This window comes from Cricetulus griseus, chromosome 5, assembly GCF_003668045.3.
Source record: "Cricetulus griseus strain 17A/GY chromosome 5, alternate assembly CriGri-PICRH-1.0, whole genome shotgun sequence".
Lineage (NCBI taxonomy): Eukaryota > Metazoa > Chordata > Mammalia > Rodentia > Cricetidae > Cricetulus > Cricetulus griseus.
This window is the reverse complement of record NC_048598.1, coordinates 103,743,915-104,019,907: the sequence shown is the minus strand read 5'-3', so window position 1 is coordinate 104,019,907 and position 275,993 is coordinate 103,743,915. Positions and strand designations below refer to the sequence as shown.

General features: G+C 47.1%; 1 protein-coding gene and 1 pseudogene across 2 annotated transcripts; both read left to right on the top strand.

Annotated features, from left to right (window-relative positions):
* The first annotated feature begins 5,548 nt into the window (after positions 1–5,548).
* On the top strand, positions 5,549–5,770 carry LOC100753742 (annotated as a pseudogene).
* A 106,163-nt stretch (positions 5,771–111,933) lies between these two features.
* Slc24a4 (solute carrier family 24 member 4) lies at positions 111,934–245,998 on the top strand. 2 transcript variants are annotated; one of them, XM_035445738.1, is made up of 17 exons: positions 111,934–112,063; positions 114,089–114,199; positions 195,830–195,906; positions 198,533–198,607; positions 201,446–201,530; positions 202,149–202,252; positions 202,956–203,030; positions 206,429–206,454; positions 208,212–208,265; positions 209,850–209,935; positions 214,204–214,373; positions 218,122–218,326; positions 233,489–233,655; positions 239,688–239,802; positions 243,831–243,943; positions 244,375–244,440; positions 245,846–245,998. In XM_035445738.1, exons 1-17 carry the CDS (start codon positions 111,934–111,936, stop codon positions 245,996–245,998), a joined length of 1,812 nt encoding a protein of 603 aa, XP_035301629.1. The 2 variants fall into 2 exon arrangements, with proteins under 2 accessions (XP_035301629.1, XP_035301628.1); XM_035445737.1 differs by having other exon boundaries at positions 209,850–209,992.
* The last annotated feature ends 29,995 nt before the right edge of the window (positions 245,999–275,993 follow it).

The following is a 275,993-nucleotide window of genomic DNA, read 5'->3' as shown; positions in this document are numbered from 1 at the left end:
AGCTAGCACGATTTTATAACTGTCCTTTCCAAGGAACTTTGACTGTCAGTTCATTTGGATCATCCACCCCCTTAACTCTTATGTTTTAGGAGTGTCAGGGCCAAGTTCATTATATTGAATGTTGAAACGTTCTTTTATTAAACAGTCATTTTTCAGGCTTAACAGTTTGGAGTGGGAGGAATAATATGCCCCTGGACAAATGCTTCCTTAGTAAGCTCAGGATGGAGTCCAGTTACATAACCAATGTGGACAACCTATTAGAACTTGTTCTTACCTGTGGAGAAAAATGGGTTCTACAACCATAATTATTTCCATTTTACAGACTTGTTTACAGACTTGGCTCACTTAATGGAAATAATCTTCTTCTTCTTCTTCTTCTTCTTCTTCTTCTTCTTCTTCTTCTTCTTCTTCTTCTTCTTCTTCTTCTTCTTCTTCTTCTTCTTCTTCTTTTGGTAAAAGACAAACAAAAAAATCCAAGCCCCTTTATAGTAGCCCTCACTGAGTCTTTTGTTTGTACCACACGCTATGGTACTTCACATGCATTGCCTCAGTCTTCACAGTTGTGGGCAGTATGGGCAGTTTATAATCCCCATTGACAGATAAGAAAACTGAGGCTTACAGTCTGCCATTGGTTACCCTCCAGTTCTTACCCATGATAGTGTTACAGAATATGATAGTCCTTAAAAGTAAGTTTTAAAATTGTGTGTGTGTGTGTGTGTGTGTGTGTGTGTAGGTCAGAGGACAATTTGTTAGAGTTGCTTCTCACCATCTACCCTGTGGGTCCCAGGAACTGAACTCAATCAAGCCTTAATGCCCCCAACAGTGTGTAATAGTTTTTTGTTTTGTTTGAGTCTCACTATATAGCCCAGGTTGCCCTGGGACTGGGTAGGTAGACCAAGCTAGCCTCCAACTCACAGAGAATTGCTGGGATTAAAGAAAAGTGTGTGCTGCCATGTCCAGCCCAGTGGAGAGTGTTCATGTGCTATCAGAATTCTTCTGATATGAGCTGAAGGAATACCCCTGGCCACATTAAGAACCAAGGTACCTTACTGAGACAATAACCTCAGTTGTCTCTGAGGATCAAGGTAGCAGGCCTGACAGGCTTGGATGGTACTAGTAAAAGAATGGATCGGGTACATCCATAAAGTCAGGGCCTTTCCCTCTATGGCATGCTTCCATGGCTAATGTGATGCTCTTACCAAAATCAGGCACAGATAGGGAGAGTTCTCCGTGAGGATTTGAGTAGCTCCTCCGAAATGAAGACCATGCTGTGAGACAAGCTAAGTATCTACTCTGTCAGCACAGGCTTGAGAGTGAAGGCTCAAGAGTTGAGGGCTTCAAATACCATCATGGTATGGACAGGACTAGTGAGTGACCTTACACTAACACTTCAAGTCACTGAGGATGGTGGTGGCACCATTTGCAGGATCAGTGATAGGAACCATCCAAAGCCCCCAGTATTGCACAGGAAGCACTCGGCACATGTTCCCAATTAAATGCCACCCTCAAGACATTGCCTCCTGGCACCGCATTATGACTCTAAAGCTAGGTGTCATCTCCATTATCAAATTGGAAAGAACTTGCTCTGAGGGGTCTAAATAGCTTTTCAAAGTCACAGAGCTGATTACTGGCGAGCTGGAGCTTTTAACATGCCACTTTGCCTACAAGAAAAAAAAAAGCACTCATATTTATCGTTTCAGCTTCTAGACAAGACCCTCTAAAATAACTTTCAATTGTATTACTCACAGTGTCTTCTAAACAACAGGGGAATTCCTACCATGTGGCCTAATGGAGATCCACCGCATATAATACAGCAAGCTTTCCAGTTTGATCCAGAGATAATGCAATCATCTTAAAGTTACCGAATCTTCTCTCTACCCCTAGTTGTTTGCTGTTTTCCACAGGATAAGAGAAAACAGCCCTCCATTGTTCCAAAAAGAAAATCCATGGGCGGCATGAGAATCTTAAAACATGTTTATCCAGAAATGCTTCCATGTGGTCTCTAGCAGTTTCTCATAAAACCTTTATGGATAAGGGAGAGATGTGCTTGCTGGTTTGGAGTCAGTCCATGGGCTTCTGATCATTTTAGTGCTGTTTCCAAAGACTGCCCATTGGCGGATCCATGTGAATCTGGATATGCAGGCTCTGTGTTCATCTTACTCCTCTTGACATTTTTATAAATCCTGGTCGAAGAGACTGATGGCAAGTTACAAAACGTGGCAAAGGACCTGCCACTGGAAGAAACAGGCCTTGTGTGAGATGCCTGAATCTTGACAAGTTTGGGCAATGGGCTAAATCTAAGAAAATGAAATGTCACCCGTCTTTCTAAACCAGTGGCACAAGTATATGATGTAGGGTTAAAGCTTAGAATTCTGGATGTAATACAAGAAGCGTTTCTTGAGACTAAAATTTGAGTATAAATATGGCAGCAAAACAAACAAACAAAAAATAAGCAATGGATGGTTGGGCCACATTGCTAACAGACCAATGGACTCTAATACTAATAGATTATACAATAAAAGAGGGCGGGTCCTATTTCATTTTACTTGTAAGACTTCATTTAGAGCTCTCTGTTCTGTACACTTAACCCTACCAACCTTTTATTTTTCACCTCAAATAAGTTGTAAAAACTTGTTATAGTTTAATCCCAGCACTTGGGAGGTAGAGGCAGGTGGATCTCTGTGAGTTCGAGGCCAGCCTGGTCTCCAGAGCGAGTGTCAGGATAGGCTCCAAAGCTACACAGAGAAGCCCTGTCTCAAAAAACAAAACAAAACAAAACAAAAACTTGTTATAGGAAAATTTAAGTACAAGAAAAATGAGTAGAAATGTCCTATATTAGATACAGTATTTTTGATCAGTTTTGCCAATATCTAACTTTTTTTAAAAAATGAAATATTGGCCGGGTGGTGGTGGCACACACCTTTAATCACAGCACTCAAGAGGCAGGAGGCTCTCTGTGAGTTCAAGGCCAGCCTGGCCTATAAAGCTATATGGAGAAACCCTGTCTCAAAAAAACAGGGAAAAAAAAGAAATATTACTATACATATATGTTTATATTGTACCCTTAGGGGGAATTTTCCTATATTTATAAGCAAATACTTCATCAAATTCATATATCATTAGTAATTTCTGCTTAATCATTGAATAAGGTTTCCAACTGTTTTCTATGTAACTGGAAATGCAGACATGTATCAAGTCAGGCAGCATGGTGAAATATATACTAGCAAACAATTTCAAATAGCTCAAGTACAGCTTTCTAAGGATATTAATCACTGATATAGGTCCAGAGGAGAGTATCCAGCATACTGAAGGATCTGGAAAGCATAGCAAACAGGAACTTAAGATTGTTAGGTTTAGATGCACATTAGGACTCATTTGGGAGAAACACCATCCTCCAAAGATCAGCAGGCCTCCATGAAGCTGATGGTCAGTCAGGTAAGCTTCATCCCCTTCAATCCCCCAGTAGTGTCTTTCATTTCTGTATTCCATGTGTAGTAGACTAGAGAAGATAAACATTTTCAACATTTAACAGCAAAATAAGAGGCCTGTAAAAGCTGGAGAGATGGCTCAGAGGTTAAGAGCACTGGCTGCTCTTTCAGAGGTCCTGAGTTCAATTCCCAGCAACCACATGGTGGCTCACAACCATCTATAATGAGGTTTGTGCCATCTTCTGGTGTATAGGAATATATATATATATATATATATATATATATATATATATATATATATAGCGGTGGTGGCTCACACCTGGAAGCCAGAGGCAGGTGGATCTCTGTGAGTTCTTGGCTAGCCTGGTGTACAGAGCTAGTTTCAGGACAGCCTGAGCTACACAAACTCTTTCTTGAAAAACAAACAAAACTTACATTTGAAGGTCCTTGGTTTGATCCCCAGCACCACATTAAAAAAAGTAAAAACTGGAAGAACCTGAGTGTAATTCCTGGCACCCACATGGCAACTCACAACTGGCTGTAACTCCCATTCTAAGAGAACAAAACATCAATGCACACAAAATAAAAATTAAAAAAAAAGAACTGGGTTAGGGAGATGGGTCAGTGGGTAGGCACTTGCTGTGCAAGCGTGAGGCCCCAGGTCCAGAACCCCAGGGCTTGCATCAAACTGATTTGTTAGTGTGCATCTGTAATCCCAGAGCTCCTGCAGTGAAAGCAGAGCCCATGGTCAGGAAACAACACAGGTCAAAGAGCCCCGGGTTGGTCTGCCATGGCGCTGGAATTGGGGAAAGCATAAAGGTGGTTGTGGAGAGCAAGAGAACCAAGTGTGTGTGTGTTGGGGGGGGGTGCAGCAGGGGACTTGTCTTCTCCTGGAAGGTACACAGGAAGAGCTAGCTCCATCCTTAGAGCCAGAAGCAGATCTCATCATCTGAGAAAACTCTGGAGTTTGACAGCTCTGAGCCTGAGAATGTGGATGGGTCAAATTCTAGAGCCACCTATTAGCCCTTTGGAACTCAAGAATGTGGAGGTTCCAGGGGTTAGGTGATAGCCACAGCACTCCACCAGGGTGATTAATACTCAGGAGGTCTTGAAAGCACAGACTGGTACTCCGTGTATACAGACCTCAGCACTGGGTTCGCTTCTTATGCTTTTGATAGTCAAGGATGGAAACAAGCAAGTGAACAGAAACTGAAAACAAGCTGATGTGGCTCTCCTGATCTCTGATAAAGAAATCCCATGGATCTGGAGAGTCTTGGCTCAATGGTTAAGAGCATTGGTTGCTCTTCCAAAGGACCTGGGTTCAAATCCCAAGAATTAACAGGTGGGATTATATAACATTTAAAATTTTCTGCATGCCAGAGGAAACTATCACCATAGAGAAGAGGCAGAGTAGAGAATGGAGGGGAAAGAATCTTTGCTAACTACACACCAGACTAAAAATGGATATCTGGGGTATGTAAAAAACTACAAAACTAGAACACCAAAGAAACAAAGCAATCACTAAATCAGTTAATGGACTGAACGTACAGTTCTCAAAAGAAGTACAGTGATTAAATAAGTACACGATAAATTGTTCAACATTCTTAGCATGCTTGTTGTCTTGTGATGTGACAAAATATCTGACAAACAGGAAGGGTTTAATTTGGCTCACGGTTTGAGGGTGCACAATCCAACACGGCAGCGCAGTCATGGTGCTAGAAGTTTCCGTTTTCTGGCCACATTACATCTATAGTCAGAAAACAAACAATCAAATTGCTTGATCTCAGATCACTTTCTTTGAATTCACTAGGACCCCAGACCATAGAATAGGCGGGTTTCCCCCACCTCCATGAACATAACACAATTTCTCACAGACATAGCCAAGGATTTGTTTTCTATGGCGATTCTAAATAGCATGAAGATTAATCAAGATTCACCACGCTTAATCATTAGAAAAATGCTGATGAAAACAACTCAGATTCCATGTCACTATTGAATGGCTATTTTCCAGAAAACAGATAACTACAAAAACTAGTGAAGATTCTTGGAAAGAAGAACGCTTTCTCACTTACTTGTTACTGACACGAGTGTAAACCGATACAGTCTCTGAGGAAGTCAATATGGAGATTTTAAAACACATACACTCATACGTCTTCTCCATTCCTCTGCCATCATGCCCAGTACTCAACTCGGTTTCTCACCATGAAACTTTCAGAATCAAGAGATTCCTGGCCAAGTAGCAAAATCATCCTATTCCTCAATGGATTTGAATGGAAACTGATAACAAAATCCAGTACAACTCCAAGAGAAGACACTGGAGGAGAGCGAAGGTGGGTCTGTAAGAATTCTCACAATGGTGAGACTTAAGAGTTTATACTGAATCATGGTCAACAATCAATCAGTCCTACATCAATCCATCACTTCAACATTTCTAACATGGAAACTCCATCATGTTTAAATTGTGAGTATGGTTTGTCTAGTAATAAAATGTAGAAACCTTTCAAAAAACAAGATAAAACAAGTAAACAAGTAAAAACTACCATGTGATCCAGCTATGCTATTTTAAAGAGAGTACCTGAAGGACTCTAAGTCAACATACCATAGACATAGCTACACAGCCATGTTTATTGCTATGCTATTCACAATAGGCAGGAGATGGAACTAACCTAGATGCCTGCCAACAGATGAAAGGATAAAGACAATGTGGTCATACACATGGTGGAACTCTATGATGTAAAGAAAAATGAAACCATGACATTTGCATGAAAATGGATGGAATCAGAAATCATTATGATTTCTGAAATATTCAAACAAATAAAAGATTCTTGAATATAGCCTAGGGTTATGTGTGTGTGGTGTGTGTGTGTGTGTGTGTGTGTGTGTGTGTGTGTGTGTGTGTTTGTAGGTCATGAAACTAACAAAGGGATCATGAGATGGGAGGAAGAGATCTTAAAGAGGGTGGGAGATGAGAAGGTCACAAAACACATATAATAAGAATGCAAAAGATAGGCAGCAAGATGGCTCAGAGGGTAAAGGCACTTGCTACCAAATTGACAACCTGAGTTCAAGTTCCAGGGCCCAAATGGTGGAAGGAGAAAACTGATCTCCATATGCACACCATGGCTTGTGTAGGTGCACATACATGCATAAAATAAAAAAGGTTAATGTAATAAAAACATTTTTTAAAATATTTTATTTTTTATTATGCATGTAGCATTCTGCTTCCATGTACATCTGCACACCAGAAGAGGGCATCAGATCTCATAAAGGATGGTTGTGAGCCACCATGTGGTTGCTGGGAATTGAACTCAGGACCTCTGGAAGAGCAGTCAGTGCTCTTAACCTCTGAGCCATCTCTCCAGCCCCAACAAAAACATTTTTAAGAGAAAGCAGAAGAGGGAACTATCTGGGGACTAGAAGGGAATAAGTCACAGGTACAGAAGGCACTGGGGAGGAAATGAATGGGAACAAAGTATAATGACACCTGTATGAAGATACCATGATGACACCCATTACTTTGTATGCTAATCCAAAAATATTTTAAAGGATTGGAGTGAAAAGTTCTCTTCTGGCCAGCTAGATGACTCTGCGGATAAAGGTGCTTCCCATACAAGCCTGATGACCTGAGTTCAATCCCCCATAAAAGTGGGAGGTGAGGACTGTGTCCATGAAGTTGTCTTTGGACATTCAGACACATGCTATGGCATGCAGGTGCCTACCCACACATCACACCATACACCAGAAAAACCAGAAAATAATGGATACAAAATATTTCTTTAAAACTTTAAATATTAAAGACAAAAAAGTCATAGTGGGGAAAAGGAGAGCCACTACAGTCATTACTAACCCATCCAGGAACGAGCCTTGAGTTTCCTGAGACTTAAAGCCAATATAAACCTGGTTAGCCCTGGTACTCCAGAAGGATGAACTTTTATTGGAAATTCTGCAAAAATCAATGAAGGACAGCAAATAAACTAAGCCATAATGACAGAGTACATTATGCTTTGTTTAATATACTGGGCCCGGTGTTTTTATTTAGTCATTGGCCTAGAGGACTTGGATTCAACCATTTAGCATGTACCACACATCTGCCATACATTACTTTGATTTAATCCTCCAGCTTCCCATGACAGATTTAACTGGTTATCCTACCTTACAGATGAGGAAGTAAAGACCCAGGCTCAGAATTTCTCCAGGTGCCAATCACAAAGAAAGAAAACCCACAATAAGGACATGGATCAGATTCTGAGCACCCCCAGGTGCACCCTTGCACTTGATTGAATATTTAAAAGGGTACAGGGGAGGAGAAGGGTGAGAGGATGGGTCACACAAAATGATGCATGATAAAGGCCTATGGAAACCCACTACTTTGTTAGCTAATTTTAAAATATAATTTTAAAAAAGTAGTTTGAACAGAGGTACACTGCGTGGGTATGCAATGCTTCTCCCAGAAGACATGGGTCAATAAATGAAAATCATAGTGATGCATGGGACATCTCCTTACAAGCTATTGCCAGGGAGACTCAACATAGTGCAGTCTAGTGTCATTTCTCTTGGTTTCACCATAACTAGATGGAAAGAACCTATTGATGGAGACACCACACATTTTGGTGGCAAGACAAAGGAATTTATCTTGAGACTCTCCCTTGCTGGCTAGCTTTCATAGTGATAGAAGGTGCTATTCAGCTTTCTGGGGGAGAAAAGACTTCAGTGGTCTTATTTAGTGCTGGATCCAATACTGACCTGCCAGGCAAGATGTGCCCACTGATGCAATAATGGCATGACCATTATGGGATTTATACCAGGCACCAAAAACCTGGTTAAAATTCTATGGCTGCAGAGGTTATAGTTGGGAACCAGTTGTTGTTGTTTTATAAAAGGGTCATGTTGTCAAACTGCCTCTTAAATATGTTTATCTCAACAGTCGTGGTCAGAGAAGCTTCTTTTTGCAGCGTGCAACAGTTAGTACAGAGATTCATAGCTGGTGAAAATGTGGATAATAATTGACTCCGAGTACTCAGCCCTAAATGGAACCTTTATACCAACTTTCCCCATCCCCCAAGGCTCAGGGCAAACACTTAAAATTTGGGTGGAAAGAATATAAGAGCTGGAGGATGGAGAGGAGTGCTGTCAAGTGCTGTCTTTTGGAAGTGACGTAGCTGTTATACTCATGAACTCACAGCCCTTGTGGTTACCTGCAAAAGGTGAAGCCAGTTGATATCCCAGCATGGATGAGGCTCATGAGGCCCCACCCCAACCTGAGGGACAGTTGGCAGTTGATGGCTGCTAGGAGAGAGACAGTAGTTTTCCGTGGGGGTTTGGCCACTGGTAGGCTCCAGTAAATTGTTCCACACCCATGTGCATATGGGTTGCACTAATTGGACTTGGAATAAATAAAAATATTATATTAAAAACAAAACAAGTAAAAAAAAAAAAAGAGTGGCCAAGACTGTTAGACACATCCTAGTGTGGCAATAGGAGCTGGGCATGGTGGCACATACCATCAATGAGGAAGCTGAGGCAGGAGAATTAAGAGATCAAGACCAGCCTGGGCTGCATAGCAAAAGCATTTATCCAAAAATGAATGAATATAAATAAGTAAAGGGGGTGGGCACTGGGCATTAGCTCAGTAGTAGAGCATTTGCCCAGCGTGTGTAAGACCCATGAATTTCATTCCCAGCTCTACAAAAGGGGGAGGCGGAGTGAGGGAGTAATAAGACAAAAAAGAAAGAAAACAGGCTGCCTCAGAAACAAGAAAAGAGGAAGGCAGTATTATATAGCTTGGAAAATAAAATTTAAATAGTTTAAAAATTCCATTTCCTGCCTTCAGAAAAAGAAACCTCCAAGTTTCTCTCTGTTGGATGGAAGCTCCAGGATCTGTTTATTTCCGGGGGTTTTCCTTGCGGTCATTTTAGTTAAGGCTGGGATCTAATTCACGCTCAGCCTCTCCTGTTCAAAATGCGTTTGCTGGCTCACCTGCCTCAAAATGGGGGCATTTTTCCGCTGCAGGCAGAGCTGCTCTCAGCAGATTTAACATGCCAAGATTTCCACCTCTGAAATACAGTAAGGAAAAGACTAATGTCAAATGAAAACCAGAAATCAAGGGGAAACCTACCAGCTCAGCATGGGTAGCAGTGATTAGTAGGAGACCCTTGAACTCAGCTCACCTTCACTTGCATTCTAATTCCTTGTCTGACTGTAGAGGGCGGGGAAAGAGAGGGCAGGATTGAGTGAGGAGGGAGGGGCTGAGGAGGGATGCTGAAGACTGCCTTCACTCTCTGGCTGGCACCCTTCTAGGCTCTTGGTTAATATGACCTGTCCACACTGTAGGTATTTAAACCTTCTTTAAATAAATAAATAAATAAATAAATAAATAAATAATTTAGCTGGGAGATGATGGCACACCATCTTTAACCCCAACAGAGGCAGGTGGATCTCTGTGAGCTCAATAGTACTGATCCTAATCTGAAAAAAATGTTTGCATTGTATTATACTAAAATATCAGTAAAGGGCCAGGCATGATGGTGCATGGTTTTAATCCCAGCACCCGGAAGGCAGAGTCAGGCAGATCTCTGTTCATTTGAGGCCAACCTGGTCTAGATTGTGAGTTTCAGGACAGTCAGAGCTGAATAGTTAAGACTCTTGTCTCAAAACAAAAACAAACCCCACAAAAAAAATGTCAGTAAGATGCAGAAAAGGATGTAAGGTCATTTAGAAAGATATCTGTGCAAATGGCCAAGGGAAGATTTGGGCCTCCACCTGTACTAAAGATGAAATTTTTTTCGAAGCACAAAGTTCATGACTCTAACTACCTTTTGCTTTTGTCCCACTGAAAAGTACTTTCAGGAAACGGATGTGGCGTGAAGATCCTGATCTTCTCTACTCCACAGGCTGGTGTGCAATGGCTCGGAAGAGGTGGCAGAGGAGGAGATGGGGTTAGAAGGGGGAAGAATGGACAAGGTCTGGCCGCACCCCCCACATCGTTGCTCTTCGTCGCCTACCCTGGCATAAGTGGCCCCCATTTTGAGAATATCATATTGTTATCTAATCTATGCCCACTCCATTTCTGATCTGAGATCCATTGCCCTTTGAGAAGATGAGACGAGCACAGACACCAGCATGGCTTCAGGAAGGTGCTTGAAGAACAAGCCCACTCATTTTTGGAAGAAGTCGCTGGGTTCTTGCCCTCACAAGCTCGATGAGGGACAACAGATGGGTGTCTATGCAGAGCGGGTTGACTGCAGATTTGGAATGTCTGAATGTCTCCGGGCCTCTTGAATCCTGGGTATATTTGCCTGTCAAGTGGAGATGGGGCTGGGGTTAGATTAGATAATCAATAAGATCCCTGTTTACACTTTGATTCTGCCATTCATGCCCTATACACTGTGTTGTTGAGGACCTGCCGTGTTTTAAATGCAGCACACTGGGGAGTAGGTAATGAATGTAAGGCCTGGCCGATGAATGCCTTTCTGGGTCCCCACTGCTGCCTGCCATCCTCCATTCAGCCCTCCCTCTCCTCATTGCCAAGAGCGCCCAGTGGGTATAAACAAATACTCCTCAGCTAAGGGGGGAACTGTGTACAGAATTTCAGCACTTGCAAACAGCGCTCCTATGTGGGGCCAATTTACTTTCTGCCTCCCACAGACCTGAACTAGGGATACTCTTTGTTGTACAAATGGCCATCCCCTGGGGGTAATTTCATATTGAAACCACATTTTCTTTATAAAAAAAAGTTTTATTTGTACTTTTCAATGGTAGTAAAACTGATGATTTCAACTTAACATCTAATCATTAGAAAAGGGTAATTAGTTGGAGTTATTAAAAACTCAGCAGCTTTTAAAAAACAGATTTTTAAAAGCTCATATAGGGCTTTGAAAAACATTAGGTTGCCCTTTAAAAAGTGTGTGTGTGTGTGTGTGTGTGTGTGTGTGTGTGTGTGTGTGTGTGTGTGTACCAGCATTTGTGCCAAGACTTGCATATGGTTAGTTGACAACTTTTGGAAATAGGATTTCTCCTCTATACGCCCCAGTGATGGAACTCCAGTCATCAAGCTTGGCGGCAGGCGCCTTTCCCCTCCAACCCATCTTGCCTGCCACAGTTTCTCTTTAAACTCTCTCTCCTGCAAAATAACCTAAGCGAATGAGATACTCCTTGGAACAGGCGAAGTCTCTAAAGAGCAGTAGAGGTGATAAATCCTTAATGCTCTGACTTACCTAACTCGCCTTTCTCAGCCTGAAGTTGGGGCTAGAAGCCAAAGAAGACATAAAAATTTGAGGAGAATAAAATCCATGCCTTCATCTATAGTCATCTATCTGCAGAAGGAATGTGGAAATGCGGAGCAGGTAGGCCAGGAAAGGACACTATTGGAAGAGGCCATTTCAAAAGCATATTCTGGACTAGAGAGATGGCTCAGTAGCTGCTCTTCCAAAGGACATGGGTTCGATTCCTAGCACCCAGCTGGCAGGTCACAACCTTCTCTAACTCCAGTTGCAGAGCATTTAAAGCCTTCTTCTGACCTCATGTGCACAGGCAAATATGTGAACAAAGCACCCATACAGGGTTTCTCTGTGTAGCTTTGTACTTTGTAGACCAGGCAAGCCTCGAATTCACAAAGATCTGCCTGCCTCTGCCTCCTCAGTGCTGGGATTAAAGGTGTGTGCCACCACCACACAGCCATAAATCTTTTTTTTTTTTAAAGAATAATCTGATGAGTCAGTGGAGGAGTGGGTAATGGATCTGACCACATACCAGGAAAGGACAACACAAACATATTTTACAAAGCAATCAGATAACACACTGATTAGCAAAACAACCCAGAACTGATCTATGTCCTGCACAATGCTTATGGAAGCTTATGTGCTCCCATCTATGCCCCCCCCCATAATCCATATCTTCTTGTACAATCTATGGTTAGAAAAGTTAAAAATAGAAATGAGTAGTACCTGCTGTCTGTCGTACTTTCTAGCCTGTGGAATGTTAACCTCAAGAAACCCCCAAAGTGGGACTGGTGCCAGACAGAACTATTTTTCTGGAAACTGACTCTGGGAGCATCCTGGGCTCTCTGGAGGAGGCAGACATGAGGTGTAGTCCTGGCTTTGGATGATTACTTGCTAAGAGCAAGGACACTGGGCCGGGGATGTAGCTCAGTGTTAGAGTCCTTGTCTTGCTTGCTTAGCATGTTTAAAGCCCTGGGTTCGATCCTCTGCACTGAAGGAAAAAAATAACAGAGAAAGGGAGATATGGATATTGAAGTCTCCTCAATAAATCAGAAAGAAGCAGAGGGATGCCTGAGCTGACAAGGGCCAGAAAGAGGCCCAATGGTGAGAAAGCGCGTGCCTCCCACTGGCAGGATAGCTGCTGGAGCAGGGGAAGACCAGCCTGGGATGGAGGAACAGGAGATGAAGGAAGAGTGATTGGGCCCTGGGATTTCTCTTTGCCTCCCAGTAAATCTAAAAGAACAGGAGAGGGTTTGCACAGTGGCTCGATTGTACTTGAGGACGCTATCTAAATAAATGGTGCTTTTCAGAGCATGGCGGGAGCTCAGGTCAGATGGAGACAAGCAGTGTTTCTCACAGTAGGTTTGGAGTTGGGGAGCAGAGGCACTGAGTGTAAACTGGGTTTCTCTCCATCAATGTGGAAGTGAGTCCCAAGACCTGGAGTCACACCTGTCTGTGATCTCCAGGACAAACCCCTCTGCTTCACTAAGGAGACCATGGATGTAAATGGATTCATTCCTACAGTTTTTACCTACCCGATATCCATTTCCCCCTTTTTTGGCAAGAACACTAGGTTTCACTCTGAGAAACCTCTCTCTTCCCTGCTCTGAAGCAGAGGACTACACTCTCAGCTCCATGGCTGAGCATGTGACTCAGGTAGAGTCAGAGTGATTGATGGAACCTTACTCAGTCCAGGGCCACAGGACTCCAGCCCCAGACCAGAGTTTTATATGTGTGTGCTGGAGACTAATCCTAGGGCCTCGTGTGTAGCTTTCAAGGTGAATACTCACCCACTGAATTACATCTCCAGACCCTGACCGTACAGGAAAGAACACACCAGTTTCCATTAGGCTACTGATTTGGTAGGATCTAGCCCTGGGGAAGGGAGTCATCTTTGCCTCTTCCTGGGGAAGAGTGTGCCCCAGAAAGCTATCAACACAGGAGAAGGCTAAAAGGGAGGGATCAGAGAGAAAGCCACCAAGCTGGTGCTGTCACTTGAGCGCCTCAGGAAATTAGTTATAAACACCAATAGGTTTTTGACCCAAGGCGCTTGCTTGTTCATTTCAGCTAGTTTGAGTTAAGTTTTCTAGAACTTGCAGAATAAGAATTCTGTCTAAAGTGTCCACTGCATAGGAACCAGGAGTGGAGATCATACCCCTCTCCAATTTTATTTTATTTTATTTTTTGGTTTTTTTTTTTTTTTGAGACAGGTTTTGTCTGTGTAACAGTCTTGGCTGTCCTGGAACTCACTCTGTAGACCAGGCTGGCCTCAGACTCACAGAGATTCACCTGACTCTGCCTCACAAGTGCTGGGATTAAAGGTGTCGCCACCACCACCCAGCTGCCTTCCCACCACCTGGCTCACCTCCCAAAATTTAAAGCTCAGCCCCTCACATCTACAGACTGGAGCTAATACTAGCCCTGCTCAGCCCACAGGGATGCCAAAGAAGCAAGGGATCACATAGGACAGACAGACAATCTCAACATTATCAAAACACCCCATAACTGCACCAGTAAATAACTGGCAAGCAGCTCCCACAAATCAAGATTCTTGACAATTCTGAATGGAAATATTTCAAGCCATGAAACCAAATTGCTTTAAATTTTTCTTCTTCTCTTGGTATGAAGAAAAACACCAAGCAGAGGACTGGGTGAAGGCTCAGTGGGTAGGAATGCTTCCTGTGCAAGCATAAGGAGGGACCCAAGATCAAATCTACAGTCCCCACATAAAAAGCCAAATGTGGCCATACACACCTGTAACCTCATCGTTGTAGGACTTGATGGCTGCCAGCCTAGCTATCATCTTCTACAGGGGAAGTACACACTGTCACACGCATGCAGACACCACCATACATACATATACCACAGAGAGAGGGGGAAAGAAGAGAGAGAGGAGCCAGGCCTTTTGAAGAGCAGAGAAAGTTGAGTTTGAATTTCTAAAGGTTTTGTAAACCTAGAAAAACAAACAAACAAAAAATCCTGAACACTGACAGGACAGATGGGATTTAAATTTTCCAATGCCTGATCCATAAATTCTCATTGAATCCTTGGAGATAGAACATTGGTGACATATGAAGAACGAGATAGGCAGGCAATAGGTGCTCAACTTAAGGACCCTTGTGACCTGCGCTTTGGCTCTCGTGCCTGGCCCCACTCCTTCTTCCTCTCTATCTAGATGAAGGATATCTTGAACAGACAGAGCCTTTATCCCATTGTAGGGACATTTTTCTCTTTAAAAAAAAATAGCAGACAAGGGTAGTTAAACTCACCCCCACAAATAGCAATGTGTTCAATCTCCTATTGATCTTGCAAGAGAAGGAATTCCCAAACTCCTGCTTCTAATGATAGTAAGCACGATAAAGGGCACCTCTGGCCCTTTGAAGTTTGAGTGTTCAATGTCACTCTTCAGTTGCCACTCAGTAGAAAAATATCAAGATAGTTGGCTTGCTAAAAGGACAGTCTCTAGTGACTAAGTTGGAAAGGTTCTGATGGAGCTCAAATTGGCCATCAAACAAAGGCTTCCTTCAGATTAAAAGGGACACTCTAGGCTTACTAACTCTGCCCCGTTTCATGTGGCTCAGCCATGTTGTAACTCTAAATATAAAACAATTTTCCATTTTATCCTTGAGAAGATTTTAACTGTGTGTGTGTGTGTGTGTGTGTGTGTGTGTGTGTGTGTGTGTGTGTGTGTGTGTGTGTGTGCCTGTGTGTATCAGTGTGTTTTACCTGCATGTATGCAGGTGCATTACATACATGACTGGTGCTTGAGGGGGTCAGAAAATGGCATCAGATCCCCTGTGGATACGGGGAATAGAACCAGGGTCCTCTGCAAGAATAGCAAATACTCTTAACCACTGAGCATCTCCCAGCCTCCCTTGAAAGGATTTAAAATAATACCAAACAAAAATCAACATGTTTGGCCAACTTGAACGTATACATTTTTAAAAATCTTCAACAAATTCATTCCAATTTGCTGATTTTTTATTTATTCACTTATTTTTATTACATATACAGACTTTGTCTGCATATTTGCCTGCACACAAGAAGAGGGCACCAGATCTCATGATAGATGGTTGTAAGCTACCATGTGGTTGCTGGGAATTGAACTCAGGACTTCTGGAAGAGCAGTCCAGTGCTCTTAACCTCTGAGCCATCTCTCCAGCCCCAAACATTTACATTTTTTAAAGAAAATAAATAAAATAGCTAAGTGTTTCTATGATTATTTATTTTATATTTATTTTGGCATTTTGAATCTATATATAGTCCAAGCTGCCCACAAATTCTTGGCACTCTTTTGTCTTAGCCTCCAGAGTGCTGGATGGAATTACATGATGTATCTCCATTGCCTGGCTTTAAGACTCTAACTTTTAATGTAAAAAAAGTCATATCTAAGCCTGGTGTAGTGGTGCACACCTTTAATCCCAGCACAGGGGAATGGAGGCAAGCAGATCTCTTGTGAGTTCAAAGCCAGCCTGATCTACATAGTTAATTCCAGGAAAACCTGAGCTACATAGTAAGACCCTGTCTCCAGGGTTTGTGTGCTTGGTGGGGGGGTATGATATATCTAAAAGTTGCAGAGCATGTAAAAAGATATATTTTAAAGTGTGCTTCCCCCACCCCAATACCCTGCTTCAGAGAGCAATTTACAATTTGATTCAGACTCTGTTGTTGGCTCATGGATGCCAACATCTCTGTCCTCATTCCTGGGAATCATTTAACAGTTTAATTCTGGGGACCTCCAGGGTTCTAATGCTGTAAGCCAGGGAGTGCAGATCTCAGACCTCATTTTGTGGACGAGAAGGCAGGGCCTCAGGAAAATAGTAACTGCTTCAGTTAAGTAGCCAAGTTGTTGTACAGGACTACTTTCTGAGCCAAACTGCCGCCATCTTCAGTTCTGCTGGGCCACTCCAAAAGATCATCACAGGTGGAACTGTTGACTGTTTACCTTCCCTCATAGAAGGAGTAGGTGGGGAGGATCATGAGACCCTCACCTGAGTATCCAGCCACCCCTCCCAGCCAGCTGTATGTAATTCATGTGATCTTGGGGGAAGAGCTTAAAGGATATAAGTGGGGAAGGGTGTGGGGCTCTATCTTCGCAGCCATGGGGAGGTTATTATTCTTGCTGGATGCAGACCTTCTAGTGTGGATATTTTAAGGTCACCCCGTCTCCTGCCAGGAACCCCTCACACATTGCTGTTTAAGTATGTTCAACACATTCTGGTTCTCCGGGTGAATTTTGTTGGAATCTTACCTTGCTTTGTCATTGGGACCTTAGATGTTTGCATCTTATCCAGGGAAGGAATTTTAGCAACACATGGTAGGCATTGGTCTTAGAGCCATTTTGACCACCACTGTGCAATTCTGGGAGCTGTCTTGCCCATTGGTCTGAAACAAGATGATAATGTTGGCTGGGTATGGTGGCACTCATCTGTAGACCCCAACTACTAGGAAGGCTGAGGCAGTAGAGTCATCAGAACTCTGGAATGTGACTGCAACCTGGGCAACACAGAACATCTATGTCTCAAAAAGTGGTGGGAGGAAGGTGGCTGGGGGTGTACCCCGGTTGGCAGAGTGCTTGCCCAGAATGCATTTCAATTCCCAGCATTGCGTAAACTGAATGGGGTGGCACACCCCTGTAATCCCATCATTTATTAGGTGGAGGCAGGACCAGACGGTCATGGTCATGTTTGGCTACATATTGAGTTTGGAGATATCCGAGACTAAATGAGACCTTGTCTCAAAAGCTTTTTGAATAATCAAGGTTAGCTTTGACCATTTCTGTGCCTCAGTTTATCCATCTGTAAGTTAGGGTTTATAACACTGTCTTCTTTGTATGATTGAAGGGTAGAGTGAGGTTGTCATTATAACCAAGAAGACCAGTTTCTAATGAATAAGTACTCAATAAATGATAACTGTTCATGTTACTTAAAGTACAGTTGAATAGTTTTGATTTTATTTATTCATTTTCTGTGGATTATATAATTAACCTTTAGAAGTTAGTTATACCATGTCTTTGGGAGTTATACCTTTGGGCTTTGGGAGAAAACAGTACTACTGCTTCATTCATTCATTCATTCACTCATTCATTCAGTTGTAAAGACTCCCTGTTAGTGATGGGTCTGGGAAGATGCCACAGTTGGTAAAGTGCCTACTATGTAAGGACATGAATTCAGATTCCCAGAACCCATGAAAAGTGATAGCACACTTCTGTAATCCCCAGTGTATTCCCACATGTTCTTTCTTTCTCTGCATGTGTGAGTGCAAACATGTGAGTGTGTGTGCGCATATATGTATGTGTGTATGTGTGTGTATATATGTGTGCATGTATGCTTGTATATATGTGCGTGTGCGTGGTGTGTGTGTGTGTGTGTGTGTGTGTGTGTGTGTGTGTGTGTGTGTATACAGGCAGATCCCTGGAACTTACTAGTCAGTCATCCCAACTAATTCAGGAACTCCAAGTTCAATGGGAGACCCTGCCTAAAAAAAAGAAAGAGGGGCTCAGCATCCCCAGGTTCAGGTTCAGTTCCCAGCACCCACAAGGCAGCTCACAACTCCCTGTAACTCCAGTTCCAGGGGATCTGATGCCTCCTCTGGTGTCTGTGAGCTCCTGGAAGCATGTGGTGCATGTACATACACTCAGGAACACACATATACACATAAAATTAAATAAATATATATTTAAAACAAGGTAGACTTCAATTGAGGAAAACATCCAACATTGACCTCTGGCCGCCATACAGTTATGCCTATGCATATACTCTGGACCCTGGACACATGCACTTACACACACACACACACACACACACACACACACACACACACAGAGAGAGAGAGAGAGAGAGAGAGAGAGAGAGAGAGAGAGAGAACTACAATTAAATCTCTTCCATTGCTGCTGCTGGAGCTGTTGCTTCCAACCCAGTTGAAATTCTGTATGGGCCCTTTCTCATCTACCTCTATTCTGATTTGAATGGTGCCATTTCAAGCATGTGGTTGCTTGTGGGTCTTGTTTTGCTTTGCTTTTTTTTTTTTTTTTTTGAGACAGGGTTTCTCTGTGTAGCTTTGTAGATGAGGCTGACCTTGAACTCACAGAGATCCACCTGACTCTGCCTCCTCTGAGTGCTGTGATTACAGGTGTGCACCACCACCACCTGGCTGCATGTGGATCTTTTGTTCCAGCCCTTTCACTTTTCAAGTGGGAAAAGGCCCAGGTAAGTCCTAGAGTGAGTGGCAAAACAGAAAATGCCCCTGACTTCCCAGGTCTCCTGGCTCCCAGATACCTGTGAGGGGCCTGCAGAAAAGACTAACACTGGGCTTTAGTCAAAGACTCACATTCCCAGGGAGGGGAGAGAGGCACTGGGAACTACCTGCCTGCTTTATGGCCCAGAAGACCCCCCTCAGCTGGCCTGAAAAGCACCACCCACTGACATTACCCCTGACACTACTCCTTTCTGTCCTTCCTAAACATTGAGAGCAGCTGCCCTCCTTCTCAGCTGAAGGTGGCACCTATTCCTGGCAGGTGGAGCTGCTGAGCCCTAGCTGGAAGGTTGCTCTAATCCTGCTCTCTCCCACGCTAATTCCCTGCAAATAATCTCCCAGGCTGGCCTTAGCCTACTTCCAAGGCTAGAAGGCACAAGAGGTAAGCCAGTGGCTTAATGACCTGCAGGAGACAGAGACCCACATGCACAAACTGAATGGCGGGCTGGAAGCTGAGATTCAGCAAGGCTGTCACTGTCCCAGGCTACTCAGCTTCAGGGACTAGAATTCTGCTTCTGCACCACAAAGCTCCATTGGGAAAAATATGAAGTCCTCTGTGTGTTGAATTATTAATGAACTTGTTCCTGCCTCTCTCAGAACCCTTCTGCCTTCCTGGGATGTAATTGTGGTGGAGTGACTTTGTCTCAGCCCCCGAGGGGAATGTCAGTGTGTCTTCCTTGAAATGACTTGTGGGTCAGGCTGCTCATCTCCATCGCCAAGGGTTATTTGGAAACAGGAACTGCAGTGTGGGGCCCTGCCTAGCTCCCATACATGCACACTGCCACATGCTAGAATGTGGATGACTGGCTGCTTCAGGTTTCCACATGGCTCCCAGATCCCCACTTCCTAACCCTGTGATAAAATCCGACTCAATTCCTTCAAGGCTGGAGGCTCTGTGTTTATCCTATAGACCCCAGGCTATCACCTGCTGTGTTCCAGATGCTGCCCAAGAGTCTCACAGATATGAGCTCCCCCAATAAGCCTGAGCAGAATTTAGTCTTAGCTTTAGTTCCTCCATTTTAAGATGGGGAAACTGAGGCATGGAGAAATTGAGTTCACCAAAACCACACAACAAGTAGGTAGAAATATGATTTAAAGCCATATTATCAAGCTCACAGCCCTCATGCTCCTAGCACCCTACTGATAGTCACTGTTGAATGCATGCACTCTGTGTGACCTTCAGAAGGGACTAGGATAGTAATGGCATGACCCCACAAAATGCCAGCTGGAAAAGCAACACCTAAAGTGCAGGGCAGAAAGGACTGTGGTACTCAAAGCCAAGAAAAATCGAATTCCGAATTGGCAACAGGGACATTTATTAATTAATATGTAATTAACATCAGTCATATGCTTGTTTAGCTTTACTATTTGCTGTCGTGCCTATTGTCTGCAGACAGACAATAAAATATAAGTTTGATGAACATAGGAATGTTGAGTTAGGCCTGGCAGCCTGAGCCTGTGAGCTGAGCTACTCAAGAGGGCTGAAGCAGGAGGAGCCCAAATTCAAGGTGTGCTTTTTACTACAGAGTGAGTTCAGATCCAACCAAGGCACCTGAGACCTTGCCTCACAATAGGACATAGGAGGGCTGAGGATGTAGCTCACTGGTAAAGCCCTAGCCTAATATTTCCAAATTCTCAGGTTCAAGCCTCCGGAACAAAACAAGGAGCTCCGTATAGTCTCTGCATCTCTAACACTTATAAAACATAAGGTAGGCAGTAGGTGCTCAATTTTTTTGAAATAGTATGTTAAAGGTGGGCATGCATTTTTTTTGTGAGTGAATTCTCCATTTGAGAAGTGGGTCTATCTCTCCTCACTTTGCATGGAGGTTTGCCTCAGTGGCCCACTTGCCTCAGTGGCTCGCTTGTTTGCTTGCCTTGGTGACTTGATTGCCTAAGTGGCCCACTTACCTTGGTGAATTGCTTGCCTTCATGGTTCGAGTCCTTTGGTGGTCCGCTTGCCTTTGTGGCTCTTTCAGCCAACACACCCCAGCAGAAGCGATGCCCTAGGACCTCTGGACCTGTTGTGAGAAGTGCTTAGGGTTCTACCTGGAGTTCTTGGAATGCTCACTCCTGAACTCTGTTCTTCCTCTTCAAAGCATCCCAAGGCCCCAGAAGAGGCTGTGTACAGACAGCCAGCAGCTAAAACCAAGCCTGGCTGATTGTCACTGCCATCAGCTGGCCATAGCAGGGACCAGTGTGGACACCTAATTTAGATGAGACTTAAAACCATCACAGCTGCAAATATTTGCTTGCAATCACATGACAGACCCCATGTGAGAGCTACCCAGTGATGCCTAGTCACTACAAGGAGCCATGGAAGATGGAGTAAATTTTATATATGTGGATGGAGAGAGGAAGTGACCACATGCCCATGATAAAGCAGCATGCATGTTTGGGCTCATTCATGTGACATCATGTATGTATGATCATGTATAAAGAGAACCCTAGAAGATGGCCACCAAATAGTTAATGGTAATTAATCTCAAGATGTAGACATCCAGGGCACCTTCAACCATCTTCATGTTTTAAAGATTCATTTGGGTTGCTTACAATATGTCTAAGTTATTTGTACAATTAAATGTAATCATCAAGGTTATTGAAGGTGAGATGAAAGAAAAATAATCGACTCAGAGTTTTTCTATAACACAGTCTTGAAGATTGCCATGGCTGTTCTTCTGTATATCACCCTTGTGCAGAGGTCATGCTCGTCTCAGGACCGATGGTTCTCAACCTCTGGGTTGTGACCCCTTTGGGGGATCAAATGACCCTTTCACAGGGTTGCATATCAGATATTTACATTATGATCCATAACATTAGCAAAATTGCAGTTGTGAAGCAGCAACGAAATAATTTTATGGTTAGGGCTCACCACAACATGAGGAACTGTGTTAAAGGGTCACAGCATTAGGATGGTTGAGAACCACCGCTCTGGACCACTCCAATCTTAATATATGTGCTACTCAAGCAAGCGCATACCTATTCTTTTTGGGTAGTAAAATTAATAGGACTTAATATTTCCATCCCTAGCTTTCTCTTTAGACCCTGGGCCATATGAAATTGAAGAACTTGCTCAACCTTACAAGACTGCTAAACCACTCAGAACTTTTATTTAAACAGAAACCATCTCTGGATGATTTAAATGTAAAAGAAATGTATTAAAGGTCAATGAACACCTATTTATGACAAGAACTCTCAGCAAACTAGGACTAGCAGGGACCTCCTCACCCTAAAAAAGAGTGTCTGCAAAAATCTATAGCTACTGTTATACTTAATGTCACAGACTGGATGCTTCTTCCCAAACCAGAAAAGGTAAAGATGTCTTCTCTCACGCCTCCTAGCCAATATGCAGTCAGTATAAGAGTTGAGAGAAAGAGAGAAGAGGCAGGAGGACAAAGAAGAACTTAAAACAGCCAATATTATGCCCACATGGGAAAGCTCAGAGAATCTCTAGTAGGAACTAGATCTACCATGTGAGTTCAGGAGAATGCAAGCTACCACTTCAACATGCTAAAATGTACATATTTCATCGCATCCCTACCTGTTAGCAATGAACAGTGGAACAACTGAAAGAAATTCAAAGGATGCCACCGACAGCTTGTAGCAAAACCACGAGATACTTAGGGATTAATAGTGTGTGAGATTTGGAATCTTGAAAACTCAAAATATTGTGTGAAAGAAATCCCAGAAGTCTTAAATGAGATCTACTGTGCTCCTGGGCTGGAAATGATGGAACCTATCAACATGCCAGTACCTCCGCCATCCTATTGATCTCCAGATTTCAATGCAATTCTAATCAAAATACTAGCAGGTTTCTGTCGAGAATTGAAAAGGTGATTTTAATATTTATATAAAAGAGCAAGTGTCTAAATCGGCCCAAATGGTATTGATAAAAAACAAAACTGTAAGACTTATACTACCTGATTTTAAGGCTTATTGTAGATAGAACTGTAGTGATCAACACAGTGTGTTGCAATCGATAGGACAGATACAGAGGTCAGCACAACAGAGAACACAGTCTGGAAAAATGCACAAGTGATTTGTTATGCTGATGCTAAGGCAGTCCACAGAGGAAGGCTGGTGTTTCGGCAAAGGGTGAAGGAACTATATTGGATATTTCTATGCAAAATGCAAGGAACTTCATGCCACATACCAAAGCTATCTTGAAATACTTAACTGCAAGAAGCTAAAATTATGAAATTGGAGAAAACCTTTGTTATTTAGGGCTAGATAAACAATCTCAGGTACATAAGAACCATGAGTCACAAAAGAAAAAAGGGATAAAATGAATCACACACAAATTGGAGTGCCTACAATAAAAGACACTCATGAAAACAAAAAAAAAAATCAAGCCACAGACTGGAAGAACAAACTTGGCAAAACATATCTGAAAAGGACTGATAACTAGAATACTTAAAGAACTCTAAATAAAATTCAATAATAAGAAAAGACCCTGCAGTGGTTTAAAAGAGAAATGCCCCTACTCCATTAGGTTTATATGTTTGATGCATGCCTTTAATCCTAGCACTAAGGAATTCAAGGCCAGCCTGGTCTACAAATCGAGTTACAGGACAGTCAGGACTGTTACACAGAGAAACCCTGTCTCAAAAAAAAAAACAGAGAGAGAGGGAGAGAGGGAGAGAGAGACACACACGCCGGAGGAGGGAGGGAGGGAGGGAGGGAGGGAAGGAGGGAAGGAGGGAAGGAGGGAAGGAGGGAAGGAAAGAATAGCTTCTACCTCCATTCCTACTCTGCCCCCTGCCACAACTTCCCCATCATAATAGACTCTATATCTCTGGAACCAGTAATCCAGAATACCTTTTTCTCTCTTACCTTGCTTATACCAGGATGTTTTATCACAGCAACAGAAGCGAAATGAATACAAAAAGCAATACAAAATCAACAAAAGATTTGAACAAAAACTATGCCAAAGGATGTGTGGTGACTAATAACAGCTACAATCCACAGTGACAAAACACACATTGAGTCTACAATTACAATTCAGTGAATACAAGTCAAGACTAATGGAACTGGTGCTGAAGGTTGAGGCAGGAAGTTTGCTTGAGTCCAGAAGTTCAAGTACAGCCAAGACACAGAGTTAAAATCCTATCTCAAAATTTCTTAAAAAGAAAAAAAGCTAGAATGAACTACCATGATGAGATAATGAAGTGCCCCACTTTTTCAATCTAATGTCATCCATTGTTGGTGAGGATGCTGAGCAGCTGGAACTCTGGCTGGTCCTGGGAGAAATGAGGTGATATGGCCACGTTGGAGAACAGCTGGGCAATTTTCTACATGGATATGTAGGCCCACCTCCCTGTGTCTAACAAGATAAAGTGTGTGCCCCAGGCTCCTATGCTCTGCATATGCAGTCCTTTTATTAAATTCCTATGCTTGAGAACCAGGGGTGGGGGTGGGGTGTGTTCTGTGTTTCTGTTGGGCACATCTGTAGCAGGAAGCTTACTTTATCTTCTCAGGAGATTTACCATAAAAGAAAAGGTTCCCATGCTGGAGGTAGAGAGGGATTGCAAATCCACTAAGCTAGTATATGTGAAGGTTACGTTCCCAGCTCTTACCTTCCCAACCAAGGCCAAGAGCTTAATTACCACTTCCAGGGTAGCTATCAACTGTTCACAGGGTCTGGAATCAACTAAAATCGGTGGACCTGCTGGCCTGCCCACCTGAGAGCCCACCTGGGCCCTGCAGCCCATAGGTGTCCTCAAGAATGACCTTCCTTGGGTTAGGAGCAGACAGGCCATCCCCAAATAGAGAAGCAGGAGGTGTACCTCCCTGCTGTCCCTAGTCCTAAAGGCTAGAGTTTCCAGTAGCCTCAGTGTCCTGAAGGAACAAGAAAGAGCAGACAGAGGTTGGAAAGAGCAAAGGGAGGAGGCCAATTTGAGGGTTGGAAACCAAACCTTTTGTTTTTTTTCCCCCTCAGGTGCCTCTTGCTGCTTCCTGTCATGATCTCTGCATCTACTGACCCCACCATCTTCTCAGAACTTCCCTTCCCTCTTCAGAAACATCTGGCTTTCTCTGCACAGCTCTCACCAACCCTCGACACATCCTCTAAATGCTCAGAGCATCTTGGCCCTCATCCACAGTACACCTACACACCAGTAAAACAGCAACCCTAGGCTGCTGTAACCAGACTGATGCCCAGTTCCCAGCCAAGGAAGGAATTCAGGAGGAAGATTGGAAAAGGAAATGTGGGAGACAGAGACTACGGAAAGGAGTTGGGGTGGAGGAAACAGGTGTGCACCAGGCCGATAACAATCAGAGATGACCTAATTGAATTACAGAAATCAGAAGGTGGGCTGGAGAGTGGCTCAGCAGTTAAGACCACTGACTGCTCTTCCAGAGAACCAGGGTTCGATTCCCAGAACCCACGTGGCCATTCAAAACTGCATGTAAATCCAGTTCCAGGGGATCCAATGCCCTCTTCTGACCTTCTTGGGCACCAGACATGCAAGTGGTACACAGACACTCATGCAGGTAAAGCACCCGAACACATAAATAAGAGAGTTTTAAAAATCAGAAGGTGGAGAAAGGCAAAGATAGGGGGAGTGAATCAGTGAACAACTACAAGAAAACCAGCAGAAAGACGCTTAGGTTGAAACCTCTACTTTGTCCATCACTGTAGGCAGACTGCCAGGACCATCACCACCTGGCTTATTGTAAACTTGTGGAACTGTTAACTCCAACTTCTCCGGAAGCAATAAGGACTTCTCATATACCACCCCGGCACCTCTTCTCTTCAGCCACTGTAAGTTACAAGCTCCTCTTTCCCCCAAGTTTTTAAGCGCTGTTGTTTTGTTCTGGGGCAGTGGGCATCTTCCAGTTGCTACCTAGCCCTAGCTGCTGATGGTGGGAATTTATTTCAGGACTTGGTTTTGCATTTCTTGCTTCACATCCTCGGTGGTGTCGAAATCTCTTTGGACTTCCAAGATCTTTTTGGACTCTTGGTATAGCAGCCACCAAACTGTTCCTCTCTTTTTCTTCTCCTCCCACAAAGGCCAAGTACTTTCTTCTTCCCTCCCAACCCTGATTGCAGCAAAATTGGAGGATATGTGCTCTTGTCTGGCTCTGTGTGACTGCTAAGAAGGAGATATCTTAGTGTCTCCTGGGTAAGGTTTTCCTCTCTAAGATCAAGAGCCAAACAGGTACTGATACTCTTCTTTATGTATATGCTGTTCTGCATATGTGTGGTGTTAGGATTGTGGCAGCCATCTGTGACTCCATGGCCAAGCAGAGGAACAAACTATTATACTGAATGGTGTGCAAACCTGGAAGCCACAAGTTACTAAATGAAAATCACAGTGCTGAGTGTGGAATGCCTCCTTATGTGTTGTTGTTGGTCAAGGAGACCCCAGAGGCCTCTGACACAATATAGGCCACTGCTGTGTTTCCTGGAACTGGGTGATAAGACCATATTTTTGAAGACACCATGTATTTTGGTTGTGGAACATAGAGGATTCAACCCAGCACTGAGCTAGAAGCTTTGTCCCTACTGGCTAGCTTTCGCAGTGCCTGACGGTTCTGTGTCAGTACCTGAAGGGGAGAAGTCATTAAGGTTCTCATGCAACTGTTGACTTTGTGTGCTGTGAATCAACTTTCTGGGGGCTGAGCATGCTCAGAAATGTGCCCACCATCTTTCATTCTTGAACTATGACCTTGAAATGGGTGTGCTCAGGAACATGTTGGCCCCTATAGGAATATGTGTAAACATACACATATATCAGGAACATGCTGGCCCCTATAGGAATATCTGTAAACAAATACATATATTTTTTCCTGGAATAAAATGCCCATATTTCTTGTTTGGGGAGAGTATTGCTTTTTGTTGCTGTTTGTTTGCTTGTTTGAAAGAAGGTCACACTATACAGCTAAGTCTGGCCTGGGCCTCAGCCCTCCTGTCTCCACCTCTGAATATTAGGATTATAGGTGTATGCCACTATGGCCTGTGAGGGCATTGCTTTGGAAATAAGACCCTTGCTCTCCGTATGCACTGCAGCTAATAGATCTTTCTCTGTTCTTTTATCTCTTGGCTGTGCTATTTTTGGCTTTGTGCTCACAAAGATGCAAGCCCGTTATGCTCAGTTTCAAAACTTCTGCTCAAAAAAAAAAAAATGAATGGATTCTGAGCACTTATGTTACTTTCGACATGTTCCCTGGACCCAGCAACTCAATCCACTGGAGACAGACACTGTCAGGCTGTCTGTGCTGCTATTCTAGTGTGTTGGGGGGTGGAACCTGGGTGGATTCAGTTCCCTTTTCCTGGCCCTCTGGTCTACCTGTCTCCATTCTTATGCTGTACATTCTCATTATCCAAAAAAAAAAATCCCAATCTAATTATAGATTAGTGATAATTCTTATAAAGGTGATAAATGGAGTGATATGCTGGGAAATAATTTTAGTTTCTGGTAGTGAGATGAGAGGGCAGGCATTTCAAATGAGGAAGTGTTTCAGATGAGGGGGTATTTCAGATAGGAGGATAGATAACAAGGCTTGGTCATCAAGGGGTGTAACGATAAGTCTTTCCACTGAAGCCACCAGAGCCCTGCTGCCACATGGGCACTCAGAATAACACACAGAGTCTTATTTAGTTTACAATGCTGCTGGCCAATTGACTAGAATTTCTTATATGCTAGCTCAGTCTTAATTATCAACCATAATCATAAGACTTATCTTATGGAGGGCGCTGGTGGTAAGTGCCCTCTCTTGCTGGTAGGTCACATGGTGGCTCCAGAGGGAGAGCAGGAGGAAGAGCAAGAGAATGACTTCCTTCTTGTCCTTGCTTATATATGAGTCTGCCTGCTATGTCACTTCCTGCCTGGATCGCAAGATTTCTTTACTACATTTCCCAGAATCCTTCTTGACTCCTAGTCCCGCCTAACTTGCTTCTTCATTGGCCAACAGTACTTTATTCAACAATCAATAAGATAAACATACACAGAAGGGCATTCCCCATCAAAGGGGTCACATTTGGAATGAGACATGACACGAGAAGGAGTTATGTATATACATCATGGTATGTGAAGACCTCAAAAGGGTCTCTGAAGCAGAGAAAGCTGCCAGTGAAAAGGCCCTGTGGCAGGAAAGAGCTGGGCCATGTGAGACAGCAAACAAAGGCAGATGGGACAGAAGTACAGTGAGTGATGGGAAGAATGGAGGAAGCTCTGGTGGGAAGGGAGAAGCCAGATTCTATCAGGCCACATAGGCTGTGACACAGGTTCTGCATATGATCCTCATCGGGAAGTCACTGAAAGTTTTGTCATGTGTTATTAGACAAGAGTCTTGTTGCATAGCCTAGCCTGGCCTTGGACCAAAGAGTCACCTGCCTTCACCTCCAGATAAGGAATTATAGGCTATGCCACCGTGTCCAGGCCATTGGAAGATTCTAAGCAAAGACCCAGCATGACACAGTTTACTTTAAAAATACTTTAAATGTTTTAATGCTGAGTTTCAGACATTGAGGTGTATCTTTAGGCCCCAATTTACATTTCTGATAGTTCTTTCTTTACTCTATATGTTCCTTCCTTCCTTCCCCCGCCCCCCAGTATATGTGTGTTTGTACATGTGTGTGAAGATCCACATGGAGGCCAGAGATACAAATTGGGAATCTCCCTCAGTCGCTTTCTTCCTTGTTTGTTGAGACAGGGTCTTTCACTGAATCTGGAGCTCGCTGACTCAGCTACACTGGCTGCCAGCAAGTTCAAGGATCCACCTGTCATTGACCCCAGTGCTGGGATTATAGGCACCTCACTGTATCCATCTTTTTTGTTTGTTTGTTTGTTTGTTTTTTGAGACAGGGTTTCTCTGTGGCTTTGGAGGCTGTCCTGGAACTAGCTCTTGTAGACCAGGCTGGTCTCGAACTCACAGAGATCCGCCTGCCTCTGCCTCCCGAGTGCTGGGATTAAAGGCATGCGCCACCACTGCCCGGCTACTGTATCCATCTTTAATAAACCTCTGGGCAGCCAGGTGGTGGTCCCAGTACTCAGGAGGCAGAGGCAGGTAGATTTCTATGAGTTTGAGGCCAGCCTGGTCTACAAAGCTACACAGAGAAACCCTGTCTCAAAAAACAAACACACAAACAAACAAAAAGAAACCCCTGGGCACTGGGAATCTGACTCAAATACTTATGGTTTTGTGACAATCACTTGATCAACTAAAGCCATCTCAGCAGTGCCTCTGTGAGCCTGATGCAGACTGTACTCCCCAGTTCCCAGCATGCCAGGGGGCTCCCAGGGTCCAGGTTTGCACTGTTCTTCAAGATCCTTACCCATTGTATCCTTCTCTTTGGGGTGTTCTCTGCATGCTGGGGGCATGGGCAGCATATGTCACATGCCCTGCTTTTGAGAGGGGCAGGCAAGGGGTACTTCCCTCTACCCAGTGTTAAGTCACTCTTCTCTCAGTTCCCCCCATCCACATTCCTTATTTTGTCTTCAGCTGTGACTAAAGAGAAAATGATCCAGTCCATGGACAAACCCTCAGAATGGCCCACATCATTCTTCCTTAGCAGCTGTCTCCCAGAACCTGGCAAGGGTAAAGAGGTATCTGCTGTCCAGGAAAATGTCACGAATACCCATTGCCCACAGAGTTCCCAGCTCTGAAGAGAAACTGTAGCCAAGTCCTAGACCCCATTGTTTGCAGCCCTCTTGGGAATGACTTTGCCTTTAGGCTTTTAGCAGCTAAAATCTCTATCTCTGACAGTAGTCCCTTGGGCTTTTGCAAAACAGAAGGTGCAACATGCCTGTCAAAACAGGGTTATTTTGCATATACAATTTTTCTTTTCTTCCTCCTTTTCCTCCTTCCTTCCTCCCTCCCCCTCTCTTTTTTTCTTCCTCTGTTGTTGCTTACGCCTCTTACCCTTCTTCTGGCTGCATTCCACACACCCCAAGGGTGTGTCAAGAGACTGTGGTCAGTTCTGTAATCATTATGCTTGACAGAGCAAGTCTCTGTATTGTAGACATGTTTTGCCACAGTCCAATAACGTGAGTTTTGAAGGTGAGATGTGCGCAGCCCCACAGCCCAGGCAGTCGTGTGAAGGTGGGATGCTGCTAACTGGTACTGTGCAGAAAGATGCTGGCTCCAACGCAGGCTGATTAGACAGCAGGGCAGAAATCTGCTCACTGTTGTCAGAGGCACTCAGAAGTGCTGAGTGTGTAAACCTATCATTGCTTACAAATGAGCAACCCAAGGCTCTGGCTTCAAAGAGCTCAGCCTCAAAGGGCAGCGCGGAGCTGTCAGGAGGGGCTCGCCTATGATCATGCTACACTAAAAGGGTGCACTCACACTCTGTCACTCCAGTCACAGAGGACAACAAATCATGGAGGCCTGGCTCTGCCTAGAGCCCAGAAGACTGGCCATGCATGGAGTTCAAAAGATAGAGATTTGGGGCAGGAGAAAGCTAGAGAGAGAAATCTGATGACAGTAAATGAGGACAAAGACCAGTGTTTGACACAGCAGACATACAATTAATATTTGTTGCATTAAGTACACAAAAGGATAAATGGATGGTTAACATACTAGCATTCTTTTTCTTTTATGGCACTGGTGTTTTGCCTGCATGTATGTCTGTGTGAGGCTGTTGGATCCCCTGAAACTGGAGTTACAGACAGTTGTGAGCCACCATGTGGGTGCTGGAAATTGAACCCAGGTCCTCTGGTAGAATATCCAGTGCTCTTAGCCACTGAGCCATTTCTCCAGCCCCCCACACCAGCATTCTAAGGACTGATGATCTGTGAAGAAGCTGTAGCGTTAGACTCCTGCCCCTGTGAATCGGTCATTCTAGAGGCAGGCAAAGCGGATGATCAAGAGAATATGCAGCCATCTGACAGCTTCCCTGGAGGAGAGAAACTGCAAGAGGCAAAGAAAGGGCTGTAGAAGTGCGGAGCAAGTGGGTATGGAATTCTACACAGGGCAGCCAGGGCAGGCCTCACATGGCAGGTCAAACAAACAAAAGGAAAACAAAAAGCCAGGCATGGTGGTGTGCACTTATAATTGCAGCCCCTGAGAGACAAAGACAGGCGGATCCCTGGAGCTCCCTGGCTGGCCAGCTTAGCCCACTCAGTGTGGGAAGAGGAGATAATGGGAAGAAGGGACGGAAAACAGGAGAGGGAAGCTGTGTCAAAAATAGCAATGTCTGAGGGATCATGTAGCCTCCATATGCACACATGTACGTGTGCATGCGTGGTACCCGTCATGTGCAGCTGCACATATGCACACACACACACACATGCACACACATGCACACACACACACACACATGCACGCACACATGTGCGCATGCACGCACGCACACACCACATACATACATAAAGGAAAAGCCAAGTCTATGCCACAGAGAAGCCCTGGGTAGCACTAAGCTGCAGGCTGGGTTCTATACAGTGAGTTGGTTCTCCTGAAATGGAGTAAGGCAAGTGAGAGGACTCAGGTGAGAACACGCTCCTCATCAGGCCTGGTGATTGGCTTCCTTTTGATGTGACTAATTTGTTTATCCTGCTGTGTCTTTTGATCTTAGTTAATGCCCCTAGTGAAAACTTGATTTCTAGTGAGGATAGAGATGGACTCTAAGACAGAACCCTTGTCTTCCCTTTGTTGAAATGAAGCTTCCCAAGTCACCAGGAAGACTGTTCACTTCAGCACTTCCCAGACAGCTGGCTGAGTTAGCAAGGGCCGTGTAGCATGGGATGCTCGCCGTTCTTCTGAGTGGCCCTTGGAGGCGGCAGCCTGCAGTGTTCACTGACATTTGTGACAAGGTGGTTCTAGCTAGGGCCAGGCCTTCTGCCCCATGGGCCTGCCAGCTGGCTTTATCGGCTCATGAGATTCCAGGCCCAAGTGAGAAGACAAGTCCCCTGCCTCTTCGGTCCTCACCCACGTCAGCGTATGTGAAGAAGAAACGGGGGGGGTGTTGATTTAGTCTAGAAAAGAGAAAGGCTCCATGAACATAGTGTCTGATAGAGAGGAGGTACTAGGTATATTCTAGAAAGTTCCTGATCCAGGCAGGGACACAGTTGGCTTCACATATAAATATAGTCGGATTAACAATGAGAATGGGTGGTTGGTAAGGAGGGCTTTCCTCAACCATTTCCCTTTTGTGATTGCTATCCTGGGTCAGAGCCTCTGCCAAAGGTCATATATCCCTCACCCTGTGCAGTGGATAGAGTAAGGTCCACTGCCTTACCAAGACTACAGGGCCTCTGGCTACTCACTAACCATCAGTTGTTTTCCCTTGAGCATGGGACTGACAGATTTTGTTGGGGTCCCACATTTGTTCCTCTATCACACACACACACACACACACACACACACACACACACACACACACACACACACAGCTTTGTGGCACAGCTGTCTGTTCTGCACACAAGGACTTATGCCTAATGCTGGGATGTGCTTCACCCACGCCCAAGGCCAGCCAGAAGCACCAGGGAACGAATGGCCCTAGAGCAGCCCTCACTATGCCAACCAGAGTCAGTAGATAAATGTACCCAGCTTCCTTGGCGCTCAGCTGAAACAGCAGCTTTCCAGGGTTTTCTGACAGGACCCAGTTTAGTTGCCCCCAACAGCCATTTAATTGATAATGCCTCACTTACTCCCTTTAAAGGTGTTTTGGTGCTGTTTCCCAAATAGATTGCCCATCTGAAAATGCTTTTCTCAGGATCTGTATCTTTTTTCTTATTTTACTTTTTTCCCCAAGAGATTATTTTTTTATTTGTTCAAATTAGAAACAAGCCTGCTTTACATGTCACTCCCTTCTCCCTTTCCCTTTCCTCCCCCAACCCCCTACCAGCCCCCTACTTTATCTCCCTCTGCTCCCCAGGGAGGGTAAGGCTCTCCATGGGGCTTCCCAAAAGTCTGTCATATCATCATGGGCAGGGCCTAGGCCCTCCCCCATGAGTCCAGGCTGAGAGAGCATCCCTCCATGTGGGATGGGTTCCCAAAGTCCCTTCTTACGCCAGGGATAAATACTGATCCACTACCAGGGGCCCCATAGAGTGCTAAAGCCTCCTCATTAACATCCATGTTCAAGGATCTGTATCTTTCACAACCCAAACTAAGACAGGATTGGCTCCACGAGTTGGGGTAGGCATGAGGTTACAGACTCTTGTTGAGTCAGATGTTAGTGCAGTACCAAGCCACGAGAGTCCAAGCGTGGAGGTTCACAGAGTTCCTGAGAGCCAAGGAGCAGATGTCACAAGGCAGCCAACAAACAGCTCTGGTCATGTGCACCCACCAACTGCTTCCTTCTGCTAGTGACTCTATCCAGGCCACTTACAACCTCCCAGACACACCCCACCCCCCATCTGCAGTAGCCAAGATTTAGCAAACAAAAATTCCAAGGTGCCCAGTTAAATTCAGGACACATGCACACTAAAAATAGCTGTTAATCTGAATTCCAAATATATATATATATATATATATAATATATTATATATATATATATTTGGATTCTAACTTTATCTGGCAAGCCTATGGTCAGTAAGTCAAATCTTTAGACCATTTTGAAAACAGGAAACAAGAGCAATGGAGGTGTCTATCCAACTTCACCTAGCAGCTCAGTAGATGTCTGGACTGGAAAGTCTGAATCTCTTCCTCTGTGGAGCCTTGGCAGGTCCTTTGCCATTCAACAGTGATCTGAGCTTACAGGGGTCATATGCGCATGTTGGAAAGAGAGACTGAACATTGAGCAGACAGAGAAGCGTGAATGTTCTTGGCCACATAGTTACAGCTGTCAATCATTGAGAGCATCTCTCTTCCCAGTCTTTGCTCTGCTTAGTGATGCTTCCACATCATTCAGATGCATTCATGTGCATCCAGAGGACACTTGAATACCTTTCTGGTTCTCAAGAAAGTTGATGGTGACCGCATAGTTGACAGAATAAATAGATGTTTGCAAACATCCCGAAGACAAATATCTGATGGCAAATTATCCATTTCTGCCAAAAGATCAAAGCTGCTAGCTTTTGGACAGGATGCCCAAGGAGAATGGTTTAGCACTAGCAACTACAGGAAAGGGTAGTCATACAGCTCTCTGTAGCAGGGCTCTTGATTCATCTGCAATGACTGTCCATTAAAATTAATCCTGCTTATTTGGGGGAACAAATGAACTGAATAGACACATCTTTAGAGAAGACCTTTTGTGGCCCATAAGTATTAGAGAAGATTCTTGTCATCACCCATTGGTAAGGAAGTACCAATCAAACATGAAGGGAACAAACAAGGCTGACATCCACGTTCAGACCATTAACAAGAGGTGCACTGAAGTCTCAGTGCTTTGGATGAGTAGCAGGAGGATCAGGAGTTCAAGGTCAGACCAGGATACATGAGACCTTGCCTCAAAATAGACAAAACAATGTTTTTTTAAAGAAGGAAGGAAATGGTCTGCCAGCTCCTCAGGATCCTCTTAGAAAGTTAAAATACAGCAAAGAATGAGCGTCTGCCCCAGCCGTTCTGCCTTTGGGCAAATGCCCCAAAGAGTTGAGTCAGGGACTGAAATAGATGTGGTCTACTTCTGTGCACAGCAGCATTGTTCACAAAAGAGAAGAAGCCATCTACGTGCCAAGAATGGATGAATGGATAAACAAAATTTGTTATTGATACTCACTGGAGTATTACTCATCCTTTGAAAAGGGGAAACTCTAATTCGTGCTACAGAATAATGAGTCCTGAAGACACAGAGCCAGTGGTGAAGCAGCAACTCTGGTATGATCCCACTCCGGATGAAGCATGTGGAATAGTAGAATCCACAAGGAAAGTGTAACAAAGGTTACCACACACTTGGAGGGTGGAGGATATAAGGAGTTACTGTTCCCATTTTGGGTAGCATCTTGATTACTTTTCTGTTGCTAAAGATAAGATGTCCTGACTAAGGCCACTTAAAGGAGAAAAGATACGTTGTGGAGAAGGCACAGAGGCAAGGGCATCCACACTCAGGAAGCAGAGAGTGAGCAGGAAGGAGGGCTGGGCTTCCGGTAGCCAGTGACTCACTTTCTCCAGTGAGGCTTCACCCCTAAAAGGATCCACAACCTTCCCAAACAGGGCCACCAGTCAGGGACCAAGTGTTCAAACATGTAAACATAGGGAGACATTCCACTTTTGAAACACAGCAGATGGAGCCAGCAAGGTGGCTTGGCAGGTAAAGGCACTTGCCACCATACCCAACCACCTGAAGCTGAAGTCCTGAAGTTCATTTCCCGTGTGTGTGTGTGTGTGTGTGTGTGTGTGTGTGTGTGTGTGTGTGTGTGTGTGTGTGTGTGTGTGCTTGTTCACATGATGTAATTAAATATAGTTAAAGCCCAGTACAATAGATGATAAAAGGAACTCATGGAAAAAAAGCTCCAGAGAGAACGATGAGGTGAACAGCAATGAAGTGAGTTTACTGACCTTAGGAAATTGCAAAGCATAATGCACAGTACTTTTTACAGTACTGTGGGTGGAATCCAAGGCCTTGAGCATAGTTGGTAAGCACTCTGCTACTGAGATTCTCCCATCCCTATCCAGTAGTTCTGCGTTGATTACAAATAATAAAAAACAAATTAAAAATGAATAAATGAGAAATTTTATAATATGTATATTTTACCATAAAATCTCTCTTGCTCACTTTTTTTTTAAATCCCAAGCTTTTATGCACACGTGTAATGAGAAATGATAACTGCTAATGTGTGGGCCCCACCAGCAGAATAGCCTTGCAGACTGACAGATGATCAGCCTCACAGACAGACAGACAGATAGACAGACAGACAATGACAACTCAAGGACAGTGCCAGCTGCTGTGTCAAGCGAAGGATCAGATAGCTCTAAAGAGGGTTTGTTTTTCCTCAACCGATTCACAGATTCAAAAGAAGGCATTAGGAAGCTCATCCTGCCAAATACAAGGCATCCAAAAGGAATGTAAACATGACCACAGATTTAGTTAAAACGCCTGGCATTCGAGATAAAATTGGCTTTGTGGTCTCAAATATCCATTTTGGTGGAACGCCATTTCATAATAAAACAAATGATGGTTTTGCTAAATTTAACTATCGAGTGGCAATGACCCTGGAATTGGTTGTGATGAACTTGTAATTTCTAATTCATTCAGAACAGCTGTGATAATCTAACCATCTGAAATTAAAACTGCAGTTGTTAAATGATACAAATATTTTTATATATACCCAGAGTAACTGTGATAAAGCTGAAGTCATATTCAGCAGCAACAACAAAAAAACCTGGCACAGAGTGTGTTTGCTTGCTTTTGCTAAAAGCCATTAATCAGAGTTTAGAAATGCTTGAGCTTTGGCAGAAATATAAAACTGAGTATGTTCCAGGAGCCCCTGTGAACACACAACTTGGGGACAAATGCTCAAATCCCTTACACAAAATGGCAGAGTAGGTGCATGTAACCTACATATGTCCTTCAGTGTGCTTCCATTGCCTCTAGAATGTACAACACTTTAGCATGGGTGTCCAACCCATAGTCTTTGGACCTCCCGTGTCCCAGAATAACTATAAATGCAGTGTAACATGAAATCACAAACATACTTAAAATACCATGAGAATTGCTGGGCGTGATAGCGCATATCTTTAAGGCCAGCACTTGGTAGGCTGAGGCAGGTTGGTCTCTGTGAGATTGAGGCCAGTTTGGTCTACATAGAATCCTTGTCTCAAAAACCCAACAACACAAAACTGAGGGTTGTTTTTTTTTTATTTTCGCCTGTGTGTGTGTGTGTGTGTGTGTGTGTGTGTGTGTGTGTGTGTGTGTGTGAATTGACTGCATAGTTCTCAAGCATAAACTTAGCACCATGTCATGATATCATTCAAACATATGTGCTCTTACCTCTTACAACCCAAGGGCTGTAAGTTAGCTACTCCTAGACTTAATATGTGGCCCAAGGCAGTTTTTCATCTTTTGTAGTCGAGAAGCAAAAAGGATGGATACCCCTGATCTAAAATAACATAAATGCTATCTCAATATATGTTATAATCACTGGTTAGGAAATAAGAACAAAGAAAAGCATAAGTACATGTTTGGTAAAGACATACTTCTCTGATATTTTTGATTCATAGTTGGCTGAGTCTTCAGATGTGAAACATATACATGTTGTGGGCTACCTATTCATGTGACAGGCTACCTAGTCATGTGACAGTTTATCTATGCATATGACAGGCTACCTATGCATGTTGTGGGCTACCTATTCATGTGACAGGCTACCTAGTCATGTGACAGTTTATCTATGCATATGACAGGCTACCTATGCATGTTGTGGGCTACCTGTGCTTTGTGAATCAGCCCAAGCCTAGCAATCATACCAGACATTTGATTTTCTTCCAAAAGAGTCTCCTCTATATTTTGATCAAAAATCATTTGGAAATAGTTCATCAAAAATACTCAGTGCATGGAACACTAATGAAGCTTCAAGAAACTTGATACATTTGCAGTGATAGAAATCAAAGTGTACAGGACAAGGGGTCAGGTCCCATGGTAGAGTGCTTGTCTGTCAGCACAAGGCAATGGGTTCAAGTCTCAGCATTGGGAAAAGAGAAAAATAAAACAAAGCCTGCAAATGGCAAGGCATGGAGGCGCATCCCAGAGGAGAACAGGGAAGGAACTGAACAAGGCTAAAGCAAGTACATCTGTGTCACCGCCCACTCTGCTCTAGACAATCCTACCTTGAGGGAGAATAGCTGGCTATTTGAATAATTGTATAAGTTCATATTCTTTACCAGAGTGGAATAGAATTGGGAAGGCTAACACCCTAAGAGTGGAAAAATAGTCAAAGTAATAAAATATTTTAATTGATGATTTAAAAAATCTTGTAACAGTATTTATCAAAAAGAGGTACTCTAAAAACAGATAAAAAGACAATTTCAGTGAAAATACTTGGGTTAAAATAGTTATGCCTTTATACCCAAAGGATGCACCATCATACCAATACCACAAGGACATTTGCTCAGCTATGTTCATAACAGCATTATTTGTAGTAGCCAGAATCTGGAAACAACCTAAATGCCCATAAACTGAAGAATAGATAAAGAAAATGTGGTACATTTATACAATGGAGTAATACTCAGTTGTTAAAAAACAATGACATCTTGAAATTTTCAGGCAAGTGGATGGAACTAGAAAAGCCATCCTGAGTGAGATAACCCAGACCCAGAAAGATAAACATTTAATGTACTCACTCATAAGTGGATATTAGATGTAAAGCAAAGGATAACCAGGCTACAATCCACAACTACAGAGAAGCTAGGTAAAAAAAAAAAAGGGGGGGGGGACTCTAAGAGGGACACACATGAGGGTCCCAGGAAAAGGATGTAGTTAAGATCTCCTGGGTTAACTAGAAGTGGAGGTTGCAAGAGAGGGGATGGGGGATGGGAACATTAGGAATCAAGAAGACTGAGTTGGTGGGGGGAGAGCAATGAAAGAGATACCTTGCACTATCGGATTAGGGAGAAACCTGGCGCTAGAGAAATTCTCAGGAATTCACAAAGATGATCTCAGCTAAGACTCCCAGCAATAATGGAGAGAGTGTCTAAATGTGCTTTCCCTATCAGATTAGTGACTACCCTAATTGTCATCATAGAACCTACATCCAGTAACTGATGGAAGCAGATATGGTGACCCACAGCTAAGCACTGGGCTGAGCTCCTGGAGTTCAGTTGAAGAGAGAGAGGAGGGATCATATGAACAAGAGGAGGGGGTGGGGTAGGGGTGTCAAGACCATGATGGGGAAAACCACAGAGACAGCTGACCGAGCTAGTGGGAGCTCATAGACTATGGACTGGCAGCTGGGGAACCTGCATGGAACTGAACTAGACCCTCTGAATGTGGGTGACTGTTATGTGTCTTGATCTGGTGGGGGGGGGGGTGCTGGCAGTGGCCCCAGAACCTATCCCAGGGCTTGAACTGGCTTTTTAGAGCCCATTCCCTATGGAGGAATACCTTGCTCAGCCTTGATAGAGGGGGGAAAGGGCTTAGTCCTGCCTCAACTTGGTAAGCCAGACTTTGCTGACTCCCTAAGGAAGGCCTTACTCCCTATGAGGAGTGGATGGAGGGTGGGAAGGGGGAAAATGGGGGGGGGGCTGAAGAAGGGGAGGGAAGGGGAACTGGGGTTGGTATGTAAAAAGAAAAATAAATATTTTTAAATAAAAAAGAAAATAGTTATACCTTTTAAATAGGAAATAAGTTAAAAATGAGATCATTTTCCTTGAAGCGCACTAGACATCTTGGTACCTGTGAAAAATATTTCCTGAAACAGCTATGGTTGTACATGTCTATAATTCTATCACTAGCCTGAGGCAGGAGAATCACCATGGGTATTAGGCCAGCCTAAGGTATAGTGTGAGATTCTGTCTCAAAGGAAATGCTTTATCAATTCAAAATAATCATGACATATAAAGAAGAGTATTTGGAAAACTTCAACAATTTCAAATTTATTATCAATTCAATGCAAATTTGAAGACAATTCCAGTTTACTTTAAAAAACTAAAAATAACAAGGCCAAAACACAAAACCCATTATTTGGAAGCACAATTGTAAGAGAGTATTGAAATTATTTATTTATATATATAAATATAAATATATATATTTGTGCTATATATGGTATATATAGCACATACCAATAATTGATAAAAATGAAGTCATAAATTTGAAAGAGACAAAGAAGAGGTAAAGAGGAGAGTCTGGAGGAAGGAAAGGGCAGGAGAAATGATGTTTTTATATTATAATTTCAAAACATAAAAAGTGCAAATAATCCCCAAAACTAAGGTTGAGAGTGAAGAAGATGCCTGTGTTGATCTCTGGCCTCCACACAGCCATGCACTTGAACTCACATGTGCACACACCCACACAAATGTGTACACACACATGTCAAATCTCCTAACCAATTTTTGCTTAGAACACTCCATGATTTTGCTCAAATGTTGAGCATGTAAGCCCTGCTTTCCTGAAGCAAAGCCCAAAAGGCTTCTCCCAGCTCAGAAATACATCAAGCAAGACTCACCCCAAAGTCTAAGGACATCAATTTGTAAAGACATGCTTTCTGGGGCTGGAGAAATAGCTGAGCAGTTAAGAGTACTTGCTGTTCTCAAAAAGGATCCAGGTTTGGCTCCAGCACCCACATCAGGTAGCTCATAAGCCCCTGTAACTCCGGCTCCATGAGGATCTGTTGCCTCTGACCCCCACAGGCACATGCACAGATATGCACATACCCCTACACACACACACACACACACACACACACACACACACACCACACACACAGAGAGAGAGAGAGAGAAGAGAGAGAGAGAGAGAGAGAGAGAGAGAGAGAGAGAGAGGCTGCTGGCACCACCATTCTGGGCTCTCCTAGGCTGGCTGACAGACAGTTGAAGCCAGAATTCTAATAGGTGCTTGGGTCTGGTCAGGGCAGGTGGGCAGAGGCTGAGGAGCTCTTCACCATTGAAGCAAGGGAGGAGGAATTCCTTTTTGCTCTGTCAGCACCAAGACACACTGAATTTCATGGCCGGGTGACACATTAGATTTGGCCTAGTGCCCTATTTAATTTTTTTTTTCTGTTGTAGTGAAATGCACATAATATAAAACGTACCGTTTTAGCCATGTTTAAGTGTATCATTCAGTGTCATTAAATCTACTATGTATAATTCAATGACATTGCAGTATATGACACCCCCAATCCACATCCAGAGCATTTTGTCCGGTCAGATCGAAATGGTCCCCACTGAACACTAACCCTCTAGTCCGTCCTTGCCAAGCCCTAGTAACGACTGCTCAACTCTTCACTTGAGGGGAGCCCTACCAATTTGTTCTTTGATCTTCCTTCAAGTACCAGCTAGGCTGGATGCTGCTTAGCCTCCAAGATCAGACACATTCAGGGGGTTACACTGTCGACTATTTGCTCTTCTGTGACTGGATTATCTAGTGCAATGTCCTCACACAGCTCATACCAGAATCCATATTCTTTGGTTGGTATGCAGCCGGTGTCTTTTGTAAACAGTGTTTCTATAAACATGGTGTGCAGTATCTGCTGAGTCCACTCTTTTGGACAAGTACCCAGAATGGAAGTTTCTGAATTATGTGTAATTCTATATTTAATTTTGGGGAGCCTGCTAGACCATTTCACATTTTGTATTCCCACCAGCAATGTGAAAAGGTTCCAGTTTCTTCCCACCATCTACTAGACTAGAGATTTTGCTTTCTGATAACGACCATCCTCGTGGGTCTAAAACGGTTTCTTACTGCAGTTCTGAGTCCCATTTCCCTCTCATGTGGGTGTTGGCTATTTGAGTATTTTGTTTGAAGAAATCCTTACTGAAGTCCTTTGCCTATTTTTTATTGTTGTTGAAATAATACCTCTTTTTATATAGGAGAGAAATTGATCATAAAAAGGCTACATGGCAAATAAAAGCCCAGGTGTGGTGGCACACACCTTTAATCCAAGTACTCTGGAGGCAGAGACAGGCTGAACTCTATGAGTTCAAGGCTAGCCTAGTCAACTTAGTGAGTTCTAGACCAGTCAGGGCTACATAGTGAGACCGTTTCAGGGGAGTGCTTATGAGAGGACTTGGGATGTAGCTCAGTGGTAGATCACTTGCCTAGCTTGTGCAGGTTCATCTCCAGAACCACAAAAAAGAGCAGGTGTGTGTGTGTGTGTGTGTGTGTGTGTGTGTGTGTGTGTGTGTGTGTGTGTGTGTGTGCCCTATGACATTCAGGTGGACTATAAATCTAAGATATCCTGGCCTCCCAAGAGGGCTCTTTTGTTTGTTGTTTGACTTCAATCTGTACAGAGGAAGAGCCCAAGGTATGAGTGGTTCACCACCTAACAGGCTTGTCTTGTTTTTTCCTGCCCAGTGATCACAGCCTACTTCTCAACCTTGGGTTATGCATTCAGTCATTGCCCTTCCAAATGGAAAAGTACTAATTAGTGTGTGGAGACAGGGCTTTTAATGAACTTATTAAGGCTAAGTGATATAATCCAAGTGAACTGGTTTCATTTCTTAGGCTCTTCTGGAAGCTCCTTATTTCTCCATTCATCCTGTCCTTACATGGCCCATCCATCCAGTATGTCTCATTGCATTGTGGGTAACACATTGTCTCTCATTTTGCATGCTGGGGACTAGGACCACTGTCTCCATTAGAGGAGACAGACATCAGGAGTGTGTACACCATGGGCCACAGGAGAACACAGCAAAGAGTACCTACCAGGTATTAACTAAAAAGAGCCTCCGCCAGACTCATGCCACGCTCACCCCTGACTGGAGTTGGTGACTGCGTGTCACCCAGCTTGTGATATTCTGCTGTGGCCGACCCTGCTGAAGAGGACACCTGGAGTGCAGAGAGATCTCCCAGGACAGGTGGATGGGCAAGTTCACAAAAAGGATCCTACTAGGCTGGGGCCATGTTAGATCTTTCTGGAATCTTGTAGGCATAGTCTGGTGACTAAGTAATCCTCTCCTGGCAGAACACAACTTCCTGCTGTTGAAAACAGAGCTTAACAAAGGCTACTGAAGTATCTCCCAAGGGCTTCCTGGATATCAAGTGGCTTTCATCAAAAAGTGATGATTTAAGAGCCCCAGACATGTACATATTGGGTTTCCTCAAAGCTTGTATGGTTTTACCACAGCCACTTCTCTTCTCACAATCCTTAGCTTGGATTGCTTTTCCCTTGGCCACCTCTTTATTACTATTATAATTATCATTTATTTGTATTTTATGTCGATGACTGCTTTGTCTGTGTGCATGCGTGTATACCACAGAAGTGCCTGGTGCCCCCGTAGGCTACAAGAGGGTACTAGATGCCCTGGAACTATAGTTGCAGACAGTTGTTAGTCACCGTGCAAGTGCTGGGAAGTGAACCCTGGTCCTTACAAGAGTGGTAAGTACTCTTAACTGCTGAGCCATGTCTCCTGCCCAGAATATTGGCTCTTAAGGATGTGCCTACGGCAGAGGCAGGGTGCAAGGGGACACTGCAGAGACTAAGGTAAGAACCCCAATCCAGTACTAGGGTTGAGTTTGGTACCATCAGGCTTGCCCTGCAGATCACAGGCACTGGTGTCCAGAGACTGGAGTTTCTAAGCCATCAACTTTATCCTTCTGGCTCCCCACTCCTTTGCTCTGTTTTCTTGGGCTGCAGTCCCTGGCCTCACCACCATCCTTCCTGTCCCTGCCTCCATCACGATTCTCTCAGCTATATTCTGGATAACTTAGTGTTTCTTCTTGTCTTTGCTTGCTGACAACTCAGCATAATGTCACATCCCAGGACTTCACAGGGTCAAGGGCAGGACCTTAGTAGAAGAGCAGGGCTGACTAAGACTCACTGAGTTCTACTGATTCCAGAACTGAGTCGGATGGGAATTGTAGACAGAAGGCTAAGGAAGAGGTGAAGCTGGACTTTATGCTCAGGACTGAAGATGCTAAGCCTGGTACTCACTCTACTCCAGCATCTTCAGTGTGCATCTGGGACTTTTTAATACACTGGCTCTGCTGGGGCAGATCTAGGGGTGGATCCCAGATGCTGCATTTCTAGAAGCTTCCAAGAAGTATAGCAGCTATTGGGGGTGCGTGCACTTTAAGTGTGAAGGCCCTATGGCATTGGCATTGCATGTACGTGAATTTTAAGTATCAAGGCCCCATGGTGTTGCATGTGCACACACTTTAAGCATCAAGGCCCATGGCATTGCATTTTTGGAGGGTTACATGCGCTGGGATCTTAAGGACTTTGAAGGCAGGAGTACATCTCAGTATCATGACCTCTAGAACCATGACCCCTGGGAAGTGAGAAGCCCTAGCCCTCCTTCTGCCCCTACTGTTTATTGGGTGTGGATCTGCAGGCAGATTATGCATCATTCTAAGCTAGAACAACTTGGAGGGCAGAACACAGCAGCTACACACCACGCCCAACCCCACCCAACAGACTTTCTGATTCAGAAGCTCTAGGGTGGGGTTCAAGACTGCATCTCTAGCAACACTCCAGGTGATGCTAATACTGCATGTTGGAGGAGTGCTGTTACAGAGTCTCTAAAACCCAGGTACCACGTAGGTTCTACAAGAGAGGATCACATGGACCTGGGTATGACGCTGACTCTGTCTTTAATGTTCAGTGTGATCCTGGGCAAATCCCTCCTATTTTTCCGAGATCCTATTTCCAGTCTTCAGAACTGTGATGATGCATCCTCTCTGTGGAGCTACTGAACAGATGGCAACAAATGCTGGCAGGTCCCTCACAGAGGCTTGTCCCCACACTGATTATCCAGCCTGTACCATAGAGTTATTGATAGTGTCACACTAATTCAAATCTGTTTTTAGAGGCTGGGGTGTAGCGCGGAGTCTGAGCATAGCATGAATGAGGTACTGGGTTAGAATCTCAGCACCCCATAACCCTCACTCTGTGGTTATTTTAATTGCTTGATTTACCCTGTTCAGAGACAGAATCTGGGTGAACTGAATGAATTGATTTTGTTTTGTTTTGCTTTGTTTGGGGGCACTGTTTAGGAAGTGTCACTGGGTCTCTCACTTTGAGTGTACACTGACATCTAGATCAGGGCCCTTGTCATCACTTGGCCAGCCCCACCCTGCTTCATGGGGCTTTGGGGGGAAGGAGAGGCTGTTTCAGTCAGGGTTGTGTGATGCTTCGAGAACCATTCTAATTAATGTAATTCTCATAAAGTAATCTGCTGATCTGTAAAATGGGAAAAATATTATCTGTCCCTTCAATGAGTCACCTCGGATCTGGATGACCCACTGCATCCAAAAGCACTTTGGAAATTACAAATTGGTAAATACAAAGGATTATCTTTAAAAAAGAGACAAGCTCACAGCAAAGCTTTCTGTCCCAACTTCTGAAAAAACAGACTTCAGGGACTTTGCTAGAGGGACTATGGGATGAATGCAATCAAAAACAAAAATCATCAAATATTATTGGTGGTGTCCCACACTTAATCCAACAATAAATTGGAATCTTTTCATTTTGACCTCCTCCAAGGAGAGGCAGCTGGGAGTGAATACCCTTCAACAGTTGCACTTAACTTGCTAACTATTAGTTAAATTGTTAACTGTGTCACATCAGCAACAGCTAGGCACACACAGCTGTGTGTAAGAGCAAGAAATCCGAGAGAATGGGACTGCAAATGCAGGTTGGTCCCTGGAGCTGAAGGACCAACAAGAACCTTGCATGAGTTCCAGCACTATTCTGAAAGCCCATTTACTCCACACTGTAGCAAAACCCAGGCACAAGAACATAATAGTAAAAAAAAAGTGCAAAGAACACAAGCACTCCCAAAGCGTTTGAGGGTCTGTAATCAGCCAAAGTCTCCAGCTATGCTCTGGTAGAATTTTACATCTTTTCCATCTCAAAGATGAGGATGCTGGGGCTGACAGAGGTTAATGGTCAAGACTATAAAGTAACTAAGCAATGGTGGGGATTGTGTGAATCTGCTAATTCCAAAGCAGGTGTGCTTTATAGTTGTCTGGAAGAAGCCCCAGTGAGCAGTCCACCTCATCAGGTGCACTGTGGGTTCTGTACTTCTACACTAAGGGGGAAAAATGCCTTCAATTTTGTTTAAGCTATCTTTAATTTCATGGTGTCGCCTCCTGCAGTTTTCAGCTGAAATCAGCCAACGTTCTTCTCTCTCTCTCTCTCTCTCTCTCTCTCTCTCTCTCTCTCTCTCTCTCTCTCTCTCTCTCTCTCTCTCTCTCTGTGTGTGTGTGTGTGTGTGTGTGAGGGTATACACAGGTGTGTCCTGGCCCACATAAGTGTGTGTAGAAGCCAGAGAGGGTGATTCCAGGTGTCTTCCTCAGTCACTCTGTGCTTTATTTTTTGAGTTACAGTCTCTCAGTTAACCCGAAGCTTCCACAGAGAAGAACATGACTTGGGTCCAGGCAGCCATCTTAATACACTGGTGACTTCACCTTTTTGTAAAGGGTAAATGGGTGGGTGACTTGATTCTGTCCATAAGATGTTTGCTGAAGGACTCTGGATAAATGGCCTTCCTTTTGGGCAGGGGGGCGGGGAGTTGGGGAAGCCAGATTCATTCTCTCCCCATGTCTTCCTGTCTACTGATCTCTGTTTGTCTCTCTCCTTTCCCTGGGGTGCTGGTAGCCATTACCCCAGGGGTCCAGTCTTGGACTGAACATGCAAGAGCAGAGATCAGGCAAGACCCTAGCCTCCTGTTACATTCTTGAGCTACAGAAACACCAGCCTGAAAGCTCCTCTCTGAGCCTCTGCACACTGTTCATGCTGCTCCCTATCTGAGTCTGAGTAGGGCTCCATCATCTGCATCCCAAAGCAGAGTAGCTGTCCTGAGCGCTACTGCACTAAACTCGGGAGCCCTCTTTCTTTGACTAACTAGGCTTCAGAGGTGCAGTGGAGAGAGCCTGGGGTGGGGCAGAGGAGAGGATAATGATCTGGATGTTCAGGGTCCAGACATCAAGACTATTCTGTGGATCAAATCTCAGCCTGTTTCTATTTCAGCATGGAAGCATTGGACACCCCCAAACCCTATTAACTTGGGTTAAATGGAGGGGAGAGCCTGAAATGCAGCTTCAGTTTTAGGAACATAATTTTATTCTATTGTTAAGTGCATTGTAACTGGACCAAGCTCAGCCAAGAGGTCCTGCTGGGATGTTCAGGGGAGATGCAATTAACATATTGTTGCTATGCCAACACTAATAATTTCTTTGGGGACCTGTTTTCTTCATATAGGCATTGTGGCTGAGTCAATAGGATAAAAAAGGTAACTGGCATTGGAAGGGAAGGTTAACCTATTTCAGGGAACAGACTGTTTTCAAGGATTTGAACAGTGTCCCTTGGCAGGACAACAGCATGCTAATTATGCATTCATTAAAGAGGGCTCCACAACACCAACCTGGCACTGCCCAAATGCCCACAGTGTTTAAGTCTAAGGAATCCTGGGTGCTGCTCCCTCCATGATATGTGCCCTGGAAGGTGATAGTGTGGGTGGCTGTATACATGCATCAGCCATTTCCAAAGACACTTGAGTGTGCTCCGCCAATCCCAGGGAAATTTCTCATTCTGGGGAGAATGACTGAATTTGGGCTTCCTAGCAACTACTGATTATTAAGGGCCTTTAGGTCCCCCAAAGTAGACTTAGTCTTTATTCTCTGACCATTCTCCAGTTCTTCTCAGTGACTTCTTAGATTATTACCAGAAACCTTGGAGACAGGAGCAAAACGGGCTGCTTCATTAGCAGAGAAATAGTGTTTACATAGTGCTGTACGATCTCCATGTGCATTTAGATAAGGTGGGGACAAGACCCCTTTACCTAAGGAAATCTCTCAGCCACCCTATGTGTTAGAAGTCTTTCCCTGAGCTGTGTGGGGTCCAGGCTTCTCTCGTTCCTCCTTCATCACGTACAGCTGGAACACATACATGCTTCATGTCAAACACGGTGTAGTTTAAATGTGAGTGGCACACAGAACCTGCCACTGAGGGGCCCTGGGTCTGATGGGGCACAAACAGACATGGGTATATCCACACACAGCTCTAGTGTGTGACATGTACAGGAGAACACAGAGCCTTCCAGCTGGAATTTGAAGATCAAGGTAAGTGGTCTGTGCCCAGGAAGGAAGAGCAGACCATATGGGCAAAGGCTTGGTGGCCTTGTACTGTGAAAGATGAATAACTGGAACCAAAGAGGACCTATGGTTTATGGTACAGTGGTCTTGAGAACAAGTTCTGCAAGTGGGTTAGCTGGGTTTGACTCATTAGGACCTCTGGCACATGGACCTGTGTAAATTGGTTTTCTTGCTTGTAAAAGAGGCAGAGACATCATTTGCACCCAAGGGAGACAGTGAAGTTGGAAGCAGCTGAGCAGCACCCAGGCAGGTGGGAAGTGTGTTCAGTCACTGGTTTCCATGGGCTCCCTCTGTAGAAGACTTAGCTTAGGTTTTTATCTTTTCTAAAACACACACACTTTTTTTTTTATGAGTATAGGTGTTTTGCCTGCTTGTATATCTTTACACCATGGTTATGCTGTGATCATAGACGACAGAGAAGGGGATTGAATCCCCTGAAAACTGGAGTTGCAGACAGATGTGAGCTGCTGTGTGGGTTCTGGGAATTAAATCCAAGTCCTCTGGAAGAGCAGACAGTGTGCTTAGCCACTGAGAAATCTCTCCAGTCTCCAACGTTGTGCCATTTTTAAAGCCAGTGAGTGCTCAGGGTTCTCCCTCAAGCTACTTTGGTTCTGTTGGGCAAGTCTTTGCCACTAGAGCTGTAGGCTAATTTTTAAAGTGATGTTCAAGGGATGTAAATAAGGCTTGGTTGGTCAGTAAAGTGCCTGCTAAACAAACATAGGGCACTGGGTTCAGATTCACAGCACTCATGTAGAAAGAACAAGGCGGTGAATGGCTGTAATCTCAGGGCTGGGGGGGCAGAAGCAGGGACGTTGCTGGAGCTCACCGGCCAACTGACCTCACAAAATTGGTGAGCTCTAGATTGAGAGGCCATGTCTCAAAAATCCTAAGGTGGGGAGCATTGAGGAAGACACTTGACAGTAGCCTCTGCATGCAAGCACACATATGCACACACAACTGGACACATGCACACAGACGCAAAGACATGCTCACATCACACACACACACACACACACACACACACACACACACACACACACAAAAAAAAAAAAAAAAAAAAAAAGGCTCAGCAAGATACTCAGCAGAAGTAAAACTACTGGTATATTTTTACGCTGTCAAAAATAAATGGCTTCAACTTTGCGGATACTAAATGCCTTATTGTCAGGCTTTTTTTTTTTTTTTTCCTTCCTGAATCCTGGGCCTGCGTGTGCTTGGTGTGGGCTTCACCATTGATCTTTACCTCTACCCACTGAGCTACATTTCTAGCCCTTCAGTCAGACTTTGACATTCCTTCCTTACCCCTTCTTCCCTCCTCCTCTCCTTCCCTCCCTTTCTTGGCAGAATCTTTAAGTGAAGCCCATGCTGCTTCACATTTTAGATCCCCTGCCTCTGCCTCCTGAGTGCTATGACTACAGGCGTGTGCCTCCATGCCAGGGCCGGATCTCAATTTCCTACACTGTCCATCAATGACATCAAGACTCTGATGACTGTCCTATCTTGCGTCAAAAGACAAAGGGGATGGAATTTGCGGGTCACTTCTTACTGTTATCAGAAAGGAAGCATGCTTTCAAAACTGCCAGGAGCAGTCCCCCTCCCCCGTGCTCACATGGACAAGCCTGACAATTTGACCCTCTATGAATGTGGTCAGTTGGAGCAAACTCGTGAAAGGCCATGAGTGTAGAACACTATGCAAGTGAGAGAAGCTAGTCTCGGGCTTTACAAAAGAGTAATTGAGTGCTTTGAGGATGGTGACGGGCAGAGTGGTCTCACGTAGTCTCTAAGTCAGCCCTATTGACAGTCACAGGCAGTTTGTTGCTCCATGTGTGACGGCTTGTGGTAACTGGGGATACGCATGTGCGCTCAGCTGTGCTCTTCACCAGGAGGCAGATGCTGACAGACTGAACTTCTCAGGCTTCCGATGGAGTCAGGACAGTTGGAAAGGAGGCTGGGAGTCGGGAACAGAGTCTCTGTCTTCATTCTGCTCTGCCTCCAGCCAAAGCCATGACTGTGTCTCCTGCCTGCATTGTCTCTATGGCTACAGCTGTCATCCTTACGTGAGATTAGAGGGGCCAACTTCTCCCCTGAGGTGCTGGGGCAGAGATGAAACTCTGTTAAACACAACTGATCACAGTCAAATGCCATTGAGATGCCAGCTAAGCCTTTGTTAGTCTTGTCTCCCAAACATCTTTTGATGGGACTTCTATGAACAAATGAAACTACCAGGCCAGGAGAGTCTGTCTGTTCAACAGACTTCAGCAGGGCCTGTCCATAGCTCTTCACTCCAGCTACAAAGGACATGGTAACCACAGCTGCTGAAGACCGAGGCCTTGCTCCAACCATATCTGCAGCAGTGTGGGAAGCCCTCACTCCATGCAGGACAAGCCTCAATGGACTCTAAGTGACCTCACTTTCAGTTGTTCCTGACAGCCTGACCTTTAGCTGCTCCAGGCTTTGCCAAGGCATCCTCTATCAGGTCTGAAGGAACAAGTACACTTCTATAGTGACCCAGATAAAGCATGTGACAGATGGATGTGAGGGCTGGACCAGTGCTTGCCTATGACAGATCTTGACCAAACTGGAAGTTGTGCTGTGAGTGGTGCAAGCTTTTTTTAAAATTTAAATTCTTTAATGACTACTCATATTTACATATCCATCCCCCATTCCCTGTCCTCTCATCCTCCCATGTTCCCCACCAGTCCCCCCAACCTATCCCCCAACTCCTCCCCAGGGATAGTGAGGCCTCCCACCAGGGACCTTCAAAGTCCACCATTTCATTTAGGGGAGGGCCTAGGCTGTATCTGGGCTACAGTAGTATCCTCCCATAGGGAATGGGCTCCCAAAGTCCATTTGTACTCTAGGGATAAAGACTGGCTACACTGTTAGAGGTTCCATAGACTGTCTTGGCCTCCTAGCTGACACCCACATTCAGAGGGCTTGGTTTGGTCCAATGCTGGTTCCCCAGCTTTATGACTAGGGTCTCCATGCTCTTACTAGATCAGGTCAACTGTTTCTGCAGCACTTTCTTGGCTTCTTTGCTCATCCCTCCTCCCTGTCCTCAATTGGATTCCAGGGGTATGATTCAGTGCTTAGCTGTGGGTGCCTGTTTCTTCTTCGAACAGCTACTGGATGAAGGCTCTAGGAATGCTAACCAAGGTAGACACCAATCTCATTATAGGGGAAGGGAATCAATGGCATTTTATCCACCACTGCTTGGATTCTTAGTTGGGGTCATCCCTGTGAATCCCCTAATATTTCCCCTGTGCCAGACCTCTCTCCATACCTGTACTGTCTCCCTCTATCAAGGCATCTCCTTTCTTGCCCTCCTCTATTCCTCACCTGTCTCAGGCCTCTTGTTCTCCTCTCCCCTCTCCTTCTTCCCTTTTCACCTCCTTCCTCTCCACCCATGCCCCGTGTTCCCACTTTGTTCAGGGGTTCTTGTCCCCATCCCCTTCTTCGAGGGACTATGCAATTTTCTCTTGGGGTCCTCCTTGTTTCCTAGTTCCTCTGGCAGTGTGGATTTTAGACTGGTAATCCTTTGCTCTATGTCTAATAATCATATATGAGTGCGTACATACCATGTTTATCTTTTTGTAACTGGGCTACCTCACTCAGGATGGTTTCTTCTAGTTCCATCCATTTGCCTGCGAATTTCAAGATTCCATTGGTTTTTTTCTGCTGAGTAGTAGTTGCCACATTTTCTGTATCCATTCTTCAGTTGAGGGGCATCTAGGTTGCTTCCAGGTTCTGGGTATTACAAATAATGCTGCTATGAACATGGTTGAATATATGTCCTTATTGTATAAATATGCATTCTTTGGGTATATGCCCAAGAGAGGAATTGCTGGATCTTGAGGTAGACTGATTCCCATTTTCCTGAGAAACCACCATACTGATTTCCAAAGTGGTTTACAAGTTTGCACTCCCACCAGCAATGGAGGAGAGTTCCTCTTTCTCCACATCCTCTCCAGCATAGACTGTCATGGGTTTGTTGATTTCAGCCATTCTGATAGGAGTAAGATGGTATGTATCTCAGAGTGGTTTTGAACTCATTTCCCTGATGGCTAAGGATGTTAAGCACTTTCTCAAGTGTCTTTCAGCCATTTTGGATTCCTCTGTTGTGAATTATCCGTTTAGTTCTGCACTCCACTTTTTAATTGCATTGTTTGGTGTTTTGGTGGCTAGCTTCTTGAGTTCATTGTATATTTTGGTGATCAGCCCTCTGTCAGATGTGGGGTTGGTGAATATCTTTTCCCATTATGTGGGCTGGCATTTTGTCTTGCTGACTGTGTCCTTTGCCTTACAGAAGCTTCTCAGTTTCAGGAGGTCCCATTTATTAATTGTCGATGTCAATGTTTATGCTACTTTTGTTATGTTCAGAAAGCGGTCTCCTGTACCAATTTGCTCAAGGATACCACCTACCTTGTCTTCTAGGAGGTTCAGTGTGACTGAATTTATGTTGGGGTCTTTGATCCATTGGGATTTAAGTTTTGTGCATGGTGATAGATAGGGATCTATCTGCAATCTTCTACATGTCCGAATCCAGTTATGTCAACACCATTTGTTGAAGATGCTTTCTTTTTTCCATTGTATAACTTTAGCTTCTTTGTCAAAAATCAGGTGTTCATAGGTGTGTGGATTAATATCATCCTTCATGATAAAGGTCTAGGAGAGATCAGGAATAACAGAAACATACCTAAATATAATAAATCAATATACAGCAAACTAACAGCAAACATCAAACTAAATGGAGAGAAACTCAAGGGCGATTCTTCTAAAATCAGAACAAGACAAGGCTGTCCACTCTCTCCTTTTCTCTTCAATATTGTACTTGAAATTCTAGCTAGAGCAATAGAACAACAAAAGGAGATCAAGGGGATACAAATTGGAAATGAAGAAGTCAAACTTTCACTGTTTGCAGATGATATGACAGTTTACATAAGTGACCGGAAAAACTCTACCAGGGAACTACCACAACTGATAAACACCTTCAGCAAAGTGGCAGGATACAAGATTAACTCAAAAAAATCAGTAGCCCTACTATATACAGATGATAAATGCTCTGAGAAAGAAGTAAGAGAAACATCGCCCTTTACAATAGCAACTAACAACATAAAATATCTTGGGGTAATGCTAACCAAAAAAACGAGAAAGACCTGTATAGTAAGGACTTTGAGTCTTTAAAGAAAGAAATTGAAGAATATACCAGAAAATGGAAGGATCTTCCCTGCTCGTGGATAGGTAGAATCAACATAGTAAAAATGGCAATCTTGCCAAAAGCAATCTACAGATTCAATGCAATTCCCATTAAAATCCCAACACAATTCTTCTAGACCTTGAAAGAACAGTACTCAACTTCATATGGAGTGGTGCAAGTTTTAAGTACCACATTTGCATACACACTCATGCCATATCCCTCTTGGCTCTATAGTCAGACAGCCCTGTTTACTTTCAGGGTCACCCAGGAGGTCCCTTCTGTGTGGCCCATCCTGGTGTTACAGCATTAGGACCCAATAACAGACTCTCTCTCAAATCTTTTGGTCTTTGAAGTGCTGCCCTGTCTGAATCAGGGACAACATCAGTCAAGTGCAGGGCAGGAAGGAAGCTGGAGAGTTTGAAAGAGCAACTGGGCAGAGGCAGCAGGGGCAGAGGCAGTGGAGATGACCTAGGGCTAAGGGCTGGTGAAGACAGTAGGGAAGACCGAGTCTATGAACAGCCCAAGATAAAGGACTGTGGGTCATAGTGGCTGGAGGAGTTCCAGATAGCTGCCAAGCCCTAACGGCTGAGGGCCGCCATCTTAGTTACTCTCCAGTTGCTGTGATAAACATTATGACCAAAGGCAACTTAAGGAAGAAAGAGTTTATTTTGGCTTATGTTTCCAGAGCCATAGAGTCCATTCATGGTGGGGAGGCATGGCATGGCAAGAACAGGAAGCTGGCCAATCAGATTTTCATCCACACAGAAAGCAAAGAAGAGCATCAGAAGATAAGGTGAGGCTCTAAACACCCCAAGCCTGCCCCCACCGACACACTTCTCCTGCAAAGTTCTGCCTCCTAAAGGTTCCATAACTTCCCCAAGCAGCACCCTCAAAGGGATAAATATTCAAATATGTGAGTCCATAGGGGCACTTGTCACTCAAACCACCACAGTTACAATACCTCAAGTCCCAGAGCTGTAATAGGAGTTGCTTTTAGGAACCCCGAGTCACAACTCCACCCAGACTGATTGCTGTAACAGTGGCCCTCACCCGCTGCTACCAGGGTGACAGATACAGCAGGTAGAATCAGGCTTCATCAGGATTAGGTACACCTAGAGAAGAGGGTGACTTTGCAGGTCCCACTGTTTCTCCAGGAACATGGTCTGATATTAGCGTTAATAAAGCTCTCATAAGGAATGCGATTGTTTTAAACAATATCATCAGACCTGCTCAAGACTTTATTGTGAGAGAGCGAAAGGTTGAGTCAGGGGAAGAATAGAAGATAACAAGAATGGAGATACCATAATAGAGGGAGACATTTTAGGTTTACAGAGAAATCAGGCACTAGGGAAATGTCTGGAGATCTACACAGATGACACCAGCTAACAATCTAAGCAACAGAGGAGAGGCTACATTAAATGCCCTCCCTGGATAATGAGATTGATGACTGACTTATATGCCACCCGGTCATATATGTCATCCAGCAGCTGGTGGAAGTAGAAGCAGACACCCACAACTAACTACTGAACTGAACTGGAATCCAGATGCAGAGAAGGACAAGTGAAGAGCAAAGGAGTCCAGACCAAGCTGGTGAAACCCACAGAAACAGCTGACCTGAACATTGGGGAGCTCTTGGTCCCCAGATTGATAGCTGAGATACCAGCATGGGACTGATCCAGACCCCAGGAATATGGGTTTCAGTGAGGGAACCTCGAAAATCTACAAGACCTCCTGTAGTATTTCAGTACTTATCCCTAGTATAGGTGTGGACCTTGGGAGCCCATTCCACATAGAGGAATACTCCCTGTGCCAAGACACACGGGGGTGGGCCTAGGCCCTATCCCAAAGGACACAATAGACTCTGATGACCCCCTATGGAAGGCCTCACTCTCCCTGGGGAGCAGAAAGGATATGTGATAGGTAGGGTGTTAGTTGGGGGAGGGGGGTAGTAGGGGAGGAGGGGAGGGAGTGGAAACTGGGATTGACATGTGAAACAATCTTGTTTCTAATTCAAATATAAAAAAAGGGGGGAAAACTTTATTGTGATAGAATGATACATTTGATGCCATCATTCAGGAAGCATTTGGAGGTTTGCAGGTAACATGTTCAATCAGCAGTGTTGTCAGTGATCCAGCCATCTGCCATACATTTTAGCTTGTCAGCAGGACAGCGTTGTGTTGTTAGGACTTCCTCTAGTCACTGAAACCTGTGTGGCCCACATGGGGCAGCATCTAGGTCCTGGTCACATTCTGGAAGAGCAGCCAGTTTTCTTAACCACTAAGCCATCTCTCCAGCCCTGTGTCTATAACTTCTGAGAAACAGTGGTAAAATTAATGAGAATGACACACACTTTTAATCCCAGCACTCTGGCGGAGGCAACCATATCTCTATGAGGCCAGCCTGGTCTACATAGCCCTAGGCACAAGGTCACATGAGATGGGGAGGAGAAATCCCTGTCCTGTGCTGGCTGAACTCAGAAGCTGACAAAGGACATCCCTGCTGTCAGCCAGGGCAGGGAGACTCAAATCTGCTTGGCAGGCTCAGGAAGGCACACATAAGACCTAAGGTGCCTGGACACATCTTAGGGATCATCAAGCCTTGTGATGAGACCTGCATCTGGGTCCAGCTGGCTTCCTTAAGTCAGTGATGTATCCTGGATGAGTTTCCAAGTCATCCATTGCTCTCTCCATCTCTGTGTGTGGGAAGCACCAGGCTGTGTAATGTAAGAGACCTCTCCAGTAGATTTGACAATACTCAGGACAGGTGCCTCAGACCAAGGGCCATCAGGGCCAGAGGAAGTGGATGAGGCAGGATGCAGGAACATCATGGGAAATAAGATTAGACAGGTGCATCTCTGCCTTCCTCTCTCCCAACATTCTCCCTACTCTTCACCCCCTCTTCAGAGTCTTGCCGTGTAGCAAGTTGACCTTGAAGTCTCTTGACTCCACCTCCCAAATCCTGAGATTATAGATGAATGCTACCAGGTTGTTTTTTTGGCATGGTGTGTCTATGTAACCCTGGCTGTCTTGGAACTTGCTATGTAGACCAGGCTGGCCAGTCTCTGCCAGATTTCTGGGATTAAAAGTGTGTGTCACCACACTTGGCCATATCTTGCTCTCTTAAAGGAGCATTTGTCCATCCAGAAACCACAGGAGTATCTAGGAATGCAGAAGGTGTGTCCAGGCTGGTGTGAGACCCACACATTAACATTCAGTTAGAGCTACCAACATGTAAGAAGCAGAGATCCACTCAAGCACTCTGGAGGTCAAGAGTCCTTCTGGAAAGATAAGGGCTCTGATAGCATTTAGTGAGTGCAGCTGAGCTCAGGTGATAGGCTGTTCTTTCCTTCCGCCTCTCCAAGCACCAGTTCACTCACAGGCTACAAAGCATGCCCTTCCTGCTCCCATACAACTCTTGGCTTTTGACTTTCCAAGATGTCGGCTGACCAAGATCATTGAGTCCCAGAAGCTTACAAATTCAGCATGTTCTCAACTGGCTCCATTCACCTGGCTCTTAAGTTAAATGACTGAGTCTGTCTTGAGGTCCCTTTAAGGTGCAGAATGAGACAGGGGAGGGGCCTTCACTCTGGCCTTTGGAGGAGCAGGTTGCAGCTGGCCAGGCTATGAAGCAATTGCACATCTGGTCTAGGGAAGAACTGGAAGAAGCCAAGGCTTTAAAGGGACAATAGCAATCAAGCCTTTCTGTGTCCTGTCCTATGTCAGTGGTTTTTATTGGTCAAACTCTTTGGTCCTCACAGTGACCCTCAAAAGTCAGTGTTCTAAGCATTGGCACCCATTTTACAGATGAGGAAACTGAGATGGACAAGTTGACCTCTGTGTCTGAGATGGGGGGCGGGGTTGGCAGCTGCTGGCATAGTCCACTTCTTGAACCTCATGCTTGAGCACCAGACTTTCAAGCTTCTCCATCGAGGATGGACATTCCCACCAATTCCTAATGGATGCTTTTCTACCCCCTGTAGTGGCAGACATAGACCCAAGCTACAGTCAGCTGGATCCCAGGTGTACAGGCTGGAGAGCTGGCTCCCTAGCTTAGAGCTCAGTGTCACTGCCCCACACCCAGGAGTTCTTGCTTACTTGAGAAAAATCTTTCCTTTTGCTTTCACTTTTAATGGATAATTTTTCTGGATATACATTTCTTGGTTGGGGATTTGCTCCCCTTCTAATACTTCAAGTCTATGGCTCTGCTCTCTTCCTGCTTGCCTGGTGTGTAGAGCAAACTTGTACCCCTGTTTGTGCATAGCTCAGACATTTCACCACCTCTGGCTTCTTCTGGTGTTTTCTCTTTGTCCTTGATTTTCTGTATTTGGACATGTGTACCTAGCTAGATATGAGGGTGTCTTTGTTTTCCTCATTTATTCCAAGTTTATTCTACCTAGTAGGAGGTTTGGGGGTTGTGACCATTATTTCTTTAAGCACTTCTGCTTCATTTTCTCTTTTCTTGTCTTTCTGCCTTTCTAATTATGCACGATACAGTTTTAAATACTATCCCACTGTTCTTTGAATTTTTTTACATTTATTTGTGTGTGTGTATGTGTGTATACACACTCACTTATTCCAGAGTGTGCATATGGAGGTCAGAGGATAATATGCAGGAATTGGTTGTCTCCTTCAATCATGTGGGCTCTGGGAATCGAACTCAGATTGGCAGGCTCTGTAGTGCTCTTATTCCCTGAGCCATCTTGAAGGCTCTGCCCCATGGTTCTTGATGTCCCGCTTTGTCTTGGCCATTCCCTCTCTTCTTTGCATTTCAGATAGAAATAATTCTATTGACCTGTATTCATGCTGCCTGAGTTGACTGTGTCAGTCTCCTGATGAACCCTTGAAAGGCAAAGTCATTCTCTCCCTCCCTCCCTTCCTCCCTCCCTTTCCTCTCCCTCCCTCTCTACTCCCTCTCCCTCCCTCTCCAGCCTTCTTTCCTGCCTTCTTTTTTTTCTTTCTTTTTTTTCCATGCTGGGGATGGAAAACGCTCTCCCATTGAGTAAAATCCCCAGTCCTGAACGTCAGTCTTCATTTCTGTCATGTCGTCTTTAATTTCTAACATTTCCTTGTGGTGTTTTCTTACAATTCCATTCTCCTTGCTTACTTAGCCTTACAAGCATGGTGCCTAAATAGCAGTCATTTTACTGGAGACTCCCTGTCAGGCATCCCACATCTGCCCTGTCTGAATGCATCTGGTTCTGGTGACCACCTTGGGGATTCAGGTATTTTCTTAACTTTGGACAAACCCTGTAACTTCTGGTCAGGAACTGGAGGTGTCACATTGGGAAATAGCAATGGAAGTAAGTTAGTGGAGGGTTTCTGTTCATCGTCTAACAGTGGGGTGTGTTTAATATTTAATATGGCTGTGTGCTCTAAACCCTTTAGATCCTCTGGTGTCCTTGTTTCATCTCCAATTGACTTTGAGTTTCTCAGCTTAGCTTTCCTGCTTAGGAAAACAAAACAAAACAAAAACCTGTCCTATAGATTTCCCAGCTGTAATCTGCTGTTCCTATGTTGGACTCTTGGTGTGGTAGCCTGGCTTCTCATTAGCTTTGTGACTTTGGATATGTTTCTTCACTGAGCCTCTTTTCCCATCTATAATATAAAATAGCAATAATGTCCCATTCTAGTACTGGGCTGAGGATTAAATGGGATACTAAATTAAAAATGATGAGTGCTGTGCCCTGGATAGACCACATTCTTGATTGAATCAATGGATCCTTCGGGCTCTGAATCACTAATTGCTACTTGTTGAGCTGGATGCTTACAGAGTGCTGCTCTGTGTCTTTTAGCTGTGCAGTTAGAATAGAAATTCACCTCTCCTCCTCCTAGCGGCTTTGCTATATGGATGCTGCAATAGGCAAGTATCTTAAAAATAAATGAAGGTGCCTTCCAGGTACCCCAGATACTTTAAGCAGCAACTAATGACATATTTAAGTGCAAGACCTGCCGGAACCAGAGAAAATAATAACCTCCTTAATTGCAGAGACACCCGAGCTACATTCTCCCATGTAAATAATACGCCCTTCAGAAGCATCCTAATTAGGTATTTACCTCAGCAATTGCAGCGGCTTCACCCTGCTCCCCAGGGACATATTAAACACCATATCAGAGTGCCTGGGACTGAAAACAAACTGGCATCAAGAAAGTAAATGGTGTCAAAGTTTTTTTTCCTGAGAAGGTAGAGGGCTGGGGCTCTAGTTGGGAGAGCCCAGGGTTGAGCAGCCTACCTGTGTGTAGAGGCAACTTCCTGCCAAACCCCTATTGGGCACGGAGAAGTAGCATTGCCCCCTTCAGGTCCACTTTCCAGAAATAGGATTTGGCTCTGCAGGGGAATAGCTCCACCCAGTCACATGCTGGTAGGGAGAAGGGCTCTCACCATGCGGAATCACTGGTTGGGAGATGTTGCAGTGTAAAGAGGTCCTGCCAAAGTCCTGGTTCTCATTGTCCTGGGTCATCAGCAGTCTCTGGAGAGACAAAGGAGCCTCAGATAGCTTTGTCTGGGGAAGTGACTTGCCTTCCTGCTGGCTTCCTTTTCTTCTTGTGTCTCTCCTAATGCTGTCCTGTCCCTCTCCTCACCTAGACCTTATTTCCTCTTCCTAATGCAGTTCTTCCTCTTCAGAGTCCCAAGATGCTCAGACCACCATCACGGCCCCCTGGCTGGGAGATGGCATATCTGGGGCAGATATCTCAATGCTTCCAAAGTAGCGACAATTTGGGGACATCCAGACAGCTCCTATTGGGGACCTGTCATGTGATCTCAGTTCTTAGAACCTGTTCTGTCACTTGTAGGCACCAGCACTGTGCCTCAGGGTCAAAGCCATGTGCCTTGCATGCCTGGCTGTCTGTAGATACACTGTGAAGTCCACAGGACTGTGTGCCCTTGAGGTTATCTCCCATAGTGTTCAGAGTGTGAGGATATGGAACTAGCTCACAGGGACAGCAGTAGTCACAGCCCGAATGGGGTCCAACAGTGTTTGGGTCTTGCTGTCACCCTGACTTGTGCTGTAGTATCCCCAAAGTCTTGACCTTTCTATTTGAATCCACAGCACCTGTTACAGTTCTGATAGTTCTGATGTGAAACGTGACTCAAAGGCTCACTGTCCGAGCAGGTGGTCCCAGCTGGCGGCTCTGTTTTGGGAGGTCATAGGACATTCAGGACATGGAGCCTAGTTGACAGACATACAGTGGAGGCTCATGGGGTATAGACCAGAGCTGGTTCTGCCCTGAGCCCACTTTCTCTGCTCCCTGGTTGGTGCTAAGACTTGAGCAAGCCTCAAGCTGCTCCTGCTGCTGCAGCAAGAGCTGCTCCCACCACCATGCTTTCCCCGCCATGATAGGATGCACCTTAACTAAACCCAGAGCCCAAACTAAATCCTCCTTTAAGTTGCTTCTTATCAAGCATTTGGTCGTATCGACAAGAAGGATAGTGCATCTGGTACCCTTCCCGCCTGTCACAGGCACCTTGGTAGCAAGAGAAAGCTGAAAGGACCTATGGCATTGTCTAATTCTGTAGTCCTTAACGTGGCATCTATTGACTGGTGAGTTGTATTAGATTGTTGGCACTGCCATAGCAAAACACTGTGGGGGCTGGAGAGATGGGTCAGCAGTTAAGAACACTGGCTATTCTTCCACAGGTCCTGAGTTCAAGTCCCAGCAATCACAAGGTGGCTCACACCATCTATAGTAAGATCTGATGCCTTCTTCTGGTATAAAAGCCTACATTTAGATAGCATACTCATAAACATTGAATAAATCTAAAAAAAAGAGATACATTTAAAGAAAACACTGTGGTTAAGTGTCTTAAACAACCAAAGATGCATTTCTCAAAGTTCTGGAATCTAGAAGCTCAAGGTCAAGGTGTTGTAGGACTGGCGTCTTCTGAGGCAGAGCTCTTTGACCTGCCTGTGTCTGCCTCCTTGTGTCCGAGCATCGTCATTCCACTTTGAACACCTATGTCCTTCTTATAACATTATCAAGCCTCCATATGACATCATTGGACTGTAGTCACCTATTCAAAGGTGGAACTTCAACACATGAGGTGTGTGTGTGTGTGTGTGTGTGTGTGTGTGTGTGTGTGTGTGTGTGTATGTGTGTGTGTGGTGGGGGTTGGGGTGAGAAAGGGTGGGGTTGGGGGATTCATGTACATGTGCTCAAGTGTATTTACACATCTGTGGGCTATGCATGTGTGCATGTAGGTACGTGTGCATGGTGTGCATGTGTGGGTATGTGTCCATGTGCCCAAGTGTACATGCATATATGTGCAGTGGGCATATATGAGTGCAGTTGTGTTCGCATGTGCATGCATGAGTGCATGTGTAGGCCAGGGAGCAACATTGGTTGTCTTCTTCAATCTCTCCAGTGAGCTTCAGAGATAGCCTGTTTGTGATCCCTTCCTCCCTGAGCACTGGAGTTACAGATGTGTGCCTCTGCGCCTTACATGTTAGGAACCCAAACTCAGGCCCTCACAGTGAGCGGCAAGCACTTCGTGACTAAGCCATCTCTGTAGCCACTAAACTTACATTTTTGTTAATGAAGAAAGTGGAGCCCAGAAAGAGTGATCCACTCTCTCTTGTCTGTGGCCACACAGTGGGTCTGGAGAGGTTGGGAGTGGAGCTCGGAGCTTAGGGTTCCTAGCTATGGCTAGGCTACTCTGTCACCTTTGCTAGGTGTTTTTCAACGATGAGGACTGCTATAAAGTTATTAGCATTCAAAACACCTTCAGATTGCTAAGACACCTCCTATTTGCTAAGACACACCTAGTTGCCAGCCTTCAGAGTTGGCTTTTCTTTCAACAGCTAACCAGTTTTGTCTTCCTCCAGGGCATAGTTGGGGAGCACTTCATTGTGACATATTTGGGGACATCTCAGAAGGTTGCTTATACATGCTACACATGGGTCCAGGCAATAGAATGGCCACCCTGTCCTGGTCTGCCAGGGACTTTGCCAGCATTGGCACTGGATGTCCTGTGTCCTGGGCAACCCTCAATCCCCAGAAAACAGGAATGATTGAAGCCCTCCCAGCCAGCCTCCTCTCTGGGCTCATCTCTCACATTTCCCCATTGGCCTGTCCAGCCTGCTCCCTCTTTCAGTACCCCACCATGGCTCTCTAGAGTCCAGCTAAAAACCACTGCCTCACCAATGTCTTCAGAACTTCAGGAGCTATGTTGGGAAAGGGAACACATGGCATCTGAGAGTGGATTCCCATGCTCCTAGCTGACTGCCCATGACTCTGGCCAATGAGCTGTCTGTCTCTCTGTGGTTACACCTGCTGCTGTTGAGCTTGTGCAGTGGGTTATTATCTATCTCTCCCCAACATGTGTCTGGCCTCTTAGGGTGCACATAGCTAGATAGCTAGCACCTTTCCCTGTCCCAAAACCTCTCTGAGGGGGAATCTCCTCCTTGAGTACCACACAGAGCAGCTTAGCTTCCAATTCTCACCCTCCCCAACCTCACTTTCCCTCTGCACAGTGAGAAAATTCATTGACATGGATTTCTCAAAGCAATTAGCGCTTCCTTCCCTCAGAGGGAGACTTCCACAGACAGCGCTGAAACTGCGGCTCATCCTGAAGGTCGGCTTTGCGTCACTGTGAATGATCCCTGATATGAATGTTATAAAGGCATGCATGGCAGGCTGTCATTCACTCACTTGAGAATAAGGACAGCTGTCAATCAAGCTCTGCCATGTGCCCGCCCACACTGAGTTAGAATGTGCAGACACAGAGATGCACAAGACCACATCCCTTGCACTCTGACTGTTCTCTCTCCATATGGGATGCTGATAGTACCCATCAGGGGTCAGGGTTCATAGTCTACCAAAGATGGGGTGATCTTTGTGAGGATGTGGTCATCCTTGTTGAGGAGTGGGCAGCAGGAAGAGGTGGTGTGAAGAGATTCTCAAACAGTGTTTGGAAACTGGTTAGAAATGAAGTGCCCGGCCCAGCCCAGGCTCCCTGGATCAGAGTTGCTGGTGTGAGACTCTGTAATCTGTGCTGACAAGCTTCCTAGGAGTTTGAGAGCCATCTGGTTGCTCTCAGTGCCCTCAGCAGGTCATTACTGCTGACCCTTCAGCACAACCCCTTTGCTGGAGAACTGGTCCTGGCAGCAGGTGTCCTCACTTGGCAAAGGGGAACCCCCTTATGTCTCTGCATAAGAGTCAGAGCAGTGGTTGGGCTGATGTGGGCTATCCAGCTACATTCTCTGCCTCCTCTGTGGAGGATGTTAGTTTGGGATGCAGAACACAACCCAGGGTTCCTCATATGCTCAGCCTGTGGTCCCTGTTTTGCTTAGCCTGGTCCTGTCCACTTCTGTCTCCCCTCACATCCATCTGTGTTCTGGAGATCGACCAGTTAATTGCTTGAATGATAATCCCTGACTCCGGGCTCTGCTTCTCAGAATCAAAATCAACAGCTTCTCTGGGAAAGGAAATCTTTTGCTGGTCCCTATCGGGACCAATAAAAAACCTGCCAATCAGGAAAGCAGAGGACATAGATAGGTCGAAGGAATCCAGTGTGCAGAGGCCTGAGGTATGACCAGCACAGAAAGGTGGGGTTCTCATGGTTTTATAATGGATGCAGTGTGGATGCCCGGGGAGAGCGTGCAGAGTTGGGATGGGAGTCAGGTGGGAACCAGAGACTGAAAATGTTGTGAGCCATCATCATGAGGGTTTGAATGTCACGGACAGTGAGTGGGAGGCCACAGGAGAGGAAGGAAGATAGGCAAGACTGCAAGACTAGATTTGCATTTTGTTCAGATGACTGTACTATAAGGAGTGAGGTTAGAGAGTGGGGAGACAGGAGGCTGAAGACACTTGCGAGGAGAATCCAGCAGTCCCTAAATGATTCAGGCAGGACCTTTGGGACTACGGGAGGATCAAGAAGCATTCTGTTGTTGAGAGATGCAGCCTGGGGATGTGGGCAGGAGTGGATGGCAATCACTCCAGCCTAGACAGTTGGACAGAGCTGACTGGAAAACTGAGTCCATGGTGGTACTGTCCCTGAAAGAGAGTTGGGCTCAGTTATACATAGCACATGGTCATTAGGAGCGTCTGGGGGTAACTGAAAAGATATCCACTCAGCATAGAGATGTGGCTCGGATTTCTGAGGTGTAGAGTGAGAGGGTAACAGTTTAGAGGCTTGAACAGCAGGCAGAGGACAAAAGGGAGGCAGACACAGCAGCTGGAATTTGAGTAGCTGGGATGATGTAATGTCATAGGAATCACAGACACAGCAGGAGGTCGAGGAGAGTGGTCACTGAAGTCACAGCCAAAAGGCATGTAGCTGATGACTGGCTGCTGGGGACCTTAACTGCATGCATCTTGTAGCCTGGGTGTGTAGATAGCCCACTGGCTGCGGATTGAATAAGGCTTAAGAGCTGTAGAAAGGTATGCAAGCAATTCCGTGAAGCTTGACCATGATGGGAAGGAGCCAGCCAAACTCTCCCTGGTCCCCTCTTCCCCCCACTACCATCCTGGATCCTCCTTGAACTAGTACCATGTCATTGTCATGCAGAACAATGGGCCACAGCTGGCCAGAGCCTGTGCATCAAATCCAATCACAACCTTCTAGATGCAAGGAAGTTCTAAGGGCAACCTCCACCTGGGACGTCCAGCTTTTACCACCTAAACCACTGGCCACATGGAAGGTGATGATGTAGAAACTTGCACACAGGTAGACGCATAGAGCACACTCCAGAATTTCTTGGCCTCTCAACACACCTGGTCTTTGCATAATCAGAGCAACTTGTATCTCCCTGGACAGATGGTGGCCCAAATTATTTAAGCATGCAGTTTTCACTTGAGATGCAAATACACTCCCTGAGGCAGTTGTCACCACCTCCACCTCCAAGCTTTTAAAAAGCCAGGCTAAGCAGTCACTTCTGATTCCCTGGCTGCCTACTGGAGCCATCAATCACTGAGAGGCCTCCTGATTTTAATGAGAATGTCAGTGACGCTTCTGTGGGGTTCTCCCGGAGACTTCACTTTAACTAACAAGGTTATTATTTCTGATGTGTTATTAAAGCTGGGATCTTTCCCCCTTCGCTTCAGAGCTCCTCTCCCCTTGGGATCCGGTCTCCTGATCCACCAATGGAGAGTTGTTTGCCTAAGATTTAGAGGAGAGGGGAGAATTAAGCCAAGACATCTTTACACAGATAGATTAGGGGCCGGGCCTAATTGCAGGTGTTCTGGGTCTTTTGCCAGCACTGAACTTGCTTTCCTTGATGTTAAACATTTGTCTTTTCCTCAAGACCTGGCTTCCTCCAGGGATCCGATAGGTTGCCAGAGCTTGCAAGGAAGGTCCCCCCTCAAAGTCCAAAGATTTGGAATCGTGGATAAAAATGCCTAAGACTGGGGAGATCAGTGTTCTCCCTCTTTCCTTTTGTCCGTGTGACATATAAACATAATGTCTGCCCACACTGGTGAGCGGGTCTTCACTCTGTGTGCTGAATCTATTGCTACGTCCCTGGGAACACCCAATAGACCCACTTAGAAATAACATCTTACCAGCTTTCTGGTCATCCTTTATCCTAGGAAAGTTGACACATGACATTAACTGTCATGCTGTCCTAGGCACAACTACAGCAGATATTCCGTGAGCATGAGCTGAGTAACTAAATACTTTGCTTAGCTTATTACACACAACGGGCGGGCCTTCATCCCCTCCTCCCTGGTTGGAATGACCCTATCTGCTCTATTTTCTAGGCCCCACCCCATCTTTTGAGACTTGGCTCCTGTTTTCTTTCTAAGTGTCTCTTGACTTAGTCACTGTTCTGCTGTAGCAAAACACCATGATCAAGGCAACTTACAAATGAAAACACGTAACTGGGAACTTGCTTACAGTTTTAGAGGGTGAGTCTGTGACCATAATGGCAGGATTCACAGAAGCAGGCAGGCAGGCATGGTGCCAGAACAGTAGCTGAGAGTTTAACATCTGATCCACAAACATGAGGCAGAGAGAGGGAGGGGGAGGGAGTGAGAGGGAAGGAAGGAAGGAAGAGAGACAACGGGGTGGAGAGTATGTATACAAGAGTGTTAACTGGGATAACTGGGACTGGCATGGGCTTTTGAAACCTCAAAGTCCATCCTCCACCCCACCCTAGTGACATACCTCCCTCAACAAGACCACACCCCTAATCCTCCCCAAACAGTTCCACCAACATCAGACCAAGCATTCAGATATATGAGCCTATGGGACCATTCTCACTCAAACCACCACATCTCTCTTTTAGAGTTTTGGAAAGACAAGTATGATCCTGCCATCTCTTCCAAGACTTTAAAATATCTTTCATTGTCACCAACTCATTGAAAAGGTATTTTCTGGCCTTTTAGATAAAAACTGTAGTAGGCCTTTGGTGCCGGGCACAGAGCCAAGCAAGACCGAATGGTCCGTGTCTTGTTGTAGCTCACATTCTAGTGGAGGAGAGGAATGGACTAGGAATGATACCCTGCACACTGTAGCCTTGGACAGAGGGTCTTAGGCTCACCTGCGACAGAAGGCCCACACCAAAGTTCATAGACTGCAGTCTCATTGCATCCACCTCCACAGCTCCTGTCTCTGAACTGCTGTCTCTCTGACACACAGCTCTGGCTTCTCAGAAACTCTCAGGAAGCTAGAAGCTGCATCAGAGATGACAATTTATACCCAGGGTGAACTATCCCAGAACGTGAGGTTTTTGTTTTGGTTTGTTTTTGGTTTTTGGTTTTTCGTGATAGCGTTTCTCTGTGGCTTTGGAGGGGCTGTCCTTGTACTAGCTCTTGTAGACAAGGCTGGTTTTGAACTCACAGAGATCCACCTGCCCCTGCCCCCCCCCCAGTGCTGGGATTAAAGGCATGTACCACCACCGCCCAGCTGGACATGAGTTTTTGAGACAGTCTCTCTCACTGGTCTGGATCTTGCCAATCAAGCTATGTTGACTGTCTAGAAAGTTACAGGGATTTGCCTGCTGGGATTGTAAGTGTTCTGCTACCATGTTTGTTTTGGTGTGTGTGTGTGTGTATGTGTGTGTGTGTGTGTGTGTGTGTGTGTGTGTGTGTGTGTGTGTGCATGCGTGTGTGCATGCTGTGGGAGTTGTCATGGCTCTGGGAGTTCAACTCAGGTCCTCATGCTTGCAGTGTAAGCATTTACCCAATGGAGCTGTCTCCCCAACCTGTAACTTGATTTTCCAAATTTTCATAAAATGGTGTCATATGGTAAAGTCCTTATATCCATCTATTTTCTGTTACTACAGCAAAACATCAGAGGCTAAGAATTTTACAAGGAAAAGATGTCTATTTAATTCACAAGGGTATGGTGCTGGGCCAGCTTAATTCCTGTGAGCACCCCATGGCAGGAGTGTAGAGAGAGGTGAGACAGGAAGCCAGAGAGTAACCAAGAGTCCTGTGCGTCAATCCCTTCCTAGGGCATGTCCCCAATGGCTTAAAGGCCTTCCATTAAGTCCTACCTCTTAAATGTCCCATCACCTTTTAACATCACCACACTCAAGCTAAGCTTCCAATTCATGTGGGGAACACACTTAGACCACATCCAAACCATTGTGGTCCTCTATGTAAAACGGATGGGAGAGGAAGTTCTAGCTGAGGCAGTCCAGAGTTCTGCCTGTCTTTCACCTTGATTGGTTGTAAAGAACTCATAAAGTCCTTCAAAGCAAAGTTTCAAAACTGGTCTATAGACTAAATGTCTAAAGCCTTTGCATGTGGCTCTTTGGTGCTGGTCCAGCCTGTCTACATCATTCCCCTTTGACCCCACCTTTCCACTCCATCCCCATACAACGAGGATGTAAGATCTAAGACACTGACATCTTCCAAGATGGTCCTGAAGGCAGGAAGCAAACCCAGCTCAGCATGTGGGGTTGGTTCCTTTGTGCCTGTTTGTCTTGGAGTCTTAACTGCTTTGTAGTGAGCCCATCTCCCCACCCACCAGAGCTGTGAGCTCCCAGGGACAGGGACTATGCCTCTTAGCCTTGCAGGTTAAGCACATGAGCAGAACATAGGATGCCTTGGTGTAATGAATAGGTAAAGTCTGAGTTGGGGCCATGTGCAGTCCTGCCTAAGCAAGCTCTTCCTGATCCACTACATGAGCTCAGCCTCATCTCCTTTTACAGGTATTGACATTGCCTGTGATGCTCACATCTGTGCTGTTCTGAGGGAGGAACACTGTGGCAGCAGGGCCTTGAACTCAGCAGCATCTCATCATTGCTTTGCATAAATATCTGTGGTGGGCTTGCTGTGTGCCAGGAAAGGACTGAAGATAGAGCCTTGACAAAGCAACACGATGGCTTGCCCTCAGAGAGTTTACACTCTAAGTATGTAAAGGAAGAATGCACGGAGACATTCACTTTGCCAGATTCCATACCAGCAGGGAGTGGGAAAAGGAGAGAGGGGATGAGGTCAGAGCAGTGTTAAGGGGTCGTGGTTTTTAGCAGAATTCACAAGCTGATCTCAGAAGTGATGGAACACTGACTTGAGGGCCATGTGGCTAGGGAGCCAAGTAAGAACTGGGGAGGAGGATCCAGCAAAGACAAAGGACCTGAGGAGGGAAGGTACTGGACACATTTGAGGCATGTTTTACCATGAGTGTGAATATAGGTGCATACACATGGGTGTAGAGCCAGAGGTGTCTCCACAATCACTCGCTACCATTTTCTTAGTTTTTCTTTTTTCTTTCTTTCTTTTTTGGGGTGGGGAGGCAGGGTTTCTCCCTAAACCTGGAGCTCACTGATTTGGCTAGATTGACTAGACAACCAACCTAGGGATCCCCCTGTTTCCGGTCCCCAGGGCTGGGATTACAGGTGCACGCCACCATGCCTGGCTTTTTGCGTGGATACTGGGGGTCTGAACGTGGGTCGGCCAGCACCTTCACTGACCCAGCCAACTCCCCAGCCCTCAGACTTCACTTTGAAGCCATCAGCAAATCTTCCCTGCCACATCCACAAAATAGTACCTGATCTGTTCCCATTACCTGCTGTGTCACCTCCCCAGTCCAAACCAATGATTTTTCTTCGAGTAAATTTATAGTTACACAGCCCTTGCCGCAGTGCAGTCTAATTTTAGAACATTTCCGTCATGTCTCCCTCCTCTAGCTGTTTGACATACGTAGATCATACCATATGTGGTCTTTTGTGTCTGACTTCTTCCATTCCGCATAATGTTCTGAGGCACAATCTGGTAGAGCCTTGTGGCTTCTTGCTGTCTCTTAAATTATGTGTCCTCCCTCCACCCATTTATTGAGATCCTTAGCCCTGGTGTGGCTGTATTCAGAGTCAGGTGTTTGGAAAACAACTAAGGTCTTAAAGATGGTGGAGTACCTTCACCAAGGAACGGCCACTTGAGGACACAGACGGAAAGTGGCAGGCATTTTACAATCCAGTAGGACAGTCTCACCAGGACTCAGGATGGCTGGAACCCTCACCTCGGTCCTGCAGCCTCTAGAGCTTCGATGGAAAAGGTGTGTTAGATAAGCCACTCACAGGCGTCTTGTTATGGTGGTCTGAGCTGGCTAAGACACCTCTGCTGAGATCTTTACTCCACACTAGGAGTCATGAGAGGGTTTGAATCTAGAACTGAGTTAGAGTTTAAATGAATTTGTCTGGCTGCTATGCTCAGAACTCGGGGATCTGGGGCAGACAAGAAAAAGCAGGGTTCCTAACAGGTACCAGGCATGATTCGGCATTAACGCATACATGTCACAACATGGATAACCTCAGAACATTATGCGGAATGGAAGAAGCCAGACACAAAAGACCACATATGGTATGATCTACGTATGTCAAACAGCTAGAGGAGGGCGACATGACGGAAATGTTCTAAAATTAGACTGTGGCAAGGACTGTGTAACTATAAATTTACTCGAAGAAAAATTATTGGTTTGGACTGGGGAGGTGACACAGCAGGTAATGGGAACAGGTCAGGTACTATTTTGTGGATGTGGCAGGGAAGATTTGCTGATGGCTTCAAAGTGAAGTCTGAGGGCTGGGGAGTTGGCTGGGTCAGTGAAAGTGCTGGCCGACCCATGTTCAGACCCCCAGTATCCACGCAAAAAGCCAGGCATGGTGGCGTGCACCTGTAATCCCAGCCCTGGGGACCGGAAACAGGGGGATCCCTAGGTTGGTTGTCTAGTCAATCTAGCCAAATCAGTGAGCTCCAGGTTCAGGGAGAAACCCTGCCAAAAAGAGATAGATGGATGGATGGATAGGTAGATATAGACAGATAGATGGATAGATAGATAGATAGACACACAGACAGATGATAGATAGATTGATAGGAAAGGAAGGAACTAAGGAGGAAAGGAGAGAGGGCAGGAGGGAAGGAGGGAGGGAGGGAAGAAGGAAGAGAGGCAGGGAGAAAGGAAGAAAGAAAAGAGAGAACAAGAAAGAAAGAAGGTAGAGAGTGCCTAAGGAAAACGCATGGTGTTGACCTCTGATCTCCACACCCATGTGCATGTACCCATACCCTCACTTACAGTAAAATGAGAAAGGAAAAGAAGAGAGAAGGGTTGGTTTAATGGAACAGATAGTTAAAGCAACTTGTAACACTTCCTGTATCTCAGACCTGGGCCTCAGTCCTTTATGAAGGTGAAAAGAGTGCATTCTGTAACAGCTCTACAAAGCATCTCATTTCACAGACGAGAAACAGGAATTTGTTAAAGCAGAGAGTGCTAAGTGACTTGCCCGAGTCACATTGTTAGGGTGACCCCGAGGAATGGAGCTGGCAGACACTCAGATGAGAAGCATCCGTGAGAGGAAGGCATGCATGCAGTGTGGATGGGGACTCTGGGAAAGAGATCAGTTTAGGGACATCAGTTCCTAGATGGTAGTTAAAGCCATGAGACTCACCCAAGGACTGCACATAGACAAAGCAGAGAAGGGACCACAGACCTGATCCCTGGGACTCTCCAAAATGCTGCCAAGAGGAATGTGTTAGTTTTCTTTCTGTCACTGTGAACTGGGAAAAAATCAACTTGAAAGAACAGAAAGAATTATTTGGGCTTATGATTTCAGAAGTTTTGGTCCATGGTCACTTGGCCTCATTCCCTGGGGCTTGTGGTAGCTCAGCACTTCTGGCTAGGGAGCACATAGAAGAAGCTGCTTTAGGGAGAAAAAGAAGAGACAGAGGAAGAGGCTGGGGTCCCAGTGCCCTCGATGACCTAACTCCCTTCCTCTAGACCCACCTCTAAAGGTCCACCTCCCAGGATCACCACAGCCCAAACACCACACTTCAAGCAAACGTCTTCGTGCAGCACCTAAGATTCAAACTGTAGTGGAAGAGTTGGCCATGGGTTCATTGAAGAAGCTAGTCCAGGAGCCCATCTAAGGTCCATTCCCAAGCTGCCTGGTGTTTGGCGTAGAAAGGAAATTCAGCTCTTCCTCAGGATGTAGGGCTACAGATGGGGGCCAGATTCTTGTGTAGTGGGCAGGAGATGATACATGCTTCCACAGGTCACCTGATTTTCTGCTCCAATTTAAGGACGTGCAGAATGTGAAGGCAAAAATACTAGGTTCTAGACATGAGTCACCAAGCCAGGTGAGGCTGCGAGCCCAGGCAATGACTAGGATTCCCCTTTGGTCAAGTAGACAAGGTCTCAACATAGAGATTTGGGTACTTCATGTAATTTGGGTAATTAATTAGTCTGATTTGCTCTCATCTGGACCACACAGGTCTGGAAAGTGTTGGAGATACAATTACAGGTTGCTACACGATTCCTTATTGACTCAGCTTGTGGGAGACTCTTCTTGCATTTACCTGGTGTGGTGTGATTACTTCATCTGATTTATAGAGTAAACATGCAGTGTCTATATTTTCAACTCTGCAGTGTATGGAGAACGGCGGACAGGAAGCCACAAGATTGACTTTGGTCATCATAAGGCAATTTCTACAGGGCAGACAGTCGGGTGAGGTGATCTGCAAAATGCCCTATGAGTTTGTTAGGGCTGACCAAACCAACAACCACAGACCTGGAATTAAACAAGTCGATTTTCTCACAGCCCTGGTGGCTGGAAGTCTGAGATCAAAGTATTGACAGGGTATATTTTTCTGAGGCCTCTCCCCTGGCTTGACCATGGCACGTCTCTCTGTTTTCATGCAGTCTGTGTGAGCCCATGGTCTAATCTCCTCTTGGACCTACACCAGCCATACTGGATGAGGTCCATCAATTATGACATCACTAGACCTTAAACATATCAGGGTGTTTTGGGGGGTTTTTTTGGTGCATGTATGCTCATGTATGTCTGAGCTCATCTGCGTGAGTATACATGTGCATGTGTGTGATACTCAGAGGTTGATATCAGGTGTCATTCTTCAGATCATTGTCCATCTGGTTTCTTTTAGACAGTCTCTCAGTGGCCTACAGCTTGCTAGTTCTAGATTAACTGCCCAGTGAGCCCAAGAAAGTCTGTGTGTCTCTGCCTCCCTAGCTCTGGGATTACAAAGGTGTGTCTCTATGTTTAGGATTTTTGTTTTGTTTTGTTTTTTAATGTGGTTTCTGGGGCTCAAATTCAGATCCATCTGTGTATGTGGCAAGCACTTGGCTCACATGAGCTATCTCTTGGCCCTTTAAATCACACTGAACCCAGCTGTGCTTGAAGGGTGAAGGCCGAGACTGCTCTGTGATCTGAGGAGGATGCAGTTAGGCTCACAGCACCATCCTGTCTCAAGCAGGATGCTGGCATCCTCCAAGTGAGGACCTCTGGAGCTCCACTTTCATAGCTGCTCTGCCCTCCTCCAATGGGAGCAGCACATTAGTGAATGTACAAGGAGGGACAAGCAAGGGCCCTCCAAGGGGCAGCACCCTTAAGGGGAGTTTTGGAAATCTGTGGTGTGTGTCGGGCAGTTAAGATGATTGGGCCCCTTAACATTTAGTGAACAGTAGCTAGGGAGAGGTGTGGATAGGTGAGGAGTAGTCCTGCACAATGAACTGAGCTGTCAGTCATGACTATCTCTGTACATTCATGTGGTGGGGGAAAATTCATAATAATGTAGCATCTAATTTGATTCCACATATAATGAAAAAGTACGGTGGGCCCCTGGTATCCATGGATTCACCAACCTCCGAGAAAAAAACACTAGCAGAAAAACTGTGCCTGTGTCAACCTATATTTTCATTTTCCTTGTCATTATCCCCTAAACAATTCAGTACAAGAGCAATCATATTCCCCTGTCATTTACTTTGTATTAAGTATCATCAGTCATGTCAAGGTCATTTAAAGTATCTAAGAGGATGTTTGCAGGTTGTGTGCAAACACGACACTGCTTTATGTAAAAGGAGTTGAGCATTTGTGGGTTTAGACATCTGTGGGGAGCCAAATCTTTATGGAAAGACCACATTTCCCTTTGCAAACTGTAAATGCACACTCTTTGTAGACGTGCCTAGCTAGTCAAACCTGGAGGAGGTTGTGTGTTACTTGCTTTAAACCTTTACCAAAACACACAGCCAGTTTATAGAACACTTACTTTCTGTGACACGGGTTCCTGAAGCAGATCTCTGGTAGCAACCGCCATTGTGGTGCCTGATTCCAAGGCAGCTCTCTTATTTGCAGCCATCAGCTCACTCATGGCCATTGTACCCATGCCTGCAGGTGTCTGCCTCCCTGTCTCTTCTGGCATAGCTGGAGCATGTGTGATTACAATTTCCTCTCAGTCTTCTACAGTCAACACATTATATATATTATATATATATATATAATTGTATATTATATATTATATAATTGTATATTATATATTATATAATAATATATATAATGAGTTGGGTGGTTACATTATCTAAAAACTTCATTTAAATATGTAGGAGAAGCTTTGAAAATATTTTAAAATCAGGGTTGTGACAGTAGTTCAAGGTATTCTAAGGCTCCATTCTATGCCAGCTTTGTCTGTGCAGTGGCTCTCTGGGTGACTGACATTCCTCTACCTTCTCCTGTCACTCTTACCTGGGTGACTTGACTGACATGGAGCCTACTTGGAAGCAGTTTTGTGCTGTCACCTGCCCCAGACTGTGAATTGGGACTTAGATGCTAGACTGGTCACTTCGAAGGTTCCAGAACATCTGCTATCCTGCTTTCTGGTGTAACAGAGTTGAGATGAGAATAGGTACTCGGAGCCCAGTTATTGTGCCAGGCACTTAGTAACAGCCTGAGACACTTGGGGGCCCAGACTTAGGTAAAACAGTGAGGACTGGATTGCCACTAGCAACATCCTTGACTGGGGGTGGGGGGGAGGGGACCAGGCAGGGTGTCCACTGATGCTGCACTCAGGGACAGGCCAGCTTGTTGTTGTTCCAATTTCGGCCCAAGCTCAGGAGCCGGCCCCTGCCTCACCTTGGGGCTTTGGGATTAATTAGTAACACAACATATAAATGAGGTCTGGGCCCCTTGAGATGGCCAGCCTCCCCTGGGCTCTGCCTCTGAAGAGGCAGATTCTACCCCTTCCTCCCTGGCTCCTGCACCTAGGTTCCTCTTCCTGGGTGCACCAATTCAAGATGTCCTGTACACTCTGCAAGACGGAAACCTCTTTGGCATCATGCCAGGAACACTCCTACACATCAGCCTATGAGTGCTGTTGGGTACCTGTTGTTGGTAAACACCATGAGGGGCCACTCTCCACTCCTCTTTAAGTCAGTCCCACAGGGAGACACCGAGAGCTACCAGATGTGCTTGCCTTCATCTCTCAGCTCTTCCAAACAGCTATTTCCCTGTCCCAAAGCATTACAGGTCACAGCACAATTTTCCAGGTCCTACCTCATGTCTGCAGAATCCCAGTTGCTGGAGCTACAGTCTCAGAATCAGCATTTGGTTTATTTGTTTAGACAGGGTCTTGTCAACCAGTACTTTGGCATAAGCTCCCTAAGTCCTGAGAGTCCTTGGCTGTGGAATACAATCCCAAAGTCTTCACGACACCCATGGCATTTACAGCTGGGATCTAGTCTACCTGCTTAGTGTCCTTTCTCATAACCACACTCAGGTCGACCTTGGCCTTGTTTCTACCTCATGTGCCCTCCTCTTTCCTGAGCTCTCTGCACATGATCCATCTCCTGTCTGAATGAACTCATCCCCATGTCCTTCTAGACTGGTCACATATTTTAGGAGAAGGTCATCGACACAATTTCTGGAAGCCCTTTCTCCCTCTAAGCTCTGTTGCTGTCCAGTGCTGTCACATGTCAATCATAGTTGTCCTCACCTTGTTTTGTCCTCTTTATTTGGCCATACACAGCACCAGCCCCTTTGGGTACCAGCTCCATCGGGTACAAGTCCCTGGAGTGCAGGGAAGCATCTTACCTCTCAAATTCTAGCAGCCCGGCCCATTCCTGGCACATGTCCATGCCAGGAATGGTCTTTTAAACTCTGGTTTCCCATCTCTTTCTAATTGGAGTTCTGCCTTCTGCTGTTGGGCTTTGTGTAAACCTCCTTCATTAAAAAAGCAGTTCCTTTGTCTCCTCTGTGTGGTTCATATTTAGCCAAAGAGATTTATCTCTCCAATAAACGCCACTCTGCAGGCCGCCACATTCATCCACTGTTCCTACAGGGAAATGAAAGCGAGGCCCAGGATGTACCCAGAACCTCTGCATTGTTGAGTGCCGGGGAAAAGGAGCATGGAATTTCCTGAAACCTTACTGCAAGCTGGTGATCAAAGCAACGTCCCTGGCATTTGTCTCCATGAGTATAGGGCTATGTGAGATTCCTGGTGGTGGTGTGGCATGGAGCTATTCCCTTTGTTCTCTCGACAGCTTTAAGTTTTAATATGGGAGAAGATGGTTTATATCTAAAAGATTGGCTCACTAGTCATGGAAGGTAGAGATGACAGGCATGGTTGTCAGCAAACGCATAATTCCATAAGGGACCAAGATGCTCCTGCAGGCTTCAAGATATAGAATGACACGGAGAATACCTGGCTCTTGGTAACTCAGGATGCAGGACAATTTCTGTATTAGATTGCACATTTGGGTGCAAGGTCAGTCTGAAGAAACCAGTGGGTTTAAAATCCATGTGCACATGTACACACATGTTTGTGTTACCGGAGACATTCTTTTTTTTTTCCCCCTGAGACAGGGTTTCTCTGTGGCTTTGGAGGCTGTCCTGGAACTAGCTCTTGTAGACCAGGATGGTCTCGAACTCACAGAGATCCACCTGCCTCTGCCTCCCGAGGGCTGGGATTAAAGGCGTGTGCCACCAACGCCTGGCTACCGGAGAGCATTCTTGGATGTGGTCCCTCAGGTGCTATCCACTTGGCTCTCTCTTTCAGTGACCTGAAACGTGTTAAGTAGGCTAGACTGGCTGACCAGCAAGCCCCAGGGATCCACCTGTCTCTACCTTCTCAGTGCTGAAAATACATCATACCACCACCTCTGGATTTGTTTGTTTTTGAGATAGGGTCAAATGTAGCCCAGAATGGCCTCAAACTCTCTGTGTAGCTGAAGTTGACCCTGAACTCTTTTTTTTTTTTTTAATTTCCATCTACTTATTTATTTGTGTGTGTGTGTGTGTGTGTGTGTGTGTGTGTGTGTGTGTTGGGGGGTTGCTTGTGCCATAAGGTGTGTGTAGCAGTCGGAAGATAACATGTGGGAGTCACTTCTTTCCTTCTACCATGCCTGGGGATTGAACTCAAGTTGTCTGTCATACGATATAACCCTGACTATCCTGAGCCACTATGTAGATTAGACTGCCCTCACAGAGATCCGCCTGCCTCAGCCTCCCAAGAGCTGGGATTAGTGGGATATACCACTACACCCCGTTGGCTTAAAAACAACAATAGCATGGGGTTTGGGCATACAACTCCATGTGCTGGTAAAACAAGCACTTTACTGGCAGTGATGTCCCCAGGCCTGGCTCTCCTAAGGATTTCTGCAGCTAAGCTGATTTCACAGATAGATATGAGTAACAGGCCTGGTGAAGAGGCTGTCATATTCCTCTGCCATCTGATCTGCCACTGCATCAGATGCTTGGGGGATGGGGAAGCATGTATGGCTGGCACTCACTGGCCTGGCTGTGTGCTGAGTGGGAAACACAGTGTCGTCTTTCTCCCAGCCGTCTAAAAATTCTGAGTGAAAAGGGAAGTTTGAAGATCACCTTGCCTGACTTCTCTGTCCCATGCTTGAATTCCCTCTGTGACAGCCCCAACAAATGATGATTATCTAGCCCCTGTACAATCGTGTCTCAGGCCAGAAAACTCATTACCTTTCCTGGCGGCCCATTTCATTTCCAGACTACTCTCCCAGCCAGTGTTCTCATAGGTGAGGCAGACTCTTGCTTCCTGTAACTGTACAGGATGGCCTTGCTACAGGTCACCCATGGCATGTGGAGAAAACCTTCAGATTGGAAGTTTCCCCGTTCCTGGGTCCCCATGCACTTCTTCTGTGGGTGGCAAGGAACCCGTAATTTTCACCCTTTTCATACACGATGAAGTTGCCTGGCAAAGCCATTTGAGACAAGATTCCTGTTGGAATAGCTCATTTCTTCATTTATTTCTCCCCAAAGTAAGGACTGGAATCCACACCACCCACACCAAAATGCTGGCTGACACCACCTCAGGACTTGGTGCCATGTTGGTTACCTTAGGATAAGGTAATATTTATTTTCTGGCTATGTGGATAGATGGAGGAGGGGTTGAATGAGTGAGTGGCTGAGTGAATGAAGAGATTTATGGATGGAATGAAGGGATGAGTGACTTATTAAGAAGAGGACGCCAACCTGGAAATGTGGAGGGACAACAACAACTGTGGAACCTTCTTTATATCAATACCAAGACAGGTAAGAGAGCTTGAGGCAAAAAGGAAGCATTTACAAAGAGTATACCTAATATGTATCTGAATGCTGGAAGCAAGCCAATCCAAATTTCTCCCCTCTGATGCTTGTTAAAATCTGTCACATAGTCAGTCACCAGTGGCATAGAGAAGAGGCAACTGGAAGGCATATTAGCGGCCAATGGGTTGTACCATATTGCATGGTGAGAAGCTGGAGATGGAAGCAACTCCCCCAAACCACACGGGACATTTTTAGGGTCAGAGACAGTTCTATGGTCCCTGTCTCAGTTCTTAGTCTAGTCCCTCTTGTCAACCATGCTCGTTTTGCTCAGAGATTATTTTGTCTTGTCCCGAGTCTCTTTTGTGTTTGTTCTAAAATCTCTGCTTGGCATTGATCATGCAGACCTAGGTTTGGATTCTGTAGAAACAACCATTCATTCCCCTCCTGCTTTTCATTTGGCCACACATGAGGACTAGCTATGATGAAGTGGGCTTTGGGGATAGGTGGATGAAACATGGCCCCTTCCACAGAAGACTCTGTCTGGAGAGTGTGACTCATGAATAAACAAAAGACAATATATTCATGCTGCATAAAGGAAGTGGATGTTCCAAGGAGAGACACAGAGGAGATCTTCTAGGCCAGATAAAGTTATCAAGTTGTTTTCCCTGTTTTGTGCTTCTATCACAGAGTGACACAGGCTGGTTAATTTATAATGAATAGAAGTTTATCCGTCTCATGGTTTTGGAGGCCAGGAAGTCCAAGAACAAAGGGCTGCACCTGGTGAAGGCCTCAGGCTGCAGCATCATTACATAGTAGACAGCATCACATGACGTGTGTTGGGGTGGGGAGAAAAGAGTGGGAGCAAGACAGAGACCATGAGCTGAATACATACTTATTTTTAAAACCAGGAATCCACTTATTCCATAACAGGATGCCCTAGGTTGTTTTCTGTTATTGTGGGTAACACCATGACTGGAAGCAACGTGGGGAGGAAGGGCTTATTTGGCTTACATGGCCTAATCACAGTCAATCCTAGAAGGATAACAAAGCTGGAACTCAGGTAGGACAAGAACCTGGAGGCACAAACTGAAGCAGAGGCCATGAGGAGTGCTGCTTACTGGCTTGCTCCTCACCGCTTGCTCAGTCTCAGTCTGCTTTCTTACACAACCCCAGGACAACTTGCCCAGGGGTGGCACCATTTACACTGGACTGGGTCCTTCCCTATCAATCATTAACCAAGAAGATGCTTCATAGACAGTTTGATGGCGGTAATTTGGCACTTAAGGTTCCCTCTCCCTGGATGATGTTAGTCTGTGTCAAATTGTATATAAACTAACCAGCATACAACATTAATCTGTTTCACTCATTCAAGTGCCAACTCTCAACATGTTACACTGAAAATTCTAACACATGAACTTTGGAGGACATAGGTACACCATGGAAAGGGCTTTGAAGGACCAATAGGAGTTTGCTAACACCTTCACAGGGTGGGTATTTGAAGAAGAGAAAATGTATTTTCTAAGGAAGCAAGCTTGAAAAGACTCAGTTTATCTACTGCTCAAGGTCAGGGGCACTGGGGGCTGTGACTCTACCCAGGGTCTTCAACCAGGTTGAGGTGTACAATTTCCTCCCCCATTCTATGGCTGGTTGTTCTTGTGACCTGATGAGGTTCTGGGCAGCAAAACCCAAGCAAATGGACATAGCAAAGGGAGAAGTCTCTCAAAAACCCTGCTCATGACTTAGTAGCTAGAGAGTGAACTGCAAGTCCTGTGACTATTGTGGGAGACATAATAGTTTGCAAATATTTGGGAATGTATTTTGTGTTTCATGCTGGGCTTTAGTATGGAGGCTAAACCATACTCATCTTGTTGTGTGTCTTATAAATGAGCTAACATCAGACGCTGTCTCTATTTTTTAATGTGTGTGTATGTGTTCATGTACACACACTCGCGTGTGTATGTGTATATTTGTGTGTGTTTTTGTGTGTGCGTGCATATTTGTGTGTGGGTATGGAGGCCTGAGGTTGATGTCTGGCATCTTCCCCAGGTGTGCTCCTTATTTGTTTATTATTATTTATTATTTATTTATTGAAACAGGTTTTGCAGCTAGCACACACCAATTCCACTAGACTGGGCAGCCAGACCCTGGGGCCTTCCTGCGTCTGTCTCTCCGGCTTTGGCATTACAGTTATGTACTGCTGTGTCAGGGTTTTTATGTGGACACTGGGTATCTGAATTCAGTTCCTCATATTTTCATAGCAAGCTCTTTACCAATTGATCCATCTCCCTCTCCTTTTTCTTTTCTTTCTTTCTTTTTTCAAGTCCACTAACAATCTCTGTGTGGAATCTAGGCCACAACTGATGAGACTCTGTGCGATTTCAATCCAAAGATGGGCCCCGTCTGACTTGTAACCAATTTTCAGCAGCCATTGTGCATATGGATGGCAGAGACTTCTGGGGAAGTTTGTAAGCTGCCTAACAGAGCACTTAAAAATCTAAGAAATAAGAAATACAAAGTCACCACCAAAGGCTTTCATGGAGGTTGGAACAAGTCAGAGAAATAATTTGGGCAATAAATCCTGTGAATTCCCATTACCCAACCCCCACCCCCTTCAGAGGAGCTAAAAATAGAAGCCTCAAATAAATATGTATCAGTGGTGGGAAAAAAAGAAAAGGGCGATTTGGAAGGAATTGTTGGTGGTCAGCCTAAGCCAAGAGTGGGGAGATTAGAACCAAATTACAATCATGAGATACTGCAGTGTTTTCCAAAGAGGTTGTTGGGGAATAAACGTTACTGTGTCCTCGAGAAACAAGTCAAGACAAGCAAGGTGAAAAGCCAGGAACTTAGGAGCTGATGGCCACTTGACTGCTATCTCCTTGAGAATGCATGGAAGTTCCAGTAGGGGAGCAGAGCTACTTTACCCCAGACATAAGGCCAGTCAGCAGCTCTGGCAGACATGGGGAGACAGAAGGCAGGAGGAGGAGGAGGTCTGCTGTCTCAGTTACCTCTCTTGCTGCCGTCATAAAATGTACTGAGGGAGAGGGTTCATTTTGGTTCCCGGTTCCGTGGTGAGGAAGGCGTGGCAGCAGAGCTGTGAAGGCTGGCCACGTTGCATACCAAGTCAGGAAGCAGAGAGTGATGTCACTAGTGGCAGCCCAATTCAGTCCTGGATCCCAGCCTGTGGAATGGTGCCACCCATAGCTCATGTGGCCCTTGAACTCAGTGAACCTAACCTAGGTAACCCTTCACAGCTGTGCTCAGAGGCGTGCCTGCTCTGTGCGTGATTCTAGTCGTTAATTCTAGTCTGTCAAATCAGTTTTCACTATCACACCCACCTATCCAACCAGATCTACTGAACCAATCCTGACAGCCAGCAGGTGACAGATGTCACAGCTAGGTGCCCTCACTTCCTAGCTGCCACTGCCTGGACATCCTATGATCTGTATAAGATTAGCAATGACCATGACGGGTCATCTTGGTTCTGATCCTGCAACCCATCTGACTTCCCCATCCACCTATTCAAAGACCACTAGTGACCGTCCTGTTGATGAGGTCAATGGACACTCTCCTTCCTTAGGTTTCAACATGCCATACCTTATGTGTTTCTCATTTCTCATCCCCTTATTCTCAGCAGATGACTCCTTGCCTTCCACTTGTGTATGGGTGTCATGAGAACACTGCCCTTGGCTCTATTCTTTCTCTACACCCTCCAAACACTTTGAGACCCTCAAATTTCTGCCCTCACCCAGCATATGTCTTAATTCCTTCCTGATCTAACTACTCAGCACAACTGCTGATAGCCCCATGTGGCTATTCAAATTCCATTTAAAAACTGTATTTTTTTTTTACATTTTTAATGTGTATGTTTTTAAAGATTTATATACATTTTTACTTTTTTATGTATGTGATTTTGTTTTGCCTGCATGTATGTTTGTGTCCCACACGAATGCCTGGTGCCATTAGAGGTCAGAAGATGACACTGGCTCTCTTGGAGCTGGGGTTACAGATGGTTGAGCCCCATATGTAAGAGCAGGGCATCAAATCCAGATCCTCTAAAAGAAAAATAAGTGCTTTAACCACTGAGACATCTATCTAGTTACTCAAATATCAGTTCTCTAAATAAAATTGAGGTCTAGCAAGATGGCTCAGCAGGAAAAGACACTTGTCACCAAGCCTGATGACCTGAGTTCAATCCCTGGGACCCACATGGTGGAAGAAAAATAACAACTCTAGCAAGTTGTTCTCTGACCTTTACACCTGTGCCATGGTACATATACACCCCCACACAGCATACATACATGTACGCACAATAAATAAATAAATGCAATTTTAAAATTAAAAGTAAAACAAACTTGAATCAAGTGTCCAGTTCCTTGATCATATAAGCTGCATTTTGAGGGTTTGTTAGTGAAATAAAGTGACCGTGTTGGACATCATTATTCAGGTCTTACTGCCCTTGAATATATTCTGCAAGCACCTCACCACCATGTCTCAATTATATTACTCATAGAATATTGAAATGTGTGAAAAAAGGGTGACTAAACCAAGAGAGATAAGAGAGAGGGATAACAGATTAGCTTCTGTTTTAAGTAGCATACAACCCACTATGAATGAGCTTAAGTGGCTGGAGGGAGTTTATTGTGCCTTAAACTAAACGGAGCATGGTTTTTGCTTGAAGCTTTAATTCAGCAACGGGCCAGTGTTTTCAAAGGTCATCTCTCTGCCCCCCCTCCACACACACACACAGTGCAGACTATCCAAAAGCAAGCATCACTTGGACATAAAGTAGGTATCAGTAGCTTCCAGAGTGGGGATATTCCTCATTTCTGTCTCAGGAGAGTGGGTCTTTCTGCAAACATTTCCCCATACCTGAGCCAATCATCATGGCCTAGGGTAGGGCTACCGAAAGTGCTTGGCTCAGTCTTGGGTTTCATTTTGGTCCCTGGAATCATGGAGAAGTAGCTATTTCTGTCTCAGATCCTTGGGCAGAAGATAGAAGCTGCTGGTGAGAGAGAAGAGGACCATGAATGCCAAGAAAGACCCACAGATGCCCGATAGAGAGGAGGAGAGGGTGGGTCTGAAGGGAGAGGAGAATTGGGCTTGGATTGCATGTCCTATCTTTTTAGAATTTGATGAGGATCTGGATCTGTGGGTTAGCTGGAACAGCTAGTCCCAGGCTGGATCAGAGCCACACGCTAGAGCCCCAGTAGATCCAGTGTGCCGACTGACTCCTTCCACCTTGTGTGTGTCCTAGGAAAAGTATTCTTTCCTCAGATGAAGGGCCAATGGTTTTCCAAGGTTTCCAGAGGACCAGCAAATGGGTGCTTCTTTCAAATCTCAAGATACACAGTCTGGGAAGGTGACTTAGTGGTTAAGAACACTTGATGCTTTCCTAGAGGTCCTAAATTCCATCCCCAGCATCACACAGGGCAGCTCACAACCATCTGCAACTCTGATTCAGGAAATCCAGCACCCTCTTCTGGCATCTGTGGGCACCTATGGCACTTACATGCATACACACACACACACACACACACACACACACACACACACACACTATATATATATATATATATATATATATATATATATATATTGATGAAGTCAAGTAGTAACGGTGCACACCTTTAATCCCAGGATTTAGGAGGCAGAGGCAGCGAGATCTCTATGAGTTTGAGGCCAGCCTGGTCTACAGAGTGAGTTCCAGGACAGCCAAGGCTACATAGAGAAAAGCAAACAAACAAAATAATGAAAAAAGAAGCCATGAATTTAAAAGAAATCAAGGAGGGATATATGGGAGAATTTGGAGAAAGAAAAGGGAAATATTTATATTATATATGTAGTTATATTAAAAAGGAAACATGTATATTAGACATTTTCTATTTTTTTCTCAAAGTGTGGAAATACAGAGATTCAGGGGAAGTCAGGTGAGTGGTGGTAGTGGTGAGGTGAGGTAGCTCAGCCAAAAATGACATTTGCCACCAAACCCAACCATCTGTGTTTCATTCCAAGGGCCAACATGGCACAAAGAGGACAGCTCTTAAAGCTGTCCTTTGACATCCCTGTGAATACCACAGCACACACGCGCAAGTAACACGAGAGAATAGAGTGCCACACATCTCCAGTTGACACCAAGGAAGAATAAGACCACTCCCATGACAGCATGAGAAGCTAATGGTGTGTCAAAATAAGAACAGACATCTTTCCAGTCATTCGTATTGCTGCTTTCTTGTATTTGTTTACCTTGAATCCACATCATCTCTAACAAAAGCACTCTACTCCTTAACGTTCTGGCAAAAAACCACTTTTCAGTTCTCAGGGCCGACGTTGGTAAAGCCCCCTCTTTAGAAAGCATGAATTAGGATACGCATGCAAATGGATCAGCATCACAGAATGGGCTTCCCAGCACAGTGTGCACAGAGCAAGAGTGGCCCTGCAAACCCCACCAACAATAGCGACTTTGTCCAGAGAGCTTTATGAAGCCCATTTAGCATTGAGTAGATTGTCACACCTGGAGGAGTTCCAACAGAGGGGCTTCAATTTTCTTATAAGTAATATAGAGTGCTGGGGGAAAAATTGGCTTGAAGACATTGCAATTCCTTTCTTGCACAAATACAGAAAAATATTTTTCTTTGAAGTTGCTTAAGGTTATTTCTTTTTCCAAAGGCAGGACATTTGAAATGTGTCTGTAGTAGGGAGGCTTTCTGACAATTATTTATGAACCCCTGGGTATTGGTGAAATGGGAAAGACAGCCACAGTTATGGGTAAAATGGTGTCTCTTAGGAAGATATGTTAAGGTGGCAGTCACTGTAGCAGTGGAGGTGATCTTAATTGGAAAGAGGGTCTTGGCAGATGTCATCAAGTTAAGATGAGGTACAGTGAGTCCAAACCCAATGGCGGATGTCTTTATAAGATGAGACCATTTGGATTTCAAGATCTAGACTCAGAGAGGAAAACAGCAGACCATGACTAGGACAGATCAGAGTAGCGCAGCTGCCAGCTGAGGGACACCAAGGATGTTCCCAGCTACCTGAACCTACATAGAAACCTAGTTAAACAAGACAGTGCTCTTCCCAAGACCCTTTAGACAGAGCATGGCCCTGTGGCAGTGGCTGCCTGGATCTTACACTTCTGGCCTCTAGAACTAGGGAAAATGACCCTCTGTTGTCTTGGGCTACCCTGAATGTGGGCATTGGTTCAGGCAGTTCTAGACACTTAAGGTATTTTGGCTCTTTTATTTATTTAACACACACACAGTGTTGTGTGTATGCTTTATTCATCATGTACACATGTGTGTAGTATGTGTATCCTTAAGTGGATGTAGAGACCAGAGGCACAGAGGCAGACATCTGTGGTTCTCTGTTTTGTTCCTCTTAGACAGGGTCTCTCTCAATGCATCTGGAGTCACCATTTTTAGCAAGGCTGATGCCAGCAAGCTCCAACAGTCTCCCTGTCGCTGCCATACCCTCCCTGAGCCCTGGCGTTACAGGCACATGTGGCCATACCTGGCGGTGGTTTCTTCTTCTTCTTCTTCTTCTTCTTCTTCTTCTTCTTCTTCTTCTTCTTCTTCTTCTTCTTCTTCTTCTTCTTCTTCTTCTTTTCTCTTCTTTGTCTTCTCTTCTTCTTCTTTTCTTCTTCTCCTTCTCCTCCTTCTCCTCTTTCTCCTTCTCCTCCTTCTCCTCTTTCTCCTTCTCCTCTTTCTCCTTCTCCTTCTTCTCCTTCATCTTCCTTCTTCTTCTATGTATGTGTGAGGATATGAATCAGGCCCCCATGCTGGTGCAGCAAGCGCTTACACCCTGGACCACCTTCCCTATCCCGCTAAGGTCTTTTGGATATAGCAAGACATAGAAGCTTTTCTCATTGGTTCTTCAGAGAAACATGTGTCTTCAGCCAACTGACCCCAATAACTCACTAATACCTCTCTGTCATTGTGTCCTTTTGCTGACTCCCAACATCAATTAACTCTCCCAATTTCGGGGCACACTCTCACCAACTGGAAAACACAGCTGAGCCTGGAAAAGGAGATTCAAATGGAGACACATGTAGGATCTGGGTTTCTGAATATGAATTCACTCCAAAACCCGAGGAAATATTGTACCCTTGGGCACAGACTTTGACAGAAGATCTGTACCACTGCTTTCTGGGGACCATGAATGAGACATTTAGCTCTATAAACCTCAGCCTATTAATCTGTAAAATGGACCTATAACTCCTGCTCAGACATTTCCTTAGTCTTGTCTGGGTGTCAGACTAAAGAATGGAGGCCAGTTATTTCAAAATGGGAATTACCTATGAAAGGAATTACTTTCCCCAGAGTGGCCACAAAGTTCAGTTTCTTGGGGAAGGAAGAGGAGAGGGACAGAGATATCCCTGTATTTAATATCCCTGTGTGTCTGCTTCTCACTCAGTGGTAAGGGCAGGTGGACCAGCCAATGCAGATATGACCTCCAACCAGATGCTGAGTCTCCAAAGCTGAACCCCCACTCTCACCCGTACCCACTCCCAACCCACTCCACTGATTTTATCTTTACATTATATGTATGTGTGCATGTATATATGTGTTTGTGTACGTGTGTATGCATGTGTGTGAGTGTGTGTGTAAGAGAGAGTGTTCATGTTTGCTTATGTATGCATGCATGCAAGTGTGTGCAGGTATAGAAGCCAAAAGTCAACATTTGACTTTGTTTCAGATTTTTTAAATTTGAATTAGAAACAGAATTATTTTACATGACAATCCCAGTTCCCTTCTCCCTCCCATCCTCCCCTGCCACCCCCCCAACATTGGACATTTTTACATATCATTCTGTACCCTCATTTTTTGAGACAGGAGCTCTCACTGAACCTGGAGCTTGGCATGTTTGCCAGACTGTCTGGCCAGCAAGCCCCTGGAATCCCCATCTTGGCCACCCCAACACTGTACTAACAGGGACACCTGAATTCAACTTTCACGTCAGTGCTGGGGATCAGAACCTGGGTCCTCATGGTTGCAGGGAAGGCACTTTACCTACTGGGCCTTGTCCTCAGCCTTGTGCAGTATTCTTAAAATCGAGGAAACATATGACCCTACTCCCTCTCAAACCCTGTGCTCCCTCGGTCTCCCCTTTTTCTCATCCTCTCTCCGTCTCAAGCTTCATCTTCCCTTTGAAAAGTGTCAAGCAGAAGGAAGCCGCTGTTCTCAGAGGCGCCACATAAAGAGCTCACTATGCTCTTCAGCAGAAATTATCCCCTTTGAAGAGTCCTCACTTTAATCTCCTCCAAGGCAGGTCTTTGTGGGAAATAGAACAAAATGACACAATACACTGCAATCTAAAAGTCTTACTAAGTAGCATTCAGAAAATCTTGCCATTCTCTCATAATTAGAAGCATAATTAATTGAGTGGGTGATTTTTTAATCTTATTTGATGATTAGAAGCAATCAAATATTTCAGATGATCTACTCCACTTTGTGCAGGGCAATTATCATCCCTAACGTGTGACTTAAAAACAAACAAAGCTTGACTGTGTTAACACGTGGTCTCTTAACACCTGTGCCAAGAGCTTCTCAGAAGATACGGTCACATCAGTAGAAGCATCTTTCTTTTTCTTCTAGGGTCTCTCCTGACACAGTGAGAACATTTAAAGGCCAGCTTGTGGGTGTAGGAGAGAGAGCTATGGATTAGGAGCATCCTGCCCCTCCAGATAGTAACCAGCATCCCAGGCTATAACCACCCCCACCTCACACCCCACTAACTGTGAGAATTCAGAGGAGTGTGAGGTCATTGGGTTCCAGGCAGGAGAGGAGGGAAGGGGAGGGAGAGGGAGGGGAGAAAGAGGAGAGAATGAAGGAGAGGGGAGGAGAGGAGAATGGGAAAGGGACAGGAGAGGAGAGGAGAGGAGAGAAGAGAGGAGAGGAGAGGAGAGAGGAGAGGAGAGGAGAGGAGAGGAGAGGAGAGGAGAGGAGAGGAGAGGGTAGTGATGCTCTCTCTTACCTGCGTCACCCACTGGAGAAAAAGAGTCGGAATTGTCTTGGAAGCCAGTCATAGGTGTATAAATGGGAAGTGATGGCCTCTGTGTAGCTTGTGACCCCAGAGACACCTGAACAAGACTGGGGGGATACTATTATTTTCTTTAGCTTAAATTCCAGGTTAACCCCAACCCTGCCCTTGAGGAACTGGTCTAGACAGGCACATCTGGTATAGTTTGAGTCATGCATAGAAAACGTGATCCTGTTGGAGACTTCAAATGGTGGTGGGACCTTTAAGAAGCTGGGCTATGGGAGGCTAGAACTGGATCCTTCCAGGGGCTGGCTTTTTGCTGCAGATCCTCTCCTCACATCAGCTTTTGTCACAATTCTGTCAACCATAAGACAATATAGCTAGCAGGGGCCTCATTAGACCAGGCACCATGCTAAACAAATGGACAAAATAAACCTTTTATTTTTCTTTTATACAGGTCCCTACTTCGGGTGCTTTGTTATAGTCATTTTACATGTCATCCAACTGAAACTTTTGGTCCTTCTGACATGCCCTCCTTCATTAATGTTGCATCTTTCCTCCTGAGGCTGCCTGGGTCTTGACCTCTCAGCAGGCCAGGCCAGGGATGGATGGTTCTCACTTCTAGCATCCTCAGCCCTCTGCTGTCACACCAGCCATGGGTGTACTTCCACCTGCTGTCCACGGCCAATGGTTATCTCTTGTGCATCAGTTTCTCAGGAATGATGGAGGAATCGTGCCTTTGGCAAGAAAAGTCTTAATGCCTATTTTCGGGGCACAGACTTACTCTTGGCAAGTTACTACTCATTTCTAAGAGCTAAGGAAGTGAGGGGACCCGTGGCTAGACCCTTTGGAGAGGATCTCAGACACCAGAGCACCTGGGAGGAGCCTGCTCTGGAGCAATGATGCAAGTGTCCCCAGTGGGACTCAGTCCGGTGCTCCCTAGACAGCGAGGGCTTCCACTCTCTTCATTGCTGCATTACCCTGTGAGGCTGGTAATGGGAAGCCAGAGGACATGGTGTCTTGGAAGGCTTGGGGATGATTCTGCAGGCTTCATGAGGAAAGCCACCTGTACCCTTTAGTATGAATGCCCCTTGGATCAGCCCAGCCTCTCAGGGTACATGGAAGTCAGCCGAGGCCACACAGTTCTAGGTAGATTTCCCAAGGACATTTGTAACACCAGAAGAGGCATGCCACTCATATTAGAGCTTATTCAAGGGGCAAGGACTGAATCTGGGTTTAAGGATGAAGGAAATATAAGGTTTCAGGTGAACTCCCTCAGCCCCTGCATATATCTGGTTCTTCCAGATTCTCAGGACAGGAGCTTGGGAACCATCCCAGCTCCTCCTCCTTCTGCTGCCCCAGGGCTGCTTCCTATCACCAGCTAGGCTATTTCACTCTGAATTTCTTTCTAGGTTCACTGTCAGACCTGTGATAGCCTGGCATTCTTCATCTCATTTGCCTCCCCATAACTGCCTCTTCAACATCCCTTCCATGATGGCTGCAGAATGGTTTTAACTTGTGGATCATCTGTTTGTTTGAGAGAGAACCTCAAGAACTCACTAAGTAGTTGATGTTCTAGGGTGAGTTCAAAGATGGCCTTGAACTCCTGTTCCTCCTGCGTCTACCTCCCCAGTGCTAGGATTACAGGTGAATGCCACTCACGAAACCTGGCCTCAGAATTTATTTAGCGTGTAGAGGGTGGGGTATGTGTGTGTGTGTGTGTGTGTGTGTGTGTGTGTGTGTGTGTGTGTGTGTGCACATGTGAGTGCATGCATGTGGAGAGAAGACAGCCTCAGGCATCACTCTTAGAAACATCATCCACCTCCACTGAGGCAGGGTCTCTTTGGCCTGCAACTAGCTGGTTAGGATAGGCTGGATCCAGCCCCAGAAATACTCCTATTTACATACCTCCAGCACTGGTATTATAAACATGAGCCACCATGCTCAACATGTGTGTGTGTGTGGATCCTGGGGATTGAGCACAGCTCCTCATATCAGTAAGGCAAGCTTTAGAAACTGAGCCACAACCCTAGCTCCTCAGAAGGCTTTTAAAAATGTATTTTACTTTTAATGTATGTACATATGCACGTGTATGTTCAGGTGCCCATAGAAGCCAGAAGAGGGTGTTAGGTCCCCTAAAGTTGGAGTTACAAGTAGTTGTGTCACAGCCAGTGTGATTGCTGTGACCCAAACTCAAGTCCTCTAGAATAGCAGCAAATGCCTTCAACCACCAAGCCCTCTCAGCAGCCATCACACCTCTAAGGACGATTTAAACAAACAAACAAACAAACAAACAAAAAACAGATCTGACCATATTAGTCACTCATGCAGAATCCTGTGCTCTCTTGCTCTCCACCTCCATTGCTGGGAAGTTAACATAATAAACAGTGACTTGTGTCTGAGAAGCCACCATGACAAGTGACCAATACCATGAGAGAGGTGGGAAATGGAGAGGGATGGGCTCTCAGATTCAAGAGTTACCTTGTGGAGTCCAGAAGGAGAATGAGCAAGGTCAAAGCTGTTTGGGCAGGACCTGCCTGGAAGGCCCATGAAGAATAGATGGGAAAATAGTGAGAACAGAGGGCAGATGGGAGAGCCAGACCTTAGAAGTAGTGATCCCTAGGAGACACTATAGATGGACGATAAAGCAACATGAAGTCTCATCAATGTGGCTGCCTAAATAAGACCTGTGCAAGGATGACACCAATAGACCAACTAACACAGAGAGGGGCAATCTCATGGGACCCCAGTTCTAGACAAAGAACTACAGGCAACCGAGGAATGTTGAGAGTGGAAGAAACCATCTTCCTTAGGGAGGGTTCCCTCATTGGGTATCCAATTCCAAGTGGTCAGCCCTGAAACCACACAGTATACATACTGAGCAGGTTATATTTACATATTTAGGGGAGAGAGAGAGAGAGAGAGAGAGAGAGAGAGAGAGAGAGAGAGAGAGAGAAAGAGGAAAGAGGAGAGAGAGAAAGAGAGAGAAAGAGAGAGAAAGAGAGAGAGGAGAGAGTATAACAATGAAAGAAAAAGAAGCCTTGAATTTGAGAGAGAACAAGCTGAGATTCATGGAGGGGTTAGAGGGAGGAAAGGGAAGAGGAAACTAATGTGATTATATAAGAATTCCAAAAAAATTAAAAAAATTTAAAAAGCATCAGTCTTCCAGCATACAGTTAGTAATTAGCAGGAGCAGGCACATTTTGTCTGTGAAGGACCAGATAGCAAATGTTTTAGGATTTATAGGCCATTCTGTCTCTGTCAGAACTATGTATCTGTTGGTAAAGTAGTTTGGGAGCAGCCAGACACTTTGCAAGTGAATAGTCACGATTGTGTTCTAATAAAACTTTATTTGTAAAATAAGCATGTTGTCTGATACCCTGTATAGAATGATACCCAGGATTTTCTTAATCAGAATTCTGTGCTCGACAGAGATGAGGAGTTGATTAAGCACAGCTGAAAGTTGGAAAGCCAAGACCTTTACATAAAAGGTGCAAATACAATAAAAAGATTGGGATGCAGAGGCCTCTAGGGACGTTGCAGCAAGAGGACATCCATATCCCTAGTTGTGAGGGGTCAAGAGAGGGAATGTAGTGAGTGGAGCCTGGGTATGAGGTGAGGTCTGGAGAGAGGCGCCACCTGGTCATGACTGTGACAGAAAGTGGCTTTCTGAAGACTATGCTTCATCCGGGATGAGAGGAGGACAGGGGCAGACACCCCACCTCTCTCTTTGCTGTTTGTTTTTGTCAGAGTTGGCAATTGCCTCATCTTCATCCCCATCCTGCTTGTGGTCCATCCCCCTGCCTCCAAGCTGCCTACATCTTAGAGTAATGAATATCTTTAATATGTCCATGAAAAGCTGTTCCATGCCCCCACTTCAGCAACTGTATTGGGAAGCTTGATGGGGATCTGGTCATGGATGACTCTGAACCTCCTGGCAAGTTCGTTCAGGCTGGCTCTGTGGGCATAGGGGCCATGAACAGAGGTACAAGCAATAGTTGAGCCCATCACCTTGACTATTAAACATTCATATTAAAAGTTGAAAAGTCTCCCTTTTAACCCCTGACCTCCTGCCTCCTTTCCCTCAGCTCTTACCTTGACCTGTTCATCACTCAGACATAGTTACTGCCCCCTCACAACAGCCCTTTGTCTGATTCAATCTCTTTTTAAATGGAAATCATTTTTTCTAAACAGTTCAATATCCATCTCTACTTCTTATAAACCTGCCTTTGGAAGATTTTCATGATGAAAGGGGGAAGATGAAATTGTCTTCTCCTTAGGGAAATAATTTGTGCACCTTCCATTTGGAAATTATTCCAAGTTCATGCTTCATGGGAAAGTCACAATTGATCCCTGGAATAGCACTAACGAATACATCTACAAGCATCCTTACCTTCCTCTTGGTTCAGTGTTATCCAGAACACCCCATGGCCTTGGGAAAGGGAAAAAGAGTCATGGACCAAGGCGTTTGTTCTTTCTTTTCTTGTGGTGTGTGCACATTTGTGTAAAAGACAGAGGGCAGTCTCAGGTGTCATTCTTCAGGCACCTTCCACATTTTTTGTTTGAGGCAGGGTCTCTAATCAGTCTGGAGCTTTATAAAATAAGCAGGCTAATTCTCGTGGCCAGTGAACTGCCAGGGATCTGTCCATCTGTACTGACTATCTTGCCATCTCTGGTTAATGCCACCATACACGGCTTTTATTACCAGGGTTCTAGGAATCTAAACTCACGTGTTCACACCTACAAAACACATGCTTTATCAACTGAATTATGTCCCCAACTCTTGTTCTTTCAGTTTTTGGATATTTATAAGCAATTGGTTAAAGGCCCAACACCAGTTGAGATCTAGGCAATATACCTGTGTGGGGGTGGGGGTGGGGGAGTGTAGAATTCTCTATACAGCATAAGCCCAGCAGAACAGCCTCCATCCACCTGTCTGATGGATGCCCCAGGCTCATCTGTAGATCAGGACCTAGCATATAGTAGGTGCTTCATCACTGCTTACTAAGTGAATGGATAGTTGAAAGAAAGTTATCCTGTTTTAATCTTAGACTCAAATAACAAGCAAGCCTATGTCCTCTCTTGTAAAAATGACTTGTTTAATCTAGTAAGAGTTAATTTCTGCTCCTAAAAATGTCACATACATGCAGTCACACACTACATCACCATACTTCTTTATCCTGAGTGGGAGGAACCCATCTAAGCAAATGTTGATGACATCACAGTCTCCAAAATGTCACTGTGTCCTCTATGGGCCTCATAACTATAAACAGGACAAACTAGGAATCCAACAGAATGGACAGTACACTGTAGCGTGAGCCCCCCAACCCCCGCTTTTTGGCATGGCTATAAAGAAGAACAGGCACAGAGAGAGCTCCGCCAATTTTCCCTCCGCCACAGTTGTGTGGAGCCAGTTGATGGAACTTTCTCTGTCCCCACTGGCCACAAAATCAGCAAAATGATCAGCACAGAGCTCAGTGGCTGCCCCACTCACTGCCCTTGGCTTTTTGGTCAGCTGAGCCCTGACAATAGCCAGCCAGCCGTCCTTTCCCAGCAGTTGTCCCAGCTCAGATAATAGGTCCATGTTGTCAGCCCCACATTTGTTGGCTGACAATGGCTTGATTCTGCAGGGTGGCATTATCCAAAATCTGCTTCCCCACTCCCTCCCCTTGAGGGAGCTGAGCCAAGCTAGACTGTGATGACAAAGGGACTCTCCTGAGAAGCCCAGAAAACTGGATTTGTAAAAAAAAAAATGTCAAGTGGGTTTATGGTCAAGAGCAGAGGAGCAGGGGACACGTGCCCTGTTCGCCTGGCACAGTTCCAGTTAAGATGTCTTCCAACAGCTGTGGGCACAAGTGTAGGGCAGAACAGATGCAGAGACTGAGAAGTTCAAATGTCCTGTCTAGATGGAAGCACCGTTCTCCTCTCCCTGACACTCTTTCATGTGAGGGTTTGAACTTTGATCCAGTTATTGGAAGCACTGGAAGTATGTTATTGTCAACATGAACTATGCTTTTGACTAGCCCTTCCAGTTACAGGGGGCTTTGTCTATCTTGTCACTTGACCCGATTAAAATATATAAAGCAAGACTTTCCCTTTTACAGACAAAAACAAAACCAACCAACCAACCAAATAAACAAAAACAACAGAGAGGTTAAATGGTTTGCTTAGAGTCACTAGCAAAAAGATTCTGTGGTGGGGACTGACTTCAGTCCCATCAGCTGAGTCATCTCTTCTATAATATCTCAGACAGTCACCTCATGTCTGCTAGGAATCTAAACAATGAGGACTTAGGCCAGGAAAGACCTTATTGCATTGCTGGGCAAACCTCAATCTTCCTTCTCCTTAGCTGGAACCCACCATGGCCTCTCTGTATCTTTGGCTCAGTGGCTACTGTTTCTACTTTGGACTATTCTACATGTAATAAGTCAAGCTTTCTTTTTTTTTTATTAGTTCTACTTAGGGAACAATCTTATTTCAAGTCCCTTCCCCCTCTCCCTCTCCTCACCCCAGTCTACAGTCAAGCTTTCTTTTATGGCTGTGTTTTTTAATGCTCAAAGATGAAATACCTCTGAGGGCTTCCTCTTCCATCTAAACAATTCCCCAACCATCACAGTTGCTGTTAAGTGTGTTTTAGATTGTTAAATTTAGTCTAGAACATGGCCACAAGAATGTAACATTACATGTAACCTTTGGCCTGAGAAACAGCACGGAATTGCCTCTATTACCTGCTTGGGTTGAGATTTGTGCTTCCATGGATGCTCCTGGGGCCTGCATGAGTCCTTAGGCTTCACTTCTACTTGGAATTATGGCACACAGAGAAGGTAAGGTTTAAGAACAAGAAAACGTGAAATGCTGAAATGAAGGGGTTACCGTGGGAACTCTGCAATGGGACCCAAGTAGAGCTCTGGCTGCAAAAAAAAAAAAAAAAAAAAAGAGCAGAATAGACACAAAGACAGGATGGCCTTGGTCAGCTCCCCAAGCCACACACCCACTGCCCGCCTTGGATCCTTGCATGTGGATCCACTGACACCCTAACTTCAGGTGCCTTATTTTCTGGTTGAGCTGATTTAAGCCCCCATGTTATTGTTGCCAGGGTGACCAGAGGGCAGGTCCAGTTGAAGCCGCTTGTGGTCCATCCAAATCTGGTCTCTCCTTCTGTTATGATGGGATCTAAACTGTCCCCTGGAAGCCATGTGCTAACAGTTAGGTTGCTAACTGATGGGCTTTTTGGAACTGATTGAATCATGATGGCTCTGACCCTGATTAATCTACAGAGAGACTCATAGCTGAATGACTGTGGCAGAAGCCATAGGAGATATGCCCTGCCTGTAGAACATATGTTACTGTGTTCTTGAAGGGGACCTCTTATCATGACCCCTCCCCCTGTTTGTTGACTGCCATGAAGTGAGCAGCCTCTTCTGCTGTATGCTCCTGCCACACCTTGGGCACAAAGTCTCATGGAGTGAGACTTCTGATACTGAGTCAAAATAAATCCTTAGATGCTTTAGTTACAGTAATAAAAAGCATCCCTTCCCTCCTCTTCCTCTTCCCTCTCCAGAGACAGGGTCTCACGTATTTCAGGCTGACTTGGAACTTGCTATATAGCCAAAGATGACCCTAAACTTTTGATCCTCCCGCCTCTACCTCCTGCGTGCTAGGATCGAAGGCTTGTGCTACCAAGTCTAGTTTTACGTGGCGGTGGGGATAAAATCCAGGGCTTCATGCATACTAGGCAAACACTACACCAATTGAGCTACATCCCCAGCCCATTTCCTCCATTTTGTAAAAAGAGTTGTGGCCCAACACCCAACTGTCTCACTGGAGGTGATATTTCCCAGCTCTCTTTGAAGGTAGGCATGGCCATGTGACTAGCTGCCAATGGAATGTGAGGCTCTTATTGGTCTAGATAGGTTCGTCCATGTTTTCTCCCCTTCCTCCACCTGCTGGAACAGAGGGTACAGCAAAGCCCAACTTCAGTCAAACTGAAGAGGACAGCACCCAAGGTCAGCGTTTCTCAAACTAATCAGAATCACCTGGAGAGCTTGTCAGTACAATCAATCCCTGGACCAACCCTCAGGATATCTGGAGGTGGCGGGGGGGGGGGGAAGGATTTCATCTTCATCAAATCTCCCAAAGCTGCTGCTGATGGTGGTGGTTTCTGAACCAAGAGCTCCTTCTTCAGGGGATGGTGAAGCAGGAAGATGGGTCCCGAATGACTAGAAGTCTAGACCAATATGGCTCTCAAGTAAGAGAGACGTTGTGTCTTCAGATTGCTAGATTTAGCAAAGTAACATGAAGAATGTTCGGTTAAAATGAATGAATCATTTAAACCCAGTGGTTCTCACCCTTCCTAATGCTGTGGCCTTTTAATACAGTTTCTTATGTTGTGGTGACCCCAACCATAAATTTATTTTGTTGCTATTTCATAACTGTATTTTGCTATTGTTATGAATCATAATGTAAACATCTATATTTTCTACTGGTCTTAGGCAACCTCTATGAAAGGGTCATTTGACCCTAAAGGATTCACTACCCAGTTCAAGAATCACTGAGCAGTACATGGGACATACTTGTGTCAAGATATTGGTTATTAGGAACTCCAATGTGACTTGCCATATTGTATTTTATCTGTCAACCTGATATTCTTTGGTTCAGCATGTTTTAGGATGTCCTGATTACAAGAAATTGACCCTCCTCATCCAAACTTCAGACCAGCCCAGGACTTGGAAGAACCAGGGCTGAGTCCTAGGTCTTAGGCAGGGTCTTCTGCAGGTTGCTTGCTTTGGGGTCCCCACAAACCTTCTTACTCTCTTCCTGATCCAGGTCTCTTAGTAGAGTTTGTGTGTTTCTCTATTCCAAATCTCACTCTGGCAACTTCCTGGAAGCCCATCTGTGACAGAACTGAAGTCATGATTGTCCCTCAGCCATCACCCTTGCTGTGTCATCATTTGTCTTCTGTGTTAGTCAGCTATTTGCTGGTGTGCCCAAACATCCAAGGAAGTCAGCTGAAGGGAAGAAAAATATATTTGGCACATGGTTTTAATCTGTCATGGTGGAGAAGGCATGGTAAACAGATTAAGGCCATCATGTTAAGAGAGTGGGAAGAAGGGAGGGAGGGAGGGGGAGGGAGAGAGGGAGAAGGAAGGAGGCAAAGAGAGAGAGAGAGAGAGAGAGAGAGAGAGAGAGAGAGAGAGAGAGAGAGAGAGAGTTAGATGCTGTACTACTTACTGGCTTCATTTCTCCTTTTTATTTGATCTGGGCCCCAAGCCATTGGTGCCCCCCCACAGTCAGGGGAGGTCTTACCTCTTTAGTGGCTGTCCCACATGTCAAGCATCCCTGGAAACGCCCTCACAGATAAAGGAGAAGTGTGCCTTAATAAATGAGGTGCTTCTCCATCAAGGTCAAGTCAACAATCACGATTAGCCATCACGTGGGACCAGTGATGTGGCTCAGGGGATAAAGGCACTAGCCACTGAGCCTGACAACCTGAATTCTATCTCTGGAACCCATACAGTGGAAAGAGAACCAACTTGCAGGTTAGCCTCTGACATCCATGTACACACTTTGGCATCAACATGACCACCCCTGCACGCACACACACACACACACACACACACACACACACACACACACACCTGAATAAAAGTTAAAAAAAAATAAAAGATTAGTTATGACAGTCTCCAGTATCCTCTGTTAGACTTGAACATCCTGGGGGCAGATGCCGACTCTTTTGTAGTCTCAGTCTTGGTTTGAATATGTCTCCCAAAGTTCACGTGTTAGAAACTTAATCTTGAACTCACATGTTCCTGGCTGGAGGTAAGGCCTTTGGAAGATGTCCCATTAGCTTCAGCTTTCAACTTCACCTTGACACAAATCCCGAATCACCTGGGAAGAGGGAACCTCAACTGAACAGTTGTCAGATCAGGTTGTTCTGTGACCATGTCTATGAGATATTTTCTTACTTGCTAATTGATGTAGAAGGCCCAGCCCACTGTAGGTGGTACAGTCCCTAGGCAAATGGGCCTAGGCTATATAAAATAGGCAACTAAGCAAGCCATAGGGATTAAGACACTAAATAGCACTCTTCCATTGGTTTCTGCTTCAAGCTGCTTTCTTGAATTCCTGCCTTGCCCTCCCCTGATGATAGACTATAAATAAACCTGTAAGTTAAAATCAATCCATCTTCTCTCCCCACCTTAAGTTGCTTTTGGTCAGGGTGTTTGTCCCAGTGACAGTAACTAAACTAGTACAGGAGATAATTAGGTTTAGATGATATCATGAGATCGGGACCCCATGATGACATTGGTGACTTCAGAAAAAAAGGAAGAGAGACCAAGTTGGTGCATTTGCTTTGTCTCACCATGTGTTAGGTTGCAGTATGTCCTCAGGCCACCAGGAGGTCCTCCAGAGATGCCAGCACTATGCACTTGGGCTTTCTGACCTCTAGAACCAAGAGTCAAGTAAACAGCCATTATTCATACATCACACATAGTCTTTGGTATTCAGAAGACAGACTATGACAGTCACCAGTACATATATGTGGCACTAACAAATGCCTTCTTGTGCCCACCTTGCTTCCTGCAGACATACAGAGGCCTCCAGGCTTACTGACCCAAACTTGTATCTAGGCCACAAAAGCCTGTGAGATTGGATCACCCCCAGACACAACGTTAGTTCACTGAGCTTGCAGGTTGTTGGAAGGAGATATGTAATAAAGGAGCTTCCCCGAGGGAAAGGACCAGGACCCCAGCCTGCCCTCTGAAGTGACTCTGCTCAAGCGGCAGAAGGAGGAGTGCAAGCCCTGTAACAGATACCCTCAGCACCAGGCTCTGCCCAATTGAGGAGCTGCCCAAGTTCACAGGCAAGAGATGAGGGAACGCAGGACTAGACTCAGCCATGGTAACCCAAGCACCTCTAAGGGATTCCTTAGCCTGAGCCTACACTTGGCATGCAGAAGGCCCCCATTCTGGAGGAGCTGGGGAAGCAAAGAGCCTGTGACTCCAGATCTAGCACCCCCCGGTTATCCGAAGCTAAACTATTCTCACTACTGGGAACTCCCCCTTAGACTTGGGGGCCTGCCACCCCTGGCTAGAGAAGGAGAATTGCCATTTCTCTTACAACCAACTGAATCTTGGCGGTTAGTGCCATTTTTCTGGGGTGCCTGATGCCCATCGGATCACCGGACATGAGCAAGCTTTGCTGGAAGGGCCTGTCAGGACCAGGGGCAGCCACATGATGCCGCCTGTACCCAGAGCCCTGGGCAAGACACTGTCGTTTTCTCCTTCTTGTAATCAATCCAACCTCACTCTACAACCTTTTCCAAACCGTTAGCTCTGCTTTCCCCAATAGAAGAATTCAGGGGAAAAATTTGATTTGTTTTATGCCCCCATGAAATCCACGTGAGATAAAAATTATTATTTCCAGCCAGGCGGTGGTGGTGCATGTCTTTAATCCCAGCACTCCTGAGGCAGAGGCAGGCGGATCTCTGTGAGTTCGAGGCCAGCCTGGTCTCCAGAGCGAGTGCCAGGATAAGCTCCAAAGCCACAGAGAAACCCTGTCTTGAAAAAACAAACAAACAAACAAACAAAAACAAAAACAAAAAAAACAGAATGAAAAAGAAAAAGAAAAAAATATTATTTCCATTTTTAAAAGGAGGAGGAGCCAGAGAGATGGCTCGTCTGACTGTTAGCCATTGCAGAAGACCTGAGTTCAGTTTCCAGCACCCACATGATGCCGCCTTCTGGCCTCTAAGGGCTTCAAGCATTCACATACACATGAAAACATATACATGTAGGTACTCAAATGTACACATAAACTAAAAATATCTTTTTTTTTTTTTAAAGTGAGAGTATCTGCTTCGAGAGCTGTTGGGCATTGATTGTGGAAGAACTGAGATTTGAACATTGGCTCTTTTTCATTCTAAACTGTATTCTCTGCCCCAATGCAAAACTTAAAAAAAAAAAAGATAACGATGGTTGAACACTTGGTACATATAAAGGAATATATGTAGCACATATCAGGTCTAACAATAAATGCTATCCCTATGAACCTGAGGGCTCACAAGGTTTCCAAATGAATGGCATCAGGGACCTGTCAGGGACTAAGCAAATGTCTGTAGCCATTAGTTCCATGACACCCTGAGCAGATACTTCATCTTCAGCATGAGGATGGAGACACAGAGGGCATTGAATTCCCAGTCTCACTGTAGTTCCTGGAAGGAAGACATGACCTGGGAAGTCATGCCCGTTCTGATTGGCCCTCTGAGTCCAAAGTTTCCACAGGATGATGCTCCTTCCTTGCTCTGGGGACAATTTTGGGGAATGTAGTTCCCCAAACTGCTTCCCTGATCTTGTGAGTAAGAATTCATAGGACTGGAAGCCCCCCACCCCAAATTCTCCAGATGATGTTAACTCATAGCTGGTCCACAGGTGGGGGCAGGGCTGTCTCAGCATGAGTGACCCAGAGAGAAGGACAGAGCTTCAAGCTCACAGACTTATCCTGCTTTGTACCTGGCTTTGGTGATTCATGGGTGATCTGCAGCCCACTGAGGGGCTTCTGGCACCCTTGACCAAAACACACCAATCTTTTCTCCAAGCAAAGGACACAATATCTTTAAGGTTATCATTGTCACATTCAGTCAAGGTTACTTAATAGGTGAGTATTGAAGGTTTCTGATGCAGGGTGTATATAAAGTCGGATACACCTACCTATAGAGACAACAGAAGGCTACCATTCAACATCCCTATGAAATCTAGCTGCCACCCAGCTCTGGACAGCAGGGACAGCTGGGAATCCTACACTCTGGGGAAGGATTTGCATCACTGGCTCTCAGTGGTGTAGTATCTGGTGGGATAGGATTCCAGTCACTTCTCTCCCATGCCTTACAGTGCATTGAATTCAGCAGTAGGTGTATCCATGGAGACTTTAATAGGTCATTTGGCTAACCTGACAGTGTGGACAATTCACCAACCATGGGGGTGCTTTAATTTCCTAGTAACTAGACTCAGACATTACAGACACCATGACTCCCACTTAAGCCATACATATCCTGTGCAAAGGCATACCTCAGACTTCATCCAAAGTTCCTTATAAGCAGAATGGCGGATTGTCACACACATTCCTTCCCACTGGAAATTGGGACTGGAGGGGGCAATGACTGTGGGACCTCTGGTCCTTTGAGTCCCCTGTCAACAACATATGAGAACCATGCATCCAGATGTTCAGCTTTAGAGCTGGAAGGAGCCTCACCTGCAGAGCAAAGAGCCCTGGGCTGCTCCGTTTAGCCAGCTAGACACACAAGGTAGTTTCTTCTTGTTTTTTAAGAAAAGGCCAGGCACACAGACAGTGGCCACCTGCCCAGTAATGTGATATTTCATTTACAACAGCCCAAGAACGTAGCCTGTACGTGTTAATATTGGATTATTTCTCTTCATAGTTATCTGCCTCCTCACTCCACTGTTTCCATAGCAACACTCCTCAAACACCACTTCCTACTCTGAATACACAATGTAAACAATCTGCTGTTGAACATTTCCCAATTTAGGGGATTGGAGCCAAAGCTGAGAAGCCTGCCATTAGAGAGGAAGGTGAACCACTGAGAAGCAAGATGTGGGTATTCACACAGAGGGGGGCCCACAACAGCTGTGGGAATCAAGACACCAAGCAGTTACAGATCACTCGGTCCTTTTGCTGAGGGGACATTTAGTGTAGGCAGAATTCAGGGGACTCCTCTCCATCATCACTTAGAGGTGAGGAGTCTCAGGATCCCGGAAGTGACATAAGTTGTTCCTATCGTGACAGAACTAAGACATGAACTAGGGCTTGTCTTAGTATGCAAATGCTTCCCCTTCAAGTGTGCCATGGCAGCCCCCAGGCTGAGTCCATGGCAGGCAGTCACTACTGCTGCATCTTAGCATTCTCTTCTACTGAGCAATTCTTCCTAAGGTCAGCACTGTGTCTGTCGCCCAGCCAGAACCCAGGCCATGCTGCAAAGACCTTGCTGGGCCTGAATTGATGGGGGGGGGGGTCTTAGGGCTTCAGGAGTTGTATTTTTCTGCTGAGGGAAGTGGGGACTCGGCCTGCTGTCCCAAGAAAAGCTGAGGGCCCTGCTTGGGGGCATTTGCTATTTTCTTTTTATCAAAGGAGCTATTTTCATTTCCAGTCTCACCCACACATGGTAGTGTCCACAATTTCCACATCTTCAGAAGCAAGGTGAGACTGTTCTTTCTTTTTTTCTATTTTTTTTTCAGTAGGAAAGAAAACAAACCTCAGACCATTTTCTTTCAAATTCTTAGCAACCCTTAACATTCTTTGACTTCTGAGCAAATGATCACATGACTTCTGTGTCTTTAGCAATGAGCCAAAGGACACTAGTGGCCTCCGGAAGTTCAAGAAAGGCTCATCGAATAAGGTGGAAAAATGCCAGCCCCAGGCACTCTGGGGGATGGGCACTGCCAGGAGGTGGAAGTGAGGTCCCTACCTAGTTGCTAGCTAGACTTTGGAGCAGTGAAGGGGTTATGGAGAAGCTCATCACTGGAAGATTTTAAACAAGTGACAGCCACTTAGTGTTGCTGGTACAGAGCACCTGTCACCCTTGCAGTGTCCTGGGGCATCTATGTTCCAGAACATTGCTGTCTTGAGGTGGGGCTCATCTGTTGTCTCTCCTCCTAAGGATGGCTCACCAGGTCTCCCCCTAAAGATGTCCTACCTGGTCTCCCCAGAGATACCAGCCAGAGTCACAAGGAACTCTAAGAGGGTCCCAAGAGGTAGTAGGCTTGCCCTTTGCTGCCTATTTTGAGCAGGTCCTACTGAAGTTGCCATCATGAGCCTCCTCTCAGGCCCTCAGAATATTTCCCATGTGATGAAATTTACAGGCCTGTCAAGGCTCCAGGCTGTGAGGACCTAAGTGGGAAATGAACATTAAATCCAGGTAGCAAATGTAGGCTACTTTAGCATCTCAGACACAGGGCTGTGTGCCTCTGTTCTATTGCTTCCTCTCAGAGGAAAGGGGGCTCAGAAAGAAGAGCTTTGAAACAGGAGGTCAAGCTTAGACATTTGACTTCATCACTGCCTCACTGTGGCCCTGAGAAAGACATGCCCCTTCCCCGAGTCTCCATTTCCCCATCTATAAAGTGCAGAGACTAGTTTGTATTCATATTCCTTAAACACCCGTTCCATGGGGGTACTGAGTGAGGAGTAGCAAAAGGACCCAGGTGATATAGGTTTGGAAATACCAAATGCAGCAAAGTAAAAGATGGTCTCCAACAAATCTTCTCCTCAGCTCCATTAGCCTGCCATCCAAATCCCCAGGGGAACAGAACATGTAGCATCTCCAAAAAAATGTGGTAATGAAATTTGGTTCTGTAGCACATCCCAGAGGAGACTATGATGTTTTGATGGGAACTATGGGGACAGAAAAGGAAGAATAAAGGGAAAACAAGGGAGCCGGCAGCTTCTCTAATCTCAGGAGGGCCATGACATCCTTAACTTCTCTCCCAGGCCTGGTGTGAATGTTCTAAAAGCCACCACGTGGCTTTTCGTTATGAAACTCAGCTCCTGAATATTGATGCTCCATGGCAGAGAGAAAATGACTGCCTTATTCAGGTGTCTATCTCTTACAGGTCACCAGGGCACCATTTTTTAAGTCATTGCTCAAGGGTACACATTTCTCTCTTGCTCAACGATATGGGGTGTTCACCAGTGCTGTCCCTGTGCACACTCAGGAGCCAAGGTGAGAAGATGAAGGATGGTGGCACACACACATACAGACAGACACACACACATACAGACAGACACACACACACACACACACACACACACAGCTCAAGAGAAGGTTCCTAGGAACCAGGTGAGAAGTCCTAAGAAGGCAATTCTAAGGCAGGATTCTGAAGTTCACCTGTCTGCCATCTGCTGCCCTTTGAGTGCTGGCCTTTGAGACAGAATGCTAATAACAAGTTTATATATTATATTTACCAGCAGCCTGAGGGATTAGCATTCTCTGGGCTTAAATGGCCTCATGACTACTCACACACATGACCTGCAGGAGGATGGTTTTAACTGCTGGTGATGAGGACAGAAAGCTATTCTGCTCTCAGAACCAACAAGCTCTTTCCTGTCCCCACTTCGAGGTCTTCAAAAATATTTGCATTTCCCTACCTGGAATTGCTCCATCTAATAGAAAGTAAGAATCTGTTGCAGAATTTGTCTTTAAAACCTGGTTTAAAAGGAGAGAGGGGGCAAAGAGCAGTCCCCAAAGCTAACCAAGAACATCCATCAGAAATCCTTTAAATTAAATTAAAACACTGAATCATTCAGATCCATCCCATTGCATAACAGCCATTAAAGTATTAGCGTTACTTTGGGGGTACTCTGTTATGCAAGCTACTGCTAAATCTCCTCTGGGCCTTTAAAAAAAAATTTCCCCAAAGAGTTGTTGTTGCTAATTTATTTTTAAATGGGCTGCATCTGTGTTCATCCTAGCCTTCTATTCAGTTTTTGGCCTCCATGAAAGGATGGCAGAGTGAGCAAAAGTTGGGACCTAGCATTCAAGACATGCTTGATATCTTCAATATTTCCTGCTCTACGTCTGTAGTTATGTGGTGGCAACTAGTGCGTGCATCCGAGCACTGACTGTACAGTGCATCTCCTTGCTTTGTCCTTCTGGGCCTCAGTCTTCCAAGAGGAGGGTTTGGGTAAGGGGGGATTATTCTTGGCAAGATGATTAGGTAGCAGAGATCTTGAACTCCAGCTTTGTCACTTCCAGTTGTGTGGCTTTGAGCAAGTTGCTTATCTCTTCAAAGCCTTGGCCTCTGACATCTGCAAATGATGCTCACAGTGGCGCTCAGCCCGTAGAGCTGTTAGGAAGATTCAATGAGTAGGTGGATATCAAGGGCTGTGATGACTGTCTGGCCCAGAGAGAGAACCAATAAAATGTGATCTACAGTTATAACGGATCTTGTGGAGGCCCCAGCAAGATGATTGTGCCTGGCAGAAAACCCTCCTCTTACCTTAGGCTTCATTTCTCATCCTGACAGGCAGCCATGGCCAGGTGGCTGAGTTCTAACCCTTGGGAGTAGAACAAAGTCACCATGTCCAGATCTGACCCATTAAAACCTTCCCATGGTATTCTTTACTTCTTTCCCCCACTACTGTCTCTACAGATGAGACAGTGTTTCCCTGGAAGCCATATTATTAAAGATGGCACAGTCACAGGATAAAAGGAACAAGGGCGTTTCAACGACCAGTTGGAGAATAGCCTGTGATACTCCCAGTTTGAGATTCCCGTGAAAGAGAAATAAACTCCTAAAGTGCTAAGTCAGTGACATTTGGGGGTAACTGGAGTTCCCATAGCAATGCCCCTGGGTTAGGTACCAAGTGTAACGGAATTGAGACACCTTCCCTGAGGGATCAAACCTGCTTGCAATTATTTGATCACTCAGTTCCTAGTTTCTGATGTTAACGGGGTAACAACCAAAGTACTTCCAGTTCTCTAGCCGGGGACACAAGCCTGCATGTCTGGCAATGCTGGCCTGGTACCTGGCGAGCTCTCTGCAGATGGCTGCCCAAGCTGGCTGCTTGGGCTGACTGCCCCTACACCCTGGACAATGGAGCATATTTCTGCCCAGATGCCACAGGGAACTGTTAGGGTTACCCAGGCAGTAGCCCACATCCAAATACATCATTTCAGTCTGCAGAGCTTTGCCGGCTCCCCGCCTTCCTAGCTAGGCTAGCCTCGGAGTGGGACTGAGCAGGAATGCTCACCTGGGGGCCCCAGAATGGGAAAAATGAGATGCTTCTGAATTAAAACTCAGAACAGACACACATCCCTGCAAAACATGGGGCCCAGGAAAGGCTCAGCATGTGGAGTTACTCTGGAGGGGAGTGGCTGGCCAAACTATGCATCCTCTGAGGTGGAGATGCCTTTTTCCTCTATCTTCACGCAGACTTTGCCCTGGGTGTAAAGTCCCTCCAACATTCTCTGTCCCTCTTTCTGGTGCCTTCATTCTTCATTACACCATCATCATTCTCAGCCACATATTAAGGCTCTTCCAGACAGGCAGAGAGGCAGAACTTTTGATTCTTGAGCTGTAACAAATGAATGAAGAAATACGAAAACATAATGGAGTGTATTGGCTGAAGATCAAACCCCCAAGCCTCCCTCGCTTTTGGCTGTACAGGGTACTGATTGTAAAGGAAAGTCTGGCTTTTGTGCCATGTCACAGCTTGTACTGAGCAAGAAGAGCCCGTGTAACAGCATTATCAGGGTGGAGGGGGCTAAATTGGAGCCAAATAGTTCTTGTCACCCAGATGTGCTGATGACTCAGCTGTGATCTGTAGATGAAATGTCCAAGGGTGTGGCAGAGCCACAAGGTGGAAGGGACTAGGAGCCCTGAGTGACAATGAGGAACCTGGACTTTCAAACCTAAGCTGATCTTAAAGAGTATTGTATTGTTACTTTCATGTTGCATGTTATGTATACGTTCATGTGTGTGAGTTTAGGTGCACAAATGCTATGATATGCATGTGGAAGCCGGAAGACACTTTAAGTGTTAGTCCTTAACTTTTGTTTCATTTTTTTATGATTCCGTGTGTGTGTGTGTGTGTGTGTGTGTGTGTGTGTGTGTGTGTGTGTCTGCATGTCTGCATATCCTTAGAGGTGGAGGACACCTTAAGTGTTAGTCCTTGTCTTCTGTTTTATGTTTTTATGATTCTCTCTCTCTCTCTCTCTCTCTCTCTCTCTCTCTCTCTCTCTCTCTGTGTGTGTGTGTGTGTGTGTGTGTGTGTGTGTGTGTGTGTGTGTGTAAGTGTGTACACAGCTTTTGGTTGTACAGGGTACTGATTGTAAAGGAAAGTCTGGCTTTTGTACCATGTCACATGCACACACACACACCTGCACATCCTTAGAGGCTGGAAGACAGCAGCAGATCCCCTGGAACCGATGTTACAGGAGGCTATAAGCTGTCGAGTGTGAGTACTGGGAATTGAACTGGAAGAGTAGCCAGGGCTCTTAATCACTGAGCCATCTCTCTAGCCCCTCCCACCTTGTTTGTGAAAGGGCTATTTGTTGATCACCATTATGTATGCCAGACTAACTGGTCTGCAGGTCTGGGGGTTTTCCACCTCCCATCTCATCTTGGGGACATTGGGGTTACAGATGGCTTTACACAGGCCCCTGGGACTAAAACTCATGTCTTCATGCTTAAGCAGCACTTTAACCTCTGAGCTGTCCCCAGTCTACCGAGTGTTCCCTTTGACACTCTGGGGCTGAATCTCATTGCTGTGGTCTGTCAGTCCTTTTGGTTATATATTCCGGGGAGGTTATGGTGTGGAAAGATATATTAGTATAAAGTGTTCTCCTACTAGGTGCCCAGGCAGTGTCTTCTGAATGAACTTCACAGGCATTAGTTACTTCTGCATTTAGATCATAAGGAGCTGAGGGGTGAGTTTACAAAGTACTTTGCAGCTGCATATCTTCATTTAAGGGAAGCAGCACTGTCAAGTAACTTAATGATGTGACTGGGGTAAGAAGGGGCCATGCATGAGTGTCCAAGTGCACTTGGATGAAGCCACAAGTCCCCGGTGACCTTGACTGTGATGGTAGTTAGAAATCCGGGCTGGTGCTGAAGTGACAGTGAGAATGGCTGACAGGGAAATGTTCTTTATCTCCTCTGTGCATAGTCAGAACTGTGTTCTCCTGTTCTGGAAGGGCTTTACTAAGCACCTCATGGGGTGGGCATGACAAACTACAGACAAGATAGCAAACCTTCCAGTCCTTCACTCATCACTGAACTAAACTGTGTGACAGACATGCTACATGTCATACTGGGGTCTTTGGAACAGAGTGGAACCAACTTCAGCAGCAGGAGGAAGGGCGGGCAGGAAGAGTCTCGGGAGGAGAGGGGGAGGGGAAAGTCTGCACTGAAGCGGATGTCACTGGATGGTCTACTGCAGAGCTGGAATCCCCTGGGCTTGGTGAGCCCAGGCAGGAAAGTGGTAAGCCTTGATCAACAAGTCACCCCCAGGTCATTGCATCTGTAGCCAGTATAGGAACCTGCCCATCCCTTTTCCCTTTTGGCATGACAGGCAGCAATGTTTGCTGCCATGGTTGATCCTAGGCACCTGTGTGGCCCAACCCCTGATACACTGCCCCTGATAGATAAACAGCATGAGCTAAAAAGAAATTTGTTTGCATTTTTCCGTCTTTGCCCACATAGTGTAATCTTGTCCCTCAGTTCTCTAAGGTGGGCCCAGGACAGGTAGCGTTTGTTTTATTTAGGAAGGTGCTAGATGCAAATACTCAGGCCTCACCAGGGATGATTGAAGCAGAAACCGGGTAGGGCCCAGCAGGCTGCATTTTAACAAACCTTCCAGGGGATTCTGAGGCACAAGGAAGTTTGAGAATCATTGGCTGGCCAAGGCAGACTAAATCGGTCCTCTTACAAGGGAGGAATTAGATGTCACAGAGGAATGTGGGAGGATGGTTCAGTGGGTAAAGTGCTTGCTGTACAAGCATGTAGGTCCGAGTTCAAATCCACAGCACACGAGACCCACATAAAAGTCAGGCATGGTGGCATGCAGCTGTAACCCACCCCCACGCCCATGATGGAGGGAGGAAGGGACAGGACACTCATTGGCCAATCAGTCTAGTTCAAAGTGGTAATAAGCTCTAGGTTTAGTGAGATCTCAACTCTGTCTAAAAAATAAAGTAGAAAGTAACAGAAGACACACAATGTGAACCTCTGGCCTATAAATGTACCCTAGTGCACACATGCATATGCTCCCCCATAAATTTAGAGAAGTCACAGAGAAGGTCATTATAGCAAACTCTAAAAACCGGAGTAAGATGCTGATGATTTATTATGTGATAGAAAAGGGTTCTAAAGGAAAAACAGCACTGTACCCATCACCCACTGATTGAGCCACCCTGTCCCAGTAGCTATCTGAATATCTACCATGTCAAAGAAAATGCACATTGCAGAAAGAGACACTCAGAGTCCAGTGGCATTGATGCCAGGGCTCAAGATAAACCCAGGAAAGTACTTTCCATTTGTGCCTGTGGCCTAGCTGATTTAGGAAATGCTCCTGAATGCTTTGAATTTGAAAGGTACATAATATCCAATTCTCTCTTCTGCAAGCTGAGTCATTAGCGCTGTTGCTGAGGCTATTTGGTAATGGGCACTATTTAAATGAAGCCAAAAAAAAGTACAATTTCAAACGAATTGCTTTTTAAACTGTCAAATAAAAGGAATCCATTTGTGCATGTGAGATCATTCCAAGGATTCTAACTATTAACTGAAAGCAGTTGAAAAATGTCAAAGAAAAGAAGTGTTCTGTACCAAGGCTGGCTGAATGCTTCCAGGTGGAAACTAATGACTCCTTTGACCGGATCTAGATCAAAACTTTCTGTTTTCATTAGTCCTATGTGAATTTCATGGATGCAAGTTTTAAATATTAATTCTTAGAAACAAGCCACTGGGTTTATTGTTTGTTTGTTTTTTGCTACTGCCGCTTTATCTAATGTCACCTGAATGCTGTCTCAGATATCAGACACAACTATATTATGTCAACTCTTTTCTCTGTCTTAAATTGGGTATCAAGGGCCCTTGCCAAGCAGCTTTCCAAGTAGCATATTTAACAGTTTCTTCATTCCTTTGTTATTGATGAATTCATCCTCGTCTAGTCAATAAGAAGGAGATTCTGAGGGTGTGTGGAAAGTAAGTTTTCAGTCTCCAGTGTTGGTGTTTAGTAGCTAGCACCAAACTGGAGGATGAGCCTCCATGGTGAGACAATACTACAGACCAGACAGAATTCTGGATGGTTCTACACAAGGCCCACCCACCTTGGCTCTTTCTGTTTCATACCCTCTAGGGCTCTCCACTTGTGGATTAGTTTTGTGTCCATTTCTTCAGTATCTTTGTGGTGTCCATTATACTGGCAAATTATCCTGTGCTTTCGAGTTCTCTGAGAAGTTAGAAATGAGGCTGTGATTCCCTGCTTCAGACCCTATCATGTTTCTCCCTCCAGATCCCTTGTCTGGGGATGGGCTGTCCTCCTCCAACTCTATGATAGGGAGGGGGGAAAACAGTAAAAGCCCAAGAGTAAAAACTTTGTGTCCTTGAGAGCAGCTAGTAGTTAAAACCTTTCTAACAGATGTTACTATTGTTTACCCCATGATTAAAAAAAAAAAAATGCCTGCAGTGGGAACCAAGAGCCAGAAGTTCAGCAATGGGAAGCTCATCCCTGCAGATAAAGCTCAGCTGGAAATTGCAGCTGACTGCCTCGATTGCCCCAGACACTTTCTGCTGGGTGTTTGTAAGCCTTGGATTTGGTGATGTTCCGCTGTGTATCCACCTGCTTACCTGTCTGCCTGCCTGCTCTTTGCCCTTTTACTGTTTTTCTATAGTTAATAAATCCACCCATTCTCTGGACCATACTAAACAGTGTATAGAAACAAACACACTGAAAATAGTGATTCCCACCCCCTCCCCCACACACTCCCCTTCCTACCACAGCCCCAGACCTCTAGGTAACTCTTAGCAGTGCCCCTCTGCTTGGCTAACAAATGTAAAACGACCTTGCCTATGAAGTACAAAGGAACCTTGCAAGTGGTGGCCAGCTGAAGGAGGCGTTTTGGGACAGTCCCCAGAAGGGAATTCCTCACACTTGACTGTGCCCAACGTCTCTAGGGACTCTGGTTTAAAATGCACATTGTTGCTCAGTAGGCCTAGGGTGGAGCTGTGCTGCCTGCAAGTCTCCTAAGCACCCAGGCAATGCCTTGGCTGCTGTGGATCCACACTGTGGCCTAATGAGCAGCAAGGGAATGCAGGCTCTCTTTGCAAAAACACTGACTTCCAGAATCCCACTTAGCAGGCAGGCATCTGAGGGACCGTCCCCCTTTGATTCGGGGTTCCTTGAAAGCAGACACTGGGTCTTAATACACATTGTTGTTGTTGTTGTTGTTTTGTTTCTTGGCTGGCTGGCACTTGGCATGGAGCCCACACATGGTGCATATGTATTTATTTAATTAAACAGAGTTGGCTTTGATTCAAATATGATTTTAACTGGACTTAACCCCTAGTAGGCCCTAGATCAGCAAGGGATAACAACTCAGACAGGGAAGAAGTCTGAGTTACGGATCCTTCCCGATAAAGGTCCCCTTTTATCTGCACCTGGATGACACCTCCGATGCTCTTCGGAAATTTCACTCCTGTCACATTTTAAATGCGGTTTACACTAGGGAACCAAGAGGATGGGAGGTGGGCAAATAAACCCAAACCAGAAAGTCATTCGAAGCTGTAAGGTTGCAAAACACCAAAAGCTCGCAACCGTTGGGGGTGGATCCTCAGAACTGCCGGGTTTCTCCCTCTGCCAGATTACCAGCGTTTCGTAGGTCTGTGTTGCGCCCCCCGCTACTCAAGTCCCTAGTTAGCCCGTAGAGCCCTGCAGAAACCGGTCCCGGCGGGCGTCGGTTGGCTTGGTGCAAGCCTGTTTGTTAACGCTGAGAGAGCAATTAAGCTGCTTGTGCAGTGGCGATCTAGGGGAGGTGGTGGTGACCGCTTGGGTCGTTCTGGGGTGGGGTGGGGAGACTCGTGGGGAGCTGGGACCCTAGCGGAAGAGCTCTATAGAAACCCTGGTTCTGAGAGTCCTTGGCGATGCGGTAACCTGTTCCTCTCTACAGCAACCACAGATGCTGAGGACTCATTTCGGCTCCCCAGGTTCAGAGGGAGGGAAAAGGGGGGCAAGGAAAGGGGATTATATTGGTCAGTGGTTGGGCCTCCCCCGAGGGAAGGGAGAAGCGCAAGAGGCCCTAGGGGAGGTGTACACGCGCAGAGAAGGGAGGGTGAAAGGCAGGCGGGCGGGAGGGGAGGAGTAGGGAGGCGAGAGCAGCTTGCGGGAGGCGCCACGGCCTCGCAGACGCAGGCGCCGGCCGCCGAGGAGCCAGAGAGAAAGTTCCCGGGGACAGTGCGCCCGCAGGAGGGCCCGAGCTGTGGTCGCTGCCCGAGACTATCTCGAGTTCCGCGTGTGCAGCGCGCCGCTCGCCTGCACGCACTTGGCTGCCGGGGCTCTGCTTTCCGAGAAGCAGAGGAGCCTCGCAGGCGGGCAGCCGGGGCGGCCGCGACTAAACTTGGACGAGGAGGATGCTGCGAGTGGGCGCGGCGGCGCGGGGCGCGGGGGCGCTCGCCAAGCTCTGATCGCTCCCGGCGGGCTCCGAGCGCGCCGAGGCGCAGTAGGCAGGTAGTGGCTTCAAGCGCCCGGACTGCGCCAAAGCTACCAGCCAAGGCCGCCAGCGCCACCGTGCAGACGTCGTTTCTTCGCCAAGGAGTCATGGTGCCCGCAGCGCGCAAGCCCCGCGCCGAACTCTGAGCTCCGGCCGTGCAGTGCGTCCCCTCCTCCGGTATCCTCATCCGAGCTTCCCGCGCCTGCCTTGCTTGCAGATCATGAAGCTATAGCCTGGAGCCTCTTGCCTCTGAGCCCCGCATCGTTCCGCTGCAGCCCTAGAGCTGCTGGACCACCGACAGCTCTCCGACCCTTCAAGCTCGGGATCTTCTCCCAGGGACGCCGAGCGCTCGGAAATGGCGCTTCGCGGACCCCTCCGGCCGCGCAAAGTTCGCAGGAGGCGAGAGATGCTGCCGCAGCAAGTTGGCTTCGTGTGCGCCGTACTGGCCCTGGTGTGCTGTGCGTCTGGCCTCTTCGGAAGCTTGGGTAGGTGCGGGGAAGGATGTTCTCCACCCCGGGAGTTGGGGACCCTGAGCTGGGAAGCCTCAAGGCAGCTCCAGCTCCTTCCCTGTCACATTGGTCCCCAGTGTTTACCCTCCCCGCTCCGGCGTGGGGGTGGTAGTGCGCTCCCAGGAGGGTTGAGACACGCGCTGGACTGTGGCGCCGGTTCCGCTCAGCTGCTCAAGCTCCCTGGGGTTCGGATGGCTGTAGGTGTGTGTTGCTGGGACCGAAGCCTGCACCACCTCTCCCTGGAGTGTGCGGGGTAATGGGCAACCCAGGGCGGCCCAGGGGTAGATTCTCCTCCAGCTTTAGGGTGTGTGAAACGGAGAAGTGCACTTTCCTGTTCTTCGTGGCTGCAAAGGCTGTGCTCAGTCCCTTAGAGACTCAGAGTCTCAGGCTAGGTCTCAGCTCTCCCCTTGCTACCGCTCTGGTCCAAATGGGCAGCCTGGGTTTCCTCCCTGAACCCTAAACGGAGAGAGGCAGTCTGTCCCCGCGGGAGACTGCTGCCTTGTTCCAACATCGTTTCTCTTAACTCCGCTTAATCCCCACGGAAAGGGAGGGCTGGCTAGCAGAGCCCTGATCTACACTCCTCCAAGCAGAAGGCGATCTGAGAGTCTGTTAAAACATGCAAATTTCAGGAGTGGGGAAAGAAAAGAAACGTACGAAATATCTATTTCAGGGGGAGTTGGGCTCCTGTTTTAGTCTTTAAAGGACATTAACTGCCTAGATAGTTCAGAGGTGGGTGCTGTGAATCCTTTGGGGTCCCCGCTTGTAAAATAAGCGTTGCCAATTTAGCCACCAAGGCAGAGGTACAGCGGAGGGAGAGCACCTTTTGGAGTGGCTAGAAAGCCCCATTAACATAGCGTATTGGGACAGTTTAGAGACCTATGCAGTGAAGAGAAAAGCAAGTGAAACCTGATTAAACTTTAAAAAGCAAAAGACACCACTATCTTTCAACACCCAAACTGCGATTTGGGGATAGAGGGCTAAAGAGTGGCTAAAGAAAGTTTATTTTTAAGACCCCAATACCCAATACTTTGCAATTGGACAATTAAACACAAGAAATAACAAAATGTCTAGGCTGTGAGGTGCAGGCATTCTGGAAGAGGTATTTCTACCCAGCTGAAACAGTGGGCATCCTGATAGGTAAATGGATACTTAGGGTGCAGTCTGAAGCCATAACTATTTTATTTGCTAGATCAGGAGTTAGCTTAGGGTATTTAGCTATTTCTGCTCAGAGGCATCCATGCCTTCTCTGGCTCTGTGTGATCCCTGGACCACAGCATAATGACCTGGGAGTTTGAAACTACAGACTCACAATCTCCACCTTGGACCTCCTGAATCAGAGTTGTATTTTGACCGGATCCCTCAGTGATGAGTGTGTACACCTGGCCACCTACCATCAGCTGGCTGAGCTCACAAATTTAACCATCCAGGTGTAGGGACCACCTTGAGCAAATTTACTGAGAAAGTATTTAATGCTCCTAATGAAATCCTTTGTTGAGTGGGGGTGGGTGATGGGAGCTGAGACCAGCCCAGTCTTGTCCAAGGTCAGAACACACAAGGACCCATGTGAAACTAGACACAACGGATTAGATTCAGGAAACAGAATACTGTGTGTAAGCAGGTGATAGCAAACTGCCAATCACAACATCACTCCCTACAGGTGGTTCGAAATAGCAAACCTGGGGCTGGATAGATGGCTCAGCGGTTAAGAGCTTGTACTGCTCTTCCTGAAGACCTGAGGCCAATTCCCAGCACCCCTAGTCATGCGGCTCACAACCACCTGTAATTCCAGCGTCAGGCAGATCTGACTCTCCTGGCTTCCATGCACACTTGAACTCAAGTGTGCTTACCCCTACACAAACAAATACATATAGTTAAAAATAATTTAAAAAATAGCCTATGGCTATGGCTGACCTAGCTCTATGGACAGGTATAAGGTCAGTTTTGAGAACTCAAGAATCACGCTCACCTGATGGTATCCGTGACTTATTCTTTCCAATCCAGGCCACAAAACAGCTTCTGCTAGCAAACATGTTCTGCCAGACACATGGCGAAATAGAAAGTTGATGGCACCGATAAATGGAACTCCGCCTGCTAAGAACTGCACAGATCCTGGTAAGAAGATGTGGTCTCCCCTTTCCTTCAGGCATTTAACCCAGATTGGATTTGATGCTTATGTGGACAGATCCAGCTATTGTTAGGAAAGATTGTCTTGGGAACCTGAATGAGAAAGGGTAGCTTCATGGTGTTGAAATGAAACCTATAGATATACATCAGCCATGCTGCTAAGCAACACAAGAGCTTCCTTTATCCAGCAACTATGAAGGTCATACTCAAGAGTCTAAAATGTATCTTTTGTTCTAAAGGTGATGCATTCCCCTGCTCTCTTGATTCTTTGGCTTTGCTCTGGTGTCTTTGCTCACTGTGCGCATTCGATGACCCCCTTGGGACAATGAATCCATAGCTTCTGGAGGGTATCTTGGTGAGATGCTCTACCAGGATGGGAACACTCCAGGCCACTGAAAGGGAGAACTCTGTGTTGGTTCCTGGGCCCTTCCTTTCTAATGGAAATCCTCAGGTAGTTGGATTCTGCTTGTTCTGGGAAGCAGTTTTAATGTGCTTTTCTGGGGGTATCTTGGGTGGTAGGTTCCCAGGGGTAACATCTGGTCTATTCTGCTCAGGCAGGCCTCTCTTAAACCAGCACAAAGATCCACAGGAGTAGAGAGTATACCTGCTGTCAGTAGGCACATGAAAGCTGCCTAGACCTCTCATAGGGCAGGTTTAGGGCATTTGCTCTTGATCATCTCTTGGGGTCTTTGTGAAGAGAATACAGTTAGGTGAAGAATTCAAAAGCCCTAATGGGAAATAGAAGATCTTGCTGTAGATGGCTTTTCTATGGAGTTGCTGGGCAAAGCACACAATTTTCTGGGATTTCTAACCTGTAAAGTAGACTGAATAGTGCTTGCCTGCTCTGGGTTGAAGAATCTGCTGAGGCTCTTGCAAAGGGCTGTGTGTAGGAGATGGCACCCCCTGGCAAAGGAGTGGGCTCAGATGCAGAGCACCAGGCTTTTGATGTCAGCTTCAGTAAGGAGGTGTGTTTTCTAGGTTAGGAAAGGTCTGTGGTAGAGACACAAGTCTCACAACTCATTGACACTGAAGCTGGCTTTGGAACCCTGGTCTGTGTGCCTGTACTGTCTTGGGCTCCTTGTGCTTATGAAGGCTTCTGTCATCTCTCTAAGCTGTCTTGCTTCGATATAGTTCAACACCATGAATTCCTCTTTCCCAAGAGGGCCTCTAGAAGAATTTTTGGGGTATGGAGGAATAGCGAGGACTTTCAAAGCAGCATTGTAATCCCCATTGAGCCAGGACATGTGTCTCTGAATCACCCCACCATCGTGGTGAGCCTGAAGGCAGTGGTACCATGCTGCCATTGACATTCCCAACACATCTTCTTAGTTCAGGTACTGCCCTGGCTCCCACCCAGGTGTTTACTCAATCGCTAAGGCCAGGGACAGGTAGTCCTGGATCCCTTCTGTCATCCCAGGGACCTGACATTCTAGAATTGGCATCTTGATTTAAGCAGGGCCCCCACTTCTAACACTAGAGTTTTCTTCTGCTCTACTGTGGTCCCTGTATTTTCAGTCTGGTCAAAAAAGCATTCATGGACTTTCGAACAGTGTGTTCTGTCTCATAGGAAGGACTGGCCTTGTCTTATGGAGAGGGAAATGTGAGAAACCACCCACATCTTTAGCAATAATTAACACTCAGATTACATTCTATGCTGACTGTATGCATAGCAGGGCCCAGCACATAGAAAGGTCTCAGTCAATGAGATGATGAAATGAAAGCACATCTCGATGTGTGACATACATCAGTCTTCATGGGATTTTTGTAAAGATGGGGACATAAAGGCCAGTTTAGTGGATTCTAAAGATCTCATCTCTGGGTTACCTGACTTCTAGTGCTATCTTAGTTACTTTTCTATTGCTCTGATGAAACACTATGACGAGGACAACTTACTTTTTTTTTTTTTTTTAAAAAGTGTTTAATTGGGCGTAGAGTTTCAGAGAGTCCATGATGGTGAAGCAAAGGCATAGCAACAGGAATAGCTGAGAGCTTACATCTTGATCCACAAGTAGGAGGCAGAGACAGAGACAGAGACAGAGACAGAGACAGAGACAGAGACATGCGCGCGCGTGTGCACACACACACACACACACACACAGGTAATGGCACAGATCTTTTGAAACCTCAAGTCCAGCCCATGGCGCACCTCCTGCAACAAAGCCACACCTCCTAATCCTTCCCAAATAGTTCTACCAATGTGGGGACCAAGTATGAGCCATTCTTATTCAAACCACAAGAAGTACCATACCCTTCTGACTCCCACCCATCTCTTCCCAGGCCAGGCAGGAGCTTTCCTTTCTGCCTCCTCTCTTTCAATTTTACATCTCAGCAAGCATTTGCTATTATTCTATGCCAGTTCCCGTGTAGCCACAGACTATGTCTAAGTAGGTTACAAGAGGCAGCCCCTGCCATTAGGTAGCTTACAGCCAAGAAAAGTGGACAAGATCTTGACCCAGAAAAGCCACATAACAATGAAGGATCACAGAGACCTCCAGTCGGACTGGAAGGAGACTTCCTTTTTGGTGCACATAGGAGGAAGAGAGGCCAGCTGGGGTTCTGGGTGTAGATGAGATTGGCCTTTGTTTCAATGACAGAAACCTTCCTAACTGAGTTCAACAAACACGGGAAATGATTGACTTGGTAACTGGAGAATGGGTTCAGAGGTTAGAAGGTATCTGTAACTCAGCTCCCCCGAGTCTCTGGACTCAGTTGTATTCTAGCATGGGAAAATGGTCACCAAAAGGCCACTTTCATGTCCTAGCAGGCTTTGAATGTTGCAAAGAGTGTATCTGAACCCTGAGACATGTTCTGTTGATAACCCTAAGTCAACTAGTTGGGCCAGATGAGTGTTGGGTTCTGGATTATCTTAGGCCTCAGTCACAGGCTAGACATCTGGAGTTAGCAAACAAAGCTGCTTCTCCAAGTTCCACCTGGGGGTTAGTATCTCTGGGAACCTAAGATGCTGTGTGCCTGGGCACCTGTGGGTTCATATGGCTGAGCACCTATGGGTCAGCATGGCTGGACACTTGGGGACCAGGTAGGTAGATGCTCACCCAAGGCTTTCATCCTGGGCTGCTGCTGTGATAAAGGTGGACTGGGGCTCCAGGTTAGAAGTTCCTAAGTGTGACAGAGTCCATGCTTTTCAAGAGTGTGATAGGTGTTTCCAAGAAGTCAGAGTTGGTGCTGTCAAGGTCGGGCCCCAGAGATTCATTGTAGGGGCATCATCAGGAGCCTGTTAGAAGCACCATCTCGCCATCTCTCCTACTAGATCAGAATACGCATCCTAACAAGGTCCCCATTGAGTCATGCGTACACGAGATGCCAGTGAGCATGACCTGGAGTGCTGCTGGACACTTGCAGGTAGATGCTTGATCAGTATTTGAATGTTAGACTAAGGCATGGCTTAGTGGTGGAATATTTGCCCATCATGCACAAGGCTCTGCCTTTGATTGTCCTGGCACTGAAAAATCATGTATGAATGTTTAATAAAAGTTAGATGTGGTTTAACATAGTAATTTTCCCAAGTATTTGTTATTTATTTTTTGTTTTTTTGTTTTGTTTTGTTTTTTGTTTTTTGAGACAGGGTTTCTCTGTGTCGCTTTAGAGCCTATCCTGGCACTCGCTCTGGAGACCAGGCTGGCCTCGAACTCACAGAGATCCTCCTGCCTCTGCCTCCTGAGTGCTGGGATTAAAGGCGTGTGCCACCAACGCCCGGCACATTATTTATTTTTCACAGAGGGAAATAAAAATAATTACTTAATTTTGGCCAATGAAGTCTATAGAAAATTCATAATTTTCCCTCAGAGGTTTGAAGGCATGCTCTAGCCTCCAGGCCTTAGATATTTCTTTTCAGTCTGTACCAATGCTTCTCAACCTTCCTAATGCTGTGACCCTTTAATACAGCTAGCTCCTCATGCTGTGGTGACTCTCAACCATAAAATCATTTTTGTTGAGAATTTATAACTGTAATTTTGCTACTATTATGAATCAAAATGTAAATCATTGTGTTTACCAATGGTCTAGGTGACCCTTGTGAAAGGGCCATTTGACCCCCAAAGGGGTCATGACCCATTGGTTGAGAACTGCTGGTCTATACGGAACAAGCAGTACAGCAGACAGGGGTCTGTGTGTGTGCAAGCTCTGTGCAATAGTAATAAGCAACAGAGACCTTGAGTTCCTTAGTTACTACTTCTGGCCACTCTAACAAAATACCCCAGGCTGAGTGGCTAAGCAGATGCTTTCTCACAGTTTTGGAGGTTGGGAAATTGAAGATCAAGTTGCTGGTTTGGTGAGGGCTCCCTGCCTGCCTGCCTTAGAGAGAGCTGTCCTTTCGCTCACTGTGGTAGTGAGAAAAAATGATTAAAATTCCTTCTCTTCCCCCTCCTCCCCCCTCCTCTCTCTCTGGGCCTTCTCTTTCATATAAGGGTACTAACCCATCATAGAAACCCCACCGTCATGGTCTCATTTAACCCTAATTTCCACTCCATATAACCAAAGGCATCCCCTCCAAATGATGTCATATATCTGGTCATAGGACTGTTACCTGCTTGGTTTGTCACCTGCTCTCTCTGGCAATGAGGGGGAGCTGGGGTATCACAAGCACTGGGAAGCCATTTTGTTGATGGAGCTTAATGAGGATGAGTTAACCACACGTGTCACTAAACATTTACTCTTGTGGAAACAAACATTTCTTAGTTTGCTATGTCTTATATTGGAGGGTTTCAAATTCTGAGGATAGTTTATTAGAACATTTTTACTTGTCCCCCCCCCCCGCCCCCGTTTAAACTGGGAGAAGCCAGGCTCCCCCTGTGCTTATCCCCACCCATCCCCACATTGGAGATTGAGTAAATGTCTCATTTTCAGCTGTGGCACCCTGTAGTTTGAGTTTCTGGTATCTTGTACCTTTAAAAGGAAGGTGAAGGAGAGAGGAGGGTGGTTTGCATCCCCCTTCTCCCCCTCCCCATTGCTGCTGGGGGGGGGCGCCGTTCCGTCCTCCTGTAGAGTTTGCTGTGTTGTGTTGGGGTTTCCTCTTTTGGACATACATTCTGAAATGCCTGCTGGCTGTGGGCCCTTGGGAGGAAGGCTGGAAGGAGCAGGCTGATGACCAACTTGGGAGAAGCTAAAGATGATGCTTGTAGCATTTCAGGGGAGCAGAAGAGCTGTGCCGGTATTGGATGGGGGATGCTTCGTGATCCACTTGCTTTTGTGACTCTGCCTTTGCTTTTTTTTCTCTACTGGATAGAAGTGAAGGCAGGTGTGAAGACAAGTATGTGCAGGATGGGCAAGGATGTGGGGGAGGGGCATAACAACAGGAGCTGGCACTATAGCTGGACCAGGAATAGATGATGTCATTGGACAGGTACCCCAGCGGCGGGTCTCATAGACGCCCTGTGAGGGAAGCAGAGGTGCCAAAGGCATAAGAAATAAAGAGGAGGAGGAGAAGAGGAGGGGAACTGACTTGCAAAAAGAACATTAGGCTTGGGTGGGGAGGTGCTAGGTACAGACTACAAGGACAGTGTGGTGGCAGAGCCACCAACCTGATCTCAAATGGAAACTGAGGAAGACCATAATCTGTCATCAGTGCACCTACTCTTTGCTGCTTGGGGGGCTGGATGGGGCCAAATGGGTCCAGTGCTTTGGGAGGCAGAAGTCTGTGATCTACTGTTAGCAGTACCAAGACTACCTGTTGGCATTTGGGCTTCCTCTACCTCTCTCACCTGTGAACAAAATGAGTTGGTGCTGGACAGGTCCAGAGATTTCCAGGAGTAGGAAAAGGCTCGGGTCTGTGCGTCTTGGAGATGGTGGTTTGTGTGGTAAAAGCAGACGCTGGGGTTTGAGTCCCAGCTTGCTTCTTACTAGCGATGTGACCTTGAACAAGTTATGTAATCTCTGAGTTTCAAGTTTTCCCTTTTGTAATGAGGATAATAGAAGTTCCTACCCGCCTTACCAGGCTGCTGTGAGACTTAAACCACTTGGCAGATGAAGTTCTTAAGTGGTACCTAGCACATGGCAGTGATGCCCCATGCCACCATGTGTTGGGCACATACTCTGTATCACCTCCTCTAAGAACCCTTTATATAGGGCCTCTTGATGCTCTTGTTCTGCAGGTGAGAAGAGCAAGGCCACCCAGGGGAAACAAAAAGGAGAGAGAGAGAAAGAGGGAGACACACACACACACACACACACACACACAGAGAGAGAGAGAGAGAGAGAGAGAGAGAGAGAGAGAGAGAGAGAGAGAATATATTCAATAATTATTTTTCTAGAGAAGTTTCAGGTTAGTAGAAAAAATAAACAAAAATATACAGATCCACTTCCCTGGTCCTGGCCCTACAGCAGTTTAGCCTTAGGGTGTTATGTCTGCACACATGAACTAATATTTATACATTGTTATTAAGCAAAGTCTGCAATTGACTTCAGCAGTCACTCTGCCCTCCCTTCTATGCTTCCACCATTGCCGATTCGTACCAAATGATTTGGCTGCCTTAAAAGTCCCTGTGGAACCAGTTTATAAAGTGTGGACTGGGGATGTGGCTAAATTGGTAGAAGACTTTCCTAGCATGCACGAGGCTCTGGGTTCCATCCCTGGCTCTACATAAGACAGAGTGTGATGGTACATGCCTGTAATCTCAGCACTCGGCAGGTGGAGGCAGGAGGAGCAACAGCTCAAGGTCATGTTTGGCTACATAGCCGGTTCAGAGCTAGCCTGGGCTACACGAGACCCAGTCTTTAAAGAAAGGAGTGTGTGTGTGTGGGGGGGTGTTGAACTGTGAGCCTATGTCCTGATCCATAGCTATTGCAAATGGGGTAGAGAAAGACAAATTGGGGAGGTGAGCCTGTCCCTGCCATATGCCCTTCTGACTGGATGCCCTTCTGAGGACTGAGGTGTGCTCATCCCTGGCAGCAACAAACATCAGTTTGTTTCTTGGTATGTTTCTAGTTTCTAATACTGATTTGTTTGCAATCAAAAAACAGTTTCCCCCTTTATCCAAACTATCCGGGCCGTCTGCTAGCAAACCCTCCTCCCGGCTGGGCCATTTACTGGCCCCTGACTTGCAGATTCTCCATTCCTGATTCTACTCTTGCCACTCTCAGGCCTCCGGCAATCCAGAGTACGCCCACTTGGCTTCCTGTTGAACTCTGAGGAGTGTTCCTGCCTGGGTTAAAAATGGAAATGATTAAGCAGTGCCTCAGGTAGGAGCAATCTAGCCATGCAGTTCCACTCCCGCTCGGGAGTAGCATGCCTAAGATGGGAATTTTGTATTTAGTGTGGTCCGGTATTAAGGAGGTATTGGAACATGGCATTTCACCAAAAAGGAAGACACATAACCATGCTGGATTGGTTTAGTGTTTCTCTTGGGAAACCTGTGAGTATCCTTCTTGGGAAAGGAATGGGAGTCCACGGGAGAGGGAAAGCATAGCAGCTCTGCCCTTGGGAAATGGGACTGTGTCCTGTTGGGTTGTGGTCCCATAGCTTCCTTTGATACTACAATAAAAGCACAGTCCCAGCCTTGTGCTCAAAGCAACTGCTGTGGGACACTTATTTCTTAGGTATCTGCCTGCTTGTTTCTGCATGAAGCTCTGAGGCCAAAGGGACCCAGTTCTTGCTACAAAGGGGCTCCAGACTTGAACGGAGGAGCCTGACCTCAAAGGCTCAGGGTAGCATGGAAGGACAACTAAGCAGATGGCGCTGTCAGCATTTGGAAGTCACAGTAGCATCTCCATACCTGGAGGAATGCTTACCAGCAACAGCCATGTCTCACTCGGTGGCTGTCCGAGGGGACAGAGAAAACAAACAGTAGCCAGGAGCGCTGGCACAGTAGTGAGTAATTAGGCTTCAGGGAGTTAGCAAGCAGCCAGGACTGAGAGCTAAGGTGAGAGCTAAAGCTGATGACTTTGATTGTAATACTTTGTAGCCAAAAGGGGTAGGGGTTGGGCAGGTGTACGCCATGGGGCCAGGATAAATTTCCCATCTGGTTCCCAGCAGCCATGGTTAAGTCACAGTTAGGAGAGCTCGCCAGCTCATTTCTCTGCTGGACACAGGGATAGCGCATGGCAGGCTGCAAGTGAAATGACAGGCATTTCCCAGTCTTTACCCTTTAGCCTTTGACCTCCGTGAGAGCAGGAACCATATGCACTTTGCCCTTGCCTCTGAGGCTGGGGCATAAACTCAGCTTATAGTACATGGTGACCGGTTGCATAGAGCCTTTTGTTCTACCCACTGGGGAGCTCTACCCTGCAGACATGGCCACTGCCTTTCCACTGTCTCTTGTAGTCCGTGGATATTGTGGGGTGGACTGGGAACACTCACGCAGGGGAAGATGAGGATTAAGGATGGGACTCTAGAGACAAGACTTCTGGTCTCTAAACTTTCCCTTTCCTAGTCCTGAGACCTTGACCTCAGTTATCTTCCAGCCTGAGGGAAAGGGCAAGGTGTGTTTGGCTTGTAGATCTACCCTCAGGTCTGGAACCATGGCTGGTGCATAGAAAGTGTGTACACTCTGTGTGTGTGTGTGTGTGTGTGTGTGTGTGTGTGTGTGTGTGTGAGAGAGAGAGAGAGAGAGAGAGAGAGAGAGAGAGAGAGAGTGTGTGTGAGAGTGTGTGTGAGTGAGTGTGTGAGTGAGTGTGTGAGTGAGTGTGTGAGTGTGTGAGTGAGTGTGTGTGAGTGAGTGTGTGAGTGTGTGTGTGAGTGTGTGAGTGTGTGAGTGAGTGTGTGAGTGAGTGTGTGAGTGAGTATGTGTGTGTGTGTGTGTGTGGGTGTGTGTGAGTGTGATTTTCTTTTTTATAACTTGAGCACATGGTTCTTGAATGTGAACATTATAGATGATAATATCGCTGTTCCCAATGTTGAAAAGTTGGATCCTCCCACTAGACCATCTGTCTGCACACCAGCTCCAGTGTACCCACCACTGGCTGATCTCAGCAGATCCCACACCAACTGATCCCACTCAGGCCTAGCGTGTGTTATTGAGGTAACTACATATATGTAAAATTGCCCCATGAAGGAGGCCCCTGGGGTCATTTCTACTCCAGAGAGTAGGAAGCCATCTGTGTGTTATAGTGTAGCTGCTGGACACATGCTGACTGGGCCAGCTTGTCAGCTGAGGCCTTAGGGACAGTTAACTCACCTAAGTGTGGACTCTGCCTCTAGGGAATACCCATTCTAGTTAAGAGAGTAGACATCTGTGGAACTGGCCTGTAATATGCACAGTGCTGCACTCTTGGTGGGGAGTATAGAGGCATTAAGTCTTCATTGTCAGGCCCAAAGAGAATGTCACATAAAGAGAGGAAGGCTAAGAGAGCGGGCACTATTCTAAGTGCTTAGCGCACATGGCCTTGCCCATCCTGTCATTCCTCCTGTAGGGCAATGAAGTGGCATCCTTGATTCCATGTTTCCAAAGCTATAAGTTAGATCCAAGGAGGCTAAAAAATTTCTCCAAGGTCTCTAGCTCAGAGTTGAATCTAAGCATCCTGATCATAGCCTGTGCTCCTTGGGGTGTCATGGGTGCCCCCAGCCAAGGGAGTAGTGGGTCTCCAGAAGCTGAGGGCACAAGGAGCATAGATAGGGTGAGTCAATGGAGCATCCTGTCACATATGCTGAGACTAAGATCCCGAAACGCCCAGGGACCTCTGTGCTCTGTCTCTGGGCAGTGGGAGTTCCTAGTGGATTCTGAGCAGCTCTGTGTTTGTGCTGGTGACATGGAGGACTGAGGGGTATCAGTGTTGTTAGCATTGTACTTAGTGTGCTTCCCTTGCCTTGGGTTTGACAAAAGAAAGTGAAGATGGAACAACTCGGACCCACTGTAAGGAAATTCAGGCAAAGATAATGGTGTTGTGTAGGGTGCCTTTAAATAGAGGGGGACCTGCAGAATCTGTTGGGTGTGTAAGATGGGAGGTAGGCATGGCCAGCTCCACCACAGGTGACATCTGTGGTCCATAACACCAGCCCTTTCTGAGATGGGAACACAGGAAGTCCCTCCCTCTGCCTTCCCCACTCCATTCCTCATGGACTCCTCTGTGTGAACCTTAATCCAAGAAAATCTTTTCCCCAAACACATTAACTGAATTCTACCTTACACTCCAAAGTCTGCCTCTGACAGACATTCACTGGGCATCTGTGTCAGGACACTGGAGGATGCCGGGACTAAGGAAAGGTTGGAGGGACGAGGTCAGCTTATCTTGATTCCCTGCAACCTGGAAAGACACATGGAAGGGTCTGGTGTGGCTGGAAGGTTTCACAGAGGATGCAGCGGTCAGCTGTCCTTTGATGGACAGATGGGGTGGTAGGCCATGCTGGTGGGGACAGTGGCTACAGAAACAGGGAGGCCAGAGAGGTCCAAGGGCACAGGGGGATATTTCCAGTTGGCTTTAGGTTTGCCTCCATGGCTGTCTTGGCTGCTTTTCTCATCACTGTGACAGATACCTGACAAAAACAGCTTAAAGAATGAAGGGCTTATAATGGCTCACAGTCTGAGAGTGCTGTCCATCATACTGGGGAAGGTGTAGTGATGGGAGCCTGAGGCGGCTAGTCATATTGCATCTGACCCCTGAAGCCAGAGGGTGGAAGATTCAGGGATGACAGAAGTGACAGTGTCATTCGTGAAGCATCATGGAGACAGGAGCTCAAGGCTGCTCCAACATTTGTGCTCCTGTCAAATGGCATCTCCAGGTGTGGACATCCAGTATATTACACCTTAAAAATAAATTTATGAGCACAGGTACCCTTAGAAGCCTTGAAGGCATCAGGTCTCCTGGAACAGGAGCTACAGGTGGGTGCTGGGAACCAAACTCAGGTCCTACAAGAATAGTGTGTGCTCTTCAACACAGAGCCTTCCCTCTGGCCCCACTTACTACACTCTTTATGCCAGCAGGCTTTACTCCCACAGTTGTCCCCCTAAACCAGTGGTTCTCAACCTTCTCAATGATTCGACCCTTTATTACAGTTCCTCCTGTTGGGGTGACCCCCAACAATAAAATTATTTCCTTGCCACTTCGTAGCTGTAATTTTGCTACTGTAATGAATCTTAATGTAGATATCCCGATATGCAACCCCCAAAGGGTTGTGACCACAGGTTGAGAACCGCTGCTCTAGAGACTGTGTGTAGAGACATTTTTTTTTTAAGAAGCAATATTGGAAGCCCTTAAACCAAAAGGAAAATTATGAAATGTGGAGCCTTGTGTCCAAAACACAAAGAGGGACCTGCGGCCCTTGTGAGGACCTTCTCTATCAGGGTTCTCATCCTCATGTCCTCTTCTGCCTCTTTCTACTGCATTGCTGCATCTTTTAGGGAGCACCTGGTGTGCCTCCTGTAGGAGGATCCATGGTCACCTTATGTCTGAACCTATTTGGAGATGAGCCCCTGGGGTGAGGATCCCCCCCACTCCTTACTACTGAGGCAATAATCAGCTTTCCTGTGAAGGTGACTGATGGCATCTGACTGTGGGAACAGCCTTCCAGATTGGGTGCTTGGATGATGTGGTCATTGCCCCTTCATGGGATGCCACTGTGAACCAGACGTGGGCGTCACCACCTCAAACGGCCTCATCTAAGAGAAGCCTGGTTCTAGAATGGGGTAGAGGCACTGCAGAGGTTCACAGGTGCCGTGATAAAGACGATTAGTGGAGAAGATAGAGTGATTAATGAGCCTGATTAGAGAGGCTAAGAGGTTCTGGCTTATTAGCTGAGCCGCTGTGAAGGAAGGCTGTGAGAAGGGGCTCCTGGCCCTGCCTTGCAGTGATTCACCTGGCTGCCAGGCCTGCACCCAGGGAATCCTCAGACCCACGAGAAGCAGAGCCAAGAGTCAACTTCCTCTGCTTAAAATGCCCCTGGAACAAACGCTGGCTTCTCAAGCAGCCACTCCAGGAAACCACAGGGAAACCCCATCACCTGGGGTGCTGATTAGACAGAGCAGAGTACCCAGGCTTTATTGGGGAGCATGCTCAGCCACCAGCAGGGTAGACTAACCGCATCACTGCATCTTTACATTCTGTAATTCTTGGTAATTCTTCTGTGGGCCCGGGAGTGGGTAGGCTCTCCAAAGAATTGCTTTGAAATCCCTTTGATCATTTAAACATTGCCTGCGTTTTCCTTAGCTGGCAAATATCTCAATTCAGTGTGGTATGACAAGAAGCTAAATGACTTGTAGACTTTGGCTGACCCATATCATTAGGAAGAAGCAAAGGAAGGCAGGGGCAATGGGTTCCTCATTAGCAGACCTCACAAACCTGGGAAGGATGTTGCTGTGGCCTCCGCAGCCCTGGATCACCACCACCTCCACAGGGGCAGGTGAAAAGATGGCCGTGGGGCTGTGGAGGGGGAAGACAGAGGAAGGAAACATGTCATACCACTGTACATGTCCACCTGGGCCCTTGCTGAAATGCGGAGGTAGGAGGTCTGTACCTCTGCCCAGCTCCTGGGTGCCAACAAGACTGCCTGTCTGGAAGGCAGCCCCACTTCGGATGGTGGCAGTGTAGTCTGCCTGCTCTGGGTTTGTGTTCCTGGTTTGCCAGTGAGCTGTGTGGCCTCAAGAAAGTTGCTTGGCCTTCTTGGGCTTCTCTTTCTCTCTCAGTGGGTCTCAGGGCTTGCCTGGCATGAGTCCTGGTGGCTACTGAGCTCTGTAACCCACACCTTGCTGGAGCTCAGTCATTTGGAGCTTACCCTAGCATCCCCCAAGCTTCTCTAGGGAGCCTTCTTGATCTACAATGTGACTTTTCCCCGTCTCTGTTCTCTTCCTTGAGGTACTTTCCATAACCAAATAGTTTGGGACAGAACTGTAGACTCAGCCTTTCTTGGTGACAGGACCACAGTAATAGATTCAAGGTTCTGAGATGTTTAGCAGTCAAGAAATGTTTAAGTTGTAAAAGCAGACATTTAAATTACAGAAACACATACAACAAAGTTTACTGTTTAACTATGTTTACAGGTAGAGTTCAGAGAGCCTGGTACACTCACATTGTGCCATAACCATCTCCTCCACCATCCATGTCTGTCACGTTTTCTCATCCTTGTAACCTGAAACTCTGTGCCCATTAACTGTGAGCCCCATTTCCCTCCCTAGCCCCTGACAGCTGCCCCCTGACTCCCTGAGCTTATTAATGTGACTGTTCATATTAGCGGGATCCATGTAGTGTTTTTCTTTGGTGTCTGGCTTCACCTACTCAGCATAGTGTCCTCAAAATCCATTTATGTTGGAGCTGATACCAAAAAACCTTCCTTGTATATGTGTGTGTTGGGAGGAGGTGTTATGTGGGTGGGTGGGTGGGTGTGTCTATGGAAGCCAGAGGTCAACTCTGGCATTGTTCCTGAAGTGTCAACCCCCTGCCCCTGACTCCAGCCTTCCTTCCTTCCTTCCTTTCCTTCCTTCCTTCCTTCCTTCCTTCCTTCCTTCCTCACTCCCTCTCTCCCCACCCTCCCTTCCTCCCTCCCTTCCTCCTTCCCTCCCTCTCTCTCTCCCTTTCTCTTTCTCTATTCCTCCCTTCCTTCCTCCCTTCCTTCCTCACTCCCTCCCTCCCCCCTTCACCCTCCCTCCTTTCCTCTCCCTCCCTCCCCCTCCCTCCCTTCCTTCTTTCTTTTTTGAGACAGGGTTTCTCGCTGGCCTGTAATCTCCAAGTAAGTGAGGCTGGCTGACAAGATCCCCAGGGATCTATTCATCTCTGCCTTTCCAGAACAGTGATTACAAGTACATGCCACAACATGTATTAATATGGGTTCTGGGAACCAAACTCAGGTCCTCATGCTTGCAAAGCAAGCACTTTATGGTCTGAGATATCTTTCCCACCCCAGAGATTCTTCCTTTTCATGGTCAAATGTTATTCCACTGTGAACAGGTACATAAAATAGGTTTGCACTAAAATTTTATAAACTTAATATTAAACCTATTTATTTATTTATTTATTTATTTATTTATTTATTTATTTTGCGGGGGAACACAGGTCCTTAGCTGAGATTTTTGGCCCTGGCTGTGCCATAGGTTCACCTGGGAGCTAGACAAAAATACCCAAGCTAGGTCCTCCCATGGGCCCATTGAATCAGACCTTTTAAGGTGGGAACCAAGACACAAAGGCTTCAATCTCCTAGGTGATTTCCTGAGGACCCATGGTTGGAAGATGCTCTGAGATTCACCTTCATCTACTGTTCTAGGTCAGATCAAGACCTGGGAACTAAGCCAGGCAGTGGTGTCACACGCCTTTAATCCCAGCACTTGGGAGGCAGAGGCAGGCAGATGTCTGTGAGTTTGAGGCCAGCCTGGTCTACAAAATGAGTTCCAGGACAACCAGGGCTGTACAGAGAAACCCTGTCTCAATCCCCCCCACATACAAAAAAAGAATTTAGAACTGTTGAATCCCAGGATGCCTCTTTATGTGTCTCCTGTGTGGGTCTGGCTTGTTCTGTCCTGGAGTTCCTGTCGAAGTCTCTCAAGGGTGTAGGGAGATGAAGATGGAATGAACAGCATGGAAGGGTGGATGGAGGGTCAATGACCTTGGCCTCTGGCCCCCGTGAGTCTTCCACTGCTAGGGAGTCTGGGGGCATCGTGTCCTCTATCTGGTACCCAGCCAGGGACAGGTCAGCATCCACATGAAATCACCCAGCAGATATAGATGACAGGATGCAAGCCCCACCCACACTGGGACCCACCTCTCTGTAGTGTGCAGGACCAGCCGCAGCTTCAAAGGATCATTTTTTTTTTTGTTTTTTTGTTTTTGTTTTTGTTTTTTTTTAATACAGACAATGCAGTTTTTGCAGAGTTCACAGTCCTCAACCAGGATGGTGGTGTTTGCTTCTCCTGTCACTGGGAGTTTAAGAGGTTGGAGAGTCCCTGGCCTAGTGCTCCTGACCACACAGCTCGTGAATGCTGCAGCTCCCTAGAGATGGGGGGCGGGATTTACCTCAGCATGATTTAACCCTGGAGCCACTACTTACTGGTCTGCCAGCTTGTCTGACATTGTGATGTCTGAGCTCACTTTGGTTTGATGTATGAGCGTGTGGGGAATAACTTCAGTTATTTTAAAGCATAGTATGGGTCTTGATAAAAACAAACCCCAAAGTCCGTTTTTATTCTAAACGGAGTCTTCCGACTTGGTTGTCTTTGTAGGGGTGTCTGATCCCAGTGTCTTTTGAAAAGAACCCATTCACCCTAACATGGCAAGCTCTAGATCCTAGCAGTGTTTTGCCACATCCTCTGGGCACTCTGGGGACATCTGTTTCCTGGCTCCCTGAGCACAGTTTGCAGGAGCAGAGCTGGTGAACCCATGGTAACAGGGCCCACATGTTCCCTTCAGTCTTAGTAACCAGTCCTCAGGCAGGCTGCTGAGCCTGGGGGTGAGAAAACCCGCTTCAAGTACAGTCTTCCTGACCTTGGTGTCACAGGGCAATGAGCTATCAGTATCATTCTCTTTCCACTTGAAGAGAGTGACCCTTGTAGTTTGAGCAAACTGGCAAAAATTCCCAGAGCTGGTTTCCTCCATTGTGATGAGCAGTATCAGAGGAAGTGATAAAAGAACAATAGCAAAGCTAATGACCAGTTCTTAACTATAGCCCCCTTTAAAGAATTCAGATGGGGAGGAGGATCTGTCAGTAGAATGCTTGCTGTGTGAACATGAGGACCTGAGTTCCATCCCCACATTTTAAAAGTCATAAAGCCAGTCTCCTTTTAAATTTTTTGGTATTGGGGACAGTGAGCAAATCCAGTACCACTGAGTTATACCCCCAGACAAAGCACCACCCAAATGCTGTGTGTGCACATGTATGCATTCTTATGTACATGCAGGTGCACATATGTGTGGGAGTGTGTTGGCACATGCTTGTAATCTCAGCCCTGGGGAAGTGAACACAGGTGGATCCCTGGGTTAAGCTAGCTAGGCTTAGCCAGTGAGCCCCAGGCCAGTGAAAGAGACTCTGTCTCAAAAAATATCAAGATGGACAGAGCCTGAGAAATGATACCTGAGGTTGACCTGTGACTTTCACATGCATACCTACATGTGTGCACGTGCCTTTCCATACATAGGTGCACATACAGCATTTGGGTGCTGTTTTGGCTGGGGTGTAACTCAGTGGTACTGGATTTGCTTAATATCTCCAACCACAAAAATTTTAAAAGGAAACCAGTTTTATGGCTTTGTAATGCCTTCCATCTCCAGATCTGTGCAGGCTGATCTTTATATATCAGGGAGCCGCACATACATCTTGCAAACATTCCCTTGGGCCCTGCTATAAAACTCCATGGAGCAAGCACATTGCCATTCTTGATAAGTGTGTGAGTTTGGGATCCTGTGCTGGCGGGTCTGGCTTCCGGGGACGTGGGGCTTACAGGTGTCAGGGGCCCATCATCTAGCACTTGGCTCTGAAGCCCTGAACCACCATTCCTGGCCCTGCTCAACTCAACCTTTGGCTGTGTAGCTCTTGGCCAGCATTTTCCCCTCTTCTTCCTTCTTGTCTTCAGAAAGATGAGGTGAGGATGGCATTGAGGAGCAGCTGTGACCCTGAGGGGACATGAGGAAACCAATTCTCATGTGTGCTGAATGGGATTTGGTGATGGCCCCTCTACCATCCCTCTGTGTGCCCTCTTCTTCTGCAGGCAGGTCTTTATATTTATTTACTTTTGTGTGTTACAGGTATTTTGCTTGCATGTGTGCCTATACACCACATGTGTGCAGTGCCAACAGAGGCCAGAAGAGGGTGTTGTATTCCTAGAACTAGGGTTATAGATGGCTGTGTGCTACCATGTAGGTTCTTGAAACAGAATCCCAGTCCTCTGGAAGAATAGCCAGTGCTTATAACTTCTGAGCCATCTCCAGTTCTCCTGTCCCCCAGATCTTTTTTTTTTTTAAATAAAGTATCTTTTATCTATTATTTGACACTTCCACAGTGTCCCATCTTGATCATAAGCACCCCAGATGCTCCGCTCGCTCCCTTGGGAGCCCCCATCAACCTCCCCCAACAATCAGGTCTTGAGATCCACCTTCTGCCTGCCGGCTGTCAGGAAAGCATAGTGCCTAGTTGTCTCTCTTCAGGAGAAGCTGGCAGACAGTGAGGAGCACCTGCAGACTTATCAGACACTTCCTGTCACTCTCTATAGGTTTGAGTGATGCAGTAAACTTTCAAGAACAGCTAATCCTGGAGGCTGGATTTTCCTAACTAGCTTCTCTGGCCTCCTAGGCCAGCAGGCTTCCACTCTCGTTCCTCTTCTGCCACCTCTGGGGCTGAAGTTTGCTCAGACATCTGTTCACCACTTATCCAAGAAATCTCAGAACCTCTGATGTAAGGAAGACTTCAGCAATTGTAGATGAATAAAAAAAGCTCCCCTCAAGGAATGCTAAGGAGAGGGGGAGGGACATCGTGAGCAATGAAACTGCTCAACACCCACCCCCACCAAACACACACAATCTCCAAACCAAATGGAAGCCTGGCTCTCCATAAACTCTCACTAAATGAGCATTGCTTTAATGCTGTGTGCAGGTGGCTTAGGTAAGGAGATGGGCTGCACACTCAGGGAGCCTAAATTGTCATTTGATAGGAAAGTCAAACCATGAAACACCATTAACTGAAACAATATGCTTAGAGACATGCATAGCTGTGCATCCCGGGAGTAGAAGAAACGATTCCATAACCCAGAGGAGCAAGAGACTTTTCCTTGTGGCCTCCACGGGTTGGCCTTAAAGGTAAGGGTAATTTTGATACTGTGTTTAGAGGAGACTTCATGGAGCTAGACCCTGAGGCTTTGCTGACTTATACTGCCATTTGCCTTGACTTACTGACAGTTCTACTTAATCAGGTGGGGAGGTCCAATTCAAAGAATTGAATCCTGATCAGAGTGACGTAGATACAGCCTAGGAGTGGGGCTTGTTTCTCTCAGGAGAGAGACCCTCCTCAGACAGCAGGGAGACTAGGCTGGCCCAGGGAGCCCTCCCCTGCTGGCCTGCCAAGTGTCCTAGAATTGCCTTTATCAAAACTGCAATCTTTGTATAAAAGCAAGAAGTCTAGGAAGCCATGCCAGGAGGTGGGTGGAGCCATGCCAGGAAGTGGGCGGACTTTAAGGTTCTGCTACTATTCTTGTTGAGGGAATGAAGGTGTGAGGAGCCTACCTGAGATGGATGTAATGACGGCAGTGAAGGGAGCCCGACAAGTGTACTGTAGTACCCCTTAGCAGAATGAATGCATCCCCATGTAGGGGTCTCATTGGCAGTCCTTCTCATCCATCAGCAGAGCACTACCAACCATCAACCATTCATCAATGAGTCTTCATCCAGTAACATGTTAAGAGAGCAGACTGAGCCAGGCATTGTGGCAAGGCCCTATAACCCAGCTCCTGACAGGTGAAGACAGGAGGATTGACAATTGAAGACTAGTATGGGGTTGCACAATGAAACTTTCTTTTTTCCTCCCCCCAAAATATGCAGGGTGCAGTGTGTCTGGCTGGGGTTAAAATATGGCTCTGCCATCTCCTGCGCTGGCCTCCAGCAAGTCAGTTGTGAGCCCTTCTGTGCCTCAGTTTCCTTATGTGTAGAATAGAGATGAGGACTTGGGGGATAGAGCTCTCTCTGTCTGTCTGTCTGTCTGTCTGTCTCTCTCTCTCTCTCCCTCTCTCTCTCTCTCTCTCTGTCTCTCTCTCTCTCTCTCTCTGTGTGTGTGTGTGTGTGTGTGTGTGTGTGTGTGTGTGTGTGTGTGTGTGTGTGTTATTCCAGAGCACCCCTTAGATGCTCCAGGCACTGGGGAGACAGTAGCGAATAAAGCATTTGCTCTTGGGAGTTTGATTTAGTTCAAGAAAACAGAGAATAAAATAAACGTGCAAACAACTAAATGCCTATCTAACGTCAGTGATAAATACCACGAGGGAAAACAGCAGGTAAGTAGGTGGCAACCAGGATGGGTTTGGAAAGCAATGGTGAGACATTTGGGAATGCCTCTTGGAGGCCACTGGGATCCAAAGATGGTGAAAGAGGACTGTGTAGTTGTCTGGTAGAGAAAGGGAACCATGGGGACTTTGTACTTCCCATGTCTGGCCAAAGGAAAGGAATGGTGAAAGCCTACAAGAGTGTGTGTCAGTCTCTTCTTGGTGTGACAATCCCAGAGTGAACACATTTTGATAGTTTTTCTTCCTTCTAAGGTCATCAAGGGTCTCTGCATCCATGACGAGCCTAGGTTTCATAGTGTCTGCAGGGTTCTAGAGTTGTACTGCAGCTCAGTGTGAAGGTTCCCACTGTGATCTTAGCATCTGGGAGACTGGTACACAAGAAGGAAATCATGAGTTTGAAGCCAGCCTGGGTTACCATTAAGACTCTGTCTCCATAACAAAGCAAAATGCAACTCATGAATCAGTGCTAGCACTGAGAATGGGTGACTGGGTCAAGATGGAAACATCTCCCAGATGACACTTCAGGACAAAACCTGAGCTCAGTAGAAAGGCATTGCTCACTGCCAAAATCTTAAAAATGGGAAGTGTCTATCTTCTAGCTGTTATATGAAGCCATAATGGCTGCTTGTGGTGGTGATGGCTCCAGCGAAAGGAGAAAATGGCCCTGAAGGTCAGGAGCTAGTAGTTTTGTGGTTCTCTATGGTGGCTGCTCAGCTCTATATAGTTACCTGGGAGCTTTGGAAAGCCCCTGGTTCCCAGACGCACTGTAATCCCTGGGCATGCAGCGGTGTGAGGGGTGGTAAATTTCCTCTTTGGCCAGAACATGTGGCCATGGTTAGGAACCATTGAGCTGGGCTGGGTGGATGTGTGGCCACCCTTGTTCTAGAAGATTCTGGATATGCAGATTCAAGATCATCTCCCATGAGATAAAGACCAAGGAAGTAATGACCTCCAAGTCAAAATCTCTGAAACAAGTGTCTTAAAAAATGGGAATGCTTTGTAAAGAGCTGTACCTGGGGAAAGGACACACTTTCCCCAGGATCCACTCTCAGCCTTAGTTTATTTTTCCCAGGAAGTTAATGATAACTCTCAGCCAGGGTGGCAGGGTGGTATGGAGAACTGATGCAATACATGTGTGTGTGTGTGTGTGTGTGTGTGTGTGTGTGTGTGTGTGTGTGTGTTGTGTGTTGTGCCTAGGTGTGAGTATATATACATTTGTGCATGTGTGTGCGCACACAGGCATCCATGCCTGTGCACACATGAACAAAGGCAAGATGAGGACAGTAGATGACTTGTTCCACTCCCTACCCATCTTATTCCTGTGAGACAGGATTCCTCACTCAGCCTGGAGTGATGCTGACAGGCAGCAGGCCCCGGTGATCCTCTTGTATCTGCTCCTTACTCCACCACAGCACAAGGGTTGGGACTCATGACCATGCTCAGCATTTTATGTGAGCACTTGGGATTTGAACCCAGGTTCTTACGCTTGTACAACAAGCAATGAGCTGTATCTCTGGCCCCAGCCTTTTATTTTTGAAATAGGATCTCTCCCTGGGACCTAGAGTTTGTTGAATAGGCCAGAATTAGAATGCAGTTATCTGTTCAGTCCGAGTATCACTTCTCACCCTGCAACTTGACGTTCAGCTTTTCATTACTGGTCTCAAACCCTTTTGGAGAGACTTGGATTATGAAAATACTTTTATGTCTGGAAAGACAGCTTAACCAGTAACACACTTATAAAGCAAGCACAGGGGCCTGAAATTGCACCCTTAGACCCCAAGAATGAGAAAAGATGGCAGTTGCAACTCGCTGGCTGGTCAGTCTGCCCAGTTGGAGAGTTCTAGGTCAGTGAGAGACCCTGTCCCAAAATAAAGGTGTATGGTGCCTGAGGACAACACCCGAGGTTGTTCTTTGACCTCCACATGCATGTGAAAACATGTATGCCCACAGGCACGTGCGAGTGCGTACACACACACACACACACACACACACACACACACACACACACACACACACACTTTTGAAGAAAGTATGCCTTGTTCCTAGCTATCTGATTGGCAGAGTGATCTCTGTATTTTAAAAAGAATAGATGAGATGTCAGAGCTGCTTGTATATCCTTGCCATCCCCAGAGGAGCATGCAAGATCGAGGATTGACTTTTTAGGAAGACACTGGGACAGATGGAGCCAGGTGCCCTGTGTCTTAAGTGTGTGGATTCGACAGGTTTCAGCCTCTGTGATCCCCAGTCTCCTGATTCATGAGGTGACAGTGAGACTGGCTGTACAGATTCACATGTGTTTGGATTCATTAAGGCAGTTAAGCCCTAAGCAAGGGACCTGGTTCTTCTTTTTTATTTATTCATCTCTCAAACAATACATCCCAACTGCAGCCTCCCCTCCCTCCACTCCCCCTAGACCCCCTTCCCCCCACCTCCCCACTCTCCCAGATATACTGCTCCTCTGTTTCTCTTCAGAAAAGAGCGGGCCTCCCAGGGATATCAACTGAGCATGGCATATATAACACAATGCAATAAGACCAGGCACAAACCCTCCTATCAAGGCTGGACAAGAGGTGCCTGGTTCTTAAACAGTGACTTGGTAATATTTTTATACTGAGTTTTGCTCTACATCAGGGGGTCAACCAATACACTCTGTAAAGAGAGCATGCGTTTGGCAATCTGCAACAGCCACTCAACCTGGTCATTCTAGAATGAATCTGTATATAAATGTGTTACAATAAAACTTTATTGACACTGAGCTGAAGTCGAAAAGTTGATGGGCAGTTCTCAATTTCCAGAGCCTGGAGCTTTTTCTCTGGCCCCATATTACTTAACATTAGAAATGAGACTATCCACTGACTGCTTTGGGGTTGACCATTGCTTCCTTTTTAGGGTTCACTTTTCTCTCAGAGTCAGATCAAGCAAAGGCTTTAAAAGGTCTCATCTAAGAGTTCTTTAGGAGAAGGCTTTCTGTAGCCTGGGACCACTGAGGGATGAAGTCTGATGCTTCTAAAAGGCAGGCCTTGCTTACAGTGAGTGTGCTTTGGGGGAGTGGAGAGAGAACTCAGGGTAGAAGATAGACTATGCCAAGGATGGGTTACGACCCAGTTACGAGGAAAAAGCCTTGTTCGTGGTGACAGCTCAGGGACACTCGTTGAACAGACCCTCACAAAGCCCTTCTTCCAGGTAAGAAGGCTTGTTTGAGGCTTGCTTGCTGTGCCCCAACGGCTGCCCCAGATCCCCATCGTCATAACTAAGGGAAGCAGCTGGGTGGCCTTTCTTGCCGATAAAGGCCATTTTCTTTTCCAGTCTTTTGAGGCTAAACTTTTCATACTGAATGAATTGCAGATAGATTGTCCATAGATTCATACACAACTGGGAAAAATACTTCCATTTCGTTGTGTCTTTCTTACTTCTATTCCTCAATGGCAGAATTTTAGAAAACTCCAAGACATCATCACAATCAGGGTGCTGACATTGACATAGCCAAGACACAGACCACATCTGTCACACCAACAGTGTTTTTTGTTTGTTTGCATTTGAGATAGGGTCTCATTATGTATCCCTGGCTGGCCTGCAACTTGCTGTGTAGACCAGGATAGTCTCGAACCCACAGAGATCTGCCTGCCTATGCCTGGGATTAAAGAGATGTGCTACGATGTCTCGTGTGAATGTCAGCTTTTATTGAAATTTTGGGAACCCGATGACCAGAAGAGTGGGTCAAGTGTGTTAATGACTCATGTTTTCAAACGCCGCCTATAGCTAAGAGTCTGTTGCCAGCAGCACCAGCATCCAAGAGCTTGCAAATGAGCATCTTCCTAAATGAAAGCTCTTGTGGGTTTGAGAATGAGCCACACAATGGGCCCACAGGGAAGATATTTGTCTCTTCACCTGGCAGACGCTGGACAAAAGAACCTGGGGGATGACCACAGACATTATTTTCCCTTCGAAGCAAACAACCTTAGGAAGACTTGCCAGACTGGGCAGAATGAATTTGCTCAAGCTGGCTGTAGGCAGATGGATGTGTACAGCCTGAGATGGTCTTCTCATACACAGTCAGCATAGAACAATGGTTGCTGCTGACTAACAGGTGCCATTGATAACATTGCCATTGATAACATGGGTAGATTCTTTGGGGGGGAGGTCAGACTAGTTGCTTCTTGGAACCCTAGTTATAAAGAAAGAGTGTTGCAGGGGCTGGGGTAGGGAATGGGTAGCTTAGTGAATAAATTGCTTGCTGCAAAAAACATGAGAACCTAAGTTCCATCTCCATGACCCATTTAAAAACAGTTGGACATAGCTGGGCAGTGGTGGCTCACACCTTAAATCCCAGCACTTGGCAGATAGAAGCAGACAGATCTCCATGAGTTTGAGGCCACTCTGGTCTACAGAGCAAGTTCCAGGACAACTAGGGCTACACAAAGAAACCCTGTTTCAAAAAACAAAAACAAGCCTTTAAAAGCGCATGCCTTTAATCCCAGCACTCGGGAGGCAGAGGCAGAGGCAGGTGGATCTCTGTAAGTTCGAGACCAGCCTGGTGTACAAGAACCAGTTCCAGGACAGCCTCCAAAGCCACAGGGAAACCCTGTCTCAAAAAACCAAAACAAAAAAATAACAACAAACAAAACAAAACAAAACAACAACCAAAAAACAGTATAATCCCAGCACTGGGAGATGGAACCAGCCAGCCCACCTAGCCTAACTGGCTAATCCTGACCCTTTAAGAGACCTGTCTCAAGGCATTTACACACACACACACACACACACACACACACACACACACAGAGAGAGAGAGAGAGAGAGAGAGAGAGAGAGAGAGAGAGAGAGAGAGAGAGGAAATTATGCCTCACATAGATGTCTGAACATTCCACCCTTTCAGGTACTCTGTCTGCAACCTGCAGAAGAGACTCAAGCATGTATCAGTCACACACCTCGATCATGAACAGCAACTGTACACACACACACACACACTAGGATGTAGCTCACCTCAGTCAGGTTCACTAGACCATGGCTGGACTCAGGAATGTTTGGAGACCAGCCGGTGGGTAATACTGCTAAGGACCCAGGATGCACGTTTCTATCACTGGTTACCTAAGTGAAGATGTTCTCTCTCTCTAAATTCCCTTGGCTTAGTCACGCATCTCAGATGACATTGAAGGCATCCATGAGTGTCCATTTCTAGTACCCACTGTGTCAGTCCTAAGTACTAGCAAACCCACTTGATTCTTTAAATTAGAGTAGCTGATGCTGACAAGAAGTAGATCTGTGGAGTTTGGCCAATCCTGTCGGCTTGCTCAGACAGGGTCTATGCTCCACCCTCAGTGTGATGGTATTTGGAGTCTGGAAAGTGATCCGGTCACAAGGGTGGACCCTCATACACAAAATGTGTGTTTGAAGTTATTTTGTTTTCTTGGGTGGGGGGCTTTGTTGTTACATTGGGTTTTTGTTTGTTTTTTGAGAAAGAACTTAAAGTTGGTAGGGAGAAGGGGGATTCTGGAAAGACTTGCAGGAGGGGAAATATGATAAAAATATATTTAAATCTAAAAAATTGTCTTAAATAATTCAAAAAAAAAAAGGGAAAGCTAGACCTTGGAACACTTTGGACTTTCAACCAACCATTGGGGATGTTCACCGGATAAACTGGATAAAGTCTACACAGAGGGACTCAACCCGTGTTTGTACAGAGCATGAGGGTGTGAGATTACCCAGATATTTCCTGCTGTGGTGAGATGCCCGACACTGGCATGATTCAGCACCTTCGTGTCTGGCCTTAGACGGCCAGCCCTGACCCCCATCCCTCCCATTCCCAGCATTCTTAGGTGCTGTTGGCCATGGTCATTTCACTGGTTCCCTAGTAATCTGCATACGTTTACACTGTTGCTGCTGCAGCCGAAGAAAGCTCAGAAATGGTCATCCCTGCCCAGAGGGGACCTGTTTTGACAGAGAGTGTCACATGGTCCTACATCAAGTTCCCATTGCTTGGTAACCTTGCCCTACCTCCAGGGAAGAGAGGCCAGCTCTCATGCTGTTGGTGGAGCTTTGGTTCCTGCTTCTTCAAGAGAAAGGCTGAGCATCTTTTCCTACCTAAGCTGTGTGGGCTCCCGCTCTGCAGGCTGTTTGATGCTCATACTGTTTTCTTTGCAGACGTTTGATTGGTCTCACCTTGCTTGGCTTCAGTGGTGTTAGAAAAGGGCTAGATTGGTCAGGTAGACATACATATTCGTCAGTGGTCAGTCTAATGCAGCCAGGAAGGAGCTTCTCTAGTTCAGGTCTCTGAAGTAGCTAATTGTCCCACCTGTACCCTCCATAGCCCTCTAGGACTGGAGTTACCCCATGGTTACCCACTAAGAGAACTGCCTGAGTTTTATGGCCCGATCATGAGGTTGATCATAGGAATTTGCCTGTGGGAAACCCAGAGCCGGGCCTGGGACCTCAGGGTGCTAACCTGCCCCTTGGAGAGGTGTGTCCTGACCCTGTGCTAGCTTCCACGTTACTGACCTGGGCTACTTTTGACTTCTTCATTTGTTCGTTATCAGAGGCATGCCTGTAGTGAAGTGGGTTCCTCTCTGTCTAGAGACCCAGTGATGTTAGAACAGATGAATGTCTGCCCATGATGCTCACAGTCTGCTGGGAAGGAGACAGACATTGTCTGAACTAGGGACAGAGTGTGTGAAAGTAGCATTCCCAGCTCAGGCACTTTTCTGACAGGACAGTGTCTGTGGGACCTGGGGACTCTGGTGAGGTGCAACTCCTGACTGGAGTCACTGTGTGTGTGTGTGTGTGTGTGTGTTCTGAGGTTGTACATGATGACTAGCAAGGCCCTGAAAGCTGTTTCTTGCAGAAAAAAGAGAGCAGAATGAGGGGACTCACAGTGCCGGCATCTCCCCTAGTCCTCCTAGCAAAGGCCTCACTGAGAAATCGATATTTGTGGTGTGAAAGTGGGGTGCTTCTCTGTATGGGCCTGAAGGTGGGTGGTTGGGGACTAGTAGGTGAGGGAGATCAGAGTTCCAGAGGTGGGAACAGGGCAGGTGTGTCCCAGTGTCACCCATCACAGCAACAAGAGCTGACACTGCACACAGACACCAACAGCAGCAGCCCCTGTGGGTCCTGCTCTCAGGTAGAAGCTGCGTGGCACGCTTGGGTGACTTACTCAGAAGCTCTGGCTTCCCCTGAAGCCTAAGCCTTCAGCCCTAGCATTTGTGCTTGGAGATGAAGGTGCAGGGACATTTGCAGTTCATGAAGACACTGGCCTGTTGTTTTAACACAGACTGAGCATCCCAGGGACCCAGGAGAGTTTTGGATGCTTTTCAGTTTTGAATATTTGCATATACATAATGAGATGTCTTGGGTATAGGACCCAAGTCTAAACAAGAAACTCAAATATACATACATACATACATACATACATACATACATACATACATAATAACCATAGCCTGGAGGTAATTTATTTAATATTTTTAGTGTATCCATATTTTAACTTTGGTCTGTCATATGAGGTTGGGTATGGCACTACTTCGTGTTGCTGAAAATGTTCCAGACTTTGGAGCCCTTTGGATTTGGGATTTTTGGGATGCAGGGTGCCTAAATACGACAAGCCAGAACTGTCCTAGGGGAGGGCAAAACTAGAGAGTGGGGCTCAGACTGACTGGGTAGCTGTGAGCAGTCAGTACATGGAAATCCAAGTGCATACACAGTGTCCATCCATGCTCAGGAGTCCCCAGCAGTGTGGACCACTCCTCTTTGACACCGCATTGGTGAATCCTGATAAACCGAGGACAAAGCTAAGAAAGCTACGGGCATGTCCAGTTCTCAACGGGACCTGGCTCTGTTCTCATGTCCATTTCTTCTGTCTTCTTGCTTCTCACCAGTCTGAGAGCACAGATGTGCTGGGCTCTCTCCCACACCTATGATGTTCTTGGGGCCTCCTACTCTACCAGAGCCCTTCTGGCTGGGTAACCACTGAAGAGAGTTGATCGCCATTGTATGGCAGGTTGCTAGGGTCACTGGAGACAGGCAGTGGCTGGGGCTGGGGCTGAGTGCTGTTGCCTCCTTCCCATCTTCACTGTAGTGCCAGCATTGGTATCAGCTAGCTCATTCCATTGTCCCCCAGGATTGGAGCCTCTGTCCTTAGTGTCTTTAGATATGAGATATTTTGTCACCGAAGGCTGCCTCTATATCATAGACTTCCTTGGAGGAGTAAGTTTAGGGTCAGCCATGGAAGGACTTGGCACAACTAAGACCCAAGGAGAACAACGTCCTTAGTTATCAGTTAACATCAGAAAGGACGGTTGCCTGGAGAAGCAGATATTCTGGGTCAAAGCCAAACGTCATGTAAGGTGACAAGCTACAAAGAATAAATGCTATGTGTCCAGTTAGAAGAAATATTTGTGGAGTGCTTTTCATTTGGGGTGGGGATTTTGTTTGTTTGCTTGTTTGGTAGCAAATAAGATGGACTTCCAATCAAGGAGCCAGGCTGAAGCAAGGGTAAGGTTTTTGTTTTTGTTTTAAATAGGAAAGGGGGGATTGTGTGTGTCAGTGTGTATGCATTCTGCTTTGTGTATGTGTAGGTATGGAGGTCAGAGGACAGCCTTGCATGTCATTTCTCAGTCACCTTCCCCCCATCTTTTTGTCTGAGACAGGGCCTCTCACTGACCTGGAACTTCTCTGAGTAGGCGAGGCTACCTGTCTCCCTCTCCTGTCTCACCACCACAGGCATTAGAGGTGCACATCACTGTGCCAACTTCTTACTTGGGTGCTGGGGATCTGAACTCAGGTCCTCATGCTTGTGAGGCAAGCACTTTGCCGACTGAAGACTGAGCCACCTCCCCAGTCCCTGTTTGTTTTCATTTTGAGTTGTGGTGTTTTTTAGACAGGGTCTTGCTATGTAGCTGATGCTGGCCTTGAACATCCAGCCTTCCTGTCTCCACTTCCCTAGTGCTGTGATTATAGTCCAGCAGCACCTCAGCCAGCCTTCAAAAGGGTGTCTGTACCTACATGCTCCTACAGCCAAGGGGTAAACAACCAGAATGCCTACTAACAGTTGAATGGATGAGCAAACATGGTTTGCACCAACAATGGATCATCAGTCACCCTTTTAGAAGCAGTTCTGGTACATGCTGCAGCGCCGCTGAACCTTGAGGACATCACACAAGAGCAATAAGCCTGACCCAAGCCCACATGTTTCCAGGTCTCTGAGGCGACCAGAGTAGCCAAACTCATAAAGATGGAAAATAGAATAGGAGTTGCAAAGGCTGAGAAAGAGCACGGGGAGTTGCTGATGAGTAAGTAGAGTTTCTCTTTAGAAAGACGCACAGTCCTGGAGATTGATGGCGGTGACTCCACAGCAGTGCATGGAGTTCATGTCATCAAACCACGCACATGAACATGGTTGGTGATGAATTTGTGTCATGTGTGTTAATACGAATTGCATTTCAAAATCATAACATATCAAGGAAATTTATCTCACCCCATCGTAGCCTCTCCGGCGCCCTCCTGAGGTCAAGCTTTGTTCTGAGGCTGTGTTGTTATTGGTCCAGCTAACAACCTGGCTGGGGGTCTAGCCTGGTGCAAGACTCTCTTACTATGCTTCCTGCCTTCCCCTCTCCCAGTCCCAGTCAGGAGGCAGGGGAAGCTCTCCCAAATGTCAGAGAACATTACCACACACAAAGCAGTGTATGGAAAGCAGAAATGTAGGTCTAACATGTCATATGGCGTGAGCCTATAACTGCCAGAGGTTCAGAGGCAGCTTCTCCAGGACCCCCTAAAAGCCATCTCCTGCCTGCTGCTCAGCCTACCATCCACCTTCCTCAGAACCACAGGCTTACCCAGATATAACTGGCCCCTGCCTTGTGTTACCTAAACTAAGTTCAACTTGCTTGGTTTTGCTTAAAAAAAAAAACAAAAACAAAACAAAACCCAAACCTTTCTTAATGAATATAGTCATACAACACACACACGCGCGCGCGCACATGCGCGCGCACACACACACACACACACACACACACACACACACACACACACACATTTTCTTACTCAACATTGAGTTGATATGTTCCCACTCCTGTCATTGTAGCCTGCATTTGTTGGGGTGCCTGTTTAGTGGGTGGAACACTGTTCTCCTTGCCCCTATGTGCTACAGACGTGTGGGCTGTTGTTTCCTGTGTACACCAGGTTCGCCTGTCACCTGGCACACCTGCTTCCATTTCTGTTGAATAAGACGTAGAAACAGAGAAACCAACCACTTTGGCAAGGATCTGTACCAGCCTGTGTTCCCTCTAGTGGTGTTTATGAGTTCTGGAAATCTAGAATTTCACCTAATTTTAGTTTTGATGGCCTTTCAAATGACAACCTTGTTGCAGTAGTATTTCAGTATGGTTATACTCAAGAAGAGCTAATCTGCTCGTCAGCACAAACTCACTGTCAAGTAAGTAAGGATTTTGTGAACAAGAACTCCTGTAGGGAAATGGCCACATTGTCATTAAATGATTTTTGTGGGGCTGGGTAGATAGCTCAGTCAGTAAAGTGCTAAGCAGTCATGAGGCGTGAATATCCAAGTTCAGCGCCCAGCACTCATGTAAAAAGCCGGAAGTGATGGCAAAGACAGGAGGACCCTTGGGGCTCTTGGGCAGCCAAGTTAGCTGAACCAGACAGCTCCAGGTCCCAGGGAGAGACCTTGTCTCAAAACAAACTGACAAACAAGGTCAACAGCTCCTTAGGAATAACATTCAAGGTTGGCGTATGGCTTACACACACACACACACACACACACACACACACACACACACACACACACTCTCATGGGATAACATTCAAGGTTGGCAATATGGCATACACACACACACACACACACACACACACACACACACACATTCTCATGGGATAACATTCAAGGTAGGCATATGGCTTACACACATACACACACACACACACACACATTCTTATGGGATAACATTCAAGGTAGGCATATGGTTTACACACATATGCGTGCATGCACACATGCTCACATACATTTACACACGTACTCATGAACTTTTTATGGAAATTGAAAGCGCCATTGGTTAGTTATATTGAGACTTTTTCTTTACCAGCACTTATTTGCTGCTACTCACTCCAGGCATTGCTGCATTAAAAATAGGAACTCGGTTATAGAAACCCTTTGGAGTCAGAATTAGTGTCATTGTGCCCATTTCGCAGACAAGGAAAATGAAGAAAGACATTAAATACTTAAGGTCACCTAACTGGAGCGTGGTATTCAGGCAGGAAAGGGGCAAGTGAGAATGTGGCTGGGAAGAGTGGGAGGGAGAACTGCTGTCTTCCAGGATCCATGAGTCTGGGATCCACTGGGCATTGCCTGGGGCTCTGTCAACCTGACCTGTGGTGTCAGAGACGTGCACTTCTGTGTGATTTGAAGAGGGGTGATGCAGTGTAAACTACTGTGTCCCCCAGCAACCTTGTCTTCATGTGAACACAGCCTACTTTTGGCATCACTAGTGACCATGTGTTCATTGACCTTGTGTGCAATAGGCTTTTAGAAATAAGTTTATTGTAAGTTGAAATACATGGGTAGTTAGCAAATACAAGGGAAATGCATATAAACAAGAGTAATTTTAAGAGCTTGGGTGCATTTCTTTCCATCTCTTCTTTAATAAATGAGGATTTCTTTTTTTTTAACACAGATGAGTGTATTGAATAGACTCCTGGCCTTATTTTCCTTCTCCTTTACCACTTGGTTCATAAATCAGTTTTAACATTCAGTGTTTCTCTGGTTTAGGACTCTTTCCTGGAAGTGCAATTATTTGGGCAGAGCAACATGATTTTAAGGCCTGGATTTGTCAAACCACTTTACAAAGGAAAGTATACTGGCTTGCTATGTGTGGTATAGAAAATTATCTTTTTTTTTTAAATTAAACCCATCTTAATTAGAAAATTCTGGGGTGCCTGATGACCTGAGTTCGATTCTCAGAATCCACATGGTAGTAGGAAAGAGAGAATTTACTTCCCAGAGTTGTCCTTTGACTTCCCCCCACCATGCCTTAGAATTCACCCCCTCACACACACAACAATAATAACTTTTAGAAAGGAAACTCCATTATAAATTAGATTATAGTGCTATGGAATTTCATATGCTCACTGTTCAAGTTCTCTTCCGTGTGTAAAAGGAAGGTGACTTAGTGGCCAAAAATCATCTTCCCTTGTTCCAAGCTCTTTAGTTTCTTTCTTGTGGTGGAAACAATTGATACTGGTGGGTTTTGTCCCCCAGGAGAGTGTGCAGCTGTTGGAGCAGGAGAGTCAGTCTACCTGGATGAACAAAGGCCTGATCAGAGGTGACTTCCCTGTGGTTTCTGGACCTGGAGCTCAGGAACGTGTACATCAGTGCTGGGTCCTGGCTATGGAAGCTCATCCCCTCCTGGTTGGAGTCCAGCCACATGAGAAACCCACTCTGGATCTAGCCTCAGTTTCTCCTGTTCTCATCTAGAACAGGAGTTAATGTCCCCACCAAGCCCCTTGTATTTTAGTAGCATCCTGAAGAATCCAAGTATTTGAAGGCCAGAAGGGAAATCCTTCAGTGAAAGGATTTGGGGCCTTCTCGTTGGTTGCTAAAGAGGATGAGTTGGCTAAACGCCTACTCAACCCTTGGCTAATAAAAATTTATATTCCTGCACTGCATACGTTTTTTAACATGTAGACATGCTGACTCTCCCCATGTTAACCCTGAGGAAGCCGTGTGAGGTAGGAAGAAAAGCTGTCTCAGTCTATAAACACCCATTGATGGGTGAGGAAGCTGCTACATAGAGACGCTAAGAAATCATTGGGTTATCCTTACCCCCTGTGAGTGTCTAAGCCTGCCCAAGTCAGTAGTCCTCTCATCTGGGTTTGTGGTGCCCGACAAACACATTTCACATCTCCTGTCCAGCTTGGGTCATTTCCTCCTGTGACCCAGCTTTCCCGCTTGACCCCTACATCTGCCATCTCCCTTTTTTACCTGGGGCACACATGTGCAGGTGACCATAGAGCCTCCTCTTGGAATTTCTACCACAAAAGTCCTTTATGTCCTTCTCAGATGCATTTTTCACAGGACAAGACATTTTGTGTGCTGATGGAATCAGAATAGCCCACCTGAGTCTTCTCAGAACGTTTGAAATGAAAGCGAGGATTTTCCATAAAGGTCATAGTGTTGCCATGTCCCAGCATGCACCGGAGCATGGCTTCCATGTCAGAGGTGACAGGATGTGTAAAGTCACAGGTGTCCACAGCCAAGTGTGCCCATGGCTATGACTGTCTCCCCACATGTGTATCTGCTGAAGGATGTTGACCGATTATGTAATAGAATGCTTTTTAGTTCTGACGATATCATTTGAAAGTGCAAAAATGTTCCATGCGCTAGCTATAAAAAAAAAGTGTTTTAAAAACAATCCTCAGCTTCGTGTATTCTCCCTGGAATGTGTCACATGGGAGAAGAGAAACCAGGCTAGAGGATTTGGGCATGTTTGGAGTGGTCCGGGCAGGTGAAGTATTTTTTTTTTTTTAATTATGAGATCCACAACGCTCTTGTTATCTATATTTGTGAAGACTAAAGCCACTGAAGGTCAGAGTCAAAAGGGAAAGTGTGAAGGGACAGACCTTCCCAAGCCAGTATCAGAGGTGTATTCATTTCATGACAAGCTCAGTTGTAGGATAGAGTAAAACAGAATGGCATCCTCATCCACACGGTGACACATCGTGGGACAGGGGACGAGGGTGGTACACAGTGGGCTGTTCTTGAGAGAATAAACAGCACAGCCTATCATTGCATCTTTTATGAGGGCATCTGGGTAGGCAAGGGGGCTGTGTGGGGCTGGTGAGGGCAGCTCTCATAGCATTGGCTATGAGGTCCCCATGGCTCTTTCAGGCAGGTACAAGTGTCCAGTTAGAGGCTGGAAATGGAGCTTGGATATCAGATGGGTCTGAGGTTGTCTGTGGTATCTTGAGGTGATAGTTCCTTGGAAATACCCAGGCTTGAGTTATCACCCCCCACCACCCCAGAAAGACCCCAGGACAATGTCTGCTTCCCATGTGCTTGAGAGAGATGATGGTGGCCTGAGCTTCAGGGAAGTCATAGCAGGCCTGGTTCCTGGGTCTCATGTTTGGGAGATAAGGCCTGGAATTTTCTGTTCTTCCTTGCTTGGATCAGAGTGTAAACCTCAGGCTAGATACTAGTAACCAACTAGCCAACTAGCCATAGCACTTAGCATGGCCTGGGACAGCCCCTGGGAGGTGCAGTCATTCATTCTGCAAAGCCGATTGAGCAGAGTTGTGTTGACCCACCACAGATCAGGAAAGAGGATGCAGACATGGGGCTGTCTGATGTCTGCCCATAGGCCTCTGGTGGCTCAGCTCTGGGCGGGGCCTGCCCCTCCTGTCTGGCTTCCCAGGGCTGTGCAGAAAAGTCCCAGTGCTCCATCCCAGGGTGCCTGGTTTGGGTAGAACTTCAGCCACACAAACTCCACCTGTCCAACTCTTTCTGGTCTGTGATCCTCCTACCCATCCACCCTCCCCTCTTTTTGGAGGATTTTTTGCTGCCCACCTACTGCCACTCTGGAGTAGGCTAGAAGGAGGGGTAGATAAGCCAGGTGGGGCCAAACCCTCTGTGATTTACATCACCTAGGCATGACTCAAATGGATACCTACAGGAAGGATATGAGGTCATGTCAGGGGAGCTGATGTCCCAGGAGCCACCAGGGACATGGAAACTTTGATGAAAAGTGAGGGAAGTAGTCTCAGAAGCCAGCAGCCCTGCTATGGCGATCGTCTCAGGCAGGGTGGCTTGCCTTGTCCTGAGGCCTCATATCTGCATCGCTTTTCCTGATGGGCCTACAGAGCCTTCCACTCTTGGCTCTGTGCTGTGTCAACACACTCTGCTCAAGTGGCTTTGCAGTATGAATGACTCCACCTCCCAGGGGCTGCCGCTGCTAGCTGGACACCAATACCTAGCTGGTGCTGGCTACTGGTCCTGCACTCCTCAGACATTTGAGGCATTGATTTTACCAGGTGTCAACAATATAGAGAAACGGAGCCTGGCAGTGGCCAAACATTGCATTTGCTGGCCACACTGACTTCCGAAGACACTTCCTAGCCACCTCTGACCTTTGGTTAAAGTCTCCATCCTCTACCACCCTTGGGATACAATAGAAACTTCGAGCCTGCAGTCTGCCTGTCCACCATAGATTCATTTGTATAGGGTTCTCACCACACTTGATGCCACAGTGGTCCTTTTCTGTGGGACCTCAGGTGCTCCCTGGCCTCTGTGCGTCTTCTCCAGGATGCCTCTGGCTCCTTCTTTACCCAGCCTACACAGCATTGCCCCATGGAAGCATTCCCCAGCTTGCTCATGCAGTGTTGCTCTGTTTTTCCCGACGCTGCTTTCATGACATAATTAGATTATAATTATTAGTGTGTCACATAATTAGCTTATCATAATTAGCTGTCTTCCTAGACATGCTGTGAGTGCCAGGGATCTCACCAGCTGGTGGTGGGGACATGATGGCCCCTGACCCCTGTGGAGTAGACCAAGGGAGGGTACTGGTGCTTACAGACAGGATGCACTGGCAGCCCCCCACCCTCACCCCAGGGAGGTGGGAAGGCCACAAAGAAGCCAGGTGGTGAAGCTTTGCATGGAAAGAGGAGGCAGAATGAGGACTGCTCTTGAGGACAATGGAAAGGAAGGGACTCAGAGGCCCAAAGAGTTACCCATAAACACACAGGGCAAAGACGGTATATACACAGCAACAGCTGTGTGCAGCAGCTGTCAGAGATGGGGACAGTGGGGGTGGGCACGAAAGTGACTTTGGACATTAGAGAAAACACTCTTTCCTTTGGTGTCACTGTGATCACCGGAGGGGGAGGCAGGAGAAAGAGGAAGCGGGGAGGGAGAGAAGATTGGAGGCCGTAGGAAGCTCCTTCTGCCCAGAATTTTCTTCCGTCTGTACATAGCCAGCTCCCTGCCTTCTTTCAGGGTTCCCTCCCATGATCCCCAGAGCCACCCATTGTCTCTGATGGATGGCAGACTGCACCAGTGGCCAGGGTGGGAGGTTCCCATCTAAGCATGGGAAGCAGACTCCCAGTGTGGGGCACAGGCTTCCTGTGGACTAAAGGGAGCTCCTCTCTTGCCCTACTCCCTCCTGTTAGCACCCTGTTCACATCCAGGTGCCCTGGAGCCACTCTGTCCCCGTTTTCCTCTCTCACCGACTACTTACCTGCCCATTCTTCCAGTTGAGCTCATATAGTTCCCCCAGAGCCTTTGGGATATGTTGGTCTGAACGGGGCTGCCCTCGCTCAGCACAGCCAGGCCACTTGGTGTTGACAGTACCCTACTCTGCCCAGTCCCCTACCACCCCATGCTACTGTCCTGTCTTGTGAGCTTCCCAAGCATCAGGCCCATTTACCTGATATTATGGGAATGAAAAGTTTGAGGTCCTCTGAAATCCTGCTGGCCAAGCAGCTGGCGTGTTGGGGCATCTGTAGAGCAGCCAATTGGGCTCTTAAGAGAACTCTGGGCTCTCTGCACCTTGCTGTCAGCCACCTCCAGGACCCTCGCTTGGAGCAGGACATTCTTTAGGACTTTCAGCTCATAGTCAGAGCCTTTTTGTATGGATAGCCAGCCTGCATGGGCTTACCCTGACTCCCCAGTCTCCCATGGTTTCCAGGCATGGGAGCTCTCTGAGCTGGGAGGACAGTTGAGCTCTGGGTACTCATTCCTGACTCTTTCTCTTCCTAAGCCCTCCCCTGAGCTAGATATCCATTGTGGCTTGTCTTCCACTGTGACATGTTGGGGATAACCAACCAGATTTCCTTCCAAGCTACTTAAAATCACTTGAAGCAGCATGTACACAAGGTCCCCAAGCAGACCAAAGATGACTAGAATGTCAGTTCCTGGTCAGCAGCAGTCACTTACTATGCATTGACCACCCTTCTTAGAGTTTAATGTGTAATAACCATTTCTTACAAGACTTAGGGAAACTGAGGCAGATGGTAAGCAAAAAATGAACTTGCACAATGTCACATGGTATGAGTGGCAGAGATAGGATTGGTTAGCTCAGTGCTGGTCAGAGCCACAGGTCAGAGGTAGTTCTCAAGGGCTTCTTGTGTGCCCTGTGAACTTCTTTCAGCGAGTGAATTGATGGGGCATGACATGACAAGCAAACCAAGGCAGGCTGAGGCCCACATTGTTCTGTTAGTGAATACACACCCATATACTCAGACCCACTCCCAAGCCCATGGAGACTGGACCAGGGATGGGATGGAGTTTTGCTTCCAGGAGGATGACTCCCTCTGAGCTGGAATGTTTCACCTAGAAAGTGACTGAGAATTGAGAGGTAGCAAGGAAAGTGGCCAGCTGTGTAGATCAGCAGCAGCCAGATAGAGATGCTAGCAAGCACCTCCAAGAGAGAGAGAGACCATCGTGCTGTTGAGGTCAGCGTGGCCAGGTGGCTGATGTATGCTGGGATGCAGGGGTGGTTAAGGCACACACCAATCCCTCCAGTTTCTACTGCATGGAGAGCATCTGAGGTTGCAGAGTTGCAGGAGACTCATACACACAGGGGGGCAATGCTGCACCTTGGGGCCAGGTGGAGAAGGACAAAGGAAGGATGGCTGCCTGTGGCTACTGGGCCTGTCAGATAAAACCCCTTGGGACTTAAAGGGACAGTGGATACCCACGAGCATCATCTTGGCTTTTTGTATAATGCATTTCCTCAAAATGACATGTCTGGGAACAAATGCTTCTGAATTCCTTCAGTAAATGGTTTTGGGATTCAGTTGCCATTTCAGTATTAAAGGCCACCAGCTTGTTGTTAAACACAGTGAGCTGAAATGTGTCCCGACCTCCATTGCTCCTCAGAGGCCCATTACAGAAAAGAGAAATCAATTAAAATTTTAAATCCAGGAAATCAAGTAAGCAAAAAGATCAAGAATTCTGGAAACTGGAAAGCAGAGGTCTGGGAAGAAAGTCGTTGTCTAGAGAAGGCCGCAGGAGGGTGGGCAGGGGTATGGTGGGGTGTGATGGGGTGGGCAGGGATATGGCAGGGCAGGGTGGGGTGGGGTTGGCAGGTGTTGGAGCAACAGAGGGTACATCAGTTAGATTTTTGTCACTGTGACAAATACCCAAGAGAAACAGTTTTAAGGAGAAAATGTATGTTTCGGCTTATGGCTGTAGATGTGTCAGCCTGGACTTGTCTTTCGCACAAATTCTAATAATAAAAACTCGGAGTCAGCTATCAGGGTGAAAGATGAAGGATCAGAGAAGCAGAGCAGCCAGCACTAGAGTTCTTGCCTCTACCAATGCTCAGACCAAAGGAACAATCCTGTCCTCAGACTGCTTAGTCTGCACTGCTCCTCAGACTGCATCTCTCTCTTGTCTCCTCCCGCCCTATATTCCTCTTTCCACCCAGCCATATCCCTTCCTGTCTCCACCTCCCAGGTGCTGGGATTAAAGGCAAGTGATCCCAAGTGCCGGGATCACCCTTGTGTAAGATGTTTCTCTTTTGGATAGATTCAATCTCGTGTAGCCCAGGGTGGCCTTGAACTAGCAGAGCTCTATATGCCTCTGTCTCACAAGTGCTGGGAATAAAGTGTGTACCACCACTGCCTGGCCTCTATGGCTAGCTAGTGTGGCTAACTTTGCACTCTGATCTCCAGACAAGATTTATTTGTTAGATTATAAACAAAATGCCACCATACTTGCCCATTGCCAAGGGCCTGAAGTGAGGCTGAGCATCCTGCAGGGAGTGTGTGTTGGGATAAGGACACTTACCTCATGGTGGCCAGGAAGCAGAGAGCTCTTCTGTGCTAGCTGGTATCTTTCTTCTCTCTCACCCCAGCCATGGTCCAGCATTCAGGCTCAGTCTGTTGGATGGTGTCACCCAGGTTCAGGATGGGCCTCTCCCCTTGGCTGTTTTTTGGAAACACCCCCATAGACACCAAGAAGTGTGCATCACCAATCTCCTACATGACTCTCAATCCAGTCAAGTTGACAGTCGATATTAACTAGCACAACCAGCTAAGATCCAGGCCCCCTTGTCCTGTTAGCACTACCCTTTGCCTTCAGAAGCAAATGAAGGTTCACTCTAGAGAAAAGGAAGTTGAGGGTACATAAGAAAGCAATTAAGAGGGAATAGACATTTGAATGCCAGTACCTGTAGCCTAAAGTGGGAAATTACCAATACGGAGCCAAGTAGAAATATAAGGGTATTTAATAGGGAAAAGCCTTACTTACAGAGCGACCTAGCCAGCCAGCATAACAGTAGCCCTTTCCCCATCTCAGCCAGCTAGTGGCCAGGTCTGGCCCCCATCAGGAGACTAGAAAATTCTTTTCTTGGGAGACTTCTCAGCCTGAGTCTAGTGCTTTAAAGACCCTTCCCCTGAAAGCTCCCCATCACCCTACTACAAGGTCTGCAGCCATCAACTTCATCCACATACCTAGAGCAGGCTGGAAGCATTCCGTGTGTCTTACTTCAAAGACCAGACAAATGACCAAGAAAAGCATGATCCCATGGGTTCAAGACAAACAGCTTTTATTCATCAAGCTATTTGGGCATGTCATGGATAGAGATCAAAAGGCTGTAGGATATGCCTCAAAGCCCAGGATAACACCCCACAAAGTAATCACCCAGCATAACAGCATTGAAGTTGATTGCACCCCCATTTACCCCACACACACTGTTATGACTTCTTGAAGGCCACCAGCTATGAAGGGGGGGGTGAAAACTGGGGGACCTACATGGTGCTTGAAGAAAAGTGGGCTTCATCTTCCCCATGGAGTACTTTTGCAAGGATGTGATGAACCCATATGTGGGGTGCTCTGTATTGAACTGGTCTTGAAACCTCAAAGAAGTCAATGGGAAAGATTTAAAAAAGATCTCTAGAGCAAAAGAGCCAATAGATCAGTGGTTGTCAACCTGTGGGGGTCAAGACATAGGGAGAGCTCAAATCTCAGTTATTTACATTGCCATGCATAACGGCAGCAAAATACCAGTTACAAAGTAGCAATGACATAATGTTATGGTTGGGGGTCACCACAGCATGAGGAACTATATTAAAGGGTTGCAGCATTAGGAAGGTTGAGAACCACTGCAAGCAAGCCATACCCCCCCCCAAATGCAAGGGTTACCTCCAAACCAGGAAACATTAGACACTGGATGAAGCTGCTTTTGAACAGCGCAGCAAAACTAATGTGTGGTACAGAGAAGATAACTGGCAAATATCCACTGAACAACCCAAGTAAAGGGCCCATGACTATTGGCTATATCTGTCTCCAGAACAATTAGAGAAATCTAACTGTGACTGTGTGAGATACTGTTGTATTAAAACTAAATTCCTTGGCAGTCATAACAGAGTGTGTGTGGTTCCGGAAGAAGTCAGCTTCGATTACTTTGTTGGGAACTGTTCTGGGCTTGAACAATGTCCTGCTGCCTCCTGGTCTCTAGCCACAAGATGCCCGAAGTATAGTCCCCCTCATATCTTGATGAATAAAAGCATCTCTAAATCTTATAAAGGTTTCCTTTGGAGAGAGAGAGTCTGCAAATTTGCCCTTGGCTGAGGCCTGTTGAGATGCAATGGAAGCATTTTGTTCTGGGGAGGAAAAGGTAGTAAAATATTTAGGGTAGGACTGATGGCTCAGCCAAACAGGAAGCTTGGGGAGATGGATTAATGACCTGGGTTAGGATCTCCAGCACCCACATAAAACATACATACCTGTAGCCTCGATGCCGTGGGAGAGGCAGGGACAGGAGGATCACTGGGGCTTGGTAGGTGCCAATCCAGTTCCAAGTTCAGTGAGAGACAGGGAATAAGACGGGGAGTGACAGAGCAGGGTACACGTGTCTGTTGTCTGGCTTTTACATGCACACGAGTCCACAATTCCACCTGAGTACATACCCACACACCACATACGCACACACTCAACACACAACTCACACACAACACACAACAGAAAACTGAGCGTGTGATGAAGGCAGAAGCTGTGGCTGTTGTCATTGGCTGCTCTAGATAAAAGACCCTGGGTGGGTTTGTTGAGTCTCTGAAATTTTACTTAGGCTTAGGAATTCTCAAGTTGCTGCAAAAATGTCAGAAAGGAGCCCACATAAAGAAGTACATCTGAAGTGAATAACTCAAAAGTGTTCCAGATGGTGGAGCAAACCAGCAGAGATGCGAGGAGCACAGGTGCCTAAACCCGCCGCGTCTCCTGAGTCTGTGAGTCCTGTGTCACAGGGTGGAGGGGAGCTCATCACTTCTGCCTGCCTTTCATGCAGATGGAAAGCAAGCATGGTGCTTTGGTATGGAGTGAAGAAGGTCTCTGGACCAGGTGTGTGTCCAGTGAATGGTGTGTGTGTGCTTCTTAGTCTGATTGCATTTGTTGACCCATTTTATATACTTATTTGAGAAACATAATTTGAAATTGTGTGTACAGAAATAAAACATTTTTTACTAAAACAAATGTGAAAGAATAGAAATGATCAGAAATGAGAGAATACCATCAGAACGCTCAATGTCCAAGGTCCAATAATAAAAATATTTTAGAAAAGGGAGATAGGGAGAAAGGGATAGGAATCATATAAATTAATCGGAGACTATTTGGAACTGAAATCCAAACAATATATTTGTTAAGTCCTCAGTATGAGCCAGAGATGTGGCTCAGCTGGAAGAGTGTTTGATTAGTACTCACAAGGCCGTGAGTTTGATTCCCCAGCACCACATAAATCAAGTGTGGCAGCATACGCCTATAATCCCAGCACTCAGGAGGCAGAGGCAGGAGAATCAGGAGTTCAAGGTCAAGCTCAGCTAGATAGAGCATCTGAAGCTAGCCTGAGCTACAGGGGATCCTGCCTCAAAATAAACAAATCCCTAGCAAAAGGCCAGATCCATCCAGGCCTCACTGATTTGCTGGGCCTTTACCGATGGCAGATTGTGTCCAGTATTGAGAAAGGTGTATGGAAGCCTCCAAAGGCATAGAGAAACAGGCAGGCTGTGAGCTCTCACGGAACATCTCCGAGTCACAGTGGCCTTGTGGGCTTCCTGGTTTCACGCTATACTCTGGTTCCTTATGGCTTTCCACAGTCTACCATGTATCCTTGACAGGAAGGACTCAGCCGAGAGAGCCTGGGCTTCACCTCTCCTCTGCCCTCCCTGTCTGCCATTAGTCAGATATTTGCTGACCACCCCACAACGGGGTCTCCTGATCTCAGAGGAAGGAGACACCCCATGGCCTCTGGACTTAGCCCCATGTCACGAGGTGCCCCATTAAGGAGTGGTGGGCTCCTACCTCACAGTGCAGATGCACACAGTCAAACAATGGTGATATGGCTGGTAGTGAGAACAGAGCACAGAGACATGCTGCTGACGGGTGACTCTGACCTGTGAAGTCTATAAGCTACTCAGGCTCTGGGTGGGACACAGGATAAGGGGAGGGGAGCCAGCACATGCAAAAGCAGATAAGCATCAACCAGTAACTGGAGATCAGTGGGTTAGGGATGCCAGAGTGTCTTGTTTTCCTGCCTGGGATCTAAGTACAGGGTAAATGAACCTCCCTAGGCAGGCTCACCCCTGCTCCATCTCCATCGCTCAGACCCAATTAGAAGGGCAAGTTATCAGGGACATGACCTGGCTACCTTTGGCCTTTACCAAGTGCTTCCCACAGGTTTCTGAAGCTGGTCTTGAGTTTGACCTTCCAGAGAGGACAGTGCGTGGGCAACCCCCACTGGATACAGTGAACCACGTGCTTGGTCCCCCAAGTGTCTTGAGAGACAATGGAAAGTTATCATCAGCCACACTGTACATGTGGATGTGTGTGCTGACCCTGTTGAGGGCGGCCGAGCTGGGTGGGCAGCATCCTATGATCCAAATGCCCCCGGATGAAGGTTCTGCAGAGAGAGGAACGCACCCAGGCTTCCAAAGCCAAAGCCCCCAAATAATGACACCCCCCATCAGTTACTTTCCATTGCTATAGTAAAACACTGACCCAGAGCAACTTACAGAAGAAAGGGTTTGTTTTGGTTTACATTTCCAGAGGGGGGAGTCCATAATGTCAGGGGAAGGCTATGACAGCAGTCAGCTGGAGCAGGAAGCTGAGGGATCAGATCAGTTGCAAACAGGAAGTCGAGAGGGTATAAACTTAAAGCCCACCCCCCAGTATAGTACTTCCTTCAGCAAGGCTTTGCCTCCTAATGGTTCCATAGCTTCCCAAACACCTGGACACCACACATTGAAATGTGCACCTGTGGGGCGTTTCTCATTCAAACCCACCACTATCCTGTCTATCACCCTGATGCACCCAACAGGCAGCCTTGTGGCCAGTCGCTGATGGACTCTCCCTGCACTCCTTGATGAAAAAAAAAATCCCACAAGGCAATTCCACTTGTCAGCTTCGATGCAGATTTCCAAGACCTTTGAAGGCTGTAACCACCATGCCTGCATAGCATTCTCAGACCTGGGAAATCTCTTCATTCAAACCAAACCTGGGCTTAGCCCTGCCTGGGAAAGGGAGCTCCCAAGCCCAAAGCAGAGAGAATGCCCGAAAGTCATGTACTTTGCTTGTTCTCAGGCCTAGAGACTGATGGGTCAGTGTGAGTGTGAGCCTGCCAGGGCCCGATGCACCGCTGCCAGCTCAGCTGAAGCTCTGCTGGGGAAGGAGCCTCAGAAGTCATGCGGCTGCCACCTAATGAAGAAGAGAAAGCCACAACTTGTCCTGAGGTTTTCCTCAGGCAGTGATTCTTGACCAGGCCATGATGGAATTCAAGGTCACCTTGCAGGACCTGCCTCTGTCTGGTCATCAGTCTGTGAGTGGTCACTTCCTAGAAAGTTGGCAGGAAACAGGAGAGTTGATCTGTGACTATGGAAGTTTCTCTCTGTGCCTGAGGTCACCCCATGGGTGTCAGAAGGATGGGCTGGGCACCTTGCCCATGCTATGTAGAAGTTCTGGAAAAGTTAAACAGATTTTACAGAGAAAGAGCAATTCATCTTCCCCAATCAGATTCCCCCACCCATCTTTGACATTTCCTCATTGGGTTCAGACATCGAAATCTGGGCCTGTACTTAAAACTGTGCTCTTAGAATATTGAGCCTCAAAAAAAGCAAGATGTTTTGGCATGCTGTTACACAATTGGAGTTAGGGGACCTTTAAATGGTGGGTATCATGCTTTGTGGTTTGCTTGCTTGACCTATTTTTGTTAATAGGTCTTTAATTCTCTTTAAATTTGCCCCATCCTTGGGCTTTAGTAAATTCTGGAATGCACATGTATTGTTGAGTCCTCTGGGGTAACAAAATGTCAACAGATTAAAGAGTACATTTTTTTTTCATTGCCTGAAGCCCTCATGAATAGAACACCAACCTAAATCTCATTAGAAAGGAGGCTTGCCCCCCGCAAGTCTTACCCCAGAACTAGGGGTAAGATTATGGGACTAGGGAAACCCAAGAAATTAAACCAAAGATTAAGTTCTCCTCCAACAATTCCAGCATTTCCTGAATTCTTCTCCAGGGGTTGGATTTAACAGGATGAGGTGATTTTTAACTCTGTGCTCCTCCAAGTGAGCTATTACATCAAGAATTAGGCTCACTGAGTGCTGAATCGAGGAAGAGATACCAATTTGGAGCCACTAGAATGTTCACAATTTAAAACAAAAGCACCAGGAAGAGCTTGGAGAACCTGCCAGGCCTGTGTGTTGCTGGTGGGGATGTAAGATGGTGCTGCCACTGTGGAGAGGAACACGGTGGTCCCTGAGTAGGTTCAACAAGGAAAGACCACATGACCCAGCAATTCCACTCCTCGCTTTCCCCCTGAAGCAACCACACACGAAAATGGCTGACAAATATTTATAGCAGTACTATTCACAGTAGCAAAAGCTAAGAAATGAATGAATAAAATGTGGCATGCCCATCATATAAAACATTACTTATTAATAACAAGGAAGAGGGTCCTGATTACTTCAATAATACAGTGATGAAAAACATTGCTCCGAGGGAAAGAAGCCAGACCTAAAAACAAACAAGCAAAAACCCCAACACATAGGGAGTGATTCCATTTACAAGAAATGACTCAGATAGCCAGATTCATAGACTGGTGGTTGTCAAGGGCTCTATTTGTGGCGGTGGGGGCAGGTGGGAGGAATAACTAGGTAATAGGTATTTGGATGAGGAAAATATTTACAACTAGATGGTGTGTCTATATGACATCATGACTATTAAATGTCACTGAACTTATGGCCCATGAATATGGTTGTATGAATTAGGCATCACATTTTGTCTTGGTGGCTTTTTAAAAAGAGAGAGTGTGTGAAGTTGGTACAAGAAAAAGGTGTGGTGGAGATTAGGGAGGGGTTGGAGCGGAGGGAATAGGTGGCAGATATGATCAAAACACATTATATGCGTGTACAGGAGTCCCAACTAATGCATCAGAAAAATAATAATGGGATAGGGGATGTAGCTTAGTGCCAAGGCATGTGCTTAGCATGCACAAGGCCCTGGGGTCACATACATTCGGCACACATGTACACATGTATCTGGATACCCACGATCCAGGTCCACACAGCTACACAGGCAGAGAAAGAGCAGCAATTTGGGCTCTCATATTCAGTATTCGACTCTGCTCCTGTTTGTCATGTAAACAAGAGATTTGGGGCTTCTGCAGGCTGGCAGCTTAGACAGCACAATACACTGGCAAAATGGACCCTGGAGAGAGGTGGGCATGGTTCAGTCCTGGCTCTTCCATGCAGCATGCTGTTAGGTATGATGCGAATTGTCTTCAAATGCAGCATGGAGCGGCCCACAGGACCACCTCACTGGGTTGCTGGTGACACGGTGTTGTCTGTGAAGAGTGGCTTTGCATTTTACATTCTAGTTACCTCTTTTATATGAGTGTGAACCATCTCATTGTATCCCTGACTCTTGTGTGAAGGATCTCATGGGTGGGGGTGCAGTCTGCATCCTCAGCAAGTGGCTCTGGGGCTTCATGGCAACATGCAGGGCAGATGTCCAAGCAGAATTTATTTAACGTGTAGTGTATACTTGTGTCAGTATTGTAAGGTGTGCACTCGTGTGTTTGTGTGTGCATGTGTGGAGGCTATCACTCTTCACCATATTTTTTTGAAACAGGGTTTCTCACTGAACCTGCCACTTGCTATTTTGGCTAAACTAGCTGGCCAGTGAGCCCCCCAGGACCTGCCTGTTTCCACCCCATGTTGTCCCAGCACGAGGTTACTGGTATTCATCACCATGTCTGGCTTCTGATGTGGCTGCAGGAGATGCAGTCTCAGGTCCTCATGCTTGAGTGGCATATCCCAAATCCATCCAGGAAACCTTTTAGATGTTTGCCTTTCTTCTGGGACCTGGCTGCTGTCCACCACCCACAGGAGCCTGCACCAAGCTGACTGAGGCTCCTGGAGCCATCTATCAGGTGCTAGGCCAGCCCCTACCTGACTAGCTCCTTCTGGGAGGTAACAGGGCACAAATTTTTCCATTGGGGATTATATTTCTGGCCCCAGGGTCAACTGTTAAAGCTGCTTTAACATGGGTACCCAGATTTTAGGTTCCTGAGATCAGAATCTTAAGTCAGTGGCTCCAAAGGGTTCATTCCACAGTATTTGGAGACATTGGGGTTGTCATGCCTGGATGTGGGCAGGGAGGCTTCAGGACATCCTGCAAGGCACAGGATAGGTCAGACAAAGCTGTGTGGCCCAGAGTGTCCATAGTGCTGAGGCTGAGGCCCTTAGTCTTGGTGAATCTGTTGCCCAGGAACCTCCCCACAAAGCCCTTACTCTGCATGCTGCCTCCATATCCCAGTGACTGGGAAGGTATCACTCTTCATGGATGAGAACGGTAAGGACCACAAAGGATGAATGACTTGAGGCCCACAGCCACCACATGGTAGGGCCAGGATTAAGACTTAGATCTGTCTAGCCTTGTCGACTGACTCACCCATTATTCAAACATGGGAGACTCTCCTACCCTGTGGTCACACAGATCAAACAGGAAAAAAAAAAAAGACTACTCAGATAAACCAGGCTTCATGAGTGCCCCTCCTCTCCTGAGAGGACAGTCCTTGCTTCTCATAGTCCTTTGGATCATCGTGGGGAGGTAGGCAGACTTTCAAACAGACAAAGTAAACATGCCAGGCTAAGTATGATATAAAGAACCGAGGCAAGAGAGACCTGCTTCCTCCCACTGCAGAGCTGATGCCCGACTCTGTTCAGCTGAGTCCGAGGCCAGCATCGCAAAGAAGGGAGGAGGGAAGGGCGTGGAACAGCCGTCAGCAAAGGGTTGGCTGATCAGATAGCTGGCCCGGAGTGCCAGGAGAGAAGTGCGGCCCTGGGGGAGAGGGGGACCCTCCCACAGAGCCTAGTGTTCTGCCTGAGGAATGGGATGGAGGGGCAAAGATGTTTCATTCTGTTTATTAGTCAGCTTGCCGTATGGCGCAGAGTGAGATCCATAGGACCACGGTTGTGGTGGAGCAGAGGTGCCGAACCAATGGCAAGACTTTGAACTACTAATGGGAAACACATTGTTTTCTGTTGGATAGTTAAGCCTGGCCTTGGAAATGGGTGAGCTGGGTCCCAGCTGCCTAGGTGTCTCATCACATGTGAGGTCTACCTGCAGGGCTGTGTGTAGCAAATTCTCCTTCATCCCCAGCTTTTCATGTTTCCATAGTAGGAACATGAGTAAATTATCCTATGCACTCAACTCCTGGTGTTTGGAACTCTTACGAGGAATGCTGCCGTGAGCACCCTTGCATCTGTGGATTGAGGGGCATATGTGTAATTTCTGTTGGGTGACAGTGGGATTATTGGGCTGTGGCCATGCATCTGCTTCATTCATAGACAAAGACAAATGCTCTCCAAAGCCTGTCATTTTACAGTCCCACCTGTGAGTGTAGGCATTCTGGCTACTTGCTGTCACCACCAACATCTTTATTCTTGGATCTGATAAATTTAAGATGCATTCTCTGAAGAGTCGAGGTTCTGAATGACTTAAAAAAGAGATTCACTTTATTATTTGTGTATGTCCATATGGGGGCGGGACTTGCATGTGAGCGTAGGTACTAAGAGGTCACATCCCTGGAGCTAGAGTTACAGGAGCTTATGAGCTGCCTGATATAGGTGCTGGGAACCGACCTTGGGTCCTTTGGAAGAATAGAATGTGTTCTTAACCTCTGAGCCATCTCTGTAGCCACTAAGTGCCTTTAAAAAAAAAGTGTGTGTGTGTGTGTGTGTGTGTGTGTGTGTGTGTACATGGAGGACAGAGGACAGCCTTGGATGTCATTCCTTAGGACACTGTCCATCTTGTATTTTATTTATTTATTTATTTATTTGGTTTTTCGAGAAGGGTTTCTCTGTGTAGCTTTAGAGCCTATCCTGGCACTCGATCTGGAGACCGGGCTGGCCGGTCCGCCTGCCTCTGCCTCCCGAGTGCTGGGATTAAAGGCGTGCACCACCAATGCCCGGCTCCACCTTGTATTTTAAAGATGAGTTGTCTCTTTGACCTGCTGCTGGGCTAGTCTGTCTGGACGATGAGCTCCAAGGATCTGCCTGTCCCTGTTGCAGTGCTGGGACAGCACTGTGACTCTCCCAGCATTTTTACCAGTCTCTGGAGCAGGCACACACTCAGCTCCTTGTGCTTGTAAGGCAAGCACTCTACTGACTGAGCCAAGCCCCGGCCCCACACAGTGCGTTTTTTTCCTCGTACTTACTGGACATTTAGATATCTTTGCCCAGTTTTCTGTGGATAGTCTTTCTTTCCAGCAGTTTCTACCTACCATCTTGCCTGCTCTTCCAAGCTGGTTCTTCCAGCTCTTCCCCTGCCCACTAGCATTGGTTCCCTTCCCAATCCCTTTCTGCCTTGGGGCCTCAGCACTTCCTATTATTTTTGCTGGAACAGTCACCCTGGCTTTTGATGGTCCTTCAATGCCTCAATTACTTGTCATCTCTTCAGAGAAGCCTTCCCAGACTTCCCATTCTCAAGCACTCGAGCACTTGCATACACACACCCACACACACACACCCACACACACACACACACACACACACACACACAGCAGGCATGCCAGACCACACTGCCATTCCCAGCTTTGGGGCTGCTATGGTTTGACCTATTGATTTACTCTAAGTCAGAAGCGCTGAGAGCCAGCCCTTCTGGGCTCATTCCCTGGCTCCCATTGCCTGGCTGGCATGCGGAAGTCGCTGACAAGTGCTGCTTTGCTGTGCACAGGGTTGAAGGTTTCATGTTGACTGTGCACTTTGAGTGTTTGCAAATCCTTAATGGGTTGAGTCCACGGCCATTCCTGGCCCTGGGGTAGAGTTGCTGATTGAGGCCAGTACATGAATGTGTTCACCAGCTCTGTATACAGTAAGTATATGCAGGAAAAAGGGCCGTCTTTGTGGCTTCAGGTTGCTGTGGGGCTGGGCGTGAGCTTGGTGCCCATGTTGTTGTGCACAGTTTCAGTTGGGAATCATAAATACAGCTCTCTGTAACTGAGGGTTCTGTATTTGCAGAGCCAACCAACACCGGGTTGAAAGTGACCTTGTTTTTCATTCTCTAACAATACAGAACAAAGACTGCTTAGGCAGTATTTAGATCGTATTGGGTGTTGTGGAATTTAAAGCACACGGAAGATATACGTAGGCTGCATGAAAACACTGCAGCGCTTTCTATAAATGACTGTCTGTGCAGTTTGATGTTCGTGATGGCTGATTGTCTGCAATTAAAAGATGATCTGGGAAGATTCAGGCTGCAAGCTGAGGGCCAGTATCTGAGTGAACTCCGTTTTCTTCTTCTTTATGCTCGTTTGATATTTTGAGATTTTTTTCTATAGCAAGCACAGATTTTTCTACCACTGGGAATATTAAATTTTAAAGGGAGATTTATGTTTTTTCAGGATTTTTTGAGTGGTAGCTAAAAAAAAAAAAAAAATCCGCCTTCGATAAAAAGGAAAAATGTGTAAAAGAAACATGCACATACACACAAGTGCATGCGTGTCACACAAGCAATGCATACACAGGTGTGCTGGCACACATGCTCATGTGTACACGTGCGGATGCACAGAAATGCACACACGCATAGACAAGTACATGCACGCACACACACACATGAATGCACACATAATGAAAAGTCCTGCAGCTTGAAGATGGGTCCACCCTTGCTCTACAACCCAAAGCTGTTGTACTTCAGGCAAGTCAGTTAAACCCTTTGAGGCTTGGTGGCTCCCTCTATTAAGTGGAAGCAATAAGCAATACCCAGAGATATCGTGAGGATTATCACATGTGTAACTGAATTCCTCTGTGAGGGAGTGGCACTCCGGTGATAGGGTAAGAGCTGCACATGGATCCAAGCCACTTCCTCCAAAGGCCATTTGATTAACACCAGGACCCAGCCCTGTGACTCCATTGTGGAGAAGCTGCTGAGGAAACTGATGGACCAGGCCACCAGGATATTCCTCCAGGCTGGGACTCTGACCCAGACCCACCTTGGGCATTCTGCCCTCTTGTGGCAGATGCTGGAAGTGCAACTTTTCTATGGCATGCAGCTTCCCAGTGGGCTCCAGGGTTCTGGACAGGTCAGAAACCAACATGCCTGTCTGTCTCTGGTCAGGAGCAGTGAAGCCATTGCTACTGCTTCTTAGCCTTGCCTCCAAGACCACCTTGCCTTCCATCTACCCCTGCTGACCCAGGTGACCATGGCAGTCACAGGCCAGCTGTCTCACAGGCCCTCAACTCTCATTCATAAGGCTTTACAGTCGCCTTGGTAACCAGCAGGTTGGTTCATGTCTCTTCATAGGTAAACAGCTCCGGGGCAGTTCCTGTTGATCAAAGGCCTGACCCCAAGATTAAAGTGTGCTTGCCACAGACCTCTACTCTTTCTTACACACGTTTCTTCATAGACCCAGAGAAACGCAATCCATGTGTGATTGAAGCTGGGCGGGGGGGGGGGGATTGGGGGGAGTTGTGCAGATTACATCAGATGGAAGACCAAAATCCTTGGGTATTCCTGGCACTGAGTATGCTCCTCCCCCACCCTGCACATTTCTGTGCTGCCCATAAGGTGGGTACAAACGTGTCTCCCGTGCTCTGAAACATTCCCTCCTGAGCTCTTAATGTGAGATTGACAGCTGCAGACTCAGGCCAAGGGCAGTGTGCTAGGCACAGGGGGAAGGGAGAGAGAGAGAAACTGTATTCCTCCTGACGGTGTATCTAGTCAATGGGATCACCCAGTAACAAGCCTGTCTAACAAGCCCTTGGATGGCGCTAGCATAAAGGGTTTGATACTGTCAATGCTGAGATTTGCAAAGAATACTGTATCCATGAAACCATCCAGGGTCACCTGGTAGGCTCTGAATTTACTGTCCTTACCTGAGTCCCAAGACCTGTCTACCTAATCCACAGCTGTGTGCTCCGTGGCTCTTTCCCAAGTCATCTTTCTCTCCCCATACTCCAGGCACTGATCAGTCTCCAGTACATGCTGAGAGGGTTTCTGGACATTAGAATGAGTCTTAAAACCTCCATCTCCATTAGCCTCCCTTCGGAACCACACAGTCGTGAATATGGTCCCTGCTTTGCTGCCCTCGCTCCTCAGCCTTGACCAATGCAGCCGTGAAATTGAAAGCAAATTATAATTACTGGCTAGAGCCAAGACCACTGCCGGATCAGGCCTGTCCTTGCCATCCTCCTGTGGATTATTTCCAGCACTACTCTGTCCTCGGGGATCTGCTCCCTGAGCCCCCCCCCCCAGCTCTTCTGAGGAGCTTCCCCGCATATTTCATGCTTCAGTTGAGGGGAAAACATCAGGCAAATATTCACAATGCCTGAGCAGTAATCAGAAATTCATTTTTCCCATCTTGATGGGTTCATGTCTCTTTTGAGTTGAGCCAGAGTCATTAAGCAAGCTGTTCACTACAAACTAGTTCTGCCTTATGTACTGGAGACACTCCACATAATGCTGGGTCAGGGACAGACAAAAGGGCAAGTGTTTGCAGAGGCCCCACGAGCATGGGGCTATGAAGATTTGTGAAGGCCAGTGATGTTGTTGAAAGGTGGAAGCCTCTTGCATGATTTTCATTCATTCATTCATTCACAAGCACTGGTCCCTTCCTGTGTCAGGCACCTTGCTGGAATAGGAACAGTGACACTGAGAAACATGTTTACTGCTCCCTTGGCAATGTCCTAGTTGAGTAGGGAAGGCCAAAAAGACGCCATCATGTTGCCCTTAGCCTGAGCCTATGGCTGTCAATCTCACATTAAGAGCTCATTTCTCTCAAGGTCTTCCAGAGCCAGGATAGGGGATCCCTACATGAGGGAGAGGAGAGGGCTAAATACAACAAGAGCTGAGGGACAAGTCACTCACTCTGTGCCGGGGTGGTGTGGGCCAGGAAGGAATGTTTCAGAGGACAGGAAACACGTCGGGCATGTAGACATGGGGAAGGGGAGAGGGGAGCACACGTCTGTTTCTGCAAAGCCTGGCTCCCATTGGCCATTTTCAGAGGACTGTGACCCTGAGGAAGCCCAGCTCCATGGAACTCACTGATTGCCTTTGAATCCTGACTCTCACTTCCACTTGCTGTGTGATTTTAGACCCCAAATCTCCTTTTCCCTGCCTGGAATGCACTGGGGTACAGAGCCCCACCTAGCAGACACTCAACCACAAGTCCTGAGCTTCCACACACAGCCGTGTCTGGAGAGGATGAACTAGCAATGCCACAAGGACTATATCTTTTCCACCCTGGACTTCCATGTACTTTTGAGCTTGGTGTCCCAGTGCCTAGAATACAAAGGCAAGGTGAGGAGGCCAGATGGCATGCACTTCTTCGAGGGCCAGGCCAGCCATTATTGGAAGAGGAAGACCTCCAGATGGCTGGTCTCTTGACCCAAGTGCTTTGGAGCCTGCCTGCCTTCCAGGAGGTGCTGGTCCCTGCTCCATTTAAAGGAAAATCTTAATGGAGATCCCCTAGAAAGGTGATCTTCTGACTCCAAGACCCTATCTTAGGCATTATGGCTGTTTCCCAGAGGCGTTTAATGCTTTGGGTCCTGAAGCTGTGTCTAACTCAGTGGAGGATATTGGGGTGGGGGACAGTATGGCCTTCTGGGGGGGGTGGATGTGTGGCATGGAGTGTGGCAAGGCTTTCTGGAGTGGTGTTGGTAAGTCTGACTCCTGTAACCTGAACTTGGCCTCCACTGTCATCTTCGCTGTAAAACGTCACGAGGACAGATAAAATCTGACGACCCATATACCAGACATAAACAACTTTAGGGAGAAAATAATGGGTTTCAGTTCATGGTGTCAGGGGGTTTCAGTCCACTGTGGCAGCAGGTGGGGGTGGGGAGTTGAAGAGCTCTGCTTGAGCTGCGGGAGTTGGGAGCAAAGGTGGCTTCCACCATGGCCAACCAGGAAGCAGAGAGGTGGGCACCCGGTGTCTCAGCTGGTTTTCTTCCTTCCTCCCTTGCAGTCCATCCAGGCCCCCCAGCCCCTGGGAAGATGTCAGCCATCTCCAGGGTAGCTGCAGCCCTGCCACAGACCCTTTGCAGTAACACACTCAACAGACACACCCAGAGCGTGCCACAACCTTCTAGATGGTTCTAAACTCAGTCAAGCTGATGGTGAGCATTAGAGTCTACCTACCTCCTGAGGCTGCTGTGCAGACTGTAACACACTGCAGAGGGTTTGTGACAGTCCTTCAGCAGCTTCCCTGGAATGCAGCCACAGCCCCTAGATCCCCCAGCAGTGTGCTGTTCTGGGGTCCAGCTGGAAGCAAACAGCTCTAGCCCTTTTCCTGGGGGCAGGGTTAACTTGTAGCCCATGCCCCACAAGAACAGTCCTGAAGGAGGGGTGTGAGGTAAATGCTCTAACCAATGAGGGAGTAAAGTGAGCCCTGCTCTTCTGTCACCCCAAGGGGCTGGTAAGCCAGTGCGTGTCAGAGCAGACCAAGGCCACAGTGTGAGGCATCCCGCTGAAAGGCTTTGGGTGATGTGGCCCAGGAATCTGTTTCTGTAGTAAGCAGACGGTCTGGGTAGAGTTTGGCCTCCCAAGGGACGACAGAGAGGGCCATGACCTGAGCTGTGGGTCTCTCATGTGAACCCCAAGGCTTGTTCACTCCCTGGGTAGAAATTCCAGGGGATTCACAGTAGTGACATTTTGAGTTAGGAAGGAGGCTCCTATGGCTGTGAAAATGTGGCTATCAACCTTAACACTCATGAGGTCCGGGGATGGGGGGAGCCCACTGTTACTGTTTGGCTCCCATAGACTTCACCCTTCTAATGAGAGAAGGAGGTGGCATAGAGGGGTTGGGCAGCAGGATGAATAGTGGGGTGTTCTTTCCCCAGAGGGGAGTTTTGTTATTGTTGTTTTTGTTGTTGTTTGTTACTGATGTGGTGAGACAGATTTGATGCCTGTTTCAATATAAGGTATAGATAACATACAACTTCCTTTACCATGGCATCAAACACAATCACGTGTGGGGCAGCCATTGCTCCACCATCTCCAAAACTCTTGCCTCTTCCCAAACAGAATCCCTGTCACCAGCTCCTCACCCCTGTATCCCTTGTACCTGCCAACAGCCATTCCCATTTGCTGGGCCTGTGATTTTAAATACCCTAAGCGCCCCGTGAAGATGGAATCAGGCATTTCCCGCCCTGTTGTAACTAGTGTATTTCACTTAGCGCAATGACTTCAGGGTTCACCCAGGCTGACCCCAATGTCAGATTCCTTTTCCCTTTTAAGGACCAAATAGTATTCCATTCTTTGCAGACAGCACATTTTGTCACCTGTTCACAGATACTTTATTTCTTCCACCTTTGCTGTTGTGAGTGCACCGCTGAGTATATTCATGTATGAACTTGTGTCCAAGTGCCTGCTCTCCAGTTCTTCGGGGTCTGTACCTGGGAATGGAATCATTGCTGGACCACGTGGTAATTCTATGCTTTACTTCTTGCAGAACTTTTATCATGGTTTTTAATTGTTTATGTGCAGTGCAACAGGGAAAGTGGGCCATAGGAGACTGCAGCAAAGGTGAGAAGAGAGAGGGGGACAGAGAAAGATCACATCAGCCCTGCGCTGGTCATCGTCTGAGCCGGGATGACCCATGGGTGAGCATGCGATGTGTCTGAATTCTTAGGCACTTTTGATGTTTTCTGGGTGAACTGATGCCACCCAGCACAGTACTTCATCTCAACACAGTAAGGGTTTATGTCCCTTACACAATATTCCAGGCCCAGTCCCTGGCTGGTAGACCAATTTCCGTATGGTCACTCAAGGACCCAGGCTCCTTCCTGCTTGAGGCTCAGCCTCCTCTGGTAGAATAAATGTATATGCTGTGTGACTGGTGGATTTGGAGGACATGTGTCCCTAAACTAATTAGAGCAGGACATCTGGCTCCATGTTCCATCAAAAGGGCCTGAGAAACGTGCAGCCTTTTTCTCACTTGGTTCTCGGAAGCATACTGTTGTCTCTTGCCTACCTCTTATGTGTGACCACTTCCCTCCATCCCGTCCCTGGATGCTCACAACACACAGGGGATCTTTGCTTCCAGATAGTGGCCGAGCTGGGACCTGAACGAGACCTGACTCCCAGACCCCTCATCCTCCACAAAACTGCTGTCTGGATGAATGGTGCTGGGCTCTAATGGTTGTGTAGCCCAAGCTAACATAGCCCCAGGAATCCAGCCCCACCCATCTTCTCTGGCCTCCCTGTGGCTTGGCCCATCTCCTTTCCCTCCCTGTAGTTCCTGCCATGCCATCAAGACAAAGATGACTACACAGAGAGTTAAGTAGGGTGATGACCTGGCCCTGGACACCAGACGACTCTGGGGCAAAGCTACATCTCCTTTGCCTCCTTCCCACAGTCTCCATCCTTGCACCATTCCCCAAAGCATGACCTCCTGACCTCCCCCAAATCCCAGGACTCCACTGCTCATTAGCCATTGTCACTTCCTGTACCTTCCCTGGGCTCCTGAACTTTGCTGCTCAAATCTTTGCTGGCCCCTGGGCTCCCTCATTCCCTGAGAGTCAAATTCCCAAGCACCCCTTCCGGTTGTTTTCATCCAGTTGTTTGGACTCAGAGCTGCTGGTGCCTTTCTGCTTATTTGGCGTAATGCCAGCCAGTCCCTTTGGCAGAGTAGGGCATCTTGCTTCTCATATATGTTTGCAGGAACCCCATAATATAGGATCCCTCCCTTGCAGGAACCCCGTAAAATAGGATCCCTCCTTTTTCTTGTCCCAGGCTGCCCTGCTCCTCTGGACCTGTCTTCCCAGCCTGCATTGTCCCTGCCATGCCCAGGCCAGTGTCTGCTCTCTTGGATGTCCCTACCGCTGTCCTCTTCCTCATAGGTGGGGCTGAGTTTCCTCCGGGTCACAGAGAGAATACCCACATCATCACACTGGGCCTGATTGCTCCGTGCGTGTCCCGTGCTGTTGACAGACAGGACCCGATGCCCACACCTCCTCAGTGTCACATGGGAGAGGTTCACAAATACTTCTCACTACCTTTGGCCCACTTTCACCCCCTCCTGATGGAGACCTGCTTCTGACCCCTTGGGTTCCCACTTTAAGATATAGCGTGGACCTGATTTGAATGGTTTCCAGAACTTTGTTCCTTTACAGCCCTTTGTGTGAGGTGAGAACAGGCACTTATCCACTGTGGCTTTGCTGTCCCTCAGCCCCTGCAAACCTTCCTTTCTGCCTCTTTATTCCTTAGCTCACTCACAGCCAACAGCTTTTAACCCAAGTTGTCTGGGGACATTGTAGTGCTAACTTTAGGAGCCGCAGGTTGGATGTGGCCAGGGAGGTAGTGTGGCACCAGGTGAGGTGATGCTACCCTCTGTGGCCAGCCCTGATATTTCAGCATCTTAGTGGTATTTCAAGCTAGTGCTGGTCAGGTATGTCCCACGCTAAGTCAGGTCTTCAGATGACAGAGACCTCGGCACCATCCCACTCCCACATAGACCCCCAGGTGCTCTGGCCACAGAAGGACTTGTGACTCCTTTCTCCATCAGCTCCTTTCCCCTTCTCTATCCCCTGTTACGATAAATCTTTCTGCCAAATGCCGCTGAGCCCCACCACCACGTGTGAGCTTTATGCTAGCCACCTGCCTGAGTTAGGTCCAAATAAATACACAGAAACTTGTATTAGGTACAATGCTGCTTGGCCAATGACTAGGATTCTCATCTGTTAGCTCAGTCTCAATTATCATAAATCTATATATTTTATAAGACTTATCTTATCGGACGCCTTATTGGCGTCCCTCCTTGCCGGTGGCTCACATCCTGCCGCTGGAGGAGGCAAATGGGAAAAAAGGGACCCTTCCTGTTTCTCCTTCGCTTAAATATGAGTCTCCTTGCTATGTCACTTCCTGCCTGGATCAGTACTTTTCTACTACATTTCCCAGAATCCTCTTTGACTCCTAGTTCGTCTAACTTGCTGCCATTGGCCAAACAGTGCTTTATTAAACAATCTATAAGATAAACATACACAGAAGTACATTCCCCATCAATCCCCTGCCCATTATTTTGCTCTCTTTCTTTTAATAGCATCAGGAACTCAAGCAGGAAGTCTTCCAGAGATGAGGCGGGTGTCTCAGTTAAGGTTTTCATTGCTGTGAAGAGAGTCACATGGTCATTGCCATGACCATGGCAACTCTTACAAGGAAAACATTTAACTGGGGTGGCTTACAGTTTCAGAGGTTCAGTCCATTATCATCATGATGGCACATGGCAGCGTGCAGGCCAATGTGGTGCTGGAGCTGAGAGTGCTACATCCATCTTGCAGGCAACTGGAAGTCAACTGACCATCACACTCAGGGAAGCTTGAGCAAAAGAGACCTCAAAGCCCACCCCCACCGTGACACACTTCCTCCAACAAGGCCACGCCTCCTAATAGTGCCACTCCCTTTGGGGGCCATTTTCTTCCAAACTACCACAGTGGGATTTCCAGACCCCAAAGACCACAAGAAGGAATGTGTTGTACTGACAAACATATCTAATAGCTGATGACTCATGGGTAACTTAGAATGACTGAAAGATGCCAGCCGGGAGCTGTGTCAGCCCTGGCATCGTTCCAACCTAATGTATTCTCATAAGGCTAACCTTAGCTTATAAAGATTAGGGCTCTGGTTACTCTAAGACATGCTGTTTGTGTGTGGTTTGTGTGGGCAGATTTGGCTCTTAGCAACCATCATCCATCATCAGGACTCATAGCTTCAGTGTACATCCTGCTCATAGCCAGTATTTCCTTCCAGATCATTCCATAGCCTTAGGAGCTAGTCACCTAGAGGGCCTGGTTTGGTCCAAATATTGATGTCCTCCTCACCAAAATTCTTGTGTTAAAATGTAATCTCTGTTTGGTGGTATTAAGATGAAGGACCTTTGGGGAAGTGAGGGACCAGTGTCCAGACCTGAGGGGATCCTGTTTGTCTGTCATGTAAGGACACATAAAATAGCTGTCACCAATGAGGATGCTGCCACCTCGATCTTGAGCTTCTGAACCTCCAGAACGATACATTTCTGTTGCTTTTAAGCTGAATGGTGTGAGCATCTGGGGTTCCATCTCAGGCATGGGACAACAGAGCCTTCCAAAGTGTGCAGAGGAGGCGTTGAAGCATGAAGGGGTGAAACTCACTGGCCAGGGCTCTCATTCCTTATTCATCATTTGTGGACCCCAAAGTAGAGGTGCCTCTTCTGAGGTTTCTGAAGGGCAGTTGCTAACCGTAGATTCTGGAAGCTTCCATCATTGTCCAGCTAATAACGAATTGTGTCCTCAGCTTGGACTGCATGGTGAACATGATCAGTGGGCACTGCTATCTGAAAGTCACATGGTCCCACATGGAAAGAAAGAGCCCCATTGTATCCATTCCACTGTGGTGACCCCTGGAACTTTCTTCTTAGTCTGTGTATGTCATGGTCTTTAAAAACAAGGTTTAGCTTGGCTTGGGGAGAAATCACATCCTTTTTTTTTAATGTGTGTTTGAGAGAGAGTGTGTGGGGGGTACCTGTGGAGGTCAGAAGACAACTCTTTGGGGACTTACTATTCTCCTTTTACTGTGTGGGTCCTGAATTCAGGTCATTAGCCTTGGTCTTTACCCACTGAGCCATCTCATTGGCCCCAAGAAGTCTCTTTTAGAAAATAAAATTAACGCATTTCTGGGGCAGGGTTCCAAAGGACATCTGTTTTGCCCTGATGTTGACACTTCCAAGGTGGTCTGCATGCGTGGACATGAAGAGTTGGCCTCCTTGGTCTGGGGACAGTGTGCTTTGCTCAGTGAGGGCCCTGGTCATTGGTTGTCTTAGATGGCTCTCCTCTTTCATGGCTACCCTTCCTGCTCTCTAGTTTAAGTAAAGCACAGTTAGCTTCATGTCTGGCTTCCTTTGCTGGCAATCTGTTTGCTTACATCATGGGGTGAAGTTAGCTGCATATGCCTATCTTGGTTATCATTTGTTAAAAATTTGACTGAAGGGCTGAGGTGGCTCAATTGTTAGAGCACTTGTGCTAGCATGAGGACCTGAGTTCAAATCTCCATCACCCACATAAAAAGCTGGGCATGGTCATGCTCATGCCTATAACCCTAGCACTGTGAGGGCAGAGACAGTGGAATTGCTGGAGCTTCCTACCTGCCAGCCTAGCTCTAGAGGTCCAGTGACAGCCTCTGCCTCAAAGGAACAAGGAGGGAAGTCACAGAGCAGGACACCTGGCATTATCCTATGGCCTTTGTGTATAGTTGCACACCCATGTGCACATGTACCAACACACACACACACACACACACACACACACACACACACACACACACACACAGCTTCACTGACTTTATGGCCCTTTTTTTGTGGTACTTCACAGTTTGTTCTCAGCTGCTTGTCATTGGGCCTAGTGTGAAATCCACCAGGGTAGATGACTGAGGTTGTATTTGGGAATGCAGAGGTGTCTATTCCTAGACTCCCACAGCACAGGAGCCGCCTTCCGTGCCCGGCACCTGCTGTTCCTGCCTGGCTCCCGCCTGAGTCACTGTGCATGTGGCCATCTGTGACTAATTGAACGATCACGGCCTGGAGTTATTTGGGTTTGTGTCTTTGGCTTGAAAATGAATCTGTAATGAGCCAAGAGTAGCTTCCTTCACTCTCTTGCCTACTGGTGATGAGGGAAGAGCTTTTGCTTGTGTGAGAAGGTGGCCAAAGCTTTGGAGCCTGGGCACCTCCCTAGGCTAACATTGCTTGAATTTTCTTTATATTTTGGAGTGTGGAGGAGCAAACCAAAGGCCTTATGGGTGTTAAGGCAGAGCTGTGTCACAGGGTTCTCCCACAGACCCTGGTGGGGGCTATGTGTTTGTTTATTTACTTAACTTGCTTTTGATATAGGATTTTGGGTTCAAGCCCTGGACTCAGGTGATTCTCCCTCAACCGCCTCCAGTGTGGTCATGATTATAGGTGTGCACCGTGCTGCCATTCCAAGGGGGATTAGATTGGCAAACTCAGAAAGGGCAAATGAACAAGAGAAGAGAAAGTGGGGTGCGGGACAGGGTGATAAGGCTTGAGGGAGGGGTACCTTGAGAGCTGCTAGCTAGACTAGAGCAATAGCCAGGGCCAAAGTTTGAAGCAGTGAAGATGGTTGCTAGGAGTTGTGAAGCAGTGAAGATGGTGACTGTCTGGAGTAACCTAGAATTTGCATGCTGGAATTCAGTAATGGTAACACCCATGCAGAGGTCTTTCCTACCAATACCAAAATGTTCATTGTAAACATTGGTGCACTAACACACTGGTATTTTGAAACTATAGAATATATGGGCTTTGTCTCCCAATAGGCCCTGACCCCTCAGCACCCTCACTGAGATCAAGCCATAAAACCAAACTGCATGATGGATGGATGCCAAGTGCCCATTGTCTCAGGAAGACACACCACAGTTTTCCATGTATCCCTTGATCCACTCAGGTCAACATCCAAAATTGGGCATCAGGTTTGCCAAATATGTTGGAAGCCAATGGTCATGGGCTAGTTTGGTACTGAATGAAGGATGCTCTCATCTTCAGGTCAGTAGAATCCACAAAGGGCCTCTGAGGAACAGCATGACCCAACCATGTTGGGCCCAAGAAAGGCAAGGCTGGCATCAGCTTGCAGCTGGAATGGGCATCACTGGGGAGTGCCAAAGATGTGGTCACCTAGGAATGGTTTTGTAGAGAAGACTTATAGGAGGGTTGGATGTGAAAAGGAGGGTCAGAGCTGGGAGCGCAATGGTAGAGAGTTTTCTTACTGTGAGCAAGGACCTGGGCTTGACCCTCAACACAGAGGAAAAAAGAAAATAAGTAATAGGGTAGGTAGGTAGATAGATAGATAGATAGATAGATAGATAGATAGATAGATATAAATGATATAGATAGATGATAGAAGATAGAGGATAAATAGATGACAGGTATAGATATAAATGATAAAGATAGGTGATGGGTAGATGATATAAGATAGATATAGATACATGTAGATATAAATGATATAGATAAATGATGGATAGATAGATAGATAGATAGATAGATAGATAGATAGATAGATAGATAGAATAAAGGGCCACCCTTCCAAAATCTGATTTCATGAGCATCCCCTTTATGAAGTTGCCAGAGTCCTATTGCAAGGTGGGCTAATCTCAGCCCTTTGTTCTAAGGACCAACAGCCTGCTTCCCCATTGGTCCTCACCCTGTCCCACCTGCTGTGACACAGCCCTTCCCACTGCTTCCTAGTGGAGAGTGGCTTGCCCAGCAACAGGGCAATGTCTGTGTTCACATATACAGCTTCAGGGGACTCCAGCAAGATTTGGGGTCTTATTAACTATCTCAAAGGACTAACCATGTAGAATGTCACTGGGGAAAGCCCTGTCCATCAATTCAAACCTCACCTGACTGAAATGTATTTCCAGCAGCTATGGAGTTCTATAGACCCAGGCACCATGAAAAGAATTTGCTAACTTCATGGGCACTGGGTTGGTCACAAGTGTCATCCTGTGGGGCTGAGTTACCGTCTACTTGCTCTGGTAGCTGGACATCACCTCACACTCAGCACTTCAAAGGTGGGAGGATTTCCCATTCACCTTGACAGATACAGACAGGTCAGGTCAGCAGTCCCTAGTCAGCTCTACCTACGTCCAGCAATGAGACAAGGAATGTGTCTAGAGGATTAGGAAAAGACCACTGGGTTTTTACAGACTTTACATAGAGTGTTGCGTTAAGGTCACTTCCTATGTATGGTGAGCTACCTGAGAAAAGAAGTGTTCCACATTGTGGTAGTTTGAAAGAAAATGGCCCCCAAAGGAAGAGGCACTATTAGGAGGTATTGCCTTTTTAGAGGAAGTATGTCACCTTGGGGGTGGGCTTTGAGGTCTCTTTTGCTCTAGTTTCCCTCAGCGTGTGACAGTCAGTTGACTTCCTGCTGCCTTCTGGTGAAGATGTAGCCAGCGCCACACATGTTCACCTCATGATGATAATGGACCGAACCTCTGAACTTGTAAGCAAGGTCCCTCAATTAAATGTTTTCCTTATAAGAGTTGTCGTAGTCATGGAATGTCTTCACAGAGATAAAACCCTAACTAAGACACACGGTGTCACATTTTAAATTTGGTGCTGCCCATGTTTTGGTGGCAGCTGCTCTGTTGCGCATGCAATCTGGAAGCTTCCTGAGCTCCTTATGTCAGCCTTTGGGGCAGGAATTCAGCTGGCCACCGAGACTGTGAACATAGAGGAGGGGCTCACTCACTCCTAGGGTGGCTGGAGGCTCTGGAAGGAAGAGGTCTGGTGGGTTGAAGAGTTGCAACACAGAGCATCAAATTTGTTCCCTGAGAAGGTAGACAGAAGAGCAGTAAAACAGCCTGCAGTGCGTATGGCCAGGAAAGAGACCTGCCTGATTGGAGATGTCCCTGGAGAGCAGTGGATGGCAGGCAGGGCACAAGCTTCAGTGGAGTACCGCTGTGGTCTGTCACGATCTCTGGCCATAGCGCAGAGAGGGGGAGAGAGAGGGAGAAAGAGTTCGGGAACCATCTGAGACAGGGAAGACATGTTTACAGGAAGGAATACGTGAGCTATATGTGTCAAATGCCTTATGGTGTGTGGGTCCTAGGGAGCCGTGGGACCTTGGATTCATATGTTGTTGCCACCCTTGGTCCCCAAGTGGGCTATTTATCATCATCATCGTCGTCGTCGTCGTCGTGAAACATGGTTTCACATAGTCACAATGGCCTTAAATTCCCTGTAGCTAAGGATGACCCTGAATTCTGATCCCCCTGCCTCCCCTTCTTCTGTGCTGGGATGACAGCCTGCACTACCATGACTGGTTCATACCATGCTGGGAATTGAACCCAGGGCTTCATGAATGCAAAGCAAGTACTCTGCCAACTGAGCTACATCCCCAAGTCGCAGAGTGTGCTAGCTGGGCACCCACATCCTCTCATCTACCTTTTGTGGGTCTGCATCCTTGGTGACCACAGCAAAGGAAGCTCTACTCTTTCAGAAATCACTCCAGGGTCCCTCTGCTGCCATCAGAACTGAGGTGGGAAGAGAAGGTAAACCAATGAGTCATTCCAAACCTGTAGTAAAGGTATGAGGTCACTGCCATGGTGGCTGAGAAACCCAGAGTCACCATGCAGCCTTCTTGTCCAGGTGCTGAACAGCAGCCTCGAAGGCGATGAGGGGACTTGGCTTGAAGCTCCACTATCTTCTGGAGGTGGCTTCAAGGAGAAGTAGGGCAGAGCTGAGGAGATGCTACTGCTGCATAGCCGGGGACAGAAGTGACCTGTGGGTACAGACTGGGGGTGCTTGCTTGCAGGCTGCACCTCTGCCGTGGGGTCACAGGGCCTTTGGTAGCACTCCTCCTGCCCTGCAGCCTCATCCTGCCCCAGGGCAGGCAGGACCCATTAGTGCCTTGCCCCACATGGAAAGTCCTCAGTCACTGACTTCAGACCCTGTAAGGGTCGCCTTTCCCCAGATTGTGAAGTGACATGTTTCCTGTTTCTACATGTCTCTAATTTACTTCTCCATAAATTCTGTGGTATGTATTTGACTGATGGTGTTTACTCCCTGGGAAACAATTGCTACATTTTAAAAAGAAGATATTTGAACAAACCACTCTAGTTCAACCACCATTAGAAAAGAGTGAGTGGGTGCCCTCTGTCCTGTGCATGACCCCCAAACAGGCAGGACACACAGTAATGGGGGGCTGACGGTCTGGGCACAAGCACTACCTTGACCACTTGCTGTGTGACTTTGACCAAGTTACCTAACTTCTCTGTGGCCCTTCACTCAGCTAGTGTGAACCTAAGTTTCTGCAACCTCTCAGGATGGTGTGTGCAGGGCCAAGCAGACTAATTAGATGGGATAGCCCTCTGCCCAGAGGCTACAGTCCCTCTGGAGAGAGACTGTATGGAAATGATAAAGAGCATGATAAAAACTCAAGTGCTAGCTGGGCGGTGGTGGCGCATGCCTTTAATCCCAGCACTCATCAGACAGAGGAAGGCGGATCTCTGTGAGTTCAAGACCAGCCTGGTCTAAATAAGAGCTAGTTCCAGGACAGCTTCCAAAGCCACAGAGAAACCCTGTCTTAAAAAAAAAAATACAAAAAACCCCAAGACTCACCGCAGTGTGTTATAAACAGAGGACAGAACCTCCCTTTGACCTATGGTTGGAGTGACAAGGAGGAGTCTCTGACCTTGCCAGTGTGGTAGGACCCAGTAGCAGTGGGATCCTGGGATCTCGCATCCATGATGGATGATAACATCAGGAGGTGTGTGTGTGTGTGTGTGTGTGTGTGTGTGTGTGTGTGTGTGTGCGCACATACCCACAGGAGGATGACTCAGGATGGAAATAAAAAGCAAAGAAGGTAACTAAATTGACCTGGGACTTGTACTCTGGTGCTCAGGCTATGGTTGATGCAGTCTTCTGGGTACATCTTTAAGGAAGTATCTTGCCCGTGAGGAGTTGGCCATCCCAGAATAGCAAGTGGCCTGTACCCTTGACTGGAAACTGTAGAGCAGTTGCTGTAAGCACAGAAGCTGATTCTCCAGAGCCCAGGGGAGCTAGAAGCTTCTGTTTCAAGATGGAGGCCACAAGAAGGGGGCCAAGATAGAGAAGCCCCTGGCTGGGGACTGTCCCCTTCACACAGGATGGTGCAGGCTAGTCACAGAACCTTTCTCCGACTCTGTTCTCCCCCACAAATGGGGCTAGTGGGCTCTTCCCTGGAGGATCTAGGACAGAGAGGCAGAGTTAAAGGTCACGTCCTTCTTTTCTTCCCTGGAGTTGTGCATGTTACCTCATCCCTTGTCCCAGAGTGGATCAGTCACTGCATGCTCCCCAAAAGAGAGGTTCCCTGGGGAAATCAAGTCAGGAAGGTTTATTTCTGTGCCCTTCCACCCCTTACCCACCAGAGACTATGGGGAGCTTGCAGCCCCAGTATCTGTGAAGTCTGAGCTGCTGTTGTCAACATTCCATATATCCAAAACTGGAGTTCTTGGAGAAAACACAGAGGCCTGAAGAGGGGGCCTATCCTCAGGTGCCATGTGTGGGTGGTTCTTGGTGCTCTGTGGTCAGATATGGGCCAGGCTCCCTTCCAGAGCCAAGAAAGCCTCAGCTATAGGCCTTTCGAGAACTTTCTATAGGACTGATTATGGGTCAGTGGTGGAGGGCAGGGCATGTCCAACGCCCTTGGTTCCCACCCCGACACTGCAGTCATAAGAAAGATTTCCTGCCTTGATCAAGGAAATTTGCTTTCATGGCTAAAGGTGATTGATTATTCAAGACTCAGCACTAGTCAAGGCGCTGAGTGAGAGATGGCTGAAGGCTTGAAATTAAACAGGATGCGCAACACTCCCTCCAAGGCTCAGGGAGCATCAGGGAACACAGGGTTGTGAAACGCTGTCTTATGCATTGACTGGCTGTGTCCCTCATGAACTCACAGCAGCCATGGTTGCCCATACAGGGCCTGCTGAGGACGGCCTAGGAACAGTCATCGTTGGGGGAGGGGCAAAAAAAGAATGTCCCATTGAAGGATGACAAACACAGAAAAATGAAGTCAGCAAGTTGTCATTGCAGTGTACCAGTGTCACATGTCCAGGCCAAGTAACAAAACACTGCCATCCACAGAGCACCTTGTCCGCATTGTCCCTGTACCCTCCCCCAAATAACCCCTGTCTTTCTGCTGGAAACAGGGGAGGTTACTTTTAGGAGTCACCACTTTAAGGTAAATACCCTCCTGGCACCAAGAGAGATGGTCATGGACCACTGTTCTTGTTCACAGTTGCAAAAGTGGAGAGCCTCACCCAGGACCAGGGCCCTTTTTCACCTTCCACGTGCCTTAGCCCTCGCATCCCTCAGTCTAAAAGGTGGGTGCTAATACCACCCCTGTTGTACCAATAGAGGATGCTGGCACAACAGGACTAGAGACCTGGCCCAAGGCCACTCAGAGTAGTCACCACAAGAGTTGAGCCAGCAGAACAGGGCTGCACCCTTGGGCAACGGTGGAGGTTGCCACCAACCTGGAGGTGTTGAGAATAGCGGAGTGACCAGGGTCGCAGCCACCTCATGCCCTGTGCTGTGCTCTGGGAGCGTGTGTGTGCAGTCTTTGAGCCTGTGTGCTGAGGAGGTGGGCATTCCATCTCAGAGGCGCCTCCATGTGAACAGGTAAAGGAGCAGGCTCTCTGCAAAAGCACACAGTGAACAGTGTGATGACGGATCCAGCCTTGGCAGCCCTGCCCACTGTTCTGCATCCTGCTGGCTGTCTAACTGACCAGCCTCTCTCTGCTCCCATCCCATGTAACCTGTGATTGAGTACTATGAGGAATGCTGGCCTAAGACCCTACTCTATCTCCCCAGCTTCTCTCCACACTCTCCACCAGGCTGGCACCCCCAAAATAGGTCAGGAGGGGAGACAAGAGCTTTTTCTCCTTGTTTGCTCTTCTACCTTAGCCCTCCACTGTTAGGACCAGGCATGTGTGATGCCCTAATTCTGCCCAGCTCTGAGAGCTGTGCCTCCATCCTTGGCTTAGGCATTTACCCTAAAGTCATCACAGCTGACAGTGGTCCCTCTAGCTGCTACCTTCCAGCTCTGCCTATCCTTAAAGCATGAGACAGTTCCAGATCCCGTGGCTCATGTTGCCTGAACCCATGTCTGCTGTGAACCCCACATTGCCTCCTGAAGCACCCCTCCAGAGGGCATCCCTCACTGTGTCTGTCACTCAGGGTATCCTTGGACCCAGCCTTTCCCTGAGCTGTCTGTTCTGAGCTCCTTGCCAGTGGCATCACATCTTGTTATAGTCACCATTAGCCACACATCTGTCCCTGCCTTCCCAGCAGACTGCACAGCGAGCCCAGTCCATCCTTGCTGCACAACAGCCCTCAGTAAAGAGCGTCCTTGGTGGTTCAGCACTCTCTGTACTTGTGTCGAGGGATAGCTGTGTGGTTCTAGGTTATGGGTGTCTTCTGCTCCCAGGACCACCATGGTGGCTATATGCTGTTCGAGAAGCATGGGTGGCAGAATAAAAGGATTAAGGAAGGATGAATGGGAAGATGTTGCTATTCTGCACTGTTCAAAGGTAGCTCACGTACACAGACAAAAGATGTGCCGATGATGTGGCTTTAAGTTGACTTAACTAGAAATGGAACGGAGATGTGTGAAGTCACGGAGCATTCTTATGTATTCCTAGCTTCCCAGGAGGAGAGGACTCCTCCGAAGGTGGAGAGCACGTGTTCGTATGTTCTAACAGTATATAGACTGGTCAATAAACCGTGATGGAGACGGGGAGAGTTGAGGTGTTAATCAGAAGGTGAAGTGAGGCCAGCATCTGTGTTCAGTGTGAGAAGAAGGCAGCCACATTCCAGCTTGTTTGGATTCTGGGTCAGGGTTTCTCAGCCAGCCATTACTGGCATCCGGAACTCCTCCTTATGAATTTTAATAAGATTTTTAGCAGTGTCTCTGGTCTTACTACTCCCCCTCCCCGTGTGTGTGTGTGTGTGTGTGTGTGTGTGTGTGTGTGTGTGTGTGTGTGTAAACAAGCAGGTCAGAGGTTGACATCAGATATCTTCCTCAATTGCTTTCCACACCTGGAGTTTGCCATTGGCTAGGCTGTCTGGCCAGCAAGCTCCAGGGTTCTCCTGTCTCTGCCTCCCCAGCCCTGGGATTACAGCCGCACACCATGACACCCAGCTTTTGTGTGGCTGCTGCAGGTCTTAAGTCAGGCTCTCATGCTTGTGTAGCAAGCACCTCACTCACAGAACCACCCCCACAATCCTGATGCTTTTGACTTGGTGTTTCTCATCATCTTTCCCCTTCCACCATGTGTATTCATGTGGGAGGAAGGACCTGAATACAAAATGGCTGACATCCATTAGGAAGGCAGATCATGGCCTCTTCTGTGATGAGCAGCTCTGAGGGGCCCCATGTTGTTTGGAACCTTGCTGGTGAGGTGCCACAGTGGTACCTTCCCATCATCACCTTGTGTGAGGAGGAACTGGAGTGGTACCTGTTCATCATCTTCTTATGTGTTGTTTAACCACATGGTCGTTTTCCCAAGTTGGTAGCTTTGGGACTGGGGGGTCTTGGTAGTACATCCTCCGCCAGCTCCTCCTTGGAGGTGGCTCATATTCTGTGTGCTGGCCCTGAATGCAGTGACCTTCTGTTTGTTGAATGGCTGTTCTTGGAAATGTAATGACCTTGCCTTTGTTCCAAAGCCCAGGGCGAAAGACAGCATGAAGAATGCATGTGCTTTAAATTCTAAACCCGAAGCTCTGTAAAGGCAGAAATGCCTACAATCTTTGCTGGGTCACAGTGGTACCCCATGCCCATGTGCACGGCAGGCTGAAGGAAGTGCATAGCCAGTGACCTTCACATTGTCATCTTTCTTGACTGTTTGAAGAAGACATTAGAGGGCTATAGGCTTGATGAAGAATTCATAGCATTGAGCAAGAAAGAGTAAGAGAGAGACACCAGGGGAGCGAAGAGGTAGCTTCCAGCCAGATCAGCTCCCGGCTGCTGCTCTGTGGGAAGGAGAAGAAGGAAATTTAACTGAGCAGACATGCACTGAGACAGCTCGAGATCGCTGCATGCTCTTGAGGCCAGCTCTGGGTACCAGCACTAGAGCTCTCCTGACAGTCTGGGGGCACCATCAGATTCCTCGCTGTACAGCTTTTGTGATCTTGTTGACATGTTTGAAGGGAGGTGATAGTCCCAGAAGACATCTGAAGGAGGAGAAGGCCACACAAGGGGCCTGGTGACCCAGTATGGCTCATCTTGTATTCTGCTCGGTGGTTCTGTAAAGCTTGTTCATAATGAGCTGAGAGCCTCCTCCAACTTCCCATGCCTGTAGGGGAAGCAGCGAACTAAACCATTTCCTTTATGCTTGTGAAGGAAAAGCCAGGAATAAAACTTAGACCCTAGTGACTGTCTTGGAAATGCTCTTTACGATTAGATCCAAGGATGAGAATCAGCCCCAAGCCTAGTGAAAAGGCTTTTTTTGTTCTTCTGAGATTGTAGGGGTTGGATGCCCAACTCCTGACATCATTTGGTTAGTGACATGCCTACTGTACCTGGAAATGGCGTGCCATGCCAGTGTCTTCCCTGCTCTCTGTGACCTTGCTTCATGCTATTTGGTGAATCCCAGTAGATAAATGGCCTCACTATAAATAATCACAAGGACCATGTGTCTGCCAGCCAGTGCTCACACAGGGACTACCTGCTTCAGGTAAGCAATTACGCAAGGACAGGGTGTTCTGTCTTTTCCAGAAAGGTCGAAACAGACCTCCCACATATGCCAAAAGAACTCTGCCCTCTATTATGCCAAATCTTGGCCAGAGTCTTCTTGCCTTGAGTCTACTCCAGAAGGAGCAGGAAGAAAGGGACTTGGTGTAGGAGACAGGCTTGTATCCAGAACGATGGAGCTATGCAAAAGGTAAGCCATGGGGATTGAAAGTGTGAAGGAAAGGCAGCCTCGGCTCACAGCAGTGGGATGCAGGTCCCTCCAGGAGCTCTCATGTTTGCCCTTCACTAGTCTGCCTGCCTAGTTCTGTCTTATTTGAGGTCAGGTGGTTCCTAATGCCTCACATCCCAGCCCAAGTTGGCATGGTCCAGAATAATGCCAGCTTCTACAGAGAAAAAAGTCGACAGGAGACAGACAGGCAGCAGACAGACGGACAGCAGACACACACACACACACACACACACACACACACACACACACATATACACACACACACACACACACACACACACACCCCTTGCATCTCTGCGCAGCTACAAATCAACCAATTCTTGTAAAGATGGTATTTGTCAGTTTCCCATCACTATAACAAGCTACTTGAGGCAATTGATCAATAGAGGAAAGGTTCAGTTTGCCAGCATATGGTTCTGGAGGTCCCAGTGTCCATTGCTTTGAGCTCTGTTGAAGATGACACATGATAACAAGAGCCTTTGCTAGAATGAGTTGCTCCACACGTAAGGCAGGAAGCAAGAGAAGAGAACAAGACCTGACTCCCACAGTCCCCTTTTGAGGGTATGCCTCAGTTACCTACGGGCTTCCCTCTGGGCATTTCCCTTGAAAGATCCATATCACCTCCCAATTGCATGATGCAGACCAATCCTATAATATATGGACCTATGGGGGGAACACTCATCTAAACCATAACTCTGTGTGTGTGTGTGTGTGTGTGTGTGTGTGTGTGTGTGTGTGTGTGTAAGTGTGTGGTGTGAATGTGTGGTATGAGTGTGTTTATGTGTGGTGTGTGTGGTGTGAGTGTGTGGTGTGCATGTGTGGTGTGCATGTGTGTGTGTGTGTGTGTGGTGTGAATGTGTGGTGTGAGTGTGTTTATGTGTGGTGTGTGTGTGGTGTGAGTGTGTGGTCTCTGTGTGTGGTGTGCATGTGTGAGTGTGTGTGGTGTGTGTGTGTGTGTGTGTGTGTGTGTGTGTGTGTGTGTGTTGTTGGTTTACAGGCTCATCATGAGTGGCAGGCAGTCAGTAACTCACAGGCAGGAGCTGGGGTGCTGTCTGCAAGTAGTTTCTTCTTCCAGAAGCCTTAGCTTTGCTGTGAAGTCTTCAACTAACCTGAGAGGAGTTGAATTCACACCCAAAGTATTGGGAGTAATCCTGTTTACTTAAACCTAGCAGATGGTAACTGTTAGCCACATTTATACAACAGGCTCACAGCAAAGCCTAGATTTGCATATGATTAAATAGCTGGTTCTGACAGCCTGGTCAAGTTGGCACATACAACTCACATGGCAACCAGCTCTCAACTCCCTGCCCTGAGGACCAGAGCCTGTGAGAGGACAGGAGATCCAGCCTTCCCCATTCCTCTGTGTCATAGCGAGACTGAACCACCACCCCTCACAACCAGGTTGGGGAGCCCCTGAACCTACCTTTCCCAATCCATCTTCCACTGACTGAGTGTGAGGCTGGCCAGGACAAGGAAGGACCCTGTGTCCCTGGGAATCACAGAGATCTTTCCTGGCTGATCAGCCTAAGGCAATTTGAACTCCCTTGGTTTACTGGGTTTGATTTTTCACTCCAGCTCACCATATTCGGAAGGAGTAGTGTGCCCCATGAAAGCTATCAGCCAAAGAGTGACACCTTGGAGGGAGATACTGCTGATTTCACTGGATAACAACTATGACTCAGCAGTGCCCACACAACATAGGATATAAAAGACCTGTTTGTGATGGCTCATAACTAAAACCCAGCTCTTGGAAGGCTAAGGCAGGAGGATTGCCTTAAGTTTGAGGCTGGCCTGGGTTGTATAGCAAATCCCAAGGCCTAGATTATAGAAGCTAACCATGACCAAAGGCTGTTGCCATAGTCTAGCACTTGCTCACATGGGTGCTCCAGGTACCCATGTGTTCTGTGAACAGGGTTAAAGGGGCCAATAGGTATGTATATGATGTAGGGTGACTTGTTTTCCAAAACAATCACATCACAGTCCTAACCCGTGGTACCTATGACTGTGCAGTTGCTTGGAAAAAGGAACTTTTTAATTAGTCAAGATGAGGTCATGCTGGGCAAAGGTGGGGCCCAGAGCCAGTGCCTGGTGTCCTTTTGAGAAAGCTATATGGAGACCCAGCAAGAGGAGAATGTCAAACGAAGACAGAGGCTGACAGAGGAGTGTCATGTCTACTAGCCAGGAAATGCCAAGGACTTTGGCCACTACCAAGTGCTGAGGGAGACCCAGAACATCTGCTCCCTGAGGCTGCCATGGGAACCAGTCTATGCCAGTCTGTGTTGCTTGTTTGTCCTGTTGTGACAAAGTACCCAACAAAGCAACGTAAGGGGACAAAGGGTCTTTTTAGCCGGCAGCTTTGAGGTTATGGTCTGCCCATCATGATAATGGAGTCACCAAGGCTGGAATGGGAGCTTCCTGGTCACATTGTGTCCTCAGTCAGGAAACAGAAGAATGGACGGTGGTGCTCAGCTCACTTTCTCCTTTTTATTCAGTTGGGGACCCCAGCCTGTGAAACGGTGCCCATCTCCCACATTTAGGATGGGTCTCAGTTAACTCAGTCTAGAGACTCCACCACACCTGTACCAGGCTTGTAACAATGTGATTGCTTGTAGAGCCTGTCAGGTTGACAGAATTAACCATCACTCTGTCTTGTCAGCACCTGGATTCTGGATGCCCAGAAGTGTGATGGGTCTTACCTGAGAATGGTTTCAGCATCAGAGCCTCCCTGGTGGCTGCTGAGGCTTCTGTAGCTGACTTCTGACTGATGGAGGTGTGTCCATCTTCAGGGAACAGTGGCCAAGGTGGCCATGTCCGTCAAGTTCACATCCACCCATTCGATGGATTCCAGGGATTTAGATGTGTGGCACTTTGCTTCCTGTCACAGTCTTAGGAAACTCTGCCAGTGACACCCTACCCTGAGTGTCCAGATCATGCCCAGTTTGGCTCTGAGTGGCAGGAACACATCACAACCCACAGCCGAAACAGCTCACTCTCAGGCGAGTCCAGCCTGGGGACTTTCCGCAGCCAGCTGCCATCTGGCCCTTGCCAGACAATGAATAATTGTTTCTGCTAGTGGAGAGACAGCTCCAGTTAACACATGGCCCAGATTCACTCAGGCAGCCACCTCTGCCAGTCAAGAATGTGTAGGGAGTACAGGGGGCCTAGCCCCAGCACATTGAGTTCCATTATCACCAATGATGATGGTGACAGCTCAGTGACACCTGCAGTCATTTCCTGGAAGACACAGTGTACACTGACAAGAACTTACCTGAGACTGGTCCAAGCCTAGTAGCTTCTGAAGCTTCTGCAGTTAACTCCTGGCCAATGGAGATACATCCATCATCTGGAAACAGCAGCTGTGGTGGCCGTGTCCATCAAGGTCACATTTAACCATAGATGATGTGTGCCCTGTGCACATGTGGGAACTGGGTGCCTGTCACCTGCTTGTCCTTGTCATGAGCAGTAGCACACGTGGGGGCCCTTAAGGCTGTCAGTAGTGGTATACCTCTACTTACTGGTCTGTGGCACAGTCAACTCTGACTTTTTAAGGTTCTGTCTCCCTCTCTCTCTCTCTCTCTCTCTCTCTCTGTGTGTGTGTGTGTGTGTGTGTGTGTGTGTGTGTGTGTGTGTAGCTGGGACTCAAACCCAGGGCCTTATTCACACTAGGCAAGCACTCTACCATGAGACATACCCACAGCCCCTTATGAAGTATAACTTTTATACAATAAAATGCAGATTTTCAAGTACATCGTTAGTGTTTTGACAAATGTACTTAACGGTGTAACTACCACTTCAGCTGCAAACTGGAATATCTCAATTATTCCTGAAATTTCCTTGTGATCTTTTCTATTCAGTTCCTCCCTCACCCTAGCATTCTGATTTCCCTGTTTTGACAGTTCTTGGACCTCATGGGTGTAGAAGACCACACTGTGCTGTCTAGCACTGGATTCGTTCAAACATTGTCTTTTTTTTTTTTTTAATGAACATGCAATGTGACAGGTCACCTTATGGCATTTTCATGTGTCCTTAGGTTTGATCTTTTGTCCCCCTGACCCCTGACCTCTGCGCTTTCCCTCCTTGATTGCCTATGCCCTCCCATCCTCCACCCCCTCCTCACTTGGTTATCATATGTATTCTAGCACCTTCCTTATCTGTTTTCTTGAAGCCTTTTGCTTTCTTTTTCAGGGCCACATGCATCACCTTTACCCTTGAGTCTTTTGTGAATCATAGTAAGTTGACTTAGTATGTTTACAATAAAAGCATTACAGAGGGAGCCACTGAGACTCCTTTCCATGCTGTGCCTGCTGGAGTCTCTTTGGGTTGCTTCTGGATCTTTGCACTGGCTTCTTCATTCACAGCTGTAAATAAACCACACATGACCTGTGTTGCTCTTTAAACTCTATAGCAACAGTCTTTTTACAACCAGCAGAACGGCAGCGCCATGGCCCTTCTTGTTCAAGGATGTAGACCCCAAATCAGCCACAGTGCTGGGACATGCAAATGCCCAAGGGACAACTAGAGGAAAGTGTCACAATAATTTAACCATGATCATCTTCCTGGACAGCTGGTGGCTCCCACTGTCTTACGGTTAGCAGTACCAAGCGTCCTCATGTATGCCCCCCCCCCAGCATTTGAAAAGTTATTCTTAGAACAAACACCAGATGAAGAATTGTTGGACCAAGAGAAGAAATGTTCTGTGGTTCTTGCTGTGCTGTCCAGTCTGCTGACAGATTGCCCTGCAGTGCACAGAGCTGATGGTGATAGTTCACAGGCTCCTTAAAAGGATGGCATGTGGCATTGAGCGGAAAAGGCCATTTGTCAGCTTTCTACTGCTATAATGAGATACCCGAGGGAATCCACTTATAAAGAGGGAAGGTTTGTTTTGTCTATATACAATTGGCCCTATTGCTTTGGGGCCTGAGGAGAGGCAGTAAGTACATGGTGGGAATGAATGCCTGGATAAGCAAACCAGCTCACCTCGGGGACAGAGAGAAGTAAGATGGATACATGTCCTACAGCCCCCTCCAAGGGCACAGGACGTCACTGATTTAAAACCTCCCATTGTGTTCTACCTGTTCAAGGCTGAGCCACCTCCCCATCGCACCATGTGTGGATACAGTGTACTTTGAGCCAAGTCCCCCCTCTCGTTGCTCTTTCTCATCCCCTCCCCCACAACCTCATTTATTCTGTCCTCTTCTGCAGCCCGAATATTTCCCTCTTTAGTCACATCTGTTCCCCAAGCTTCCAATTATTAGAGAAAACGTGTGGCACTTGTTTTTTGAATCTAGCTTATTTCAGCTAAAATAATGAGGCTTGGTTCCTACCCATTTCTCTGCTAACACATGCTTCTTTAGGACTGAGTAGAACGCCACTGTGTATATGTGCAGCTCATTTTCGCTATCTGTTCGTCTGCTGTGCACCTAGGCAGTTTCCTTAGTATGGCTGTTGTGAACAGTGTGACAGGCACAGGTGTCTCTATAGGAAGCTGTGTCTATAGTAAGTGACTTTGGTTCTTTGGGGCATATGCCCAAATATGGTTTGACTGGATCACACACAGAGCTAAGAGTCAACCCGCAGAATGGGAGAGAATTTTTTGTTGATATTCATCTGACAGGTAATTGATATCTAAAGTATAGGAAGAAGTCAAAGAAACCACAAAAGAGTAAATGATTCAATCAATAAGTGGACAGTAGAATTCAGAGGAATGAAATTATGTCATCTCCTGGCCATCAAAAGAGAGGAGGGCATGTCCTTGATGACCAAAGGATTTCCCACTAGAACGCCTTTAAAGCCCCTGTGACCTCCTGATAGTTATATCTGGGGGACTAAGCCTTTAACACACGAACCTTCAGAGAACACGAAAGGTCCATGCTGCAGCAGTTGGACTTGAGTTAGGGCTGGTGGTCACTGAGACTGAGCCCGGGACACTGGAACTGATGGTGGCAAAGCCCATGGTCCAGGGACTTCAGCCATCCTGTCTGAGCTTAGCATGGTCTGTGCTCTGGCTCTTGGAGCACTAAGTGATTGGGATGCTGAGTAAAACAGTTGACCTCTTTGGACACTCACGTCACCTGTAAGATTGGGGGCTGATGAGATGAGGCCAGCAAGGGTGCTCAGCATCCATAGGGCTTGGCACACAGCTCTTGTGACACCTGTGAATCTTCATTCCTTCCTGGGTGGAAATCAACAAAAATGTAGTGTCTGGGTAGCATCAGGTATAAAATTCTGTGATTCCAGGAAGGAACAATCCTATTGCTGAAGTTTTCAGTCATATTTTATTTTTTCTAGTGCATGATCTATTTTTGGACTGTACTGAAGATAGGATTTCAAACTCCTTTTCATGCTGGCTAAGGCAACAGCTTCATCTGATTGTGTTTACTCCTGGTTGTGACAGGAAGCAGTGGTGTAAGACCTTAACATGTGAACTATTGCCCATGAAAGGCATGAGATTTTCATCCAAGTTATTTTAAACCACTGAAGTGGGGGTGGGGGATCTTGATTCCTTGGCTTTTGGCTCCAGGCGCCTGAGTGGTTTCTAAAACACATACCTTATGTAAGTTGAAATAATGGAAATTTGAAGCTATTTAAATGACTTCCCAGCCTCCCAGTCTCCTTTTCATAGTTTCATAATAAACGTCATGGCTTAGAACATGGGGTTATTTTTACCAGAAAGCAAAGAAAATGGCATGTTTGGAGGCAGTTTCTTTAAAAAAAAAAAAATTCACTTCACAGTTTACATTCCTTAAAGAGAATCAACTAATTGAAAGGTTTGGGAAAGATTTGCATCAAACAGAAAGCACAGCTCTGTGGGCTTTCTATCTGTGGAGAGGCACTGTGTGTGCAGTGGCCAAGAGCCTAGTGCCAGGGTTGCAGGCCCAGGCAGGCCAGGCCCGCAAAACCTTCTGAGCAGGACTCTTCAATTGCCCATCAGTTAGATAGGAGGCCAAAGGCTTGACACCTCCTGAACACTGGCCTGGTAGCAGGTTGTGCCAGGATGTGGCAGCATGAGCCTGGCCAGCATGACTGGAGCTGAAAGCACACCTTGGGATGACCCAGGCCAGACAGACAGGGAGGATCAGACAGTGCTGAGCTTGGAAAGTCTGGACCAGCTTCAGCATTTGTCTTCTATTGATGTGGAGAAGCTGCCTGGCTGCTGGATGGAGGCTAGCTAGAAGGTCAGGGTGGTGGTCCAGCAGGAGGTAGAGATGAAAAGGTGGGCAGATTCAAGAATGGGTTTGAAAAATAAGCTTTCCCAGTCCCTTTCTCAGCTCTCAGGGAGGCTGGTGATATAAGTCAGATCACTACAGGATGTAGACACCATCTTAAGATATTTTACTCAGAAAAGAGTTTAATTCAGGGAACCAGGTACTCAGAGCGGTACAGAAACAGCTGAGGAAGAGGTGCCATGGGCGGAATGTTTGGGTCACCCCCAAACTCATATGAGGAGTCCTAGCTGGGCATGGTGATGTATATTTATAATCCCAGCACTCAGGAAACAAGCAGGAGTCACAAGTTTGAGGCCAGTCAGTTATATAAATGATATTCCATCTCAAAAACAAATTGCAAGGGATCTTAAACCCCAAAGTGATGGTGTTAGAAGGTAGGCTCTGGGAGCTGGTTGGGTCATGAGGACTCTGCCTTCACCATTGGAGGGTTGGTCAGCATCCCTAGAAACAAGGCTCTGCCAAACCTGGTAGCAAGGCTATAAAATCAGCTACTGAGTCTACAGGAACCACAAATTCAAGGCCAGTTGGACCTTAAAGTGAATTTAAAGCCATCCCAGGCAACTTAGTGAGACCTTGTCTCAAAATTAAAAGAGCAATGTGGATATAGGTAAGTGGTAAAGTAATTGCCTATCATGCATAATGCCCATGGTTTAATTTCCAGTAGCATTAGTGGGGGAGGACTCTGGAGTGATGCCTGACCTCCATCTATGTGTGAGCTCAGAGAAATGGCACCTTCCATGACCTAGGAAGCAAGGCCTTGATCTTAGACTTTTGACCCTCTAAAACTGAGAGAAGTACGTTTTCTGTGTTTAGTAAGCACCATGGGTTAGAATGTTTTGTTACAGCACCACAGATGGACTGAGGCAAGCAGGAAATAGAATAATCAAACCCCCCAAACACCCTGCTCAGAATTCAGGATGTGGGGCTGTTATCAGCAGAGCCTGTCAGTATCTGTAGCCATGGTTGCCCGTAGAAACAGCAGTGAGAAGAACGTTGACCTCTTTTCTTCTCTGGAAGTCCCCATGGTCAACAGGACCTATTTCACAGTCAGAACCACGGCAGAGCAAGTCAAGGCTCATCAGAACACAGCACATGATGACTTAAGTGACTAGTCCCCAATGGGAAGGTCCATGGAAGGAAGGGAATTGGAAGCTGGATGCACCCTGGTCTTTCCTATGCCATAGGAACTGAGGAGACAGGCGGTATCAAGGACTGTGCCAGATTTCCTTCCTGCAGCTCATGTAGATGGAGGACCATTTCACTGAGGATGGGATTTGGGTACCTACAGGATTGCCAAGGGCTCTGTTACAACTGCTGCTCAGAAATGTTAAAACTTGGGAGGCATCTGCAGAGATTAAAAAAACAAACCACAGAGAATGAGTAGAGAGAAAAGAGGGCTTAGACAGGATGCCCAAAGAACACAGTGTCCAGGTGTTCTGCCGTGGATACAGACCCAGCCAAGTGAGACGAGAGAGGAGCAAAATGTGTCAAAGAAACTAAACAGGGAAGTCTGAATGGGTAGGAACATACAAGATGGATGTCTCTTTAAGCATTTTGCTAAGTGAAAGATGATGACTGAAAAGTTTCCTGTCATAGGACTCCACTGATAGGACCTTCTGGAAAGTGCACATATTAACCCCTAGTGGCCAGGATTTGGGATCTAGGGAGGTATTGATTATAAATATTCAGCACAAGGGACTTTGGGGGTGATAGAACTATTTTGTCTTGGAGTGTTATGGTGGGGGCATGACCTCATGCATTTCTAAAATTCAGAGAACTACACACCACAAAAAATGGAGACAGCTGACTGGCTGGGATGAATGGATGGATGGATGGATGGATGGATGGATGGATGGATGACCTTGACATGGGTGTCCTCCTTTTTATGGATTCATGTCATGTCCTCCACTCCCCCCCAAGTCAGCGGTGTCTTGCTCAGTCCACTGGTCACTGTCCCAGAGGCCTCCACCATCATTCAGTATAGTGCTTTGAATAGGTGGGGCCCCTATGGACCCATGCGTTTGAATGCTTGGTCTATAGGGAGTGGCACAATTAGGAGGTGTGGCCTTGTTGGAGAAAGTGAGTCACTGTGGGGGTAGGGCAGGCTTTGAGGTCTCATATGCTCAAGTTATGCTCAGTATGGTAGACTGTTTACTTCCTGTTGCCTACTGATCAAGATGTAGAACTCTCTAGCACCATGTCTGCCTGCACTCTGCCATGCTTCCTGCCATTACAATAATGGGCTAAACCTCTGAACAGTAAGCCAGCCCGCATTAAATGGTTTCCTTTATAAAAGTTGCCATGGTCATGGTGTCTCTTCACAGCAATAGAAACCCTAAGACAGTCAGTTGTTAACTTGCCCCATGCTCTGGGGCCAGGTATGCCACAGGGGTAGATGCCGGAGACTCAGCACCCTGCTTGACATTTGGTGTGGAGTAAACACTTGAGGTACAAGTGTCAACTCCTACTCTTTCAGGATAGAGGTATTCCCACATTAGTAGGCTTCTGCTTTCTCAATCGGTTTGGTGGTCCCTGAAAGTCAGGTCACCCTCCAAGATGCAGCCACTGTGCTCAAGGAGGCTCAAGATACACAGAATATTATCCAGCAGTTACCAGAGTGTAGCTTCACTGAGTGGCTGGTCTGGAAATGCCCACTGAATAAATTCATACATTTTGATGAACTGGCAAAAGTATAGCTTGAAAAGGACAATGCTGGCAGAAAATCACTATGTAGCTTTCTGTGTCTGCAGCAATGCTAAAGTGTTCCTTGGGGATTTCAAGTGGAAGTTTGTAGGTGCTGAAGGAATTGTGGATACTAACAGACCCAAGGCCTCTAGTGTCTCCCTTTCAATGCTCACGAATAGCAGGAGAGATCTCCCAAATGTCCTGGGTCTTGTATACATGCCAAAGCAGAATGCAAAAACAGGTAGATACTGTGTATAAGGATGCCTGAGTATGTCCATAATCAGTGATAGACAGTCCTTCTGGGGCCAGGGACCAAAGGGAAGGCTGCCTTTCATTGGGTTGCCTCCAGCTCCCTCCTCCTGGGCTCTGGAGGATACTGGGCTTCAGGGCCTGCAGACAAATCTCTCCTCCCCCCTACACCTGCCACCAGGGATTTCTGCAGCTTAAAAGCTTAGGTGTGACCTCAAAAGCCATGTGTGTCCCCTGCTGATCCCTCCCTCCTCCCCAGGGTGGATTGGGGGGGCAGTGAACCCTCTCAGACTTGCAAACCTCACACACTTGAGCATGGTCTGGGTTCTCCTCATCCTGGCAAGCTGGAAAGAGAAAGGTTTCCTCAGGAACCTGGGATGACACTGCTCCAGCAGGCAGGTTCTCCTGTGGCCTGCACAGCCCGTGGCCTGCTCTCACCATCTATGGCCTTTCTTCCCCACCCTACCCCACCCCACCCCTGCAAAGCTATTTTATCATCTCCTTTACTTTCACAAACCAAGGATACTCAATCAGCTGCAGCCATGGGGACAGAATGTGCTGGTAGGTGAACAGCCGTCAGGGTTACGCCTGTCTTACACAGAGTCTGTCAGGATCACACAATCAGCTTGCTAAGGTCACTCAGGTCCTAAGAGATAGACGTGTATCCCGAAAGCTCGACCCATCTGCTCTAAAGACAATGGACGCAGGCACAGGACGTGTCCGAAGGTCAGAGTTGTTCTTGGTGACAGGGTGAGAGTGACAGGGATTGACACTAGTGCCGTGCCAGCTTCTGGAGGGTTCAGTCCTGCAGCAGGGAGCAGTCTCAGCCAGTAGCCAATTAAGAGGGCTGGTATGGCCCTCTACCCACTGACGCCTTTACTGTGCAAGCCAAAGAATGCCATCTATATTCAACAAGCCTTGTGCTTTCACAGTACATTGTCGCTGAAGAAGCAGAGAGCCCTGAGGTTAGGTGACTCAACCACACAGCCCATAGGTAGGTGTATGAGTCTCTCTTCTGTGGCTGTGACAAAACATCACATCTGAAAGCAACTTAGAGAAGGATAAGGGAGATAAGACTCCATCATGGTTGAGGAGGCATGGCTGCAGGCAAGCATGGTGGCCAGAGCCGGAAGCAGAGACATCATAGCTCACCAATAAACATGGAGCAGCGTGCATGAACAGGGTGGGGCTCTACATTCTCAAAGCCCATCGGCCATGACTACTTCCTCCAGCAAAACTGCACCTCCCAAAGCTACCTAAACAAGACCAGCCAGGGATCAAGCATTCAAATGCCACCACCAAGGGGGATGTTTCTTGTTCCAAACACCAAAGATGAACCCAAAGCCGTGAATCCAGAGTCTTGGATTCTCTCACCCCGTCCCTTCTCTCTGTGAGGCTGGTACATGCACAGTTCAGTACCTATATCCCACAGTGGAAAAAGCTCTGAGCTGTTACGGGGGCCCATAACAGCTAGGAGCTCTACAGGTCACCTACTGATTTGCTGCCAAAACTAAGACTATGGGTGACATTCACGGTGCCCTGCAGCCTTCGAGCACTTAGGCGTGCACAGAAGGCAGCAGCTCTGTGCAAAGTCTCGTCACACCAGGGACAAAGCTATTTATATAATGCATAGCCCCATCCTGGCTGGAGGCCAGATGACCTGCCCTCCACCTCAGGAAAGCAGAGGTTTATTCTCCTTCTCAAAGATGCCCCAGGATTGTGCCAGTCACCAGCTCTCCTCACACTGGCTTGAGAACTGGGAAATGTCTTAAAATCTCTTGCAGAACCACGGTCTAAGGATCTGTGTGCTTCGAAGTCCCAGAGGTTTCCGCTTCCCGAAACAGAAGCCCAGCCACAGGGGCGCCGAGTCTCTTCCTCCACAATTCCCCATCTCCAAGTAGCAGAGGCAGGCTCTTCAAGTGGTAGCTGCCATTCTCTAATAAGAAGTTTGATTAGAAAAGAAAAAATACAAAGAAGGGAATGAAGACATTTTTCTTTAAGTACTTCTTGTACTGTCCAGGCTGTCTGGTGCCTGGATAGCTGCCAGGTTCAGTTTCTCATCAAGTGAATCTGATGTTGAGAAGTGAGATTTTGCAACATTTGTTTTTGGAGCTTAGGGCCACATTGTATTTACAGAGCAGGATTTCTGTCTGGGACATCTATTGGGTGCCTGCTGTGGACCAGCAATCTTGCCAGATACCTGAGGGCTGGCAACTGTGACAGCATCCCAGTAGCATGAGATAATGCACAGTGAGAAGGGACCATTCCTCCACGGGCTGTGGGCATTCTGAGGCAGATGAGTTGTCACTGGGCATATCGTGTCACTATCTGAAGAGCTCCTAAAGCCACCCTATTTCTCATCCCACCAGCAGCGTGTCTGTCTTTCATATTTGGCCATTCCAGTGTGTGTGGTGTGTGTTATGCTATCTTTCAAAGACACAAGACAGATCTCTCAATCCAGTTAGCTCTCAGGTGCTGGGATATCCATGGCTAATCCGGCAACCAGCATTCTCCTAAAAGCGTCAGTCTGCCCCACACTGAGATGCAGCTGGCCTCCTCTGTGGTCAGTCAGCCTGAAGCCAGGGATCCTGAGCTCCTTGGTGGACTGTGGGTGTCTGGTGGGTTTGCTGAAGGTGCTGCCTAACACCTACTGTCTCCTCTTCTCTTCCAGCGATTCACGAGTTCCCTACAGACCTGTTCTCCAACAAGGAGCGACAGCATGGTGCTGTCCTGCTACACATCCTCGGTGTAAGTGTCCTCAAGGGCCGGAAGCCACTACAGGAGCCTCATCTGTATAATGACCGTAGTATATAATGACTGTAGAACAGCTGTTCTCAACCTTCCTGATGCCGTGACATTTTAATACAGTTCCCCATGCTGTGGTGACCCCCCGACCATAAAATTATTTTGTTGCTGCTTCATGACTGTAATTTTGTTATCGTTGTGAGTCATAATGAAAATATCTGACACGCAACCCCTGAGATGGTTGCCCCTGAGGGGGTCGCAACTGTAGAGTGTCTGAGTGCTTATTTGATCCATGTGACAGTCTGGGAAGAAAATAGACACTAGGCTACCTTGTCCAACAAGAGGTTTTTCTTAACTGCCAGGTGTCACCTAGTGTCTCCACTCCCAGCACAAGGACATAGTTCTTTCCTGTGTCTCATTTTCTATTTTCATAAATTAGGGGTGATGGCCCCTGTGTACCCATCAGGGCTAGATGTCCACTGCATCAGACATGGTGCAGTCCACAGGTCCTCTGTAAATGCTTGCTGCCATAGCTCCTGTGATTGAGTTCCACTTTTCTCATTCTTCTTTACATTCAGATGAGATCCAGCACATTCAGGGCGGTTGGATTCATCGCCATCTCCATGTTCAGACAGAACCCTGATGGCAGGCAGTGGAGTTCAAGAGCAGCTTAAGTGGGAATAGGAAGTCAGGCCCTAAGTGTAGATTGCTGTTCTTGGACAGGACAAGTCCTAGCCCATGCCAGATTCCACCTCCCTACCTATTTTTGCAAAGGTTTGTTCATTTGTTTATTTATTTGAGATAGCCTCTTCTGTATGCTGTCTGACCTCAGACTTACTGTGTAGCTGAGGGTGACCACAAACCTCTGATCCACTCCCCACATCACCCACCCATTCTCTCACATGCGTCTCCCAAGTGCTGAGATTACAGGTGTCCAATTTATGTGGTACTGAGGATTAAACCTTGTGTATGCCAGGCAAGCAGTCTACTAAATGAGCTACAGCCCCAGCCCCTTCATGAGTAAAGTCTTTTATTAGAACACAGTCAGTCCATTCATTGCTGTGCTCTCGGTGGCTGGCCTCGAACTCGCAGAGATCACCTGCCCACCCCCCTCCTGAGTGCTGGGATTAAAGGCATGCGCCACCACTACCTGGCTTCTGTGGCTGCTTTTGGACTTCAGTGGCAGGACTGAAACGCTGCATCTGAGTACATGGTCTACAGAGCCCAAAACACTCTCTGGCCCCTGTGGGAACCAGTGGGAGATGCTGTTGAATGGTTGCCAGGAAGTGAGACTGGTCACAATTGGCTTTTTTTTTTATGTTTTTCTTCAAATCAGCCCCAGCAAATTTCCTCCTGCTTAGTAATAGGGCTGCCCAGTGCTGTCTGCTTATAAATTTAAATCCAGCCAACCGCTAGTCTTTTTCTAGACATAATTTAATTCTCTGACGGAGAACAAGAACAAGAAGATGACGAATGAGTGAAGTTGTGATTGGCACGATAAACCACTAATGAAAGTGGTGGTTAGAATGGGGACCGTGGGCAAATTTGAGCTGTGGGTCTGCTGTTATTCCTAGGATGGGGTTATTACCTTTCAGGCGCCCTGGTTTTCCATCCCCGGTTACTGGGGGATGCAAATTTGGCAGGTTTTCCCCATGTTCTGTGGCCCTGCCCTATGAACAAAACCTGAAAATTTGGGAATTTGGCAAGAAACCTGCAGAGTGGTAATTACCAAGGTAAGACTAGAGGACCGAACCCAAACCATTACTTGATTTTATGAATAAAGTTTTATTAGAACACATGCACACCCATTCCAGGGCTGCTTTGGTTTTGTAGAGACCATTTGACCTACATAGGCTAAAATATGACTCCCTCCCTACTTCATGTGTGTGTGTTAGTGGGTCTCTCTCTCTCTCTCTCTCTCTCTCTCTCTCTCTCTCTCTCTCTCTCTTTCTCTCTCTCTGTATGTGTTTGCGAGTCCATGTCTACACATGTCTACACATGCTCATACATGCTTATGGAGGCCAGAGTTCTATAACCAGTGTTTTGCTCAACTGGGTTTTACCTTATTTTTTGAGATAGCATCTCCCACTGAACCTGGGCTTACCAATTCAGCTAGACTGGTTGTTCAGCAAGCTCTGAGAGCTCTCCTGTCTCTACCTCCCCAGAGCTGGGGTTACATGTGTCACTGCGCCCACTTTTTACATAGGTGCTAGGGATCTGAACTCAGTTCCTTAGGTTTACACATGAAGCACTTTGCCAACTGAACTGTCTTCCCAGCTCCCCTCTTCTATTTTTGAAATAGGTTTTCACTATGTAGCCCAGGCTGGCCTGGAACTTTCGATTTTCCTACCTTAGTTTCCCGAGGACTGAGACTGTAGGCACGTGCCACCCTGCCCAGCTCCAAATCTGCATTTCTTACTCTGTGACAGTTCTAGGAGAAAGTACAGACCGGTGTGACCTGGATTTATGACTGTCTGCCTCTCAGCATTCTGTTTTCCCGTTTGAGGCCTCCGTTTCCTTGTCAGGGAGGATATGGAGAGAACAATTCTCCATTGCTGGGGCTTCCCGCGTGTGCTTCTGCCGGAAGCCTGGTGTGGGAACTTCACTGAAACCAGCTTTCCCTTCCCAGGCTCTCTACATGTTCTACGCCCTGGCCATCGTGTGTGATGACTTCTTTGTCCCGTCCCTAGAGAAGATCTGTGAGGTACGTGGAAGGACCTGGAACCCTCCCCCAAGCCCTTCGTGACTAGGAGCATCTGTTGTATAGATGACAAGGACAAGAAGGTTGGAATAGGACAGAAAGCACTCTGGTAGAGCAGACCATCATTTGGCTACCTAGTGCCACACCAAATCAATGTCAGTGATGGCATCCTATCCCAAAGCTCAGCAGAAGACATGGGCTCTGTGAAGTCACCCTCCAGGCCATCATACTCTAGAAAGAGAGGTGTTCAACATTCCTAATGCTTTGACACTTCAATACAGTTCCTCAGGTTGTGGTGACATTCCCCCCCCCAACCATAAAATTATTTTTGTTGCCACTTCATAGCTGTAATTTTGCTACTGTCATGAATCGTAATGTAAATATCTGCTATGGGACTCCAAGGGGTCGTGACCCATGGGTTGAGAACCACCATTCTAGGAGCCATGGGGTGTGAGCCAAATCTGGCCAGCCAGGAAACAGGCAAGCCTGTGGCTACATTGGCACATTTCCCACAAACCATAGGTGGCAGTCCCAGAGAGGATCTGTGCTCCCTAAGAGTTCCCCTGGGTGAACACTGAGCCATGGTGACAGGTGTCCCCGTGTACATAATGTTCTCACTCTAGCTATTCGGTTCCTTTGTTCCCCCTTTCCCATATGTAAGACCCCGAACTCCTGAGCTCTGCCTTGCTTGTAGCTTCTAATCAAGTGGAGGGGGGGATACTTTTATTTGCAGCACTTACCAAGTGCAGCCCTTTAGGGATTTGCCACTCCCACCCTATGAAGTCACCCAATTCTTTGAGGTCATATTTTCCAGATGGGGACAGATGCCTGCCCTCGTTTCAACTTGTTTCTTAGCACAACCAGGGGAGTGCTGCGTCACTGCACAGTAGGGAATGGCCGCTTTAGAACCTGGGTCCCCCATATTGTGAGCTTTCCCTCCAGACTCCTCCCTGCCCTCCCCCATGAATCATGGGAGATTAGTGCAGCAGGATGAAGGCTGGGGGACAGTGGTTCCCACAAGGATGCTGTGGCTGCTCTGGAAACTGCCCCCACCTAAGAAAAATTCAGCCATGGCCCTAACGTATGTGAGTTAGATCTTTGTCTCTCTGACAAGACACCTGACATAATAATTTAAGAAAGAAGATACTTACCTAGGCTCATGATTTCAGGGGTTTAAGTCAGCCAGCTACATTGTTTCTAGGCTGTGATGGGGCAGACACCATGGCAGTGAGGTTTGATAGAACAAAACTACTCCCCTCATGGTGGCCAGAAAGAGACACAGAGAGATGGGTGTTGAAGACAAATCACTACCCCAAGAACACACCCCTAGCAACCCACTTTTTTCTTTAGGTCCCACCTCCAAAAGTTTCCAGTGCTTTCAGATAATATCATCAAAACTATGACTCCATTGGTGACTTAATCCACTGATGAGGACGGAGCCCATATGATCCAGTCTCTTCCCAAAGCCCAGCTCTGAACACTGCTGCGCTGGGAACCAAGCCTTTAACCTAGGAGCCTTTTAGGAAATACCTTGTATCAGACTAATGTATGTGAGCACAGGCCACTCCCTGGGTGATAGCTTTGGAAACCCACAACAATAGGGTTGAGAGTAACCCATGGAAAGTCGGCTAGGGCTGCAAACATTGAGGGTGTCAGTGCATCAGGGTCGCCTGTGGCCTTAAGGACAGAGGGATGATTGAGGGTGTTGGTCTTAGTCCTCTTTAAGTTGCCTTTGATGACAAGGAAGCTAGAGGGAGAGGATGTCACTGTTGGGGAGAGGCCTAGGAAGACTTTTGAGAGGCGATGACGTTTGTCCAAGCTGGGGAAGTGGGGAGTATTTCCAGCAAGCACAGGGGAGAGAATTCTAGGAAGAATGATGTAGGCCAAGGCCAGGAGGTAACAGAAGAGCGGGCAGCATGGCCTCAATCCTGGAAAGGTGGCTGCAGATGCTAAGTGAGGCGCCTACCTCCTCTACAGACTTTTCTCTTTGGCGGCATTGAGGTGAGTGGACTTGGAAAGCAGAGCTATGTCCCTAGTCTGTATCAAGGCCAGAGCTCTGACCCTTTTATATCTAGCTGACCAATGGGGAGGAGATGCTGGACCCAACCTTCCTGCAGGGCTCCAGAGCCCAGACCACCTAGGGCTACCTAGGAGTTCCCTGTCTTCCATTTTGGATCAGATGATGGGCCTCAATGGCCGGAATGTGGCCTTGCTGAGCACCATGGACTCTTACAAAAAGCTCCTAGCCTTGTCCCATGCCAGCTTAATCCTGGAGACAGGCCCTCTGGGTGTCTGAGACTCTGTCTAGATGCTGGGCTTGCCACAGAGAAGCATCCAGAATGTAGGAAGCAGGCATGTATTAGGGTTCAGATCCCACAGCCTTGGGACAGCTTCTAGACCCTTATTGTGTACCAGTGCATACTCCACCCTGATCTAGGCTCTAGGGACCCACAGGTGGCAAATGCCAGCTTGGCCTTCATGGTCCAGAGGGAAGGTAAGTGTGTGTACTACAAGGCAAAGCCTTGCGACAGTATCTGTTTCTATGAGGCATCTGAGAGGGTGTGGCTGCCTCTACAATTGTGGGGAAGACTTCTTCAAGTGTCATCAACAGGGATCTAGAAGTGTAGAAAATGAAGAGAAAACAGATGGGCATGGGAGAGAGTTGAAGTCTGGCAGAAGGCATAGGGTATGTGCTTCAGGAGAAGAGGCTACGGCTGCAGAGCTGGGCTCAGAGCAGTACTGTGCCCCTGAGAGCTGTCTGCTGCCTACCAGCCCAGTGACTGTGTCCAACCCACCCTTGACACACCCAGCCCCAGTTACCTGTGTTCTCTCTTGTTTCAGAAACTTCATCTGAGTGAAGATGTGGCTGGTGCCACCTTCATGGCTGCAGGAAGCTCAACACCAGAGCTGTTTGCTTCTGTCATTGGTAAGGACAGCAGGCAGCTAGGACACAGTGCAGAGAGAGCCGGGGTTTGTTGTGGGCCGTTTACCAGCTCTGAGACTCAGTTTCCCCGCCTGTAAACCCAAGGAGTCAGAGGTCAGGAAGTAGGTGGGTGGTTTCTTAGAGTATGGGGTTCTAATGGGTACTGGGCTTCTTATGAGATGAATATGCTCTAAAATTAGATTATGACTTTTGTTGTAAAAAATATGTGGTTCTGCCAAACTGCTGGACTGCGTCACTAGACATGTTAATTATGCCTCAATACAGTTATTTAAAAACATGGGCTCTGGTCATTGAGATGGCTCAGCCAGTAAAAGTGCTTGGCCTGCAAGCCTGAAGACTTGATTTTAATCACCTAAACCAAAGGAGAGAACCCACCACTGAAAAATGTCCTCTGACTGCCACACATGTGTCAACACACACACACACACACACACACACACACACACACACACACACACACACACACACCATACCTATGATAATGATGATGAAGAGGAGGGTGCATTTACTTTGATTTAATAGCAAAGCGTAAGTCCATAGGAGGAGCAGCTTCCTAGGGCTCCACTGTCTGGCTTAGCCATTGTCTTTTTCTCATTCCAGGTGTGTTCATCACCCATGGAGATGTTGGTGTGGGGACTATTGTGGGCTCTGCTGTGTTTAACATCCTATGTATCATTGGAGTATGTGGACTCTTTGCTGGACAGGTCAGTGGATTTTTTTCTTTGCCTGCCTGACCAGTAGTACCCTGTAGGGTGAGCTTCTGAGATGCTTGGAGTAGCAATGAGGACACCCTGATGAGGCTAGCCATACCACTTATCTACGTTGACCTCCAAACCCATGTCCTCCCCATACAGTGGCCTTGACACTCCTCCCCTTCCAACAGCTTGAGAGCCTGAAAGGCTAGAGCCATGTTTGGGGACCTGACCAGTTTATGGTGGGCATTTATGCAACAGCAGCAGCTACTTAGGAAGGATCTCCTTGGACCCTGGTTGGAGCCATCTGGGCTGCTTGCCTACAGGCACAAGGCTAGCTGCGGTCAGAACCCATTTGATACTAGGTCAAGAGTCTCAGGGAATGTTAGGTTTGCCTTTCAGTGGGAGATCATGGCAAGGCCCTACCTTGCTCGGGATGACAGAGATAGGCAGCTGATGGGCATGGTGATGCTTTTTATCTCAATATTAATGGCCAGTTCTTGCTATGGCATGTGCCTGGCCACTACCACAGAGCAGAACAGTTTCTGGGTTCCCTACACCTGAGAACTTTACTTGGTTCTGTTGTCTTTACAAGCTGTAGCCATGAACTAGAGGTAACTGGGAAGCCACCCCAAGGCCTTCCTCTCTCTGGGCAGCTGGCCCCATTCCCAGCCTTTAGGCAAGAGCAGCTGATAACTTCTCTCTGACCTGGCAGGTGGTGCGGTTGACATGGTGGGCTGTGTGCCGTGACTCTGTGTATTACACACTCTCTGTCGTCGTGCTCATTGCGGTGAGTCACCCCAAACACCCCCAAGTGTTGGGTGGCCAGGGCCTCGTGAAGGCACATGTGCCTGCCTGTCTGTTCTTGACCCTATGACAAGAGAGGTCACAGCACCAACAGTGGAATGTGTTAACCCCACTCTCAGTGTTCACACTGGCCCCTCACACCTCTTCCCACACTGTGCCTCCCTTTCTAAAGACCTCAGCCTTGGGATTAAATCCAGGAGCATTTTGATGATGAAAAGCCTTGGACAAAACAAAATATAAAGTGGAAGTTCAAGCATGTGCTCACATGAGGCTCTTCCGACACTGAAACCCACCCACTCTTCAGACCGACTTCTAGGAAACAGGCTTCAAGCTGGGCAGTAAACCTAGATACTCAGGCACAGTGGCTGGAGGATCACCAGCAACACCAACCTCGGCAATTTGGGACAACTATATCTCAAAATAAAAACTATAAGAATGTGCAGATGCAGCTCAGGGGCCGAGTGCTAGCCTAGCGTGTGAAAGAAAGGACCTGTATTCAGTTAATAGGAAGAAGCAGGTTTCTGGGTTCTGTGACACTGCAGAGCGGGAGAGGGCTACCTCAAAGCCATCACTGGGCAGCTGGGAGCTGGGGACAAGAAAAAGGGTGAAAAGGCAGAGGTGTCAAAAGAGGACCCCAAGCAAGTTAGTGTGGAATGTGTCCCCTCAGGCCCCAAGAGCTGGGATGGCATTGTGGCCCAAACAGTAAAGTGCACTATCATGTCTGTGCCATCCATAGGGGTGCAGTTTAGGTTTTTATAGCAGTGCACAAGGGCAGATGCCTGTGGCATGATGGATTTCAAGGAAATGTGTGACAGTTTTCTATCTTTCCAGACCCAGGGGTATGACTACCCTTATATTAGTTATCTACTACTTTGTAACAAAATTCCTCCAGAGCTGGGCATGGGTGGGGCACACCTGCAGTCAAGGACCAGAGATAAAGTACCTGAGAAGCTAAGGCAAGAGAAATGTGAGTCCAAAGCCAGTTTTGGCTATTTTAGTAAGATACTGTCAAAAAGAAAGAAAGAAAGGAAGAAAGAAAGAAAGAAAGAAAGAAAGAAAGAAAGAAAGAAAGAAAGAAAGAAAGAAAGAAAGAAAGACATTCCCCAAACCTAACAGCTTAAGACAGCAACCATTGACCCCTTGAGTGAGAAATCTGGGGGTGTCTGAACTAGGAAGAGAAATGGTCTCAGGTCACACATTCAGGTGAGCACCCTCTTCAGGAACACTCTGGTAGCTGTCAACTAACCTCAAGGCTTAGCAGGTCATCCCACAGTGGGCAGTGTAGTTTGCGAAGCACCTGCCTTATTATAAAAGTGAGGAGGTGAGAAGGTCAGGTTACAAAAAGGCTGTGGCTTCCACCTTAGAAATGGCCAGAGGCAAGTCAGCAGCTCCTCCTCCCCATGTTCAGAGAGAGCATAGGTATCAGTGAGATGACTGAGGCCAGCTCCAAAACTGCCCTCCACACTCAGAAAATGACATAGATAGGGGAAACAAGATAGCTATGTGAGATTTCAAAAAATAAATCCACAGTATACTAAATAAACCATAAATGGGCAATAAAAATAACTCATAAAATACTGACGTTCTTTTGGTAATCATTTTGGCAGAAAGTCACTGGAATATCCAATGATGTCATCTGCTGCCCATCCAGAAACTCTCCCAGCCCACTACTGCAAAGGCAGACTGGTGCCAGTGTTTGAGTGGTACTCTTCTCCCCGCTGTGAAGTGATTTCCCAGACAATGAATTATTCCTCATAAAACTCTAAAATGACCAAGGAACATTCTTCAGTTTTCATAAGAATAAATTTTCCTAGTTGTGAATTAAATATCCACTTTAAACACTTGGATTTATACAATAGAGTCAAAGTCACGGTCGTGATTTTTCTACTACCTAAATATTTGTTGTAATGTATTTACTATCTTTGTTATACATTTTGTATTTCTCATCCCAAATGTGAAAAAACTTCACAGTGTAGAACTGTCTCCATGTCTTATTCACATCACATTCTTGCTGTCATTGCCTATAAATGCCAGTAGCCCTCCTTTGAGTATATAAGCTAAAACTGTCCTCATAAAAGCTTCTCAGATCCTTCCTCTCCCTATGTTGAGTGACCTTCCTCAGAGCCTTGGGTCCAAAAGGCTCCCAATGATGTCTGGCTAGGGAGTTTGAAGTGGCTTCCTAAAGCAGGGCCTGTGTGTGCTGCCCATTGCAACCAACAGTAGACCCCAGCCTAGACAAAGCCCCCAGCCTCTCCTGGTACCATATATAGGGACCCTTTTGTTTTCATGGTCAGGTTGCTGGGAGCATCCCTGCCGCCTCCTCCTACACTGGACTAAACCCCCTGCCTTGGCCACAGAGCATCCTTCATTTGTGTCTTGTCCCAGGGATGCTGGATAGGAGGTGTGTTAGTTGGGGTTGTGAGAAAAAAGAACCAATAGGAGACTGATGGGGTGATAGGATAGATTGAGAGGTGGATGGATGGACTGATGGATGGGAGGATAGATGAATGGATGGATGGACTGATGGACTGATGGATGAAGGATAGATGGATGGATGGATGGATGGATTGATGGACTGATGGATGGAAGGATGGATGAATGGATGGATGGACTGATGGATGGGAGGATAGATGAATGGATGGATAGAGATGTATTGGGGTCAAGTGATCTTGATCATGCCACCTGCAAGCTGAAGACCCAGGGAACTCAGTAACATAACCCAATTGTAAGCTAAAGGCTTGAGAAACCATGATGCCACTGGCGTGAGTTATAGAGTTAACAAGCTGGAAAACATGGAAGAAGAAATGGGGTCATTTTTACCATCCTCTGGCCTTTTTATTGAGTCCTCAGCTAATTCAGTGGTATCTACTCATAGTGAGGAAGGGTAGATCTTCCTTTCTCAGCCCACTGATTCTAACGCCAGTCCCTTCCATGAACACTCTCACAGACATACCAGAAATAATACTCTACAAACTATCTGGGTATCCCTGAAGCCAGGCAAGTTGACACTTAAGATTAGCCTATGTGCTGAATGACGTCATTGTCCATCTACCACTTATCTGTGTAGACACAGGTGTATAGCTGTCTTCTCTGCATTCTCTTGAATTTTAGCAACTCTGTTCTTGTAGCAAGGGAAGCTCCTGCCAGGTCTGCCCCAGCAACACAGGCCGCCTCTTGGGATGACCACACTGAGCTGGTGGGCAGGAGCACATGCATGTTGCATCTCAGCTGCTGTAAGTTCCCACTAAGGAAAGGTCACCTTCTATGGTTGAGCAACTGGGAAATGCAGAGATCAAAGGCCAGGTTAGATCCAGGTGCTTTGGAGCCTGCACTTTTCTTCCAGTGGACTAAGTGTATCCCTTTGTTCCCTTTGCTTTCTAGTTCATATACGATGAGGAAATTGTGTGGTAAGTTTTTAACATTTTTGTTGTTAACTGCCAGTATCTGGGTATGTTGGGTTGCCAAATCACTTTCAGATTTATTTTTGCAAACAGAGATTTGCTAGCTTATGGAAGTGATGGGGCTGTCATTCTAAGTGGCCTTGCCTTTGTCCTATTAGAGTGACAAGAATCGTTTCCTCCAAGGTTCCTGCCCAGCCTACTATCAAGATGCATGTAAAACTAAATTAATGAGGGCAGTCATACTTTACACGAAGATAAACAAGAATGAGAAAGGATCTGGTCATGGGTCAGTTTATGGGGGAGAGGTATCAGAGGTGCCCTGGCAAGGCAGTGAATAAAGGGTCTCAGATGGCACCAAGACAAAGGCATGCCACGAAGATCCCTCCCTTGTGACTTGTAGAGTAATCAAGCTCAGGGGACTTAAAGGTCTTACTATAAAAACCACGGAGCTGGTAAATACCTGCTTCACAAGCAGTGGGGATCTGAGTTCAGATCCCCAGCACCCACATAAAAAGCCAGGTTTGGGGACACACATCCTAATCCCAGCACTGGCGAGGTGGAGACAGGAGATCCCTGAGGAGTTCTCTGCCATCCTGTCTGGCCAAATCAGTAAGCTCCAGTATCAGTAAGAGAGCCTGTCTCAAAAGTTAGGTGGAGAATGATTGGGGGAGACCCCCGTGTGGGTGTGCATTTATATGTACACATATGTGCACATGTACATACATATATCACATACATACACATCAAAACTAGCAAATTTAAAAAAATAATTTTTACAAGAAAATACTTTGTGACGTGGAATAGGAATTGACTTTCTTTTTTAATTTTTCTTTTTAATTTTTGGAATTGACTTTCTTGAATGAGATTCATACAGTACGAACCTATTCTGAGACTAGGTTGATTCTTCTACCTACTCCGTGGGGTTTGTTGGCATCTCAGTTTGTATGCCACACAATTGCCTGGTCATTGGCATGGTCCACAATAAGCATCCTATAGGTGACAACTTCTGAGAACACATTCAGATGGCCGCTGAGAAGAGCAATTGCTTGACAAGAGTAGCTTCATTCCCAGTACCCAGAAAGCCCTGGTTAAAGGCCACTCCTAGTCTCATTTCTTTAGCTGTGGATGGGTTGTGATGGTCATACTAAGATGATCTGTCTGTCCATTTCAGGTCTGTGAGCTGCATATTAACAAGGGATGGGCTCCCAAGATGACTGGCCAAGCCCAGTGTGCACACTGTCAGAGAAGCAAAAGCTGTGTGGCTTCTCATGTTTATGGTCACAGATATAACCTCACTCTCCACACACATAGCTTGTGGGGTTGGGCTGTATCCACAAGACAGCAGCAATAGAATTTTCCCAAAAGACAATAACCCCAGAGGCTTCTATGCCCCATCATGCCCCATGCCCAGGGACTGGGCCTTTTCCTGCCTGCTCCCATAGCCTCTCTGGTCCCTGAACAGACTCCTGAGTGGGCAGGCCTAGGTTCTCTTAAGGTTAAGGCCATGGGATTTGTCATCTGGGGGTGGAGCTCTCCTGAGTCCTGTAGACCACTATGATTGAGAAGACCCAAGCCCAGCCTTCTCTCAGTTACCAGGAGGACTGTCAATGATTAAACAGCCCTATTCTGGGGTGTCCCACCTGAGTCCCTGGGACGGAAAAATGACGGTATCCCAACTGGCCACTAAGCTTGACCATGCAGCCCCCACCTGTGGGAACCATGGCTTCCTGCACTCTAACCACACTCTCCTTTATCTCTCCAAGGTGGGAAGGCCTCGTGCTCATCATCTTGTACGTGTTTTATATCCTTATCATGAAGTAAGTGGCCTCTCCCCTTCCTCAGGACATGGAGGTACCTTTCCCTCCATATCCCAATCAAGTCTTTGGTCAGAACAGGCAATGTCCTCCATCCCATCTTCCAGTTCCTTTGGGGCAACCTTCATTCTCTAGTGACATCATTCAGGACATCTAGGGTGGGGATCTGGCTCAGACAGGTTAGGGGACAATGCTGGGTGGCTGATGAAGGGCAGATTCACTCCAAAAATGAATCCCCAGCAAGGAAGGAGCAGTGTCCCTGCCTGCCCTGGGCAACTCCTCTGGCCCCAGGGTAACCAGCCTTTTGCTGTTTCGATAAGTCTAGTAATAATACCATTCTCAAAAGTCCCATCAACTTAACCTCTGCCCCACACTTTAGCAAATGCCACTTGTCAGGGCCACTGCTGATCCCAGCAACAGAGCTCCACTCGTAATCCTGGGACTACAAGCACTGTGTTTTGGGTTAAGAAACCTTAACCACTTGGAAACTGCCTCAGTCTGAACCAACTTAAAACTACCAATGAGGAAGACTAGACAGCCACAAAGATGACATTCTGACACTTGATTCAGTATGGATAAACCTTTAAAAGCTCACCACAAAGAAGCAATCATTCCCAAAAGACCAATATTATATATAATTCAGCATTCTCATGGTTCCCAAAGGGTCAAGTCCGTGGAGACACATAGATTAGAGGCTGGAGTGGTGGAGAGTGATTAGTGGGTGCTGGCTTGCTGTTGGAATGATTAAAAAGTTGGAGAATTTTATTAATAATGATTGTATAATAATAATTTTAATCAATATCACCAAAGCGTGTTCTTAGAACATAGGAAATATCTATAGTGATAAATTATATATATATATATAAACATACAATACATATGTATGTATGTACATTTGTATATATATAATTCTACCCAAAACATAACTATTTATGAATATTCATGAGCCTAGCTACTTGCAGGTTTCACTTCTCTCATGTAACTAAAGAGAAAGACAACATCACAGGTGTTATGAGGGTCCTCGCCTTTATGTAAAACACAGTATTATGTAAATATTTCACAAACCATATTTTCTAAAGTGGAAGATTAAAGTGTCCAGCGGCACGAGAATTCTCCAGTGACTGCCCATCAACAGCTTATAGCCAACAGAGAGGCTTAGAGATGGAGATCCCCTCTTCTCTCGGGATGTCTGTGTTGACACAGGAGGTAGATGGTCACCAAATACCCCACTTGAGCAACAGTTGTTTTCTGGGGAGGGAAAAGGCATGGTGGTGATGCTGCCTTGGAGCCCATCCTGTCGGTTGGGCTGAATGGCTTTTATGAGGATAAGCTTGCAAGAGGCATTAAATGCCTTGGCTGTAAGGCCTCTGACACCCCCAGGAGGGCACTATAGCTCAATAGAAACAGGTGTCTCTAAACTGTACATGATCCCAACGTTCCTGCCAAGAAACCCCTCCAGCTCAGTTGGAAAGCCTCCCGGGTTACCATCCATGCCCTGCACCCTGTGACTGTGTGCCTGGTGCCCCACCCACCTGGTAGCGTGCAACCCCTTCACTGCTCTGACCCCCTCCCTTACCCGACTCACAGGTACAATATGAAGATGCAGACGTTTTTCACAACCAAACAAAAGAGCATTGCAAATGGTAACCCAGTCAGCAGCGAGCTGGAAGATGGTAATGACCTCTATGATGGTAGCTATGACGACCCTTCTGTGCCATTGCTGGGGCAAGGTAAGGCTGAGCAGACAGGAGCTGTGGACCCTTATGGGAGCCACTCTTCAGACACACACACACACACACACACACACACACTCACACACACACACACACACACACACACACACACACACACACACACTGCCCTGTTACCATCAACCTTTAGTCACGCACACCCCAAGTGAGGAAAGAAGACCCACATTTGAGATATTGCTCAGATTGACAGTCACTTAGATGAGAAAGGATAGAAGGGAGAAATTCCCATAAAAGAAAAAAATACATGAATTAAATCATAGAAATCTTCCCATGCTTCCAGAGGCAGGTGGGAAACCTAACTGACTTTAGAGATGCAATGTTGTTGCCCAAGAGAACAGTCTAGAATAGGAAACTTAAGTGACAGAACCCAGGCCTCCCTATGCATCTCAAGTGCTAGGCCCTGTCCCTGAAAAATCCATCCTAGAAAGTGTCACCTCCTATGCTTGCAAACACTTGCCTGAAGGGGCAGACTCGGAGCTTCACAGGCAGCCCGGCCCAACCCAGAAGCCTGCTTGGAGGTCTATTCCTGAAAACAGCCTCATTGCCCTAGCTCCTCTGGGACCCTGGAGCCTCTGGACCAAGGTCCTGTATTCTTGGTCACAGCCTTTGAATTGTCTTGATCTAGTGCTACTTCTTTGGAAATATCCTCAATTCTCAATAATCCAGCTAGTTGTCAAGTCACCCCCACCATGGGACAGCTGCCCATCCAGATCAGCATTAAAGCCTGAAAGGCACTTGTGTTAGGAAAAAAGGAAATCCAGGGCTATGTGGCATCCTTGGTCCTCTCTGGGCATCCTCCATATTTATTCCTCAATGGCCCAGGCAAGACTCCATGTTTCATAGGGACCTTTAACTTGCTTGTCGTATCATAAGTGGCTGGTCTCAGAGGCTCTCCTTGCCTGTGGTGGTAGCTAAGGAATCTGTGATCTTCAGTAGCCTCTGTCCCAGGCAGAGCAAGACCGAGTTTCCTCTCAGATGCATTTTGCACAAGAGTCCTCCTGTCCTGTCTTGGGTTTTCCCAAGAGGAAGGCACTTGTTACCGATGCTCTGCTGAGTCACACATCTTTCTGTGTGAAAGGAGGAAACCCACTGAGACAAGAGAGGGACTTCAGTTTTGGGAGACCCCACTCTAGCCACTGGAGACACATCCATGAGGGGCAGAACCAAGGAAGGCTATATCGTGGAGATGAAGGTGTTACACATGGCATTTCATAAATTCCCAGCAGGCAGCACAGGGGGAGGCTCCAACATTGGCCATGGTTTGGTATTTAACCTCCATAGTCACAGGGACTCTGGAGTACCCATTGCAGGTCCCAATGTCTGGCAGGAGAGAGGCTGCCCTGCTCAGCACATAAGTGCTACCAGAAGGTCCTTTGGACCTTGAGAGCAAAGAAGAAAGATCTGAGTGGAGAATCAGTATGTGCCCACTTCCTGTGTGTCCTGAGGCTGGTAGTGAATGCCCAACCCCAGTGCCCTGTGAGAGCCACTCCTCCCATGTATGGGATCCTCAGCTCTAACTTTTCCAGGAAGGCCGGGCTCCCCAAGCCTGCTGCCTGAGTGCACGGCCCTTTTCTGGAGCTCTGGGGTGACTCTCCATACCTTTTGTGCCCAAAGACATTAGGACTTCGTGGATTTAACACCACCATCACTATGTCCAGGGTAGCTTCTAGAAAGTTGGAAGACTGGACACAGAGCTGTCCCAGATACTGGGACTGAGGGAAAAGCAAGTGTCTTATCCCTTATTAAATAGATGCATTTATAGGTGAGGTCCTGGGAGGAAAGGATCCCAGAGGGTTGGATAATGAGCCTGGGCCTTGATTTCTGGGTTTGGAGGGGTCTCCGCCTAGATGTGTGCACTCAGGGGCTGCATCCAGTCTTTACTTTCCCCAGAAGACACTCCCTGGGCCTATTTGCAAGTAGCTACAGAATAATTTCCGCTGGATAGAGTGGGAGGAAGAGATCCCAGTGACACCCCAGGCCTGAGATGACCAGGACTTCCCACTTTGGTTGTCTAACAATGTTGCCACTGCAGGAGATAACATTACTTCCTTTCCCCCATCCTCAGCCTCCTGGCAGGTGGCTCTCCAACCACACCACAGAAAAGGATGTCTGTATTGCCTCATGACGTTTCCAAGAGTCCCTTAGGCTGGGCTTGTAGCTCAATGATAGGATGCCTGCCTGGCACGCTCAAGCCTCTAGGGAGAATAAGTAGGAAATAAACTGTTCACCCCAACCTACATTTCTCATATAAAATCTAAAGCTTGAAGCTTGGCTTCTTTGTAGGAGAAGCAGGAAGAAGCCCTTTTGTACTTAAATATTCTTAGATACCATGTATCTCAGGTCACTGCTTCAGCATTCTGACTGGTTCCCTGGGGGCCTTGTCCACAGTCTTGAAGCAAGGTCTACCTGGTCACTGGGTGCCATATTGGATGAAGCTGACGTAGCTCAGAGAGCTCCCCGGGGGACCTTCCAAGCTGCCCTGGTGTTAGACACAACCTAAGTTTAGAAGGAGACAGGAGGGGGGATGCTGAGCCTTGGGTGGAATTGCCAGGAAAACATCTTGCGGCTGAGTGCCCCTTTGCCTACCACTCTTAGCTTGGGCATGATGGGGGACAAGTCCTGGCTCCTGCCTCACGGGCTCCACAGGCTTTTGAGACCAAGTGTTCTGCACTGGGTATCTGGAATGAGGCTGGGGTGCAGTACCTGCTACAGGGGCTTGCTGGTGCCCCTCCCTCTGGCAGCCCAGAGCACCGAGGCTCCCTGTGGAAGGAGCCTGCTACTAACCCCCTCCTTCATGTAACCCTGGCAACCCTACCACCAGCAAGAGCTCTGCCCCCAGATTCTGCCGCCGCACGCTAACCCACCTGTGGCCATCTGTGCCAGCCTCTGTGTCCTTAACTCTTCTTCTAAATTGTAAGTAATCTGCTCGCATCCTGGCCATAACACACGCTTTTAAGCAATAAACACAATCCATGAGCCAAGCCCCACACTGTCTGCCTCTGTGGAGGTTAGTGTCCAACTTGGACAGGCACATGGGCCTCCAGCTGTTTCTAATTCACCTGCCTCCTGTCTGCTGAGCCTTGCTGCCTGTGTGGGGTGTAGTGTCTTTGCCGGGCGGGACGGAGCGGGGTGGGGCAGGGCGGCTGTTTGCTGTGCATTTTGTGCGTTTTTATACCATTAACTTCTGCATGAGTTTGCCCTCTGGACCTACTCCTTAGTCACTCAACTCTTCACACGGGACGCCACAGAATCTGGTAATGGGTGTGGAGGAACATCCTACCTGTTTTCTTAGCATATTTTAGGATATGCTATTTGCTTCAGGATGCTGTGTTCATGAGTGGTTTGATTATTTTCCCTGGTACCTGGAGGGTCATGCCAAGCTCCTGTGGACACCAGCACAGGACTAGTCCTTATGTTCTATCTCCTAAGGGAAAAACAAGAGTTGGAGAGGGCAGCCAACCACTTGGAGGGTGTCAAAGTTCATCTAAGATACTGGTCCCAGACAGCAGCATGTCCTCAGACAAACAGACTCCCTCTAAGACCCCTGATGTCTAGCCTAGGGCCTAGGATCAAACCTTTAACAAACTTGCTTGCCTTCTGGGAAACAAAATTGGAAGCAGGCACCCTAACATCAGTGAAAATAGCTCACTCCAAGACAGAGCAGAGGACCCCAGGGAAGGTTACAGTGATGCTGTCCTCTGTTTCCTAGCATTCTCCACTCCAAAAGACCCTTACTGACTTAGAAAGTTTTATCCAAGTGTCTGGAAATCAAGGTGGTGGTGGTGGTAGCCATGTGTTGGTCATGAGTGACAGGTGCAGGGAACTGTCTGTGGCATAGGTAGGTTGTCCCAGTGAGTCCTAGCCAAGACACTGAAAGACCCTTGCAGTCAGCCAAGACTGAACCGCAGAAAAGAGGAATCTGAGAGAGCCAGGCACCAACTATCAAGGGGCCAGGTGTAGCACACAGTTAGCAGGGCACCTGCCTCGTCGGTCTAACCTACTGAGTCATGGGTATTTCTGAAGTAAGCCACACTTTCAAGGGAGGCGCTGAAGCCAGGTCTCTGACCTCAGAGTAGCTGCCAGCTGCCAAGCATAGCCCCCAAGATGTTGGCCATGAGGAGAAATTAGCTCCTATCACTAGAGCACTGTCCTCTAAGGAGTCAACACTGATCATGGGGTGTGGTCTACAGTAAAGGAGAAACCTCCCTATGGCAAGACCCCCGTGGTGATGGTAGATGAGATTCTGAGCTCCAGCCCTCCCAAGTTCACCTTCCCTGAGGCCGGCCTGCGCATCATGATCACCAACAAGTTTGGACCCAGGACCCGACTACGGATGGCCAGCAGGATCATAATTAATGAGGTAAGTTAACCCATGACTCAGGTACAACCTGTAACCCTCAGACAGCACATGGCGAAGAGCAGCTAAGAATGCAACCAACACAAATTGTAACCTTGCTCAAAACATGATTTTTTTTTTTTTTTTGTAACTCAGTTTGTATAGTTCTCAAGCATGAACTTTGCAGATTACAAGACCATGTTGCAGGGTCAAAAGATTGAGCACACTGGCTAGCCAGAAAATGAGTGGCCTTGCATGGCTCTAGCAGTTCCACTGCCCTATCCCTTAGGACTCTTCCTGGAGTCTCTGGCCTGAGAGGAAGGAAGGGTGGGGGCCAGCAGAGGCGAGCCATGGGAGTTTAAGCAGAAAGTGGAGGAGCCCCACGCCTGAGGTATTTCACTATTTGTCAGTTGCTAGAATTGAGCTAATTAGGGAAAGGGGAACCTGCAGTATGGGAGGTTTCTTCACAGTGTTAATTGGAGAACCAAGCATGAACACATTCCTGTTCTCTGTGGACTATGACCCTTGAAGAATCTCCAGGTGTCTTAGTGTTTTCTTGCTGTGCACCATGACCAAGGCAATTTATAAAAGGAAGCATTTAATTGGAGGCTCGCTTACAGTTTCAGAAGGTTAGTCCATCATCCTGGCAGGGCGTGTGGCAGAAGGCAGGCAGGCATGGTGCAGGAGAAGCAGCTGAGAGCTTACATCCAATCCACAAGTTGCAGGGTAGCAGGTGCCAGGCAGAAGGAGGGAGACAGACAGAGACAGACTAGGCCTGGTGTGGGCTTCTTAAACAGCCATATTTATTTATTTATTTATTTATTTATTTTGCCATGGGTCACAAGTCACAGCATAACGGGGGAAGGGGCTCCTGGAGGCAGATTCCCTCCTAACACAGCAGGGGATTGAACAGCTTGAAGGGGTGGGGGGAACCCAGCTCCAAAGTCCCCCCACCCAGCACTTTTCTTTAAGGCTTCTACATTCTTGGGGTCAAAGCTCACCCCCAGTGATACTTTGGGATCAAAGCCCATCTCCAAAGCCCACACCTCCTGCAACAAAGCCACAACTCTTAATCTTTCCCAAGCAATCCCACTTACTGGGCACCAAGCATTCAAACACATGAGTCTATGGGGGCCATTGGCCTTCCAACCACCACGCTGGTGTTCTGGGTGTCTCCTCATAGGAAAAAAGCCGTCATAACTTGTTTATCACCCAACCAGACTGCAAAGATAATACGGTGTATTGCTCAGCAGCTTAGCCTGTTTCCAGGCCTTGTTTTCTAAGTGCATTGTAGGACTTGTCGGCCTCTTTTTCAGAAACATGCAGCGGTCCAAGGACCGAGGCAGTGGGACTAAGCACATGGTGTCTGCAAAAGCATGATTTCCCAGTGACTTAAGGTTCTCTCTTTGGGACACTTGTGCATTGATTTATGGTTCAATGTGTGTCATATTGTGGAAAGTACATTAAGCAAGAGAAATGCCTTTCTGGGCTTTAAATCATCCTGGTCTATATTAGTGAAATTTATTTCAGGGAAATTGTATAGAATTCTGCCCAGCTGTCATAAGCATGAAAATACTATCCACAGGTTGCTGCAGGGAGTGTGGGAAATAACCCTGGAAGATTGGGGCAATGGCTTTACAGTGTCTTTTATCACACATGGACTCAAATGTTGGTTTGTTTGAGAAATCTAGGCTGGTCCTGACTTCACGATGTGGTCCAGGCTGGCCTGGAACTCAGGATCCTTGGGCTGGGTTTACAAGTGTACCACACCAGGCTGGAGTGGCGGGTTTTGATGAGCTAGTGAATACCAGTTGTTGGGACCACAAATGTTTTCAGCTGCTGGGGTTTCCCTGCTCTGTAAGGCAGCCTGAGAGCCACAGAGGCTGGACCCAAGAGAAAGGAAGTGAGTTCTAATCTCACTCCTTCCACTAAATTTTTCAATCTCCTTGGCCTCCCTTCCTGTCTGAGGTTCCTAGACAGGATGCTTCCAGCCTTAAAATTTTCATTAGAGAATTGCACCTGAGGCCTAAGCACAGTCATCATAGGATGGAAAAGTGCAGAACAAAACCCACAAAATATCCAGGTTCAAACTTATGTATTGAGACGCTCTGAGGAAAGAGCTTGGTCAGTAAGGTTCTTGTCTCGAAAGCATAAAGACCTGAGTTCAATCCTCGGAGCCCACCCTTAAAAAGCCAGGCCTGTTGGCATGTACTTGCAATCCCAACACTGAGGTTCCATTTCAAATAGAAACAGCAGACAGCTCTTGAGGTTAAGCCATTGTCCTCCACATGGGTGGTCACCTGTTGCATGCACACTTACACATTTATACTTGGATATACACACCTGCATCTGTATGTACACATGTAAACACACTCACAGTCATCCACACATGCCTGTATGCACATATGTGACACTGTGGTCTCTTTTCCTCAGTCATTTTAAAGATTGTTTTTTAATTTTTATTTTTAATTATGCACATGTGTGGGGGTGGAGTGTTATCCTTCATTGATTCTGCAAAGCCAGAACTATAAACCTCCCCCAATCATCACCTTCATCCTACTGTGGATCGATGGGCCTGTTTTATAATTCTGTCTCTGTGGAAATAGGTCTTTTCATATTTAGTTTTGTTTGTTTGGGGCTTCATGGGTGGCTTTGCATTTAATCCCAGCTAACTAACCAAATATTTCGTGTCTAGGCCTGACTGTCAGACAAAGGCCCCTTTGCTTTTTTTGGTGGGCTAAGTGTTAAGGACTGCTTGTGGAAAAAAGTTGAGAAGTACCCCTCATCCCAACACCCAAGCACGTGCGCACACACACACACACGCACACAGTTTTTCAAGGTTTAGGAGTCTGTCTCAAACCTACATGAAGACAGCTCAGCAGCCTGCAGAGCAAGGTGAACCTTCATTGTGAGTGGTAATGACCCCCCATGAGACCACCAGGATGGGTTCTGGGCACCCCATTATGGAAGTTTGCTGAGGGCCACAGCTCTGTCCCCAAGTCTCTTACTGAAGTGGTAGGGAAGACTTGAAGGTTACTGTGGAACAGCTATGACCCACGGGGCTGATCTATAAGCCATGACTGGGAACAAGGTGAAGAGAGCTGAATGGAGATAGGTTCTAGAGAATATGAGGCCTGACGTTTCTTCATTTTTTTTCTTTTCTTTTTTTCTGTTAAGATGGGGTTTCTTATAGCCCAAACTGACCTCAAACTTACTAGGCAGCTAAGCATAATTCTTGACTGTGATCCTACTGCCCTAAAGCCTCTAGTCTCCAAGTGCTGGGACTCCAGGCATTTGCCACCAAGCCCTGTTTATTCAGTGTGGGATTCAAACCCAGGACTTCAACCTCAGCCCTGTTGATTTCATATATGTCTTCTGTCCATGCCTGGGTTCAAAGAAGCCCCTGACCAAGCAAGCGCAGCCAGGCTAGGGTGGCACCAAAGTTGCTTTTGCCATTTTGGCAAAGGGTAGGAAGGAAGGGGATGGGTTTGGTGCAAGCTGCTGGCTTTGGAGAACACATTCATCAGATATGGAATGAAACTCAGAGGGACAACCCATTGACCAACAACCTAGAAAGATGTTTGGAGCACTGGCTGTTGGAGAAAGGCTGACCCAGAGTGGTTCAAATGGAAAGGACCAACCACAGCAAGTGTTGGCAAGGATGGGAGGCAAGTGATGGCTGCTGTTATGAGCTGGGAGAATGTAAGAAAGATGGCATTGCATGGTTCTGTGTCACCCAGCTTGGTGTCTGTCTTGCCTCCTGTCCCCACAGCGACAGAGGTTGATCAACTCGGCCAATGGTGTTAATAGCAAGCCACTGCAAAATGGGAGACACGAGAACATGGAGAATGGAAATGTCCCTGGGGAGAACCCTGAAGACCCACAGCAGGGCCAGGAGCAGCAGCCACCACCGCAGCCACCACCCCCAGAACCAGAGTCAGTAGAGACAGTCTTCCTGTCCCCCTTCTCAATGCCTGGTGAGTCTGGGGGTGCTGGCCCTCTAGCCAGGCTTCTGTGGGTGCCATTGGGACCATGCCTAGGTCTTCAGGATGGAGGCCCTGACTCTGCAGTGGTAGAAGACTGATAGGGAGGGCTGACATTAGGTCACTAGGGTGCCCTAAGGCACTGGCTAAGCATACAGTCAGTATTAGATGTAAGAACTGGGTAGATGCAGACACTGCTGAATGTGGCCCTCAGAAAGCACCAGTAACTCCTAGTGACCACACTTGAATGCTATGGGCAGCTGGTCTGTCTTACAATAAAAAATCAGCAACCAGTCATACTGTTTCTATAGACACTAGTGAGCTGGGGTGGGGGTGGGGCTGCAAGCACCCATGCATTGATGCAGAGGTCAGAAGAAGGTGGTATCGGGTGTCCTGCTCTACCACTCTCCATTTTATTCCTTTGAGACAGGGTCTGTCACTGAATCTGGAGCTAGGCTGGTGGCCAGCAAGCCCCAGTGATCCTCCTGTCTCTGCCTCCCATAGCACTGGGCTTACCGGGTCCTACCGCAGCACCTGGATTTTGATATAGGTGCCGGGGTTTCAAGCTTAGATCTTCCAGCTTGCATGCAAGCATGCTTACCTGCTAGGCCATCTCTGTGATCTCTATGGACATCCTTACCCCCTTGCCCTTCACTTTCATAAGCAGGACACTTTTGTCCACATGTGACCTCACTCCTAGCTAGGATTGTTTAAGGTCAAACTGCTGCTTACATGGTTTCACCAGACGCATCTGGATGCACTTCTATAAATAGTCAGGTCAGGCCACAGGCTGCCTCGGGTCCACGAGCATCCTCTCTTTCTCTGTCTCTCTGTCTCTCTGTCTCTCTGTCTCTCTGTCTCTCTGTCTCTCTGTGTTTGTCTCTCTTTCTCTGTCTCTCTCTGTCTCTCTCTCTGTCTCTCTCTGTCTCTGTCTCTCTCTGTCTCTCTCTGTCTCTGTCTCTCTCTCTCTGTCTCTCTCTGTGTCTCTCTCTCTCTCTAGGGTCATCCAACTGCTGGGTCCTTGGTGAATCTACCTGTTCTTTTTTCTCTGGTATCCTCAGCTCCAGTCACACTGGCCTCCTCACTGCCATCCCTCAAACACACTGCACACACTCCTCCTACCTTGGTACCTTCGCACTGCCCTCTGCAGGAATGCGCTTGACCGGTTATCCACATAACTTTCTCTCTTGTCTCTATTCCAGCGTCACGGTATCAGTATGATCTTCCTACTTATTTTAAGATTATTGTTTTTATTTTATGTGCATTGCTGTCCCATCTGCGTATATGTCTGTGTAAGGGTGTTGGATTCCCTGGAACTAGAGTTACAGACAGTTGTAAGGTGCCACATGGGTGCTGGGAATTGAAACTGGGTCCTCTGCAAGAGTAGTCAGTGCTCTTAACCACCGAGCCATCTCTCCAGCCTCACCCACATATACACACACACACCTTATTATAAATGCTTTATATACTTTTTTTTATCTGAGTGTCTGCCTTCACTAACTTCACTAGCAGTTCCTTAGGGACTGGCATCTTTGTCTGTTTGACTTACTTCTGTATCCCTGTACCATGTCTGCACACTTGGAAACCAATTGAGTGAGTAAACTCAAGAGTTTGCCTGTGAGAGGATCCAGAACGTGCCCTGTATTGTTCGTTGTACTCAGCCTTCCATGAACTCTCTCCTGTCCCAGGTGGGACCCAGAGTCTTAAGCACTGGGCTCTGTTCCTGGGTATTCTGTCCTGTTGCCCACTGTCCTAAGAGGCAGCAGGATTCTGGAACTTTCCAATAGAAGGCTTCATATTGTACTAATAACAATTCTATGCTTAACACCTCACTCACTAAGTACCTGCCCTGCTTTGGCCCCATCTGTGTAGATACCCTGGGCCTGCCAGTCTGGGACCCTGGGCACTGTGTCTGGAGATGGAGGCTCTCCTGGGACCATGGACTTCCTTGGAGTTTCTGGATTAGAAAGCCTCCACTGTGTGTGCCTCCAGGGTGAAGTCAGATTTTTCTTTGGGCCACCAGCTCACAAATAATGACATGGAGACTTATTAATTATGAAAGCTCAGCCTTGGCTTAGGCTTGTTCTGCTAGTTCTTTTAACTTAAATTAACCCATTTATTTTAACCTATGCACCATCACATGGCTGGTTACCTCATCTTTCTGTACTACCCATGGCAGTGATTCCACCTTCTTCTTCCAGAGTTCTCTCTCTGCCCAGAAGTGCCACCTATACCTTCTGTCTGGCTATTGGCCATTCAGCTCTTTATTAAGCCAATCAGAATATGCCTTGGCAAAGACCCATCTTTACAGTGTAAACAAATATTCCAAAACACCAGAGCTCTTCTTCAAACTCAGGCCCTAGCTCCAAGCCTGGAACAGGGCCTGAAGGGCACATGTGTTCACGATTCTCTGGGCTATTCTGGGGATTTGTCTGGGTTAGGAATTGTTAGACCTGATCAAACATCTTTTTTTTTTCTACACCAAAGATAGACCCCAAAAATGAAATCTTCCCCTTTACTGAGGTCTCTGGGGAGATCAGTCCTGGGATTTAGCCTTTCCAGGCCCCTCTGCTATCCAGATAACTTAAAGGAATTGGTGTCTGGATCACTGGTGATACAACTCTGCATTCCTGCATCCCTGTGGGACCACACACTTGGTATGCTCAGCCCCTTTGGCTGGCCAGGGTGAAAGTCGCATTAATTTGGTAGGAGTTGTCCAAATTAATGAGTTATATGGGACCCTGAAATCCAAAAGGAGGGGTCCTCTCCAGATCCAGGGTCCTCATACTAAGGTCCCTGTTAGGACATGCTGATGAGGATGGGGGCCTTCCATAGAACAGGAGCCTAGGAGAGCAGTCCATCCTCCCAGAGACAGCTCCAGGGCCAATAGACCAGAATGAGCCCTGGGTTTATAAGAGACAGAGCCACAGGCCTTGGGTTTCACCCTGGGTGCCCATTTACAGCCCTGTGTCACCCCACCACCAGCCCCAATCGTTTCCGTGGTCTATGGGGTTAAGTCACTGGACATGGGGATATGGTAATCAAAGGACCACTGTTGGGTGTGGCGGCGGCGGCGGGGGCGGCGGGAGGGGGAGTTGTTAGAGCAGGGCCACAGCAAGAAAGGCACAGTGTGGAACCTGTGACAATGGTCCCTTAGTCACCTATGTGCATGGTCTCCAGCTCTGAGAGATGGGTATGGGTAGCTCTGTGCTTCCCTCTACCACTCCCCACTGGCCACTTCATTGATATCCTAGTCCCAAGATGTCCAGGAGGTTACTGAAGTGACACATGAGCATCAGCTCTTGCTCTGGAGAGTCAGGCAGCCCCTAGGAAGGATGACTCGTTTCTGTTTCCTACAAGCATCGAATGTGGCAGGAGTAAGTGGAACAGCCCCTGGGACCTCAGGGATAGAGCTGTGGGGAGTCTCTGGGTGGGTCCCTACATAGCATGATGCTAGAGCAAGGAACCGCCCCACCCCCAGCTGCCTTCCAGCTAACTGCCTGAGCCCTTCGAGGAGCTCTGACCTTCCTCTGTAGTTGGCCCACCTTCTTTCTTGGTTTCAGGATGTCCTGGGGTGTGGCCCTGACCTAGCCAGGAACAATAGCTTCCTCAGCTTCCCCTCGGTGCTGGCTCCAGGCTCAGGATCCAGCCTGCTTCCCATATCCAGGGAAATCTCCCTTTGTGTAGCAGGGATGTTTACGGGGTTGCCTATGGAAACTATAGTCCCTCTTCCTCCTCCCTGGGAGCAGAGTAGCCATGGAAACAGTACAGGGTGGTTGGTGGATGTCCCTCTAGGTGTGGACAGTGACCTGGGTCAGGGAGTAGAGGTTGAGGTTCACAGGAAGTTAAAGGAGGCCAGTGAGTACCACACCCATGGCCTTATTTCTAGGCCTTCCTGGCCTCCATTCAGTTCGGCTCTGCTGGTTTCACAGGACTAGGGCCTGTGGTAGCTCTGAGATGTCTCTTAGGGGTCCATGAGGCTGCTGCTCCCCCCACCATGGCCCTTTAGGAATACCAAGAACTAGGATCTTTGGAAAAAGAAGATGCTGTCCCTGCGGCCAGCTTGGAAGCCCTGTGGCTCTATCAAGGGCTCAAGATTGGTGCGAGCCACACCCATGCTGGTGCTTTTGTGTTGTTTCAAGCAGGCTGGGGGCAAGCTCTGGAGTCTGGGGGCCCTGACCCTGGGCCACCTGCTCACTTCCCCCACCCTCACCCATGCGGTAGAGTGCTGTATCCTAACAGTTCGTATGATAATATCATCAGGCCTTGCGCTGTCTAATGCATAGTAGGCACTCTAAGAATTTATGTGGACTGCAACATGCTTCATCCACATAGTGTGTGCTGTACCCAGCTTCCATCCACCCTGACTGGACCACAGATGTTCTAGAAAAGTCACAGGCTCAGGAATCCCTGTGGTCCTGGGCCTGCCCCCATTTTGAAAGTCAAAGGAAGGATATAGCCCATGCTGAGTACCTGTTACATGCCAGCCACTGGGCTGTAAGCAGTTTGCAGTTATTCTCCTAGTCAGTCAATATCCGGGCACTAGCCTATTCTGTCCTAGGCTACAGTTTGGGACAGGGCAGGCTATGATCACTCTTCCCTAGGATCTTCTAGGCTCACCAGACAAATCTGACCTAAAACGTCCAGACTTTTTTTTTTAAAACTGGGCAGTTCTTATGAATTTTATAGATAGCAGCACTGTGTTACTGTGCCGCACACACACACAAAAAAGAATCCGTGTGTGTGTGTGTGTGTGTGTGTGTGTGTGTGTGTGTGTGTGGTGGTGGTGGTGGTGGTGGTGGTGGTGGTAGTGGTGGTATAAGTGATGGGCTCTAGGTTAGACATCCCTGAAATTTAATGTATGGCCCAAGAAAATTCTACCTGATCTACTATGACCTAAGGGAGCCAAAAGGCTGGCCACACATACTCTCCTTCCCTCACTATAGCTGTCCAGAACAGGGGACAGAGGCCCTACTTTGACCATCCAAAAGCTAAGGCGGTAATGCCCAAGCCTCCCCATAACCTGGGCCCACCTTGCTGGCACTGGTTTCCTCTTCCCACCCTGGCCCCCAGAAGCTTGGGTGTGGTCTCCCAGGGAAGAGGTGAATCATTGCCTCTTGTGGAAACCAGGGTCAATAGTCCTTGCTCTGCCCTTACAGTGGGCCAGTAACCCTGAGCCCTACCAGGGGAAAACCCCAGATGTGAGTTGTTTGTAGCTGGGTTATTATCTGGGATGCCCTGTGTGTCCATGAGAGCCTTTCTGACCCTACAGGAGAACCTTTCTCTCCCATTCCATATTGTACCTACCTGGACCTTCCTGTCCCATCATTGGGTCAGCCAACATCTGCTGGGACACATACCTGGGGCCACATGAAACTGAATTCCTCTAGCTCTCTGTACAAGTCAGGGTGCTGAAACAGGACATCATAAACTGGGCCCTGTAAGCAACAGGAATCTCTCCTCCCACAGTTCTGGGGGCCAGAAGTCTGCCAGCAGGGTGGCAGTGTGGCTGGGATGGCCTCCTGGTTGCTCACTGCTGGCTCAGCTGCCTTTGTTTGGTGCGTACGCCTAGAAAGAAATAACATTCAGAATCTCTTTTCCAACACTCTGTGTGTCTGTGTACATGCATGTATCTATGTGTGTGCCCATGTGAAGATCAGAGGTCAGCCTCAGGTGTCTTCTTCAGTCACTCCCCACCTTGTTTCTTGAGATGGGGGAGGTGGGGTCTCTCATTGGCCCAGGGACTTGTCAATTCAGCTGGGCTGGATGGCCAGTGAGCCCCAGGGTTCTCCCCATCTCCACCTCTGTAGTTTGAGGGTTAAAGACAGCACCACACCTGGCTATCTTTTTTTTTTTTTTATGTGGATTCTGGGGATTGAACTCAGGCTCTCATCCTTGCATGGCAAGTGCTTTACTGGCTAAATCCCTCTTCCTCCACCCTTAGGAGCTCATTGAACCTGAATTGCCTCCAAAATGCCCTGACCCCAAATACAGTCATTTTTAGGGCTAGGGGTTCAGCTCTCAAATGAAGTAGCAAAGGATGCTGTTCAGTACATTACAGGATTTCTCAGGGATACTACCCTTACACCCCATTTTCTTCCACTCACCGGGGCTTCTGAGTGTGCTGGTCTGGAAGGCCCTTGGGTTCTTCTATCCCCAGTTCTGGTACTGGTGAAGTCCTCTCTGCAGAACTCCTGGGACTGCTTCCTCTTGTGTAGGGACATCCTGTCTGCAGTTCCTAGGATGCTGTGCACAGCTGCACCGCAGTTCCCTCTGCCCAGGCCCCATTGACTCTTGGAACTTTTGTAGGAAATGACCTTGCTCTTTCCTTGGTCATGGGAGCCACCAGAAACACCTCATACTCGGTATGCAGCCTCTAAGTCAGACTCATGATTTCAAAGACTTTTCTCTTTCAGCCATTCTCCTGTCAGTCAATCTGTGCACCCCTGAGGTATCAGCTCACAGACCAATATGAACAAATCCTGGCTGAGCACTTTTGTTCTTGAATACAACTTTATTGAGATATAATTCATACCTTTTCATGGGTTCTCCAAGTTGTACAGCCATTCCCACAGCCATTATTAAGGGGTTGTCATCATTCCTCCAGAGAAACTATATGACCATTGCAGCACCCCTTCCCCAACACTGGCAACAACTTGCCTACTTTCTGTCTCTTTAGAGAGATCTAACCTGCATATTTCATACATACGAAATCATGTGATGTACAACCCTTTGTTCCAGGCTGCTTCTACTTAGCAGTGTTTTCAAGGTTTAGCCACACTGTAATGTGTACTGTTTACCCCTCCCCTTTTAGTGAATATAATTGTGTAGACATTTGGGTTGTTTCTACCTTTTGGCTTTAAGTAGTTTAAATATAGTTAATTTATCAGCTACTTATTATTAGTTTGCCATGCTGAGGATCAAACCCACACCCTTGTGCATGCTAGGCATACCCCTGAGCCATAACTCTAGGCCTGCGAGTGGTTGTTCAAAGAACTGGTAGAGCCTCGTGCTCTGCTATGGGAGGTTCAGCATTCTTCAATGAAAGCAGTAGTTCTCTGTGGTTAGCAGCAAGTAGTCTCTGAATGTTCAAGTTCAAAGCATTACTGGGAATTTTTAGACTATATTCCAAATAGGAAACTCAGTCAATGGCATATTCAAAGGAAAATCCCCACCAGGCCCAAACCCAGCCTGCATCATGTCGGTTTTCAAGGAAATCCCTAGATGCATCCCATCTGCCAGAACAGAGCAGCACTGGCTGGGACACCCAGGACTCTGCTGGGGAACCCTGGCCTTTTCTGTGATGCCTGAGGCTGGCAATAGAAGCCACGCAAGTCCTTTGGGCCAAAGGGAGTTGTTAAAGAGAAGCTCACCAGGCTGTGCTCAGTGCTGTAGCAAATGCAGCTCCCCTACAGCCTACTCCATGCTCAGGAACCCAAAGCCACAGAAAAGGGGGGCCCCCACCTCTCCTCACTTCTGCTTTTCAGATTGAGGAACCTTCTGGGAAGCCAGAACTAGAACTAGGAGGAGGAGGATGCCTTTTGCTTTCTTTGCAGCCTCTGTAGACAGGGCAGGGCTGGGGGTGGGGAGAGGTACGGACACGACACCTTGCCATGGGAGATGCTAAGGGCCACTTTGGTACCCCAGTGTCTGTGGGTAGGTCATGGTGGAGTTGGAGAAGCAGTAAAGCACTTTCACTGCTAACCTGGACCTGAGGCAGGGGGAGCCTAGAGGGGCTGGGGCAGGGATGGACTCTAGGTACGCAGCATTTGCCTTCCCCTCTCCCAGTGGTCCCTAATATCCACTGAGCATCTCTGCCAGTGGCCCCTGCTGAGAGGGCTGATTGACTCCCATTTCCCTAATGCCCAGTCTGGGATTAGGAAAGCCCCATAGAGGTGAATAGGAGCCACAGCTGTGACTGGCACCCAGGTCTGCCAGTCTGTGTCTGTAAGTGGTTGCCTCTGTCTGGGCCCTCTTTTGATGTCAGTGAAAACAACCATGGGAAGGGAAGTCCTCCTGCTAGGTCTGTGGCTGGTAAGTACTGGGTCCTAGAGCCCACTCTGCTGAGAGGGCAGGATGGGGCTGGGGAGTCCTCACAGTCCCTTGGTGGTTCTGGCACTCATCCACCACTTACCCCTTCTAGGGACTCGAACTCAAGGCAAGGCCCTAAGAGGCAGAGCATGTGTTTGAATGTTCTCCTTTTCTTAGCAAGCCTGAGGGTCCTTGAGGAGGTGGGCAGGGGTGGGCAGGACTGTTCCACAGGTGAGGACCAGATGGCTCAGAGAGGCTAAGGTCTCTGGGACCAGCCCCAAATGAGGGGACTCTGACTTCTCCATAGACAGTGGTGTCTGGAAAGCAGCACAGCTACACTCTCAAGAAGCCTAATGGGTTCCCTAAGTTGCTCATCAGTGTGAGAGGAAGACCAGGCCCTCAGGAAGGCAGCCTCCAGGGTCTGCTGCCAATTCTTCCTGGGCCTTTGGTGTCCCTGTCCCCCAGCCTGCCAGCCTACTTGTATGTCTACCCTAAGCAGGACCTGCCCCTGACCTTACTGTTGTATAATGTTTTCCCACCTGCTCTCCCATGTCCCTCTTCTCCCACCAACCTCAGCCACAGATCTCTACCTACTGAGCTCCTCTTTGACCAGGAGACAGATCTGAAGAGCTGGTACCATCTCCGATGCTTAAATAAGCCATTGGATTTAACCAAACCTCCGTTTACTAACCTGTGAAATGGAGAATACAATCTCCAAAACCTGCTACAGAAAGCAGAATATTTGCAAACTCGGGAGACCATGTAAATGCTGGACAATGACAAGATAGCATTGGTTCATCTCTCCTTGACAGCACTGTCTCCTCCCCACAGCTGAGGCCATCAGTAGGAGGAAAATTCAAAGCCTGCCTGGGCTACAAATCGAGTTCAACCTGGGCAACTCAGGAAACTCAGTCTCAAAAGAAAAAGAAAAAGAAAAAGAAAAAAGAGATATAGGATAGTGATAGAGGGCTTGCCTGGTATGCAGGAGGCCTTAGGTTCCATCCCCAGTACATATGTACTCGCATGCATGCATGTGCGCGCGCACATACACACACACACACACACACACACACACACACACACACACACACACACACACACACAACACAGGCACGGCAATATTAGACAATGTAATATAACCAAAGGCCTATACTCTTTCTTGATTAAATTTTTTTCAGAAAACATCTAGTAAAATTTTTCAACCTGATAATAAGTAGCAATGAAAACTTGCCACTGGAAGACTCAGTGGAAGACTGAGAACTTTTGTCTATCAGAAAATAGACAAAGGGTTTGGATAAATGTTTGTCTTAAGATGTACAAATGATCAATAAGTCCTAAAAGATGTTCAGCATCTAACTCATTAGAAAAATTCTAATTAAAAATGCAGTGAGGCCAGATGTGGTGGCTTATGCCTGTAATCCTAGCACTCAGAAAACTGAGGTAGAGGTATTGCAAGTTCAAAGCCAGCCTCAAGTACATGGCCAGACCATGTGTTAAAAACAAACAAAAAACAGTGATGCGCTGCTTCATACCCTTTAAGTGACTGAAATCAAAGAAGAAAGTTACTAACAAATATTATCCAAAAGGTTGGGGGAAAGGACTTCACACATTACTGGAAGAGAAGTAAAATGTTACCGCCACTTTAGACGGCACATCAGCGGGTTCTCAGAGTTAAAAAGAATTACTAAGGATCCTGCAATTCTACTCCTGTACTTCCACTGAAAACTAGATTCTTCTTCTTCTTCTTCTTCTTCTTCTTCTTCTTCTTCTTCTTCTTCTTCTTCTTCTTCTTCTTCTTCTTTCTCCTCCTCCTCCCTCTCTTCCTCCTCTTCTTTCTCCTCCTCTCCTCCTCTTTTTCTTTCTCCTCTTCTTCTTTGTGGATGTTTTGCCTTCATGTATGTCTGCACCACTGTGTGCCTAATGCAAAGAGAGGCCAGAATGTATATGTGTGTGATAGTGTGTGTGTGTGTGTGTGTGTGTGTGTGTGTGCACGCGCGCATAGTAGCCCAGAAGTAGGAATAACTTGAACATCCACTAAGGATGAATAAGCATAATATGGCCCATACAGGACCAGGGCTGCAGCTCAGTAGCAGAGCATTTGACTGCGCTTGCCTGGCAGATGCCAGGCATTGGGTTCAATACCCAGCCCTGAAAACAAAAATAAAAACGTATTCATGTTGCTGAAGATTATTCATCTGTGAAAAGGAATAAAGTATTAGAGCATGCTACATGGACACTATGCTAAGTGAAGAAAATCCAGGCACAAAGTGCCACAGTTCTATTCCATTTAGCTGAGATGTGCAGAATAATTAAACCTGGAGGTTGAAAACAAGTCTGTGGTTCCCAGAGTTTGGAGGAGGTAGGGAACACTATTAACAGGCATGGGTTTCTATCCTGGCTGGTGGAAATCATTTTGAATGCAATTGTACTGGAGATGAGACTATGTAAATACTAAAACCCACCTAACCAAACACTTTAAATGGGTGATGTTTTGATGTGGTAATTACAGAATTAGCCTACGGTGGGGTTCTCAAACTATGGTCCAGTCTAAGCAACAGATAGTTGGAAATATCTCTTTATTATCTCCTCCTCCTCCCCTCCTCCTCCAGCTTCCTCTTCTTCCTCTTCCTCCTCCTCGTCCTTGTCCTCCGCCTTCTCTTCTAATGTGTATACATGTTTGGCCTGCAGGTATGTCTGCACCACTTGCGTGCCTAGTGCATGGAGAGGCCAAAAGACGGTATCAGATCCTCTGGAACTGGAGTTACAGGTAGTTGTGAGGTGCCGTGAAGATGCTAGGAAACAAACCTGAGTCCTCTGGAAGCTCAGCCAGTGCTCTTAACCAATGAGCTGTCTCTCCCAGAAATGGCTCAGCTACTTCAGGCTGAGTGGGAGGAGCCAGAAGTTGGAGGCCAACCTGAATAACATAGGGGAGATCCAGTTTTTTGAAAAATGCAAATTCTCAGACCCTTCATCCGGACCTTCCGAAGCATCAGTCCTGCAGGCTGGTCAGATCCTTCCAAGGGACTCTGAGTTCGAGAAGCTGTGACACTGTCTCAGACATGTGGATACTTAGCTCCAGGGCCCCAGAAAATCTCTCCAGTAGCCAAGGGTGGAGTCCACCTCAGGACCACAACTTAGCCACCCCCTTAGTTGAAGTGTCTAATTAGTGCACCATCCAAATTAGTGTGAGGTTTCCATCGACTACCGAATCTGTTCTTTTCCTCTGGCATGATGGGCCATCTGTTTTTGTTACAGTTCGTTTTAAATAATTCTTGTCACATAATTAAATTGTAATGTTCTACTTCAAGAGAGAAATCAAAGGCTTAGGGAAAGAAATGAGACCTTTTCCTTGGTGTTGGCATATCCATCAGTCTGTAATGGTGCATGGGTAGGGAAGGGCTAGGCACCAGGAGGGGTTTCTAGGAGCATTGGGGTGGCTACCACTTGGGAGGCAAGAATGCTACCACTAAAGCATTGGTGCTGGATATTCCTTGGGATGGATTTCCCCCATCACCCTGTGGCCTCACAGCATTTTAGCATTATTTCTTGGTGGTGTGTGCTTGCCATCAGTCCTCATGCTGGGAGGGTGGAGACAGGCTCAAAGGTCAACGAGCTTGGAGGAAATGGCACCCAGTTCCCAGTGAGAAACTCTGTCAGAAAAAAAGCAAGGTGGGTAAGTCCTGAGGAATGACACTCAAGGTTGACCTCTGACCTATATACTCATATACAAGCATATATCATGTGTGTGCATACATACACACACACACACAACCACCACACCACACACACACACACACACACACACACACACACACACCATACACACACACACACACACACACACACACACACACACACACACACACACTCTGGTTTCATGGAATGGTATTTAGCTTTCACTGTGTGTAACCCCATTATTTTCTATTTCTTTTTAAGGAAGTACAGGTTTCCATCCACTAAAGTGATTTTTCTAATCCACCAGTATATAACACCCAATTGTTAAAAACCACAGCGGTAGAGACAGGGTCTGCTAGAGGACTGTTTCCTAGGAAACCAATGGTGGGTGTTGATGCTAACTGCTTGGGTGGGACCAAGATGAAGACAGATGTCAAAACAATATGCAAAGCCCAGACCAGCAAAAGGACAAATGCCTGATGCAATTTGGTGTCTATAACAGAAGAAATGTATCCTTCCACAGTTTCTGTGTCTATCTGTGGAGAGGTTCCTGGGTATTTAGGTGGCCAGGGTCACAATTCCCCCAAGTGAATTATTCCCCTATGCATGGAGTCTTAGAATGCCTCAGCCTTCTTCAGCAGCCCAAATGAGTTGGGATGTAGTTGGCAAGATGGGAGCCCGGAATTTGGTGCAAACCATGGGACTGAAACCATTCTACTGACGTTGCTAGGCATACCCAGTATGGAGAGGTACCTTCAGAACGAGATAGGAGACAGATGTGTTCCTGATTGCAGTATCTGGATGGATAACCAAGCTGACTTGCTGGTCTCAAGCTGACCACATTCTCTTTGCTCTTTATGGGCAGCTTAGATTAGTCTGTTGTCATTGTTGATTTGTTTTTTGTTTTGTTTTGTGTAAGTAAACGCACTTCGATTATATTTATTTGGGAAATAATATAGTGCACCTACACAGTTCTGAAACTGAGGCGCTCCAACCTACTCTGCAGTTTAAAAAACTGAGATATATTTCATATGCCATAAAATAGACCCTTTGTGGCACAGTTTTCCTTCTGTATTCAGAGAACGATGTGACCATTTCAGTATATAATTACAAAATATTTTTATTGTAAAACAAAAAAAAAAAAAATCACCAAACACCACCCACAAGTAAAGACTTCCCAGTGCTGTCTCCCTCCCTGGTGACCACCGAGCTCCTTCCTGTGTCCGGATTGTCCTGTTCCAGACGTCTCATCTGGATGGAAACTAGCGCTGTGTGGCTTTTGTGTCTGACTTCCCTGCCTGTCGTTTTAGCACTCCTCCCTGCTGAGGAATGCATGCCTCAGTATTTCAGTCCTTCTCTGGTCTTACATGCCACAGATGGCTTGTGCTTTCCTCACTGGAGTTTTAGCTGGCTTGTTTCCATTTGGGGGTAACCATGTGAGTCTTTGAGTTTTTGTAATAACATTTGTCTTCATCTATCTCAGGTGAACACCTGTATATTTATTTACTTATTTTGGTTTTTTGACACAGGGTTACTTTGTGTAGCTCTGGCAGTCCTGGAACTCACTCTGTGGGCCAGGCTGGCCTCAAACTCACAGAGATCTGCCTGCCTCTGCCTCCTGAATGCTAGGATTAAAGGCGTGCGCCACCACCACTCCCCAGCTCTGTTGAACTCTTTAGGAGAACTGTTGGACTGATTTCTAAGAAGTCTATATATTTTTTATTCACTCCCCAGTACGTGAGGGTTTGTACTTTTTTCCATGTCTTTGACAGTATTTGTTATGTTTTTTTACTATAGTCATAGTTATGGGTATGAAATTATTTTAATTGTATTTTCTTAATGACTAAAGAATATTACATTTATATATGTATTTTTTATTTTGTGTGTTGGGCATTTTTAAGTAGGCTTAGCTGTCATTTGTATGTGACACTGGAGAGTGGTCTATTCAAAACCCTTTTCTCTTGTGTGTTGCTCATGTGTGTAGGAAGTATATGTGTGTGCGGAAGCCAGAGTTCAATTTCAGGCTCTCCAGTTTAGCTAGTCTGTCTCGCTCCATGCCCCAGGAATCCCCCATGGGTCACTCTTTCCTTCTGCATTCTTTGAACTTAATCCTCTCTTTGTCTTGTTTGGGGAGGAATATAAGCTCCTGGGTTTTAAATGCTTCCCACTTCAACATGGGCATTTACAGTTAGAAGTTTCCTTTCGAGCCTGTCTCCACCACATCCTATGAGTTTTGGCATTTTACATTTTGTTTTCTGTTTCCTCCATTATTTCCTAATTTCCCTAGTGATTTCTTCTCTGACCTGTCGGTTACTTAGGACTGTGCTATGTGACTTTCACATGTTTGCAAATCACTCCAGCTTCCCTTTCAATATTGAGTCCTAATTCCATTCCTTTGAGGTTGGCAAGCACATACCGCCTGATATCAGTCCTAATCCTCCTGGGTCTTGTTTTACAGCCACACACTCAGTCCATTCTAGAGAACTGTTTGTGTGTACTCAGGGGGAGTGTGTGTGCTTTGTTTTTAAAATATTTGAGGGCCAATGACATGGCTCATAGGGTAATGGCTCTCGACATCAAGTCTGATGACCTGAGGTCAGTGACCCAGACCTACATGGTAGGAGGAGAATCAACTCCCTATACACACCAGCACTGTGATACACACCCCCATGCACCCACACAAAATAAAGACATACAGAAATGTGTGTGTGTGTATAAGTGTAATAAAATATTTTGTTTTATGGTATGTGCACATGTGTGTTGTATGGAGTCAGAGGACAGTTTTTAGGAGTCAGTTGTGTAATAAGTCACGAGAGCTTTTATCCACAGAGTCATCTCACCGGTCCCAACATGTGCCTTTCTTGCATGCACACACTGGTGCTTCCCATCAGCTTTGGGGTCTTGTGCACAAGTTCTCAGTGTGCCTTCCAGCTTCTGTTCCCTCCTCCTCTGTGCTGGGCTGTGTGCCTGGTGCTTCCCACACCCCACATCACACCATCCCTGCAACAACCAAGACAAAGAGAATGTTCTTATGAACAGATGCAGGCAGCAAGAAGCAAAGCGCTCTGCACCATGCTTGCCACGCTCCATAGGCCAGCTACTATATTGCATTGTCCTAGTTTGGCCTTTATCCTCAAAGGAAAGAGCAGAAGTGATGGAATTACTCCAGCTTTCTGATTCCAGCTCCCCTGAACCAGTGTCATCCCTACTCTTGGTTCGCCTTCTTTGTCTGGTCAATTAAGGATTACAGTGGACTATTGTTGGTCAGCCAACAAGCACTGAGTCCTCCTGCTACTCCCAGGTGACCTGATGGAGGACAATTCTGTGGCCTCAGTTACTTGGAGTCACACCAAGCTTCACTTGAAAACAATGAGCCAGGAGTGGACAAGCAACCACATAACCCAATGTCTTTCTGTCCCACCCTTTGCTCTATCCCATACCCCTTTGCAGAGGCAAAAGGCGACAAGGCTAAGTGGGTGTTCACTTGGCCCCTCATCTTCCTCCTGTGTGTCACCATCCCCAACTGCAGCAAGCCCCGCTGGGAGAAGTTCTTCATGGTCACCTTCATCACGGCCACGCTGTGGATCGCCGTGTTCTCCTACCTCATGGTGTGGCTGGTGAGTGACAGTCCCCACTCAGTCTCGTCTAAGCTTTGGTCCCACCTGTGAACAAGTCACTGGCCTTGCCGGCCTCAGTCTCTCTCTAAGTAGAAAGTGGTATTAACATGGTACTACAGTGCCCTCTGTGTACCCAAGAGTGGACACCATGCCTTGTTCCCGCTGAGATGGGAGCAGGCATTGGGAAGGGAGACATATAAAAGGCTACTCTGGTGGGATGGGCAGAATAAGAGGACACCAGTGCTGGGACCCTCATTATGAGGGTCCCCAGAGGAATGTAAAGAAAGGAAATGGTGGCAGTAAGAGACAGCAGAATCCTCTGTCAAAAAGCTGCCCTTTTCTCTCTGCTAGACATACAGGACAATTTTATAGAAGACCCATGTTGACCTCATAACATCCCCATAGGATAAATATTTTAGTGTCCCCATTTTACTGATGGAGAAACCGAGGCATAGAGAACCCACAATTGTGTGAATAGCTGGGGCTAATGATAGAATTCTAAAACCCCCATTTCCTGTAGGGGGCTTAGGAGCAATAAGAGGGGAAATGGCTACCATATGGCTGATTCCCATTCATTGTGAAGCTCATCTGTCAGTTGCATGCCCCTCGTTAAATCATTTCCTTCTCCTAACACAGAGGCCAGCATCAGGGAAGGTGAGCAGGGCTTGACTGGTGAGACCTCTGTGGGCCCAAGGGCCTCTTTCCCTTCACCCTAGAGGAAAGATGCTGGTTAGCAGGAAGCATGGGCTGTAGGGAGTCACACAGGGCCTTGCATATGCTAGGCAAGTGTTTGATACTGAGCCACATACACTGCCCAAGAGAACAGATCTGAAGCCTACTCCTTTTTCTTAAGACCATTACAATTGAGCAAGTGACTCACTGATTCAATTCCTGGAGCCAACCTGAGCCCCTCTGTGAAGCTGGGGTGGCGGCCATCACCTCTCAAACTTGTTGGCCCATAGTTAGACACCTGCTTCCCAACCAGCCACCATCTCATTTCCCTTCTTCCCAGCCTTGTGTGTGGAGAGCCCAAATGTGTCCTGAATAGCACATGGAGTGTTTTTTTAGTCTATTTGTTTGTTTGGGGGCCTGTTTTCTTGTGTTGGTATGGGAAAAGAGCTTGAAATAGTTTCTGCCCACATCCTTAGAAGATGATGACTCTTGAAGACAATAACAACCATACCTTAAAAGAATTGAATCTCACTTCTTACTTTCCCTGAGTAGAATGAAAAGCCAGCCTTTACATTTTAAAGGCACCAATGATGTTTCTTACTAAATCATATTCCCAAAACATGACAAGTTTAAAAAAAAAAATCCAGTATTTTGTGACATTTGAGTAGGCATGGGAATTAGGGAGGTCAAATTAAAGAATTTGTGAAATTCTTTCTTCTCTCCTTACGGATGTCAGTACTGTTCACTTGAGATAGAACACTCCCACCTTCAGCATCTTCATTTACAAATCCTGCTTTTGTTTTGAAAACCAGAGTCCTAGGCCAGGTTGAACTGGGGCCATGAGAGCCACCCTGCTGGGCCAATCTGACCTGTGGTATGGCTTTGAGCCTTGATGGCCTGGGTTTGGGGAAATAAAACCATCTTGATGATAAAAGCAGGTAAAGAAGACTGTCTCTGGGCTCACCTTGATCTCTAAGGTGCTCCTGCTCTGGTGGCCAATGCTTGCTTCCATTATGTCCTAATGGAGCACCAGGAGAAGAAGCCACCAGGCCATCCCCAACCCATCACCTTTAAGACTGTCACTTCCAAGGAGTTAAGAAGACCCAATTGCAAATGTTAGTGGTGCACACCTTTAATCCTAGCTCTTGGGAGGCAGAGGCAGGCTGAGCTCTGTGAGTTTGAGGCCAGCCTAGTCTACAGAGCAAGTTCTAAGACAGGCTACAAAGAAATCTTATCTCAAAAAAAATTTTTTTTAATTAAAAAAAAAAAAAGGCAATGTCAGTGTCAAGTAGAGGGCCCTTTGTATGGATTGCCCTTTCTAAAGCACAGTTGGGATCACTGCGGAACGAAGAGAAGCTGGGAGTGTGGCTCTGCTTTCCATTCAAAGCTACATATCTGGAAGCTTGCAGCACTGGGGTTAAGTCCCAGGGTGGAATAAGGTCCATGTGACATCCTTGACCCAAGACCCTTTAGTGTGTGGGCATACCTACAAATTGTGCCCATCTTCTCCCTGACACCCCACCTGGCTGTTTCTCAGCCATATGGTTCAGTAATTTAAGAAGGAGAGTCAGTTCTAGCAACTCCACAGTAGCTCAGTTACTGGACCCTTAAGGTGTTCAGTGTCACTGATTCAAAGCTCATATGTCACAGCCAGTGGCTTGGTGGAAACACCTTTGGTTAATAGTGTGGACTCAGTGATGATGACTCGGTCGTTCTTTTATCCCCCTCCTGGTCCCTCCTTCCAAGGCAGTGCATGTAGCTGTGTGCCACAGTCTGAGAAGATGAGGTGTGTCTGTCTGTCTGTCTGTCCCCACTCAAGAGCAGGGGTACCTGGTAGTGTGTTGGACCCTCTCTCAGTGTGGGCAGTATGTTCAAACTCATCTGTTTTCTTCTCCTGGGGCTGTTTCTGTAATCCACACATACTGGCTGAGCCTGGCCCTTGGGAAGCACCTTTAGTCTGGGGCTCTCAGAACCCTGACATCTGATTGCTCTCATTTTCTTGTCCCTCATAGAGTACAAACAAATGGTTGAAATAGAAGGAAACATTGCACCATGACCATGTGGCCCTGGCCAGATATTCGCATTACACTTCCTCATTTCATCCTTGCCATTGAGCCCATGAGAGAGCTGCAGCTTGGAAATGCAAGCCTGACTGTCCAAAGTCATGCAGCAGTTGCTGAGACTGGAACCATTAACTAGTGTCCTAGTTTCATTGCTGTTTTAAAAAAAATGCATGGACAGAAAGCAACACAAAGGAACTTAAGACGACTAGTCATATCACATCCACACACACGAGCAGAGAGAAAAGTGAATGCCTGGGTGCTCAGGGCTCAGCTCACTTTCTCTACTCTTTTTCAGTTCAGGACCCAAAGCTTGGGGATGATGCTGCCCATAGTGGGCTGGGTCTTCCCATGCCAATGAACACAATTAAACAATCCCCCCACACACATGCCCACAAGCCAACCTCATCTAGACAACCCCTCATTGATACTATCTTCCCAGGTAATTCTAAGGTTATCTCAGGGTTTCTATTGTTATAATGAAAAACCATGACCAAAGGAACTTCCACATCACTGCTCATCATTGAAGGAAGTCAGGACAGGAACTCAAACTGGACAGGAACCTGGAGGCAGGAGCTGAAGCAGAGGTCATGGAGGGGTGCTGCTTACTGGCTTGCTCCTCATGGATTACTCAGCCTGCTTTCTTACGGAACCCAGGATCACCAGCCCAAGGATGACTCCACCCATGATGGGATGGGCCCTTACCTATTAATCACTAATTAAGAAAATGCCCTACAGCTGGATGTTATGGACACCTTTTCTCAGTGGAGGTTTCTTCCTTTCTGATAACTCTAACTTGTATCAAGTTGACAATTAAAACTATCACGACTGAGACATGATCAGTCCTGAGGGACACCACTGTTGATGATCTCTGGAAAGAGACAAGCTGCAACCAAGGGGTAAACCAGGGTGGTCCAAAGGCCTCTAAGACTTTCTATCTGGCTGCCCCAACTCTGCTGCTAATGGCTCCAGCAAGCTCTCCAGTGTCTTTATCTCAAATGGCATTCTCTGGCCAGTAAAGCATTTGATCCAGTAGGTCTATGTCTTGGAGTTCCTTCTAAGGAAATAGAGATGACAGTTCAGAGATTGACATACAGATATGTTGATGGAAAGGAGATGGGAGCATTTGTTTGGGAGTCCATGATCCATTACAAGCAGCTGCTGTCCATGGGCATTGGTACTTAACCTCTCTGGCTCTCATTTGGCATAACAATAGTGTCCTCCTCACCCATGGCAGCAAATAATAGAATAGATAAGATTATTAAAGTGTGGTGGTTTGAAAGGGAGTGGCACTATTAGGAGGTGTGGCCTTGTTGGAGGAAGTGTATCACTTCGAAGGTGGGCTTTGAGTTCTTATATATGCTCCAGCCACACCCAGTGAGACATAGCACTTCCTGTTGCCAGTGCAATATATAGAACTGTCAACTACCTCTCCAGCAGCATGTCTGCCTGCACGCTGCCATGTCCCACCATGATGACAACAATGAACCTCTAAACTATAAGTGAGCCATCCAATGAAGTTTTTCTTTGTAAGAGTTGCCATGGTCGGGCTGGAGAGATGGCTCAGAGGTTAACAGCACCAACTGCTCTTCCAGAGGTCCTGAGTTCAATTCCCAGCAACCACATGGTGGCTCACAACCATCCGTTATGAGATCTGGTGCCCTCTTCTGGTGTGCAGATATACATGGAAGCAGAATGTTGTATACATAAATACACAACATTATTTATAAATAAATAAATAAAGAGTTGCCATGGTCATGGTGTCTCTTCACAGCAATAGAACACTGACTAAGACAGGGAGTAAGACACCTTTGTGGACTGCCTGGTATACAGGAAGTCCTCAATAGAGATCCAACAAGAAGCCATCGAAATACTAGTGAGGGATGAGTTGTAACGTACAGGCAGTACAGTGAAATCTAAGCATCACTTTAAAATGTGTTTAGGTGATGGTTGCAAGTGCAAAGGTATTCATGGTATAGTATTACATGAACCAGTTACAAAATGGGTAGTGATAATACAATCTGAACCCTCCTTTTTTCCTGCCACCCCCCCACAAAAAAAAAAAAACAAGATCAAGGATGCACAGACATCTTCAGGTGTTCCCAGACCAGCAGCTTCAGGGTACTAAGCACCTGGGAATGCAAGTTGTCAGGCCTCACACTGGCACTCTGGGATTGAGGCCTGATAGTCTGGTTCTCTTAAGCCCTCCAAGAAATTATCTATGTCCTCAAGTTCGGGACCCACCTACAGATGGAATGTGCCAATAATGGCTGTAGACGGCTCTTAAAAGATGGTAGTTAACTGTCATTTTCCTTTTTTTCTTTTTTCTTTTCTTTTTTTTCTTTTTTCTTTCTTTTTTTTTTTTGTTTTTGTTTTGTTTTTTGAGATTGAGACAGGGTTTCTCTGTATTGCTTTGGAGCCTGTCCTGGAACTCACTCTGTAGACCAGGCTGGCCTCGAACTCACAGAGATCCACCTGCCTCTGCCTCCCCAGTGTTGGGATTAAAGGTGTGCACCACCAAAGCCCGGCTTTCATTTTATTTTATAAAAATGTTTAATGCAAGGCTGGAGAGATAGCTCAGTGAATAAAAACACTGGCTACTCTTCCAGAGGACCCAGGTCCAATCACCAGCACCCACACGACATCTCACAGCTATCAACAACTCCTGTTCCAGGGGATCTGACGCTTCTCCTGGCCTCCTCGGGTACTACATACACAAAAAACTCTCAAACACATAAAAAATAAATAAAATCAGAAACAATTTTAAAGAAAGTTTTTAAAGAAATAAACAGATACTGCCTGATCAGGGGGAAAAATACATGCAAATATTTCCTTGCTGAACATGGTTGCATACGCCTTTAATGCCAGCACTGGGGAGTCAGAGATGGGAGAATCTGAGTTTGAGGCCAGCCTAGTCTGCAGAGTTCCAGGCTAGCCAAGATTACATAGTAAGATCCTGTCTCAAAAAACAATTTTTTTTTTCTTCTTCCGATAAGAAGCTGAGCCTGTAGCTCCATTGGTAGGGTACTTACCTGGCATGCATAATCCCTGGGTTCAGTCCCCAGCGCTGCATAAATCAGGTGTGGTGCTGCTTGCCTGTAATCCCAGCTTTTAGGAGGTGGGTGGAAGCCGGAAGACTCAAAGTCCCCCTTAGCTACATAGCACGTTCAAGGCCATATTCAAAATTTTTCTCCTGATTACAACAACATCACATTTAATTTAAAAGCACATAGGGTAAGGAGAGTTTCAGGGCTTTGCATTGTGAGCTCACCTGACCTCCGACTCTGGCCTCTTCTGCAGGTGACTATTATTGGATACACGCTTGGGATCCCTGATGTCATCATGGGCATCACCTTCCTGGCAGCAGGCACAAGTGTCCCAGACTGCATGGCCAGCTTAATAGTGGCAAGACAAGGTAAGGATTGAGTCTTAGCCACTAATGGTCTCTGGCAAGCTTACCGTCTTGGCTGGCTGAGTTATGGCTCTTACAAGTGGCAGTTGTCAAGTCCTGCTCAGGGAAGACCATGGCATCTAGGATTTGTCATATATTAGATGTCCTTGTAGGGAGATGACTGTTGTGTCCCTATTCCTGAGGAGACATAAACAAATATCTCTTCACACCATATAAGGCACTGATGACAGACCAAAGAAATGATTCCATTGAGGTCTAGCTTCGGGAACCAGAGAGTTTATTGGCATTACTTACACAGCATGGGGGAGGGAGGGGCTACCTACAGGACATGGGTAGCCTCCAGACAATTGCATTGCTACAAAGTCCCACCCCACCATCGATGACAACCTCAGGAAGCTGCATCATGGAATCCACGCATCACTCCCTCCTGTATTTCAGCTGCACAGGTGGGGAGGGGCATTCTAGAGCCAACAGACCTTGTGTAACCAGGAGGCAGGGGTGAGTGCTAGGGAGAGGGATGCTAGAGCCAATAGGCCTTATGTAGTTGAGAGACAGGAGGGAAAATGTTGGGTGGAATGGCAGGTGAGGGTCTGACGATCTTCATTCCTCTGCAGCTTGAACAGTCAACCACAGGTCCAACTGTATTGTTCCCCTCATTTCATTGTCATGACTACAGGCCAAGGTTATCTCTGCTCCTCCATGATGGATATGGGATGGTGTTAGTATGCCCAGAAGAAAAGGCCACACTACTACAAATACTAAGATAGACTCCCCTAGATCTTTCCAAATGTCCTACTATGTTGTTGCTTTAAAGGAGACGTCCTGAGGTTACACAGTATAATTTGGGAACAGAGCCTCAACCTAGAAGTCATACAGCAAATGAGCGATTATATGCATTAGGTACTTTTGGGCTGCTGTGGCCAAATCACCTGACCAAAATGACCTAAGGGAAGAAAGCTTTCTCTTTGCTCATAGTTCCCAGAGAGCTGAGCCCATCACAACAGGGACTGTAAGTAGAATGGGGCACTGGACGTGAGTGGTAATGCATGTTAGTGTCATAGTGGATCGGAACCAGGGGCTGGAAGTAGTGACCTACTTCCACAAGTTAGACTCCACTTCCCAATGGCTCCACATGTCTCCAAATAGGACAACCATCTGAGTAGCAAGTGTTCAGAGCATGAGCCTGTTGGAAATATTTTAGATTCAAGCCATAACAAATGTGAACCATGTCTGTCTCAGGCAGGCATCATGAAAATCCTAGACAATGGCTCTTTCCTGTTCTCATGAATTCTAGAAGATGTGAAGTGTCTTGCTTGTATATTGGTTTTCTTTTGGCTTATGAAATGACCCAGGTTGAGCAAAATGGGGAGTGATTCACAGTCCTTGACGGCAAAACCAAAGGGCTGCTAAGCCTGGCCTTTCATTCTCTGCTCCTCCCTACCAAGGAGACAGCATCCCAGAGTAGGCTAATGCATGTCTTCCTGGGAGGCAAGAGTTTGAAAGTCCATGGAAGGGGAAGGGGAAGGTCAAAAAGCAAGATTATCCTCAGGAAACAAGAGAAGAGGGCAGCACCAGGGAGAAAGGTTGACTCTGGAAATAAAGACACATTCCTCCAAGAGATGCAAAGGCTAAGACGACAGCGTGAAGAGAAGGCCCTGTGAGAGTGTGAGGTAGTCCGGTGCCTGACAGAGAGAACTAGAGGCCATTGGAGGCAGCAGCTGAGGGGAATGGAATTTAATTGGTTGACCTTTGATGTTAGAATGTTTGCTTCCTAGGGCAAATCAACACAACTGAACTTAGCCTTACTCAAAGTCTAAACCTGGAGCCTGTGGGACCTGCCCACTCTTCACATTCCAGGAAGAGCCTGCTTGGCTCATGTAAACTGCATCTCCTTGGCTTATTCAGCCTGTATCTGTACCCCTCCCCCACCTCCCCCCAGGCTCTGCTTCTGTTGTTACAGGCCATATGTTCCCTGTGTTTCTACAACCATACTTTATTCTTATAAGATTGGCTGTCACTAGATTAGAGTCCATTTAATTCGGTATAACTTTATTTGATGGCATCTGCAAAAATCCTAAATTCAGTCACCCACAGAGGCTTTGGTTAGACATGAATTAGAGGTAGGGAGTGGGCAGCTCCTTACACAAATACAGTGAGTGCAAAGAACGCTAAAGAACATGGGACCTAGCTGGCACTCAGTCACATAAACCTGGGAAAAGTTGGTCTCATGTATGCTCTTCAGCACACAGGTGACAAAAGTCACCCCTAGGTGGACACCAGGAAAAGACAACAAGACAGGAGGATGCTTGGTTTAAACACTGACTAGTAGGAAGTTGCAGTTTGGGGGGGGTCCCAATGTCAATGAAGGGTCATATTTAGGAACAAGGGACAAGCAGAGTCCTATAGTAGGACACTGTCTCACACTAGCTACAGTGCGAGAAGTGTGAATGAGGCCAGGGCCTGGGGTACAATGCTGTTATAAGATAACAGCGATGTGATCTACAGAACCCAGTGGACAAGGTCAGGGTTAGAAGCTTCTCAATGACAAAGGGCCTGTTCATCTGTGTGAAGCAGGTCCTCTGATGGGAACTTCTGCACCAGGCCTCCCTACAGGCTTCCTGTAGGTCAAAGCATAGCCATGTAAGTATTGACTGGGGTGCTCACAATATATCCAGACCCTCAGGCCCTGCACTGCCCCTGCTCAATCAGGACCTGCATGTTACAAAAACCCCAGGTGACTTGTGTGCTCATTAAGGTGTGTGTCACACAGCCCTAAGGCTCCCAGCCACCTGTGCAGCTCAGAGAACTGCCATGAGATGCACTCATCCCCCCCCCCATCCCAACATCTTTAGCCTGTTCTCACCAGGTACAAGTAGCTGGTCCCAAACCTTCACTGTACATTCCTTCAAGTTGCTAGAGGCTAAGCGCCTAGTAGACCAGGATCGTGGAGATCCAGACCTCTGAGCCCTAAGCTGCCAAGATTCTGAAGTTTTTCACACCAAGGAGGAAGAGGCATGCGCTGGGGGGTCTCCAGAGGACAGCAGTGAGAACGAGGGACAAGGAGTGGCCTGGCACACTGGAGGCTAGTGAAGAGGCAGGTCTGGCTGCTGGACGGACTTGCTGATGAATGACACAGCTACCAAAGTGATGTTACATTTTTAAGACATTTGTGTTTCAGGCTGCTTCCTTCTGGACCCACATTTGTGAGTTCCAGCTTACAATGCCAGGGTTTAGCCAACATGAGTCTTTTCTTAGAACTTGTTCTAATCTGTGATCCCCACCTCAAGGGAGGAAGTGCCTCGGCTGTGTGACCAACAGTATCTTGGACAATGGGGCAGGAAGGGGAACAATGACCTCTGATTTTTAAAGAGAAAGGTCACTCTTCAGAAACCACTGGAATATAAGGGCTGATGCTCTGTGGTCCCAGATAAGGTCACAGATGCCACTGTCTAGGCTCAAATATGCTTCATGGCTTGGTGGAAGGATGCTAGACCAGTATCCCGAGACTGGGTCTCTAGCAAAGTATTAGCCTGTAGCCACCTGCCATGTGAGAGTGATAGTCCCACCCAAGCCCAGCATAGATGAGGGAACTAAAAGAGGCAGAGCCTGTGGTAGGGCCTTGAGAAAGACAGCTAACCAACCTAAGGGGAGAATAATGGAGGGACCTGTGTGTCTCTACGAAGTCTTGACTTAGAAGTGATACCTGGACCTCTTTGTTCCTCGTCAGCTACATGGCATCTCTCTGGCTGGCAACTCACTCTCTGAGTTCCTCCTCCTAGCATTCTCCTAGTCTGGTCACCCTGCCTATACTTCCTGCCTGGCTACATCCTGCCTGTCCATTGGCCAACACAGTTTTATTCATCAACCAATAAGAGAAACATATATTCACAGCATACAGAAGGGCATTCCCTATCATAGGATCCATGAAGGATCTCCTTCCTTTGAACAGCAATGATGGAGGAGTTCAGAGAGGGAGTAGGGGTCCCCTGAGGCCATCTCCTGATGGAAGGAATGTGTTGCTTATTCCCCAGGACTTGGAGACATGGCAGTCTCTAACACCATCGGAAGCAATGTGTTTGACATCCTGGTGGGACTTGGCATCCCGTGGGGCCTGCAGACCATGGTTATTAATTATGGATCCACAGTAAGTCCTAGCACTTCCTAAAGGAAGGCACAGGTATGTTTCAAAGGGAAGGATGATGCCCACCCAGTTCCTGGAGTTCCCGGGAGATGTGCTATCCATTGTCCCTAGCACCTACTTTCTTTGATGGCTTCTAGAACAGTCTAGTATTGTCTGCAGGAGGGAGCCCCTGCTTGCTACATACTCATCAGTGTCTCTTCCTCTTGCCTAAGCCCACCAGCACCTATCCCCATCCTAGGCCACTTCCTTGATGAACCAAGTGCAGACATGAACCTATGGCTCCCCCTTGTTGGGTCCTGACCATTCCTGAATGCTCATCAGAGGGTGCCCTGTGTTTCTCAAATGAGAGAATGAATATTCTGAAGAGGGCTGGGCTTTTGGAATAGACTGGCCAAGTAACTCAAGCTTTGTGTCCTGTGTGCTTCACTTTTCAGGTGAAGATCAACAGCCGGGGTCTGGTCTATTCCGTGGTGCTGCTGCTGGGCTCCGTCGCTCTCACTGTGAGTTTTACCATTTCTAACTGGGAGCATCATACACACTTCGTTTCATCCATTCAGCCTGGCTATGTACATCTCCTGTTACTTGCCCTCTGCAGTGATGGACAAAGCCAAGGGGATGTATATAGTCAAAGATACCCCAAACCTACCTTTTCTTTTCTTCCTTCCTTCCTTCCTTCCTTCCTTCTTTCCTTCCTTCCTTCCTTCCTTCCTTCCTTCTTTTGCCAAGAACAACTTCAGCCACCATGGTACTTCATCCTGAGCAAATAAGATGTCACCAGGGAACCTGGGAGATGAGCTTGGTCAGTTAAGGCCAAGGACCTGAGTTTGAGTCCCAGAATCCATGTTGTTAAAATAAGCGTTTATAATGATGCATACTTGTAATTCAGGTGCGAGGAAAGTGGAGACAGGCAGGTCCTCGGGGGCTCTCTGGCCACCCAACCTAGGCAAATTAGAATGTTCAGTGAGAGACTCTATCTCAAAAAGAAGGTGAATAACATTTGAAGAATAACAACCAAGATTGTCCTCTGGCCTCTACATGTACCCACATACATGTGCACACACAGACACACATACACACAAAGATGTCACTAAGGTTGTCCTGTCATGTGATTATATTTCATTTCTTTCTGACTGGGCCAGTGAAAGAGAAACTCTTCTTGGCTGCTGAGCTGACAAACGGGGGGCATGACAGTCCTTGGCACAGCATGTAACAACAGTGAGATCTTTCCGGCTCTCATGCACAGACCTATGCCATGTACTTTATATCTGTGGTTTATACAGTTCCTCCCACCCCTAATGAGGAAGATACTATTCATCCCATTTTGCAGAAGAAATCAAGGCTCAGGAGTTAAGCAATTTGCACAAGGTCATGGAGTTAGCAAGTGGCAAAAATGTGGTTTGAAGCCAAGTTTCTCTGTCTTTACAGAGCTCTGTGCTCTGTGTGGAGAAGGAGAGCTGTGGTCCAGCCCAGAATAGCCTTGATTCAGGGATAAGAGTGAGGGCAGTGGGGCAGGGGAGCTTGTTCCCCCAACATATGCACAGTAAGTGGGGGAAGCAGAAGTTAACCCAGAATGGCTCAAATGAGCCTGGGAAATGTGCTGTAGAGAAACAATTATGATGCCAAGTTCTGAGGCAAAGGGGAAGATCCGGTTTCCTTAGAGAAGGGCCATGATGAGGACATGCTGTACCTGAGGAAGTGGCCTGTCTCCTCAGGAGGGCCAATGTGTGAGAGCGGCTGCTGTGGATTCAGCCATGTCATGGGACAGGTCTCAGAGTCTAGTGTCAACTAGACCAGAATCTTGACTACATCTTATAAAAAGTTCTGGAGTTCACATTATGTTTGGTTAAAAGGGCTTTTGGGTTGCTAAGCCCCACCATGCCTAGCTCTCCACCTATCTCCTTCCAGGTCCTTGGCATCCACCTCAACAAATGGCGCCTGGACCGGAAGCTGGGCATCTACGTGCTGGTCCTCTATGCCGTCTTCCTGTGCTTCTCCATAATGATAGAGTTCAATGTCTTTACTTTCGTCAACTTGCCCATGTGCCGAGAAGATGACTAAAGCTGAGCTGTTGCCCGGGAAACTGCTGTGGCCACCATGATGCTGGCATCCTCTCTCTCTCCTTCTCCACACAGGTCTCTCCTGCCTTGGCAGCTACTGTCAATTCTTTCATGAGCTGGAAGGAAGGGCCACCATGGTCTTTGTGTGGTCATGGTCCAGGCTGCTGGGCATCTGTTCCTGCATGGCATGGTCCAGGCATTATTTGAGCAGCTCCACATACTCTTGGCTGCCAGCTGCGGGGACACATCATGTCTCTTCTCTCTTGCACACTTTAGTCAACAGGACTTGTGTGTGCTGTTTGTCTTTCTGTTCCGTGAGCAGCCTCAGAAATGAGTCAGTCAGTGAACATGAGGTGTCATAGATGAGTGCAAAGTAGAATGGTGATTGGCAATTGTCACCTCTGGGCCTGAGAAGGCAGACCGTGTCACCATACACCGTGTCCAACTCTGCTGGGAACACTGGAAATTTGGAAGAGACAAGGCATTCACCTGCAGGGGATGGCGACAACTGCAATTATAGAAAAAAAATAGGAAGAGTGGAAGCATTATTTCCCAGTAGAAGAGAGAAAAGCAAGCGAACACTGTTATCCTTTTTATTGACACATTCAGAAAATGAGCAATGAAATATTAAAAATAAAACATCACATATAGATCATCATACTTGAAGAATATCATTCCGCACAAAAGGATCATTGACAGGGACCAACAAGGAGAAAGAAAACAAACAAACAAACAAACAAACAAATGAATCCTTTGTGTGTCATCTTGTGCTGGCTCCAAGACAGTTTGGTTTGGAATAGAAAAAGGTGGACGACCACACAGAAACAGGTGCTAACTCAGAGACACGGTGGGGAATGTAGTCACAGCTACACATTTCAGACCTTAGGATGCCATGCACCGCCCCTTCAGGTTTGTAACTTCTCTGTCAATGCTCTGCTTTCAAAACCACCCCACCAAGAGACCCGATTGTTTATATGCCCAACCAATTGCAGAAGTGATAGTTATGGCAAGGAGAGAGTGCCCACAAATCACTCTCCTGGTTGGCGGAAGCCAATTCTGAAAAAAACATTTCTTAGAATTTTTAGAGCTAAGTTTTTTTTTCAACTTCAGAGTTTGCTCCACATGCAAGGCCAGGGATGGGAGATGGGCCCAAGCACAGGCAAATGTGGAACAATGTCTGATTGCTTCATAGTTTTGAAATCTCTGTGTAACAGATTCGTGACTTTAAACCATGCCTGGGTTCTAATGAGAAAGCACAAATTAATTTTATATAGTGAGGGTTTTTTTATTTTTTTAATGTTTCTATTGCAAAAGTCTATCAGGCCTGATGCACTTTGAATACTGAGATATTTTGCACAGTAGAAGGCATGGGGATGTCTCAGGGTAATGAGAGGGGGATATTAAGCAATTTGAACCTTGGTTCAACTAAGGTTCAGCTGAGTCCTTCTGGGCCTGTGGTGGAATCTGTAGTGAAGTTCTCTGAATTCCAAGGGACAAAGTATTCAAGCTTGCATTCCCTAAGCAGAACTATCATGAGACCTCGCTCCCATTACCAGCCTTCAATTCGGGGTTCATATCAGTATTACTAGCTCTGGATAAGCTCAGTGGCCTTCAGAGCAAGATGGCAGAATTTCCCTTAAAAAGAATAGCTAAGCCTGAGGGAAGAAGCCTGAAGGTGCCTCGGTATGAGCTCAGCTGCAAGAGGCTTCAGAGTTGGTGTACACACACACACACACGCACACACAACACACACATACACACACGCACGCACGCACGCACGCACGCACACACACACACACACCTCCCTTTCACAGACACATACTAGCTCTAAATGCTTCTGTCTCCCTTTGAGCCTCCTAACTGCTCTGTAATATAAGTATGAACTATCCTCAGTTTATCAGCCATTGACATCAAATGGATCTAGTTTAGCTTCAGGATGTAGCAGAGCTGGGGCCAAAGGTACCCATCACCCCTGCAAGTCAGCTGGTATACCTGATTGGCCAGCCTGGCACAGTGGCATGAGTGTGACTTTACTCTTAGTGGAGATGTATGAATCTTATTTCTTGGGTCAAAACCCCATGGAATATTTAATTTACCCAGAAGTTTCCAAAATCATATTCTAATGCTTGCCCTTATTGAAGGTCCCTATCCCCCCCCAGGGAAAAGAAAAAAAAAGACCAAATGCTATTTTTTAGATGTTGTTAAGGCATAAGCTGCAGCTTCTGAGGGTCCACACTGTGTTTTGATCCTCTGGGCCTCGTATAGCTTTCAGAGAACATCCCAGCAGCCTGCCCCCTCCTTCAAATCTGATGGATGCTATAAAGTGTCTCACAACCACAGTTAGAAATAGAAAATTATGCTTTAGGTATGTAGGGCATGCCTCTTGCTAGTTTTCTTTGGTCTTTAATGTGCCAATGTTCCTTAAAGGCCCTGGGCATCTCTCATGTCTAGGAAACTACAAGCTGAAAGTAAAAGGTTCTGTTTTTAACTAAATATTTTTTCCTCGTGAGTTTCAAGATTCATTTGGTAATATAGGCCTGTGTTTTTAAAACCATGCCTCCATTACTGTACAGAATCACCTTGTTTTATCCCTAAAGTTAAATTAGCATGGTGTAATTACTTCTACCAAAAAAAATAGACAAATAAAAATTTAGCGTTTTTCCCTTCAGAGGCAGAAAAACAAACGCAAACTGCTGTGCTCAAATGTCTCTCTTCTGGCCTCTCTCCTCCCAGAATCCTTTGTAGGACTGAGGTGGGGCAGCCTGTGGAGAGAGACAATGGGATTGAGAAGGGCTTTGATCATTACTCTTGGGAAAGCAGGAGAGTCCAGCACAGCACTGGAAGCTTGCTCTCTGTGGCCTCACCCTCCTCTGAGTATAAAATTAGGCTGTTCTTGCCCCATACCCTAGATCAGTGGCCTTCTAGTCCACCTTGGCTTGTCTCCCCCTGGAAGTCACCAGTGAGTAGCAAATACCTTTAAACCCACCAACGCTCTGATGTCCACCTACACCCTATCCCAATCCTGCCTGGGCTCCTGAGGGAAGGCTTGATCTTCTCTTTTCCAGTTCATCCTCAGTTCATCAGCCATTGACATCAAATGGACCTGCCTTTCCCTCCTTTGTAAGTTACCCTTGTAAATGGATGGAAAAAGATGGCTGTGCTCTTGGTAGGTGCTTAAGGGACAAAGAACTTGCTGTTTAGTTTAAATAGCCAAGAGATTGAACCCATCAGCCAGATTTTAAATACATGCCAGAAGTGCTCCGATGTCTCCCAACACAATCTTTACAGGAGTCATCCTTCTCTGAGGCAGTAAGCAGATGTACCCAGGACACCTGAATGCATCCGTACCTGGGGATAGCTCAGATACCATGTCATGTCCATAGATATGTCTAGAAATTTTTAAAAATGTTCTCTGGTTAACTCTTGAGTGACAAGAAATCTTGATTCCTACCAGTTGGCAACCTAAGACCTTGCCTCCCTGAGCCTAGATCTCTCTGTCCCAGTGTAGACGCACTCAGAGAGCACCCCTACCTTCTCCAGGTATGAACACTCTACCTTGGTTCTATGGTCTCTGCAGCTTATCCCATCCCATGAGCTCCTCAAGGGCCATACCCCAACTAGATAGGTTTCCTCAAAGTCTAGAGCAGTGGTCCAACCTTTGTGGAGGGAAGGGGGTCAAATGACCTTTTCACAGGGGTCGGCCTAAAACCATCATAAAACCCAGATATTTACATTATGATTCATAACAGTAGCAAAAGTACTGTTATCAAGTGGCAGCAAAAATAATGTAATGGTTGGGGTCACCACAGCATGAGGAACTGTATTAAAGGGTTGCAGCATTAGGAAGTTAAGAACCACTGATCTAGAGAAGGAGCCTTTCCTATTTTATATTTTTGGTTGTGAGCCTAGCCTTTAATGGCTGAGCCGTCTCTCCAGCCCTGCCCTTCCTATTTTCTAGGCAATTCTTCCCACTGTCAGTTATGTGGGCACAGGAGAGAGACTTTCACGGGCTCTACCCGCAGGGCAGAGAATGGCAGACTCTGTGAAACCCAGCCAGCCCTCTTCTAGTCTTGCCAGCATGAGGCTATGCCTTGCTGCAGAGCACTGGTGCCTGAAAGGCATGTTCCCCGGGTACCAGCAGAGTGGTCCTATGTTTGGCTTCTCTGAAGCCACAGTATCATCTACAAAGTTCACACGCATGAGCCATGCAGTCATGTTACCAAATATATATCATGTACAACCAGATATATATCCCCCCAAAAAAACTAATGTCTTCAGTAAGTTTACAATTTGGTGTGGCCCAGGGCTGTGTGTTGGACACTCCTGATATTTTTTTGATAAGAGCAGCCTCAACCTGGGTACCAGCCTTGTGATTTGCTTCATGCCTAACTGGGGACAATGTCCCTTCATCACAGTGCCACCCAATGCAAGTAAATGCATGCCTTCATGCAGCTGGGAAAGGGGATACTCGCTCCACCTCTGCCACCCAGGAGGGGCTATCATTTTAAGGAAGCCAGCTGAGTGGTCTAGGAGCTTTGGTTATCCCAGGGCAGTGGTGGGGGTGGTTAAGCATTGTAGCTTTTCAACCATCTTTGCTTTCCAGTTCCCATGCACTTCTGCTGAATCCTTAAATACCCCCAACGTCCCCCCCCCACATACCCATACATGCACTGCTAGGTGTCAGGGCTCCCTGTTGAGGTGTCTTTCACTCTGTGTCTCTAAAGCTCTTCTACCCCCCACTGTTTCCTGTCCAGTTGTCCAAGTGGTATAGCTTCCTCCACTCCCCCAAGTGAGGCTGAAATAGAATCTCCTCTAATGTGCCCTGGTGTAGTCCTGGGGCTCTGGGAAGCGTCTAGTGTTGAGAACACAGTCTACTTCTGTGAAGGTCAAGGCTGTGGCTGTGTGGCTTGTCTATCCGTTACATTGACAGGACCGGAGCTTGCCTATTCCTTGTTAAAATCCAGGATAGATAACAGCATGACCCACGTGTCTTCCCACTGTACTGCCATAATCCAGGCAGTGGCTGCTTAGGCACAGTGCTGGTTGGGACTTTTCCATCCATGAGTTCAAGAAAATCCTTAATCCTGGAGGGAGCCCAGGTCTTCCCTACTCCATCCTTTGAAATATATCTGTTGTTGTATTTAGCTGTTAATAGAAGAGACCATGTGGCTTTTGGTTTGGGGTGATCAGCTTTTGCCTACTAAGGAAGGGCCCAAGACAGCACTCACCCCTCATCACTCTAGAATTCCCAACAGGGAAGTTTTGGGGTCCACTCCGGGGAAACACACAGTCCTCTTCCAATAGGAGGACTTTCCTACTTCTGAACATGCCTGGGATTGAGACATGGTCACTCTGTTCCACTAAATGAGGTGTTCTGTCGGGCGTGGGGATGTTCTAGCTGCTGGGTGTCCTGCCTCACTTTGGGCCTCTAGCCCTCTGAGCTGTGGACCCTGTGACTGTGCTCTGGCTTCTTCCGCCTGACCTGCACCAAGTTCATTTGGGGACCAGGCAGACAAAGCTGTGGCTGATCCACTATGGCTGGCTTTGGGGGATCTCCAGTCTGTGGAGGGTTGGCTGCTAGTCTGTGAGGCTGGATGTGCCATTCAGAGCACTCACTCCTGGCATGGTGCCCTCCCCCATGTCTTCAGAGCCCTTCCTGCTGTTCGATACAAAGGCAGCTTTGATTACGCAGAGGCAACAGAAAGCTGCCAGCCAGCCACACCAGATCCAGGGGCAGAGGTAGGACTGCCAAGGCAAGCTGGGCATGAGGAGGCCAGGGACATCCAAGATGCCAAGTGCCAGGCTGGCTACAGTTTCCCCCTGGGGGATTTGGACCTTTTCTCAACACAGCCTCAACATACCGGGTCGCAGGCAAATGGAAAAAAAGGACCCTTGAATCTTGAAATCGCCTCCTTAAAAACACTCCAAACCAAGAACTTCTGAGGCCATCCATATGCCGCCAAGTACCCGCAAGACATCTGTAGCATGCTGGGCTGAGCACCGCCATCTTTGTTCATTCTCTTAACAGGCAGAGCAGGAGCAAGGGGTTGGAAAGCTGTAAATAATAAATATATTTATGCCGCTATTTATTTTTTCAATACCTGTGACCTCCTGCACTGTGAATGCTCTGTGATATGAGATTCCTAGTTTAATAAAACTGTCATTAAATTTGAATGAATTGCTATTATTGGTTCCTAAACACTGGCATGAGTTTACTTTTATTGTGAAGAAAACAACCTAGAGTAAAATATGAAACTAAACCTTTATAAGAAACCTAGCAGCCAGTATTGTGATGCAATATATCAAAACCCTGTACACCATCAATACAATAAACAAGCACAAGTCATCGGTCCTGATAGACCTCCTTCCATCCACAATTTCATAGACACAGACGTTGGGGGTTTTTTTGTTTGTTTTCGGGGGGAGGGGGGTTGAAAAGAATTACACTGGAATACTAGCCATTGGAAGCCATTTCTATTTGCATATTGAGAAAAAAATAAACTTCAAAAGACAAATGAGAAGTTGGAGCTTTTAATTACAGTGGTTGGAAACGGATGAAACAAAGTTGAGCTAGTGGTACACCTAGACTTAGCTAGGAGGGGCCCAGATAGCTCGACCCTTCCCCAGTGGGAGCTACGTCGCCTCACTGTGTCCCACCACACACTTCAAAGGGCTTCAGCTTAGTTGTTACTGTCTTGAAATTCGTGTGTGTGTGTGTGGCACGTGTTGTGGACACATTTGGCGTGCATGCGTACATTTGGAGACCTGAGATTGACATCAGGTGTTATGTTCTGTTGCTCCCCACCTTATGTTTTTAGGCAGTATCTCTCACTAAAAACAGCACTGCTATAGGACTGAGCCATCATACCACACAGAAACTTTTTAAAAACATGTTATTATATTTACTGGGGAGGGGGACACATGCACATACCACAAAGCCCGTGGAGAGGCAAGAAGACAAGAGTCGGTTCTTTGCTTCCACCATGCGGATTCCAAAGATTGACCTCAAGTAGCCTATCTTGGCAGCAAGTACTTTGACACCCTGAAGCATCCATCATGATATCGGTCTAGACGCTCATCAAAGCATGAACAGATAAAATGTGGCATATATAAAGTGGAATCTCAGCCACACACAAAAAAAGTTCATAAAATTTGCAGGAAACATGGATGGAACTATAAAATAGTAAGTGAAGTGACCAAGCTTCAAAAAGATAAGCACTATATGTTCTCTCTCATATGTTTTAGCTTCTAATTTTCATTTATTTATTTGGTATTTTTTTTTTGAGACAGGGTCTCTGGGATTCTGGCTATCCTGGAATTCCCTGTGGAGACTAGGCTGGCCTTGAACTCAAATAGATCTGCTTGTCTCTGCTTCCCAAGTGCTGTGTTAAAGGCGTGGACCACCACAGATGTACATATGTAGTATTTATGTGGGATGAGTTGGAGGGTAGGAAACTAGAAAGGGGCCCCTGATAGGGGAAGAGGGAGTTGAGGAGGTGGGGAGGTTAACGGAGCACTTGTGGAAAGTAGGAGGTGAAAGGGTAAAGTGGGGGAGTAGGGAAGGATCAACCTAAACAGCTATGTATAAGACACCATCATGAAACCTGTTAGTCATGTGCTAACTCAAAAAGCATGGGCTGAAAGACTTGGCAGTTAAGTATACTTGCTTCTCTTGTAGAGGACCTGGGTTTGGTCCCCAGCACCCACGTGGGATTCAATCACTTGAAGCTCCAGCTCAAGGGCTCTGATGCCCCTTTCTAACCTCTGGGGGAACAGGTACACATGTGGTACACAGACATACACGCAAACAAAAGCACACATATACATAATAAAAATAACTGAAAACATTTTTTAAAACAAAAAAAAAGTGAATGAAAAGAAAGCACCATTTGCTGTGACCCAATGACTCCTAAGGAAGTTAACCACCTATAGACTCCTCGAAAAAGCTGCTGGGGCTGGGCTCCTGGATCCCCACCTTTCAGAAGAAGAGATTAGATTGGCCCTAGGAGTTTAAGGAATTTACCCAAGGCCACACTGTGGGGAAGAAAAGATAGGAGCCGAGACTGGAACCTTGTCGTCTGAATCGAAAAAAGCTGCTGTCTCCTAGCTACTACACACACACCCTTAGCAACACCCAGGAGCGTGAGTCCCCATTTGAGGATACGTTTACTCAAGGACCCAGGGGTCTCAACTGAGATAGCACAGCCTGATGACCACCAGGTTGGACTAGGTGTCCCTCTGTCTTACCCAGCCTGTTAGCCACAGTCTCCCTTGTTCATGTGGAAGATGGCCTAGGGACACCACAGTGATTCAGAGAAAGTACATATTCTCTCAAGGAGAATCGAGATGGACACTAATCAATTCCAAAGAGTGAAATAGAAACAATCACTACCCCCCCCAAGCAGTTAGGGGCTCCCTGCCCTAGATTCTGGGGGAAAAGACCCGTGAGAGAGACTAAAATTCCACAAGTTTCCGCCATGGCTGTAAGGCTATTGCAGGCTGTAATTCATTTTTCTGTCGTCACTAGCTAAAGATGGAGATAGGGTCCTGTTTCTAGGTCCTTCCATACCCTAGCCTGTCCCCCAAAGATGCCCTTCCGTGATTTCCTCCATTTGAAATCCTACTCCAGGGTTTATGTGGTGACACCTACCTATAATCTCAGGGATGATAGGGAGGCTGAGACAGGGAGACTGTGAGTTCCAGGTCAGCATAGGGGATATAGGGAGACTCTACCTAAACAAACAAGCAAATGCTTACTCAAAGAAACCAACTGAAACAGAGTTTGCTTCTTGTTCATGTAGATGAGAAAGTTCAACACACTCCGTGGTGTCAGTGGCCCAGCATCCTTGTAGGCTACTTCATCTTCCTCAAAGTTCAAAACGGCTACCTGACTTCATCTTGGCTGCAACCTCATGAACAACCGTGAGTCAGAACCAATGAGTTGAGCTGCTCCCATTTTCTTTTCTTTTCTTTTCTTTTTTTTTTTTTTTTTTTTTAAGCAAGGGTCTGGTGGTTGACGCTTCATATCCTAGCACTTGGACAGCTGGGGGAACAAGACCTCAAGCACAAGGCCGGTTTGGGCACCATAGCAGCACCCTGTCTCAGAAAAAAAAAAAGAAGAGAGAGGAGAGAGAGAGAGAGAGAGAAGAGAGAAGAGAGAGAGAGAGAGAAAGAAAAAGAAAGAAAGAAAGAAAGAAAGAAAGAAAGAAAGAAAGAAAGAAAGAAAGAAAGGTCATAGATGGAACCTGATCCATAGAAACTATATAAAATGGGGGGGGGGGTAATTGTTAAGTTTGGAGGTGATTTTTTTCAGCCCATGGTAGTAACTAACAGTATATATACAATGTTTCCACCATGGATTCCTGAGCCCCTAACTCAGGAGTACGTGGATAAAGGAGAAAGAGCTACAGATTGCCTACACAAGTCTGAGGGAGGAGAATGAATCTTCTCACACAGGTCTTGTCCTTATGTCAATGTCACTGCAGCAATAGGGCACAGCCCAGGACAGTGGCCAGCGTCCTGAGGAGTTCCCCAAATCTTCTACAGACCTCCACTCTGGTAGAGAGGAATCCATGACTTTGCCACAAAAAAAGAATTTTAGAATGATCCAGTACTAAATAGAGTTGAAGTTTATTTAAAAATAAATCAGAAGAAAAACACTCAAGAAAATAATAGGGCACCCCCAACAGTTGCTAGGTGTGTTCTTCAAATAACAGTGGCTTTAGATAGCCTGACTGTACACAGGATTTTAGGGACTTGGAATTTCACAATTTAAAGGGGTTTTTAAGGGACCCTTCACCCCTAAAATAAATAAGCTCTCTTAAATTTTTTTAAATTTAACTTTTTAATAACTTACATGTGTTAAGTTTTTTAAGGGACCCCCCTTAGATAAACCCTGAAATAATCTCTATTTAATTTTTAAATTTTTATTTATTTATATTGGTAATTAAAGTTACAGGGCTGTTCATAAGGTGCCATACATGGGACTCCAATCTAATAAGGTAAAACCAGGAGCCACTAGAGTTGAAAAGTAAATTAGACTATACCCTTTTACTATAAACTGGATAGCTGGGGAGATTCCTAGAAAACTGCAGGTTGATGGGTGGGAAAGGATAATGGCCTTAAGGAATTATTAATCATGCTGAAAGTTCCCAGACAGTCTTTAGCCAAATTCCTTTCCCTTCCCATGTCACCATAATTTTCCATCTTTCTGATCTGCCTCCCTTCCCTCGGCCAGGGCACACAGTAGGACTACATTTGCCTGGCTCACAGTGGGAACTGCTCTCCAGGGATGAGCATGACCTCTGGCAGATGAGGCAGCTTGGAGAAGCTGAGCCGCTTAATATGTAACCACTGGCCTCTCATCAAAAATGTAGTTCAGCTTCCAGAGGTCACTGTGGCAAAGTCTCTTTCCATCCTCTCATTCTCAGGGCTGCCAAAGGGAAGGCCCCACTGGGCCAGCAGGAGAGAGCCTGCCTGGGCCTGCTATCAGCAGCTAGTGCTCAGGGCTGAATCCAGGCTCCTTCTCTGTGACTATCCTGCAATTGTCAGGAGGGGGAAGAAAAGAATCCAGAAAAAAATGATTCTCTGTGCTTAATGTTTTAAATCACATCGTCAGCAACTTGAATGACAATGGTGACTCAGGGTTTTGCTTTTTAATGATAATAAATTACACAATACCCTTCATTATAAACTCTGTACAGCATGTCCACAAGTCATTTTTGCTGTTATTTTTGTCAGCCTCTTGCAGCTGTAACAACCTCTTTGCAACTTATAAATGACACAAATACTATAAATGGACATATTTTTGTTTATTACCAAAGGGAAAACATAAAGGCACAAGTCAGAGTTTCAACCCTGGTCACACAAGTGACTTTGCTCTGTTATTAGAAAATAGTTTTTGAAAAATGTAAAAATAATTGTTTTGTTGTTGTTTTTACAACATAACAGCCAAAACTGACACTTTTAAAATCAGCTGCCTTGAAATCTAATCTGCCCACAATGATCCAGAGTTTAAGCACATAGTTTGATAAGTCTAGATGTATGAATAGCCCTGCAAAAACCACCACCAGGGAGCCGCAAGATGACTCACTGTGACAAAGGTGCCTGCCACCAAGCTTGACAACCTGAGTGTGGTTCCTAGGGCCCACAGGGAAGAAAGAGAGAACCAACTCCCACAAGGTGCCCTCTGACCGCCACACATGCTCCATGCTGCAAGCACGCCCGCATTCACACACAAGATAAGTAAACAGATAAATACATGTAATTTAAAATAGTTTTAAACACCACTATAGGGCCGGGGAGATGGCTCAGCAGTTAAGAACACTGGCTGTTCTTCCAGAGGACCCAGGTTCAATCCCCAACACCCACATGGCAGCTCACAGTAGTCTGTGACTGCAGTTCCAGGGGATCTGGTACCCTCATGCAGACATACATGCGGGCAAAAACACCAATGCACATGAAAATAAAAATAAAAAACTTTAAAACATCACTAAAAGCAAGATATTGAACATAGTTATCAAAGTGTCCTCATTTGTGAACCCAAGCTGTGACAGATGAAATGAAGGAGAAGATGATGAAGTGTGTATACTTCTAGGCTAATGTCAGTGTCTTTTTGATCAGGTTTCATTCCCTCCCCAACTAATTAAGGAAAAAGTCTCTCTCTCTCTCTCTCTCTCTCTCTCTCTCTCTCTCTCTCTCTCTCTCTCTCTCACACACACACACACACACACACACACACACACACACACCTGGGGCCAAGTGTGGGTTCTGATTGCTATGAGCCCATCAGGGTCTGGCATTATCCTGTTCACAGGGCATGCATGTGACCACTGTCTAGAATACATGGGGTTTCAGTCCATATTAGAAGGAAGGCTTCTTCCTTTCCTACAGGACAGACAGACCATGTGATTCTGGCTGTTCTTGGAGCCATAGGAGAACTAACCCTAGGTCAACCCCAAGGAGGGCAGAGCAGGCAGAGGGATCAAATTTCAGTGGCTGATGGTGGCACCCATTGGCCCCTGGCTCCTTCAGTCACAGCAGGCGGTTTCCAAAGATGGCTGGCAAGCACTGTCCCGTGCCTATTATACACCTGACTTGCCTCTGACCACACAATGTAAGACGACGTTACCTCTGCAATTAGGTTGGGTAAGATTGGGACTTCCCAGGTTTGGCACAAGAGTCCGTACTTGGTGGCCATCTCAGTCTGAACACATTGATGGGTGTGAGGAATGAGGGAGGTGACTGAGACCCTCAGCCCAAAGCCTGTAAGGAACTCAGACCTGCCCATGTGCCTGCCTGGGAGCAGACTCCTCCCGGGCTGAGCATGCAAGTGAGACCCCAGCCTGGCAGCATTCAGCTACTGCCTGGGGGACAAGAGCATAGGTAAAGAGGCAGCCCATACTATGTGCCTGACTCTACCTCAGAGCCAGGGATGTGTGTGTCAGCACCTGTGTGTACTGACAGCGGCTGCTTCTCCCTGCAGGGCCTGGTGGCACGGTCACCTCAAACCACACTCAGCCAGTGAAGATGTTTGTGTTTCTGCACGGCTATGACAGAGGGTGACTGATTTTGCAACAGCTGTCCATACTCCAAAGCCTCAGGAAATGGAGGTGTGGGAACCTGTTGGATATCAGAAGAAGGTGGGAACCCACAAAGCTGCTTCCTGCTGACCTCTTTTTGCTGGATGAAACATTCTAAAGAGCCACCGGGTCACTGTTTCACAGTTTCTCCAGCCAGGTATTTAGACAGGCCTCATCTGGCGACACTTCTATCCCATATGACATCAGCAGAAGCACCTGAGTGGTGGTTATCAGACAGCAGCCATGCTAGCATGTCCAGTGCCTTGGCTACTGTGTCCAAGGCTCACAGGGTCTGCTCTTCTTCCCCAACACATACCAAAGGACCCACAGGGCCTGACCAATGGGCTGCCTAGTCCAGTACTCCAGCTTCCAGCCAGATTGGCACCACCACAGTCACAAGGGGTCAGGAAGGAAGCCCATGCTTACTTCCCAGTTACTCCCTAGGTTCACCAGGAGCCTCTGCCTGGTAGTCTCTGCAGGACACAGCTATTTCATAGTCTGTTGCAGAATATCTGTTTACACTGTGAAGATGTGTCTTTGCCAAGATGCCTTCTGATTGGTTTAATAAAGAGCAGAGTGGCCAATAGCTAGGCAGGAAGAAGTTAGGCAGGACTTCTGGGGACAGAGAGGACTCTGGGAAGAAGAAAGGTGGAGTCGCCAGTCAGACAAGCAGCATGAATATTACAAGGTAAAGGTAACTGAGCCACATAAGAAAATAGATTAAAAGATATTGGTTAATCTAAGTTATAAGAGCTAGTTAGAAACAAGCCTAAGTTATCAGCCAAGCTTTCATAATCAATAATAAGTCTCCAAGTCATTATTGGAGATCTTACAGTCGCCATGAAAATCCCCCCTACAGGGGTCTGGTAACCACCTGCTCCTCCCTCTTTGGGGTTAGGATGGTAATAGATCTGGGGGTTGGGGCACACTCACGTGTACCTCCGATTCTTTTTCTCTTTTCCTTTGATACACTGTCTCCCCACATATCCCAGGCTGGCCTGGAACAAGCTATCTTGCTACTTCAGTCTCCAGAGTTCTGGGATGACAAGTGTGTGCTGCCACACCTAGCTCCACGCATGTCTTAAATCCTTCTCGTGACAGTCTAGTCAGAAGAGTCATTTGTTCCCTAGGTGACAGGACTGCCACAGTGAGGGCCTAGTTACAGTCCAAATAGCCGTCTCAACGGGCTGCCTCCCAGCTTCTGGCCAGAGCACCCCATTTCCATCAGCTCTACGAGCACCCTTAACATCCTGTGAAGTTTATCACACCTGTGAGGACAGTGAGGCACAGAGAGGCAAAGTAACTAGCCCAAGATGACATAGCCTCTAAGTGGCAAAGCCTAGCTTTGGACCCTGAAGCCCTTGCTCTTCTTATCCACTGTAGAAAGACAAAATATGCTGTTTGCTAAAAGATCTTATCCCAAACCTATCAGAGCAAGGTTTGTGGGGGGGGGGGCTGTTGAAAGCAATACTGAGCTATGAGGCCTTTGTCCTTACTAATAAACCCCCCAAATTTCAGGAATCTTAGAGTTGGCCTTGTTAAGGCCACTCTTCCCTCAAGGCTCCCCCCACCCATTTTCCTACTGGGGATCCAGCTATTTGGAACCTTGTACAGAGGGAAAAGGAGGTTGAAGAGACCGTGGAGGTGAGCACTACCCTAGGAGGACCCAGAGATACAGATAAAGGTCTCATATTGAGAATGATACCTCATTCGTAGATGACCTCAGTTTTTCTCCCGCATCAAGGAGAGAATGGAAGATACCAGGCGGTGCCACCACCGTGAGGAGCCTGGAGACTCTATGGCCATTCTAGAAGCCCATCCAGGTGGGTTAGGTTTTTAAAAACCAAAAGAACACAGAGGCCTGCATTGTTTCTTTCTGGCAGAGCCCCTGGCTTGAAGCACATGAGACTCTGGGCCACCATGGTGGATGTCACTACGACAGTGTGTCCATACCTTTCCTCCATCTTGGCTGTCTTTACTAGTGGACTTTTAGAACAAGGTAGCCCAGGCTGGCTTTGGCTATTCAAAGTTTGTACTTGTCCTGGTTACAGAAGCTTGGCATAAGGCCAGACTCAAGTATTTCTGGTCCTGTCAGCCAAAGTCTCAGAGAGGCATCTTATTGGCCCAGCTGAATTATATACACTTATCTATGAACCAAATCACAGTGACAGGTGTTTGGAGTTCTCTGATTGGCCAAATATGCATCACATGTTTCCTGTAAAATGGACGTGGGTGGGAGGAGAGGAGTGGCAACAGAAACCTGGGTTCTGTTGCTACAGGGGTGATCACAAGAGGAGCTTACAGGTGCAAACCATGACAGGCCCTCATACTGCCCTCAGGGTGCTGAGATGCAAGACTGGGATGGGGGGAGGGTGGTGATGAGGACTGGGGAGTGGGAAGGGAATCCCGGAAGAGGGTCGAGACAAACTGACTGCACATCCTCATTAACCGTGGCGTCAACTCAGCCTTCTGGAATCTTGGCAGACCCCCCCCCACACACACACACACCTGTTAGTTATCAGCAAGAGTAATTCCATGGTACATTCCTGAGGAATTGTGGCTTCTCAGAGCAGGTGAGCACCCAGCCTTCAGGAGGCCTCTTGTTGGGGCAGGAGGAAGGCCTGAGACTGTTCTATGGAACTCAGGCTCTTAGGGGTTTGTCCAGAGTTAGGGCAGTGTCCCGGAAGGAAACCTATGGGCTCTGAGCACGTAGGGTTTGTCTTATCAGCCTGAAGAGCCTGGCCAGGTGCAGTATAGGATGGCACACCAGCCTAGGTCCAATGACACCTAAGAGTGGCCTGCCAGCTTATTTGAGGAACAACAACCAAAGATTCCCTCCTGAAGGGCGTGCCTTCTTCCTCAGTTGATTTGTGTTCACTCTGTTACAGATGAACAACAGAGGCTCTGAGAAAGGCATACCCACTGCTGCCCAGATAGTCCTGGGATTGGATTTGAACATGTGGCTGCCCTCTGTGCCAAGCTCCCAAGCAGGAAATCACAGGAGTGTTGAGGGAGATGGTATAAAAAAGTGGGGGAGGGACTGTAGCCCAGGGAAGAGTTAGCCTTAGGGAAGAGATGCCTGTAGGGCCTGAGAGGGAGGCTAGCAGCAATCTGAATACAACGGGGGGGGGGAAGGGGGGGGAGTGTGGTAGTTTGGGCTGGAGAGGCTGGGATAGCTTTCTGGAGACCACACTTTTTGTGCCTTTCAAAAAGAAAAGCTAGTTTGATTGGGATGCAATTCACCCACTTTAAAGTGTATAATTTGATGGTTTTCAGTGTAGCCACAAAGTTGTGCAACCGGCACCACAGTCAATTTAAAAACATTTTCATTTCATTACCCCCAAAGAAACGCCATAGCCATTGCCAGTTGCTCTCCACTCTCCTCTTCCCCTAGCTTCTAGCAACCACCGGTTTTCTGTGTCTGTGAAACTGCCTACTCTAAACACTTCATACAAATGGAATGTGGGTTTAGTGACTGGCTGCTGTCACTTAGCATGTTTGCAAGAGTCATCCATGTGGAAGCATCGTTTTGTTGGTGCCCCGTTCGTTTTTTGTGGCTGAATTACATTCCCTGACTGAATATCACTTATCAGGTGTACTCATTCATCACTCGATGAATGTGTGATTGCTTCCCCATACTGGCTACTGTGGATAGCTTTTCTTTCTGTGCTGGGGATTGAACGTAGGGCCTCACAGACACAACCTAAGCAAGCATTCTATCACTGGGCTCCTGCCCCAGTCCTGGACAATATGAATAAGGCCGACATGAACAGTCAGATACAAGGTTTTCATTGGGCATGCTGTGATGGATAGTTTTGTCAACTTGACACAACCTAGAATCACTGAGAAGAGATTCTCACAATAAGGAATTGTCTACATTAGTTTGGCCTGTGAGCACGGTGGTGAGGGATTATCTTAACTAAGTTATCGCTGTGGGAAGACTCAGCCCACTGTGGGCAACATTCCCTGGACAGGGTGTCCTGAGCTATATACGAGTGTAGAAGCTGAGCTGAGCACAAACAGATAAGAGCGAGCATGCACACATTAGCTTCTCTCTGCTTTTGACTGTGGTTGTCATGTGACTGCTGTCTGCCATCCCTGCCTTAACTTCCCCACAGTGAACAACTGTAACCTGGCATTCAAAGCTGAAATAACCCCCCCCTTTGGATATGCAGTTGAGGGTAGGATCCCTGGATACAAGATAACCTTTTTGAAGAACTGCCAAGGCTGCTTCCCAAAACAAATGTCCCATTTCCATTCCCAGCAGGAGGCTGTTAACTGTGCCTTTCCCACTTCCACAGGCTGATTCGGAGGAAATGACAAGAGAGAAGTGGGGGGGGGGGGCTGGGTGGACACTAGCAGAAGTGTGTAACGGGATAGGGTGATGTCTCTGGTAACAAGTAGGCGAGGATGTGGACGGATGTTGGGTTATTCCTATGATGCACAAGAACACATTTCACTTGTTCCCCGTTGTCTAAATAGTGCCCGGCGTGAGAATGAATTAGACAAGGTGATATTTTGAGATCTCAAGAGCTTGGAAGGCTCGGAGACATTTTTGGGTGTTTTGATATCAGGCTTGCGGACGGACGCTATCTGCCCTGTTAAATAGTGAGTTTATCCACAGAGGAGGCATCAAAGGGTAACACGGTCACCTGTCAGGGATGTGGAGGAGGTGCCCTGCCTTGGGAGCTGACGGTGGGCTGTGGCTTCCTCTGGGATGGAAGAGCTCGCAGTCGAGCCCTGGACCTTGTCACCTGCCGGCCCTGAGAACCTCGCTGCCCGGTGCTAACTTGGAGACTTTCCTGGAAGTTTCCCTAGCAGGCTCCCCGCGGGCAGCAGCCACAGCCCGCGCAGCCCTCGACCCCGGTACCGCCCGCCACCAGGCCCGGCCCCAGGGGCGCGGCCCGGCTTCCGCGCTCCCCAGGGGGCTCCGGGCTGCAAGCAGCCGCCGCCGAATGGCTTCTGACAAAAAGCCCTTGACCACCAGGGCCGGCCTCTTCCTGCGAGCCCCGCGCGCTGCGATCCAGGAAGTGGAAGCCAGCGGCCCCGCGCTTCCCCACTGGGCGCGCGGCTGGCGGCGGCGCCTGGCCCGGCCCTCGGCGAGGGACAGCGCCAACGCCACGCGGAGGTCGCCTCCCCCCTGAGCCCCGCGGAGCCGCGTCCCCAACTGCGGGCCCCACGATGAGACGCTCCGAGGCGACCCCGAGCGCCCACCCCGCCGGGTAAGTGGCAGCCCGCGCCCTCCTCTCCCCAGGTGGCTCGTGTGCTGCACCTTTGCTCTGCTTGGTCCCTGAGAATCCTGGGTGCTCAGGAGGGATCCCGGGCTGCGGACATCTTGGGTATCGTGCTGAGATGGGACCCCCGCCCCAGAAGGGACCAAGGCCAGACCTGGGTTCTACAGGGAAAGGGGGCGGCCCTGGTGACTGCCGCACTTGGCCAAACTTTCAAACTCAGACTTTGTTAACTGGAAAAGCAGCGCACATTCCCCGCGGCAGGGCGGGTTTGGTTAGAGTATATCTGTGTTTGTACTCGTTCGAGGCCGGTGTGTCTGTGTAGACATGGCTCCTGCCTCGGCTGAACTTTGGATGCAAGCACTCGCTGTCCCGACCCAGCCAGCCCCGTGCACCCCAATGCTCCGCTGCTCCGCATGAGCCCCGGTTTGCGCCCTGAGGTCCTGGGGCCGAGAGGCGAGAGCAGGGTGGTAGATCAAAAGCACCTACAACTTCAGGCAGCTGATACCCTGCTCGGATTGAGGCGCCCCCAGGATCCCCTCTGTTAGCCAGCTGGGTCGGCTGGAGACAGTGACCTTTGGACTGCCCTCTGCATCTGCAAAGCCTGGTGTATGAGGAGGGTTTAGGGTGCTCGGGGACATATCCTGGCGGGGTCCCAGGGCACAGATTCATCGTGAAGTGGGTGACAATGTCTTGGGGACTGCCATTCCAAAGGGATTCCTACTTTGGTGCTCTTCCCTACCCCCCCCACCCCTACCTCGAGAGCTGGGGGGACACTGCCCAGAGCTGCACCGCTGGGAATGTCCTATCACCCAGCCTAATCCTCAGAATAGCTCGGGAAGGGTCAGGTTTGAAACGGCACCGAGTAGGAAGCGATTTCTATGAAAGTTTGCCAGGACTTTCTGAGGTGCCATGGCTGATGGGCACATCTGGGGTGCCATACTTTGTACTTCCATTTAAAAGTCCCGGGCCTGGTGCCGGGTGGACTCCCGTGGCTGGCTGGCTGTTTTAAGTCTGTGACCTCATCTCCCCTGACCTCATCTCCCAGGACCTTGGGAGATCTCCACTCCGTAGAACAGGAATGCTGAAACGATCTTGTGCTGTCCGGGGCTGGGGGCAGTAGGGTGTTACTGGCCCCATTGGGGTAGGAGGAACTGGCCTATCGGGATCCTTAAGTCATGTAGATCACGCTGCCCCCTCCCTCCGACCCCCCAATCCCAGCTACAGCCACGGCCCGGAAATTCTGTGTTGATGCTTCCCTCGGAAGTGATCTCTGCAGAGACAAATGTCATCCGCTGGAGAATTGGGAATTCCGATGCGGAAGAGGTCTCCTGGGAGTAAGAATGCTGGATAGGAAGGTAAAGCCGGCTAGAAAAAGAGGGTGAGGAACAAGGCTGTGACCTCATCTACTTCCATTTCCCCCAAGGGTGACCTGGCCTGACCCATTTCCTCCTTTTCTTCCTTCCTGTACCAGTGACTTAATCCATGCCTCAGTTTACCTTCAAGGATAAGCAACAGTCTCTACTCTTCACAGGTTGTTTTTGAGGCTGAAATTATTGGAAAGCGCCGGGCATTGGTGGCGCACACCTTTAATGCCAGCACTCGGGAGGCAGAGGCAGGCAGATCTGAGTTCGAGGCCAGCCGGGTCTCCAGAGCGAGTGCCAGGATAGACTCCAAAGCTACACAGAGAAACCCTGTCTCGAAAAAACAAACAAACAAAAAAAAACAAAAAAAAAATTAGTGGAAAGCATTATGCAGATTGCCTGGGAGTCGACATCCTCATTAGTTATTATGATCATTATCATTGTCATCTGTTGGGTGGGACCCTTCCTTTTGCCAACTGGGTGACTGGAACAAAGTGATCTGATCTGACTTCTACCTCGTCTGAAAATCCAGAATCCTATAACCCCTCCTTCTCTGGGATTGGATTGGATGAATTGTGTGTGTGTGTGTGGGGGGGGGGTAATGTGTTGGTATGTGTGAACCTTCGTGTTCATGGGTGTGTAGAGGCCAGGCACTGATGTCATGTGTCTTTTTTTAGTCACTCTTGGCCTTGGTTTTAGTTTCTTTGTTTTGTTTTGAGACAGTCTCTCACTTGACCTCACCGATTCAGCTTTACTGCTTGGCCAGCGAGCTACTGAGGTCCACCTGATTGTACACGAGTTCTGGAGAAGCAGACTCAGGTGGTCCTCATGGCTACACAGCAAGCAGTTTACTGACTGAGCCATCTCCCCAGCACCCAGATGGGTTTTTTTCATTGTTTTTGTTTTGTTTTGTTTTTCAAGACAGGGTTTCTCTGTATTGCTTTGGAACCTGTCCTTGAACTTTCTCTGTAGACTGGGCTGGCCTCAAACTCGGAGATCTGCCTGCCTCTGTTTCCTGAATGTTGGGATTAAAGGCATGCATCACTAACGCCCAGCCAGATAAATTGTATTTTAAGCATCTGTCTATTGGCAGTATAGGGGTTAGGCCACTGCTCTGACTGCCTAGGACAATGCCTGATATATACTAAACATTCCGTGAGTAGAAATTCACTGCTGAAAATGCTTGACAGAGGCCCTTTACATGGGAAGGATTCCTAGGTGCTGTGTGTCGATCCTTGTACCTGGGGCAGGGACCTCAGGGCAGCATTTTCAAAATGGCCTTTCATACTCCCAGTGGCAGAGGGCTTGCTACCATGAGTGGCCACTCTCTGCATATAGAAACCGAAGTGAGCCTCTGATGTCTGCTTCTAATGGCCCTGGTCCCTGCTCTGGGGCTGGTCCCTCTCAAGTACTAGGGGTTACTTTCCAACACACCCTGCACCTGAGCTACACATCTAAAAACTCAGACCTTTCACCTCAAGGCGCACCCTAGACCCTGCGGCCGCCAGGGCTGGTCCTAAAAGCTTTTGAAGTCTGTCTTTGCATCCTGCTGGCCCAGAGCCCTCTCCTTTCTGGAGTGGGAGCTATTCAGATAGCTGGAGAATACTACCTGCAAGCAGCCAGAAAAGTTCTGACTCCTGTACTGATGGTCTTTGCAAGCATATATTGCTGCTGCTTGAAATGGTTGGCTGAGGGAGGAAGAAAATGCAATTGATTGCTGACTACACTGAGGGCAGTCATATTTTTCACTCGCTGTTGCAGGAGGGGAATACAGTTCAGACGGTTAACAACTCAAAAAGCAGGCTTTGCCCACTTGCTGGTGTCCACGGAGGACATACGTTGGGCAGGAGGCATGAGGAGCCCTCAGAGTAGACAGGCGACCAGAGGAGGTCATTGGGAAGAGAGGACATGTAGCAGAGGTTAAGAAAATCTAGAACATTCTAGGGGTGGGGCAATGTGGTTAGCGGGAGCCAGGGCTGCAGAAAGTGGGCCTTGCAGAGGGGTTGAGCAGTCTTTGGTGAGTGCTCAGGGCCCAGCTGAGGTGACAGACTGTAGGTGGACAAGACAGCAGCTAGGGGATCCCCTATTATAGCCTGGTAGCCAGGTCTAAATGGCAAGAGAAGTTAGAATGGTGGACTTTGTTGATGGACTGAAGTTAGATAATGGAATAGGAATAAGGGAACTCCAGAGGCTGAGATGGTGGAAGGCAACCGCTCAGGGTCAGACACCTAACTCTGTGGAGTCCTAGGAGAATGGTGTCCCTCGGAGCCTGTGAGAACTGGAAGTTTTCTAGGCCCAGGGGAGACCTGGCAGGCACCCAACACTGCCCAGCCATAGGAAGCACACCTCGTACTTTTTCCTAGGTTTGCTATGTTGGGGGTCTATGGGTTTACTTAAAATTGCATTTGTAAAAGAATTCCTCTCTTAGAACAAATGTGGTGGGCCCTGACCCAATCTGTCCTCAATGTAACAATGAGGAAACAGAGACCCTGAAAGAGGAAGGTGAACTTGGGTCTCTGTGCCTTTGGCCTGACACGTTAGAGGGATCCTTTTAAGGCCCTTCAGTTGAGTTCTTAGTCTCTCTAGGCTCTGAGACTCAGGTCTTCAGGGCAGGCCCTCAGCTCCCACAGCTCTGCGGCCTTCTCTGACTTCTTGGCTTTCAGGGACTGTTCTCAGGTAGTCTTGATTGGCATTCACCTCCTGACAGAGACCCTGACCTGAGGCAGTGAAGGGTTTTCTTATCAGGGATGTTGAGGGGAGGGGTGAAATTGGCAGGGAAAAGTCTGGGCACACCCATCCCTGTGTCCCCCCCCCCAATAACTCTCCTTTCTCTCTTGATGCCTGCCTGTCCTAGATCAGTGTGTATAGAAAACTTAAGATGTTACCAGGCACTGGCATTCTAACACAGGCAGGGTCTAGATCTCACAAGTGGAGAAACCTATAGAGCGTCCCTGCTGGAAGCAGAAGGGAGACATGGTATCAGGGATAGGTCCCTCGCCACCCTCTCCACCTCCCACAACTAGTCCACAGAGGGAGTGAGAGCTGGCCATCAGGGTCCCAGAGTGACTGCAGTTTCCTCCCTCAGGCCCTCCCCCAAGTTCCACCTGTCATGGCCAGTGAATCATCCCTTGGTTCATGTCACTAGACAGTGACAAATGAGCTGAGCTGGCAGGCAGCCACGAAGAAGGGAGGGAGAGCAGGTTTGGAGAAGCGAGGAGCCTGGGAAGGTTTGGGATGCCCAGCAGGCCTGGAAGGGACGGTGTAGCCCTGCATTCCCAGAAGTGGGGTGACCCTGTAGCTTCTCCAGTGACTTTGGAAAAAGAAGACATTGACCGTGGTGGGAGGGGATGTGTTAGATGGAAAAGATACAGGTGTATGAAGGTGGCTTCCTGGCTACTGTAGCAGTTAGGGAGAATCGTGTGCCCAGAAAGAACCCAAGCACAGGGAGGGGGTCTCGAAGAACCCCTGAAATTCTTATGTGCCCCCTTCATAGTGCCCCTTCATTAGTGACTGAGTCATCCTGTTCCCAGTTAGTGGATGACTTAGGGTTTCAATTGCTGTGATGAGACACCATGACCTCAAGCAACTTGGGGAGGAAAACGTTTATCTCCTCTTCACACCTGCATCACATTCTACCAAAAAAAAAAAAACAAAAAACAAACCAGGAACTGGCTTGCTCCTCATGGCTTTCTCAGTGGACCTTTTTAGGGTACCCAGGACCATCAGCACTGCCCACAGAGAGCTTGGACCCTCGTACATCCATTGTAGATTAAGAAAACTGTAGCACAGGCCAATCTAGCGGCTGCATTTTCTCCACTAAGGTTCCCTCTTCAAAAGTGACTCCAACTTGTGTCAAGCTGACATAAAATTAGCCAGCACAGTGGGTTAACACAGATCCAGCAACCAATTCTAGAGTTCCCTGTCAAGGCACCTGCTGCCCAGAATCTGCCTTTTATTCGTAGAATCAGGAAGTTACACTGCTTTGTCCCTGAGGGAGGTCTGGACCATGGCATTCTTCGCCAACAGATGGACTTAAAGATCAAAACCACGGCTTTTCTGGCCTGTGCCCCACCTCTCTTCTGTCATCAGAAACCCTTATGGTGGCACAGTGTTGCTAAGAAAGCGGGGCAGCTGTTTCAGCTGCTTGAAGGACTGACTCTCAGGCTAGGCAGGGAGAGCAGCATGCCCCTCCAGCCCCTTTGTTACCCTCAGGCAATGCTTACCTGTTTTAAAGGCCCCTCCAGGGAGTTTAGACCCCAAGGTCTTTACACTCTCCCTAGTCTGGAAGGCAGAGGGGGCTGGATACCCAGGATGTTGAATGGGGATGTAGCTGAGCTCCACTCCACCATGGTCCTTAACTGCCAGGATGCTATGTGCCCCTCTCAGGGATGGGCAGAGTAGACCATCTGAGCCTGGAGAATGGAGCAGACTGGGGGTGCAAGTTCTGTAGTCCCTGGCTGCCTCAAGGGGTTTCAATTGCAGATCTCTGGACTCGGAGAAACTCAAAATTTAAAGGCACTATTGTTGGGGAGGGTTGCAGGGTTGGAGGAGAGCCTGTCTTTCTTTGATCAGGAGGCTTGTAGGAGGCTTGTAGGAGGCGCTCGCGCACGCGCGCGCGCGCACGCGCACGCGCGCGCACACACACACACACACACACACACACACACACACACACATCATCATCATCATCATCATCATCATCATCTGCAGAGCTAATGCACAGCCTGGGACCCTGTCCCCTATCAAGTTACTTCTCTGCATCTCTGGTCCCCAAATAAGTAGACTCTTATCTTTAAGCCACTGCTCCAAGAACATCCAGTAATTCCCTCCAGTGCTGTCCCATGGGCATCAGAAATGGGATCCTGTAAGACTAGGGTACATCCATAGGGCAGGCAATGGGCCCCTCTCCTGCCAATGGCTAGAAAGGTAGCCACAGAAAGTCTAGAACATGCTGTTCCCTTTCCTAAGAAACAAGACAGACTCAGAAAGAAGGTTTCTGGGCCACCTCTCTGTCCGAGCAGCTGGGAGGAAATGCTTTCTCATACTGTGGGGTTTATTTGACAAAAGTGGTCCCGCAAAAGAGCTGAGTGAGAGCTCCTGTGGGTAAGGCCAGTGGTTTCTTAGTGGGGCTGTGACCGAGGGTGGGTGGGAGGACTTCTCCAGGGAGGGGAGGCATCAGGCAGGTTCCAGTGACCTCCCAGTGTATAGAATAAGAACTGTAGGGAAGTCCCATCAACTTTTAGTTGTCTACACTATGTATAAGTTGCCTGTGACATCAGGCAGGATAGATGGTCAGAGGAGACTTTGCCTGGGATGGGTTCTCTGCCGAACACATGGAGGGTACCTGCCAGAGTACAGTCTCCTCACCACACTCCCAGGCCTCCCTCATGTCAGCCAGTCCTGTGTAGGAGGCCAGGAAGTGACTGTGTCCTCCATCTCCATTCAGTGTAAACTGCCCTTGGAGAAGGGAGAGGTGGACAGGCCAGAAGAATCGTTCTTCAGATATCAACAAGGCAGAGGAAGATGTCTCAACTATGTCTCTCAAGCTGTCGGCCTCAGCTTTTCACAGAAGAATCTGCAAGTACCTTGGTTTCCACTTCAGGGGCAGTTCCTCCCCCCTAGATCAAGGGCTGCTCCAAAGCAGGTACAAGCCTACAGTCCATAGTCACGAACTTTGAGAAAGATCCTAGAGCCCCTCATGCTGTCTCACCAACTGCTGGTATGTCCCAACTCTGTTGGTAGATCTAAAAGGATACACTAGTCTGAGACAGAATCTTAGTTCCTTTCAAAGTGGCCCACCTCTGGAGGGTTGTGGTCAGGCTTCTCTGTATCTGAGGTAGTTACAGTGAGCTCAGGCCACATCCTATAAAGCGTTGGTCCCAGGCTCTGGGCTAAGGCTGCACCCTCCTATTCAAGGTCTGGTAGACTGAAGGACCTCTATGGGACACGGCCCTCTGGGATGCTGGCCTCTTGTTATTTCAGACTGTGGGATATTCAAACAAGCTGAGAGCTTGTTATTCCCTAGTAAGAGATGATACATTTGCCACCCTGCTAGTGGGTGGGGCCCAGGGGATGCTGGAGCCTATGGGAGAAGCCTGTTTTCTCAAAGGCCAGTTGGGGAGGTGGAGTGGGCTGGCTCTGAAGGGGAGAGAGCTCAGGCATGGGAAGCCCTCCTCCATAGGCTCCCTGGGGCTCAGAGGCTGATGACAGAGTAAGCCTGGCTGTATCCTGTCTGATAGTCTCTGGCATGGGTCAGCTATCAAAACAAGCTCTTTCCAGACTCACCATCTGGTTTCCTCCCTCAGTGTCAGAGACTGGCCATGTGGATGTGTCCAGGACACTAGGTTAAAAGGACAGCATCTGATGACAATGTCAGTTACACCTGCATCTTCCTGCTCTACGAGTTAGGTTGAGCCTCCTCCTAAAGCATATTCAGGTGTTTTTCAGTCATTAAACATCTTTCTGTTCATTCATAAATCTATTTTCCTACAGCCAGCCGGCTGCCTGCCACCCATCCGCTCATTCATTTATCTGCAGCCATTCAGCCAGCTCTCCATCCATCTACCACCTGTTGATCCCTCCATCATTATCCAACCATTGTGGTCCTACCACCAGCTACCTGTCCTCCACTTGCTCAATCGTACAGCCATCTAGCCAGAAGTCCAGTCCATCTATGTACCATCTCTATATTCATTCACCTGCCCATCTATTCATCTCTCCAATCATCCATCCACCAGTTCGTCTCTCCATCCATTCATCCCTCTATTCATCTGTCCATCTATCTGTCCATCTACTTATTCATCCATCCATTCATCAGTTTATTTCTGTCTGTCTAGCCATTCACTGAGCACTCGGACATCTCGACGTCTCCAATTTATCTGCTAAGGGACATAAGAGAGGCATGTGCTCAGCTCAAGTACAAGGCACTGTGGATAAAAGTGCTGAGGCAGTACTCCCATTGGCTGTGGTGAGCCAGGAAGGCTCTGGCAGTGATAGTTCCGGGGTTATGTCTTGAAGGGTGAGAATGTATTAAATGTTGAGATTAGGCATATAGTGAAAGGAAGGGAGTTAGGAGTTGGCTTGAGTGGGAAGTGGAAACATTGGTACCAATAGGTCATGTGTGTAGAGCCCTGAAGAGCCTGGTGTGGGTCAGGGAAAGGTGCTGTGTGTGAAGACATGGAAGGTGCTCTACTTGGCTCTCTGTAGAAGAGTTTGCCTTTTATTTCCCACAGTGATGAAGATCACAGGCCTCTTTCTCCACTTAGTGATTCAGCAGCTGAACCTGCCACAGCACCTCCTTCTGCTAATAGGGTGGCAACCCCAGTTCCCACAGTGTTGTCATGGTGACCAGAGACAGTATTCTCAGCCGTGAGACCACTGGGAACTCTGCGTGCATGTTCACGTGTGTGTGTGTGTGTATGTGTGTGTGTGTGTGTGTGTGAACTCACATACACACTATTGGACATGTGGATGCTATTGATTTTCAAAACGACTTTTATTATATACTTTAAAAATTCATAGACAAAAATGATGAAATCAAAAACCTCAAACATTTGTCTCTTAGTCTGTACGCAGACCAAATGTGTGTTTGTGTAATTTTAATCCGTATGTATCTGATGGCTTGTGTTCCTCTTTATGCACCAAGGTTTGCTTCCTTTTCCATGTTTCTACATGTGCTGGGGACATGTGTTGCCTGCCAACCATCATGGTACCATGCATTGTAAAATTTTGTGTGTGTGCCACGGTGCACGGTGGAGATCAGAGGATAACTTCTAGAGTTGCCTTATTCTTTCCTTCATGTGGATCCTGAGAATGGAACTGAGGTCATCAACCTTGGTGCCCTTACCCACTGAGCCATCTCTCCGGCCTATGTTACGGTCATGTAATGGATAGAGCCAACTTAGTCATTGATTATGTGGACTACTAAACATCATCCCAAGTCTCCTCCGTGTGCAGGTTTAAGGTTTAGGGACAACTTCTCGAAAGTCGTTCTCTGTCTCTATCCAAGAATCTTTGAATTTGAGATGAGAATGAAGCAAGTCTTCATGGCTGGCTCCTCCATTTTAGGTGCATATAACTTTTAAGCCAATGTTTCCCAATTTTCTCACAAGTAGATATTGTCATTGGACTGAGTTCAGGATGGTGAGGTGTAAGTAGGGAGTGAAATTTGTTTAAAGATGCCCTTACAATGAAAGGATTTGTATTTCCTATTGGCTGAGATGGAAATATCGTGGCTGGAGCTGAGGCAGCCATCTTGGATTCTGAGGTAGACTTAAATGCAGAAGCTATTGGGGGGTGGGATAACAAAATGGTTAGGATCTCAAAACGTAAAGCATTAATCTCTATCTGGACTACTTATCCAGAGTTACACACGTCTCCTCATATGAGGGAAGAACACATATTCATCACTGTGACTTGACATTTTCTATGACAAATTCTATCCCAAGTAACAGAGTTTTATATCTTTTGTGGATACCCAGAAATACTAAACTGAATTTTGGGACTATGTGCAAGTCCTTGTTCTCAGTGGGGGCAAAAAGGAGAAAAGGAAAGAACGAGGAGAGACCTCCCCCCTCCAGGACTAGATGGCAGGCCTGTGAGTTTTAGACTTCCCTGGAAGCTTCTGGCTGTTGATTCTAGTTTGCGTCAGACTGCAAAGCCTTGTGCTCTGGGATGTGTCATACCTCCTCAAGACTGTTGCATACCATTGCACAGGTCCTTCAGATGTGCCTGGCTCAGAGAACGCCAGTGGGGGAGGGGAGAGGAAATCGCATTTTGCTCAGAGCTGTGTGTCATGACAGCTATATGGAGGTGGGATGGGCTCAGCCTGCCTCTGAGGAGAGCAAAGAGCACCTTCCTCCAACTTGCACAGAGGCACTCTGTAGGCCACTGTGGACCCCAAGCAAAGAAGACACTAAATAACATAGGTGGGGCACAAAATACTCAGCCCAGAGGAAACCTGTGCTGAGGGACAGTAGCCAGGGCTAGAGAGGAGCTTACATCCCAGGACTTGGAAGGCATGCGACCCTGTGAGGGATGGAAGCTCCCATGGTCCCACCCAGGCCTGTGATCACTCACTGTGTGCCCTTCAGTATTCCTGGGAATGGGCCCAGTGTGCCCTCTGTAAGCAGGCTGCAACTTCTTAACTCCATGAAGTTGAGGCCCTCTGAGCTGCTTGGGGCACAGTAGGCATTTCCTGTTTTCACTTGGGATCTCACCAGGTTGGTATGCTGTTCCTAACTCATGGAGTTATTAGATCCTGTGAGTTAATATGTATGAGCAGTTTGAACAGTGTTGAGCATAAAGTAGGTGTTCCATGCTGTGTTTTGCTGAAAGTCCCTGCTCCTCACAATGGTGGCCCCCATCACTCAGCCTCTGGCAATAAGCCAGCTGATAGTGTTCAAACTGGCATCTAGTTCCTGTCTGCTGTCCACTTTGACTTGCTTGGAGTCCTTGGGATAGATGCCTGCCTCCTCTGGTCTTTGCTTTCTCTGTGTGTGCAGCATGAAGACGCAAAGGCCCCATGTGCTGGTCAAAGAACAAAGTAATTGGTGGGTGGCCTCACAGCCCTCACACAGTGACACTTCACAAAGGCTTATGGACCTCTCCATTCATGGTGGGATGAGGAGTAGGCCTGGGTGTGTGCTTCTTGGGAGAACCCCTAATTTGGAGGCTGTGAGGGTCTCCTACAGCTGCCATTGACCAGCCGTCCCCATTCATCCCAAAAGCATCCTCTGCCTCCACAGGGAGCTCTTTGTGAAGAACCTCCTACCTCTCCCCTCCACCCCCCACCCCCACCCCCACCCCCACAGGTCTTAGTTTCCCCAGGGTCCTGTGTAGAAGCCAGGGTCACAATGGCTACCATTGGTATCATGTCATGGGGACATTTCCAGTGGATCCTCATACTGCATGACTTGTGTTTGAAAATCTGCCTGCTGACTAAAATTCATATGAAACCCTCTAAAGAGTGCCTGCCAAGAGCTAACAGTCCTCTGACAGGAGGACAGGTGGCGAGATGGACACTCATCCTTCTGTGGTCTATCCACGTCATGCTGCAGACAGATGGATGTCCTTGTCAGAACATCCTTCACATTAGATGTGTCCTGCATTGTTGCTCTTTTTGTTGTTGCTGATGGCGGTCACTTTATTGTTCCAAGTGGCCCCAACAGCACTGAAGTGTTTTGTTCCTAAGCACAGGAGGCCATGGTGTGTCTAGGAGAAGGTCTGAGGGTGCTGCAAGCTTCTAACGGCATGGGCTGTGATGCTGTGGCCTGCGGTGTTCTGTAGTGACGAATGGAGGGTGTGTATTCACTCAGCACATAACTGGACCTGGGGCTGGCCAGAGGCCCTAAGAACAGGGTTCAGTACTGGCTCTCAGTATTCACAGTGGTAGGAATCTAGCCTCTGAGGATAAGCCTGCCAGCTCTCCCCACCCCCTCCTAGGCCTCCAGGCTGTGGAGTGTCCTCTTTATCTGTGGTCTACCTAGAAAAGCACACATTGTCCCTTAGGCCCTGCCTGGAGCCTTGGGCTTCCTTTACCTCCACTGAAGTCTGAGGTTAGGAAGGCCAGTTTCTGGGGAGGTCAGCAGTCCGTGAAAGTGGCTTTTGTTCTGTGACTATTAGAAGAACTCTTGGGAGCATGGATATTTGTGTTAAGACAGGAAGTGGCCTCTGAGCACCCTGGCTGTGCCCTGATAAAACCCCAACTTGCATCCTGAGGATCCACTTCTGACCACTCTGTTGAGAATTCTCCCTTCCTATTGTCACATCTTCAAGGCTGGAGTTCCGGTGCCTCTTGGCAGGTGAGGAGACAGAGAAAA

What these genes read in the sequence shown, in the direction of transcription:
- Slc24a4 (XM_035445737.1), top strand. Translation starts at nt 111,934, where the DNA reads ATGGCGCTTCGCGGACCCCTCCGGCCGCGCAAAGTTCGCAGGAGGCGA. An exon ending in TCCTGCTACACATCCTCGGT is followed by an intron (nt 195,907 to 198,532) that starts GTAAGTGTCCTC and finishes TTCCCTTCCCAG; the next exon opens with GCTCTCTACATGTTCTACGC. An exon ending in TGTGCCATTGCTGGGGCAAG is followed by an intron (nt 209,993 to 214,203) that starts GTAAGGCTGAGC and finishes TGTGGTCTACAG; the next exon opens with TAAAGGAGAAACCTCCCTAT.